Here is a 247,295-nt window from a genome sequence, read left to right on the forward strand (position 1 = left end):
CTAAACCCTACATAAAATAAAAAGTTGCTATTTTCTAGGTTGATATGGCTAGGAACTATACTCTCATTCTGACATCATGATCTAGGAATTTCACTGCCATACCATGGCTGCAGCAAACATAATGAAACTACACAGTGCTTGAAAATAGTCCCTAGGTAGGTAACAGTGATTTGTAATATTACTGAGCCTGCTTTACCCATGGTATGTCAACAAATTCTTAGATCATTATGCCAATTCTAGCAATATTGACCTTGAAAATAGCAACTTTTAATTATTTGTACACATCAACGTTACTACAAAACATTCATTTATTCATTTTCCTTTGGCTTAGTCCCTATATTAATCAGGGGTCACCACAGTGGAATGAACCGCCAACCTAGCATATGTTTTACACAGTGGATGCCCTTCCAGCTGCAAACCAGTACTGGGAAACATCCATACACCTTCATTCACACACTAAAGCCAATTTAGTTTATTCAATTCACCTATAGCGCATGTCTTTGGACTGTGGAGGAAACTGGAGCACCCAAAGGAAACCCACACTGACATGCAAATGCAACACAGAAATGCCAACTGGCCCAGCCAGGACTCGAAGTAGCAACCGTCTTGCTGTGAGGCGACAGTACTAACTGAGCCACAGTGTCACCAGACTACAAAACATTAAAGCTGTAAATGGTAAATGATCTAAACTTTTATTCTATTTTTGAGCAAAATGCTAATGGTCTAACCTGATTCAATGCATTATGCTAAGCTAAGCTAAAAGGGCTCCCGCCAGACTCTGAGAACGGCTGAATGGTTTAAAAATTGGAAAAACTTAATAGTTTTACTCTAGGTGAAATGTAGAATAAGCCTATTTCCAAAAATTTGGTGTTCCTTTCATGCACTACTGTAGGGCACAATGCAGGCGGTTTATCAACTAGACAAGACCAAATGGCTCACTGCCACTGACCTTTGTTGGAGTTCATTTGCCTTGGCTTTTTTTTTACTTCAGCAGCTTGACATGTACTGTTTGCACATTTCCGAAGCAGTTTTTCTTCCCTGGCTTAATAAAAGAAAGAGCAGCCACTAAGCAGATGAAGAGTATTAGCCTGGGTGTGTCCCAATCCATCTGAACCTACGTTTTCATTGTCAGACTGTCAGAACTTGCCAGAGATAGCAACTTACATGCCTATTATGTGAAGTCGTACAGTCAGATCTTGTTAAATGAATGAATAAAATCCCTTAATGGACGCCTCTAGGTGCTAGTTTTGTATGATTGAGGGCAAATCCACTCAGTGAAGTGGGTCAATTTACTGACTAATAAAGGTGTGGTGAGAGCTAAGCTTTGGGAAATAGGTAACTGTATTTAGGAACTAATTCTAGCTGACCAATAAAAAGAATTAATCACTCTCCAATCACTCAATAGAATTCAACACTTTAAAAAGTAGGCATAATGCTTTTATCCTTAAAGGATAATTCATCCAAAATTCTGTCATCATTTACTCACCCTTGACTTCACTATTTATTCCAAAACTGTTTGAGTTTCTTTCTACTGTTGAGCACAAAAGAAGATATTTTAAAGAAAGCTGGAAAGCTGTATAACCATTGACTTCCACAATTTATTTTTTTTCTATGGATGTCAATGGTTACAGGTTTTCAGCTTTCTTCAAAACATCTTTTGTGTTTAACAGAGGAAACAAACTCATAAAGGTTTGAAACCGCATTGATTTTTGGGTAAATACCTCTTTAAGCTTCATCTGCTTAATCTGTGACAAAAATCTGAATGTTCAGTTTATACAGACTTTTTTCTTTACATACATTTTGAAGCATCAGAGTTCTCTGTGAATAAATTTCAGTGTAGTAAGACCTCCAGATAAAAATAACCTCATTTGTGTTCCAAATATGAACAGTAGTCTTATGAGCTTGACATGCAATCTTAAAAATAAAGGTTCATTTTATTCATCAAAGGTTCTTTGAAGAACCATTAACATTCAAGATACTTTTTCATAGGACAAAAAGTTCTTTATAACGGAAAATGATGTTTTTATGGCTACAAGATTTTGGAAAAAACAGACATTACGATTAGACATATACCGATAACCAACAATTCAATATATCGTGATTATAAACATCATTAATATTAACAACATTAATATTGTGGGCACTTCAAAATACACTGAATTTTTTATTATTTACACTTTTAGAATGCTTTTTAAGAATATTCAGATTGCTATTTGCAGTATTTGCTATAGTAACACTGTACTTGCAGCAGTGTTCATCACAGCATCAAATACCAAAAGACAATTGGTGATTTATTTTTAAACATTAAAATTTTACATGTTAATCTGGCCTATGACATAAAAAATTCTCTGACTAGCTATTGGCTTTGGTAATTTATTTTGCTAACACCAGTTAATATAACTAAACTAAATGTATTGAAAACATTTATTAACGGCATTAAACAATTACTAATTTATTAAGCATTTATTAATCGTAGGTAATATCAAGTTCTTAGTTAATTTCTATAAAGCATTAATAAAAATACTATCATTTTATAAACTATAATAAAACTAATAAAATTCAGTCACATTTTGTTATTAAATTTAACTCAATTTACTGATATAATAATGTAAAGTATACCTATTGTACTTTATCATCGTTTTGCAATTTAATTTGCTGACAAATTGTATTTACTTTGAACATGTATACAACAAAGCAATACATTAAGTATTTTTTGGTTATTATGCCAGTTAAAGTAACCTCTTTCAGCTTAGGTCAATATTGCAATAATACCGTATATCTATATAAACACTTCTGCAATTAACTGCAATATATATATATATATATATATATATATATATATATATATATATATATATATATATATATATATATATATATATATATATATATATATATATATCTTTTTTTTTTTTTTTTTTTTTTTTCAGGTCAGAATTATTAGACCCCCTTTGATTTTTTTTTTGCTTTTTTAAATATTTTCCAAATTATGTTTAAAAGTTGGATTAGAAAATTCTGATAATATTTTTTTCTTCTGGAGAAAGTCTTATTTGTTTTATTTCAGCTAGAATAAAAGCAGTTTTTAAAATTTTTTGTAGCCATTTTAAGGTCAATATTATTAGCCCCTAAAGATATATATATATTTTTTTCGATTGTCTACAGAACTAACCATCATTATACAATAACTTTTACCCTCACCTTAGTTAACTTAATTAATCTAGTTAAGCCTTTAAGCTGTATAGGAGTGTCTTTATTGTCATCATAAAATTTACTGTCATCATGGCAAAGATAAAATAAATCAGTTATTAGAAATGAGTTATTATATATTACACATATATATATAGTTTTTTCCCCTATATTTCAATATTAATGCAAATAGCACCATAATACTTCAGTAGCTCTATTTGGATAGAATTCATTATTTTATAATAACTGGGGTGTTTTTTAAGGGAAGTGCATTCGCAATATGGCAGCATTGCAGAAACCTTCTTCTGGAAACTTTACTTTTAAAAGTGTGAGGGTGATTAAATGAAGAGTTTGATTTTGGGGTGAATTACCACCAAGAAGTTAAAAAAAAGACAACAGTTGAAACAATGTTCAGAGTGTATGAATGGCGGGTGCATGTTTGCATGGAAAAATCACCTGCTTCTAGACTAGAGTGATTAGTTAATTGCCATGCCGTCTGCTAAATAAAACTATACAGCGTAGTTTTTTACCCAGCATAATCAGTCGGGCCCCCAGATAAGTGCTTCCAGATGCCATTCTGACTGTACAACTCCTTTCAAAACAAAACCCCCTTGTTCACACTCCCAACTTTAATACATCAGTGAGGTGAAATGTCAATTAATGAATAGTAATGCATAAATTGTTTGTTTATTATATGCACACTGCATCAATTGTAAAAAAAAAATTAAATCTGAGAAAAAAACATGCCACATTGGCTAAATCAATGAGCAGATTTTAACATGAACGATTCTTAATTGGTGTAAACATACCCACCGCGGTGGGATGCTAATTCAGACAGCAAAATGGAGAAATGCTTTATTTGGACCGAGCAGCAAGCAAACTAAATATTTGATTCAGGCTCCTCAGCCAGCTGGCAGATTACTTCAGAGCAAAACCCAATGTCCCTTATTAAGTGGCACACATGACCACATGGGCCCAATTTTTCTCTTCTATAGCTTAGGCCTGAGTTACCTTGTGCTCAGAGACTTCAAAGCAAATATCAGAGTATTATTTCCTTCAGATTCATTTTAAATTGAGAACAGGATCAATTTTGATCCATACAGCCAATAGATCTCCAGAGATGTTTATGTGAGAAAAGCAGTGCATTTTGAAGAATTGTTTTACAAATAGAAGGGTAAAAAATTACATTTGAATATTTTTTCCGGATAAAATTAAATACATAAAAAATAATCAATCTGAAAAAAAAATGTATACTAAAACTTAATTTAATTTATATTTTCTCATTTTAATAGCATTAGGCTTTGTTTATCATTCATATAGTTGTTATATTTGGGATGGGTATTTTTTTATATAATTTGGAATTAATTATATTTCTCACTAATAAAATTACGTGCAGTTAACTTATTATGAATAAGTTTGTTCACCTTACTATATTTAAACAAGTAATCCCAACTTTTTAGCACTTTAAGTTCTTAAACTAAATAGATTTAAGCAATCATGATTTGAAATAATATGTATTCACAACTTTTGCGTGGTCAAAAGCATGTTAATTATAGAGAATGGTGATGAGGGAACTGAGGAAACAGGTGGAAGAATTAAAACTTGGTATAAACTTGGTATGGAATACAGGTTGAGCATTAGGCTAACGACCCACCTCGTAAAAATTAGATGTTATGAAACACCAACATGGTGCAGCTAAATATCAACTTTGATATAAATGGCCCTGGGAGTAAGTAAGTAAGGTATTGGTTTTTGTCTTTACTTAAATGTTTTAATTCAGCTTACTTGATCATTTCAAGGCAATTGGTTTCCTAATATTTTCCTAGTAATGTGAACACTAATAAGAAGTTAACATAACTAATTATTTTGAGTCAACGGTACTGAAGTTTACTTTATTAAGAAGTTGCAAATACAAACTGTTTTAAGTTATGGTCACTTAAAATTAAAACACTACTTAGAAAAATTGAGGAAACCGATTGCTCTAAAATTTCTAGGTAAGGACAACTTATTACATTCTAAAAATATTTACTTACCCTCAGGGCATACAAGTTAGGTGACTTATTTTTCAGTATAATGAATATTTTAGCTGAAACTGTGGTCCTTGGTGAAGATATAATAGTAATAATAATAATAATAATAATAGTAATAGTAATAATGTATTAAAGTTAAACAATTTATAAAATACATTTATTGATTTTTGTACAAAACTTCATAGTCATGTTAAAATGAACTCCTACATAGCTTAAGATCTATGTAGATGAATACAGTGCTCAGCATAAATAAGTACAAATCTATCTTATAGGAAGCTATACAATATTATATGTGTGTATATACACATTAGATTAGTCAGTATTGAAGCCAAATCTGTAGCTTATCTAACAAAATAACGTACGATAATGGTCCAAAAACTGGTATGGTATAGAAAAATAATAAATACAAATTTAAAAAGAGGAAAAATCAAGAGATTAGAAATTAGAAACATTTTCTTGAAATTTTGTGGGGTTGCGATATTTTGCTTGAATTCAATTGTATTATCTTTCAATTTCTAAATATGTTTGGTGACTAAAATATTATTTTAATAAATATATCTGTTTAATAAATCAGTTTTGTTTAAATGCACTAAAATACATTGTCTATATTCACTGAGAAATGGAGAAAAATATTCATTTTTTAAAATGGGGTGTACTCAATTATGCTGAGGACTGTAGACCTACACAGCTTTCGGTGCTTTGATGAAAGCAAGAACATCTGACCTTCTACACAAAGGTATTAACATGGCCGTTGTCGTACATTTGCTTACATTTGGTTAGTGAAGTATAGTGCTCTGCTAAACTTTGCCTTTCCTCACAGACCCAATCAGGCAAGATTGCGATCCCAGAATTTTTCCATGTTCCACATTCGCTTTTACTCCAAACGGAGCCTGCAGCCTTTGAATTAGCAGCCAGATTCTTCTAAATTAAGCAACGCGCATAAACACACATTCGCAAACCAAAATACTTATGTTTATTACAAGGGCAATTTAAGGTTGCGTGACTGCAGAAGGAAGCTATGAATGCACCAAAATGGAGAATCTACAGGTAAGAATTTAGCAAGAGAGAAAAATTAATGGCATTTTTAAAAGCTTAAAAAAAAAAGATGAAAAAGGCCAACATAATGACATAAATACAGAGCATGATTTACTTTTACAGCATTGGTCAATTTGTATAAAGCCAGCGAAATAGCTTTGGGATTGGACAGCTGGAAAGATCTCATCATTACCCAAGTTTAACTGACATTTGAACAAAGAGAGCTGTTGTCTGGGCAGTTCTTCCCAGGACAGAGTAAGTGACAGGCTCAATTGCCCTCCTACGCAGGGTGGAGTCTCCCATACAGCATGACTCATACATACACAAACTTAATACATGCATGCATCCACACACACACACACACACACACACACACACACACATGCACAGTTTCCCCTGCAGTAGATTTCCTTTTCAGGGAGTTACAGGTGAAAGTGTTCTCGAAGGTCTAGATGTCTGGCTGTCTGAAGTCCTCGATAGGGAGTGTGTGAGCAAACTTTGTTTTGTTTTCACTTGCTGTCCGGGCAACCGGCCAGACCAAATAAGACTTTTATACTTTGTTTCTAGACCTCTCCTTTGTAAGCAGGTCCTCACAGGGCTGTTAATTGTGTCATTTCCTCTTCTACAATAGTGCTCTGATTAGTCGAAGCCATAACCTGCTGTAACATCTCTGAAAGGCTGCCCTGAGAAGTCCTTAGCATACAAGACTGCAGAAAAACTATTTAAATTGTCTAAAAATGACAAGTAATATAAATTTACAGTCAAAAAAACGAATATTTTACCATTGTTTACTCACCCTTGACTTGCTCCAAAGAAAAAGAAGATATGTTGATGAAAGCTGAAAATGTGTTGACGTCTATGGAAATCAGTGGTTACAGTTGTCCGACAATCTTCAATATATCTTTAGTAACACTTTAGGTTATGTCACAATTCATGGTATTAACAAACTACTAACTTAATAAACTACTAATTAGCAGTTTATTAATAGTTAGTAAGGTAGAAGTTGGGTTTAAGTTTTGGGAAAGATTAAGAATGCAGAATAAAATCATACTTTATGACTACTAATGAACAGTAGGCAGGTAATAAAACAGTTTATAGCATGAATTGTGACCTACACTAAAGTGTTACCATATCTTCTTTTGTGTTCAACAGAACAAAAACAACTGAACAGGTTTGGAACAAGTAAAGGGTGAATAAATAATGACAGAATTTTCATTTTTGGGTAAACAATCTCTTTAAAATGTAGTTGCGACAACTTAAAAATCCTGTGAGGAGGTAAGAAGACTGATTTTTCTTTTATGCAACAATAAACATATTAAGAGCTGCAAATAAAAATCTTCTAAAATGTGAAACTGTATCAAACCCCATATTACATCTTGGTTACACTTTACAAAGAGATGTCATTAATTAATGCTAGTTAATATATTTTTTAACATAAACTGATAATGAACAACTTGTACAGACTTAATTAACCATAGTTTAAGATTTACTGATGTGTTTTTAAAATCCAAATTCATGCTTGTTGATATTCACTAGTTGTTAATCTGCTATGAGTTAACAAGAACTAATGTTAACAAAAATGCTGGAATAAATGTCCACTGTTTGTTCATGTTAGTATATACCAGTGGTTCTCAATTCCAGTCCTCGTAGCAACCCCCACCCCACCCCCAGAGGACCGGAATTGAGAACCACTGGTATATACAGTAACTAAAATTAATTAATACAACCTTTTTATAAAGTAGAACCCAAATATTTCACTAGAAATATTTACCCATTTTTTCAGCAAGATAATAAAATTTTGAATGAGCACTTGTTTTTAATAAGTACAGGGTCAGTAATAAACAAGCAATAAAAAATATTATGAGGAAAGCTGAGGTCAGATTGTAATGCAAAACAGGCAAACATATTCTTACACAACATAAGTCAGAAACACTATGAAGTGTACCACACTTGCAGTATTTTGTTCAACCTTAATTTGAGAAATTGTTTTCACCTGAATATGAATTAAAATAACCCTGCATATTATAGTGTAAACAGACATCATTACTAAAACTAAATATGAAGAGCCGTTAATGGTGACTCTCAAAGGAAATAGCATATTAATGTTTATTCTAATCTTGTGGTTGTCAGCCTTTGACCCTTGATGACCCTTAATTCTAATCTTGTGGAGGTCAGCCCTTGATGCCATTGATAGAGCAAATAAAAAATTACCACCTACACCATGACAGGTTTGATAGAAAAAAGTTTGATGGTAACAGAACGTTTAACAGACGAGCAAATGCTTTGCTTGTTGTTGTCTACCAATTAAACAACTGTATTTATCAGCAAATCTGTCACTAGGCAAATTAGTCAGATGTCAACATGAACAGGTTGCGTGAGATGCCCTAATACTCAAACAGCGAACAAAAAATGTGCAGAGTAAATAAAAACGACACAGAACACATAAAACAGGGGTTAATTTGCAGTGAGAGTATGGTTTGTGCCAAGCACAATGAATATTACGCAGTGAATTATTAGCTGCCAGAAGCCTAATATACTGAAATTCAATTTGGTAATAAGTTTGGCTGCCACATGATGTCCAGTGCAAAATCAGAGTGCAGTTGTGAATTGCTGCTATAAATGACTTACAGCTCAACAACAAGTATTGATGGATGTGGATATGCGGTATCTAGTTTCGGCGCAAGTGGGCTGTGATTGAGACTGATTGGATTAAGATGATAACGTAGAAGCTAGTTCCCTAGCAACACAAACAGTTATGCTGTAAACACAAGTCGGTCATTAAACATGAAGAACATTACTTGTACAGGTTTAAAACTGCTCTCATTTTGGGCGATAACAGGGCATGATTTAAGACAAAATAATTATAGATAATATGCTGTCAAGTGTGTGAGATTGATATCTTGCATGTGAATGACAATAAAATCGAAACCTATTGGGAAATCAAAGGAAAGCCTTCATCATGACTGTGTAAAATAATTTCCCCTAGTTCGGCTTTATTTTAAGGGTCTCCCTGTCATTAAATGAAACTTCCCGTATGACCTCAGATATCCCTAACTTTCTGTTTCCTTTTTATTTTCCAAACACAGCCCCCTGCCTGATTCTTTGAGGCTTGTTTTGAGGCTAAAACACAAGTTTCCTCCCCTCTCTGGTGTTATTTAAGGAAAAGGCAGCCTCTCCCCTTCTCTCTCAGTTCTCTGGGATGGGTGTGGTTTTCAAAGACAAACTTCTGAATGATGTGTACGCCTCCGTTTCAGTTCCTGAGTCTGTCTAGAGGAGGAGTGTGGAGCAGAGCTTTGCTCAGGATCAGACTCTGAATGTATGGACGCTCTGTATGGCAGTGAGGATCACAACGGCCACACAAGGCCACAACAGTGCCAGTCTTGGTTTATTTCAACTCTGAGAGTGCCAGTCACTTCGGCTTAATTGTAAGTAAAGAAAAAAGTTTGATTTTGTTTTTCTTTCATTTTGGGATGCAGCAGTTTGGTAACTTTTAACAAATCAGTTGCGTTGATATTTTGTCGAATGAATGTATTCATCTGCCTTTGGATTTCCTTGACCCGATCTTTTGGATTATACTCAACAGACTTGAACCTTGAGGCTTTTGTTTTCTCCCTTTGTCTGCACACGGTATTGTGTATGATTTTTCACCTGTTCTGAGTGCTTTAGCATAAACACTTAAATTTAAAAATTATAAAAGAAAGCATAAAATACAATTTCAGCTTGCCAATTCTATAACGATAGAACAGTATTGTTGGAAAAATCACAAACAACGGCATTCATTGTCGGATACAGAGGATATGAAAATCTATGACTGAAATCTCTAGTACACATGTGAACAGATATCTGCCAAAAAGAAGCTGTCAAAAAAAAAATACAAAAATTATATTTCGGCTTTTGCATGGTTACAAAATCAGAGAACAGAGGTAAATGTGGCATAAATGTAAAAATAATATGTGGCATTTCTTGCTGCCTGTAAATTGGATTTCAGATATCAGATATTGCCGCTCATTACAATGTGGCGGGAGACGTTTATGGGCCTGTGTTTAATGTACTTGAAATGAGATTTTAATGCTGGAACCTGTATTTAACCCCACATACTGCTAAAAAAAACACAGTTTTATAATAGCATTAAGCTTAATTGACATCAAGGAATTTATAAAGATTTTTTTAATGAATTTCAGCAGGGTTCAACAATGTATTTATATGCCACAATTTAGACACCCAACACTAGATTTATATTGCGTGTAAAAGCTGGCAGATTCTGTTGATGCTACAAACAATATGTTGAAGCTTTGTGCATTTAAAAAAAACATTAAACAGCTAACCTAATCATTTTTAAAATGTTATTATTATTCGTTTATTATTTTAAAGGTCCACTATACAGATAATGTCTAAAAGTTATGATTCAAAGTAAAAAGAAAATATCAGTGTTTATAGTAAAAGATTCCAAAAGGAATTTCCCGTAATGTGTTTACTGAAAAATAAAGACTTTGGAGGACCTTGTATGTAATTTCATTCCGAGACTCTGGACAGTCATGATTAAGAGACCCTGAGCATGTGTTTTGTCTTGCTACTTTTGCCTCTCTCAATTGAGTCTTGGCAGAGAGAGAGGAAGTAAGCCATCTTTTCCACCTGACATCACTGACGTGATTAGAACAACAGTGGGGCTGAGGTTCAGTGCACTGGGCCTATGACTGCTTCTTCACATTCGTCACAGTGCTGAATCTAAAATCTACAATCTTTAAAGAACATTTGTGAAAATACAGCATTTGAAGTTGCTTGTTGATTGGTTAAAATGTATATGTGTGATGAGAAAAGATCTGATGTACTGTATATTTAAAGTTTGTATTATATATTTAACGAATATATATATATATATATATATATATATATATATATATATATATATATATATATATATATATATATATATATATATATATATATATATATATATATATATATATATATATATATATTGTATTATATATTTAACGAATATATGTGGCACAATATTTTGTTGATACATTTGTGCATATATGAACAAATGAGTTTAACATTTTTAATGAGCTGCTGACAAATTTACTATCATACATTTTTAATGATTTACAAAATAAAAACATTAACATTTATTTCATTGTAAAAATAACTTCTCAAAACATTTAAAACTGTCCATGTAAGATGAATAATTTTAAATATAACTCATATTAGTATGATATATTTTCTTTTCTATAAGTTTTAACATTTACAAGTCAGAATAGCATATTGTTTCATTTTACATACACTGAATAATGATGAAGCAATATTTCACCCATACTGTAAATTTTACTATCACAAAAAAATTTACCATGCATTTATTATGCTTTCTTTTAATATTAAATTGCTTTTATCAATTTAGTTTAATGCAGACATCAAAGTTTGTCTTGTCTTAAACCTTTTCCTATAAAATATGCACTTGTAAAAATCTACATTTTATACTTAACACTGTAAAAAAATATATTTAGAATCACTAAAATGATTCTTTACCAAAAAGATAGAAACTAATCCTTAAGCTCCATGCGCTTGGAAACATGCGTTCCGTCAGCGTGAGTTTGGTTTCATTTTAATACCATGCGGCCTTGATTTAAAAAGTCACAATTACATATACATGTACAATAAACCAACTGTAAACGATCTATGCGTGCCTAGTAAAGCAGTTTCAGCCATGACTGTGGCATTTCCTTCAATTTTCAGAATAATTAAACCTAACAGAAAGTCAAATAAAATTGGGATGCAAACCCTGTAATCTTGCAGCCATTTCACTGAGGTAAATTACAAGCAACAGGAGTAATCTGGAAGAATTCAACTTATACAAAACTGCCTGTGTTGCGTTGCTACCAGTAAATGGGCAACTGTATGAAAAAAATGCCCCTTCCAGTCAGCCGAAAGCCTACAAGAGCAGAGGAGAGGAAATGGCACATGATGCACGCAAACAAATTATGAGGAGGGGGGAAGGGAAATTACATCATAACGGCTCATATCTGGTTAGGAAATCAGGTTAGGATTCATTACTAATTTCCTCAACAATGGCAGCCTAAGAAAAGTCATGTTAATTAGCTGCAAAATGTAGGAAGCACAAAACAAGGAATTACCCACATTATTGAGACATTACCCAAATGAAAATGTATCACAACAGACAAGCGCAATGGGGAAATTCTTCATTAATATTACACCAGTGGTCCTTTAATGCACTAAAGGATGTTCTATGCTAAATTTAGAGGTAATTTAATCAGCAATTTGCAGAATAACGCATTAGAAAATTGTAAATTCAGAGAAATTGGGAATTTAATTTTTAAAAATAAGCAGTTTCTAACCCAAAAATTAAAAATCTGACATCATTTAGTCACACTTCACTAGTTCAAATCATTTTTGGTTATCTTTATTCAGTTAAAAACAAAAGAAGCTATTACTAAAAAAAATGCTGGTAGCTGGAACCCACTGACTTCCATAGTATTTTTTCCTACTATGAAAATAATGGCTAACAGCAACCAGCATTCTTCAAAATATCTTCTTTTTGAGTTCAACAAAAAGAAGAAGCTCCTAAAGGTTTAAAACCTCAAGAGGGAGAATAGATAAGGTAATTCTCATTTTTGGGTGAACTATGCCCTTTCTTCAACTATCTCCATAGCCACGATGCCAGACTAATAAATGAATGTTAATCAGTTGCAAAATGTAAGAAGCACAACAATAAGGATTTATCCATATTACTTAAATTAAACTCTATCATAACAGACATCCGCATTAGGAAAATTCTTACATAATCACATTTTATACATTCACACCAGACTCCTCTGAGATATCGAGTGACTAATCGCTTATCTCTTAAGATCTGAGGAGTAAAACAGCGGCATTCGAGATAAATCTATGAAATTAGACATCCTCATCATCGTAATAATTCTTCAAGGGCCCTGCTAAGTGTCACAGCGATAATGTGAGCAAGAGCAGAAGACAGCAGGCAGACAGCAGGACAAAAAGAAAAGAGGAAAATAAAGATGAAAGGCTAATTATGGGTAAAGACCTGGTGTGAGAGGTTTTGTTCTCTACGACTTGTTTACAGGAAGTCTTCTAAGGTCCAACAGATGGGTGCATTCAGGGAGAGAGATTTTATTGCATTTTTCCAAGTCCAATAAAGTCCCCAAATTTTCCCTACCTTCATTTATGCGTGGGAAAGCAGTGCTGGAGCTACTTGTCTCTGTGCTGCTTATCAGCACATTAATTAGCCAAAAATACGATATTAGATAGGTATTATTATTTTAACAACCAAAAACCTTGTGTTCTTTTTTTAAAGGCAAGCTTTTTTTGACACTAACAGGACACTGTATTCTACAATATTCAGTTTATTTTCAGAGTCATGGAACACATTAAAGCAAAGCCTCGCTGTCTCTTGTTCAGCAAGTCTATTGAAACCTGTTTTCTTGTCCTTTCATAGGACATTGTGCCTTTATTCAAGGGTTGTATTAAGCTTATGCAACCAGGCTTTCATTTAGTCCGACTCTGATCATTTTCTTGTGTCCTCTGAGATTGCGTTTTTGAAGTTCTACAGCTTACACTGTATAGTAAATAATTGTCAAAGTTATTATGCGGCAGATCCTTGAGCTGAAGGTCTGTTAGATATTTTAGTTAATTAAGAGTGCCTTTGAAAGTACTCTGGTAAATGCGGTTCAGCCTCGGTGTGATTACTTTTTTGTTGTTGTTTTTTTAGATGTGGTCCCTCTTTAGGGAAAATGTAAACCGTCCGTGACAGATTGTAATAAATTCCTTTGAGCATGTTAATCTATGCTTGTAAGATTACCTTATGACTCAAAATGATTAAATGGAAAATAGGCCAGATAAGTATTTTAAAGGCTTACAATTACATAATAATAGTGCTCATTAATAATTCAACCATAATATTTTTTCCACTCACTTTTTCCAATAAGGTCTTGTTAGGTAACATTAGTTAATGCTAAAGTAAGCAAAGTCTTTGTTAAGTTCATTTATTAGTGTTTGTTAATGTTACTCAGAAAAAAAAAACAATTGTTCATGTTAGAATTCAATTATTTAACACTATATATTAAATTTAAAAAATATGAAGATTATCAAAATTATAGTTCACCCAAAATTCATCACTTGTCACAAACCAGTTTGAGTTTCTCTTTTTGTACCACACAAAATAACTTCTTTTGAAAATTTTTGGAAACCTGTGACCATTGATTCCCATAGTATACGTGAAGTATACTATAGAAGTCAATAGTTACAGGTTTCTAAAATGTTTCAAAATATCTTATTTCATGTTCAACAGAACAAGGAAACTCATAAATGTTTGGAACCATTTGAGGATTAGTAAATCAGTAATTAGTAAATTAGTAAATGTTAATTTTTGGGTGAACTATTCCTTTAAATACGGTCAAAATATTGTTTACTGTTAATGTTGAGTAATATTGTTTTAAATAGTGCACACTGTAAAAACAAATCCGTAATTTTTAGTTTGGCCGAAAAAAAAAACCCTATAATAACGGCTGTTAAATTACAGAAATGTATCGTAGAATAACAGACGTTAAATCACAGAAATTTCATTAAATGTAAATTTCTGGTAAATTTCTGTAATTTAACGTATGTTATTTTACAGTAAAATTCTGTAATTTAACTGCAATTATTTTACATTCTTTTTTTCTGGCACCGCAGCTGCCGAAAAAAAACTTTTTTCATAATATTTTTTCTTTCCTGAAAAGGTCGTATTTGTTTCATTTTGGCTAGAATAAAAGCAGTTTTTAATTAAAAAAAATAATAATTCAAGGTCAAAATTGTTAGCCCCTTGGTCTACAGAACAAACCATCGTTATACACTAACTTGCCTTATTACCCTAACCTGCCTAGTTAACCTAATTAACCTAGTTAAGCCTTTAAATGTCACTTTAAACTGTAAATAAGTGTCTTGAAAAATATCTAGTAAAATATTATTTACTGTCATCAAGGCAAAGATAAAATAAATCAGTTATTAGAAATGAGTTAATAAAACTATTATGCTTAAAAATGTGTATCCGTTAAGCAGAAATAGGGAAAAAAAAAATAAACAGAGGGGCTAAATAATTCACGGGGGCTAATAATTCTGACTTCAACTGTATATTGTTCATATACAAAACCTTATTGTCATCATTTTCTATATTTTGAACTTATAATGCAAGTATGCAATTTTAAAAACTGAAAAACAACATGTGGTTTTATTATTTACAGTAAATCAAAACCTTGACCTTTCCTGTTTCATATTAAAATAATGCTTAATGATACCACAAATGGGTTACAGCTTGCTTGAAGTCACCAACAAATATTCCGAGTACATTTAAAGTAATTGCAATGTGGTAACAGAATCCTGGAAGGGAGATGATCATCATTTTGGATGCGTAATCGCTGATATCCCTGATTAATTCCAGAATATGTCCATCACGAGTCAGCCTAGAGCCACATCGACAGAAAAATTCAATGATAGATTTGATGTGTAAAGCTTTGGGGGACATTCAGTCTCTTTTTGCTAGCATATTATGTGTGCATATTGATTATTATCTAATGCACTTTTTACTTTCACGAATACAGCACCTTTGCTATCAGTTTCGCATCCCAATTCTCTTCTCTAAACTAAACAGTTGCCAAAGGGCCTTTTCCATACGCACCAGGCACACGGTCAACTTTATCTGCAGCATCAGCTTGGGAAACCCGCCCACCCACTTCCCATCATGCAATGCTCCCTTTGTCCGCATGAGTCTTTCCTCCCCGCCAGGACGAGGCAATGGCGTCAGAGCGAGCCAGATTGATCACGTGTGTCCCGGGCCGTCTAGCCATAACAGCTGAGACTGTGAAAATCATGTGTAATCATGGGGAGAGGGGCACTGGCATTATTTCAGACATGAAGTACAAGTCCTGTGATTGTCTGCCAGGGGCATAACAGAGTGTCAAATACTAGATGCAGGGAGAAAATACAAGGTGCCAGAGCTGGTCTCAATTGCCGTAATTTCGGAGGCATGCTGCAGCAGCTCAAGGCAAAGAGATGATAGACTTTATAAGAGCCAGCAAGCCTGTCACTAAAACCCCAAAAGTGTGTTTTTTCAACAACGTTGCTGAAACTGATATCTTCATTCACACTATGGAAAAACGATAGCAAGCACAAGATGTTATTTGTGCATTTATCTTGCAGTAAGTTAAAACTACAAAAAAAACATGTCAAGAGTTTCTTCATTTTTTTCCTGAACTCTCAACTGTTTGACTTTGGTTCGCATGAAAACACATTATGTTCTGAGTCACCCATTTCCAGAGCCTTTATGCTTAGCTTATTTAACTCCTTTATAGTTTAAAATCATACATTTGTGATAATGAAATATTTATATTTCATTCCTTTAGAGTTTTACAGATCCACTTCCATTCATTAAATAGCACTTGTTAATTTTCTGATTAGATCGTACAATTGAACTTGAATTGAACAAGTCTTTAATTGTCTACAACTGATGAGGGGCTTTCAAAAGCCCTTTCAAAAGTGATGTGACAATTATTTGGTTTTACTGAGCTTTTACGCTGGAACTAAACTAAGTTACACTTATTAAGCTGTCAAGGAGAAATGGAAAACGCAATTTTCCCCACTTGAAACCTTTGAGCTTTCTGAATGAGCGCTTGGTCAATGGGCTTAACTAAACTTAGTCTGACTAATAGCTCTCGCTTGAATGACAAATAAAATAATTTCAAGACCTGTGGATGTCATTTAATGACGGAAGTGTTTTAATAACGGAGCGTATCATCAAGTCTCTGTAAAGCACACATTACCTGTTTTAATAAAAATAAAACGTTGAACACTTGATAAAAATACTAGATACAAAATAGTGTTTGCATTAATGTACAGTTGAAGTCAGAATTATTAGCCACCCTTTGATTTTTTTTTTCTTTTTTAAATATTTCCCAAATGATGTTTAACAGAGCAAGGAAATTTTCACAGTATGTCTGATAATATTTTTTTCTTCTGGAGAAAGTCTTATTTGTTTTATTTCGGCTAGAATAAAAGCAGTTTTTAATTTAAAAACCATTTTAAGGTCAAAATTATCAGCCCCTTTAAGCTTTATATTTTTTTGATAGTCTACAGAACAAATCATCATTATAGAATAACTTGCCTAATCACCTTATCCTACCTAATTAACCTAATTGAGCCTTTAAATGTCACTAAGCTATTTAGAAGTGTCTTGAAAAATATTTAGTCAAATATTATTTACTGTCATCATGGCAAAGATAAAATAAATCAGTTATTAGAAATGAGTTATTAAAACTATTATGTTTGGAAATGTGTTGAAAAAAAATCTTCTCTCCGTTAAACAGAAATTGGGGAAAAAATAAACAGGGGGGCTAATAATTCTGACTTCAACTGTACATATTTTATAATGTTTTATTTAAAATTAAAATATATAAACAAATGCATAAATATGTATGAAGAGCACAATTAGTAAATAACATTAGTAAGTAATCGTTTCCTCCCGCTCTCTAAGAACGACATGCTTGATTCATGCAAGCTTGGAATGAAAGTTATATCTGAAATGATTTTTTTTTTACATAAATGACAGATAACAATATCAGCATTATTTATAGAAGGCCATAGCTTAGTGTATTAGTGTTTAAGTAATAAGTGAAGACACACCTAATGTAAATGGAAAGTTAAACATAATTTAGGTTTTACACAAAAATATGATGCATTTGCTGTATATATAGTAAGAGACCTAGACACCTCTTGAAATTATTTGTTTAATTTTATAAAAGTTTGTTAATATTTCTTCCATATGTAATAGAAACATTATTGACAATATATATATGTGTGTGTGTGTTTTTAGACATCACATAACTTTCTACAATAATGTTTTCAACATCAGAAGAGTTACGAAAAAAAAATTTGATGGAATATACTGGATTCCAGTAACAACCAATGAAAACCTTTGTTATTTTGATCAGATGTCTTTTTCGGTCAAATAAATACATACATTTCTAAACAAACAAATAGATTAAAAAATAAAAAATAAATAGCATAATATTTTATTTTTATTTGAAATTAAGAAGAAATGTTATCAAAAATGTACAGAATAAAATAAATATTAACATTTTGCTCAAATCATCCTAGAGAAACCAGATTTACCAGATCCAGATTTTCTCTTAATTGTTTTCATTCAGATAGCTGTATATTATGATTATGCTGTATATTATTATTATGACTAAGGCTGTAAGATCACCCTTTCTTATAAATAATTTAATAAGTTCAGGGCAGAATAATTACACTGTTTCACTTCTATGAAAATATATCTGGAACATGAAACTAAATATATGGAACATTTTTCCCAAAGTTTTGCCATATTTTAATTTGAAACATTATCCAGTGACTGGCATTTATTTTATTTCTTTGTATACAAAATATATAAATATAAAACCCACGTTTTATATAGCAGTTTATATTGAAGGTGCTTCAAATATATTTTTGCACTCAACAAGATACTTGAAACACCTTCAGATGTTTAATAACGACGATTTATTTAACTTTATTCTTTCTATATTCTCAACTATATTCTTTATTACATTTTGCCATTGTAAATGTTTTCCACAGCTCATTAAGACGTGCTAATTGTATCAGAAACAAACAATAAAAAAAGATCTATTCAAACTGTAATATTTAAATAAACAGCACTATAGTATCTCAAAACTCGCTATATACGATCAAGTGGGTTTTGAACATGAAACACAAGACATTTTCCACAGCCTGCATCATAACATCCATCATTCAGAGATAATGAAGGACATTCAAAAAGTCTCTCTCCCTCTCTTCTTTTTTCAGATTCTTTCCATAATGCCCATCTGGAGATAATCTCAAATAAGCAGACTTGGGTGAGTTTACCATCATGAGAAAACGCTTCTAAATCAGAGACTCACAAACAGCCTCATTGAAGGAGATATCAAAAGAGCAATTGTCTAAGGATAGAGCAACACGTCCTTTCTTTCATTTTAGGTCACCCAGCGAATTTCACACGCAGTCGCCAATATGACACACACACCCTCATAATAGACACTCATAACCCAGTAATAAAGGCTCCAGCTAAGAACTGGCAGAGAAAACAGCTCTTTGTAAAAACAAAAAGAAACATCCATTTGCATTTGGTTCAGACAACTGGCTTCTGGCTTTTAATGTGGCCTCTAACGCAATTAGTTTCTGGCTACAGTCACGGAGATGAAAAATCGCAACATCTCCACGGACTCGAGAGGAGGAGCAGAGCCCGATCGCAATCACGGCCCCATGTCGTGAGCCACAGACACCAAACAACAGTTCTGATGATTCATGCGGAAAATCAACTCTATTATGTAGCCCATGCAGTGACCCTGACAATTTTCTGTGTTTCTCATTATGTCAGTCACTTGATATGATACACTCATTCCGCACGATGAGCCCCGTTTAACAGGGCAAACCCTTTGATGTGTGGATCATACTTGGCTAAAGATGGTAACAATTTGCTAGCGAATGGACAAATCTTGTCAACGGAATCTAATGTCAAGGTGTTCACAGAGAAGCCAGGGTCATGTAAACAGAAGACACTATGGCTCCATTCAGAGTTTGTTTTCTCAGGAGTATGAGTGATTCTGGGCAAATTATCCCTGTGAAACAGGAGACATGCAACAACACAGCGGCGTGTGTCGCTCACGTTTACCTTTTTTTTCTCCATTCTCTTATGGTCATCTCATCAATGGGCCAGCTGGAGGGATTCCTGGCAGAGTGATTTGGGATTATATCATAAAATCACATTGCCAGGGATTTCCAACTAGCTGTGAACTGTTTACTCCAGGAAAGTCTCTGTGATAGTCAAGTCTGATGGATGAAGCGGTCAAATCTGAATTGAAGAGAATGGATTGAAACAATAAAACTACCCTCAGAATGAACCATAACTGAAAGCTGAAACACACTGGACTAGAACACCTCATATATGTAGGTCTGGCTTGTTTTGTTTTGCCACTTTTTGTCTATTGCATAAACATTGGCTCTCGCATTTTGACTGTGGTTTCAGGAAACTGAATATGAGACTATTATGCCATACAGACATATGTGGCCTAATGTAGTGTTAATATAAAAAGCTGTGGCTTTGACAGCTGAGGCTGTCTTTGAAATGGGCGAAACACGTGGTACTTTCTGGAAATGGCGCCACACCACTTTGAACGTGTGAGGAAAAATGTGTTAATGGATTCATTAAGTAGAGGATATAGTGTTCTTTATAGGAACATCTATTCGAAAGGAACAGAAACAGATGCAAGAAAACACTGAGGATTTTCAAAGTCTTAAAGTTGAACAATTGAATTGTTTTTATTTACAGATGTTTAATTTACTTTACCTGACCCTTACGGGTGTTTTGTTTAATGTGATACAATGCTTTTTTTTGTTTATTTCTTGTTAAATAAGTTTATGTAATAAATGTGAAATAAGACTTTCTTCTGAAGAAAAAATATCATAGGAAACAGCATTTGGGGTCCACAGTAAGGATAACAGTTTTATATATGTATAAGAATTAAGAATTATTAGCTCTTTAAATTTTTTTTTTATTAAATATTTCCCAAATGATGTTTAACAGAGCAAAGAAATTTTCACAGTATGTCTGATAATATTTTTTCTTCTGGGGAAAGTCTTATTTGTTTTATTTTGGCTAGAATAAAAGCAGTTTTTAATTTTTTACTCACCATTTTAGGGTCAAAATTATTAGCCCCTTTAAGTTATATTTTTTTCAAGAGTTTACAGAACAAACCATCATTATACAATAACTTGCCTAAATACCCTAACCTGCATAGTTAACCTAGTTAACCTAGTTAAGCCTTTTAATGTCACTTTCAGCTATACAGAAGTGTTTTGAAAAATATCTAGTAAAATATTATGTACTGTGATGATGGCAAAGATAAAATAAATCAGTTATTAGAAATGAGTAAGAGAGGGCGAGTAATGGTACCTCAAAGGTACTTTTTAGTTACATTTGGGTACTTATATGCACCTTTTAGGTACCAGTGTGGACTATTTGTGTACAAATATGTATCTTTTAAAAAGGTACTGCCCCAGTGACAGCTCCTGTACCTTTATTTCTGAGAGTGTACATTTATATAAAAGTCATAAAATAAGGATATTTTACAGATGTTTCCTCAACAATGATCACTTTTGTCTAGAAAATAATATTTCACAATAAAATTAGAATTTTCACACAGACTTATTAATGATGTCTCTATAAAGACTTTCTATAAATAAAAATTTGTCCTATAACGTGTATTTGCAAGACCAATAGAAAGGGGTTACAGTAAGGGTTTCACAACATCACAAATGACACAATGATGTAACATGATGTTTCTTCTTTGGTGGAAATTAATGTGATAGAAATCACTTTAAAAGAAAAGTATGCTAGGACCTCCATGGAAATGTTTTGGAGTAAAAAGCATCATAAATGTGCAAATAAATGAATACAATAATTTTTTTATTACATTCAGTTATACAGTAATAAAAAATAAATATTAGAATTAACATGCTATAGCAATAAATAAATGCAAATTGGTTTAAAGGAAACAAAAAAACAAATAAATTGAATTCTTATTTTATTAGAATTACATTAATCTAAAACTTTTGGAAATTCTAAAATAATCTATACAAAAAATCCATTAAACAAAATTTGAATAAATAATACAAAATTGCAATTAAAATAAACTTTTTCCTTAGAATATCCTTAGCACCTTAAATGTTGTATCTTCTCAGTCATAAATGTGTAATGTTTGTTTATTTATTTAGTTTCTTCATATCTTATGAATGATGCCTTACAGTATTTATCAGCAAAAAAATCATTTAAAAGTGCTCAAAGTTGAAGAAACAAAGTTTATGTATATTGAGTGTATATTGAGCTATTTGGAAAAAAATCATGTTCTAGATTTTGCTGAGTCATAGACACACAATGTTGCCACAATAAAGATTTGTGTTATTAAATTCAATGCTAATATGGCCAGCGATTTGGAGAGCATCTGGATTTGGTGTCTGCTGAAGTTTCGTGAGGTGCAGGACTTAGCTCACTCTGTGAACAGATCTCGGATATCCTATGTTCACAGTGGCTAAGTTCCGCTCCTCTGAGGCCAACACTCGAAATCAGCCAGGAGGTGAGAACACAAACATGACGGTTGGCCATGCTAGAGCAAAACCGGAAAAAGGACACAAACCTGATCCAGAGGAACTGCGGGAAATGACCCGCCAGGGAAAGAACTCAGAGTGTAATCCTCCGTCCCACCCGCCCCGTCAGACAGGGTGGTCTGGTCAAGTTGGCTTTGAGCCAGAGCATTATTCAACATAAATGAATGGAGCAGAGACAGTACTGAACTTCCTCCCTTTACGTTTCTGTCAGTCAGTGCTGTACTACATGCAATATTTAACCAAAACACTATATGCTTTAAAAAAAATTATATTGATAATAAAACAGATTTGACAATTTCCAAAAGCAACTTATACTGCATTGAAGGTGCACGTTTTTGTTTTCTTTTTGAGTTGAACACACAAATGTGTCAGTAACACTTTACAATAAGGTTGTAGAAGTTAATGTTAGTTAATGTATTTATAAACATACACAAACAATGAACAATGCATTTATTACAGTGTTTATTTATAGTGTCATTTTCTTTTTTTAAACAGATAACCAGTGTTGGGGATGACGCATTACAAGTAACACAAGTTATGTAATAATATTACTTTTTTAAGAAACGAGTGAAGTAACGCAATACTTTAAAAAATTAAGTAATAATATTTGAGTTACTTTATTAAAAATGTAATGCGAGTTACATTTTAGTTTAGTTAATTCGCTTTTACAAAATTAAATTGCTGAATTAAACTGAACGTAGTCACATTGAATCCCGCACGCAATGAGATAATGCAGGAACAGACAGAAAGGAAGATGGCAGAACCTGACATTTCTGCAATAGAAAGATTCTCATTATTTTGAACACATGGAAGAAAAGGAAGAGAGAATTATCTGAATGGACAGTGATTTTACTTTTTAATGAGACAAAAAGTACAAAAGTGGTAAATGCATTGCTTTAAACTTTCACTAATCTGTATATATGGCATGTAGAGCTCTGGGCTGAGGAAGTTCTCCAAAGACAACTTTATCCTACATTCATTTTTTATGTTTTTTGTTTGTTTGTTTGTTTGTTTTTTTAAGGTAAATTAAGGTTATACAGTGTGTTGTTAATTGCAGACTCCCTATATTTTTTTAAAAAAAGAAGAAAAATAAGCACCTGCAAGTTCTGAAAGAGATCAAGCCTCAGCCAGATTAGAAAAAGTGTCACACTTTATTTTGATGGTCCGTTTGTTGAATCTAAGTTTGAGAGAATCTAACATTGCATCTACATGCCAACTAATTCCCAGTAGGTTATAAGTAGACTGTTAGGTTAGGGTTAGGGTTGGGGTTGGGGTCAGTGTAAGTTGACATGAACTTGCAGCATGCAAGTTTCTTATAGTCAGTTAAATGTCTGTTAAAGGAGCATATCAACAGATATTAAGCAGACAGGCTATTAATACTCAAATAGACCATCAAAATAAAGTGTTACCAGAAAAAGTAATGTAAAAGTTACGTAATGCATTACTTACCATAAAAAGTAACTAGGTAACGCAACTAGTTACTTTTTGGGGAGTAACTCAATATTGTAATGGATTACTTTCTCAAGTAACTTTCCCCAACACAGAAAGCAACTATGTGTTTTAGTTAATTTTTAACAAATGTAATGTGAAAGTATTTGTTGTTATTTTTGCGTATTTATATTTATTTTTAAAAGATAGGCTTAAGATTGAAATATATATATATATATTACTTTTGAAACTTTATCCAACTTTGGTTAGCCGCATACTGTAATCGAACTACATGAATTAACTAATATAGAAAAAATCTGTAGAAAATCATGTAATGTCCTGGTAGAAAACTACATGCATATTTTTAAGAAAATTTATAAATGTCAAGACAGAAATATGTAATTTTTTTAAACCCATGCTAAAATATTTGTGAACACAAAAGGTGAACTAAATAAAATAAAGAAATAAACTACTGAAATTTGAGTTCATATTTTAAATAAATTGTTATTTCGTATCTTTTATGCTTGACTTTTATTTTTGTTTCAGTAACTTAGCTCAATAAACTACTAATTGTCAGCTTATTACTAATTAGTAAGGTAGTAGTTGAGTTTAGGTATGGGGGGGGGTGTAAAAATAATTACACTTTATAAAGTGCTAATAAACAGTTCATATCATAATAATAGGCAGCGAAAATGGTGTAGATTGTTACTTTAACTAAAGTGTTCCCGAACATTTTAAAATATCACTTGCATCCATTTTTGTTGCATATATTCATGAAAAAGGTGCACGCAATGAGAGAACGCAGGAACAGGCAGAAAGGAAGATGGCAGAACCTGACATTTCTGCGATGGAAATATTCTCATTATTTAGAGCACATGGAAGAAAAGGAAAAGAGGATTATCTGAATCGACAGTGATTTTGCTTTTTAATGAGACAAAAAGTACAAAAGTAGCAAACACATTGGTTTAAACTTTTTTGCCTGTAGAAAACTACAGGCATATTTAAAAATTTACAAACAGCAAGGCAGATATATGTAATTTTTTAAACCCACGCTAAAAATATTTGTAAACACAAAAGGTGAACTGAATAATAAAGAAATAACAAACAAATTAAATTTGAGTTAATAATTCAAATCAATTGTTTTTTCTTATCTTCTATGCTTGACTTTTATATTGTTTCAGTAATTTAGTTCTTGCCAACTGTGAGTTCTTACATGTCTATATAGTTTTGTTATTTTTTATTGTTTTTATTTTCAATCTACACACTTAAAAAATGACTTTTGCTGCTTGTTCAAAACCAATTTAAAATGAGTTGAAACAACACAGTTCTTAAGTTTTTTTGGGAAAACTTAATAGTTTTATGTTTAATCCACTTAAATTTGCAATACCATTAAGGTAATTGATTTGTGTTGGGACAACATGAAGGAATTGTATTGAACCCAGCATTATTTACAATGTATAATACATTTTACCTTCTTTCTAAGATGACGTATTGCGCTAATGCTAGACTCTGATGAAGCACTTTTTTTATTTAATATCCTTAAATATGTTATCCAGCTCTGATTTGGACTTACAAGTCAGACGGAAAGCAGAAGTCAGTGTGAGGTTCAGCACTGGGTTCAACCTCCTGTGCCTACTGAGCTGATAACAGTTGATGTATTTAGCACTGGCTCAGTTCAGCAGGAACCGGAGTTAAGCCCCTTAAGACCAAGGGCGCTTCGGAAGACTCTGCGGCTTACAGAAAATGCAGTCATCTGTACGGATCACACTCCTACGAATGATTTTCGTTATCTGGCAAGATCTAAAGACCATGGAGGAAGGCTGCTCCTGTAATTTGAGCTTTAAGCAAATAATAGGAGCAGAGTTTTTCCAGATACATTTCCAGCGGGATCATCTGTGCAGGCGAAATGCAATAATTCAGCTAATTGACTCCTAATATGTCAATCTTACTCCGGCTCAACTCAACTCAGCTCAGCTCGATCATGTTTCATATCGTCAAGGGACTGAGTTTCATTAACTGTTAGACAGAAACAATAAAAGAACATTTAAAAATGACACATGCTTTAATTTTTGTGTTGTTGTTGTTGTTGTTTACATCTATGTAAATCATCATAAAAAACACCTTATAAATTAGCCTGGGCATTGTAAGACAACACTAAAGGGAAAAAAATTATCACATATATTTTAATGTACAATTTATGCTATTGACAAACTATTAACTAAGATTTTTAGCTCAATGAGCTACTAATTAGCTGCTTATTAATAGTTAATAGTCAGAAAATAATTATAATTAATAGTAAGGTAGTTGGGTTTAGGGGGAAGGATTAGAGATATTAAAAAACATCATACTTTATGAAAATCCTAATAATAGGTAATAAGCAAGTAATAGTGTGAATTGTTACTTAAACTAAAGTGTTACTGAACATTTTAAAATGCCGCTGCATTTTTTGATGCATGTACTCATGCAAAAGGTGCAAAAACAATAAGACAAAAACATCCCTAAACCTTATAAATTAGCCTGAGAATTCTAATACAGAAGCAATAATACATTTGGCCACACTTTATTTTAATGTACACTTCACGCTATTAACAAACTATTAACTTTTAGATTTTAGCTCAACAAACTACTAATTATAACTAATTAGTAAGGTAGTAGTTGGGTTTCATTAGAGATATAAAAAGATCACTTTATAAAATGCTAATAAACAGTTAATATCTTAATAATAGGCAGGTAATAAGTAATAAATAGTATGAATTGTAAATTTTTTTAAAAAGTGTTACCGAACATGTTAAAATGCCATTTATTTCCATGTTTGCTGTATATATTCATGCAAAAGTTGCCAAATAAGAAAAAAAGACATCACAAAACCTTATAAATTAGCTTGCAAGAGAGAAACAATAATAGAAAATGTCACACTTTATTTTAATACACTTCACGCTATTAACAAAGCATTCACTAAGACGTTTACTTCATTAATAGTTGGTAGTAGTTGGGTTTAGGTATTGGGTAGGATTAGGGATATAAAAAGATCACACATTATAAAGTGCTAATAAACAGTTAAAATTTTTTTGATAGGCAGGTAATAATTAATGTTTAGTAAGTACTAAGTACTTTGTAAGTTACCGAACATTTTAAACCGAACATTTTAAAATGCTGCTTGCTTCCATTTTGTATGAATTAGCTTGAGCATTGTAAAAGAGAAACAAGAAAAGAAAATTTGGTAAACCTTTATTTTAATATACACTTTACGCTATCAACAAATCATTAACTAAGACTTTGAGCTTATTAATATTTAGTAAGGTAGCAGTTGGTTTAGGTTTTGGGTAGAATTAGGGATGTAAAAAAGATCATACTTTATAAAGTGCTACTAAACAGTTCATATATTAATAATAGGCAGCTAATATACAGTAAATGGTGTGAATTGTTACTTAAAATAAATTGTTACCAAACATTTTAAAATGGTACTTGCTTGCTTCCATTTTTGTTGTACATATTGATGATCAAAGAAAACATAAAAGAAAATCACAAAACCTCCTTACAAATTGGCCTGTGCATTGTAAGACAGAAACAATAAAAGAACATTTGGTCATACTTAATTTTAACGTACACTTCACTCTATTAACAAACCATTAACTTTTAGTTTTTCCCTCAATAAACTACTAATTGACAGCTTACTAATAGTTAGTGAGGTAGTAGTTAGGTTTAAGTATTGATTAGGGGTGTAAAAAAGATCATACGTTAGAATAAACAGTTTTTATCTTAAAAATAGGCAGGTAATAAGCAAGTAATAAATGGTGTGAATTGTTACAAGGTGTTACCAAACATTTTAAAATGCTACTTTTGTCAATTTCTGTTGCACATATTCATACAAAAGGTGCTAAACAAGAAAACCACATCACAAAAGCTCCTTTTTAAGTTAGTCTGATCATTACAGAAGGACTCTGTTTCCACAGTTTCATAACAGGTCGACTGATGAAACATGAAGAAGGACATTCAGGTTTACAGAGCACACAGATTCAATGCAGCTGTGGACCCTCCGCAGTTACATAATAAGCGTTTCGGCGGCTTGCGTGTGACGAGATCATCTTCTCTTCATCCCCTCACACTCTCAGAGAGAGCGGCGACAGATGGCTCTTTGTTAGAGATATATGGTTTGTGAGTTTAAGCCAAACTTTCTGTCAAGAGGAGGTAAAAGGCTGTCACAACTATCCGTAGCTGAACCCTGAAATGTAAATCTATTTGCTGCTTTTTCCCTGCTCTGAGCATCTCACCAGGCTGAAGTCAATTAGCCGGCTGTTGAAGGGTTGTGGTAGACTGTGTGCTGGGTTACCGGATGAAATTAGATTCAGATACACAGCACTAACGGAAGGCAGAGAGCAGGAAACTTAAGAAGCGTGTATTGTTGTTCTTATGCTATTGAGCAAATAGGGATGCAATTCTCATGAAATAGTAACACTAAACAGTGAAATTTACTAAAAAAAATAAAGAGAGTTCAGTCTAATGAGACTTTATACTTGTTATGTGAACTTAAAATTTGATTGAATTAAGCAAAACTGTTAACTTAAACTGGCAGATTTCTAGTTCTCGGCATGCTTTGCATCAGACTATATATCGTAAATATATTAGACTATATATTTGCATTAGATATAAATTGTCAAATGAAGTGTTGTTAACTGTGTTTTTGCTCAACATTAACATTGGGAGACATGACAGTCTTTGTTAGGACTTACAGAGGATTTCAGTAATGTTGACATTTGTATTGCTACCATTGTGGTGAACAGTATATAATGTGTGATCCAACTATATGAAGTATATACTGTATAATGCATGATGAACAATAATCATGCAAGTATATAAATAGTCTCCTGAGCTAATAATAATAAATGAGTGTTAATTGAAACAGATTTAATTTTTATTCCACATTCAGTTAAGTCAACAATGATCTATGTAAATGTCACTTAGTGTAAGTGAGGAATACTTTAAATATATTTATAGACTTTAATAGACTTTTAGGCTGTTTGATTGATATTCTCTGATCATTTGTGCCCATGTCACTTTGCCATTTTGTCTGACAAAAAAAACCCCAAAAATAGTAGATTAAGGTTTTTTGTTGTTGTTCCTGTTTTATAACGTGCTCAAATAGGGACTTGCAATGCAGAAGCAGGTACCCAAAAATACAACTTCATACTCTATCAAAAGAGTAAGGTATGAAATGGATCCATTTTTGTGGACAGCTTCACCATCAATGGTCAAACAATGGTGCTATCACTTGCTGAACTACTGTAACATTTGGAAATGAGAGAACTCAAGACTGATAAACTAAAATATTCTGTTATCGGACCGGCACAGCCTACATATTGTTCATGAAGATGTGACGTGCCAAAATAATCAGTGATCTACTAACTTACCTGAGGACTCAGGTAAGTTAGTATGGCAGGTGAGATGAACTAATTTAAACTGCATATAGAGACCATGGTAAACTATGAATTCATTTTTACTGTCTCTAATAATTTCAGATGCATTACTGGTCTTGTTTGAGTGGCCAGCGTTTGTGTGTGTTGTGAATTATTTTAGGGAATCAATATGTAACATTTTAATTATACTAAAATGACTCAAACGTCCTATCGCTGTACTTATAAGTTGTAGCTTCAATCTTTATTTAGTTTTCATTTCAAGGTACACTCAAATCCTGAATATTTCCCTCATACTTATATTACAGACCTGTCTGCTTCTGTCTGAAATCAGTAGGATTTTTTTCCAGAAATGATTCACTATTTGCCATTGGAGTGCACAAATTGACAGGAGAGTGCCATGGCTTATACTGAATGCTTGTCGGACATGAAGAGCGGGATAGGGCTTTTATTATAAAGGTTGAATTAGAGCATCAAGTTTGCATAATTTACCTAATTAAACTTAAATGACATTTTACAATGTAGTTTCATAGCAGAACTGTGTTACTGAAAGTGGAACAGCTGGTGTTCTTGTAAGCCATGAGATCTGACTGGTGAAAGGGTCCTGGTAAATAATACAAAATCCAGAGCCCTTCTATAATTTAATAGCCATGACATGCTGTAATTCTCATGGTGTGTAATATATAAAGATAAAAGAACTGAATCTGGATAGTGCTGGACTATAAAATAAAGTTAAGAATACATGTTAGCTGAGATTTATTAACAAGCAACCCAACAATAACCAAATCCTGCTATTTAAAAAATTTCGAAATACTGATATATTTTTAAGTCACTTCTGCTCACCAATTAGGGCTGAATTAATTCGATGAAATATAAATAAATTAAAAACATATTTATTTATTTATTTATTTATGCAATCTGAAAATCTGTTTTCTGTGTGAACATATTATAAAATAGAGCTTATTCCTGTAATTCAAATATGAATATTTACCATCATCGCTTCAGTGTTCAGTGAATTCATTTTAATATGCTGATTTGCTGCATCACTTCACATGTGAGTTTGCATCTGCACTCACATACTAGACTGTCATAAACATGCTCGGAACTGTTTGCCTAGGCTTTGGATTAAAGGTAAGCATGTTATAAATAATGTCAATTTGCACAGACTCATCATTTCACTTCAATAGACTGCATCATCGGGAGTCAAGGCATTCATTTTGCTTTCAGTCACGTAATACATTTGTATTTAATAAATCACCACAAACAACAGTTTCTGCAAAAAAAATCTTTATCTTCTTATCTTTATCTGCTTAAAACCTTCTTTAATTTCTTTAATTAACACTTGCCATTTCATCAGCTGCTGTTTTCTGAAAGTCCTTGTTATTAGTATTTCTGTGACAACAGTTACAGAGTCAGTGAGTTGTGAACAAATCAGGCAATTTGTAAAATGGATCAACTGGCTTCAACTCACTGACCATAGCTAAGTGCTTCTGAGGTTAACAGCTCACTACAGGGTACAATTAGCAGCAAAACAACTTGTGAATATAAATAAAAGCATTTGTGTGCCATGAGGGTGAAAAGTGTGAAGGCTTATGCATGAGGATCAGGAAATCATTTCAGTTTTCATTTTGGGGGTGAATTGTTCCTTTAGGTCATGAATGATGATCAACTTTACAGGTTTCACTATGAATTTAAACAAAAACATATGGTGTTTCTCAGATTTTCTGGTGAATCAAACACTTCCAGAGAAGGACATGACTATACAGACTGATTTTTCCAAAGAAAAATATATTATGTAGATCAAGTAAATAAAAAAGGAGAAAACATCAGTGTGATTCACTGTCATGTCATGAATGAAACTAAGAATGAAAACATGACTATGCAGGGTTGAAAAACAAGTCATTATGTTATTCATAATAAAAAACATATGCTTTAAAAATTCATTTTACGCATATGCTATAAAAATGGAAATAAGAGACCAACTGAAAATTCTCAATTCTTCCAGAGAATGATAGTTGGTCAAAATAACAAATGTTCTCATTTAAATATCATTTGCTGTTCATTTGCTGTGCAGGTTCATTCCACCAAATACTGATTTCATAACACTTCTTTAGGGAAAACATTGGTATTGTTTTGTCTAAAAATACAGTAAACATTTCTAAAACATGGTCCTTTTTGTTACTTTATGACAAACATGCTCTGACATTTTAAACTTGAAAAAATCTCATCAATAGTTTGCATAAAAATATATATACAGTTGAAGTCAGAACTATTAGCCCTCTTTGAATTTTTTTTTTTTTTTAATATTTCCCAAATGATGTTTAACAGAGCAAGGAAATTTTCACAGTATGTCTGATAATATTTTTTCTTCTGGAGAAAGTCTCATTTGTTTTAATTCGGCTGGAATAAAAGCAGTTTTTAATTTTTTTAAAAACATTTTAAGGTCAAAATTATTAGCTCCTTTAAGCTTTATATTTTTTCAATTTGTTCTACAGAACAATGATTTGTTGATTTGTTCTACAGAACAAATCATCATGATACAATCACTTGCCTAATTACCCTAACCTGCCTAGTTAACCATATTAACCTAGTTAAGCCTTTAAATGTCACTTTAAGCTGTATAGAAGGGTCTTGAAATATAACAAGTAAAATATTATTTACTGTCATCATGGCAAAGATAAAATAAGAATAAATTAGAAACGAGTTATTAAAACTATTATGTTTAGAAATGTGTTGAAAAAAATCTTCTCTCCGTTAAACAGAAATTGGGGAAAAAATAAACAGGGGGGCTGACAATTCTGACTTCAATTGTGTGTGTATATATATATATATATATATATATATATATATATATATATATATATAAGTTTTTTTTACTCCATGTCACACAAATTTTACAAACATGCAAACTACCCAGACACACTGGAGTGAAAAAATGACAAACAAGGCCGATATTGTGTCAGGTCTTTGAGATTACACTAAAAAGTTCTGCTGCAGTAGATTCTGAGCGTGGAATTTATGAGCGTCTAGAATTTTGTCATGTTTTGTAAGTCATTATGAACAATCCATTAAATGATGTTTTCATGCTGAGTTTCCCTCAGGTGGTTTGGTGGTGGGTGGTAAATGTAATATATTTGGAGAACTTCAGCCCACTCAAACAACTGTAAGTCTTCCATTGCCTTACGGCACCCCAAGTAGATAGAAAAAAAAAAGCAAAGCGATAGTGCAGGGTGTCTTTCTTTTGTTTAGAGCTTAATAACTGAACTATGACAGCTATTAAAATAACTTTTGCATCAATTCACAATGCCATCACTCATTAATTTGTCTACACAGTTATGTATAGAGAGCTAAATCTTAGTGAACGCTAAACCCCTTTTCATTACTGAGGGAGAAGTCAATGCAGTGATGGTGAATTTCCTTCACTCATCACTGTTAAAAACAAACTGTCAGTTTGACAGCTTAAAATGTCTTTACCAGAGTTGTAATAATACTGTTTTTTTTTTATCCTTTCCAAATGTAATTTGCAGAGACAACTAATGTCACACAAGCAGAGTAATTAGGAAACCTGTTTGAAAACAGCAATTATTTTTGCAATTGTGGTTAGTGGTGCTGAAATTACACACTTTAACTTTAAGTACAGGAAAACATATTTGCTGATGGAATAAAATGATTAGGCTTTACTATACATTGCTTTTCTTATAAAAAACTCAAACAAATTATAGTTGTTTCAGCCCAAATTTGGTAAAATATTGATAAACTCACCAGCTGGGTTTTTTTTCCAGTTAAGTGTAATATTTTAACTTGAATATATATATATATATATATATATATATATATATATATATATATATATATATATATATATATATATATATATATAACTTGAATAGTTTGGTTTGTCAGCATTTTTATGTCAGCAATAATTCAGAACTTTTAATGTACTGTGATGAAAAAATAATAATTGTAAGGTACAATGAACTTCTGTTCATGTTGAACTGAAAAAAAAATTTAATTGGAATTTAGTTAGGATACAGATAAGGTTATGGAAAGGTTTAGAGATATGGTTAGGGGTGATTTAGTGATAATTGCAGGCCAATCACTAATAATAAATAAAAAAAACATGGCTCACTAGCACACAGTTGTTACTCGAGAACAAAGTAGGCACAGTCATGAAATGATCAGCTTGAGCTTCTTTATTGCCAGCGTTTCTTATTTGCCACCCACCAGTCGTCTTCACAAAGTGTTTCTTTTGAAAGTTTCAAACAAAACTGGGACAGAAGCTTTTTTTAATCTGTCAGTATGGTTCCTGTTTTTTTTTCAAACACAAAAAAAAACTGGAAAACAAATGTGGCCTTTCATGATTCCAGAAAAGGACTAAGATGAGATTAAGATGCATTACATCACTCGATTCAGTCCATCAGTTCAGGAGAGTTCCTCTCTGTCCATGTTCATGAGCAGCTCTGGCTCAAGCATCAGTGATTTCCACTGAACTCAGACTGATGAGTGGGTGGAGGAGACGGCAGTGTCATCTTATGAACAATGTTTGATTTGACAAAACTCAGATGGATAACTAGCATATACATCACAAACAACTCAGGCCTCTGGCTAAGCTTACACCAATGTGCCATGTTGTAAAACAAATGACTGCATATAGTTACATGTTAAATTATACATTGAAATTTAAATATACATTGAACTATTCGGTTGAAAGACAATAACATTTTGATATGGCTTTTTGCTCTGAGAAAAATAGTGCTTTTTATACATGCCATGATTTTACCAAACAAAATGGCAATCAGTGTAACAATAATGGATAAAAAAAGACAGAATTACAAATCTTGTTAGCCATATGTATGGAAAGAATAATTTAAATAAAAATACTTTATACAAAGGATTCCAAAGCAGCCCCAAAATGCTAAATAATTGTCATTATTTGCACTTCGTTACGTAATACTAGGTTTTACCCATTTGTCAGAAAAAAAGTTAATTAAAAAAATATTAATTTAGTACAATGTTATTTTTATACATTTTAATATTTACAGGTCATTAAAAGTGCTGTAAACACGGCAACTGCTAGATCGCAGGAGTACTACAAATCTGCCATTTTACCGAACTACAAATCCCATCATGCCCGGCATTCACACACCCGTTCTAGATCACACCTTGATTTCACACACTCAGCTACAGATCATCCTCACTGATTACTTGGGCTATTTTAACACCACAGAGACATTTATTCCTTGCTCAGTATTGTTCCATGTTCCTTGCTTCCATATTTTGCTCTGTCTGGTTTTTGATTCTTGGACTGTTTTTGGATTTTGATAGTTTTCCACCATGCCTGTATTGTTACAACAAGTATGCGGTTGCAATGACAACAGATTATTTCACCCATATTTTGACATTTTAATTTCACAAAACAATTGAAATTAATTGAAACAAGACACTTGCATTTTACTTGCATTCTAGGTATACAAAAAGCACTTCAAATTTTAAGACGGTCATACAGGTCTACTTACAATGACATGAATGACAAATAACGATAACCGAACTATTAAGAATAGAGAAGTATTAAACTATTACAGAATCACTCCCACCTCCATCCTGTTCCATCAACTGCACAGTCAAGTAAAAACTATTGAGATCGAATCAGACTTCTGGTAGAATCATAGAATCACCATAATGAGTACCATGCATATCCCAAGCTATGTGTGTGTGTATCCGCACAAAGAGTGTGAGTGTATGTGATGTTAATGTGTGTAAAAGGGGAGGGTAATTATCCTGCATGCACGCATTCTGTGGTAAAGGAGGGTGGGACGGCACCAACTCTGCCTTGTAATCAGGCGGTATGTCTACGTTTTAAGTTACCTCATTGTCATCTCAAAATAGGCAGGAACGGCGGATGGGCAATCGCTGAGGGGGAACCTCAAATAACAAGATGCTGTTTCTTTCGAGCTTGAGGATGAACCATTTCCAAGCTCAGCACATGCCTGTTATTTTCCTCTGATTTATAAATCATGAGAATACACAGCCATGCTGTGAACATTACAGAGGATGTCCATTAAGAACCGTTTAGATGTACAGACGAAGCCATATGTCAGAGAATTGTGTCTAGGACTAGACCTGTCACAATAATCAATATATTGACTTATGGTGCAATACTTTGAGATGACCTCAATCATTTCTGCCATCCTAATATATATTTACAAATTCACAAGCTTAAAAAGCCATTTTACGATGACATTTATGTTCTACTTCACCACTGTCAAAGTTTATAATTGGACATTTACCTAATAGGACGCTTAATAGCATAAATAATAGGACATTTACCTTTTTAACGTCAAGTTATAGAATCTAACTAGCATTAAGAATGAAAAGTATTTTAAAATGTTTATGGCTATTTGCATTATTATGCTGTTATGTGATCATTATATAATTGTAAAATGGTGTAAAATGATCTCAAAATGACAATAATATTGATTAATCGCAACAACTTCTGCAATATATCACACAACAAAAATTACTTATCATGACAGGCCTATCTAGGACACATTATGATTAAAAACTTTGCATTTCCACTGTGTCTTGGTCAAATGGTGACCATATGAACTTCTTTAAACACAATATGTCACATTTTCTTCCGTCAATGCACAAGTTTGTCTTTGGCTCTGTCTCAAATCATGCTGAAAAACATGATCATCAAGTTTTACTCAAAGCAGCTTGACTGCTTCTGTCATTAGAGCCAAACTAAATACTAAGACATTATATTAACAATTCCAGTCAACTTTTTACTCAAACTGTCACGCTAATAATAAAATCCAATGAAAAATGCATCACTAAATATCATAGACTTTTGGAGCCAGAAATCTCTTAATGAAGCAAGTAGGGAAGGCACTTTTTATTTACAATAAGATTTTGAGAAATGGCTACTCTAAGCACTGAAATGACTTCAAAGGCGTTTGCTTTGCTGATTATGGAGATCCATCAGTCTGAGTTAGTAATTTATGCATTCGTTTATTTAGTTTTCATGAGCATATGCTCTCTTTTCATCAGTGTTGACATGCAATACCCAGGGGCCCACCACTCCTTATCCCGTGCCACTGTCCTGATGTAATATAAGCAGCATATGGTCCTGTATCCGCCCACCCCACAAATGGAAATCTAGGCAAGATTCATTTTGGCAACTGCGATAAAACATATCCCTTACTCATTCACTGATACTATGATAGTTTTGCTTCATTGCAAAGCGAGGCATTTTTGCCTCACCCGTGTCTCCAAATGTCTGTTCTATCTTTGGTATCTTTATTGCAGTTACTGGTTCTACTTGTAAATGCAAAAAAAATAAAAATGTTCATCTGTTTCTCATCTGTGTAAGAAAATGGCTCTTCTGTGGACACAAGCTAGTTCTCACAATGTTCTGGCAATGTCTGCAAAGTATATGTTTTTTCAAACTTTCCCATTCATTTTGTTGCGTAAATTTGCTTCCGGAGACAGACACTGCACATATGTGGAGCAATTATGAAATAAGAACTGCTATTCAAAGGATTTCTCTCATATTGAGGGTATTTTGTAGAGTATAAAGTGTATTACAGTGTAAAACATAATGCTGCAGATTACCACAAAAAAAAAGACTTTTAAAAGAAATAAATGTAAGAATATAATAAAAACAAATATTTTAATATTTTGAGTTTGTTTTAAAAGAACAAATGAGACATTTACAGATTTACACTCAATTCTCTTGAGCATTTAAGTTATAAAATGTTTTGAAGCATCATGTTTACAGTTGTTTGCTTTTATGGAAAAATCGTAATTTTAATTTAACTCTACGAGGTAAATGTTAGTGTGAAATTTTGTGACATGATATAAAATCATGTTAACACACATTGTTTATATCTTGTGGCTGTACTATTAAAACAACACACTTTTAACGTTCATGCATTGTCCCTATTTACTTTTATTGTAGATGCTGCCCCGCTGGAATATTCTGGAGCCAGATCAGTCTCAAAAATAATACATTTGCTAAATAAAATTTATACATCCACAACATATTTAACATTTACAAAATCCAATTCGTAAATTCAAAACACGATTCAAAAATACACAAATCCAATTCATTATTCAAAACACGATTCAAAAATACTGAAATCCAAGTCATAAATTCAAAACACGATTCAAAAATACACAAATCCAATTCGTAAATTCAAAACATAATTCAAAAGTACACAAATCCAAATCGTAAATTTAAAACACGATTCAAAAATACAGAATTCAATTTGTAAATTCAAAACACGATTCAAAAGTACGCAAATCCAAATCATAAATTCAAAACATAATTCAAAAGTACACAAATCCAATTCGTGAATTCAAAACACGATTCAAAAGTACACAAATCCAAATCATAAATTCAAAACAATTCAAAAATACACAAATCCAATTCGTAAATTCAAAGCACGATTCAAAAGTACGCAAATCCAAATCATAAATTCAAAACACAATTCAAAAGTACACAAATCAAATTTGTAAATTCAAAACACGATCAAAAAACACAAATTCAATTTGTAAATTTAAAATACGATTAAAAAATTGGTGAAACTATGATTTTTACTTGTGAATTCACAAATTGTGTGTTTACAAATAGGATTTTGTAAATGTGAATTGTGCTGAATTTTATTTAATAAATGTATTGTTTTTGAGACTGATCTGGCTCCATAGAATATTCCTATATGAATCTGTAAGCATTCATTTACACTTTTAACTTATAAGTAATACAATACTACAACAAGAAATTTCAACAAATGAACCAGATTTTATACATGTGCCTACAAAAACAAAATACAGAAATCATTAAGGATTTTAGTTTCACTTCACGACCTACTGTAAGCATTTTGTTCACATGTCAATCAAACGGTGCTACTTAACTGGAAATTCCTTTTAAACAAATCATGTCTGAAGCACATATTACAAAATGTTTAGCGAGCTCCAGCCACGGGGCACCACCCTTCAATCTAAAAGCATAATGAAAAAAATACAGGAGCTACCAGTCAAAATGTTTGCTACTGTATGACATAGCCATACTCAGTGGGAGCCATTACAAGCTGCAGAGTAAATTGAACTGTTCTTATAATACTGTAAAGTTCTCAAGATATTTAAGAAGCATAACAACTGAATAAAAAGATACTTTTCTTAGAAACAGTAACCCTAACGTTTTACAGTATGTGGCACACTCTATGATAAAGATAACCCTTACACTACAGTATATCACGAAAGTGCATTTTGCATCACCACAGGAGGATGAAGCCAGTCCTGCATGATGTCAACATCTTTTTTAATAGGGTACAAACTTTCTGTCTAGTGGAACACATATAATATATTTCACTTTGTTTTAACGCAGTACTTTTGGAAATATTAAGTCTGAAATATAATGATAGGTTCCCCAGGATGATATTCAAGACAGCAGGAACAAATCTCAGCTTGAAGCTCAACTTCAAATCATTCTAAGGACCTAAATGCTTGCAGCGTTTGTGCAAAGATACAATACAATTTTTACAGTGTTCTAAGCAGTGAGAGCAGTCTTTACTCCTATTTTTCTGGATCTGCAGGATGTGTTCACACCCACACTTGATGTTCTTTGTTTATTTGGTTAAAACCAAAATGTAAAATGATATATTTGGTGCTGTGTGGGTGACACGGTGGCTCAGTGGTTAGCATTGTCGCTTTACAGCAAAAAGGTTGCTTGTTTGCTGAGTCCCGGCAGGGTCAGTTGGCATTTCTGTGTGGAGTTTGCATGTTATCCCTGTGTTCGTGTAGGTTTCCTATGGGTGCTCCGGTTTCCCCCACAGTCCAAAGACATGCAGTATAGGTAAATGAATAAACTAAATTGGCCGTATATGTGTGTGAATGAGCGTGTATTGATGTTTCCCAGTGTTGGGTTGCAGTTGAAAGGGTATCAGCTGTGTAAAACATATGCTGAATTAGTTGGCGATTCATTCTGCTGTGGCAACCCCTGATTAATAAAGGGACTAAAGCCGAAGGAAAATGAATGAATTGATATTTGGTGCTGTGTGCTTAGCGCGAAGATACAAAACACTTGCTATTATGATTTGTGCTTAAATGTATAAGCTCATTGGATGTGCGCACATGTTGTTGTTTTTTTATCAGTTTTATCAGACCTTGAGAAGAGATTACATACAGTTGAAGTCAGAATTGTTAGCCCCCCTTTGATTTTTTTTTCTTTTTTAAATATTTCCCAAATTATGTTTAACAGAGCAAGGAAATTTTCACAGTATGTCTGATAATATTATTTCTTCTGGAGAAAGTCTTATTTCAGCTAGAGTAAAAGCAGTTTTTAATTTTTTAAATACCATTTTAAGGTCAAAATTATTAGCCCCTTTAAGCTATATTTGTTTTTGATAGTCTACAGAACAAACCATCCTTATACAATAACTTGAATAATTACTCTAACCTGCCCAGTTAACCTAATTAATCTAGTTAAGCCTTTAAATGTCACTTTAAGCTGTATAGAAGTGTCTTGAAAAATATCTAGTCAAATATTATTTACTTTCATCATGACAAAGATAAAATAAATCAGTTATTAGAAATGAGTTATTAAAACTATTATGTTTAGAAATGTGTTGTAAAAATCTTCTCTCTGTTAAACAGAAACTGAGGGAAAAAAAATAAACAGGGGGCTAATAATTCTGACTTCAACTGTCAATTTGCAGGGGTGTCAAGACAGTTTGGAATGTCCTGAGGAAAAAAAAAACTCCGGTGACTTCAGCTAAACCATGTCTCAGGAGGAAAACAACAGCATTTGATGACAGATGAAATGTCAGACAATTCTTTCACAAGAAAGAAAAAAGTGTCAGTGAAATCATCAACAACTTTGACAGCAGAATATAGCAAAGATCCAAACCACCAAAAATAACAGAAAGACCAGATCCGACTTTGCAAAAAAAGCACAAAGATTTTCATTACTCAAAGTGATGGTGAAGCAAAAGTCTGATGGAAAAGAAGAAACTGCAAATGATCCACAACCTCATCTGTACAGAGTCAGCATGAATAGCTTCCTCTGGAACAGACCTACTAAACTTTAATGATGATTTAACAGATGATGGTTGGAGCAGACCAAATGTAAAAGTGTACAAAAAGATCTTGGCTGCCAATATTCAAGAACAGCACCAGACTATTCAAGAAGCACCTTTCATTGCAACAGGATAATGACCCAAATCATACTGCCAATTTAGTCAGGGAGCGTATCTTTGCCAAAGAAATAGCAAGTCTTACACTGGACAAATTAATCTCCATATTAAAACAAGACTGAACATACATTTCACCTGCTGAAGAGGAGATGAAAGGAAAAATCATGCTTGAGTATTTTTATTTTGTTGAACACAAAAGATATTTTGTGTAAAATGTTGGAAACAAGCCATTGACTTCCATGGTATATGCTTTTCGTGAAAGTTAATTGCTACCAGTTTCCCACGTTCTTTAAAATATTATCTTTTGTCGGCACCAATGGTATAGTGGTTAGTGCGTCGACACATGCACTGCGGTACTTACGGCAACCTGAGTTCGATTCCCACCTTGAGGTCCTGTGCCGATCCTTCCCCTCTCTCTGTTCCCCACGCTTTGCTATCCATACTCTACTGTCCTATCCAAGGTGAAAAAAATATACTAAAAAATAAATTAAAATTAAAAAATCTTCTTTTGAGATGCAGTATTTTAGAAGGAGATGCTTAGAGGTCTGTAAAATGACTGAAGAAAATGCTCCTTTCCAACCAAAACTTTATTAGTTATTTATTAGTCCCTTTATTAATCAGGGGTCGCCACAGCGGAATGAACCACCAACTTATCCAGCATGTTTTACGCAGCTGATGCCCTTCCAGCTGCACCACAACACTGGGAAACACCCATACACTCTTGCATTCACACTCATACACTACGGCCAATTTAGTTTATTCGATTGACTTATAGTGCATGTCTTTGGACTGTGGGGAGGAAACCCATCCGAACATGCGGCGAACATGCAAACTCCACACAGAAATGCCAACTGACCCAGCTGGGACGCAAACCATGCTACCCACTGTGCCACTGTGATGTCCATATTTATTTATGAAATATTTTTATTTATTTTATTTTTGAATACAGTATTGTATTTTATTTTATAATCTATATTAAATGTTATTTCTGTGTAATAAATGTTGGGGTGGGAAAGTACATTCTGAAACTTATAATATAATACTAAGTATTATATAATATTCTGTACTGTTCGCTGTTTTGTAATATAAATAAAATCAATAAAAACAAAGTTGAACAATTAAAAAATGGTGGGTAAATAGTGTAAAAATGTAAATAAAATATAAAAATCAACTTTAAATTGACCTAATATTAGAACTGGGGATGAATCACAAAACGATTATCCATATTTATCAACAGCAAACAGTTGTTGAGTTGAGTGAGTGAGTGAGTGAGTGAGTGAGTGAGTGAGTGAGTGAGTGAGTGAGAGAGAAAATCAAAAATTTCCAGACAGTGATTGAACCTGTAGTGCTATACGGGAGTGAAGTTTAGGGTTCTCTCCTTAGTCATGAATTTGAAAAGTGGGATAAAAATCCAATTGAAAGCCTACATGCAGAGTTCTGTAGGAGCATCCTAAGGGCACAGACGAACACACCCAGCAATGCATGCAGGGCAGAATTAGGCCAGTATCCTATCCTCAAATTTTGGAAACACATTAAAATGAGTGACCCCAACTCTTATCATTTTAAAGCCCTCAAAACCCAAGAAATGGACATTGACAAAAGCCCTCTGATTCAGATGGTCCTGAAGCTACAAACACAAACCAACATAGCAAATATGACTAACAGCAGGTAGCATCAGGACACAGACATGCTTATCCACAGAATTAAGCCCAATCAAATGATAAATGCACGAAAAGAAGACCTACTGGAATGAAGCAGCCAGAAAACAAAGTAAACTTCAATGTTATATAGACCTAAATAGAGATTATAGCACAGCAACGTATCTGAGCGCAGTAAAGGACAGTAAATTAAGAAAAACAATCACCAAATACAGGCTGAGTGCTCACAGCCTGACCATAGATACGGGCCGATACAGACAGAACTGGCAACCCAGAGAGAGCCGCATCTGCCCACACTGTGCCCAGGCAGAGGTGGAGACGGAGGAACACTTCCCCAACCGCTGCACAAACTATCAGCACATCAGAGAAACATTCTACCCAAACTCCAGAGCATTTACCCACAATTCACTGAGTCAGACAATAAAACACAGCTTCAGTATTTGCTAGGGGAAAAAACTGACCTTCTAGCGGCACAATACATTAATGCCTGTCACATAAAGAGAGAGACCAATAAAAACATCACACACACACACATACACGCACACGCACGCACGCACGTGCACACAAACACACACCTAGATTATTATAATTTAAATGAATCATTGTAATTATACTGATTATTATTGTTTTTATTACTGTTTTATCCTAATATGTTGACTATTAAATGTACAGTGTATTCTGATATTCTTTTATTTTTGTATTGATTTGTGTGAATTATATGATATATTGAATAATAAAGTGATCTATTGAACAATATGATGTACTGCTGATATTTTAATTATTATATATAAATATCATATTTTTTTTCACTACTACTATTTACTGTGCTTACTATTGTTATATTACATATGTATACTTTTATTTTACCTTTCATGTAAACTTAAGAACTGCTTTGGCAATAAATTTGTTGCATTTGTCATGCCAATAAAGCAACTATTGAATTGAATGGAGAGAGAGAGAGAGAGAGAGAGAGAGAGAGAGAGAGAGAGAGAGAGAGAGAGAGAGAGAGAGAGAGAGAGAGAGAGAGTTAAATTAAATGAAAGAGTTAAAGTTAAATTAAAGGAAATGGCTTATACTGACTGACATGAAAGGACAGAATTAGTGACCATCTAAGCAGAGCGTGTGTGAAAGGACGAGTGCAGTCACTTTGCAAATTCAATTGATGCAAACTTTTATGAAGAGGTGAAATCCATATGATGGAACAACCTGATTTTCTCCATGGCTTGGGGTGATGTGGAAGGGCATGGCAGGCTTTTATCCCTGCCACATACAATTTAACACGAGCAGGCTTGAAATAGTGATCACAGGAACATGGGAAGGATTAATCACTTTGAGTGTTTGCAATGATCTCATCAGGGATGGGTCGTGAATACACCCTGAATATAATATGCAAATCCAAAGCGGTGGAGGGATCCTTATTCTTTTGTGTCTGGGTAGAACACCATACTATCCGTCCGGGCAATTTACGGGAAAGATATAATAACAGCATAAAGTGGTTTACAGGTCACTTGTATTTTTGTCTAAATTTCTCCTGTTTAACTCAACGGTCCCTCTAGTGGTTCATGATGGTATTGGAGCAATTCCATGCAAATGTCAACCTTGCCATGATAAAATTAAGTTTTCACCAAAATAGCAACATAGTTTCTATGTTTTCTGGGCAAGTAGGTATTTTACAGTACTTTAACATACTCAAATGTCTCTGTCGATGTTTACAAACTATTATATTTGATTTACCAAAGTCACACAAATGCCAATTTCACACCCTTCACATCCATAGCAGAAAGATATCACAATCATAACCAAGCTTTTTCCCTTATACATGCAAAAATGTTAAATAAAATAAAATGAATCATGTTTTTACTATAGAGAGCTGACTATTATTCTTTCGATTAGTATTATTTCTTTTGGGTTGTGAAGTTTAATTCACAGAAATTCTACAAAGTATGTTGTATACTGTAAAATCGCAGACATACAGATGTTTCAGTATAATGTTAACATATTTCTATGTGAATGTATGTTCTGGGTTTTTACTGCAAATGTCACATCTGTAATGCTGAATTGATTATAACTTTTAAAAAAGATACATGAAGATGAACATCAACACACAAAATACAGGGAATGTACGTTTTTTAAATGCATAGAAAATGTATAGGAAATGTATATTTTATTTTATTTTGGCTATACAAAGCACCTGTATCCCACTATACACAAGTCACTTTCTACAAACAGTTCAACAAACTCTTAATAGGATAATCTATGTTTACTTGTGCATTGTACAGATCAGTTACGTGCTGCTTACCTCAAAATCTCTCTTCTGCACAATTTAATTTACATACTACACTTTTTTGCATAATTGCATGTCCAGTATTTGTAAGGTTTTTTGTATCATCTTATTTTGTGTATGTGAAGTCAACTCTTTATAGTAGCAGTCCAATCAGATGGTTTTATTAACTGTTGTATAGTTCTATAATTGTTTTTTCTTATGCTGTATTGTTGTTGGTTTATATTCAAGTTTACCTAGTATGTTGCACCATGGTTCTACAAGATACAACATTTCTATACAACATTTCCACACAACTATAAGTTCATGTAGCAGAATGATAATTAAGCTCTACTTGACTTGATTTATTACTTCCATAAAATCTTTCAATTAAAAATTGTTATGTTTTTAGTAATTTGCCTGTGGATGGATGTGCAAGACTGAAAATGACTGAAAAGTGATTTATTTTATCACAATATAAATATACTGTTTTCTCAAACCCACATTGAATGTATTGCTCTAGAAGTAACAAATGTAATAACAACAGCAGATTTAGAAGACATTTTTATCCTAAGCGAATTACAATATATGAATTAAGCAAATCAACAATGAAACAATAATAAAAACAATTTCAGCTAACACTAAAGATACATGTTGACGCAGTTGCATTACACAATGAAGACCATCTGTACAACACAAATCTTCCTTAAAACATTTTATAAAAAAGCGCCTTTAATTGTATCTACTTCGTGTGTGCATTAATTCTGCAAGAAGAAAAAGGGTAAGAAGCACAAAAAGATTCAGTAATGGCTTTACTTCATCTTACGGATAAATATTACCATGTTCATATAAGTCACAACGACCTAATAGAGGCACATGATTTCAAAAGGACTATCTATACAAAAAATAGAGGCATAATGGCAGAAAATGTAGTTGAATCATTTGTGACATTTTCTTTTCATATATATGATTAATGTGTCTAACTCATAAACCCTTTCTGGCACAGACTGTATTTGTTCATGTACTCTTGTGCCCTATTCCTTTGTAATACTTCAAATCTAATATTAGTCTAGACAGACAGCTAAATAACACTTATAATAAAAAATTTAAAATAACAGCCGAAAAAAAGGTAGCTTTGTGATAATGGTGGAACAGGTATAAACTCACCCTGGTTTAGCAAGATAACATGACAATGTGTTTTCTGTGCATTCTGTCACCTGTAAGCAGTAAAATAAGAATACACTTCAATTTACTAACAATGACACTTTGTTCATTTTATGGTAATTCACAATTTTAAATAATGTATGAAGAAACAATAAACTTTTAAAGAGAGGAAAAAATTATTTTAACTGCCTGCTCTACCAAATGGTTGACCATGTTTTCACTGTTTTAAATAATTTAAGTAATTTAAATAATGGTTTACACTACACACAGCATTGTTGGTTTACAAGAAAATCAAACAAACATAAGCCTGTTGCACTACTACACTTGATTTTGGTTTTATTGTAAAAAAAAAAAATAAATTAAAAATTAAAGAAAAAAAATGAAGAAAACATGTTTAAAAAAAATAAAACTTAAAAAAAAGATGATTTAGTATTCAAAAATGTTTTATTTTGATTGTTTTTTTTTAATTGGTCTTACACTTCATATTTTCTGATTTTTTTATAGTATATGTATTAATTAATTTTACCATAAACCGACATATCTAACATTTGGTAAAGGTTGATATTTTAGAAATTATGTAATGTGTTGGAAAAAAAATGCATTTAGTATGTTAACTAGCAACATTAGGAGTTAAGAAATGTAATCCAAAAATGTTTTCTCAGTAGGGCAGTAAAAGGGATAAGCAGATTATTATTATTATTTCTTTCAATTAATATCATTATTTTCTAATTAATTTACTACAGAAAAAAAGATCATCGTGTATTGTCTTTAAAAATACAGAGTTTAAAGATATAGTTTCCGCAAAAAATGTTATATGTAAGAATCAAAATCAGATAGAGCTTTATATTAAAGTGGCTTCATAGCTAAGACAAGGAATTTGTCTTGGTGACATGAGCTACCAGTGGAGAAAGAATAAAGACAGTGCAAATATTATTGCATAATAATATAAAAATTATAATAGACAATAAATAATAATGTAGCCGTTAGGCATTTACAACAAATATATAAATATATATTTCATGTCATATTTTATAACGTTAACGTTATATTAAAGGACATTATGGGTTCTGTATAGATAAATAGTACATTTTCCAGTCCAGTGTAAACTACTCACAATAATCTTGTATAACTGATATATTTCAACTAACGTTGTCTAACGTTAGGCTTCAGTCTAATGAAATTTACAGGCCTGCTTAAGTTGAACTGATTTGTTATTTTTACTCCTTGTCTGTCTTCGGTGACTATTCGGGTCATTTATTACTTGAACAGACTTACTTGACATAATTTAGCCTCCAAGACTCTGTCTCTCAAAGTCTAACTGATTCCTAACCTAAGTCTTTCTGTTAAAATTAATTAAACTGACTATTTCTTTGACTTCTCTTAACGTAACGTTTGCTTCTGGCCAAAGGAAAAGGGCGTTGAACGCAGTGCTATTCTTTCTTATTGGCGCAATGAAATGCCAGTCATTTTTAAAATGCTCTGATTGGTCTAAACGAAGCACTACCTACTTAAATAATCCAATAACTTCCGCTGACGATTTTTGAATGTAGAGCGGTTAATGTTGGTTTGTGACTTCTTAGGGCAAAGTAACGTTAGCAGAAAATAGTAGTTTCTTGGAGCTACAGAGACGTTAAAACAGTTTAGTTATCAAAATAATACCTGAGATGGACCCCTCTTTGTCGAAACTTCTTATTGGACTCGCTGTCAATATAAGTCGTAGTGATGGTAAGATGCTTGTTTGCTAACTGCTAATCTTTTACAGGCACGAAATGTATCAATTCAGCTGATGTAAAAGTCAAACCAAGTAAAATTAGATTCAGTTGAGCTTGCTGCGATGCAATAACGTTACAACACGCAATAATGGTTTATGAGAGTTGTTGTTTCTAACGTTTAAGTTTAAAAATAAAGCCGGGAGATCAACATTCAAAGAAACAAGCATTTAACGTTAATAATAGACATCTAACTTAAATCCTAAAGCGTGTAACGGAAATGCTGCAGACACAAAAACAACCTGTCATTTCTCCCTGTGCGCTCTTTCCTTGTGGAATTACTAATTAATGACTGAAACATACAGAATCTATTTGTCAGTGGTTGTTTTAAATGGATAATTAACCAAAAGGGAGAAGTTGTGATTACACACACACACACACACACACATAATTCATGATTTTCCAAACCCATATCAATTAGTTTGTTATCTGAAAGAATCTTGAGAGAAATTACATATATTTGTCATAGTTTATTGTATGAAAAAACAATGCATTTTTGCACCACTGAACAAAGTCTGTCATGTATGATCTCAAGGTTCAACACAGAAAATGCTGCTTGTTTAAGGCACTGTTTCTCATAATGCAGGAAGAATACACAGCGCTATTGTGAAAACTGCCAACGTCTCTAAATCCACTGTGAATGTAGAATGGGCTGAGCATGGCATGACTAAAGGAAAAGAGGTTTGTACTGAATGTTAAAACCACTGATCTATGCTCCTTATATCTCTAAATCACTGTTTATACGTTTTCATTATACATTTGCTTAGGGCTGGCCCGGCTGGGCGATATGGCTATCTCAATAATTATTTTCCATATTGAACAATAATGATATATATTTAGAAGTTGTTAATGCTTCCAGATTTAAGAGTACCCAAACAATGACTGAAGCCACAAAAATTAGAGGGTCCATTAAATAGCATAACATATTTTCGACCGATAAATATTTGGTGGTCGAAATTCGGTGCATCTCAAATATCAACACACTTAGAATCCCATTGTTGCACATTTATGCTTTGTGATTGGCTGTTGGATCAATATAGAGTAAAAAAAAAGTCCACAGCTTATCATTGTTATTGACATAAATTTTATTGTGATTCAATATAATATCGTTTATTGGCCCAGCCCTACATTTGCTTCTGTATAGAGCAGTTAATGCATTGATGACAATTAATGTCATGGTAAACTAGGTTTAAAAAAATCTGTTTTCTTCTAGGTTGACATGAATGAACTCAATCATCTCAATTCGGACCTAATGCAACATCTTCAACCATGTCATCAAGAGGAACCTGCACCAGCCCCCATTCCTGCACCTATGACACGAATGACAAAAGTGAGTTTTGTATGTCTTGCAATTCTTGTATTGTTCATCTTTCTTTTAGAAAGTTGGTTCAGTATGAAGATTTGTTTTTCTAATTTCTATTCAAGTGTTGTCTATCCGCACTGTAATTTCACAAGGGATTAAATTAGGTCCTTTTGTTCAGACAGCGCTGTCATTGCCTGGTATATGCATGTTGGTTGCTATAGTAATGCTATAGGTGGTTGGTGCAATGTCTAGACAATTTCTTCTACAAAAGTGAGAAGCTGTCAATGTGGAGACCAGTGAAGAGCTTTCATTTTTTTTGAAAAAAAAAAAAAAAAAAAACAGCAACACACAGACACGCAAAGGATTACTCTAATACCATGATCATTTAGTGTAATTAAATACAAAAATTTTGTCAGGCATATTTACATTTTGGTGACATTAAAATGCTTTTAAAAGTAGGGCTGCATGAGACTGGAAAAATCTGACATTGCAATATTTTGTATTTCTGTGATGTGAATAGAATTTCACCAGATGACTTAAACGGCTTTATTTGGGAAGTAGTCTACATTTTTGATTGATCAGGGTAATTTTGTAGAGTGAGTTTCAAATAATATACAACAAATAAATTACAAGCATTGATAAAATGTAGCTAAAAGATAAAAGGTATATTTATTATCTGTAATCAGTTTTATTGGAGAGTCTAACTAATTTTAGGTACAGATATTGAATTATTCATGATGCGTAGTCTTTATTTTTTTTATAATGTGATCTTTATTAAAGTGACAAACATTATCTTGTGGCTGGATGTTTAAAACTCTAAAATATCTAACTGTTCACACAGTAACATGCTTTAAAGGGATAGTTTGCCCAAAAAGGAAAGTTTACCTACTATTTACTCACCCTTCATTCGTTTCAAATGTTTGAGTTATTAAAATATCATCTTTTTGTGTTCAGCATAAAAAGAAACTCATAAATATTTGAAACAAGTAAAGAGTGAAATGAAAATGGTGAGTGCAGTTTAAGTTTTGGGTGAACTATCACTTTAAAAGCACATGCCAGATGATAAACGTTTATTCCATTATGATTAAACCCTGCATGGATTATAATAGACTATATACTTAACTATAATCTCATATCGCACATCCTGCGATGTGACTATTGCGGATGCACACATTGCGATATTGACGCTGAAACGATATATTGTGCAGCTCCAATTTACCATTCATAAAGTTTAGTATGATCACTGATCTTTTTATACATTTTTAATAAGAACAGGTCCAAATGCATATTATATAAGTTTTATACCGAACGATGGAAAAATGTTTCACCCATATTTTGACATTTAATTCTTAGTTATATTAAATACACTTTTGTTTATATATCTAAAATGAATGAACCCACACATTTTTGGAAAGTCATGAAATGATTTTATTTTTAGCAAATTTATATACTTTCATATTTTTCAATATGAATTCAATGTATTCTAGGCATTTAATTCTATCATTTGATTAGAGTAGTTTTCTAGCAATATTTTGTGTCCAAATTATGCTTGGTTTAGTTGTTGCAGCCTATTTACTTCTCTGTGCTTGGTCAATTACATGCTCTCATATAATTTTGTGTTGTGTAAGCATTATCTAAATAAATTTTATTTGGTATTATAAATTACTTGGATTATCATTATTTTTACTATATGTTGTAATAAAAATGCATTTTTTATTTGATATGAATGCATAGGCATTGCTTAATTACATTATGTTATGAATATTTTCCTGAAAGTCCTTGCAAAGTCATGGAATTTTTGTAGGGAAAATGCCCCTCAAACGTCTTTAATCATTTGTTAGTGGTGAAGCAGCTATTTGTTGTACATGTGAAGGATTCGGTATCACAGGTAAAGGCGATTTATACACAAAACAGTATTTAAAAATTATACAAATATGATCATGTTATTTATTTTTTTTATGAGTACTAATGATGAGAGTCTACTTTAAAAACACCCCTTAATATAACAAACAGTTTAATTGTATGTATTCTACCAAAAACATGATGTAGTCATTTACATTTACACAGTTATTTGTTTGTTTCAGAGTGTCAAAGCATCAGAACTTCCTTTAAGGTCATCAAGAATACCTACTACTTCAGAACGTAAGTTTTTGTTGTTAGTGAGTTAACTCCGATTTCTAGTTGGTCAGCTGACATGCACCAATGTAATCTTTTATGGTGTGTCTCCTATTTGAAGCTGCTCCTCAGGATTGTCCATCTGAAGAGCCAGGTTTGCATGACGTGCATGCTCTTAATGTCTTCCAATCACACTTATTCACTGTTACATTATGACTATTATCATTAGACTTAAACAAAGTGTCTCTTCTCACTTCTGTCCACTTAAGCTGTTCTATAAATTATCCACTTATCCAAAATAATCTTTCAATTCCTTCCTCTGGCAGATCAGAGAGTTGTCAAATGGCAGAGGTATTAATTAGTTTCCGCAGCAATCAAAGCACTGTTGGTGATTCCTTTCACTTTTGCGTTTTATAAATCAGTAACTGTTGTTTGTCATTTTTAGATCTGTTCTTCCCTGCCTGCAGATTGTTAAATATAATAAAGATGAGGATAGGGTTGTGGGATATCACAATATATATTGTATGGTCAAACTAGAAAGTCTGTCATTTCTTATTATGCTCTTTAGTACAATTTTTTTTTTTTTTAGCAAAGTGTCACCAGGAAAAATGTTAGAATTTGTATCATGTATTAACGCTAAAAAATTATTAAATTTATGGATCTATTTGTTTGTTGTTTTTAACTTTAGATTTATTAATGAAATGTTCTTGCCATGAAAATAGCCTTTGTTGCTGACATGGCATTAAATAAAAAAATCATTATGTCATTTAGTTTATCATGATGTCGCAAAATGCTATGTTTACCGTAATGTTTTTCATAATTATGAACGCAATATTACACACTATTATGGCGATGCAAACAGAAGCATAAATAACAGCTTTGTGAGTGAGTTGTAAACTTGAGATTTTGTATTAGATCTGTAATTTGTTTTTATATTGTTTAATAATTTATTTCTGTATTTTTAATCAAGCATTTACCCTGAAGTTCTAAAAGAAGTGAGAAATCTGATCACTTATGAATGAGTAGATTTAGAGTGTATAAACTTTTTAAATGTAAAAGCTAAAAAGAAATGGTACTTTCCTTGAGGTCATGTGTATATGCTCTCAAAGGCCACTGTATTAGGTACACCTGTTCTGTTGGCACAAGTGCCTTGTTGATGTCAGAGGAGAATTTCCAGACTAGTTCGAGCTGATAGAAAGGCAACAGTAACTCAAAAAAAAAAACACTCGTTACAACCAAGGTATACAGAAGAGGATCTTTTGAAGTCAAACTTTGAGACGGATGGGCTACAGCAGCAAAAGACCACATCGGGTGCCACTTGGATCAGCTAAGAACAGGAAATTGAGGCTACAATTTTCACAAGCTCACCAAAATGGGACAATAGAAAATTCGAAAAACGTTGCCTGGTCTGAGTCATGATTTCTGCTGCAACATTCAGATGGTATGATCAGAATTTGCAGTCTACTACATGAAAATATGGATCCATTTTATCTTATATCAACGGTTCAGGATGGTGGTGGTATGTAATGGTGTGGCACACTTTGGGCCAATTAGTACCAATTGAGCATCGTGTCAACGCCATAGCCTACCTGAGTATTGTTGCTGAGCATGTCCTTCCATATATGACCACAGTGTACCCATCTTTTGATGGATACTTTCAGCAGGATAACGCGCCATGTCATAAAGCACGAATCATCTCAGACTGGTTTCTGAGAGTTCATGAGTTCAATCAAACTGCCTCCACTGTCACCAGATCTCAATCCAATAGAGCACCTTTGGGATGTGGTGGAACGAGAGATTCACATCATGAATGTGCAGCCAACAAATCTGCAGCATATCATGTCAAAATGGACTAAAATCTCTAAGTAATATTTCCAAGAACTTGTTGAATCTATGCCTTGAAGGATTGGGGCAAAAAGGGGTCCAACCCAGTACTTGTGAGGTGTACCTAATAAAGTGGCCAATAAGTGTATATTAATTGATTGAATTTTATCAAAATCATATGATATTGTGAGATGATTTGTATTGTGATAAGATTTTTGTCATAGCTTAGCCTTAGTTGAGGAGATTGTATGGATTCGATTATCTTGCGGATAGAAATAGAATCATGGCAAACAGTTTAAGATTATCGCATTAATCAGATGATTGCCTCTGTACCTAGTTACAGTTTTCTCTTTTTATCAAGCACAAACATTTAACTTTCAGCTTCGAGAAGAATGACCACGCGTCAGACGTGTTTGTTCAGACAACCTGCCCCTCCACCTGTGATCTCGGCATCTTCTGCAGATGATGTTCTCTCACAGAATCTTCCCTCATCTACGATCCCTAAACATTCAGGTTTGTTTTTACATCAGTATGATATTAAAAGACCCTGAGTTTGCTCTTTATTGCCCTCCAAAATAAAGAAAACAGATGTCAGTGATGCCAGTCTTTCTTACTGCACAATTAAACTGTAGGTTTGTAATAGATTTGCATAATTCCAGCCTGTGGTCTTCATTAGTTGTGTGCAAACAGCATCTGTTTTGACCTACGAAAACAGTAGTCCTGGGGCTCATTTTTTTAATGTGGGTTACTCCGTTAGCTAGGCTTAACATTGACAAATTGACATGATCCATGACCGTTAGGGTTGTTCAGATCTCATCCTGGAGCTGCTGTCATGGCAACAGATACATCAGCTTAAGCCTGCTCTGGAGAAGGCTTATTTCACATAAACAGAATTAGATTGTATCAATTTTCAATGAAGGTGATACTGAAAGTGTGATTCAGCAAATGGTATTTTCTTACAAGAGTACCGTGTTGAATCAGGGGAAAATAAGTTTATTTAAAAAATAAATAAATTAAGCCTGTATTGGAAACTAATTAAATGCTGTGTAATCTACTAGACATGGCAAACTCATTGAGAGATTTATTCATGAAGCAATAATTATCTTATAATTTTAGTGGAGTCATACACTGCGGTTTGTCTGAGATGTGCATTAATTTGAACCGTGACAGCTATTATGTGGGTGGCTTCATGCAGTAGATTCGGACCGTTGCACCTCTGAATCCCAAAATCATTTAATGATGCTAAATTAATTAAAGTAAGTTATGTCGTGCATGGCTTAACTTTAAATCTGCTTTACAGGTCAAATTTAATTAATTGCTAGTTTAAAATACTTTTTGGTAGTGAAAATTCTACAAAGTCTGTGTGAATACTAGAAATGTTGAAAAAAGGGAATAAATCAGTCACTGTTTTTAAAACTTGTACCATTATTATTTGTTGCCTGTTTGCTTGGTTTGCAATTTGTCGAAATTTTGATGCCTTATACCAGCCAATATTGCACTGCTGATCATTGTTGAAAATATCAGCATATCTACTCTTCCCATTAATGTAAAAACAGGCAGTAATTTCAGAAAACAGATATTTCAAGCTAATCCTCAAATTTGTGTGAACAGCCAAATTACTCAGAAACCACAGTTAACCACAGCTGTATTCAAGTTAGACACATGTTGATATCCAGTAATTTAATATTATTATGATGAACATGCAGCATATTAATATTGTGGGACAAAATACAGTGAGTATTTCTATATATTTTATTTAAACTTTTAGTGAATACTCAGATTGTTGTATTTGCAGTGGTGTTCATCATAGCAACAAATGCACAAACAATTAATAGGCTGTTTATTTTCAAACATTAACATTTTCACATGTTATTCTGGTTTATGACATTGAAACTTCTGTGACTATTATAGACCTTTTGTTCGTTAAGTCTGTTCTGTTTGGTAACATCAGTTAATTTAACTAAAGTCAGTGTAATGACAATTACAAAGCATGTATTAATCGTAGGCCTTATGTTCTTATATAATGCATTAATTTCTTAATCGTTTCCTTAAATAGAGTTAACTTCATTTTCAGTTCTAATTTAAGGCTGCACAATATATGGTTTCAGCATGGATATCTCAATGTACATATCCGCAATAATCCGCAATCACATCGCTAGATCTGCCATGTCAAGTATGGATTATTGCTGACCAGGAGCTTGTATATTATCAGCAAAGTTTAACTATTGTGGATTTAAAGTTAATTAAATGCATTTCTTTCTTTCTTTCTTTCTTTCTTTCTGTTAAACATTTAATGTGAGTTTAAAGTATTTAGGCATAATAAACAAAAGCATTTGTTGCTTTAACAAAGACTATTTAAATTACTTTTTGTAGTGAAGACTGCCAAGTGTCATTTTACATTTACATTTTTTTTATCATACTAGACAAATATAAAACTTATTTTCTCTCTCATTTGTGTATTTTTCATCCTAAAAATCTAAATTTGTTGGGATGCACTCCACTATAAAATCACTCAAAACATTCTGAAATGGTGAGTTCTTCACAAAAAAAAAAGTTCAATCCATCTGGTGAAATCTATTTCATATCGCAATGTATAACGCTAAAAACAAAATATTGCAATGTCCATTTTTCCAATATTGTGAAGCTCTAATTTTATTACTTTTTATAATATAGTTTTTGTTTTCTCAATGTTAATGCAGTAACTAATGTTTACTTATGAGACTGTCGTCAAGTGTTGTTGCCTATTCTACTTTATCATCCTTTTAAATTGTATTTACAATCTTAAAGTAATATTTTGATCAGGTACCTTTACTGTACTTGCTCTACAGGTAATAAGTTTGCTTGAGTGTGTGTTTTTTTTTTTTCCTTTTAATAGTGTTACCTATTGTACATTATCATCCTTTTGCAAATTATTTCGTTTAAAAGATTTTTTATTTACTCTTAACCTGTAAATACGATAAAGCAATACATTAGGTATTTTTTATTTGTTTGGTTTTGCAGCTTAGGTCAGTATCATATCGTAGATTGGGATAAGTTTCAGCAACAAATCGTGACCTGAAAATCTGATGCTCTATACATCATAAAAATGCAGATGATGCTGCAGTGGAAATTATAAGATAATTAAAATGACTGATTGAGTGATAACCTGCATGGTGTATGAACTGTGACAGCCATTGGAGACTGGTCTGGAGTCATTGTCAAAACACCTTGCATATTTTTCATTCATTTGCCATCTGGATTGGCAGGCTACCAGAGGAGACTTCTTTCAAAACCAGCTTCTCCACTGCTACCATCCACCGAGGCTATATGTGAGAGTGAGGCTTCCAAATGTGCCCCCATGGGTCCGCCAAGTATGTACTGATTTGATTTGGTCATGCATGTTCATATCATAAATGTTGTGTTTAGGCATGGGACGATAACCGTTTTCAAGGTTTACCACGGTGTGGAAAAGTCAAGGTTTTAAAACCGCTAACATTTTCTGTTACACCGTTCCCAAGGTATATGTAAGGTTTTTTAATGTATTTTTTATTTGTTATAAAGAAATGTGTTTTTGAAACTAATGAAGAGAGCAGAAATGAATTATTTATTTTAACTATTTAGCCTGACATGTTTACTGTTCCAAAAGATTATAAATGTTTCTTAAAAGGAAATTAATTGTTCAATGCGCGAAAGGGTTTTTTTTTTTTTTTTTTTTTTTTTACCCAGACATTTAACAATAGAGGAGTAATCACAAAACCGTGGTATTTTTATTCAAGCTTATCATACCGTCAAAAACTCATACCGATCCATGCCTAGTGGTGTTTAGTTACCTCTATAACCCTTGCCTAAACTGTTTTGATTTATTGCAATTGTGTGTTTATCAAATATATACATTTTAGGCCATCGCATGTCCCAGGTCTCGGAGACCAACAAGGTGGCAAACAAACGGCTGTCAATAGCAAAAATGCCAGATGCACAGAAGAGAGGAAAGGTATTCAATTTCATTTAGATTCCACATTTGTTTTTTTCTGTAATGAGAATTCATTGCATGAAAACATAAATAAAAGCACTAAAGGCCCATTTATGAGCATTTTCACATATTTTGTGGTCTGCTGATTTGTTGCATGTTCATGCATAGCTTTTGTTTTCTACTCATTGGACAGTGCAGGGTGCCCGCGGGGGTCTTAAAGTCTGACATTTTAGGCCTTAAAATCTTCAATTCACTGAAATATTGTGTTTTAGATATTGAATCATTTTTAAAAAGTCTTAATTTCCCTCTGTCCAACTAAAGCCACGCCAACACGCATCTGATTACCAACAATCTATCTAAATAAAACTTTTTTTTTTATATATATATATATTTTTTTTTTACAGACAATTTTTTTTTATGAGAGGAAAAGAAAACCATCAACAATTACATAATTTCTCATGACAATAGAGAAATTACTTTACATGATTTTTCATTTATACAAAAAAAAAAAACGATTTACAGAAAGAGAAGTGGACCTATTTATAAATAGGCATGAAATGTTGTTTTTTTTTTTTTTTTTTTTTTTTTTTTTTTTACAGAAATGCAGTTGTTTAGTATGTTGGGCGAAAAAATGGACGTAAAAATATGTGGCTATTGTAGATAAATAATTTTGAATACAAACCATGTTGTATTATTTAAAATAAGTGATTTTATAGCTTCAAATGATTTAATTTAGATTATTTTGTTTGTTCTGTCAGAGACCCTGTTTTTTGTTTGTTTCTTTGTTTCTTTCTTTTAAGTGCAACTGTGCAAAAAAATATATAGAAAACTGTTCTCATTTATATTATTTTTCTGTTTTACTCATAGTTTGGAGAAACAAATAGATCTAAGCAGTTTTACCAAATGATTGAGGAATACAGAGAGACAGTGCAGAAAGTACCCATGTCCCTGTCGGATCCAGTGAGTTAATAGGAATAGATGAGTATATTCATACTATGCTTTTCATATTTTAACATAAAGTGCATGTTTTAGGTCAAACCTCACCGAATTTGTGTCTGCGTTCGGAAACGACCACTGAATAAAAAAGGTAGGTTGCTGAGATGACCCCTCAAATTGATTTTTGAATTGTTTCTCTGTTTGATTTTTCATACATTCCCATTTGTTTTTGTTCAGAGTTGGCAAAGAAAGAGATTGATGTGGTGACAATCCCTGGTAATGGAGTCCTACTACTGCATGAGCCCAAGCAGAAAGTGGATCTTACCAAGTACCTGGAGAATCAGACCTTTCATTTTGATTACTCATTTGATGAAGACGCCACAAATGACTTGGTATACAGGTTTGTATTTTGAGTTTGTTCTGTATTGATTCCCATACATGTCTATGGCAGGTGTTTATTTAAATTGGTCCAATTATGCTTTATTATTTATACTACAACATTCTTTTGGACAAAGTACCTTATTTAAATAATTCCCACACTACCAAAATACATAAAAATGCAGGTTGTTTCAGTTTCTAGAGAGGAAAGACTAGCTGTTTTAGTTGCATGTTGTTACCATTTCCCCATACTTGTTTTACAATGGATGCGCCTAAACCAAGCAGAGAACGAAGACTGACCATTATTTATTTTATGACTAGTGTTGTGCATCCTCATTTTGATCATTGTTATATAACACACATTATGCAATGTCAGTATTATAAGGCTCAATCCCAATTTCTACCCCTTAGCTCTTACCCCTAACCCCTTGTTTTGCGCATTCACTTGAAGGGGTAGGGGTGTCTCAATTCTCTTTAGCTTGAAGGCGTAGGGCTAAGGGGAAGGGCTAGATACCCCTCGAAACAGATTTTTCTGGACCACACTCAAAACCAATGGGTACGAAATTTTCCCAGAATACACCTACAATGGAAGCATGGCTGCACACAGAAGGAGATGCACAAATTAGTATTTGATTTTTTTTTTTTTTCTCATTATGAATTTTTACAACAAACAATTATGTGTTTTAATGCATTCATGACTGCGTTTTGTGTTTTACTGTAATTTTTTGAAAAAAAAAAAAAACACTAAAATAAAAACACTAAATTTCACAATCTATAATCCATAATAATAACTCTTGTATAGCAGTCCCACAACACACTTTCACATCTGACACTTGATTACACTAATACCCTGTCAGAAAAGTGTAGTGGTTGGGAATAACCTTTTTACAGTGTCTGGTATAATGTTAATGTTGTTTTTGTGTGTTTACATAGATGAATATGGCCACATGTAAATGCACGGTACAGTTACGAGCTTTATTGCCACATTTATATCGTTATGATAACATGATGTATGCCTTCAGTAATTTCCTGAAGATAAAACAAAAAAAAACGCAATTAGAATAACTACAGCAGTTGCTGTCCATCGTCAATCTTATATGACGCAAGAGATTGCAATAAGATATGATGACGTGTGCAGCTGTTGTATTGGTGTCCCATTTCTTAGGGGTAATTTTTGGAGCCCTTCCCCCTCGCACTCTGTTTTAAGGGCCAAGGGAAATGGGAAGGTGTAGGGGTACAAAAAAAGAATTGGTACTGGGCCGAAGTACTAACCTTGCACTACAAGAAACTTTTGTAATTGAAGGTTAAAAAGTGTGTCTTGAGAAACCTGAATCATGCCTTGTAATTACATGCATATAAAAGAGTAACCATTAAAGAAGTCATTAGCATAACAGAAACTTTTGGCAATTAATTAACTTCTTTTGCATTTTTTTTTTAAAGAATAAAATCCCAGTTTGATCCTTGTGAGTTTAATATTTAAAATATTTGAGTGATTATGAATTCAACTTTTAGGTTTACGGCTAAACCACTGGTTAAGACCATTTTCGAAGGTGGTATGGCAACGTGCTTTGCCTATGGCCAAACAGGCAGTGGAAAGACCCATGTAAGTAGCCGCCTTGTTCCAATAATACATTTTTAAAAATTCCCAAACTCAATGTTTTACATGCAAGACATTCTTTACAGACTATGGGTGGAGACTTTTCTGGAAAGAGCCAAAACAGCTCTAAAGGGATTTACGCCCTGGCAGGTGATTGTAACTGTCAAATGCACTTTACACAGTGGCCCGTTTCATTCATCCATGTTCACTCACGTATTAATCTTTTTGCATACCTCACAGCACAGGATGTATTTACCCTCCTGAGGCAAAAACGATATGTTGATATGGACCTTTGCCCATATGTCACCTTTTTCGAAATCTACAATGGCAAGGTTTGGATTTATTGTATTACATATTTTAAAAACACTACAGTGAAGACTTGTCAACTAAACGCCTAGTAGTTTTTGATTTTCAGTCATTGCATTGTTCTGTTAAGTGTGAATAAACCTCACATTTCCAAATGACTAATGTACTCCTTGTGCTAGGTTGAGCAATAGTTGCAGTATTATTTGATTTTATACTAATTTGATTTTGGATTGTGGTTGCAAATTTTAAAATACTTGTTTAGGCATGATGGTAAACTTTTTGTTTTTGTGTACTTCAGGTTTTTGACTTGCTGAATAAGAAAACAAAGCTGCGTGTTTTGGAGGATGAGAAGCAACAGGTCAATGTTGTTGGCCTGCAGGAAGTGCCTGTGTCATGTGTTGATGATGTCATCAAGATGATTGAGAGAGGAAGTGCATGCAGGTAAATAATAATAATCCGGTTTATGGTGCAGCTCTGCCTTGATCTCTCTCTATTTCTCTCTGTCTCTAATATATAAAAAAAAAATTTGTAACCTCATTTATAAACTTATTTAAGTTTATTTGAATTACTGCAAGCATTCTGTAACACTATCTCAATTTATACCAGAACATCTGGCCAGACATTCGCTAATGCCAGCTCATCGCGCTCTCATGCGATTTTGCAAGTAATCCTGAGACGGCGGAACTTTCTCTATGGGAAATTCTCGCTGGTGGACCTTGCTGGGAATGAACGCGGCACTGATGTCAGCAGCAACGATCGGCACACTATAGTGGAGACCGCTGAGATCAACCGCAGCTTACTGGCTTTGAAGGTACTTGCTGTCTACAGCATGTAGGCATGGACTGGTATAAGATTCTGACGGTATGATAAACTTGGATAAAAAAATCACGATTTTACGGTATTGTGATTACTGCTTTAAAATGTATTCTTTTTAATTGCCTGGGTAAAAAAAAAAAAACGTTTTCCTCTTTGAACACAATATATTTAATTTATAACTGCATATAATTAAATTAATACACCAAATGAATCGCTATTGTGCAACATTATTTATATTTGGCTTACAGGGTTGACTCCAAATTTAAGATTGTCATCCTTTACTCAGCTTCATGCAGTTTAAACTTTCATTCTTTGTAATGCAGATGATGGTGTTTTCATAAACCTGAGATTTCAGTCCATCCATTTCTGAATTTTTAAAGTGTTTATAATGTATACACAAAAAATAAATCTATATGGACCAAGTGGTCAGATTTCTGGGTGAACAGCCTTTGCGGAGATGCCAAAATTTTGTAGATTTTATAAAAATATCTTTGTTGAAATTTGTGACCGAATACTTGGTGAAGAATACTTCATTACTTTGAAATGGTATGCGAGTGAGTAAATGATGATTCATTTTAGGGTGATCTGACCTTTTAATATTTGTTGTAATTGCTGTTGTTTGTTCACTGTTCTGGCAAGCACAAATTAATGGTTTAAAAATGTTAATGCAATAATTTGTTCACCTCTTGCCTGATTCCTCAGGAATGCATCCGGTCTCTTGGTCAAAACAGTGAGCACATCCCATTTAGGATGAGCAAACTGACCCAGGTGCTTCGAGACTCCTTCATTGGTGAAAACTCCCGGACCTGTATGGTAAGAGTGGACCGATATCGGTGAATTCTGTTTCGGTTGGTTATTTCAGAATCTTCAGTCTCTTTGTGCTTGTACACATTTCAGATCGCAATGATCTCACCTGGCATGAGCTCTTGTGAATACACTCTGAATACACTACGTTATGCAAACAGGTGCTTTTTATCTTCCTTGATTTGCACTGATGTTGCTTTGTCTGGCTGAGGAGGCCCTCTGGTGGTGTGGTTTGGGTGATGCAGAGATTTTTGTGTTTTGACAGGGTAAAAGAACTGAATGGAATCTCTAAGGGAGATGCAGTGGAAAATGGTTCAAAACTGGAACTTTCGGAGGAGGGAAACTCATCAGAAGAGGTGAGTAAATCGGTCTACTGTTTCATTGATGTTTTAAACGGAATAAATTTTAGTTTGACCCACTGTATTTTCAGGGTGTCCGCGGGGTCTTAAGGTTTCTTAAATTTCCAAAAACAAAATTTTAGGGCTTAAAGTCTTGAATTGACTGAAATATTGTCTTGTAGGTCTAAAATCATTTAAAACGGGTCTTAATTTTCCTTTATGTAAAGCTACCCAATCAATCCAACACGTATCCGATCACCAACAAATACATCTGAATAAAATAAACTGAATAAACACTCTGTTGTGCATACAATTAGTTTTTAAAAAGATTTTTTTTAATGTTGTTAATTATGTTTACTAGTTATGTTGCAAAAAATATATGTATACAGGGTCTTCTTGTTTTGACATATTTAAAATATGTGGCTAAGAAATAAATAATTATAATTAGAGGCTAATCAAATTAGATGGGGCAAGTACGTTTTTTTTTCCTTAAGGACCATTCAAAAAAATCATTTGCGTTTAGCCTGAAATTGAATTCTTCATGGTCTTAAGGTCTTTAAGTCTTAAATTTGACATTGTGAAATCAGCAGAAACCCTGTATTATACCACATTCATTGTAATATAAATGATTTTATTGTGTTATTTAATAAAACTAAAATAAATCTTAAATATTAAAGTTCATGGTACATTTTCAACATACATGGGTACATTTTAGACTTGCATAAAGCAAGAAATGTGGGATAAAATGTGGTGTTTTTTTAGGAGACTGTCCTGCCAGAGTTTGAGGCTATATCCCGAGTGTCTGAGATGGAGGAGAGGTTTTATGAAGAATTGAAGGTTTGTAGCTTTTTGATTTGTCTTCGTGTTTGTTGTGTATACACACCTGCTCAGAGTGGGCGGCATTGTTTTAAAACTCTCTATCTCTCAAAAAGCTCCTCATAGCAAGTAAGTTACAAAACGCAGCTTTGATGTTTGTTTACCCTTGAATGTATTTGTACAGGCATGGATTTTCAACTACTTTAAATCAGAGGATTAGAGGATTTGTGTTCATTTTCTTTTATCCTTTCTTATTTCAGGGTTGCAGTGAGGTTGCCAAATCTATGGAGCTTCCATCGTTTGACATAGTAGCAAATTTACCAAATATTGACTCATTCATGAGGAAGCTGCAAGGTACATAATTTCAATTCGTACAGTCCTCAGCATAATTGAGTACACCCCATTTTCAAAATGAATATTTTTATCAGTTTCTCAGTGAATATAGACAATGTATTTTGGTGCATTTAAACAAAGCAGGTTTATTAAGCAGATATATTTAATAAAATAATATTTTATTCACCAAACACATTTTTGAAAGAATACAATTAAATTCAGGCAAAAAAAAATTACAACCTACAAAATTTGAACTACACTTTTTCCTTTTTTTTTTTTTTTTTTTTTTTTTTTTTTTTTTTTTTTTTTTTTTTTTTTTTTTTTTTTTTTTTTTGCTTTTTTTGTCTTTTTAATTTGTATTTAATATTTTTCTATAAAACAAATTTGAGTGTTCTAGTTTTTGGACCGTTATTTTGTTAGATAAGCTCCAGATTTTTCTCCAGTACTGACTAATCTAATGTATATGCACGATTATAAAAATGTATAGCTTCCTATTAAAATATGAATTTAAAAGATAGATTTGTGAGGGGTGTACTTGTATATGGTGAGCACTGTATATACACCTGGGTCAAGGACTATTACCGCATGTATTTTAATTTATAAAATATTATACCCTTTTTTTTTTTGTTGTTGTTTTTTGTTTGCTTTATTTACTTTTTTTTTTTTACTTCTGCAATTATACATTTATATTATGGTTTACAGTGATACCAAAATAACTTTTTATTTTTATTTATTTATTTTTTTTGGCATTTAAAATGTCAAATTAGTAAAAAAAAAATGCACAAAAGCACGCACATCATCTTACTGCGTGCGCAGCCAAACAGAAAAGTGCAAAAATGTCATCAAAAAGGCTGCAACACCAAAGATCCAAAAATAGTAATTTATTAAATTTAAAGAGGCTACCACAAAGCATGTAACGTTTCGAGTACACCAGCTCTTCATCAGACAGTATTTATTAAAGCATGTTGCTCTTTTTATACACTTCTACCAACTAGGGTTGTCGCGATACCATTAATTCATGTTACGATACTATACCAAGTAGTATTGCAATACTGTAATTCATGACTTAAATCTATGAAATAAAATTGTCAGAAATACTATATTTTAAAATGTGATTGAATTCATAATTCCTGTATTATTGAAAAAGTCACTTCACCTAAAATGTATTCATTTCTTTTGTTTATTTTGTAGATAATTGACCAGCAAAAACACATTAAAATACAGCTACAAATTATACCAAGCTAAATTAGTTACAAAAAAGCACTTTTCCAAGAAAATAAGCTGTATGAAGTGGTCATTTTTTTTTTCTTTTCTTCGATGTTTCCTGTTGCTATTTTGGGGTTTTCATCTATTCATCTACTTTCATCAAAGTAATTCAAAATGTAACTTTGAGTCGTTCTTTTTAAAAGATTGTTGCAGCTACTAAACCATATTGACGGGGGGGGGGGGGGGGGGGGAATGAACTGATTCAGAATATACAGTAGGCTACCATAAAAGGTGTGAATTCTACAGTTTTGCAACCTTAAAGGGCTTCACAGACTATTAAAAAAATTGTTTATTACTAACGTGTGAGCATTTTAGTGACTTTTTCCATGTGCAACGTTAGGTATAGACTGTTAATGACGATACTACCGTTTACAAACAACAGTGGCACCACCAGTATTTTGGAGCCATAGTATCACAATACTACCATAGTACTGGTAAACCGTGCAACCCTACCGCCAACAATTAGAAGTTCACTTACTTGCAAGAAGTAATGTTTATTAATGTGCATTGACCCTGTAAATAAATGAACTAAACTAAATTCAGCATATGGAACAGCATATCGTTATTTTAACATCATTCTATTCTACCCTTATACACTTTCGGTTTATATAATGGCTTGTTTGAGTTTCAACACGCGTCGAAATGACACAAACTGTGTGGTTTGAGAGGGTGTTGAGAAAAGCTGGCCATTTCCTGCTGAGCATTGAAATTGTTTTTCTTCTTGTTATAGAGTCTTACCAGGCTTTGAGATCAGCTATTGAAGCAGAACAGAGGGTCAGAATGTCACCAAACTAATCTAAGATGAGATTCGGCTGCAACGATACCTCTCACAAAAGCTAATGAAACTTCAATTTCGTTCCTTTAATAATCTTATTTACTGTCTGGCTACAAGAGATATCAAGAGTTTGTTTGTTTTTTCTACTGTTTGTCCGTTTTAATTGTTTTTGTGTTTTGAATAAAGGTCTCCTCATTTATGGATCTTTTGTAAGTCACATTTTGAATGTTGTGTCCTGCTTTTTTCAAAGCCTTCATGAATCAACTCTCCTACTTCATCTAATTGCCTTTGGATTCATTTCAAGTCTACACCTTGATGTGTAGAAAAATGCATTTTTATCACGATGATGCCAAAATAAAAGATGGTTCGAGTACTGCCTCATACCACCCATCCTTCCCATCACCCCCGCACCAGCCTTGACCTCCAAACCACTTCTATATACAAGCCACAACCAGTGTATACACTTGCCCTGCGAGCACAAGCTGACACATGACAAATCAAAGGCCTAATAAACAGTTCACACTGAACAGTTTACCTCAAAGGATGAAAATAAACTAAATCGGCCTGTGAGTGGGTGGCCCTACATCTCTGTGTGAGGCCTGGAAGCTCAACTGCTTCCTCTGAGCTTGCTGGGTGGCATCCCCCCCCCCTAAACTATTTACCCCTGTGCTTTGGAAATGCATAGCTGTGCTACATATATTGCGCTAAAATGAGGAATGTAAGTTGATCTAGCACTACATTTGATGTACATATACTTGTGTACTACTTAACAAAATGTGTTCAAGACTTGAGTAATTGTTTACTGCTTGATTAATAAATAACTCATTCTGTAAATCTAGTTTTCAGTGTACTTGCTGTCCAGCTTTTTTTGTGGAGAAATGTATGTGTTCTGTGGAAAATGTTTTGAAAGTACAGTTGTGAAAAATCCATCAGTCTTGGGTTGTACTGCTTCATTATTTCTTTTAAAAATAACTTTGAAAGGTATTGGAATATTAATACTCATACAGATTCACATTCACTCAGTCTATTTTCAATTATAAATTTTTTTTGATTATTTTTTCAAATATTGTATTTGTATATATTATTTCAGGATGTCCACAGGGTCTTAATGTCCTAAATCTCAAAAGCTAAATTTTAGGCCTTAAAGTCTTAAATTTACTGATATGTTTTTGTAGGTCCTAAATCTTTTTAACAGGTTTTAATTTCCCTTTGTTTATGTACAGCTACTCAATCTGGCCATTAACACCAATACAATCACAAGCAATCCATCTCGATAAATATTTTTACTTTTTAATTAAATATAGCCTTTAATTACCTCAGTAACATTTGTTTAAACGTTTAATTTATTTTTAATTAATCCATTTATTTTCTGCTGAGGGTACTGACCTATATATATATATATATATATATATATATATATATATATATATATATATAAAATTGTTTATTTTATTAAATTATTGTAGACTGAAGTAATTGACATCTAAGGATTCGAAAGAATCCTTAGCATTTAGCTCTGTATAAATCTAAAATGTCATTCATAATGCTCTTAAAAATGTCTTAAGTATTTAATTTAACTTGGTGAAACTGCAGAAACCCTGAATTTTATTTATCATCTATTATATATGCAAAACATTTACTGGTATGAGAGAAAAAAGCTTTACATTTCTCAGTTTTTCTGGATTTACAATTTATGGTTGTGAGAAAAAAGTTTTTAGTTTTTTTCTGAAAGTTTTTCCAAGTTTAAAAACTTTTGTCATTTAGAGCAAGTTTGCCATAACGTAATAATATAATATTGTAATGATACCAATGTTTTTCCTACAGAACAGTTAGGAAAGCAGTATTTGGTGGCATAACAATTCAAAGGAAAACATTTGTTATTTTGACCAACTATCATTCTCTGAAAAAAGAGATCTAATTGCAAATATATTTTTTGACATCTGAAAGATATGTTTTCAGACCTCAGTATAGAACAAGTATTACTCAAGCACATAAATCCAGTACATACAAAAATTGGGAATATTTTATTGGTCTCTTGATTTGTTTTTGTTTTTTATAGCATATGCATTAAGTTAATGCTTTTTTAATATGAATATACATAATAAATAGGTTTTTCATGATTCTACGTGTTTTCATTCATGACATGACAGTAAATCACAGTTGTTGTTTTTTTTATCTACATATCTTTTTCTATAGAAAAATCAGTCTATATAGTAATATTCTTCACTGGAAGTGTTTGATTTACCAGAAAATCTGAGAAACACCATATGTTTTTGTTAAATTTCATAGTGAAACCTTTAAAGTTGATAATCATTCATGACCTAAAGGAACAATTCACCCAAAAGTTGAATGTTTCCTGACCCTCATGCAATTTTAAGCCTTTACACTTTTTCACCCTTGTGGAAACACAAATGCTTTTATTCATATTTACAAGTTGTTTTGCTGCTAACTGTACCCAGTAGTGAGCTGTTAACCTCAGAAGCACTTAGGCATGATCACTGATGTTGAAGCCAGTTGATCCATTTTACAAATTGCCTGATTTGTTCACAACTCACTGACTCTGTAACTGTTGTCACAGAAATACTAAGATGCTAACAGCTGCTCATCAAATGGCAAGTGTTAATTAAAGAAGGTTTTACGCAGATAAATAATAATTAAATTAAACTTTTTACAGTTTTGAGCCAAATCTCAAACCTATGCTATGGTAAGACTGTCTCAAGCATATCAATAAATTACAACTCTTAAAAATGAAAATTGAAAAATAAAATGTACAGTAACTGATGCAAGGACTCCAATAAAGATCATGTGACTGAAGCCCATGAAGAGCTCCTGTTATACTATAACATTAAGTTTGTCCTTTGGTGTGACAACCTTATTTGTTAAAAATGTCCAACAAGTCACACAAAACAATAAAAGTAAATAGCTTTCAGACTACTTTTATATTATTAAGCATTCATTTTCCTTAGTTTTCCCAAACAAAAGAGCTTTATACTGCCTAATTGTCGTCTACCTTATATTTATTTATTGGACTCATGAACATGAGTGTATGGTTATGAAGAAAGTCAGTAGTGTTGTTCACACTGAAAAATGTCTGCATTGTTTTCAGAAATGTAAAGCTACTTTCATCTAGCAAAAACATTTGGTGTAGTACTAAATATATACAAAAAAGCTAATGTGTTTTGTGACATCAATGCCAAATATGAATTTTTTTCTTTATAAGTAAGATAACCTTGATAGTGTTTTTCTTTTTTTTTATTTCTATTCACTTTTTCCCATTAATTTGTCAATTTCCTTATTAAAGTCTTAAAGTAATTTAAGATTTATGGGACCTAATTTGGTATACTTCGAATACAAAATTTGACATTAAAAAAAGTGAGAAAAAAAAACAGTAGCATTCCATTAAAATGAAAAATGACTACCCATATGAGCAGACAAGAATATTTTCTTTTAATCAGATTTAATATCCATACTTCTGCACGATAAGAGACTTGGAGTTTTACCTCAGCAAAACATTAATTAACTTCCTGAGACCTTGGAGAGTTGATTATAATTGACTCCCTCAGGATTAAACAGATTGGAAAAGCTTTGATTGAGTGTGGCATTGTGATTCTGTTATCTTCTTATGAGGAAGCTTCTGAAACATCAGGCTTAGAATAGCTAAAAGGACTGGCTGGCTTGTTATAGACATGCTTTCTTCTTCTCTGTTATCCACCATGCATTTTAAAGAATACCAGAGAGCTAAAGGAGCTTTTGCTGGGATTTTCAATTTGGAAATGTGTTTCATGCGAGCTGAGTCTTGTATCTGTTGGCCCCGAGTGTGTTTGACTGTGCTCTTTGGATTCCAGCTGTCCACATGAACATTTTCTCAGTGTGGAGAAAACTGGCAGTGGCTGATGCTCAGTTCCCATCACCTCCACAGACTAAATAAACAGACAAACCACCCAGCGAGCCCATCGGAGGAGCATGCAGAACAACCTCTGTTTTTCTTTTCCTCCTGACCCCTTTCTTTATTCTCTGTCATTCTGTGGCTCTGGATTGTCTGTGAATGGATTTGCATGGGGAAAGCGTCCGTCAACACAGGCCTGCCTGAATGTGTTATGGTGCTTTGAGAAGAGCCTTTCCATAAACACATGCCACACATTACTCTATTTTTTTTTGCACCCATATACAGTCTATAATGTGATGTATTGTATTTTACTTCATATGTGTATGTAGCAAGGTCAGTCAGGTTTAGACTATAAAAAAATTCATGAGTCAGAAATAACTGAGGGCTAATTGTATGACTATTTGCATATTTCAAAAATAAAATATCATTTATTTTAATATTTTGTAAAAAAAATAAATAAATAAAAGAAAAATAATAATAATCACACATTTGTAAAATGAGCTGCTAAAAAAACTATATTTTAATTCTTCCCTGCTGGAAAAAAAAAAACTTTAAACCAGCCTAGGCTGGTTTTAGCTGGTCAACCAGCCTGGTTTTAGGGGGGGTTGGCCATTTCCAGGCTGGTTTCCATCCATTTCCAACCTGTTCAGCTGGTCAAGCTGGGAAATGACCAGCTGAAACCAGCTAAAGCCAGCCTGCCGGCCTAGGTTGTTGTTTCGCAGGGTTCTCATTCTGTTTTGAAGAATGATTCGTTAATGAATCTGGTCAGTTTAGCTTGACAACGACCCTGTTCTACAACTAACATACTGTTAGTAATCAATTAATTGATCATCTGTTCGTCACAAATCTATAATTTTAGTTAGGAATAGGCTATTATGTACGATACGTAGGCCTATCTCCGTCTCCTTTTGTCTCCCGACGTTATTAACTAACGGGTTTTGGATATTTTTGGGGGAAGGATATTTGGGTGAGTCGATTTAGTCGAAACATTTGTTGTAAACTATGTAAACAGAGTAACATTACACATTAACGTCATATTTGTTGGAATTAAACTATAGACTAAGTTTCTTTTAATCTCTAGCATCATTATTCAACACAGGCCTATCAGTGAAACTGTCAGTTGACGTTAAAGATGCTAACGCTAAAAAGTCTAATTAATGCTAATAAGTGTTTTTAATAGTCTTATATATGTCTTTATCTGCTTAAAACTAGTTTAAACTACTTAAACTTTGTATTTAGGCTTTTTCAAGCCAACGTGGTTACTTCTGAAAAAATCTGCTGAACGTTTTATTCTAAATTACGGTGTAATGAATGATGATATTTGTTATCAATAGCCATGCAGCACAACATGTTGTGACCAGTAGATGGCAGTCAAATTATGCACACAAACCTTTTAAATGCGCTCACATGTAACTGCTGCATTAGAAATAACATTTTCTACAGTTCTATTAGAGTTCTTTGTGTCTTTATTTATTTGCTTTAGCATGTTTACCCATTTAAATCCATGTAACACACTAGGAAATTCCCAGAATCTTATTTGGCCCTGATGCCTCAGAATAGTTTCAGAGTAAGCCACACTGGAGCTTGCTTATTTTTCATGCAGTTTGGCATTGCCTGGCAAAGCTCATTGGCACCAGCTCCAGGTGTCTGAATTTAATGTATTCACAGAGGTGTTTTAATATTTGATTTTGTGCATGAATGCTTCACTGTTGTCAAGGAATTGTTGAATGTTCTTAATGCTAATTTAGATTGCTTGCTATGTCTTTTGATATACTTTTTTGCCTTTCTTTTCCAGGTGGAATGTTCAAATGCACGTGTCTGTGGTGTTCTGTGTGAAAAGATACAGGCGCTGGCGGCAGGTCTGTCTGCAGGGCTGTGGTGAGTCTGGGTTTCCCCAGCTGAATATGCTTGTTTATGCTTCCATTTCAAGGCGGCTAGAGGACAGCGTGCCCGTCAACACAGGTGTGCAAACCACAGAGTCTAACAAAGAGGATTTATTATTCAAACTAGTACAAATGTTCATCTTTTAGACCTTTATATAAATACACTGTGCAAGGAATAGAAATTTGAAAATGAAAAACTGCATTTCTATATATCACATCCAAACAAGAAATTAAATGTGTGTGACATTCCTTTAATATCATTACGCTGCAGTTAAGTTTTGTCGTTTTATGGCCAGTGTATGTTTTTATTACACAGCTTGCACAACATTAAAATGAAGAAAACACTATGAAAACCTATCAAAACAGTTTTTATATTTTAGATTTTGCGCTTTCCATGGATGTGGCAAGGGTCTGCTCAGGGCTGAATCCATTGTTATGACACTTTTTTGCCAACAGAAGGAAGTCAAACATGCTAGCAACTGTTGAAACATGTTAGAAACAGCTAATTTAAAAGCTAATGTGCTGTTTATGTTAATGTGTAAAACATGTTAGTAGCGTCTTAAAGCATACTAACAGTATGCTGAAACATGTTAGCAGTGTTATAAAACATTTTATCATGTTCTGAAGGATGTAAACGAGTAATCTAAAACATGCTAACAGCATGCTGATACATGCCAGCAATGCGTTGCTTTATTATACAGCTTAATTCTAGTTGTTGTTATTGATTTAGAGCAAGACATTACAGGTTATGTAATATTTCAACTTACAGATGTCTGGTTAGTTGATTAATAATAGAAATAAAACTGTTTGTATCGCAAGCTTTCTAGGATGAAATGATTTAATATGCAAAACAAGTATTATACGTATATATGCAGTGAATTTCATACACTTCTGGTTCAAGTTTTTGGAATTTCTGTTTTTTCTTTGGTGATATAATACAAGTTTTTATTATGTTTAGATATAAAAGATTCTCTTTAAAACCTTTCCAAATATGGGAAAGAATGCAACTGTTCTTTAAAGTCTGTAGTTTGAATTCTGTAGCAGAAATAGTATTTTACATTGAAATCTAGACACAAAAGGTAAAGCTTAATAAAATAATCACTTAAATGTTTTAGTTTTGGGCGTTTTCTTTCCCCAACTCAGCACTGGTGGGAGGCAATATACAGTCAGATTGCAATGCTACAAGTGTGATATTGCGTTTATACAACAGTTCGACGGCAAAATCGTGTATGTAAAAAAGAAAGTCAAAAACGGAGAGTCTCAAAAACCCTTTTCTATGAGGAACTACTTTCTTCCGCCACTCATTCACATCTGCAGCTGACGGTCAGAACAGCAGAAACCATTGCTGCTTCACAAACGTCACTTCAGAGCTAGTATTTGAATGATTCTCTAGCATAATGTCTAAAGTGATGACAAAACAAGTGATTTTTGCTCACATTTTAAAATTATCTACAGATTTCTCAGTATTTCTGTTGTGTATGTATGTTTATATATATATATATATATATATATATATATATATATATATATATAAATCATTTTATTTATTTTCTTTTTGCTTGTACTACCTTGCCTTAATGACAAGTCAGTTGAGTCTCTGTGAATCATATCAGAGGCCAAAAAGGTCTGCTGGACTTTCACTGAGCTAGTTCAGGACCAATCAACACATACGTACTTACACTCTCTCATTTAAACAACCAGAGAAAGAGAGACTCGCCTGTCTTTGCGCCAGTGATGGATTTGGGCGATGAGAGGCATTTTGTTTGGAATATTGGGCCTCCTCGTGCCTTGGCCCCATCCCTTTGGGCCGAACATGCCAGACTGAATACATAGCTCTGAATGAGGGAATAAACTCCCTTGTAGCCTATGAGAACACCATTTACAGTGTCTTACTATGTTAGTTTACAAGTGTTTTCATTTACAAGTACTTTTTAGTATGTTTATCCAATTTAATATGTCTATAATTGAAGTTTAATACACAAAGTACACTTCTTTAAACTGAATGAAGGCTAAATATGACTGTTGTGGCTAGCTGTTTTTTATATTCCAGCCTTCATTATAGTCTAAACAGCACCTCCTAGTGATTAAACAGCTTCATAACTCCAGTTGAAACTTCCACTTGCAAGTTAACGCATGTGCTTGTAAATTCTTGCACTTTTTTTGTGCTAAAACATTAACTCTTTTAGACTCTCATAAACATTGCAGATGTAATATGCCTACACTGAACAGCAAAACTTCACTGCAATTACAGAAAGTGCTTAAAAAGTGCTTGAGTCAAGCTGGTTGTTTTGAGCAATTGTAAGCAGTTGCATTTAACTGTCTGTTGTACTTGCAAAGTGTGAGCCGACAAAATCTTCAAGTCTGCAGTTTACGGTACATGTTTTTCATAGTGAATCCAATAATAAATACATTTGTTTTTCCCTCTAAACATGATACGCAACCTCAAATCTGAACAGCAACATCTAACTTTCTCTCCAAAAAAAGCCTAAACGCAATTTTTTTATTGTCTTCACTACCCACAATGCCACTTCCATGTTAGTCCTATGAAAGCATTTCAAAAAAGCACTATGGATACCATATATGGACAGACATTTAAACCCAGAGCACCCGAGGACACATATGGCACGGCTTTCAGCACTACACAACATGTTGTGCTGGCCACATAAAATGGCTCTGCCAGTCTCCTCACTACGTTCATTACGTTTTATTACCTCTCACATGTGTTTAATTATAATCTGCTGGTCTTTTACCCAGAGTGCCATACTGCACACAACCGCTTTATGATTATTCCCTCTCCTATTTCGAACGTAGACAGCTCTGCCCTGCGAATTGCAATACAATTTGTAGAAAGCAGTCTAGAAAGATCTACATCCCCAAATAAAGCCCTTGCAGCACACAATGCAACTCTAACATGGCTGGCATTCAAACTGTTATTGTTTTAACCAAACAAACCACTTCTAAACACTGGGTTTGCATTACAAGTTCATATTTAGGCCCTTCTGTAAACATCGTTGGGCAGAATGAATCAATTAAAAGAGCATTACGTTAGTTCCTGTTTATTTAAAACATGTTTACACTGCAGGGGCCAGCCTGAAAATTTATATTGTTCCTGTGCTGGAATAAGATCTAGAAATTGCAAACACATTTGTTAGTTTGAAGCGATTTATGTAAATATTGATCTGCGCTCTGTATAATGAGGTCAGAGAACTAATGAGGATAGTTAGATGAATAAACAAAACCTATAGATGGACAGGGTGGAGGGTGCACCTCTTCCAGATTTCTCCCTGTGGATTTTCAGCTGATCTGTACCTCTGTTTTAGTAAATGAAGAGCTATGGTTTAGATATTAATTGTTTTGCATATGAAAAAAAAATATTGTGGATTATTTGAAACTCAGAAGAACACACACACACATTTATTGCATGACTTTTGATCAATTTCATGCAACATTGATAATAATATTTTTAAAAAATCGTACAGATTTTCCATATTTAATCATCTCACATTGATTTTAATGTGCAGATAAAATGTCCCACATCAAAAGAAATGGTGGCATCCGCCTTTTTAAAGGCTCACCTTGCTATGACTTCTTTTTTTATCGTCACCACCCCTTGCAAGCATCTAAAAACCATTATACTTGCAAATAGTAATAAACAGTGACTAGAAGCGTAATCTTTTTACCCATTTTCAGTCATGCTGAGAAGGAGAGACCCGTGCCAGTCACCAATAATGTAAAGCACACACACACTTCTAACTAATAAGCCCTATTGAATTCAAGCAACAATGGGCGCTCATCCTCTGGCCACCCAAGCAGCGCAGCAGATCATGTGTTCCTTCTTTTGTTCTCACCCAATTTTTCCCTCCCGCTTTTTTCCCAACCCCATATAGACACTGCTTTGCTCCGATTGTTGCCATCCAGACGCAGCTATCTGTTGTTAAAGGTGTCAGCTGGTATCTCACCCGTATATTACAGACCATTTAAAAGACTCTTTCAGTTTGTGCCAGCTGCTGCCATTCGTTTCTGTGGTACAGCTTTCTCTAAACTGCTGCAACAGTTGTTTTCAGACACACACAGCACTCTGTCTTTAAATCTCACTCTCAATCTGCTCTGATAAAGTTTATAGAACTGAATAGAAGGGAGAGAGTCAGACCCCCCATTTTGTTTCGCACGGTGCCAGTGCTGTTTGGCTCCCGCAGCTCACAGTACGCTGCCAAAAGCCAGACATGAATGAGAGACAGCCCTATCGTTCCTACGATCAGCTCTCTCTCTCTCACTCTCTCTCTCTCTCTCTTTAGTTTCCTTACTCAGAGTATGTTCAGTACGTCACAGAGCTCCTCAGGAAGATGTAGTTAAACTACGTCAGCTCTCTTAATCTCAGTGCTTCCCAGCGGAAGCCACTGAAAGCTCCAGACCTCCAGTGAAAATATTTGGTGCATCTTTGGGAGTTAATACGGATACTGCTCCTTTTGACTTTAAGATATTGGAATTTTTATGGCCATGAGCTCTTTTCATCTTGGCACATACATCAAGGTTTTTCCTACCTTGCTTTGGTGGTTATAACCTGTTAAGTGCCCAAGGATACAGTTTAAAGTCACATTAAATCTTTACGCTGAAAAAATTCCCATCATATACATTAATGCAGAGGGTGACTAAACCTTTCATGCATTATTTAGAGAAACATAAATAATTTAGACACTGAATGGGCATTTGAATGATTTTTTATAAGGTTTTAAACTTGAAAATTTGCTTTTTTAAACTCTCATTGTACATTGATTTCTCCAACCCTCTGTAGGTATGTTTACATGCACTTGCTTTTTTTTTCATTTGAATGAATCGATTCTGAGGGTTGTGTTCACAGTTGTGAGTGGTTCTTTTAAATCAGTTGTTCAATTCTGTTTTGCTTAGCATTCACACTTTTTTCATATTTTTATGACTGTAGGTGTGTCCCAAATTATACCATTTTGTAGTATAAATAGTGTAAGTAGTGCATTCACACTGAAAACTCTAAAAATAATAAGTGCACTTTAAAAATCCGGACGATGCACTTATTCAACTGGTAAAATGAATTGTGGAATGATAGACACTACACGCACTAAACGACCGCAGCTTTGCTCACATAGTGTAAGGTGCGGAGCTGTCGAGCGCACATGTTGGATTACTTTATTTATTTTGGATTGTGAAAGCAAAATTCTCCTATGTGAGTGATTATACCGCCTTCCATTGGTGAATGCCGTTATACTCATGGCAGGAATTATTTGGTACTCTGGCCATTTATTTCACTAATATGGCAACCATCAAACGTCATCAGGGAAGCAGTTTGAATTTTTGCCTAGTAAAAAAAGCATTAGTGTCCATTTGGGATGACACTACATTCATATACTATGCTGTAAGTGTATAGTATGACATTTGGGAAGCAGCTTATACATAAAGATGCAAAACAACAAAATGGGCTATATAAAGTACATTGCAATGGAACTTACATTGGACATCTGAAACCTATGCTTATGCTAGGTTATGATAGGTTTATCTGTATTTTGAACTTCTGGTAAAAGATTAATGTGACCAGAATTTTAATTAAAATTTCCATTTACAGCATCGATAATGTAATTTAATTAAAATATAATTAGTTGAATTGACTTAAGCATTTGTTTAATTGTTCAAGCGTGAAGCGAGATGAAAAAACGTTTAAATGCAAGCGGCATCTGGAGCAGCAGTCGAGCACAGAAACTTCATTGAAAATTCATTAATTCATGTTCTTTTCGGCTTAGTCCCTTTATTAATTTGGGGTTGTCACAGCGGAATAAACAGCCAACTTATCCAGCATATGTTTTACACAGTGGATGCCCTTCCAGCTGCAGCACATCACTGGGAAATTCATTGAAAATACTGGGGTATAATACATTTCTATATGTAGCGACATGTCGTGGAACAATAGAATTTAATTCAGAACTTACTGTCCAGTCTGAGACCCACATTATATCGCATATCAATCAGGCAGTGAAGATAATTGACTTAAAATAAATCCGATCTTAACTAGAGTACTGAAAATTAAAAGTCTCTGCACACATAGCCATTGCATCAGGAAATCACACACAAGTAAGAATTACTGGACATTACAAACATAATGAGAGATAAAAAAAGGGCTGCTTGAGCTTTCAGTCCTGTTTACGCAACCTGACACAGAATGTCTTGTTTTTGTTTAGTTTAAATATATTTGGTGTGTGTTGAATTCATATTTCAGTAAAAATGCACCGGTTTATTTAGGAGCAAACCAACATCAACCAGAATTTAGATGGCAGCTTTCACAGTTATTCAGATAAACAACATTAGCCTAGCAACTGCACAAGAGTTTGTTTTAACTCTAAACTTTGCAGATTGATTCACATTGTTATTCAAATGTACATGTAAGTATTACAAACTAAACTTAAGGTTATGAACAGTCTAGAATCGATTAGTCGATTAATCGATCAGTCTAGAATTATTGATGATAGTAATTGCGAAACCAACATCACTACTTGCTATACACTTTTTTACACATATACACTTATTTAACAACACACTTTACATGCCAATTTGCACATAACCGCTGCACATATAACGTTGTATATAGTAATAAACATGTACATACACTTGTCAATCTGTGTATTTGCACTCACTAATTCTATTTTTTTTAATATATTTATTATCTGTTTTTTGTCCTGTCTCTGTTATCCTGTTGCACTGTAGAAGCTCTGTCACGAAAACAAATTCCTCGTATGTGTGAACATACCTGGCAATAAAGCTCTTTCTGATTCTGATTCTGATTCATAATCAGAGAAGAGTTGTGCTGGGATCTCACCAGGGCGTAAAGTCATTGCTAAGCTAAGCTAAAAGTGCTCCTGCCAGACCCAAAGATCAGTTGAATGGATTCATAAATGGTAAAACTCAACTCTCAAAATTGGCCTTTTTTCAGAAAATAATGATGTAACATGATGAAAAACAGTTTTTGTTTTTTCATAAAATGGCTATGGTAAAGCCAGACAGTTCTTATTGATTTTCTGCATGCCCTTTTTAATCCAATCTGAATTTAATTTGGAACATTGGCTATTCAATTCAGTTTTAGCCGTCAGTTCTTACAGATTGTTTGGGTGCATGGAAACATAGCTATTATCAATGCGTAGCAATATATAGTTTCACATTTGCAATTTTGACAAGGCCGCATGCATGTAACATGTTCCCTTCCAGAAGGCAAAACTGTAATATGTAGAACAAGATCATGCCCCACGGCCTCAGCCATTGCTCTTCAACTCCACGAGGCAAAACCCTTGACCCACTCTCTGTCTGTACCAATACTAAGGGGCCTCGACAACTTCAAAAGCTAGAGGTGTATCAGATTCAGACAGGCCTGAGGTAGCTGACAGATGAGCCCGTGTTGTGGGAAGCCGAGGAATTTACAGCGCATGCCTTTCATCTCCATTGGTGGGCTTATTGTACTGAGGACACTAGCCCGGGGAGTCACAACAATAAAACAGGAAGTGTGGAGCTGATACATCTAAACTGACTTCCCTCCCCTCACCAAATCACCGCTCAAATCTTAGCAGTATTTACTCAGTCAAGATAAAGTAGTGTTTTTGTTTTAAGTGACAATCTCAGTGTTGTGTACAAGCAATATGGAAATATGATGTTTCAGCCACGAAAGAAAAACAAAGACTTGATTGACTTTTTTTTTTTTACATTTATTTTGTTAGTTGAATTCCTATAAACGGTGAAGGAAATGATGGTCACAAATGGTTTTTCTTTTCATTTTTTCCTTTAACAAAGTTTTCTGAAGTCACAGTGTTTTAGACAACAACAAAAAACAGAAACTCTTCAAATCTTTACATAAGAAGGAAAGGCAAAGAGTCTACAAAAGGTGGACAACCGTAGCCATCCCTTTCCTTCATTATTTCCAACAGCAATATGAAGATTTCAAAGCCTGATCCCCCCCCATCCCCCCTCCGCCGCCTCCACAAAAAAATCTCAGAAACAAATAGATATAATTATATATTTATATTTATAATATATTTACTCTTTAAAAATATAACTTCAGTCTAATGACTAACATCTGTACAAACTACAAAAATAAAAATTTTATATAAATAATTTATATGGCATGACATACATTTGAAACAAAACCCTATGCAGGACCCCCGTCCCCTACCCTTGTCTCCTGTCTGCCCAAGCCACTCCTGTCCTTAAGCTGTACATGTGCTTTAGATTGCTTACTTTGTGTTGTGTTGTCTTTCAGATACAGTAGCTACTTGGTTTGTTACTGTTAAAACAGGTTTTTGTTAAATAAAAAAGAAAGAGAAGGAGAGAAGCTGCCACTTACAGTAACACTTTTTTCCCTGCATTTAATCTGGCAGTGACTTGACCAATACTGAATAAATCTGAGCTTTTGGCTGAAATTGGAACTAAGAATGAAAACTGAATTGCAGATAAAATATTGGAAGACTAGCACCCAAGCTGTTTAACTGTCCCTACACTGGCCTTGTGAGAGAAGCCCAGAGGGCAGCTAGCAGGTAAACATTCGCACAGGGCATTTGCTATGTACAAAGCAGCCAAGAGGTTGACAAAAAAGAAAACAAACAAGCAAAAATCTCTTTTCGCACTCACACAAATTCCCTTTCTGAATAATATTTCAGTAAACAACGTTTGCCTGATGTCTCCCAAACTTTTGCTGAGGCATATATAGTGACAAACTAAAGCTTACTCATGTATGGCAAAAATAACCAAAGAAGAAAAGCAAAACAAAGTGTCATTTAACCACCCCTTCAAGTATTTAGACGTAGACTGCAAATAATTATATAATGGAATAATGTAACAAAAACACAAGACCCTTAGTCCTGTTATTCATTACATGCTGAACTAGACAGAGCATTTCATGCTAACAATGATGTGTAAAACAGTCATAAAACAGAGGATAACTTTCCATATCAGTGACAGTGCTGATCCTTATCTGTACAGTGAAGCATTACTGAACAGTTTAACATTAATTAGGTAAGATTAAAAGTTAGGAAGACACAATGGTTGCTGTCAGTAAAAAAGTAAAATAAATACAGGAAAAGTCACTGCAAATTTCAACTGAGAAAAACTGTTATCTAAATAGGTTTTGATTTTGTACAGTGCAATCGAAGAAAAGTCAACATCTTTGAACAAAACAGATAAGCTTCCTATTGGCTGCAGTTTAAGAACTTGTTAATATAAATTTAAATCTTGGCTTATGTTGGGGAAAGGGGTACTGCATATTTTCAAGACACGTCATCTTAAATTTGAACTGTAGCAGCAAAAAAAAAACAAAAAAAAAAACACTGACCTTGCATTTCAATAAACTAATATCATTTCACATACTTTACATATAGAACATTTTATAATCTATACAAAGGAGGCAACAAGGCCTCCAAATCCTCTTATACATCTGACTTTTACACAAGAGAATACACAAGTTATACAGCACATTTTAAAATAGTTTCCCTCTTTTAGTATATATATATATATATATATATATATATATATATATATATATATATATATATATATATATATATATATATATATATATATATATATATATATATATATATATATATATATATATATATATATATATATAATTCATAAATGTCTAAAAAGACCTTTTTTTAATAATTTCTTTAATAATATTCCTCTTTTCTGTGTGAGGTCTATGTACAGTTCAAGAGATAAAAGACACAGGGCTGGGGTTGGGAACTTCCCAAAACAGCCAGAGATTCCAGACAAAAGGATGTGGGGGCTGGTAGCAGTCTAGCAATCTTTGGCTGCTTGATTCCATGCACAACCTGTAACACATGCAAAAGATGGACATTAGTTATGACCAATAAAGAGAGCTGATTGTTTTTTTCATGACAAGCAAAAATACATATGTCTAGTTTTGGCAATTTAAATATAAAACTATTTACCTAGCATCTGGTTAGCTTCATGTGGGTCTTTTTCTGTGGAATTCAGATCTTGAAGTTCCAAAGAGTCTTTCTTATAATGTGTAGCTTTCCCATAGGTTTGAGAAGTCCTCTTAGAGTCATCAAAAGAGTCTGACTCATTATCCTCAAACCCTTCATGCATGTAACCCTGGTATGACCCCGGCAAACTGGGGTGCACTGCCACTGTCACAGAGGCTGTTGCTGTAACCATGGTGATGGCATTATTAGGGTGCTGCAATGCCCCAGACCTATGGGCTGGGGCTGTAGTCCTGTTTTGCTGCTGCCCTCTTCCCTGTTGTGGCCCTGGGCCACACTGAGTAGTCCTACGATGACAGTGGGTCCTGTCGGTAGGTAAATGTTGTTGCCTCTGCCCTTGGTCCTCATTTTTATTGTCCCACCGTTTGATCTGTGAACTGACGGAGTTAACAGCGTTTTGCTTAGACTCGCCGTTCTGTACTTCATGAAACGGTTTCACCACCTTAAAACAAGAAACAAGCATTACAAATGTGCTCGGTGCAGGCTACAGCACAAGCAGTTCACCTAATATTTTTCTGTAAGGTTGACTTACTGTGAGCTTAGGGAAGCTGGGGTTCTTGCTGGCTTCAAGCAGAATATGAGAGGTTGGAGGTTGAGCTGGAGGTGTGATGTATGTGCTCCTGTCACAGTACTTGTATTCCTCCTCCCCGATGCCAGAGGTGGTCGTCGTTTCAGAATAGTACTCAGAGTCAGAGGTCTCAGAGAATGCCTGATGTGATGCCTTGGGGATGTGCCCTGCGTAGTACCCATGGTGGTTCATAGGAGGAGGCATGGGCTCAGGAGAGGGACTTTGCAAATGATTTGCGTTGTTAGCAGGTACAACCTCAGCTGGGGGGCCCATGAGTGAAAGAAGTACCGGAAGTAGCACCAAACCATTCAGGATCCCCAACAACGTCAGTATGGCCAGCACAGCAAAGAAGTATCTGTATAATAGAGGTACAAATGGAGAAAACATTAAAACTGAAGCAGCCCCCAAATATCAGCTGCATGTTAAAATGAGGAGAGGAAGGTGATATTGAAAAGTAACATGTTGCTTTTCTTGTCCATTGTTTCTTTCTCTACATTTCCTTTCCCTGCTTCCTTTCTTTTGGCGACCTGACAAGGCAGGAGAGAAATTCCTGGGTTCCATCTTCATAGCTAGTGCTCGCTTTCTCTCCCTCTGGGAGCCCTCATCTATCACCACTGCCCTGCCACTTCCTGAGGAGATGTGTTTATATTAGTGAGCAGATTCTATGCGTCAGAAATACTCACCCCTCACCATTGCTTTTCTCTCTCTGCTTTCTTCTCTCCCTCTGGTCTAAAAGCTGCCACTGCTGTTAATGTAATTTTCTCCTCAGGAACTTAATACCCCCTATTATTGAGATCCCATTTCACCCTGGCCAGGGCACACAACCTTTATGTTTACGCTGGGCAGGCAAGGGCAGACAGTTGCTTTCTACATTTTTCTTACTCCAACTCTATCTCCCTCCTTCTGGGCCACAACAAGCATGTCGCTTTAAGAGCTAATTATGCAACACTAGCTTGGAGATTTGTTAAAAGTCATTTCTTTCACATGTGCAATAAACTGTTTTATGCAAAACCTGCAAACTGATGCTTGAGTCCATCAACAAGAGTTCTTACAGTCAACAAGTATTGTGTGTGCAAAAGGGAATTTGTTAAGATCAATGCTAAAACAACATATTTTCTCAGTGGGGGCGACAAAAGCAGGAAACTCAATCCACTTATGAAGACTAGCAAAAAACACAACCCTCCACCTCTAGAGCCAAGAACATGGAGGCCTGGTTAGCACATCCACTAGCGGGTCTGGTCAAGCAGTGTGAATTGGTGCAGATTTTGCCGAATTGCTTTAAAGCTAGAAGTAGCATTGAAAATATATGTTTGAACAAAGGGGCCAAGGAAAAGTGTGGTGAATGAGGATTCCCAAGCATTAGCTCTTGGGAAAGCATTACATTTTAGTTGTAAAGGCTAACAACATAAGGCTGAGAAAAGCTTAAGTAGAATTTGTTCTTTACACAGGCTTGCGTGTTACCATGTAGGGCTCACTAATAGGCTGCAGAACTGTTAGGGTGTTTGTGCCTCTGCGCTTTAGCTCAGCATTGAGGGAGGGCTCTGATTCACCACAAGAAAGACAGTGCATGAGAAAATTAGAGAGCACTCCAGTTAAATGGTTACACAAAAAAGAGACAATTCAGCTGTTTTTGCTGTGGTTCAGACTTCTGGAGGTAGAGGAACAGAATCTGGAATAAGTCTGGAATGTTCTTTTAACCTCCCACCCTCTGACCATTTTTGCTTCTGTCACATCTACAAGAACTTTGGATTTAGGAAAGAAAGAAGGAGGGGTAAAAGTTAATCTATATCTACTTGGAACATTCCAGACATACAGTGGAAACTGCTGTCCACTGACCCATCTCTGTCAATGATGCCATGTGTTTACTCTGGCTGTTTCAGAACCATCAAACAAATGTATAAAAAACTATTTAAAAGATTACAGGTCTGACCGTCATTGCACAAATGAAGTGTATTTTGGGTCTATTTTGGTTCAGTCTCTTCACAGCTCCATGTGGAACTGAGATCTGTACTGTATCACAGAACCTCTGGTTTTAAAAGACTATAATCACCTATTTTCAGACATTATGTACAGTCAGGGAGAGGTAATATTTAAATTGACCTCTAAAACCCAAATTTCCAAGGTGGCCTGTCAGGTCTGTGCATAAAATGCAGCACTACCAGAAACTCTGGTCAGAATTACATGCCACATTTAGACCAGAGACTGAGTTATGCTATGGGTTTCTCAGATGGAGACAAGTGAGTCTGCATTTGTTCCCTCTACTCCTTCCTTCCACTTTTCTGATGTCTGTTTCATTAACGTGAATCATCCATTTTGAGTGTGAACTATTTATTTCTCATATCTCTCAGTAGTGATGTCTGAAAACAGTAAGAAACAGTAGAATTACATAGTTTGAGTGACACTTTCATATGGGTTTAAGGAAGGGCAAAATCAACACCATTTGTAATGTTCAGTGAAAACATGAAGGTTTTTAAGAATGGGGAAAATCAGACAAAGAAGCCAAACATCTCTGGCTGCACTTATGCATCTTTTGTTAGTTAAAGGCTCTCATTCTGTCTGACGGTCCTGTATACATGAAAAGATTGGAAAAAGGGCGCATGTTTATTTTACTAAGTCAACATTCCGAAAGTGGAGCATGATTTATTTAAGGAGTAAAAAAAGAAAAAGAAAAAAAATGGGGGAAAAAAAGACTAAACCATCCATGGGCCCCGCCTGGGTTAGACCTCCAGAGTAGACCTAGTGTTAGGAATTCTGTTGTTTATATAAACTGTAATCTTTTCCATTCCATGTCAGGGGTTGGAAAGGGTGGCTCATTCTAAGAGGGGCCGCTGAGCTTGTTCTCCTGTTTATTCAGTGTCCCACAGCCAGGAGATGTTTACAGCAATGTATTTATGCTACTCCCCATCTAGAGGGCCAGACCTCTCTCTTTCTCTCTACATCTAAACAGGACCTCCCACCATGAATGCCCCAGTGCTGGCACACCACTTGAACCAAATGGTTTGTTCCAAACCAACCCCCAGTCCTTCTTCCAGCTTTGCCCACTGTCCTAAAGCAATATGCTCCAACACCCCCCTGCAGTTTCCTGGAGATCCATCCATACACTGCTCATATTTAAGTAAGTCTTTCATCGAATATGTGGGTGCTGTAAAAAATATGGCTCCTGATCATTTGTTTTTATTTTCAACTGTGTTGTGCTGTATCCTCTAACTAAGCCATTTTTATGTCATGGATCTGCATGAGGCATCTTTCAATGTTGTGGTTTGCTTTCAGCACACCCCTAATCCTTAAAAAAACATTTTATTTCAGCAAAGTAGGTATTAAAGCATGCAAACAAGCTACCCAAATGCAGAGGGCAGAGTGAGTTTACAACAAATTGATTGGACAGTTGACTGTGAGCAAGTGTGTGCGTGTTGAGTCACAGAGCAATGGGTTGTATATTTACATGTTTACAAGCAGCTGCTTCACTCCCTTGATCTTTCCTCCATTTGTTGTGCATTCAAGCAGCTCAATGATGTTTGTAAGTGTGTTGTGGTGGTCTAAGGGGAGTTAACCTCAAGACTGACAACACCAGGTGATAAAGAGACAAACATTACCACCTGTATCCTAAAGCCACATGGTCAACTATGTTCCTGCCTAAGGTCTGCCACCATTTCGAAAAACAGCATATGGGCTGACCTCAAAGACCTGCCAAAAGTGACAATCACTCACCTCATGATGAAGTCAAACTCTGAGCCGGCTAGCATAAGCACTCCCAAAAGAGTGGAGATGGCGCCGTCAATCACAGGAGCAAACATATGTTCCATAGCAACGGCTGAACGAGTGTTCCTGTCCCCAATGGCAGTTAGGAAACCCTACAACAGAGAGAATAAAACTGCTCTATTGAATTTCATAGGCAGAAATACAAATACTGATGAATTACAGTGCAAGATGCCCTTACCAGTGCAATGTGCACAGTAAATTCCACTCCAATACCAACAGAGGCTATAAGGATGACCACAGGAATAGCACTCAGCTTGATACCAATTAGGCCCATGATGCCAAAAAGTTCCACTGTCATCATGGCCAAAATAAAAACCTAAGGAGTAGAAGAACAGATCAGCATGTTAGGAACTGCATGAATAGTACTGTGCATAGAAATAGCTGTACATGAATCACAAAGCATAAATGGGCCTCACTGGGCCAATATCCTCTACATTTCACTGTCATCTGCCCCAGGTATCAGATTACATAATGGCCATGTCCTGGCCCCTTCTATGACTTCTCAGTTTCAGGGTTAGGGAAATGAGTGACCCTATGTGATAAAAGAGAATACAGATGATTTTGCGCTTGATTTCCTGGTGCAGCGTGGACCTCTGTGCCTTACTAATAATGAGAAACAATTTTTTTATACAATGAATAGGTAACTTGGATAATCTTTGCCCTGAAATCCTCTGATGTTAGCAGGGGTCCCAATTTGGTCATGCTTAAATTTACTATGGCCACATATAGGCTGTAAAACTGAAAATAACTGAGAATTTACTCAACTGCTTCAATAAAAAGTGAAATAAACTGTTTACATTTTTAAAAATAAATGGCATAAACATTAAATGAGTTTGACATATTCAAGCTGAATCTGAAATACATTTTATCCAAGGCCAATGGCCATTTCTAGTTCCGTTGCTTCATCATATTGCACTAAGGAGCACACCGGTCTGTGTGAAATGCCTTCTAGCCCCTGAAATAACTCACCCACCCTCTACCCCCACTACACCAAATCCCTGATGGATGGGTTTAGCAGGCCAAGGTCGTGACTGGGCAGATCCGTCCTGTCCCCAAATTTCTGGACAAAGGCAGTTGGAGGTAAAAGCCTTCAGGAGAGCTTTGAATTTCTTCTTTAGAAAGTCTTGCTGCACCCATTTGAATGACAAAAGAAATGAGGGGGAGAGTACGTATGTGCGTGACTGTGTATATATGTGTGTATGCAAGCAGCACCCTCTAGACAACCCACAAGGCCCTCCCTAAAAACTGCCCTGGTGGCAAAGTTATTGAGCTGTGTTGAGGGGATCAGGGGGAGCAAGAGAAATAAGAGAATAGGGGGATAGAATGAAAGGAGGTAGAAATGGATTAGAGTCAGAGGAAAGTAGACTTACAATGATGCCTGCGGTCCAGGGGTTGAGCAGGAGGATGGCACACACCAGGAAGGTGCAGGCAAGCACTACACTGATGGACAGTAGGAACCAGTGGCGCAGACCAATGTACTGTTCCCAAAACAAAAAGGGGTAGCCGTTGGGATAGTTCTTGATTCCCTGACGCATGAACTCTTCACAGATTGTGCGCACGCTCTCGATGGCTTCAATAAAGTCTGAGGCTTGTCTTAGTCCATTTAGGTAGAAAGGAAACTGTGCAAACTCTAGAGGCTCTGCTGCAGGGACTGAAAGAAACGAGAGATAATGCTGTTAAACATTAGGTATGACTTGTGAAACATGCATAAAATTATTTGACCACCTTTCTAATCTCATTGTCAGGGTCTACTTACTGCGAAGGTTCTCCCCAGTGGTGTCGTACTTATCATGGATCCACTCCCGAGGATGGGGGTAAAAGTTGGCTTGGGAGGCAGCATAGCCCAGTGGATCATTACTGACCCATACTGTCAGGTAGATATAAAAAACCTCTGGAGGAATAAGACCGTCCTCATCCACCAAACGGCGGGATGTGAGCTTTAAAAGAACCAAAATGTGAAAGTGTGAGTTTTGGAATCTATTTTGCAACTATTTTGAAGAGCTATTTAAGCTGAATCACCAACATTTGACTACATACCTGGCTGTAGTTGAAAGGTTCTTTCTTAGAGCCAGTTTGTATGAGAAGCTTGTAGGCCAGTGCTCCATCCTCTGTGCCATTGCGATAGCTGTCATAGGTGATTTTGCCAGCTTCCCAATCAGCATCAAAAGTGGCTTGCAGACCTGCAAGGAACATAGACATGTACAATTATACCAACTGTGAGAAACCATCCTGCTGTTTTATTCACAACTTTGATAGCTTTGATAGCATTGAGGATTGTTAAATTTACTCCTCCGATTTAATTCCAGTCATCACACACAAGCAGGCATATGAACCAAAACCCCCTCCCCTCACTGAGTTCTCCATCTTTCTGCCTGGTGTTGAATAAATGTGTGTGGGCTGAATAAACTAACCAGAGAAAGCCTTTCGTGCTCTCCAAATTACAAAGTCTGGCAACAGCTGAAAAACAGTTTCCACAACCATTCTGTAATTACAGAGATCTCCTCACAAGAAAAGGAAATAGCATAGGGGAGAAAGAGAGAGTCTTTCAACTACCTCCAGTTTCCACAGCCTTTCACAATAAATAGCTTCTTTTCAATTCACTGACTTTTAACTATTGTGGATTCACCTCACAGCTTAGCTCTCAATGTAAACCAATGTCAGCAGTGAGGTCACAAACAGCCTGAGATAACCCCTGACCCTTGCATAATCCTCTCTATGTCCAGGTGGGAGGAACACAAAAGAAGATGAAATGAACTTTCACTGAACTCTTTCTCTCACCTGCTGGTTTATGTGACACCAGTATTTTGTAGATACTGATATATCTTAACCCTTAAACATCACAATTGTGCAAAACAAGTTATATGCTGATTTTTTGTAATATAAGTAATAGTAAAATGCAGCACTTGCTGCCAAATTATAGCTTACCTTTGAGCCAATCCTGGAAGTAGTGCAGCCACATTCTGGAAGTTTGTGATTGCCATCCTTAACTACGTATTTAACAGAGTTGAAGGCATTATGAAGCTGCAGAAGCTGTCTTTGAGAACGGGCATAGTCAAAGCCATCCATGGTAACGAGGTACATGTTATAGAAGGAGAAGTATTTAAATTGAGCTGAAATGAATTCATACTCCTTTGTGTCTCTAGGGACAATATCAGTCAAATAAAGTCCATCGTGAACCATTGTGGTACCATAGAGGCTGAGGCTTAGAAGAGCCACAAAAACAACAACCACCACAGTTTTTGTTTCAGGCTTCAGCAACAGAGGGGCATACTTTTCTCTTGCAAAGCTTGACAAATTCCAGCGAAAGAAGGGAAGAGGCACACACTCACGGCCCTCTTTGGGCTCTTCCACCTGGGCTAGAAGGTCTCGGGTGGAGCTGGAAGTGGTGAAAACCTGAGAGCCATAAGGGTCAGTGGTAGGAGTTGGTGTAGATAGGACCATGGATGGAGGAGAGGTGGATATCTGGGAGGTGGGTGGCAAGATGGTGACAATATGCTGACCAGCTGCATCACATTGAGTGAAGGCCTGAACAGTGGTGGTAATGTGGGTGCTTGTGGTTATCGTGGAGCCTGTGTAGGTGGGGGTAGCTGGAGCACGCTGATGGTTGTCATTAGCATCTGAGAGCTCTTGAGGCTGGATTTGAATGACCCGAGATGAACAGGGACTGGAGGAAATAAAACAAGAATGCACACCTTTAGCATTAAAGATTTCCATTATTAAGGAAAACTGGATAAAATAATAGGACAGTACATCCTAATTACCTGTAGAAACAGCACAGGATGTCCAGTCTTTTGTCCTCTCGTCTATGCAGGTCCAAACTCAGAATGGCAGGGAATATCAGCAAAACCATAGCAAAGTTAAAGACCACCACAACAGCCGCCTGAAATAAAAATGAGAGAGAAAAGAGACTTCAGGGTAGAGGCCAAATCTTTTCGTTCATGAGTTCTACATTGCCACCCGACTCCACAGCTGCTGTCTGAACTTGAGAAAAAACACACTGCATTCAGGATCCCTCGCTGTTTTAGTGCTTCGGATTGAATTCCAGAAACTAAAATATGCACCCTAAATCAACCAGCAATCCCCTCCCCCATCACTTCACAAATAGTCAACAATCCAGAGAAAGGGGACTCCCAAGGTCACAGCGAGTCTGAGCAGAACCCCCCCTCCCCAACTCTATCAACCTCAAACAGACATTTTATTCCATATCATTACAGCGCAGACCACCCAGGGTTAGCCTGGGGAGATCAGAGAAGCACAGGCTGATGGCTGGGTGATATACTGATATTTTCCCTCATCTTATTACCTCTCTCTTGGTATCCCCTAACCACCTGAAATCCAGGCAGTGATTTTAGATGAATGAAGGGGATCGACCATAAAATGGAGAGAGAATACGAAAACGTAAAACAACAAAGGCCAGCCTTACTTTAAATTAAGGTTGACTGCTCATTTATAAGAGTGACCTTTCACTGTCCTATTCTGTGAGTAACCAGTCCTGCAAGTCATTCTGAATAGACATGACAGCGCACAATGGTTAATGACATGCATCACAAACAAAATACTCTCTTATACCTGAAGTGAGAAGGCCCGAAGAGCAGGAATAGGCACTAGAGCTGCCATGAAGAAAGCAATCATGTTATTAATTGAGGTGAGAGCCACACTGGTGCCAGTTCTTCTCAAGCAGTCACCTGTCCTCTCCTATGGAGATAAATAGAAAAAATGAGCTGTGATCTTCAGCAGCAACAACAGAAAGTCTAAGCAACATTCTCAGGGCTTAGAAGTCATGATCCAGAGCATGTTCATGCGATACTTGCCTTAAATGGGATGTTGGATCGGGTCTCTGTGAAGGAATGAGCCAACAAGAACATGTCATCAACTCCAATGCCCAAGGCTAGAAATGGTAGCACCTGTGGAGAAACACAAATTTCTGAGTTACAGCCAAGCCCTGAGGGTGGGTGTGAATTTAAGAGGTTTAGGTGTGTTTTCACCTGTGTGGTGGCAGCATTAAAGGACAGTCCCAACAGTGAACACAGTCCAAGTCCTGCAGCCACAGATAGAGCAACTAGCAGTACTCCTGCCAGCCCTACAGCACCCTGAGACTTAGCACAGTCCCAGCGCAGCATGGTCACGCATGCGTATGCCAGCTGTGCATGAAAAGGTATATGTAAGAGAATTGCTCCACACATATGGAGACATGCTTATCACATTTTCATTAGCTTTAACTAGAGCAGCTACAGTAATGGATGTCTTACCATGAGCAGATAACCACCTGCCACCCTGATTACGCTGACGTCAGAGAAAGATTTCATGATGTCATTAAGAGTGGTTGTAGAGAAAGCAAAAGCATTGGAGGAAGAGTTCTGAGGAATGCTCCCATGAACAACCTAGAAACAAATTCAAAATATGAACATCAATCCAGAGTAAGAGAATTTATCCATTATTTGGATTAGACAGCTATATGTGTCTAAAATACTTTACATGACTTGTGAGTAAAGTATCTTAATGTAGCATTGTGTGTTTACAGTAAACTTATTGCAGAACTTAAATTACTTCTTCTGACAAGTTACATAAATATTTTTTTCTGTGGGGCATACCATTATCCACCTCATATTTTATACTAATAACACACAAACAAGATAGCACAAGATCCTATGAAGCTTGACAAGTGAGAAATAATGAGCACAGATGCCAAAGGGTAGAGGTCAAATGGATCAGATGAGATCACATGGTGTCTCAGGCTACTCCATCAGCACCATGAATGGCCGACAACCTTAAGGTGAAAGGAATACCCCTGCATTTTGTTTTTACAGTGCTCTATCTCCCAGAACTCATTTGACTTAACTTTCCTCTCTCGTGATCTCTTTCTAAAGCATTACTGGAGGCTCTTCTTCTCTCTCTCAAATTCTCCCTCACTTTCAGTAAGTGTGCTGGGTGTCAGTTATCGCAAAAACAGCTTGTTCCTATAACTGGGAGTCTGTCAGTGGCCTCCTAGGAGGACTCCGTTTACTAGGCAGCTGAGGATTGATGGAATTCAGGCAGACATTGCCATCCTCTGGTCTAGGGAAAACAACCCTCTTGCTCAACTTGTGACCTCCTACACTCTTTTTACCTTTCCACATCAGGCGGGAACCCTCTGTGGTCACTGAAACCATTCAGACCTCACAAAGTGACTGTGTGGGTGTGTTTTGAAAAAGGAAATTACCTCAACAAACTTCCTCTGCCAGGACTCCAAGATGGCGGTGGCTTTGTCCTCATTCCAGTTGATGTCATGGATCTCATAGTCATCTTTGAAGTGCTCATAGAGCTGTTTGGGACTCATGAGGAGGAACATTGTCTGAAGGGCCTCCGCACTGTTGGAGGAAATGCAGAGAGCTGAGTGAAATCAGACCATATAAACATGCATGTAACTAATGTGAGCATTAATAGAAAGAAGTTGTAATAATGACTGGAATAAGGTGTTTGGGCTGCAGTAAATAACTTGGTGTTAATCCTTCTTGGGCTGTAGTAAATAACATTAACACTGATGATTGATATTTGCACAATGTTCAAATGCTGTGTGAAGGTAAATGTACAGCTCTTCGCAGTGACCTTCATTTATCACAAATTAAACTTTGCACTGAAAATAAACCCAAGTGAGATTAAAGGTATAAACACATTTACTCTTCCTTTTGGTTTGTTTACTTTGTATCATATGCTTTCTTTTGTTGTGTTTTCAATTTCCTCTACTCTGCATTTTAGATCTGTCCATAGGTTATGTGGCTGTCCATCATGTTTAATTGGTCTTGCCTATGCTGAGGTCAGAGGTGGAAACTGATCCCTCTTCATGTAAGGAATTCCATGGATGTGTGAGGTTATTAGGAGTCAGAAAGATTCCTCCCTCTCTCTCCACCTCTGTCTCTTTCTGGTTTTCTCTCTCACTTTCTTTCTTGTAAGGGCCTCCTAAGAGAGGCCCACCCACATACCCCCACCTCTTGCTGCTCCTCCTTTCTTCCCCCCTTCTTTCTCACCTCTGCAAGGCATTCTGGGAGTCCTTTACGCTTTCACCCAGGATCAGCTCCTCCTGCCAGTGCATGAACTTCTTGGAGAAACCATGGCAACCACCCTGAAGTTCAGCAGCAATATCAGGGACCTACATAAGATATAGACGACACATTTAATGCAATATACAGACCCAGATTAATAAGATATAGTTATATGCATTACAACACTGTACCCACCTGCCATGGGTCCTTATTAGGGGCACTGTGAGGGCAGTCTGTGTCACTGGGATCTAAGCATGGACGGTTCATATAGGCATGGCCCACCTGAGCTTTATCCAGCATCTCTCGAAATCCTTCTAGAGATGTAAACTGGCTTAACTCCTCCATTAGCTTGAGGGGATCCAGATTCATCCACTGAATGTCAGGCATGCCCCTATGCCAGGAAATAACAAAATTGAAACACATTTCAATCAATCTAGCAGCTATAATACTGATAATTCTTTAACTTTTTCGAAAGATAGAGCATTTTCAAAGCAATCCCCTTCCATTCCCTGAACTGCTTTTCTGAGCCTGCAGGCACCAGACCCTCCCTGGTGGAGGCAGACTACAGATGCTGCATAAAGTAGCGTTTATTATCCTGTTACACGGAGGGGCATAATATGCTGGCGGTCTACAGGCTGCTGTCTCTTAACTCTGTGCATCGAGTCATAACAATTACCTCTGCCTCTACAACATCTTGATAAGGATGAAGGCGGGCAAAGGGTATGCTGGGAAGGGCTGTGCTGAATGTCTTGAAAGCCCAGTTTTTTCAACCCCTCAGCCTGCAGGTTTAAATCTATCTTCTCTCAGTTGGTGGGTATTAAGTGGATTGTTGTCTGTTGATGTGCCAAGGACGAATTCTTTATGTGTAGTTGTGTTACAGTGGGACTGTTTTGGACTGATTTGTTAAAAGTAGAACACGTCAGCACATTCTGGAGAACATTAATAAACACAAGAGTGTAGACTGGTAAAATTTGTACATTACTAAAGCCTTATTAAACTAATATATAATAAGGAAACAAAACACTTACAATCATCTGTAGCTCAAAACAATCCCAAGTAAAATGTCAACGAACTTAGAGTAATACCCTCTGAGTGAGAGGGGGCTTTTATCATGATGACTGTTTGTGGGTAAAGAATAAAAGTGAATAGTGTCCCAACTCTAGGCCCAATCTCACTCCAATAACTCATGAAGAGTAGCTTCAAATAAAGCAGGTCCTCTCCCATTCCCACATACCAAGCGCCTTTGCTCCTGCTTGCAAAGAGAGTCTCCTTTATCTCCTATTTTTTTGCTTGAGTGAACCAGCCTGGGCCCTTTTGTTTTTCCATAGATTGCTGGTCTTTGTTCCCTCAAGTTTTTTCTCCCTCACTCACTCTCTCCCTCCCTTTCTCTCTCTGTCTCACTCTCGCTCTTTTCCCTTTAGACGAAAAAAAAAAAACAGCTGAACTGAAGCGGAAGCTTGAGAGGACATTAGCCTCCATGGCTAACTCAAGCCCAAAGAGAAATCACAATAAATAACCAAATATTTTTAGAAGCCACTCATCATTTTTTTGTCTTGCATGAAATAGGAAAAAAATTAACTGTCAATTACTCACCAATAAAATTTTAAAGATGTTTTTAGGAGGGGGATGCAGAGTGGGATGGGTGGCAGTGTAAACTACAATGTCTAACGTCCACAGTTAATTTCTCCCACTTTTTCCTCTCATTCTCTTTGAGCCCACGACTTGAATAATGCCCATTTTATTTGTTGGACAACTTACAGCTCCAAGCCTGGGCGATTACCATGAGAATGCACAGTGTTACCCAGTGCTGACAAAGCCAGGCCCCCTCCAGGGCCCCCTCACTGATGGACACTCACTCGTAAACTGAAAGAATGCTTACCATTGTCTGACCCAAAGGCTCCCCTGCACCCCCATCCTTCCCTCTTACCCACCCAGTAGCAGTCATCTCTCTCCCTCCCTCTTCTCTATGTCCCCTTTCCATAAGGGCTTCTTCAAGCTGGGGGATTGGGTGGTGGAACAGGGTGCAGGATTAGAAATTGTCCTGTAAAGTCCCCTCACCACACCGATGACAGCTCAAACCCCAGTGATGACGGAACCAGGCTTTGGCTTACCAAAAGACTAAATAGAGCTTTTGCTAGGGCCTTGATGTCAGAGTATGTCGAAGACAGCACCATTTTGGTTGAAGGTAAAGCCCAATTGTTATAGAAGCGTGCGTTATATAAGGGAGGGGGGACAAGTGTTTTAAAGCCAAAGTTAAGACACGGAACCTTGTGCTATGGTTAATTTTGGTCCCTAAAGATTAAAAATGGTCCCGTGAACTCTTGGTGTCTTCATTTTAAAAATGTGGCTATATATTAATTAAGATTAATCAGAATGCTTACGGTAAGTAGGCAGAGCCTCCCTGCAACTTGGAGCCTTCCCAAAAGCAGTCCAAAGGAGTCACAATCATGCAGGGGAAAAGCTTATCAATCATCTGTAAAGAAATAGTATATCATCTTTAAAGAAAATGTTATGGTACAGAACAAAACAAAGTTATAAAAAACTACAACAGCTAGGACTAAGCAAACAGTGAATAATTCTTACCCTTTCAATCATGACATTTTCTATAATTGGAACTCCAGATTTGAAGCAGATTTTATTAAGGTCCCAAGATCTGTGGGTAGAAATTGTACAAGCACATGTTAAAATTTTTTTGTGTTTGTAAGCATTTGAATTTTTCTGTATTCATGCTTGTGGTTGTACTCACTTTCCATAAAGAGACACTTGAACTTTGCTGGCTGACAGAGCTGCCTCCAGGTGGAGCAGCAATGCCTCCCTGGTAAGAATATTAGTTCCTTCCTGTTTGGGTGTCTGTATCAGCATCTGTGAGGTGAATACTGACTCCTCTCCTTGCTTCTCTTTTGTGTAGCGTAACTCTTTGCTCACCCGACTGCCAGCTGAGACAGAGAGAAAACAAGGTATTTTTCAACATTGACGAAAGGATACACCTTTGTGGTCATGAAAATTATATTCCTGTTGACTGTCAGCCAGACAAACTGCGCTATGTTGTTACTGCACAGTACAATGTTAATGGTCAGATTGCAACAATCAGTACATTAAAGAAACAACCATGGTCCTCAGGAAGATGTTAATGTCATAATTAAGCCCCAACTTAACCTTCAATTAAACTCACTAAAGATTTCATTCCCTTGTGTACACTTCACAACTAATCCCAGAAACAGATGTGTTGATCACATTTGTGTCTTTAGCACACATTGTGACATGGTCCACACTTTTACAGTCTAACCAGCCTTTGCAAAATGCCCCATAAATACTCCTATGTGGTTATCTAAAAACTGACAGAAAATCTTTGCTGGGTCAATCTTCTCACTAGCATTTTAATTAATGGCTCACCTGCCTAAGATCCCTCATGAATTTGGGTCTTGATCTACAGGTCACCTTGCCTGTATCCAAGATGTGAGAAGGAAAGAAAAGGGATGGGAGTAAGGCAGAAGAGTAGAGACAGAATACTGTTCATGTGGTATGTTGATTTGGGATGAAAAGCATCAAAGAGTGCAGAGGAAACTCTGGAGTCCAGCCCCCTAATTAACGGAGGCGGTGATGAAAAGAGGACGCAGGGTAACTGCAGCTATGCCAAATGCACATGAAACACACCGGCCCAGATCAGAGAATGTCCGTCTACCCCTCCATGTCCCAATGCATGATGACAAGCCTGCAGTGGCTGGCTGAGCCCACCGAGCCACTTTTCCTCCTCAGCAAATCTCACTGCCTCCCTCAGTTAATTGAGTGAGGGAGTGGAAATGAAAGACAGTAGAGGGGTACTGTTCTTGTCAGGAGTAGCCCACAGCTTTGTAAGTGGCTTGGGCATCTTTTAACAACAATCTTTTAACACGAAAGGTTTTGATTAATGAAAGAAAAGACTGCATAGAAACAAAGAAATTGCATCACAAATCTAAAAAAAAGGACACGTGACTTGTTGCCCTGAAGCATGCAACCTGATGCATCCATTCCTGATGCATCAACTTCCTGGTTCCATTCATGCCGCTAGCAGGTTACATAAACACATTACTTCAAAACTGAAGTTCTTTACAAACTGCAAACATGCATTTGTGTCGGCCTACAGACAGCATGTTCATATTTAATGCATTCAGGCATCTGCAGGAATTGAGCTCCAATCCTTGGGCCTGTAATTACAGGGGCTCCTGAAGTAAATTATAGCTATTTGTGTCTGGTTCCTCCCATCTGGACCACCCAGCTAGGGACCGAGTGGGCCCCGCCGCTCAGTCACCACTCCACTCAGCCACTCTCCAGATGGGAGCTTTGCTCTGTTCTCTCGGCTCGCTGCTGCCTTACACTTAAAGAGACAGGCACACAAATATTTCACAGCCAAAAACATAATGTCAGAGGGGTAAAAATTACTTTAATCCACAAGAGTGACTACGGATGTACAGTTTAGGTTCAAACTGCTATAACTGTCAAAAACATAGGCTATGGAAGTTTCAAAGTGCTTATATTTGTTTTCATTTTCTGGCACTAGAACAGGGCAACAATGGTTATATATTTTATGTAAATATAAAACAAAGAATAAACACCTAAATTACAGCAGACTAAAGTTGTGTAATATTGAACTGACAATATTCCTACATAGAACTCACTATCTCCCAAACAGAGGCCCTCCCTCCTCTGTTGTCCTTCATTTTTCACAGCCTTGGGGGTGACATCACCATCACAGGCCAATTATCCACGAGGAGGGTCCAACCAGTGTTCCCCGACATAGCCGGAAAGGAACAAGCCTCAATGTCTCATAGGTTAGACAGTTGTGTGGCAAATTAGGTGTAATGCTATAGCGCATAAAATGCAAAAATCTGTTTAATTAATGCTCTGCGCTCACTGGCTGAAGCACAATGGTAGTGAGCCTCGTGAAGTTTGTCTCAAGGTCCCACCCAGGAGCAGACCAACCAAATGAGCTGGTGTGAGTGGGTTCCCTCCCAGTGGGCAGTATGGAAAGTGACATGTAATTAACTATGGAGAAGTAGCCCCCTGCTCCCTGGTGTCACCCTACCAGTGCACCCTGTCATCTCCAATCTCACTCATGAACATATTGCCTTCAACTAACCTAAAATAGGTTACTACTATGTTGATGCATAAAGCAGTGTAAAATATGTGGTAAACATATAAAAGGTAAGGAGGAAATGCAAAATAAAAACATTATAGCAATATTTGTTATAATAAAGACTGTGCTAAAATAAACATAATTTAAAATATGTTACTGTCCACTCTTTGAGTTATTGCATGTGGTGCAGTAGCAAAGAGCAGCGAGGTCTGAAACCCAGTGCTTTCTCCATTAGGACAGGCCACCTTCAAAGTGTTGTGGTCCAGATTAGAGGGATTAAGAGGCTTCTGAAAGGACTCATGCTGTTCTGGAGGAAGTCCCACAAGGAAGAGTGCTGAAAGAGACATTTTTACCTGTTTTCACCACCCAAGAAATCCCAAGAGCACAGATGCGCAGTTGGGTGCCAATGCATGCCCAAGCTCAGACTCAAGTATTCACTTACTCTTTTTCCGTTCCTCTTATTTTCTCCCACACAAATTAGTATATGAAACCTCCAAGAACAAAACAAGCTGGTTTAGCTTTTTTCCCTGGGTCTGTCAAGCCCCGATAATGTCCATTCCAAGCTTTTTGTTAGAAATTTTCTTCCTCTTCTTTCTAGCTGCATTAGACAAGAAGGATAGATTTGGCTCAAGTGCAAATCTTTTTAAAACATTTCAGCTTCACAGCAACTCTTAATCAAAAGGAGTCTCAATAGCTTGACCATGACTGAGAGAACCACCCCATCTAGCCCCAATACAGTGGCAGATGGAGAATGCTCCACCTCTGCCTCTGTGAGCGCTAGCTCAAGGCCACCAAAAGACTCAATGCATGTCTTTGTCATTTTCAGTCACTTTTTGTTGTTTCCCAACAAACAGGAAAAAAAAGAGACACTCACTTCAAAATCAACTGGACATATTTTTTCCTGCAAAAAAAAAAAAAAAATACAAAAGAGAAGGAAAAGCGAGCTTGTCTATGCATGTGAAATATATGCATGACCTTCTGAACATCTCTCTGACATAACTTTAGGCGAGGGTGATAAAATATGACACAAACATTTTGCATTGTAACTCTCCAAATGACAGATGCAAAAATTAGAAAATGAATCAAGATGGCTCAAGCTTTGGAGCTAGCATTTATTCAGACCTGATACTTCTGTCAGCATTGACATAAATTTCCTCCGGTTCTGGCATTTAGGTCCTGGCCATTTCCATATGTATAGCCTTCCCTGTACTAATTATGCTAATCAGCCCTAGTGTTGGCTGCTGTGAAAAATACCCACATTAAGCACTCCACTGGCTGCTAATGCAGCTTAATGTGTGGTTGAAACATACATTCATCCCATGGTGAAAGGCAAAATTTTTCCACGTTGTTGGTTTCATTCAAACTGGAAATGAATTTATTGAGCCCAGAAACCATTTCTTTTCCACCACGTACCAAGAAAATGTTTTTTTTTTACCCTAACCAAAAGGACAAACTGTTGAGGAGGACAAAAAAGGACTTTTTTCTCAAAAAAATTACCAGTTTCTTTTTTTTTCACATGGATCAAAGGCAATGACCCTCATTGGACTCAATGTAAGAAATACTGTCAGAATCGGACATCAAGACAGGCAGCTTCTTCAGAGCTTGGACTCCACTTGTGACTGATGTGTTGTTCTAGTAAGATCAGCTTAACAATATATATAAAAAGTGTAATCTAGGATCTCTGCCATGGAGTTAGACCTCAATTTGTTTCTCTGGACATGCTGCCAATGTTAGCTGGACCTTAGATATGAAAACTTGTTCTTTTGCTGTACCGAGAGCCTCTGAAACCATCATGCTATTAACCACCTAATATTTAAAAAACAAGTGCTATGCCATACAAACTTATCAAGATGAAAGAATGAAAAGTGAGTAAAGCCTTAATTGGCAATGCTCTGATTTGGGGTAGAAAGTTGCTAAACTTTGAAAAAAGGATGCATTCAGCTCATATGGCTCTTGAGTAATGGGGGCTGGAGGCCGGCCTATGTGAGGTGGGGGGTGGAAACAGGGGGTTGAAGTAAACATTTTCAACTGACCCAGGTTGACTCTGGCCTTGTTTGTACTTTCTACTGGTGAGGTCTAAGTCTCGGCAGTTAGAGTTTATTTATGTAGCTGGGGTGCTGCGGCTTGCTATTCACCTCCAATAATGCTTCATAGAGCTTTCTTTCTTTTGAATCCAGCACCAGCACTGGAAGACTGTGTATTTTCTAATGAATTATTACATTTACCTTGCATTTCTTTTTCTTTTTCTGTTTGTTAGCTTAGATAACTAGTCCTAACACTCAAGGGTCCACATGTGTCCGTGAATCCTGGGCTTGTGCTGGTTCCCTCAACTTACATGCATGTGGACAAGGTCATTCATGCAGTTTGTATATGTTCTTTATTTCTCTCATCTGCTGCCTGGTGGCTTCATACAGCTCAAGCACGCCTGCTACCCAGATATCACTGCACACATTTGAGTTATGTTTGTACAGCTTGTCTGTGTGTACACGTCTGTCAGGCACACTGAAATCGTGTCAAAACGGATGAGAAAAATTAAGTTACGACTGTATATGAGAACATAAACATGTCCATCTGTTTAAAAAAGTTTGCCGTTTGTTTAGCCCGGCACACATTTTTGCAATGACCGTTAAATGGCAACAATCCTTTTGGGAGGCAAGCATTACTCAAGCATATAATCACATATCAAAGTCTGCCTCTTTCACCCCACACAGACAGGCAACCTTTTTACTGACAAAGCTTTCCTCGTCCTTTACTCTAAAAAAGCTCAATCAATTATTCAAATCTGCACAATTAAAGCAAGATGTGGCACCACCCGGTCTGGTGTCAGAAACCAGATGAAATAACTTCAGCTCCTTTGAAAACACAACTTTCTCAATCTTTTCTCCTCTCTTAATTCTCCAAACAGATTCCCCTCTGCAATCTGACACTTCACATAAGGAGAAAACATGAAATCCAGTGTAATTTAAGGGTGTAGATGCTAGAGCGTTTCTTCTCCTACCAGCCCCCAAACCGTCATCCTACATTTCATTTTATTGCCTTTTTTCCTGTCTCTCTATGCAAGTACAATCATACTTTCCCAAGAATTAACCAACTACATAATGGGCTATTTCACAAAAAAATGTAAATGCAGTGATCATTTGCTTACTTGTGTTTTGTTTCAAACCACTATGACTTGTTTTGAAAATAACATGTTTTGAAGAATGTTTCAACTGTTTTTTGTTTATAAAATGAAATTAAGATGATGACAACATTGGCATACGACTTACAGGTTTAGTACATAAATTAATGTTCTCAATTTTTTACCAGTAAATGATTTTCAAGCAAGAAATCATCTCTCTGGTCTGGAAAGCCATAGCTTTATAAAAAAGAGATTATAATGATAGTGATAGTCATGCTAAAGCATACAATAATTTTACTTTCACAGATATAAACACACAAAAATATTGATGGGCCCTTGATGTTTTTAAAAAGTGCTTGTGGCACAACATACAAAACAATATTCTTAACAGTGTGTCTAAACTTAATTAAACCGTAGGTTATTTCTTATAAGGCACCTAAACACAAGGTTGCTACTTTTCACACATTGTTTGCTGGAAGGCGGAAGCAATTACGGGTGGCCCGGGTGGTCCCTAAGGACACGAACACTTGGTGGCCTGGGTGACATTTGGGTGGGGGCTAGAGCAGAGGTGAAGGAGGGACAGTTACTGCCTCAGGGCTAAGCAATGAGGAGGCATATGCTCCAAACTGCACAGCTGGGCAAGTGTGAGATCCACAGTCCCTGGTTGCCTTGCCATTCTTTATGGCTCCCCTTACACAACTTTGATTTGAATATTTATGAAGTAAAGTTTACAATAATAAACTACCGATCTATCTTTAAAATAGAGCAATGGCAAAGTCATTTTGTTATAATATGTTTTGGTTTGACAAGTCACTGGAAAGCCTTCTTGATATATGCAACTCTTTAGTAATCGCTAACAGCACCAGGGACCTTTTTAAATTCAATTCCCAATCACAAGACCCATTATAAAACTCTTTTGTTTGTCCCTGTGACTTTTTATGTGTATGTGTGCAGAAGTGAATGTGTGTGCCTGTGTGTGAGAACTAACCTCTCCTTGTTACCATACCACTTACTCCCCATTCAGCCCAGAGCAGCTTTGTCAATGGGCTATTGGGGGAAACAACGCAGGCAGAAACTTTAGAAACAGAGGCACTGCCTCTTAAAGGCACAGCGTTCCTTTTCAGCACTTTGGCGTTTCTCTCCAGGAGCCCCATGCTTTATGCCTGCTTTACATTAAAACACAAATTTCACTGACAACATCCGACAACTCCCTTCGATTTAAACTCCCATCTAACCGTTTCACCAGAGAACACAATTTCATATATCACTGCATTTACAGTACAGTATATATTTCACAAGTGATTATAATTTGTTTCTTGAGATGCTGAAAGCCATAATTTTTTGACTAAAGGACATATAGCTATATCAATGCCTGTATAAAAGTTTCTAGCTTTCTAGTTCTAACAGACCAATGCTGGGCTATTATAAGCAATATATTTGAAATCAAATTTCAAAAGTGTAAAATAACAACTCCTGTTGTGCATGAATGTGCACGTTGTGTGTGCGAGTGTGAAACAGGTGGGTAAACTTCAGCTGTATTCACGTTTTTGGTAAAGGGGGGTGCCTTTATTGTTGAATGGAATCCAAGAATAGTAAAGGACCACACAGCGAGCACGAGGGGGAGGGTCAGCACCTCAAAGATGGCTAACGATTCACACACAGCCCATCTGTGCAGGGGATCAGCAGTGTGGCGAAAGCCTAGGGGCTTAGAAGGAATTTGGCAGTGTGAAAACCAAATAAAGCTGCCTGAAAATGCACAGATAAGTGAGGTGCACGGAAAGGACGTCAAACGGGAAAGGGGAGAAAAAGAAAAACATCAAGCACAGCACCCAACGCAAACAATATAGGCTGATGGGGAGAGAACAAGAGAAGGCTTGCATGCGCTAGGAAAAAGAATGCTACGTGTGCGTGACAGGAGATATGGAATTCCAGAGGCCACGGTCTATGTCCGCTCAAAGATCCTGAGTCTTCATATCAGAAGCCCACACAAGGTCTGGGTCTATATCGTCCAACAACTACACCACAATCACATTTGCAATCAGTTAAGCTACGCTAAGGCAGTCAAATAGTTTGGAGAGTGAGTTGCACTAAAAAGGACTATGTCTGTTCTGACCCTACGTGAAGTAACATCAGCATTCAGCTCACAAATAACTTTGTTCATTCTAATCTACACACCAATCAGGCCCCAAAACCCACCCACACAGCGCATCTGTGAAACATGAAAGTTTGGACTCACCTTCCACCCATAGTTTCTCTATGTCTGTTTCAATGGCAGCGACCCGCAAACCAACAGACAGGGCTCCGAACACAAGAAGTCCAATGAAAAGCACTTTTCCACAGTGTCGCTGGATGTGACAGCCCAGAGAAAAGAGAAAAGCCTGGAACCTCGCCCGAATCCACAGTGGTGCTTTCTGTCCCACAGCTTTCCCCTGAGACACAAGAGAGGAACACTTATTCACATGTACAGTGATGCTGTTTCAGATCAGTTGTAACACACGGTGCCCTGCCAGGACAGTGAACTGTCATGACAACGCATGAATCAATATTTACAGGCGAGGTAATTTAACGATTTATTTACATTTTGTTCTTTGTTTGCTTCTAAATGAGACACTATTAGTTGTAGAATATGGAAAGTCGAAGGTATTTGGCCACAAAAACCAGCTAAATGTAAATAATAAAAACCATTTAGTTAATTGTGACAAATTTCTCAATTCACCCTAAACTGTATAAATGCATATCTTTTGCATATTATTTAACATGGTAACTGACATGAGTTTGAGAACTTCATAGAGCTGCTAAAATATGTTTTTATAACGTTCTATATCTTTGTTTTCAGCCAATATGCTTGTTGCAATAATTTCAGTAAATGTGGCAAATTTTCTTTTTTTTGTTTTTTTTGGCATTATTTGGAAAGTTCTAAAAAGTTCAATGAACTTGTTGCTTTCACGTTTAGCAGGTATAAACTGTTTAGAGTTAAATTGTTTATTGTTTAACTTTTGACCAAACATATGACAGGCCTGAGGTTTTTCATCTGGTCTGGATTCACTGCTCACAGTGGTATTAAGCACGATATTTAACTTATAATTATACTGTTTCACAGTTTATTACATTAATAATTATATTAAAACGCCATAAATGGTTTAGCCTTCAAAGTAAAACACATAGGACCATGCAACATTAGCTGGAATCTGTAAAACTTGCCTTACAGAACTGTTTAAAGATATTTTGTTTTTCTGTTATAACAGCAGCTTGCTACAAATACATTTTAATAATTTATTTTATAATCAAACATGTAAAGTGACATTTTGAAATGTCGCTAAGCTTTGGAACTACCTCACAAGTTTCCTGTAACTGGCAGTCCTAGCTACAGAATAACTGGACATGTTTTGGTTTCACTCATGGGAGATTTGACACATAGCCAAGCGTTCATGCGCTTCACTGATGCTTTGTCAGATCAAACTTAATCAGTGAATTCCTCAGCAGGACGCGCGCATTGTCAAACAAACACGCTATATTGTATCTAGACCCACCAGACTGAACACAGAGGCAGCCTTAAGGACTAGTTAAACGCGAAAAAGACTCAAAACGCGCAGAGTGAAGAGCTAAATGAATGGAGACTCTGCTCTCATTCATAGTCGTCGCTGTCCACACTCGCACTTTACTTTCTCTCCTAACATACGAACTGTTTTACCCCTGTATTTTTTCATTGGATTAAAAGAACTCACAATCCAAAACTAGGCTAAAGAAAGCCCTTAACAGGTCCCTGAAATACGAAAATATTAACACATATACTACGAAGAAAAACAAGGCGAGCGTGTGTGAGAGAGTCTGTCCTCTCTCTCTGTGTGTGTATTCCATGGGGGGGAAAGCGTTTGTCACCTTAGAAATCTGTTTTAAAGCAAAAGCGGCGTGGCAGTAACTGGGTCTCCGGAGGAGATCTGAGTTCACAGGCGGCGGAGAGCGTGTGTAACTTGGGGGTAAATCTCCAAAAACACCACCGGCCGGTCCCGGGTCTCTGGGATCCGAGGCCATAGTCCAAACGGGAGGCAGAAGAAGCGCTGAAGAAAGTTAAAGGCAAACGCGGCGCGTTAAACGGAGGCGATAATAATAATAATCCAAGATTCGCGATACGCGCATCCACCGGGTTCAACTTCAAGAAATATTCTCTAGTCTTTCCTTGAGCCAAAGTCTTCCAACTCCATCCCAACATTATGTGCGCGAATCCGTATAGATCCCTCGGTCTTCATTCGTCCAGCTATAGCGCGTAACTCGTTTTAAAGCAGAAGAAAGTGGCGAGCGGATTCCGCCAGTCTACCTCTGATCCTGTTGCAGTAACATTTGGAGAGGTAGCCCCTTTGCAAACCCTGAAAAGGGTGGTTTGATGGAAAAGTGCTCTGGTTCTCATTGGCCGAGGAAGAGGCAAATTACTTTGCAAACATCTCCTATTATTAGCTGCTAAGCAACAGCTCGCCAAAGTGGAGAGAGAGGGAGACCACCCAGGCGGAGCCCCTCACATCAACGCCGGGAGGGGGAAGTGCTGGAGCAGCTCTTTCACTGCACTGCTGCTCCGCTCCGCACATTCCCAATAGCTCAGCTCGTATTTTAACACGCTATCACACAGGCCATCTATTGATACTGCAGCCACACATTTCTTTTATGCTGACAGTCGGATGCAGAGGGAGACTTTACAGATTAATCTTCGCTGGCCTGATGCGTACTTAAAAAAAACAGAGAGCCGATAAAATAATTGATGAGATTATTAATACATCAAATTATTTCTTGACTAATTTCTATTATAACAAACATTAATAGAATATACTGATTTTGTAATGATGATAAAAAAAAACATATATGATGTTCTGTTTTCATAAAGCATATTAAATGCCAGAGTCTGCTTAATGTTTAAAACTACTTTTGTAAAAAAAAAAAAAAAAAAAAAAAAAAATATATATATATATATATATATATATATATATATATATATATATATATATATATATATATATATATATATATATATATATTGATGGATTTTTTAAATAAATGTAAAATAAATCTTGGTAAAGTAGAATTAAAAGATATTAAATGGCAAAGGAACAATGAATTAAAATTTAAGGCTGTATTATCATCCTTAAAAATAATGTTTTAATATATCAGTGAGTCAAAATGTTTGACTTATTTCTTAATGTAAACTATTTTTACACTCAAATTACATTTTAATGCGTTTTGTGTAAATGGTGCTTTTTATGACCAGAAAAAAAACTTTTACCCATATAATTCCTTTGCTGAGCGTGTACAAGAAAAGTATTCTGTGACAACACATTTTTGTGAGATAATATGAGATAATTAAAACTTTGATCAATTATTTTTTTTTTAAATATTTCAAATTTCAGCTAATCTTGAAATTTTATTTGTCATTCTTTGTAAAAATGTTGAAAATATTGCAGAAATAATGCACATTTTGAATTAGATACCACTTTGAGTTTACTTAACAATTAAAGTCAATTTATGATGTTTCAGAGTAATGGCTCTTCAGATTAGACTCCTCACCAAGACTATCTGTAATGATTTTTCAATTGTAAATGGCCAAATTTGACTCATTCAACTAACTGACTTGTAGAACAATGTAAAGGTTTGAGAAACCTAAGCACACTTATAATAATTACAAAATATATTCCAACTCAACAAATACCCTACAGAAAATATGATATGAAGCCCATGTCATACAATCTGGTCCACCTGTCATTTCCTTTTTTTTCACTGTAATTCAGTGGTAGGCAAAATATTAGTTCAAATTCAAATGTCTTAGCATATAGCACCATTGACACTAAGGAAAAGCACAAGGATACGCCTGCGTGTATACTGTGGCAGCGCTGAGCACATTTCTCGAAATTGTTTAATTTGATGAGGGTAAGGGCAGCTGGGAATGGGAGCTAATGTGGAATCTGAGGAATTGCTCCATGCGGTAGGGGGCCCCTTTAAGCCTAACAAACTGAGGGAGGTCCGGACCGAGGTCTAGAGGCCTTGGATAAATAAACTGGGGAGATGACCATGCGCTGTCCAGAAATCTGCCATCACACAGCCCCTAAACATAAACGGCCACAGCCCGTCCCTGCTTGTGTAAAGGTAAGCTCCAAAAGACGAAGCATGGATATCAAACGACAGCTGAGAGGCTCAGCACACCAAGACGTGTTTATTTTCCCCAAAAAGCTTTAGGACGGAATTTATTTATCTTACGAAGGCATCGGCACCATGAACAAATGGCTTTGAAACTACTAGTCAAGTAGGTTCAATTTGAGTTGATGGACGTATTTAATACACATATACACTCAGTTTAAAAGTCATAATCTATGTATATATACATATATACACACATAAATATATACATTTGTGTATACAAAAATACATAATATGCATATTCATACACAGATATACCAAATTATTTAAAAAATAAAAGTAGTAATAACTATTTAATTCAAGTTTATTTATATAGCGCTTTTCACAATAATTATCATTTCAAAGCAGCTTCACCAAAGTTGCACATCATTACATTGCACTCAAAATCTGAAAAGTATATAGGGTTGGCAGTATGTAAACATACTTAACCTGCAGTTATGCAGTATATAGTGTCCTTCCAAAAGAAATATTATTTACATGTAATAATAATACATGTTCAGTGAAGTGATTTTGTGTATTATTCGTTTTTGTTGGCATCATCTCTAGCAATCCACATGGATTTTTTTTGTAAACAAATATTGAATTCAATATTAATAGTTTCACTCAAATTTAGGCATTGTATTTATGCGACTCATATTTGAAAAGCGATAATATTATAATCAATTAATTAAAACAATAATCATTTTCCCATTGCCATAAATATGAAGTCAGCAATGTGTCATTTTTCACACAACTAGACACAATAAATCTGCAGCATTGTGCTCTGGAAACATCCCTAAGAAAGAAAGTCAAAGTTTGTATTCAGATTGGCAGTGGCTGAGTGTTTTGATGTGGATAAAGGCATGGGGAGACACTAGCCTCCAGCTAACATTCAGGACTTGTTTGGCGAATGTTTACAAAGCTTAAAATATTCTTAGCCCCCAAAGTGCTTTGTGACACACTGATGTGTACATGTTGGCATTGTGAGGGTCCGTCAGTCTCAAAAGGAAAAGACCCGCCACCCACAGCCACAGATAAGATTAATTATGATAATGTATTTCTTTGGCCTTTGTCATCGTAATGAATGGCTTGCTTAAAAAACTTTTTTCAGCCGTCTTTGTTTGTGGCCCTTTAACAGGGGTATTGTTGGGACAAAACTAGCAGGTGGCAAGATGGAATCAAACCTCTTTGTTTTCTTACGTGTCTCCCTCTCTACTTGTTTAATTCTGCCCTATATATGTATTTCATTTCACTTATAAAATCATCATTCAATGCAAAAAATATTGTGCACATCCAAGCCCTCCCTCCTTACAGGTGCATGACGCAATCTGCTCACCACTCCAAATCTGATTTAGCTTCAGTTGTTTTTGAGTGAGAATCTGCTGATCAGTCTTTGCCTTTTTTTTGTTCCCAGAAGGAACAGAGCCACCAGTCACAGGGGTGTAACATCGCCAGGGTCAAGCGAGATAAACAAGCTTGGACATTATTTAGCAAGCGTCCCGTGGAGCATTGTAAAGCAGCCAGTATGTTGATTTCAAAGAGCGCGCAGTCCCTCACATGTCATAGAGGTTATTGGCCTTTACAGGCCACACAGCATCCATACTGTCTTTGTTCAGCAGTAAGAAAGTACTAATTGTTAAGTGTGTGTGCACTGAAGGTGGGCGTGAGGAGGCTTGTGGGGGATGCAGTGTCTTAAAAGGAGGCGAAAATGAGAGGAAATTTCGTTTGTGCCTCAAGAACACAGAAGACAAATTGAGGAAGTGTTCTGTTAATGTGTAGGGGTCAGCAGAAAACATGCAGGTTTTCTGCCACTTGGGTGGCCGGCGAGGCTCTCAGCGCCTCCAGCATGCTTAAGGCCTTCAGGCCAGCATCTCTGCACCTCCTCCTCCCCACAGTGCCACACACACGCATTCATACAGTCCCTCCACCGGCCCTGCCGTGTGGTCAGTCGGGTCACCCGCTCTCGGGGTTCAGGGATACTGGCTACACTGTCCTGCTGAAGAGCGCTGGACGTAAAAAATGACGTATTTATATCCACGTCTCTGTGATTTACGATAACACACAAGTAGCTCTGGGTTACAGCCTTTACTGTATTACTACTCACACCCATTTACCCACAAAACCGTTCACATCGGCGTCTTCATTTACAGATGAGCTTGTATTTAAATGGCTCGAATGAAAACTTTAATGTATTTCATGTTCTGAAAGGTTTCACCTTGCAGAAGACACCCACTAAATGTTATTCAGTGTAACCATTTTTTTTCATATGGACAAAGTTTACAGGCATATTTCGATCACGAATTGCTTGATGACATATTAAAAGAGATTAGTATTAATATTGATTAAATGTCATTTTTATACTTTGTCAGTATCCTTCTACTATTTACTAGATTTGACACATTTCTCAACCAGATTTTTTTAATTAAGATCGTGGAATTCTCAATAATGTTTGGTAACACTTTATTTTGATGGTCCATTTGAGTATTAGTAGACTGTCTGCTTAATATCTGTTGATACTGCTGCTAAACAGACATTTAACTGACTATAAGTAACTTTGCAAGTATATGTCAGCTTACACTAACCCTAACCCAACAGTCTACTTATAATCTAATGAGGATTAGTTGGCATGTAGATGCAATGTAACTTAAATTCAACAAACGGACCATTAAAATAAGGTGTGACCTAATGTTTTATTTGTTTGCAACAAAAAATGTACAACAAATATGGAAAAAAAACAACAGTTGGGTTAAAATGTGATAAAAAAAATCAATGCAATGTTAGGATTTTCCATAATTAATCAAATGTTTTATTATGACAACCCCACATTTTTTAATAACTAATTTATTTTGTCTTTGCCAAGACGACAGGACATAAAATTTACTAGTATTTTGCAACATAGTAATATTCAGCTTAAAATGTCATTTAAAGGGTTAACTAGGTTAATTAAACACATGATTGGACAATTGTTGTTAGTCCTGTAGCCAATTGATAAATGAATCTCTTAAGTGGGTCAATAATCATAATGCATGTACATAAACTCTTGGTTCTTGAGATTACCTGTTGAATCCTCATGGCGTGATTGAGTCACTTTGGCACATCTTATATGAGCAGGCCCAGAAAAGCGGGCTGGAATCTTCACGGAGACAGCGAGGTGGGCCTGATATATGATCTGTCAGCTGACATCTGATCCCAGGCCCAGGAAAACACAAGCATCTGTCACATTTGGCCCAAAGGGTGGGGAATGACACTGAACACAGCTCCAAACCAACACAGCCATGGGGACTCCAGCTCCGGGAGGCTTTGTCTAAATATACAAACCTTTGAAAAACATCTCCTGAGCCAGGTCTGCTGGTCCGAGACCGGACACTGCAGCGAGAGGCCAAAGGCCAGCACATCTGATTAGTTATCACACTGACTAAATGGACGACACATGTTTCCTATTAGGAGATGACAGCCATTGAAAGGAGATGCAGGGCATGGATTTTAATACTACTTAAAGAATTAGTTCAGCCCGAAAATATTAGCATCATTTGTCGTTAAAGTCTTCCTAATCTTATCAAATCTGAGAGATTTTTGAGCTTGTCTGTTTATCCAAAAGTCTGGCGCATCCAAAGATTTAGGAAGAGATGTAAAAATAATTTCACCCTTAATTGAATATTTATTCACAATTTACTTATCTTCAAGTGATTTCAAACATTTTTGCATTTATTTTTTCCTTTTAAGCACAATAAAAATAATTTTTAAGAATGTTGAAAACTGGTAGCCATTGCCTTCAAATGTATGCCAGTGTCTACCAGTATCCAACAAGCTTCATACTATCTCCTTCTGTCAACAACAAGTAGATTTGTAAGGAGGGAAGGGTAAGTCATTGATCTCAGATTTTAAAATTAAATTGGTAACACCTTACAATAAGGTTGTATTCGTTAATATTATTTAATGCATTTACTAAACATGAACAAACAATGAACAATACAGTAATTATTTTAAGTATTGGTTTATGTTAATGTTACTTCATGAAAATACAGTAGTTCATTGTTAGTTCATGTTAAGTCACGATGCATTAACTAATGTTGACAAGCATGAATTTGGATTATAATAAGGCATTAGTAAATGAACTATGATTAATAAATGCTGTAAAAGTATTGTTCATATTTAGTTATTAAATACACTAACATAACTAATGAAACCTACACTTTGAAAAAGTATACATTTTGACAAAATAATTGTGCTTATTTGGTTCAGAATTGCACACTCACTCACTTTCCTTTACCTTATTCCCTGTTTATCAGCAGTTACCACAGTGTTATGAACCACCATTCAGTCTGCCAATTTTTTTATACATTGGATGCGCTTGCAGACACAACCCAGCACTGAGTACAACTCTCAGTGTTGGGAAACACTCATTCACAAACTACAAGCAATTTAGTTTATTCTGTTCACCTATAGGGCATGTCTTTGGACTGTGGGGGAAACTGGAACACCAGGAGGAACCCTACAATAACATGCAAAATCCACACAGAAATACCCTCCTGGCCCAGCCGTTAGTCGAACCAGCGACCTTCTTGCTGTGAGGTGATCGTGCTAACCACTTAGCCGCTAAGCCGCTGAGGAATTTTCTGTCAATGGTGGCTTTTTTAATTATTAATGTCACACTGTACCAAAAATGATAATGCATCAAAATAATTTTTCAAATTAAGGATGCTAGTACACTGAAAGCAATGCTTTGTTTATCATCAAAACATCAATGGCATTATAGAATTAAATGGTAATTTAAAGCCTAAAGTGCTTAAAATTAATACATTTTGGTAGTCATCAATAGGACAGATGGCTGTAAAGAAATCAATGTCAGTGAAAGTCTTAAAATACTCAGTCATTCATTCGCATTAGTCTCTATTTCGGAGGTTGCCACCGCAGAAAGAACCGCCTACTATTCCAGCATGTTTTACGCAGTGGATGGCCTTTCAGCTGATACCCAGTATTGGGAAACCCACTCATTCACACACATACATTACAGACAATTTAGGTTATTCAATTCACCTCTACCGCATGTGTTTAGACTTTGGGGGAAACTGGAGCACCTATAGGAAACTCACATGAACACGGGGAGAACATGCAAACTCCACACAGAAATGCCAACTGACCCAGCCGGGATTCAAACTTTCTTGCTGTGAGGGGACAGTGCTAACCACTGCGTCACCGTCAACAGTCTAAAAATATTAAAATATATTTTGTATATTATGTTTTTTTCTTTAAACTTTTTGGTCTCTGTGGATCTATGTGTAATAAAAAAAAGATTATACACCAATGTTAAGAAATAATGGAAAAGAGAATCATTCATTCATTCTTATTCTTGTCAGCTTAGTCCCTTTATTAATCTGGGGTCGCCACAGCGGAATGAACCGCCAACTTATCCAGCATTTGTTTTACGCAGCGAATGCCCTTCCAGTCGAAACCCATCTCTGGGAAACATCCACACACACTCATTTACACGCATACACTACGGACAATTTAGCCTACCCAATTCACCTGTACCTCATGTCTTTGGACTGTGGGGGAAACCGGAGCACCTGGAGGAAACCCACACAAACACAGGGGGAACATGCAAACTCCACACAGAAACGCCAACTGTCCCAGCCGAGGCTCTAACCAGCGACCTTCTTACAGTGAGGCGACAGCACTACCTACTGCGCCACTGCGTCGCCTGAAAAGAGAATAATTTCTAGTTTTACATTCACACAAAAATATCAACTAACAAGGTTAACAGCAACCAAATTTGGTTTGCAAATTTGCAAAATTGCTTGATTAAACAGAACGAATGAGGCTAATTTTTGCATGTCACACAGCACATTTTAGCCTTTGTAATAACCAATGAGAAATGTTCTTGTCTGTTTAACAGGTATGGCTGAGCTCCAGGTAATTTTCATTGATAAATATATGTGCACTTAGGCTGCACAATACTGGAAAAAACTGACATTGATAAATTTTTTGTTTCAGCGATATATACTGCGATACGAATATAATTTCACAATGACTTAAATAACTGTTTTAAAAGAAGTCATCATTTTACCATGATTGGGATGATTTTGTAGTGGAGTACATCTGGAAAAAATATCCCAAAAAATTAAATAAATGAAAACATCAGAACAAAGATTAAAACAAAATAAGCAGTGCTTTCTGGTTTTTGATGGAATCTAACAATATTGAGGTACAGAAATTCAACGATTGAGTCTAAAATAGCACTGTATGGTCTTTATTTGATAAATAAAGACAATGGGGTATATGCACACAGACTTTTAATTTCAGCCAGCCAGCCTCAGCACCTCCGTTGAACTGCCTTTCCATTGTAAAACTGCCACATTTAAGACCTGATTTCTTAAAAAATCTGTGATTTTCACAGCCTGATTGATATACGATATAAAGTGGGTCTCAGACTGAACTAAAAGCACTGCATTAAATCCCACTTTCCCCCGCCATTTCTTTAAAATATTAGTTTATTTTACCTCTGTATTTTCAATGAAGTTTCTGCTCTTTTCTGATCCTGACGGCACTAGCAGTAACAAAGTCTTTCATCTTGTTTTATGCTTGAACAACTCAATAAATGCTTGAGTCTATTCAACTGAATGTATTGCAATCACATTACAACATTGATGCTGTAAAAGGAGCCTTATAAAATTGAAAATAGTCAGTTTTCACTGGAAGTTTATCATTGGCGGAAAAACACTATCTGTACATGTAGCCCATTAATATTTGTTAAAGTGGCAAACTTTATAATTTTTGGTTCCCAAATGGTTTAAATCTTACAGTTTCAGGTCTTAAAAACACATCATGGTAAAATTCTTTCACACCAATAGACTATGGTTAAATTCACAGTGACTCCACAAATCATGTTTACCGAACTGTGATTTTTAGGTAATTATAATTACAAATCAACATTGCAGATCCTGCGATGTGACTATTCAAGATGTGCACATTGCGATATCAATGCTGAAACGATTGCAACCCTAATGTGCACCACATTTAACCTAAATTAAACCTAAATTAAACTGTGACTCTTCAGAAGATATGATTTTCATCTCTTTGTGAATATTTTGAAGCATCAGAGTTTTGGATAAAGAGACCTTCAATCAAAGAACACACACAAAATCTCTCAGAATTGATAAAAAAAATATCTTCATTTGTGTTATAAAGGTCAACAAAAGTCTTGTGGATTTGAAATGACAGGAAACTGAATAAACGATGACAATTAACAACACTAAAACATGTGCAGCACATCACAGCACCAAACAATCTCACAAACATTATGTTACTCCAGGGAACAATCTATCTTCAAAAACATTACTGATCCATTAGGAATAAAAGAATCTCCACAACCACCGCAGATCCCAGTCAGATCAAATCTGCCAAAAGTCTAATAAAGAGAGAAGGGAGGACGAACAGAACGCTGACAGCCTCATAAATACTTGTATTACTATTTTATGGATTTAAAGAGCAAACAAAAAAGAGACATTAAATATTTTAATATGCCCCAAAAGCAAAGCCCTGCTCTAGAAGACACCAAACGTCCAATCATTCCACCGGTGACACTAAACGCCTCGACTTGGCCCTGAAAACAATCAGTCGAAAAGCTATAAATCAGCCAGAATGAGCGCATCTTCCTCAGGCTCTGAATCCATCATCACCACTGAAGCCGGACCTGTAATTTAAGAGATGCTGGAATGCTATAAATCATTGACGGTGAAGAGGAAAATCTTTAGGAAGTGCTCCTTTTAGGCATTTTTTTTTTTGGTGTGAAGGACTGCATGTATGGGAGAGGGAAAAAGAAAGACTGTTAGTAGCCGCCGTCTGACTGGGTGGTCCATTTCTTTCAGTGGTTTTGTGTACAAATAAACTTCTCTCCATTGTGGTTATCTGTTCCTTTCAGCAGCAGAGCATGCAAGCGCAGTCACGGTGGTCACGCAGAGGGATGATGGGATAGAATATATTCACTGGACAAACAAGCAAGACACAGATACCCACACAGATCAACACCTGCAACCCAAAGAAAAAAAGGGGTTAGCAAATCAGTTTCAATGCAGCTGATAGAGTTTATGCGTATAAGAGAATGCTAATGGAGAATTACAATGGACCCTGTTCATAAGACACTTTTAATGGTCATCAGCATCTTAAATGCTTGAAAGTTTTCAGTATTTAGATTTAAAAAAAAAAAAAAATTGAACATTTATACGTATTATGTCTTTAAAAAATAAAAAATGTATTAAAATAAATCTAATTACCGTTTGTGCAAGGAATTTGATAGGCAGGACAGTAAATTTGACGTTATACTCTCTTCTGGTTGCCATTATCAGTCTCACACATTTATTTTCTTTTTTTTTTGAAAGTCTTGATAACACCTTCGTGGAGTTATTCTTTTATTATTTCAGCAAATAGGATTGTAAAAAAATAAATAAAACTGTTGTACTCTCCAATGCATTGCACTTTTAAGTTTACCCAACTATGATGACTTCCGCTACTGATAATCTCGGAAATGTGAAAAGGGTCCATAGTGTGACACTATATCTTGTAGGAGTGCAACAATAGGGTATATGCAGAGGGACTTTTAATTTTCAGTAACTTGGGTCAAGCACTTCTGGTGAACTGTGCCTTTACAAAAATCGGCATGTTAAAAGTTTGTCTTTAAAAATCAACGATCCTCACTGCCTGATTGATATCCGGTATAAAGTGGGTCTCGGAATGTACAAGAAGCACTGCATTAAATTCAACTTTTCCGCATCATGTCTTTAAAATCAGAAAATTTATTTTACCGTGCTAATCCTAACGGCGCGCATGTGAAAGGCTTTTCATCTTGTTTTACAGTGAACAACTAAATGAATGCTGAAGTCTATTTAACTGATTATATTTTAATTACAGTAAACTATTATATTTCATTCATTTATAGATGTAATATGTCTGTATTTTGAATTACCAACAACTAGACATCTTTTGTTACACAGTTAGACACATTAACACAGCCATATGCAGGCGGTGATGAGGAGGTTACATAATAAAACAATGGTCATCACAAACAACTTTTCCTTCAAGTAAAAAAGTGAATCAGTGTCTAGAAGGTGCTCAGTGTCATTCACACAGCTAATAAACACCAGTATGGTAACACGCATAAAATTTAAGCCATGAAATAAACATTGTTTATCAACATTAGATGTAACATCAATCTTTAATAACTGATGAGGAAACAACTAAAAAGATCCATAGTAATGTCAACAAAAAGCATAAAAAGTGATGTGCGAAACTCAATTTATGGTTATTTGCCATGTATATTAAGGAAACATACTGTTAACCAGGTTATGGATCTGTCCTGTAGCATTTTTACAGTTTTTTACCGTTGAAATCATGGCCATTTTTTCAGTGTATTTTTTTGTGAAGGAAAATATATATACTTTTGAGTGTGTAACAGAAGAGTATGCAAGCTTTGGGACATCCTACTTTCTCGTTAACGGATCGTTGTGTTGCTCTTATGAGCCCTGTCAATCATCCACACATCATCCACATTTCTTTCATATTTATTTTCCTACCTTATTGGAGAAGCAGCAGCAGGATAATCTGCCATTCGTGAGTCTTTCATGCTGAGAAATCTCCTCAGGTCTTTGGACAATTTTACATTCGGAAGTTAATGTCCAAACACGTTTTTAGAAGTTCAGTATTGTTGTTGCAGACAAAATATATTGTAATATAATGTTTTCCAGTTGGCTAGATATTAATTAACTTTACGGTTGCGCGTCCATCATGTTTGTAGTTTGTTTACACTTTTCACCGACGTTTGTAGTTCTAATCAAATTTACGTCCAATGCGCAACTGTGGGCAATATCAGCGGTTTACTTTACCGGAAATAGTAAACCATCCGGGAACCATTGGCATGCTATTTGGGACATACTAATTCTATTTTCAAATACTATTTAGGATGGATATATGCAAATTGGGGGTGGCGCAGAAGGTAGCACGATCGCCTCACAGTAAAAAGGTCGCTGGTTCAACTCAGCTGAGTCAGTTTGCATTTCTTTGTGGAGTTTGCATGTTCTCCCTGTGTTCACGTGGGTTTCCCTCACAAGACCAAAAGACATGTGGTATAGGTGAATTGGGTAAGCTAAATTGTCCATAGTGAATGAGTGTGTATGGATGTTTCCCAGTGATGGGTTGCAGATGGAAGGGCATCCACTGCGTAAAACATATGCTGGATAAGTTGGCGGTTCATTCCGCTGTGGCGACCCCAGATTAATAAAGGGACTAAGCTGAAAAGAGAATGAATAAATGAATGAGCATGTGAATTTGGGACGCAGCATAGCTCTGCATATACCCAAAACAGACTTTTCAGGGGTTACGTTTGGTTTTCGGTTTTAGGTCACCGTTTCGTTACGGTTTGGGATATGATATGTTCAGTAAAAAAGCACTGTCAAATAAAAATAAAAGAAAGCAAGCAAAATACAATTTTAAATGAATACAATATAGCACAGATAATACTGGCTAAAAATAAACCTAAAAACAAAAAAGTGCTTTTCAAAATTTTCATGTACCTAACAGTAGTTTTCAGTTACATAATCTGAAAATATATAATCAAATAACACTGCATACTGTAAAAAAACAGAGACAGCAGGAAAAAGATGTTTTTACTTTTACTTTTTACTTGCACAATGAGAAATATACAGAGAAACGCAACACAATTTTTCAAATTTTTAGCCTACATTACAAGGCATAACCAATTGATAACTGAATCTTTCTGTTGTGGACATTAACTCATGGAGAGCCTTGTTTCAGTACATGGACATACATTCTAACATGCACAGAGCCAGATCAGAGAGTAATTAAAGGAATGGGGGAAATGCAAAATACAGTTTTTAAATTATATATATATATATATATATATATATATATATATATATATATATATCAGAAAAAAATCCTCTGTATTGATTATACAGAATTGTTGAATTTATTTACTGTATTTAAGGCGTTCATTATACACAACTGTAATCACATTACTTAGAGTAAAAAGTAATCCCTTCACTTTTTCAGTAGAAAAAGTAACTTAATTACAGTAACTTTGTAACTAACTACAGCCAACACTGACAACAATATACCTTTCCAGAATTCTCTGCATATGCAAGTTTTTTGTTGTTGGTATTTCTATGGTTGTTTCTCAACCATTAAATTTCTCGGTGATGTGCATTAGTGATTCATGTTTATCAGCATCTAATGCTGATAATTAATGTTTATTTCATTACTTTGGTGTTGTGTGTCACCATGATGGGTTTAGTAGTTGTGTGAGCGCTCTCTATATTAGTATGTTTCTACATTTGAGAAATAAAACAGTTTGGGTCTAGCTTTGGTTCATCACATTCATAAATAAACTATTAATATTGATAATCACATTAACAGTCACAACATTAAAGTTGTAATTTATAATATTCATGTCAATATTATAAATGGTTAATATTAACAATACTATGAAATTTAATTATAAAATTAAGTTATTTATTAATATAAATTCTATTTTAATATTATTAATATTGTATTGTTAATCATATTAATAATAAAATAATATTAAAGTTGCAGTTTATAATATTAATATCAATATTGGACATTGTTAGTAGCATTTTAATTATAATAAAAAGTAAGTTTTATAAATAGTAGTTATAGTAATCACAGTAATAATTGTTATCATTTATTTTCTTTTCGGCTTAGTCCCTTTATTAATCTGGGGTTGCCACAGCAGAATGAACCGCCAACTTATCCAGCACGTTTTTTACGCAGCGGATGCCCTTCCAGCCGCAACCCATCTCTGGGAAACTTCTTGCTGTGAGGCAACAGCACTACCTTCTACGCCACTGCGTCGCCCACTAATAATTTTTATATTAATATGAATTATATTATTATTATTATTATAAGTTTTATGGTGACACGGTGGCTCAGTGGTTAGCACTGTTGCCACACAGCAAGAACGTAGCTCGCTCGAGTCCCGGCTGGGCCAGTTGGCATTTAAGTGTGGATTTGCATGTTCTCCCCTAGTTGGTGTGGGTTTCCACCAGGTGCTCTAGTTTTCCCCACAGTGCAAAAACATGCGCTACAGGTGAATTAACTAAATTGGCCATATTGTATGTGTGTGAATGACTGTATGGATGTTTCCCAGTACTTGGTTAATAATAAGTATTATTATTAATTGTATTTATTATTATCTTTATAAGTATGATATAACATACTATTTATAATAGTTATAATATTAACAACAGTATTAACGTGTTAACAAATGCAATTTAATAACCATTTTCAAAATAAAAAAAATTTATATAAATAAATATTGCTAAATATTACAAAGATATTAAAAATGTTTTAAAAATAGCTTCAATATTTGCATTCATTTGCACATATTTTAAATGGTAAACATACTAGAGATGCTTTTTGTAAGAGACTGCACTTATCAAAGAGGTAGAGAGGAAAAAAAAAACAATAACAACAGAAGTCTTGAGATAAATAAATCCATTTTTATTTGGACACATAAAAGAATGGAAGGTGTTGCAGTAGGAGGAGGCAGGTTGTGTTCGTCTTCAGGCCTGTTCTGGATCTCCAGCAGGGTTCTAGATTTCCATGAGCTGGTCAGATCCTACGATGACCTCATTGGTTCTTTCAGCTGAGGAGAGAGATCAGAACTGTCAGAACGAGCCTCAGAGATGCTGCTGTTAAAAGTCCACTAAAATGCTTTGAAATGCACAGATTTGTGTGATATCATTACAGCTGTGGCATGAAGGAGGGGCATATCAAGTAGCCCCTCTTCTTTTAAACATCTTGTTAAATTAAAAAATAGTTTTTTGATGTTAGAATCAGTCTGTTAGTTTTAAAGATATCTATAAGCTAACATTATCCATAACTTGCATTTACAAAATATGAACCCGATATAAGCATCTAAAGCTTGCAGTTTTTGCAGTTCATTTCCACCCAAATAGATCAATGATTTTTTTTTAAATCAAATTATGACCAATCAAATGCTCTCTAGTATCTGACATGCCCCGCCCCATTCAAACACTTTTCATTTGATGTGCTTGAGTTCAACCACTCCCATTGGCAGAGCTGTGCTAACAACAAAACGCGGTTGGCTGTTTTTTAAAGGGGAGGAGCTATTTATGTCCCACCCTCTCTTCATTTTTTACTAAGATCTACGTCAAACATCAAATAAAATAATGCACATTTAAAAGTACTTCATGAGACCTTTAAAAAAATCCAATAAGATTTCACTGCTCTGCTAGTCAAGAGTGCTTGATCTAAAGCACATCAGACTAATCCCGACAGTCACATTCTATAATGAATAGTAATGTTGAGTCGGATTTTTTTAGTCGGCATTATAGGAAAAGTTCCCCAAATATAAAAATGACTCCATAATTTACCACTGCATAATTTACTCACAGAAATGTTGAATTTTTATCCTGGCTCTTCTATGCTGTATGAGGGTGTTGGATAGTGGCTTTTATTTTGAAGCTTCCAAACGCACAGAAATCCAAAACCAGTCAAACTAACCCATATGCTGCAAGGGATAGATGTGTTTTTGTGACAGAAATATTTGTTATTTTGAAATAATAAACTTCAATCACTGGCATCCGTCAACATTATCGCAACTGACGCATAATCTGAGAAGGATAGACACATGTACGATTTGTATTGTTAGAGTAATATACTATAACGTTATACTGTTACGCCAAGCCAATTACTTTTGTTGTTTGTGGACGTCTTCTGTAGAAAACAAACTGTGTGGTGATTCCCATGAGAGATGTATATTTTCAGAGATTATGCTACATATGCGCTTTCAAAAGTTCAAAAGTTTGTCATTTAATTTAATGATTTATTCCAGTGATTTTAAAGATGAATTTTCAGCTTCATTACAAGCTTCATTACAAAGTGATCCTTCAGAAGTCACTCTTATATTATTATTATTATTGTTGTTGTTGTTGTAATAGTAATAAGAGCAATAATGACTGGAGTAATAATTTTATTTGAAACCACATACAATAAGTAATAAATAAACATTTAATAAATAAATATTTAACAATTTAACATTTTTACATTTAATAAATGTCGTCTTGATGAACAGAATAATTTTATTTAAATGATTTAATAAAATAAATAATAATAATAAAAAAAAAAACTGACCCCAAACTTTTGACCGGTAGTGTATACATGCATTACACACATAACATGCATTCAGTTGCAGCCAGAAGTCTGTGACTGGAGTTTGTAATTTAAAATTCATAAGCCTGTTGGCTATAAGTTAGTTTTATGATAGATTTTTGCGCTTTTGGAAGCTGCAAAATAAAAGCCACTATCCAACACGGCCGCCTTCATGACCCCTTTAAGACAGAGGCTCCCAACGTTTTTTTGCTTGGGACCCCCTTTTCCAACGGAAAATATTGTAAGGCCCCCATCCACATTTAATGATATTATCGCTCATATAAGTTTGCAGTAGGTATGACAAAAAAAAGTTAGTTTTTAAACAAACAGAATATTTATTACTATGTCTAGATATGTTTATGCACAAATAATAGCCTAATGTAAAATATAAAAGCAAATCATCAGTAGGCCATTTGTAATGGGTACACCCTGCGGAATTGAGGATGAGTCGTCTGTAAATGTCTTTTAATTTGGATGGCCTCATCTATTCGTTAGCAACAGAAAACGGCAACAGACTCTTTGCTTGGAGAAAATGGAATAAAACCATAGTTCAGGTAACTCTCTTGGTATTTCCTGCATTTCGTGTTTCCAGTATTGCTAGCGCTGTGACCCAAAATGTTTGGAGCTTCCTAACCTGACCTGGGTCAAATATGCTTGCGTCATTACTATTAGCTGCTGAAGGTGAATCAGTGAGACTTTTTTTGTGAAGGACGAATTACAAATTTGTCCGTTTTTTGGTCAGCCAGGAGATGAAATGATCTAAGACAACACGATCGTTCTCCTAACTGTCCACTGCTAATTTTTTTAAATATGACCTGACCCCCCTGTTGGGAAGCACTGCTTTAAGACATACATATTAGGTTTTTCCACATTGTTGTTAACTCCAGTTTATCATGGTTTAAAACACTGCTTTTAACCATGTGTATAAAGACACGTTTCACGCCTGTAATTTAAAAGTGGTGTTAGCGTCGCATTTTACCCAGGCTTTTGAAACCCTGCTCTGCACAAACGGGGTGCTGTTAGCATTGAGATGCTAAGTTTGGTCAGTGTCAAACAAAGCAGTGTTTACTTGTTGCTGGATGCTTGGCAACAAACAGCCAATCAGAAATTTCTATAACAGGAAACGTGCATCATGTTAGCAGCGGTCGGTGAGAGAAAAGTACAAAATATAAAAAGACGGAAAAAGTGTAAACTGGAGTGATCACATGAAAAAATGGTATCTGCATAATTGTTGCAAACAATTTATATGTGTTGAATTTAATCAAAGTTATTAAATTTAGCAATGTTCAACTTAATTTGTTGTTTAAATTCAGCACAAATAAATTATTCACAACCACTGAACTTAAATAAATTTAGTCAATCCAAGGAATCATCGTTGAATCATGTTTTTCAGTCCAGGATATCGCATATGTTCCTATTTCAGCCTTGTTTTCTTGCCTTTGCGCATTTTGTGAGCCTTAAAACAGCTCAAGATCTATGTGGAGACATTTTTTATAACGGACAAGACGATGTGGAAATGCTAGTAAAAGTAGTGGAGTAAAAGTAGTGGAGTAACAGTGGAGCCAGCTGTTCATCATATTAGCATTGGTGACTTATAAGAAAGGTAACCTTTGGGAATGTACAGTGAGAAACATTGTGAAACCTACGATTATTCGTCAGCCCCAGATGTAGCACGAGCAGAATGTTATTACAGATAACCCAGAATTCTGTTTATCTGGGGTTTTGTATAACCCTGAGTTAGCAATTTCAAGTGCAAAAAGTTCTATTGAAGAAAATTTCAAAGGGACTTTAACATTCAAAACCACTCATAAGACAGTATCCAGTGAATCAAAAGCCAGCGGGAAGAGAAGTTTATCTGTAGTTTACCTTTGTGGGCCCTTTCCATCACACACTGACAAGCAAACAGTTTACAAACGTGTCAGGCTTATACACACACTGGCTGAGGAGGGATGATATCCTCTTGCCGAATGCGGCTTTTCCAAACTAAACGTTTGAGAGCAAGATTGATGATCCATATAAAGACATTTTAGTGTGAAGGAATCTGCACAAAAGACTGTTTTGGTGTTTTGAGTTTGGAGAAAGACAAATAGAGCGGGTTGCGCCAGAAAGAGAGAGAAAAAGAGCGATCGGCACAAAGACAGAAGTGCTGGAACAAGAGCTTCTAAACGGTCTGAGGAAAGGTTCATGTCATGGACCTCCGCAGCACCTGTAAATCTGCAGCACCTTACAGCTCGGTGGTGAGCGTCATGCAGGCCGGGTGGTCCAGCACAAACAGCCCCGTCTCCAGGGCCTGTGATGCTTTTAGCAGCCATAACCAACACACTCCGTCCCCTGAGGACAGAGATGCTGGAACACTGGAGCTTACAGAGCGAGCGTTCACTGAAGTTTATGAGATGTCTATCACTCCTTTGTGGAAAGCACACACACACACAGACAGACACAGCAGCAGTAAACAGGCCAGGGACAGAAAGACTGAGAGCGAATAAGAAAAAAGACTGTGAGAGTATGTGTGAAGTTGACTATATCAGCAGGACCACCAGAGTTGAAGAGCAGTAAAGTCCGCTACGAGTCGTCGATTCACTCAGCAGCTGTTTAAAACTGTTACAAGTGTCCCATTGTGGAGGGGACATATAAACTACGAGTCTACTTAAAAGTGCATATAATGCATGCGCTGATTATCACTTATAATAACAGCATCAGTTTTTCAGCTATGAATTTGAGAACAATCCAGTACTGATTTGTTATTATATATTTTTGAATAAAAGAGTATTCAAGAATCAAAACATACAGATGAAAACGGCTGAATCTTATATTAGGGTTGCACGGTTTACTGATACTACGGTACTACCATGATACTATGGATGCAAAATACTGGTGATGCTACTGTCATTTATAAACAGTAGTATCGTCATTAACGGATCTACAATAGTTAATGTTGCATATGGAATGATTCAATCAATCAGTTGATGATTTCATTTATTTATTACTATCATGACAACAAGAGTCACAGTATATACAAATAAAACAGAAAATGTCTGTAGGAATAATACCTTTTCAATAATAAGTGATTTTTTAAATTAAATGTACTCATTACAACATATAAAATATAGTATTTCTCACAATTTGCTTAATTTCAGAGATGAATTATTATAATATTAAAATACCAGCTGGTATCATGCTACTTCAGCTGGTATAGTATCGTGACATGAATTTATGGTATTGTGACAGCCCTATCTTATATAGAAATATTAGCATTGGAAACAAATTAATTCAAAATTGAAAATTGTAATTAGCATAATAAAAATAATTCTATTATTTTAAGTATGAAAGATTTTTGTTATTTGAAAGCACAACAAATAAAGGTGAAGTTTGTGACTATATCATAACATCCTTCATAACATCCTACAGGACTATAGCTTTAATCATGTTCACAGATGAGCTGAAGTATTCAAAACTTATTATAATGATAGTGTGATGTTATTAGCATAGCGACACAGGACACAGTCCATGAGACTAGCATGCTGGGAACTATGGGTAGATGTTGTATGATTCTCCAAGCATGAACTGCAGCAAAAGATTTCTAACCATTGTTGAGATGCATACGCTGATTCTTGATGTCTGTGTCTCTAAATTGATTCAGATGCTCAATGGGTTTTAAAAAATGTATAAAAATCACAGTTGAGGTCCATTCTCTTGGAAAAACACAGAACTTTGTCTCTTGAATGATAAACCATCAATTTAACATATCTTGCAAAGCTAACATTGTGCAAAGTTAAACATGGAAACATTAAGAATCAATACAGGATCATTTAATCTGACCATTTCACCCTAAATACTTGTCATATACTGTCATAACAAGCAAAGAAACACTAACATTATAAATCAAGTCAAAGAGCTCAAGTAAATCAACTACTGTTTTCCACGATGGGGACATCAGAAAAAAGGTTTTCTTTTGTTGTTCTTTTGTGGATATTTATTTTCCTCCAAATATTAACAACGGCGTGCTTGATTCATGTGATTGGTTCGGGTCGTGATGTGTCTGGCCAAGCTCCTCCTTCCGGGTGATGTCACATAATTTGCGACAAACGCAGGAAGGTGATGTGAAGCTCTCCACATGTAGCGAAACAGATAGCAAAATGGGAAAATGTGAGTTTGCTTACTCCTGGTTGTGGAAACACGAGTTTAAACAGTGGCTGAAACCTGTCGCTGAAAACAACTGCATAATTTATTCTTTCAAGCTTTGTTTCTTCCGAGCTTATCCGAGTTCTGTTGCATGGTTGTGCTCCATTGATTTATTTAAGTACAACTGTTTATTAACAACTGTTTATTAAGTTAAAGGTTTGATACTGATCAGAACATCAGAATATTCTGAGAAGCTCTTTAAAAAGATTTAAAAAGGTTTTGAAATGACCTTTAAGATTCCTGCATATACCCGGCTTTTATACAAGTCAACAAAAAAGTACAAATTGTTTGAATTACAAAACATCACAAAAAGTTTACATTTCAAAGAAATATTAAACAAAAACATTAAACAACATTCTTTAGCAGTTACGCATATTAAATTCAAAAACTTTTTATACATTTTTCAGAATATCTTTAAGTATAACAGAAGTCTTCCAATAAAAACACAAATTTTTATGTTATTTTATGTTTGGTTATTGGGCACTGTGGCTCAGTGTTTAGCACTGTCGCCTCACAGCAAGAAGGTCGCTTGTTTGAGTCCTGGCCCGGCCAGTTGGTATTTCTGTCTGGAGTTTGCATGTTCTCCACGTGTTCGCATGGGTGCTCCAGTTTCACCCACAGTCCAAAGACATGCGCTAGGTGAATTAGGTAAACAAAATTGGCTGTAGTGTGTGAGTGCGTGTGTGAATATGAGAGTGTGTTGGTGTTTCCCTGTACTGGGTTGCGGCTGGAAGGGCATCCGCTGTGTAAAACATGCTGGAACAGTTGGTGGTTCATTTCGCTGTGGTGACCCCTGATAAATAAGCAGAGTTTCTGCAAGTCAAATTTAAGACCGCTTTAAGACCATTAAGAATGAAATTTTAGACTTATACAGGATTTTTTTTTCTAATGGCCGGGTATTATCATGAGGAATATATAATTATATATTAATTTATTTGTTTTTAGTTGTCTTTCCCTGATTGAAGAATTAATGGGGAATTTGCTGTAAAAAGAGTATATGCAGGAATCTTAAAGGTAACTTCAATACCTTTTTAAGATTTTCTAAAGACCTCAGAATATTTTAAGACTTCATCGCCACTTCAAGTTCTAATCAGTATCAAACCTTTAACCAAATAAACAGTTGTTAAAAAACATTTGTAGTTAAATATATCAATGAAGCACAACTATGCAACAGAACTCAGATAAGCTGGGAGGAAACAAAGCTTAAATGAATAACCAGGAGTACACAAACTTACATTTTCCCATTTTTCTGTTCCGCTCTATGGTTTTGCTACATGTCGAGAGTGTCACATCACCTTTCCATGTTCGTCACAAATTATGTGACACCACTCGGACGGAGAACCTTGGGTGAACGCACCCCGGCCTAAACCAATCGAGTTGATCGAGGTAAATAAATATATTTAGATAATAAATATACTTTTTTTTTAAGTCAAACACTTCGGACAACGCTTGAACAAAATTTAAAACCTCATTAAAAACCAGATTAAGACTTAAATACTAATTAATAATGATTTTCTCATAACTGATTTATCAACTTTTAATACTTTTTAAGACCCAGCAGACACCCTGAAAAAAATAAGGTTTTATTGAGATGCATTGTTGGCGATTGGATGGAAAAACTAAGACCTGTTTAAAAATGATTTAAGACCTACAACACAATATTTCAGAGAATGTAAGACTTTTTAAGACCTAAAATTTAGTTTTTGAAATTTAAGACATTTTAAAACCCAGCGGACACCCTGAAAAGGAAGTAAGCTGAAGGAAAATTAAAGTTTGGCTATTGCATTGTACACTTATTGTCCAACATTTATATAATGATTATTAATCAGACGTAAAGACATTAATCATAGAATTCATAGTCTCTAATGCCACTTTTATATCCAACTACTAACATCACCCTCTCTATACCACACAAACATCAATCCACCATAACATTAAACCCTCCCTCTCCAAGCATCAGAGCGGATCCTTCAATTCTCTCCCTCAACCTCAAAGCAAAAAAACAGCCTTTTGACTCCATTACACATCAAAAACAAGCAACTGCCTCTTTAATGAACTTCATTTCCCTCTTTGATTTGATCTGAAACTTGCGTGTCTGTGTACAAAGAGCGAGCGTCAACCTCAGGGCTACCGAACGGAAATTTATGGCCGTTATTATAAGCAATGCTTTTTAAATAACAGGTTACATTAACCTCTGCTCTGGGTTTTCCAGGGCTGACTTTGACTCGTGGTTTCTTCCTAACGCTTAAAGCACTGAAAAGGGGAACTACAGGGGGTCTAGCTTGTAATTTGGGATTTCTGGGAGCACTTTAGTAAGCCCAAGCATTTTTTGGAGGTTATGGCCAACTAATGGAGTCCAGTTCGCAAAGTGATGATGGAGGGCCGGGGGATGGAGAAACAGGGTCAGAAACACCCTGTTGTTCAGTCAATTAGACTCTGGACATCTTAAGGCACTGTCATTGATGGAGAGGTTAGAGACCAGGCGCGGACGGACCACCCGGAATACAAGAGCCTGAAGCCACACACACACACATATATACACACACACACAACAAGCCTCTCCCTGATCTGAGACTGTGAGGATTAAGCATATTAAAAAATAAAGCTCAATTGTACACACAAGCTTAGGGTTTAATACGCTATTAAAACAGATTAAAAACGCACATAGATCACACAAATGCAAAAGGCAGACATGGGCGTGAGAGTGCACACATAAACACCAGCACAAAAGGCAGGATTGAATGGGATCTCTGTGTGTGTTTTTGTGTAGTGTAGTGTAATGTTTGGTACCCTCTGGATCGACGCGCTGCCCGCTGCCCACCAGACAGTACTTGATGTCGGCTCCACGTCCAATCACCGCGTGACTGCAGATCACACTGCCTTGGATGTTACACCTGGAGGAAGAGAATAATGGTGCTTTCAATGACAATGTACAACAAATGCATAGGCAAGCGTTCAAAAGTTTGGGGTGGCTATGATTGTTTTTTTAATTTTTCTAAAAAAAAAGGAATTTCATAATCAGCTTTTATATGATTAAAATTACAGTGTTTTTTATTTACATTAACCCTTTTAACTTCACAATTTATTCATGTGATGATGTCAGTCACACAACCCTTCAGAAATCAGTAATATACACTAAATTGATGCTTAAGTAACAGTTCGTTTTCATTATCATGTAAAAAATAATAAAAAATTATCAGTGCTTCCCACAGATAGAATTTACTTGGGTGGGCTACCCAGGTATATTAGCGGCCACCCAAGTATGTTCGATGACAGTTTTTTTTTAACCAATATGATCATCCTTTTACACTTTTCTCATATCTGCCAAAGATAACCAAACATCCGCGTTTGAATAACCAGTGGAAAATGTTCTCTCGCCAAACACATTTCGTACTGCTCATTGTGTGTGCGCAATAACGGTCAACAACACTTCCTCAGATAGTCTCACATGCTCTGTAGAGACCCAAAGAGACGTGCCTTTTTAAAGCTAAAAAATGCCTCCTGGGATTCCGGCCGGTGGTTCTAAAATTTCCGGGAGTCGACTTTTGCTTTTGCTTTCTAAAGTTGTTGCGTTTTTGTGTTACTCTTTTATTGAAGACTACTTTCCGCTTGGCTTCACAGCTGACAGCGCACGCACAGCCACGAGACCGAGAGAAAAAGTAAATAGATTGTTTAATTTTAACTATTAAAAAACTTTACTAAATACTCAGAGAAATGACATCTAAATTGGCTGCAACTTATACAGCATTAGAAATGGTCAATCAACTCATTTGCCTTATTTAAATAATCTACACTTTTTATTATAATTATTAATTCATTATTAATAAATATAATTTTAGAGATATTGTCTGTTTTTATTCATTTTCCCTGTTGCTTATTTCTCATTTGCTGTATATATTATCCATTTGATGAAGTTGATATATTACATATTTTATATATATCTAAAATGCTTTGCCAATACTGTACTAAATGTCATGCCAATAAAGAAGCCTGAACTTGTCACATGCAATTAATTATTTATGCAGCATGGGTAAAGGATGTGTTTCAATCCAGCTACCACTGCAAGTATATATCAAACCTGTGGGAAGCACTAATTATTGTTGTCAACATTTTATAAACAGTCGAAGTCAGAATTATTAGCCCCCCTGAATTATTAGCCCCCTTCTTTATTTTTCCCCAATTTCTGTTTAATGGAAAGAAGATTTTTTTCAACACATTTCTAAAAATAATAGTTTTAATATCTAATTTCTAATAACTGATTTATTTTATCTTTGCCATGATGACAGTAAATAATAATTTACTAGATATTTTTCAAGACACTAGTATTCAGTTTAAAGGGCAATTTAAAGGCTTAACTAGGTTAATTAGGTTAACAAATTATTGTATAACAGTGGTTTGTTCTGTAGACAATCGAGAAAAAAAAAAACATTACTTAAGGCTGCTAATAATATTGACCTTAAAATGGCTTTTAAAAAATTAAAAACACTTTTTATTGTAGCTGAAATAAACAAAACAAAAAGTTAAACATCATTTGTGAAATATTTAAAAGAGAAAAAAAAAATCAAAGGAGGGGGGCTAATAACTTTATAACAACTGTATACACACATACTATAAAGTAGTTTCTGTATTTTTGTGATTCACAAGTGTTTTCTGTTTATTTACGGTTGTAAATTGCATCACAGGACCTTGATCTCTGTCAAATTTTGATGTTAAAAATCCAACGTGACTTTTTATTGACATTTTAGTAGTTTGAAATAACATAATGTATAAGAAATAATATATAGAGAAAGAAAGTCTGTAAAATAATTAACAAAAGGTTTTTGTACAGTAATGTACAACACCAACCCAATAACAAAGGAAGAAAGAAAGTTGAAAGAAAGATCTAGGTCCCACAATGCAATTCAAAAGTATAAATAAATAGGCCAAAATAAAAACCTGAATCACAACATATGGAAAACTGCTCATTTGCAGATATTTTACATCGTATCTCTATTTGTAGTATTTTCTGATGAATAGAAATTTTAAAGGAACAGCATTTATTCAAAATATACTGGCAGCCAAAAGTGTTTGATAGAAGATGATTTTGGTCATTGTTGCATTTATTTGAGTTTGGATAAAATATCAAACATTGTATTCAATAAGATTCATGCAGCAATGGCTACTGTATATTTTATCATTCAGCTATTAAGTGGATATTCCTCTTATCAGTTGGCCAATATAGTCCAAACCAAACTTTTTTTTCCTGGACTGTTCACACCAAATGAAAACTTCTGCCATTCCAATTCACTCTTAATTCACTCCAACTCATTGTTATTAACCCATTTAATTCCTTAATGTTATATTTCTGTGCAAACCTGCATATTCCAAAATAAAACATAAAGAATGGGAAGTCTAACTCAATTAAATTTTATTCAAACAATGGCCAGATCTTCATTTACACAATACATTGTTTACGTCAACACATTTCTAATAATAATAGTTTTAATAACTAATTTCTAATATTTGATTTCTTTTATCTTTGCCATGATGACAGTACATCATATTTTCATTGGGTTAACAAATGCTGGTATAACAGTGGTTTGTTCTGTAGAAAAAAATAAAATAAAATACAAAATAAAAAAATTGTTTAAGGGGGTTAATAACCCATTTCATTCCTAAATGTTATATTTATGTGCAAACTTGTTTATTCCAAAAGAAATCACGAAGGACGGGAAGTCTAACTGAATGAAAGTTTGCACAAACAATGGCCAGATAGCTATACAACAACACAGTAACAACATGTTAAATGTGAATGGTTGCCACAATAGAACATCCTACTTTGTTTTTGCATCTGATTAAATATAAGAGAGATTTCCTATACATAGAAAACATTAAACGCAAGTACAGTTTCTACTTTAATGATTCAAAAAACTTTCCCGATAAAGTCAAAACATGGGCAAAATTGTCCATTGTCATCATACAGCTTAACATATATCTCTGTTAAAATAAAGCTGTATATTTTACTTCTACTGATCCGTTCTTTTATAGTATATTACTAAAATGAGTAAACAACTAAACTATATCCCAAATGTATTTCAAGTGATTTAAAGCTCCTGGTGACAAATGGGTGAGACCTATTGACCTTATTCTTCAATGCGGAAGTGCGCGCGTTTTTGCGATCGTTTTAGAACTTCCGATTCAGTTGCCTATGGGAGAAATGACTAGAAATAATAAAAAACGGTCAAACTACTTACTCTACAAACAAGTGTTTGCATGACAATACAGACAAAGTAGAATAATATAATAAGAAAATATCAGTTTGCAACACCAAGCAGCAAAACAAGCTGTTTTTAACATTTAAAAATGAATAGAAGTGAACGAGACCGGAAGTTTCGAGCCAAAATTATTCAAATGGCTGCGCCCACTCGTACGCAGAGAATAATGTGAATTGGTCTGAAGTATAGTGACAAGGATTACAAAATAATAATTAGCATTTTAAGGCTGCAATGTGATCTTTTAATATGTCATCAAATGACTCTTGTTACATATGCATGTTACACTAAATGCCTACTTAAAGTGTATTTTCTGTAAAATCTAAGTAAAATGAGAGAGTGATTACTCTGCTCAGATAAGTTAAACAGTACACATTATAAAATACAGAGGGGAAATAGGATATCAAGTAGCAAATACATTTCTACATTCAAATAACACACAGTAAGTGCATATACAATAGCCTCTCAAAGTTCTGATAGACAAAACAAGAAAAAAAATAATGTTTACGTCTGGAATCCTTGTGCATATCTGAGAATAATGAAGGACTGATATTTGTGTATGTGAACTGTAGACAGTGAACTGCTAACTTTGAACTGTGTGCACTTGGAGACACACTCAGGCACACACACACACACACCCCTGTGCTGCTGTCTGTTTACACCATACAAAGAATAATATTTTCCTGGGATCGCTTTGGCACCATAAAACTTTATTTGCACAGTTTTATGTTTACTCGGTTTGCCTGGGCCAACTCTTAACTTTTTCTGCACTCTCTTGCGGTGAAACATATTTACCGCGAGTGTTCGGCTTTCATGTCTTTTTGCTAATTGCACAGCTGAGGGTCTTGTCCTTTCCTCACCCGACCCGATTCCAGCCCCCCTCCCATTCCTCCCCATCACCACCACCCCAATCTGAAACCCGATACCTCAATGTTTTCACCAGCCTTGTTTTATTTTCCTTTAGGCGGCATTAGCATATATATTAAAAACAACATCGGCGTGTGACGTACAGGAGAGCCCTAGTGCGGTTTAGTGTCCTGATGTCACAGAACTTACAGGAAGTGCCATTTCACACCTTCCCAAGTGACGCAAAAAAAAGCATACAACCACAAGGTTTTATTAACATACTCCCGGATTGCTCAGGGACTGTGGACAGTACGTCCAGTTTTCCAGATCAAAAAGCGTTGGAAAGCGCGGCCGTGTTGTAGCTGACAGAGGCAGGTTTCTATTGGCAGCTACACAGGGCGCTCTATTCAGGTGCACGGGTGTGTACAAGAGCGAGCGAGGTTTGAAGAAAGAGAGCGAGTGGGTGAGACAGAGGGGGTAGATGGGAGATTACATGGATTGGCGTTTTAAACAGAGAGACCACCAAAGATGCAGTTGCTGAAATACCACTAATTACTGACACTATGCTCCTCCTTGCTGTGACCCCCCCTCCTCCTCCTCTTCCAACTTGCCCTCCACCCCCACAAGCCACCAACACCCGTCCCATCAACCCCGAACCTCCCGAGCTTTGTAAACAACCACTCCTACATGCAAACAAAAGGCCCAAAAATGCAAGTGGCGCTTTTAAATGCCAGGGATTTCCTAATCCCTTCGTACTTTCTTTTTATACTTTGAAAGAGTTGCTGTTTCTTTCTTTCCTTCCGCGATCCTTTCTTTCACTCCGCTCTTCATGCACGGGCTAATTCATACACGAACAGTCGCCACGTTGGCTGTGCTTGTTTTCTTGAAGGAAAAAAAAAAGACTAGTTTAATTGAAAGCTCTTCCATCCTGTTTCTACCGAACAGGGACTCTTTATTATTGCCACCCAGAGCTGATTTGAGACAGTTTGCATTCAGTGGCAAAGCGAAAGTAGCGTTAAACCAAATTGGCTTAAATCTAAATACTTTTGGCCGAAAAAAACAATTGACATGTCTATGATCTCAGATAAAAAGCATGCGATGTTTGCTGAGGGGTCTTTTAGTCACGCATGTAACACTTGCAGTGAGACACTTGTTTCTTTGGGAATCATTACATCTACATTCATCACTTTTCTGTTAATTTGTTGTACCGGGGGCCTGTTCAGGGTCAATGAGCACCTTTAGGGGTCTGACAACACAAGTTTCTGCTTTTGCTCAACACAACAAAAAGCAGCAGCATCCAGCCTAACACCACCCGCAGGCAGAAGCGGCTCACACTCTCTGCGCATTATGTCTATGACAAGCCCACTTTTAACCTTACTGACAAAATCTCATCTTTTGTTTCTACACGCTGAACATCTGATCCAGACCACAAACTGCTCTGGGTAGAGCCAATCTGTCTGACATTCTAGACTGCGGATGCTTCAGGACAACGGCGCAGAGCAGTCAAGCTTTGTATGCTATATACACACATATTAGGCATCATTATATTTTTCTCTGATAGAAACAAACACTTATTTAGAAGGTATTCATTAAATTAATCTGACAATGAAAAAAAATACAAGAAAATACAAGAAACTGAAATCATTATGGTCTTCTTTAAAACATTGATAATGATAAGAAATCCAGAAAAACAAACAAAAAGCGCTCAGGGGTAACTTAAATATTTGCTCTGTGCTCTTTGGGTAAGGGATTCATCAAAACAGCAACAGAAATTAGTCCAAGGCAATGATAAGAAATGTTTCCTAAGCAGAAAATCAGCATATTAAGCATGAGACACACCAAGCCAATGTCGAAGGACTAGCGATGACACAGTCAAAATCACAGTAAACGGACAACAGCCGACTGAATGAGAATGTAAATCCTGTGTCTGTGTTAGAGTATATTCCTTTCAATACTTGCAGGAGGCAGTATTGTCAGAATTGCCATTGCACAAAGAGAAACTGGAACTAGTGCTGCACACATAAATGCCGGGTAACACTTTATTTTCATGGTCCATTTGAGTATTATTAGACTGTCTGCTAAATATCTGTTGATACTGCTGCTAAACAGACATTTAACTGACTATAAGCACCTTTGCTAGTACATGCCAACTTACACTGACCCTAACCCCAACCATAACCCCAACCTCACAGTCTACTTACAATCTAATGAGAATTAGTAGGCAAGTAGATGCAATGTAACTTAAATTCAACAAACGGACCTTCAAAATAAAGTGTGACCAAACTCCGAAAACAAATCAGCATTTATGTACTATTTTCACAGAACGTCCAGCTCTCCACAGAGGGATTCACTTTTCCAAATACATCTGATAATCTTTATTTGCAAATATTTAAAAAATGTGACAATATGACAGCTGGCTTTTTTGTCTCATGACTTGCACTGCTTGCCTAGTTTCATTTCAGTTATTGTTCTTATGCACTGAGTCATAGCTCGACAGCCAATCAGAGTGTTCTTTTCATCAGCCAAACTCAACAATGTGTAGAACATACCAAACAAACTAGCCTGACAGATGCTTAGTGATGACCCAATGTGGCCAACATTTGGCTTGCTGTGTACCCGGCCTTTAAAATAAGGGATCATGTAACAGCACTGAAAAAAATGATTCAAAGATAATTCCTTGGACTTACTTTTTTTTTTTAAGTTAAGTGGTTGTAATCAATTTATTTGGGCTGAATTTAAACAAACAATTTTGCAGAAATCTTTTATTTTCAGCGAGTGGAGTCTACCGTAGTTCAGCTTTGCCATCACACCAATGAATTACTTTTAAAAATTAAGAAAATGTAGAAAATAATTAATTACAATTTTACTGTACACTGAAAAAATTATTTCTGCTAAATTGTAGCAAACAATTTATATGGGTTGAATAAGCAAATTTACCAAATAAATTGTTTACAACCGCTTAACTTTAAAAAAATGTAAATGCAAGGAATCATCTTTGATAATGTTTTTTCAGTGTATTGTTTAGATTTGCAGCCTTGTTGAGCATAAGGAGACAAAAAATCTTACAATGCCCAAACTTTTAACTCTTCTGACTTTACTATCTCTGGAACTCGCCACAAATTTTCTGATATTTTCATGTACTTCATTGATGTTGGAACCATGCAAAAAAAAAATAGCTCACCCAGTAATGAAAATTTACTGTCCATTTACCTGCCCTCACGTGGTTACAAACCTTTAACCTTCTTCTGTTGGACAAAAAATAAGATATTTTGAAGAAAGCTGAAAACTGGTAGCCACTGACTTACTCCCATAGTAGAAAAAATGAATACTATAGAAGTCAGTAGTTATAGGTTTCCAGCTTTCTTTCAAATATCTTGAGGGTGAACTATTACATTTGCATTTAAGACATTTCTTATGTAAAGTACAGGACAATGCTGCTTCAGTTTCAATGCAAACTGTAAACTTAAATGCTCTAGTTATATATGTACTGTAGTCTCAAATGCATTTCTAATCACATAATTACAACAAAGTATACAATGTATTTTGTGCAATAATAGTTAAATATCCATAAGCATTGAATATTATATTATTCCTATACTGCACAAGGAATAAGCTGCTGGCTGCAGTTCATAGTCTCTTTTTATTCATGCAAAAAAAGTTGACAGTTTGTTCTTGTTCAAAACTGTTCCCAAATGACTCGCCAATGGCTTTCCTGTAGCAACATAATTGGGTTATTTATTTAGTTAAATACTGCAGTTTATTAGTATGTTGTCAAATATGATTACATTTCACCATTCAAAGAATGCACCACATTACTTTAGTTAAACATCCTGTCTGGGTTTGATCTACAAATAAATGACCCATAAAAAGGCTTTTCCCTGCATCACACTCTGCTGAACAGTCAGAACTACTCACCCTTCTTCAATAGTGACTCCGTTCATGATGATGGAGTTGGTGATCTTCACCTTCTCTTTGATTATAGTTGACGTGCCAACATTTGAGCGCTTGATTGATGTCTTGTCTGATATCTGACAAGATGGCCCAATAATGCTGTCACTCCCAACCTAAATAAAAGAGATGACATCATTTTAAATAAGTAATGTATATTCTAATGGCAGAAAAACGGTTTTAAGCAGAACATTGAAGGGATAGTTCACCCAAAAAAATGTAATTTATCATCATTTTCTTATTTACAATTGACTTGTTCCAAACTAGTTTGAACTTTTTGTTCTGGTATTTGATAAACCTGAGCGTCCAAAAGCAAATTCTATGGAAGTCAATAGTTAGTGTTTTCCAACATTCTTTAAAATATATTCTTTTGGGTGAACTTATCACTTTAAAAGAGGAATTTTAGCTGAAACCATGGTACTTCATTAATCATAAATTGCAAGTCAATGGCTACTGGCACTTTGAGATGTGGAGGCATACAAAAATGACTACCTTTACCTTTCTTCCTGACAATGCATTAGGACCTCATGACGTGAGCCATGCATGAAACCAATTGTAATTTTTATAGCATTATACTTCTAATCCATGGCCTTGTGATGTAATGGAGAGGGGGATAATGTTATTTAGCTCATCAAAATGACATTTATTGTATAAACAGATTGACTTTTAATAGAATGTTAAAGATTAATATGATAATGTTGACCAAAAAAAAAAAGATGTTTCTTTACAAACCAATTTTTTTATCATTTCAATTAATCAGGCAATTATTACCTGTGGCTCCTGACAGTATGTTTTTTTATTATTATTTTATTTTATAATTTTATTATACCTAAAACCTAGATGTTTTACTTAAAAAAAAAAGTCAACTGGATGGCTTAAAGCAATTAAATTAGTTTTGTGAATGAACTTAGCCTTTAAACATTTTAATGAGGTATGAAATATGACCAAATATCACAAAACCATAACTGTTCTTTTTTATTAGTATTACTGAGATTTATACATCTCTTGAAAACTAAATAAGATTTCCATTGATGTATACTTTTTAAGGATTGGACACAATTTGGCAGAGATGCAAGTATTGAAATCTGTTCAAATAAACAACTATTCAATAGAACGGTACAACTATTCAAATCTGCAATCTGAGGGTTAAAAACAATCGAAATATTGTGAAAATCGCCTTTAAAGTGGTTTAAATTAAATGTGTAGCAATGCACATTTCTAATCAGAAATTGAGTTTTCATATATTTACAGCAGTACATGTAATGGAACATGATCTTTACTTAATATTCAATGATTTTTTTTGCATCAAAGAAAAATCTACAATTTTGACCCAAATATTTGCCTACAAATATTCCTGTGCAACATCACATTGTGGTGCAGGGTCACAAACAGTAGTCAACATTTGAAGTGGATCATCACCTTTCATCAAAGTTGCCCTAAAACTATTGAACAAAACCCAATCTTGTCCTAGACAAATTTGAAAAACATTTTTGGTTCACTTCAAATGTTAACTACTGTATATTATTTCATAGCCATCATGTTTTTGAAGTATAGTGGCATGTCTATGAGACTCACCAAAGAGCGTTCAGAGACCACTGCAGTTGGATGGATTGGAGGTTCTTCAAACAACTTTGGAACCTAAGAGATGAGGACAACCATCCATCAATTCAGTGCAGTCATTACACCTGAACCAGGATTTTAAGCAACATATTAAACTATGAGCAGATTTTACAGTATTAATGAAAATAGTTCTTTCAGCTTGTTCTCACCACGCGATTGGCCTCTATATAAGCGGCGAGTGTGTTGACGCGATAACACATGCCGTCCTCCATGATGTGAACGTAGCAGCGTATTTTACCGCCGTGGTAGGCTTCACTCATGTCTCCGCGATGATCATTCCAACACGACCTCTCCCGGGCAAGCTGTAGCAGCGCCTCGTCTTTACTGGTGCTGAGGAGATCTGTGGAGGCATGTGCGAATTTGTAAAAGGTCAACTTTTATTATGTACACTTAAGATTCTGGTAAATATCAAATGTGCCCATGCAAGTCATCACAGGAGGAAGCTTACCCATATTGATGTGAGCTTCCTGTTGCTTTTGATTCTTCTCTGAATCCTCGGTGACATGTTGGGAGTTTAAAGACTTTGAGAACTGCTTACGGACCAAATACGGCACTAATTCTCCTCTGATTGAAGTGACAGACCTGAAAAAAAGAACTGGTTTTGAGCTTAAATTGGATATACTTTTATTTGATTAATTATTGTGTAACCAATTCATTCAAAGACATTAGCATACACAGTTTACATTTACATTTGGGGGTTTTCATATGCATTTATTTGATCAAATATACAGAACTACAAACATACAGAAAAAAAACATTAAAATAAGAAAAAAAAAAGATTACTGCTTGCTATTCTAATATATTTAAATTTAAAGTAGAATTTTCAGCATCCTTACTTCAGTCTTCAGTGTGATTCAGAAATCATACTAATATGGCAAATTTGAACAAGCATGCTCTAAATGGCAGCATTTATATTATATTGTAACTTCAGATGCAGAATGAAAAAAATTTAAAACATGAGAAAAAAATGAGTGAGACACACACGCACGCACGCACGCACGCACGCACGCACGCACGCACGCACGCACGCACGCACGCACGCACGCACGCACGCACGCACGCACGCACGCACGCACGCACGCACGCACGCACGCACGCACGCACACACACACACACACACACACACATATATATATTTATATATCACAGATCACCAGTTAACTACACATAAACAGGGAGTTAATCTCATATTAAAGCAATGTTATTATGTTATTGTTAAAAAAAGATAATTAAACTATATTAACAAAATGAACTGTAAGCAAAAGAAAGCAGGTAAAAAAAAACATACTGTGAGTGATAATGAAAGAATGGTCACGCGCAGACGGTTAATGTTAGACCTGTTAATAATCTGTTCAAAGAATAATTAAAACAAAAGCAGTGACATATTTTTTTTTAAATCTTGATCTCTTGAAAGCCACTGAGACTGCAGCTCTGCACAAGACGTTTGGCCAGCGAAGAAATTTAAATGATCGTGCCCAACTGAGCCTGGTTTCTCTCATGGTTTTTTTCTTCACTTTCGCCATTTAGTGAAGTTTTTTTTCCCTCTATGCTGTCGTCACTAGCTTGCATGGTTCGGGATCTGTAGAGCTGCACATCGTTGGATTTGCTCTTCAGTGTTTGGACTCTCAGTAGTGATTATTAACCACACTGAACTGAGCTCAACTGAACTGAACTTAAACACTACAAACTGAACTACACTGTTCCAATTTACTATGACCTTTTATGTGAAGCTGCTTTGACACAATCTACATTGTATAAGCGCTATACAAATAAAGGTGAATTGAATTGAATTGAAAGCAGCAAGACTGTGGGTGCACGATCATTGCTTTTTGTCCAGTCTATTTCAAAGAGAACCGATTCCATCAGTTGCGTTTCCTCCAGGCACGGTTGCTTAGCGCAAATAAACGATAAAATTTATATTGTAAATTGGATGTAATACTGTTGTTGAAAAATCACATTTTCTTAAACAGGGTATATACATCAGAGAGTGAAGTTCAGTCATTTTCAAGTCCTCTTTCCATACATGTTAAGACCTCATCACCACCTTGGGTTTCACATTCACATTGGCGACATTTTAATGTACAGTATATATACTAAATACTGATTGTAAGAAGCTAATCCTAAACTATAATTATTATTTATATACTGAATATAAATGCTAATTGGTGCCTATAGAACTCCAGGATTTCATCGATTTCAACTACACAGCACCCCAATATTCAGATAAAATTCAGGCAAACTTTAACACCCAACAATACATTGTAAATTCAAAAATGATAGAAAATGTAATTCCTTGTAAAAAAAAAAGCATTTAAGTCTTTTTCATATTTTTAAGGGCCTTAAATTTCTCTAAATTGATTTATCAACTTTGAATACTTTTTAAGACCCCACGGACACCCTGTTTAAACAAATAACAATCGTAATTGTGAAAGAGAGAAACTGCTTATTTTAAAATGCATGATAACAAATAAGTTAGAATCAACTGTCATTAACAACTCTAATGCTAATGTAAAATGTGAAAAAGCATTAAAAATGTCTCAATAAATCTGCCACCGATCAATTCTGATGCAAACTGTTCTTTAAAATGTTCAATAATTTAAAAAAAAATCTATCCAAGAGAAGTAAAACCACAGATAAATACTTAAATTTCCAATCTAAAATCAAATTATGGTCTAAAGAGGGTTGAATCACGGTTTAAAAAAAAATCATGTATGCTTGAGGAGCAATTCAACATCTATGCCACCTCCTTCAACTGCTCCCTCTCTCTCTCTCTCCCTCTCTCTCTCTCTCTCTCTCTCTCTCTTTATTTTCTTTTAGGCAAGATTAGAATTTCCATCTGAATGCAGACACAGAAACAACAGTTACTATGTCCATTTTCTCCTTCAGTACTTCATGGCACTGCAGGCTCAAGGGCGACAGAGAGAGAGAGCGAGAGCGAAACGGAGGGAGGGAGCGAGGGATGGATGGGGGGAAAAAAGAATGTGAACGAGAGAGAAAAGACAGCATAAAAAAAGTCAAACTACTTTGATGAGGGGGAAAGTGGGGGGAGAATGAGGAGGGGGTGCAGATTAGATGAAATGATATTTATATCAGGGGGAGAGCGAATTAAAATGTCAAAGCCTCACGCTTTTCTGAAGTCTGTGAGAGGGAGAGGACCTAAGAGAGGCCATGCACAGCAGCACTTTACAGCGGGCCGCCTGGCCTCACAATGTCAGTTACAGGAGCACAAAGGGGAGTGAAGGGGCAGGGGAACGGAGGACTATTGGAGAGAATGAATGGAGAGCGGAGGGACTGTAGAGACACAGAGCCACTCCGGGATTACAGACACTGCACACACTAAACCAGCTCTGTGAATGTGCTGCTGATGAGCTGCTTGCTATTAAGTGAAGGAAACTAGTTTTTAAATTTAAGCTTTTTCGATTAAACCCCCCAAAATGCTATGTCTTTATTTAATAAGTTCACTTTCACTTTCATATTAAAGATATTTAATAATAGTGATGCATAAAAAAATGCACTGTAAAATAAATAAACTGGCCTTTGAGTAATATTTTTATTCATCAAGGATACAATAATTAACAATCAAAACTGGCATTAAAACAATTGTAATGTTACAAATACATATATATCTTTTTAAAAATGCAGTTATTTTGAGGTTAAAGGGTTACTTAAATGTTAAATGTATAATATTTTTATACAAAATTATGAAGCAGAACTAAAATGTTTTAAACGCTGATAATAATAATAATAATAATAATAATAATAATAATAATAATAATTGTAATAAGAATAAGACGAAAAAGAAGAAGAAGAAGAAGAACCATTATTAATGATCGAATGACAAAAATAATTGATCATAACAAAGCAAAAATTCTGTATATTAGAGTGATTTCTGAAGGATCATGGGCTATAGAAGGCAGGAGAATGGGAATAAATGACACAAAATATATTGACCTAAAAATTATTTTAATTACAAATACAAAAACATTTATTACGATTGATTGGCATCCAAAATAAAAGTTTGTTTTGACCTACGATATATAACATAAATATAAACATATATATAGATTTAAATATCTAGATGTCTAAATTTAAATGTCTAAAAAATTTGTTTTGTATAGTTTTGTTTCTGTGTATGTGTGTGTGTATATATCTATTATGTATATGTGATGATGCACACACATATATTATTCATACATTCATTTTCTTTTCAGCTTAGTCCCTTTATTAATCTGGGGTTGCCACAGCAGAATGAACCACCAACTTTTCCAGCACATGTTTTACGCAGCGGATGCCCTTCCAGCTGCAACCCATCACTGGGAAACATCCATACACACTCATTCATACACTACAGACAATTTAGCTTATTCAATTCACCTATAGCACATGTTTTTGGACTGTGGGGAAAACCGGAGCACCCGGAGAAAACCCACGCCAACACGGGTAGAACATGCAAACTCCACACAGAAATGCCAACTGACCCAGCCGGGGCTCAAACCAGCGACCTTCTTGCTGTGAGGCGATTGTGCTACCCACTACGCCACCGTGCTGCCCCCCACATATATCATGTCAAAAAACTTTTTCTTTTATTTTGGTTGCGATTAATCTTTGCTGAGCACCAGAAATTATATTTCACTATATTAATGTTTTATTGTTTTGCAAAGAAATAAATGCATTTTTTATCTCTTATGCAATATTCCAGCTTTGCACATAAATTTAATTAGCATCTTTGAATGGAAACATAGCTAGTAATATCTTTTAAATGTTTTTTAAAAGACTTTTCTGTGCACCAAGGCTACTAGTTTTTTTTATTCCTGATGCTTCAATGATTCAGAATAAGTTTGTAATGTTTTAGTTCTGAAAATTAAAGAAAAATTAATAATACATATTGGGAAATAAGACTTTTCAGCATTATCATTCCAGTCTTTAATCACGTTACTTCAGAAATCATAATATGCTGATTTTCTATTAAATTACAACCACTTAATTTTGGTATTCAATCATTAATAATGACAAATAATTATTAGTGTTGAAAACATTGCATACTTTATCATTTTGTTTCAACTGCGATGAACTTCGCTAAAAAATAAAAGCTGTAAATCTGTTCTTTTATGGTACATTCGAATGGTACTACACTCAAAATTGTTTTGCAAACAAATAAATGCATTTCTTTAATTGTAGCTTCCAAACTTTTGACCCATAATGTATATTTAGTTGTGTGTATTGTGTACATATGGTTATATGCATGTATATAAGATTGTATGCATTACATATTACTTTTCAATTCAAGTTTTTTTAATGATAGAATTATATATTAATTTCAAACATTTGTTTCATTTTAGGATAGTAAACCAAGTGTAATAGTGCATTTCAATTTCAAAATCCTCAGGGGGTGAAAAAGATTAGTCATTATTAGTATTTTAAAGTGGTCATTATAAAGTATATTAAAATGAATGGAAACTCATATGGTCAGTGTCAGAAATTTGCTTGCCTTCTTTCTTTTTCAAAATACCTTTTTTTGTTTGAAACTGTAGGTTCTTTTTTAGCTTCCTCATAAAAGTGTGCGCGCCAAATACTTTGGCACAAATTGAGACTAGCAGAGATGGACACCTAGAAAGCTGTGAAACATATCTTACTTGTTGTGAACTAAGAAATCCACCACAGATCTCTTCAGGCAGTACAGGTGTGCATCCAGCAGGCCGGTCTTGATGAACATCCTGGGATGTCTGAAAGAATGAGAAATATTTACTTTTTAAAAAAGTGCCAGACAAAATGAAGGCTGTAAAGACTGACAATCTGGAGTTAAAAAAAAGATATTAAATATGTGGAAGGTGGTTGTTGCTGCTCCAAAACAGCACATGCTTGATGGCAAAAAGTCAAATGCATCAATTTCCACAAATAATTGAAACAGAAAAAAGTTATTAACGCTGATAATAATAAGAACCATTATTAATGACTGAGCGCCAACGACAATTGATCATAAAAGAGCAGCAAATTAGCATAATGAAATGATTTCCGAAGGATCATGTTACATTGAAGACTTGACAAATGTTCAAAATTCAGCTTTGAATCAAACAAATCAATGACATTTTAAACTGAAAAGCTCAAAATACAATTGGACATCATTTTAGTGCTTTATTGTAGTTTTGAGCAAATAAATGAAGACTGGCATCTTGGCATGCAAATAAACAATCATGACAGTAAATGTGTGGAAGGAGGCTGCGGCTGCGCCAGAATAACACGCGCTTGATGGCGAAACAAAGTAAATACATAACAGCTCTGACAAAAAAAAAAAAGCACTGTAAGGCACCCTGCTACTCTGGTTTCCTCAGATGTTTTATAATTAGACTATATAGCTTGCCTTTATGTCCCGTGCAGTCTTTCATTTTCCTGTCTCACTCCCACTCTAATTGGTCTCTTTGAGGAACTATAAGAGAACTATAACGACCCCAAAATAAGAAGAGCAAGTCAAACACAAGTGAGGTGACATGAAAGAGAAAAAAATTAGATAGTATCAGTGAACAAAAATTAAATACCACAACAAGTTATAAGTTTGTGATCAGTAGATGTTTCATCCACCTATTTTTTATGTTCATTTTGAATTCTCGCATTAAAAAATGCTTGATAGAAATGGCAAGATTTTGAAAATGCGCATAACTGAGTAGTATAAATGTTTTATTCGATAAGAAAAAAACTACAATGGAAACACTTTTACTGAATAACTTCCATTATGTGCATTTAAAAAAAGTCATGTGATTTTGTTATGAGAGATCATGTGATGATAAAAATGTGATTGTGAAAAACAAACCAGCAGGCCAACCACATTAGCTTGTTTCCATTTGCCTATTTTTATGCGTATATTTTGGGTGTTCGCATAAAAAAGCGGTTAATGGAAACAATGGAATCAATGGAAACAACAATGGAATCAATTTTGAAAATGTGCATAAACAAATTTGCATACCTGAGTAGGATAAACTTTTTATTCGATAAGAAAAGATGCGCATAAACTACGATGGAAACTTCTACTGAACAAATTCCAGTATGCGCATTAAAAGTCATGTGATTTTGTTATAAGAGATCATGTGATGGTAAAAATGTGTTTGAATGGACAAACCAGCAGGCTGAGCACATTGTAAAACATCAGTAATGTTGTTTTGGTCATTCTAAAAAGCCAGTATTAGTGTTATTATAATATTAATCACCTCCAAAATTGTAAAGAGCGTCTATGCTCCATGTCTGACGCCTTCAAACGCCACCACGTGTTCATTTCATACTGTCTTCTGAGGCGCAAGTAATTTATTAAATAATGAAAAGATTCATGCAGCTACCAAAGCAAATTCCATTTTAAGGTTTATATTTGCCGCCAGTTCATCAGGAAGTGACGGTTTTGTTCTCTTTGACTACTTGGATAAAAACATTTCTTTTTTCGCAAGTCTTATATGCGATATTCCAGTTATGTGCATAAATTTAATTAGCATCTTTGGATGGAAACATAGCTACTGTAAAACATCTGAAATGTTTGGTCATTCTAAAATGCCCTAACCATTACATTATTATTATTATTATTATTACATTATTAATCACCTCAAGAACTATCAAGAGCATCATTGCGCCAAATGCCTTATTGTGTGTTGGTATTGTCTTCTGAGGCACAAGTCTTTTATTAAATAAGCAAAAGACTTAAGCAGCTTTTCCGATCACAGCAAATTAATTTTCTTTTTGATATTTGGTGGCAGTTAATAAGCACACTCTCTTTGACTCATTGGATGTATACAGTGCTTTATTCCATCTTGGATGGAAACATAGCTAGTAAGGTTTTTTAAATGTTTTTTTAAAAAGACTTTTCTGAGCACCAAGGTTTGTTTTTTTATTTCTGATGCTTCAATGATTCAGAATAAGCTTGTCATTTTTTCTTTTATATTTTAGTTCTGAAGTAAGACTGCACGATATTGGAAAAATCTAACATTGCGATGTTTTTATTCTGCTTAAAATATAAGAAACCATCTACAAGCATAGATAAATTCAATAAAGAAAAAGATGCCAATTAAAAAAACAGCGTTTTACTGTTTATAGTAATTGAATAATCAAATGTAAAATAATACCTCATAATCTTCGTTTGATTAAAAATCTAATAAATAAAACTAATCGTTATTAATTTGTCAAAGTAACAAACAGTACAATTTATAATGTCTGAATGTTTTTAAAAACCCTTACAGTCACAGGCCTCAAAAACACTTGCAAAATGGCAAATTATAATCAAGATACAGCATTTTGTATACTCACGATGTGACTATTACGAATGATCACATTGCTATATCAATGCTAAACCTATATATTGTGGAGCCATATTCTGAAGGTAAAAAAAGCCAATAAATATATATTGAGAAAATAATCAGATTTTTCAGCATTATTATTCCAGCTTTCCGGCATTTAATCATTAATAATGACATAATTATTAGTGTTGAAAACATTTCATATTTCATAATTTTGTGGCAACTGTGAAGAACTTCGATAAAACAAAACTGGAAAATCGGTTCTTTTATGTTACATTCAAATGGTACTACACTCAAATTATTTTGAGGCTTGTTCAAACTACTTATGTAAAATAAGCTTAAACAAAACAATTATTGAGATTTTCTTGACAATTTATTTGTTTTATGTTCAATCCACTTAAATTAAGTTAACTTAATCGATTTGAATTGGGACAACCTAAATAAATTGTGTGGAACTCTGTAATGATTTCAGAAGAATCATGTGATATTGAAGACTGGGGGGGTAATGCTGTTAAAAATTCACTAATATAAGAAGTTACATTTTAAATAACATTCACTTAATGTAATATTGTACAGTCTTTTAACAGTAAAAAAAGTCTGGGTGAGCAGAATACACTTCATTTAAAAATATTAATAAAATCAAACCGATTCCAAACTTATGACCGCTATGTGTATATACGTGTTTCCATTTTTTAACACTCATTTCCATCACGTCTGCCATGCTAATCTTTGCTGGATTACGTCTGCTGGCAACTGCTTGCGAGTAGTGAGATGTCAGGAGCCCCGTCGGACCCCCCAGTCTGTTTTATAGCCTGCCATTGACATGAAAATGCTCCCGAAGCCCCTCAACAGGGCCACAAGAGGCCCACAAAATGGCTGCCCCGAGGCCTGAGTGATTCCCATGGAGAAAGAGACCAGTGCATCCTGGAGGACAACAAGAAGTGTCACGAAAGGTAAAGCAGACTAGACAGCAATGTAAGTTAAGCTGTCAGATGTGGATGAGGATTTCCAGTCCCATATACAGGCAAACCCATGAAGTCTGGAGAAAATAGGATTTACTTCAAGAGGACCGGGTCAAGGTTTGTCTTAATGGCCTCCATTCATGATGATTCAAGACTAATCTTTATCAGGTGAAGAACCTTATACAGTCAAAGGCAAAATTATTAGCCCTCATATGAAATTTGTATTCTTTTTCAAATATTTCCCAAGTGATGATTAACGTAGCAAGGACATTTTTAAAGTATCTCCTCTAGTATTTTCTTTCTTTTGAATTTCCTTTATTTTTGCTGGAACAAAAGTTTTTTTATATATTATTCATATAATATTACAGAACAAACCAATGTTTTCCAATAACTTGCCTAATTTGCCCAGATAACTTTATCACCTAGCCAATCCTTTAAATGGCACTTTAAGCTGAAAAATAGTATCTTACAAAATAGGAAAACATGATGTATTGTCTTGATGGCAAAGAAAAAAAAAAGAAGTAAGTTAAAATAAGTTATAATATTATAAATTTTTCTTTAAATTAGTTCATTTTTTTTTACATCATAAAATTCAAAATGCTTGTAGAAACTCCCAGTTACTCTCCAGGGTTTCTCCAATGAGAATCTGTTAGAGTTGAAATAAGTGTCTACTAGTGTCTTACCAAAATTAAAACATCAAAATAGAACCACAGCACTTATTATACTGTCAATAAGAATAAGGTATATTTATATAAAAAAATTCAATAACACACTGTTTCCGACCTATGTTAATTAAATTATTAAAATAATTAATCAAATTAAATATTTCTCAAGTGATATTTAAGAGCAAGGACATTTTCTATAATATTGTTTCTTCAGGAGAAAATCTTATTTGTTTTATTTCAAGTAGATTAAAACCATTTTAAGGTAAATATTATTAGCCCCCTCTACAGTGCTCAGCTCAACTGAGCACACCCCATTTCGGAAATTAATATTTTTGCGTTTGAACAAAACAGATTTATCAAATGAATATATTCATTCAAAAAACGGTTTAGTCACTGAACATCTTTAGAAATAGGAGGATAATACATTAAATTCATTCGAAATATTTGGGGAAACAATTACAAACTACAAAAGTTCAAATACATTTTTGAAAAAAAAATGTTTCTCTTGAATTTTTTACCTAACATATAAATTTGGGTGTACTATTTTTGGACCGTTATCATAAGATAGGTTGTTAGATAAGGTCCAGATTTGGCTTTAGTGCTGACTAATCTATAGGCACAAACACAATACTGTAAAGCTTCCTATAGAAAATATTAATATAAATGAGAAGTTTGTGAAGGGTGTACTCATATATGCTGAACAGTGTGTATATATATATATATATATATATATATACATATATATATATATATATATATATATATATATATATATATATATATATATATATATATATATATATATATACATATACATATATATATACATATATATATACACATATATATATATATATACATATACATATATATATACACATATATATATATACATATACATATATATATACACATACACATATATACATATATACATATATATATATATATATATATATATATATATATATATATATATATATATATATACATATATATATATATATATATATATATATATATATATATATATATATATATATATATATATATATATATATATATATATATATATATATATACATACATATACACACTTGCTTGCCTAGTTAATCTAATTAACTTAGTTAAGCCTTTGCTTTGCACTTTAAGCAGAATAGTATCTTGAAAAATATCTATAAAACATTATGTACTGTCATCTTGGCAAAGATAAAAAGAAATCAGTTATTATAAAATAGTTAAAACATTATGTTTAGCAAAATCTCTCCTTTAAAAACAGAAAGTATAAAATAATTCAAATTTAACAGGAGGTCTAATAAATCTGATCTCTACTATATATATTACAGTATAATAGTCAAATAAACAAAACAAGCCTTTTCCTCAGCAGTCTCAGACTGTACACTCCCCACCTATAATAATGCACAGCGTCCATTACTTATGCGGGACGACCTGCTTTAAAACACTGAACAGGAGGTCTCTCTCTCACCCCGCTGACATTTACGAAGCGAGAACCAAAGAGAACCATCTCGTCTCCAGAGCTTTACGGTTTTCCTCCAGCGCATGACATGCCGAGAGCCTGAAACGCAGCACTGTTTACTCACCCAGATCTCAAAAACAGACCCAGAGCCATCTGTAAATCAGAGTGTGTGCGTGTGGATACATTAGAAATAAATTATGATGACACGGTGGCTGCTGGATTCCTGAAAAGCAGGAAAAGTGCATGCGTGCGGAGACCGAGGGAAGCGTTCAGATGTTTTCAGCTACATATGGTAGCAATGTGCACTGCAGAGGGAGATCCAGAGGAGGTGAAGAGCCGAACAAAGGCATGACACACTGATTTATGGGAACACCCAACATGTGACATCATGGTCTGGCACCTGCGGGCAGGAGGACGAGTGAATCAGAGAGAATGAGAAGGACTGATGAGTAACGGATACAGATCAGTGTGCTTTCTGGATGAGGAATGAGTGTTAATAAGCGGGGGACAGACCAGACTGACAAATGATGAGCAACAGGTGTCGTTTATGGAGTGCGGACAATACAAGAAACTACGAATCTCTTTCCGATCAGAATACACATTTGGATTGGGATTTCAGGAATCGTAAAAATGTTACTTCTTGGTATTTTTCAGAAGTCTAGATAAAGTATCGAGTAGTGGTTTTCAATCTGGGACCACGAGGGGTGCTTATAATAAATTTCAATGGTAACACTTAAGTTTAAGGAGCAATTCTCATGATTAACTACAGGCTTATTATATGTCTATTATTGAAATATCAGCTGTTTGTTTGTACGTATAAAGCACATATTCTGCATGATCTTTTCTACATTCCTAATCCTACACTGAAAAAAAATATTCAAATATGATTCCTTGGATTTACTCAATTTTTTTACGTTAAGTGGTTGTAAACAATTTATTTGGGTTGAATTTAAACAAACAAATTAAGTTGGACATTGCTCAATTTAATTTGTTTGTTTAAATTCAACATAAATAAATTGTTTGCAACAGTTTTGCATTCAACACTTTTTTCAGTGTACACAACACCTAACTACTACATTCATAACTATTAGCAGCAAATTATGAATTTATTGAGTTAAAAGTCATCTTTAATGGTTTATTAATACAATAATTGTACCTTAAAATAAAGTGCGATCATTTTGTTAAAAATTAATAATAATAAAATAATCAAACTTCATTGTAAAATGAAAAACACATTTTTATCACATTCTTGTTTTCCCTCAATTTTATTTCACTCATGTGCTCCCAAACATGAAAATCTGCTGTTAATTTAGTCTCGCAGGCACTTTTTATTCTTCAGAAGAACATTAAACAGATTTGTGTGTGTCGAACATGAAACAGATTTGTGTGTGTTGAGTAGGGTTGGGTATCGTTTGGGATTATTTGGATACCGGTGCTAAATCGTTACTTTTAAAGCGGTACTGGTGCCAAAACGGTGCCGGAACTGATACTTTTGAGCGACAAAATTATGGTGGATGACTCTAGAAAAATCTGTTATTCGACAAAATATTTTAATAAATAATTTTAATAGAACAATATAATTAAAGTCTAAAGTAAACATCAATTCATATTTTATATATTTGAATTACATTAATAAATTTCCTTTGATGATTTGTTGGTTAGCATGAATTTAAGATTTACATTATGAAATTACATTAGCTTACTGCTAACCTGTGGAAAGGCTGTCATCATAATACTGAACTCCTTTTTTATAGGGTTGTGTCTATGTTTACAAGGTTATCAGAAATCTAATGATTTGCCTTAATCTGAATAAGACAACAATATGATCAAGGTGTTTATATGAGTTGTTTCTTTTGCCCTCCCATTCATTCAAAATAATGTATATGAAAATTTTCACAGTGTTTCCTAAAAAATTATTATTCTGGAGTCATGATAAGTCCTATTTCTTATTGTTTATTTCCTGAATAAAAAAGTTTTTAATAAAAAAAATAATAATAAGGTCAGTATTTTTATTAGCCTCCTTAAGAAATATTACTGTATATTATTCGATATACACAACAAATCAGTTAATCTGAATAAAAGACTACAATACTTGCAAAATAACTTGTACAATGTTATGAACTAACTGTCACCACGGGGAAGATAAAAAGTTGGAGGAGAGAAGTCCTCATGTGTAGTGTATATATAAACATGATTATCTATGATATAACAAATTGGGGTTCTGTGTATATTTTATATGAAATCACGGATAACTTACCATATATGTAGAAGGGCATTAAATTACTTACTGTTTATTTGTTTACATGTTTTACATGTTTGTAAACTATAAAATCATGGGTCTCCTCACGTTTTGTGTCTGATTTTTTTAGTCTGATTTTGTGCGCCAACTAACAGCTGCTCACTCTCGTTTTTTTCCCCTGCTCTGTTGGCCACGCCCACTCTTCCCTCTTCCCGCTCCACACCCATCATGAAGCATGTTTGAAAAAAATTCTGAGGTAGACTTGAACTGAAAGAGGGGGGATTCATGACCCTTTAAAGACATTCAGAAAAGTGCTCAGGATTGTTGAGGATTAAAATGTAATATTGTAAAAAAGTAAGTAATGTTGATTTTTTTACAGACTAATCGTTTTGATCCATAAGACCTCAATGCAATATATTTTTATATACATAGTCAATTAGCAGATTCTTTCATCCCAAGCGACCTACAATTGAGGAGGTATTCAGCAATTCAAAAAGAACATGCAATGCAATACAAGAATTGCTAATTATTTAAAGTCACTTGTTTGTGCTCATAGAATTTAGTGCTAGAGATTTTTTTTGAGAGAGAGAGAGAGAGAGAGAGAGAGAGAGAGAGAGAGAGAGAGAGAGAGAGAGAGAGAGAGAGAGAGAGAGAGAGAGTCCTTTTATAGGTGGTTTTGGTATCATTCACCGACAGGGCTCAAAATTAACCTTTTTGCTTGGTAGCACGAGTGCCTTTAAATTTTAAAATATGGTCGCACCAGCCAAAATTTTGTCACACCCACCAAGAATTATGTGCACCTTTACTACAAGTTTTATATTAACAGATTTATTGCATTTGAAATCATCATGATGATTAAATGTGAGATTAAATAGAACATCTCGCGCTTAAAATGTGTAGATTCAGTGGCAAGCACTGTTACCTGAATACTCAATGGCTGAATACTGAATGGCTTTAGGAGTGTTATCCACTCTTCGAAGAGTACATCACTAATTACATGTGCCATTATTTGTAACCTTAGGTGGCTTCTAAAACAAAATCTGCAAGTGTGCTTTTGGTTCTTTTATCTTCACAGCATTTTCGCGGCTGTAGCTCCCATCACCTGAAGGCAGAAAGCGTTGAATGAATGATCGACAGCTGATAGCAACCAATCCGTTTGCGTTCAGTTCTAGAGCAGTGCGCCAATCAGAAGAGCTTGAAGACGGGACAAGAATTGCGGGATTTGTTTACTGTAGAAATTTGACATGACGATTGTTTAAAACTATTCCCGAGCACTGCGTTTCACTTTTTTAGATGCAAAGATGCATTTTGCATGAATGTCTCCTAAATCTGTGCATGCTGTGAACATTTTGCAGTGAATTGTTCGCATGGCAAAAATGCTCCCAGATATATTGAGGTCGAATAGATAAAAATTAGGGTGCATATTCGATAAAAATGGTTGCAATGTCGATCCCTGACTGGGGTTCAGGTGTTCTCCGAAGAGATGGGTTTTAGTTGTCATTTGAAGGATACCAGTGTATCCCCAGTCCGAGTGGGAATGGGAGGATCATTCCATCAGCGAGGAATACTCACCCTTATCTTGTTTCAAACCAGTTTCTTTTATTTTATTTTGAACTATGGAAGTCAATGGTTACCAGTTTCCAAAATTCTTCAAAATATCTTGTGTTAAACACTGACTGACACAGTTTCAACTTACTAGAACTTCTATGTTAAGCTGCTTTGAGACAATCTACATTGTAAAAGCACTATAGAGATAAAGATGAATTGAATCAACAGAACAAAATAAAAATAAAAATGGGGGTGAACCATCCATTTAAGCTATATTTATTTTTATTTTAAGCATTAAAAAATATATACTTTTGCATTAAAAATATATAAATTCATACAAGTTTTTGTATTTGTGACTATTAAAAGTAGAAAAAAAGCGAAGTAATCTTAAAGCAGATGGTCAAGACGAAACTAATCTGCTGTTAAACTAAACGCCTGCAACAGTTTCCACAACCATAAATAATTTTCTGTTTGCTTCCTCCTCAAGCTGACAAGGACGACCAAAATCTCGGGAAGGCCTGTAGGGCTGCGAGTGACTCACACTATTAGTTTTAATGGCTTACTACTATAAAAAAAAGCCCTGCACAAAGAGCGGCGTTACAGCGCAGTGAGGTCATATGTTACCCAATGTGCCATTGAAGGATCTCAACCAAAGTTATCCAGGATGGTTTAAGCCTGGATACCCAGCAAGACGCAAGGCCTTTGTTCTGCGCTCGCTCATCTGAATCGCCAGGGTAAATAACGAACAGAATGACAGTGGAGGAAAAAGACAGGAGCGGAGTCGGGGTTTGATGGGTTGGTAAATCTCAGCACAATACATATGGCTCACACCTTCCTCTCAAACATCCTCAGCCGGTCTGGAGAGTGTAACGTTTGAGCAGTGTGTTTAGGATGGGGAGCTGGACTGTGCGCAATGTTAAACACTGTTAAACATTCGTAGCTATAACAGCGAATGAGGTGTAATGTTAACATGCCTTTCTGTGAGCTGTCTGTGAAAGTTTACTGCTTCTTTAGCGGTCGCTGACTGACTGAGATGCATACTTGTTTCCTGCCCCAGCCGGTCTTCCTCGATTTATTTTTAAAAATGTCAAAGCGAATTGGTGCTGAAATAATTCAGTATGACAAAATATAAGAGCAATTTTCACTAAATTTGTCGTGTGTGTGTGTGTGTGTGTGTGTGTTGAGTTTTGTTTTTAAAAATTCTAATATTTCATTTGTAACCACAACAGTTCAAATACAATCGAAAATCTGTGAAATATTGAAATTTGGTTTTGGGTCCAAAAAAAAAAAAAAAGAAAAGGAAAATGGTTTCTGAGCTTCAAAAGGAAGCTAAAAAAGTACAATAAACGAACAAATAAATGAAAAAAAATAAAAACATAAAAAAACTGCTATGACAATTTGGGTTACTCAGCAGCACTAATTAATTGTACTATTACAAATTAACTACACTATTATGAATCTTTATTTATTTCTAATACATTTCAAACCACTATGCTTTACTCATTTCAGCTAAAAGGTTAATCAATTAAAAGTAGAGAAAACTTATTATTATCACTTTCGCATTTATATACATATATATACATACACATACATTCATATCAAAAGTTTGAGGTCAGTTTTTTTAATTATTAATTTATTTAGTAATTTAAATAAAATTATTCTGTTCATCAAGATGTGTAAAAACGGTAACTTTTTTTTTTAATTCTTAAATTATTTAATATTTATTAAGAAAAATGTATTACTTATTGTATGTAGTAACTCCAGTCATTATTGCTTTTATTACTACTACCATTAATAATAATAATAATAATAATAATAATAATAATAATAATAATAATAATAATAATAACAAGAATAATAATTAATATGGGGTATACGCCGAAGCATGCTAATAGGATTTTTAATTTGCCAGTAACCTGGGTTAATCGTTTCCGGTGAATTGTATGCCAATGCAAAATCGGCGCATTTAAGGTTTGTTTTCTTTAAAAATCAGCGATCTCCACTAACTAAGTGATATCTGATATAAAGTGGGTCTCAGATTGTACAAGAAGGACTGCATTAAATAACATTTTCCCCGCCATGTCTTTATAATATGAGCATTTATTTTACACCAGTATATTCAATGAAGCCTCTGCGTTAGCCTGCCGATTCTGACGGGCGTGTGCGAGCAAATGGCTTTTTGTCTCGTTTTACACTTGAGCAACTAAATGAATGCCAAAGTCTGTTTAACTGATTGTATTTGAATTGCATTACAACATCGATGTTGAAAAAGGTACTGTATAAAGGTCACCGAAAGTTTATCAGTATGGGAAACACACTAGCTCGGCATATACTCTATTAGAGTGATTTCTGAAGGATCATGCGACTCTGGAGATTGGAGTAATGAAGCAGAAAATTAATCTTTAAAATCACTGGAATAAATTATTATATTAAATGATAAACTACTTTTGAACAGCTATTTTATAGTGCAGTAACATTTTACAATTTTTACTGTAATTGTGATTAAATAAATGCAGCCTTGGTCAGCAGGATAAGCCTAGTTTAAAAACATTTAAAAATCCTACTGACCCCAAACTTTTGAACTTGCATTAAATATGCTGTCCATGCTAATCTAAATAGAATCAAAAAGCTAAAAAAAAAACCCTTAGCATAAAACAGACAAGATTAAAATAAAATCTAATCAATAAATATTATAATAGCATATAAATAATACTAATAAAGTTCCACAGGGAAAGTGAAAAATGAATGTGAATCTGTAAAAATCAATTCAGCGTAAACTAGCATCACGTGTGTAAATGTTTCACTGCGTTTTGCTACTAGACCACATAAAGAGTCAGGGAAACTGATCTCCAGAATGTTTTTCTCTCACATTTCAACAGTCTTGGTCTCTAGAGACACCAAACAGTACCAGGACCACCAGTAAAATGTAGTCTTAAAACAGCTTTTTATAATGATGCATTGCTAAAAATGTGTTGGTCATCACAGCGTTGCCAAATCATTGGAGCAAAACAGATTTCAAGGCTGTCTCAAACATCCCACTAACTACGTAACGAAGTCAAATTCAAGATGCTGTTTTCGTGACAGAAAAAAGAAGAAGTCTGGAACAACATGACATGAACAACGTGACAGTATTTTGGTGGAACTGTCCCTTTAAGTCCTAATGATTCAGAGAAGACAGTGTTTTTACAGGTCCTCTAAATAAAAGGGTCTGGCTTAACACATGTGGACTGCACATATAGGCTTCACCGTGCCTGTATAAACACACATGCAGACAATGCCAAGGCTCAGAGACAACTCAGACAAACAGAGCAGTATCTGAAGTGCTGTTAAACATTAGCAGACTGTTCTCAAACCACACACAGAATTCCTGTGTCCTTCAAACCAGACCAGAAGGAAAGAGCCAGGTCTTGTTCCACCCTGACATCTCAAATAAAGAAATTATATTTAGCATAAACTTTGTGTGTGTGTGTGTGTGTGTGTTTGTGTGTGTGTGTGTGTGTGTGTGTGTGTGTGCGTGTATTTTATGAATTTAGGTGATGTTATTTTATTAATTAATAATTAATAACTCATTAAACATTTTAAACATTTCATTTAACGTAGCTAATTTAATACCAAACATTTCTGTAATGGCTTTAGCAATTATCTGCAAAAATAAAACGTAATATGCCTTTACTACTATATTAATTACTATATCTTAATATCAGCTCCAAAAGCTTCAGCAATTTCAGCTTGTACACACTGTAGTATTGTTCAAATGATTGTTTAAATTCAAGCTCAAGTCTGATGACAAACATTGGAAGAACTGGCTGATCGACTGAACCTCCTTTTACTGGGACATTATTTATGTTTATGGGACATTATTAGAGGTTGTAGTGCTGTAATTACTGTACATCAGCATTAACAGGTTTATTTCCATCAGGATTGAAGATTAACAGGCTCGGAATTGTGACCATGCGTCCAAAATTTAATCTATGCGACCTCATAACATATTTGGGAGCATTTGTGCGACTGCATATAATGGTTGTGGTGCGACCGGTTGTGATTTTTTCTATAAACGTGCTGAATCGGTCTTCCCTGCCATTATATTGGTTCATATTAGCTGTCAATCACTCAAGGCTTTCCGCTGTCAGATGACAGTGAGCTTTTGTGACCGCAGGAAATGCAAACAGCTGAAGAGTGAAAGTACACAGGTTTGCAAACCCCACCTAAAGTTACAAATAATGGCACCAATGACAGTGATCATGTGGTAAATGTTGATCCACCAGCCGAGATCAATCGAGTGTTTTCGGAGAAGGTGGCCGAATCTTGATGCGTTGCATTCAGCACAAATGTCCGCTAAATGTAAAATCAAACACTGCATACATCATTGTCAAAGAAGCTCGTCTTTACTAAGTTTATACTGAAACTGCAGCTCATAACAAAGATCGGTATTGCGCAGGTGGTCATCGTGAGAATCCTGCTCTGCCTCGCTCATATATCGGCTGACTCGCCTGCTTTTCCACAAACACAGAAAAATGTAAATCAGTGCATAACGAGACTGAGCATTTAAAATGACACAAACCGAAACCAAAACTTTTAAACAGTGGTAGAAGTGAAACTTTTCTTCCTTTCTTTTGTCCATTCTTTCTTAAGATGCATATTATTTTTCTATTTAATTACTGATGACTGCTTATAGCCTTGGATTGAATGATTTATTATAATATTTCATTTGTTTTGTAGCAGAAATATTATTTATTAAATTGACATGCATATAAAAACAGTTGTGCAAAATAAATATTTCTTACTGCACTGCTTCATTTTTGTTTGATGCAAACCATAAAGTAACAGTAGGACTTTCCATAGCAGATAACTCACATTGAAGCACATTCAAGGCAGCATGATAATGAGAAATGTAATTCATTGTTAGTAATATTGTCATCATCATCATTTATATTTTATAGTTATTAGACATTTATTTTGGAATTATTGTACAAATTTCAATAAGTCATCACAGCATTAGTTAGTTGCTTCTGGTTTTTGTTAGTCCTAATTGATGTTGTTTTCAAATCCCTTAATATACAATTTGCAGTGGTGCTCATTTATTTTTGGTGGGTGCTCCTATATGTTTTCTACTGCTACTAAATATTTGAAGTTGGGAGCACCGGTGCTACCAAGTGAAAAAGTTTATTTCGAGCCCTGATTATTGTGGGTTTATTACAAAAATACCACCGCAATTGGGAAAAAAGACAAAAAGCTAAAGAAAATGAAAGGTATGGAGCAGAAAACTGTAATTAAACAAAATCTATTATGAAATGTTGTGCTTAAAGTAAAATAAGAAATTTATAAAGTCAATTTGAGCATTGAACGCACTTTTAAGCACTGAAAATGTAATTTTTTGTCACTGAGGTTACTAACACAATGACCAATCACAAGCTTTTAGATTTGTTAGGAATTTAAAAGAGAATATATGGGCATTAGTATGTCTCAATTCATTACCTAGTGTCAAATTAGTCAGCTTGTGTTCATTCTCCCACTCAGTGGACAGCACGCTAACAGCTGCTGCAATACTTCTAATACTGGACAGGATTTACAGTGGCAACGACTCCCCAAATTATTTATGAGCTCCCAACACAGCCAAACAGCACCCTATCATAGTCTTCTACTTCCAGATGCCGTTCACCCCCACCCCAAAACCAGGAATGACAGGACCTTTAGCCTCTAGAGCCCAATGCACAGGCCCCACGCAAGGTGCTGACAGTCTGAGGAGCCTTGCCAACATCAGGCCTTTAATGCAGAAATGACAGACTCAGATAACATTAAAACAATAAAAGCGCTGATAGGATGAATGGGAGAGTTACTTGGGCAATTGAAGCTTAAGAATCCAGTTATATCAGAGGTATAAATACAGCTATTTTATTCTGCATTACCAACGATGACTGCATGTTGAGATCATATGATCAGCCAAACATGATTTGTGTGTACATGTAAATAAAAGTGTAGTCAGTGATTAAATATTGGCAGATTTTACTTTGTTATGAGTGATATAAAGTCTCAAGAAGATTACATTTAGACACTTTTAAAATGCAGAATACTTTTTAAATGATTCAAAAATGCACCTGCAGTACACATTTCTCTTTGAAAGACTTAAATATTGTTTAAAACGGTGATCAAAAGAGACAGTAACTTAAATATATATAACACAGTGTATGAATATTCTGTATAAGCTATTCAATTATCTGCTAGCTAAAGCCATTACATTTATTTATTTTAACAATATCTTAAAAGTTTAAGGAAATGACTACACTGAACACATAAAAACATTCAAAATTAGTTAGAATGGCATATATATGATCCTGGACCACAATATGATATGATATGACATACTGTATATATGATATATCTGTGGGAAAAGCCAAATGTATTGTATGAGTCAAAATTATTGCTTTTTTTATAGCAAAGATCATTAGAATATTAAGAAAATATCATCTTCCATGAAGAAATTGTGTAGCTTTCCTTTCATAAATATATACAAACTGAATTATGGATTAGTAATATGCAATTTCAAGCACTTAACTTGTACAACTTAAAAGGCAATTTTCTTTTTTTTTCATTTATTTGTTTAACCCTCATATTACAGATTTTTACAATGTTGTATCTCAGTCCTATTATAACAAGCTACTCCACTGAAAAAGCTTATTTATTCAGCCATTAGCTGATATACAATCCTCAAGAATTGACCATTATGGTCCAGGTTGACAGATACATGTTAGTCAGCAATGGGTCATTAGTAGGGCCAGACAGAATCTGCAGACATTTTTTGCTATTTCTGTGGAGCATTTTGTAATTTATGCGGAATAATTTTAGGAGTATCATAACTAAAAACTTAATAAAAGAAATCAACAAATAATACATTTTTAATTTTTATTTAACGTTTACAATGCAAATCCATCTAGATCTACTTATTTGGTAAACAAAGCAAGTCTCTCATATAACATCTCTACTAAAAGAGAACATATTACTTTACAAACTTTATTGTAAATATATCACATGAACATTTTAATATTACTATTATTATATCACAATAATATTCATGAAATGAATTTAAAAACTGAATAAATATAAATTTACACATTTACGCAAGTAAATACATAGACTCCATGATTGTCTAAAAATCTGTGGAAATCTGTGGATCGTGCAGATTCCGTGTGGGCCTAGTCATTAGTAAAAGCTATTAAATTAAAAAAACTTACGCACTTAAACATGAACAAAAATTCCACATATGATAAGAAAATTATTTCTGAAATGAAATCGTCACACATTAAACACTCATCTGATTAAACAGTCTAATAAAGCCTATTTTCTCATAGTTCGGAGAAAAACTAAATAAAACAGCTCCAAAAGACACCTCAGACAGCGGGAAAATCCAAAGAACAGAGAAAACAAGCGAGAAAATAGTACAAGACAGAAGAAAATCAGAGGTAGGTCAGGAAGCGAAGAAAGTAAAAGGCATGAAGTGTGACAGACAGCACTTATGGCAGGTTAGTGAGGCTTTAGTTTAATTAGCCAGTACACATAAACAGCAGGTCATCACTCTATAAGGTTGCCATTGTTTCGAGGAATCAGCACCTCTCTGAGAACAGTACATGGCAAAAAATGCTTTTCTTACATAGATTTCTAATCCAAATATTTTAAAATCCTTACATCAAGAAACATTTCCTAGACAAGTAAAAAATATTGTCTTGTTTTCAAAAGTAAGAATATTTTACAATTACTGAATATTTTAATATTTTAATTACCCCATTGGCGTTTTTTTTTAGCTTGTTTTAAGAAACGCTCAATTAATTTTAACATAGTTTTACTTGCTTCTTGATTTTAGAATTAGGTATCACTTTATTTTGATGATCCCTTTAACACATTTTTTTGAATTTAAGTTACATTGCATCTACATGCCAATTAATTCTCAATTGATTATAAATAGACTGTTAGGTTGGGGTTAGGGTCAGTGTAAGTTGACATGTACTTGGAAACTTTCTTATAGTCAGTTAAATATCTGTTGAAGGAGCAGTATCTAAAGATATTAAGCTGACAGTCTACTAATACTCAAATGAGAATGAAATGGCATGTAGTTGCAATTGCAACTTTTAGTCAACAAAATGTGCAATAGGGACCATCAAAATAAAGTCTTACAAGAATTATTAGATATTTGAACTAGAAACGAGACATAAATTGTAAGCAAGAAAAGCATAACAGTGCAGTTTCACATTTGATTTGATTGTTAGCATTTTTCTAAATATCTTCTTTTATGTTTGTGTCAACAGTAAGAAAGAAACTCAAACAGTGAAGGTAATTCTATTTTTTGGTTAAACCATCCATTTACCTCAAAACAAACAAAATTCAAATGAACAGAAATAAAATATTGTTTAATATATTTGCTGGAGGTACATCAATTACTAAGATAGTGCCCAAGTAAGTAGCACACAGCATAAAGTTGATATGAAAAGAAGTGTACCATGACCAGCATAAACATCAAGTGTTGTTGACACTTACTTGCGCATGATGGACTTCCGGAGAACAAGGCCTTCCTCCAGATCTGCCTCATTGGCCATGAACAGAAGCCTCTTCCCTGTGACGTCCACGCCGACAAAGTCCCGCTGTTCTCCTGCCACAGGGCACAATTCCAGTCGGTCACAGTGAACTCGTAAAATACTACAGCAGGATACTGTACAGTCAAACTATATTTTTGGCTCAAGACAGATGGCAAGTCAACAACCTGAAAGATCTGCAGAAATGCAGAATAATACAGACCTCCGGGATGCACTTTTAGTTCATATTAGTGAAAGAGGAAATGGTCGACAGATATTGGAAATGGCGCAACAAAAGCAAAAACCACACCAAAATCTCAATAAAAGTCTGGGTGAGTGATGGTACCTGCTTTTTTCTTGCCCTTTTGGCCCGGGACGGTCTCTGTGAATTCGTGCACTTTGCTCATGAGCATGGACAGCGTGGCGTTGTGTGCACGGAAGAGGTCCACAACCTCATGCAGGGCCACATCAGTTATCAAATCACAGCTCAGCACCAAAATGTCTGTCTGTGTGTGAGGGAAAGAAAGACAAATCATATTAAATCCAACATCAAGAGAGAACAATCCAACTTTTCCACCCACAATTTGATTATAATGTCCACTGGAAGGGCAATATGTTCCCTACACATAATTAGAATGATTACTTTCAGGTTTTGAAATCACCAGTTGAGTTGAAAAACGCCTGAAATGCAAAACAAAAAAAAAAACGATCAAAGCATTTACTACAGACGCTCTGAAAAACAGCTTTTAAATAAGAAGAGTTCAATATACGATACAGACATGTATGTCAATTTTCCATATAGTAGTCTTAAAGTTTAAAGAAACCCTCGAGTACTTTTTTTGATATTTTAAGAGATTTGTGTGCGTTGAGCATCAATTTATCCCATGTTAGCTTTAATTGTGGGGAAAGCTGAATCATTTTGAGCTTTGGTCAGCCAATTTCATCTTTCATCATGTTTAATAGCAAGCACTTTTGTCAAGAGAGCTGTACGAGAATTGGAGAATGACTGTCTTTGCCATGTGTGAAGCTCTTTACCAGTTGAGTTTGTTACCATTCAGACACATCGTCTATATCCTTGCTGCCTTGTTCACCCATGTTTAAAAACTTACAGATTACCGGCAGGGCTACTGGTTGAAATAGATAGGGCAAGAGATAGGCCTGGGTGATCACTCGAAAATTCAGAACCTATAATCGATACAATTTTTCCAGGTCAATTTTTTCGATTATTTTCTCTACCGTGTGTAAAGTCACGTGACCCTGCTCCATTACGTTATACCACTAACTTGTCAAGCATGGACAACTTAAACACTGAGACAACTGAGCAACAAGAGCAGCTTATCAAAGATAAATGCATATTTACTGTACAAAAATAAATGTATAAAATATTACATAAAAATAAATAAATAAAATAATCGCTCATTTATCACAATCGAGTTAAAATCCCATGTGTATATATGAAATTATGAATAATGTATATGTAGCAGGGTATTAAAGTACTTACTGTTTATTTCTTTACATTTTAACTTCGTAAACTATAAAATAATGGGTCTCCTCATGTTTTGTGCCAACTAACAGTTGTTCACTCTCCTCTTTTTCCCCTGCTCTGCTGGCCACACTCACTCCTCTCTCTGCTCTCAGCGCTCCATGCACATCATGAAGCATTTTTTAGAAAAAATTCTGAGGTAGACTTAAACCAAAAGAGGGGGGGTTTCATTACTCTTTAAAAAGACGGTTCACCCAAACATTTTATCTTCTGTTGAACACAAACAAAGGTATACTGAGGATTGTTGGAAAAAAATGTCATTGACTTCCATTGTATTTTTTGTTGCTGATATAGATGTCAATAGTTGATTTGTGTTTAACATAAGGAAATTCATTAAAGTTAAGAACTACGGTAAAGTGTATAAGTCAGTAAATAGTGATGGAATTTTCATTTTTGGGTGAGAAATGGCAGACTAGTAGCAAACCAATGGTTTTCAATTTCATGCTATAAAAAATGGCCGTGGTTTTAACTTTACCAAAAAAACCTAAAGATGCAACAGTAAAAATTTGTAACTTGGTTAACAGTAGATTAACAGTCAATATGTACATTAAATAACCATAAACTGACTTTCCGAGAATTCTCCGCGTAAAACATTTCCTTTTGTACTTTTTGTTACCATAAGTATGTTTATATATTTTTAAAAACCATTAGCTATCTACATTAAAGTTTAATGTTACATCAAATGATTATTACTTAAATTTTATGCCTAGTTACCATTATGTTGTTTAGTAGTTGTGTGAATGACACTGAGCTCCTTCTATATATTAGGCATGTTTCCCTGCTGGTGGGAATAGTTTTTCTCACAACTTTCTCCTTTTGGGTTTTTTCACAACTAAATCCGGGGTCGCCACAGCGTAGTGAAACGCCAACTTATCCAGCACACGTTTAATGCAGCGGATGCCCTTCCAGCTGCAACCCATCTCTGGAAAACATCCATACACACCCATTCACACTCATCCACTACGGATAATTTAACCTTCCCAATTCACTTGTACCGCATGTCTTTGGACTGTGGGGGAAACTGGAGCATGTGTAGATGTTAATACTTCAAAAACACTGTGTATTAACACTATAATTGAATGAAATATGGTAGATTAACATAGAGATTAGAAATGACTTTACGGTTTATACTGTATTTTTGTGAAATACTAGCAACAACAGCTTCTTCTTTTTTACTATACATTTTAATATTTGTTTTTTACAGTGTAAAAGTCAAAAAGATATTTGGAAAAGAGCCATACATTACTGTTACAAATAGATAAGAGACTTAAATGAAGGAGGGACAGACAAATCAGATGGATGAATGGATATAATGTCAGAAATGAGACAATATTCAACAAGTGCCAGTGTTCTAGAAGCACATCTTGTGCCCTAACAAATTAACCAAGGCTGTTTACCAGTGTTTGCGTTTCATCAGCACAATAACATTTTGTTCGGTTTATTTTGCCATGGCTTGGGTCAATATTTCACACCTCAGACATATTGTTTCAGCTTGTTAGACTATTATATTCAATTTTAGCCCTACATCTTGAGTTCTTACAAGCATATTATGCTCTTGAAACTGGGTGTTACAAAAAAGGAACAACCAGGTTTTCAGAAAAGATATTTTTTTTCATGGCGTGGTATGACTTAGCTCTACAAGACTGGGTTCAGCCTGCTTTACTTCAGTTCGGTTTGATTATTTACTGTAGTTTAGAATCGCTTCAAAATGGATGGCCTTGACATCATTTTAGTTGCACCACCTCTACTCTCATATCAATCAAATCTATCCAATCTTCAACTACCAACAATAGGGGCATCTGCACATTGTCTACTGACCACAATACAGGTATTTTAAGCTCCAGAATCTATGAAAATAATCAAATAAAAAAATAAAAGAAATCAGCTGGATATCATGGAAATCCATAGAATTTGTCATTTTTAATGAATAAAATCCAAAGGAAGATATTTTTAGGTGCAAATGCATGGCAGTTTCTGTATGGCCGGGTTTCATTAGTATGTTTAAGGGCTGGGTGATAAATAGAAATGAAAATCGGAAACATGGCTGAGTAAAGCTGCTATTGTCATGCACCGCTTGTCAGGGAAGCAAGGTTGTGCAGTAAATTTACTCTGAAGCCTGGAGGGCGCTCTTACGCAGAAACTCCAAATAAGTCACGAAGAAGAAACCCAGCAAATTCCCATTCGAGTGTTGCATTATAAACAGAAGAATTGACTGCATTCGTTGATTCAGCATGACTAATCCCACGACTATGGTATCATCTCAAAGGAGGACTTATTTCGAACACACAACTGAAGTTATGAAGCGAGTTTGGAGTAAAAATGTTGTTATATGTGGTATTTGCACATGCTGAGCCATAGTTCAAAACGTAACTTCCATGGCATAAGACACTGGATTACACTGACTTCTGACAATAGTTACAACAACAAAAGAGAATGACGTGATAAAAGAGCCCCAGCTTCTTAAATAAGCGCCGTGCTATGCAACAGTTTGCGTGTGTACACGTGTGCGTGAGTGTGTGTATGAGTGAGTGCAGGCATGGAGAGGAACCCAGCGATAAATCCTGCTCGCCTTTGCCATTGTTTCTGTTTGAGTTGTCTGGTTCCCATCTGCTCAGTCCATCTCAGGCCTGTGGATAAATAAACATGGGAGCAGGAGTGGGGAACAGGCCGTCAGAGCGTGCCTGGCTCAGGCAGAGCTGCATGCCTCATTGGGGAGGCCCAGAGAGAGGCCCTGCCGTGACGCTCTGCTCCGATACAGTTCCGGTTCTCTTGTTCTGGCCCCGGAGCAGAAAACCCAGGAGCAACCGGCGGACACATGCTCGAAAGATAACAGGGTGCACAGCACTGTCTGCTTAGACTGAGCAAACTGTGCTACCGAGGAAGGAGATAAATGCTTTTTCACCAACCACGGCAAACCCTGAATGCTAGTATTAAATTTCACACATATGAAGCCTTACAAATTCAACAAAGTCAGAGCCACACACAACCTCCACTACTGTTTATGTATTATTCACATATTTCAAGGGAAATCGTTTGCAGACATTGTACAGTTTATTATTTCTTTAAATGGCATTATCTTTTTTTTTTAGGGGTTTTTCAGAGAGTATAGACAGGAAAGCGTGGGGAGCAGAGAGAGGGGAAGGATCGGCATAGGACCACGAGGCGGAATCGAACTCGGGTCGCCGTGAGCACCGGAGTAAATGTGTCACGCTAACCACTACACAACTGGCGCCGACTAAAATGGCATTATCTGACAGAATTAGGACTGCAAGATATTGGTTAATACTGATATTATGATATTCAATTCAAGTTAATTCATGTTTATTTCTATTAGTAGATTGTGTCAAAGCAGCTTCATATAGAAGTTCTAGTAAATTGAAACCGCGTCAGTCCAATTTTCAGAGATTAAGTTCAGTTTAGTTCAATTCAGTGTGGTTTAAATTTCACTGCTGGAAGTCCAAACACTGAAGAGCAAATCCATCGATGCGCAGCTCCACAAGTCCCAAACCAAGCAAGCCAGTGGTGATGGTGGCGAGGAACAAACTTCACCATACTTTACCATTTTTCTGCGATACATATTGTGATATTGAGTTTAATTTTACTAGATGCCTTTAACAGCTCTATTTTGAAAGAATTGATAATACTAGATTGACTGGGATAATTTTCCAGTGCTAAATTGTGGCTGGCATGGCATCCGCCACATAAAACATATGTCAGAGTAATTGGCGGTTCATTCTGCTGTGGTGAAAGTAAGCCCAAGGAAAGTGAGTGAGTGAGACTGGGATGATTTCATTTGATTCAGCTGGAAGGGCATCCGCTGTGTAAAACATGTGCTGGATAAGTTGTCGGTTCATTCCGCTGTGGCGAACCCAGATTAATAAAGGGACTAAGCCGAAAATAAAATGAATGAATGAATGCTTTAAACTGGTTTGAAATGCTCACACAGTCATAGGCCATAAAACCACATGCAAACGATAAACTTTCTGTTTTGGTAACTTTATGGAAAAAATTGCAGCGACTCCACAAATCAAGCATGCTTTCAACTGTGGCTCCTGGTCAACTATAATCCCGACTAGGGATGTCCAAATCCGATCATGTGGTCGGAAATCGGGCCAGATCACGCGGTTTCAGACTCAACCTTAACATACCGATCAGGACTCGGATATTCTCACTATTTTTCAACACATCTATGGTTATGCGGTAGCACAGAGTTAGACCTCTTTCTTGACTTCACACAGAAACAGCAACACATGCGGCATGACATCACTTTGTTGCAGAGATGCTATTGGTTAAATGCTGGCAAAGTAGAACACGGAAGCAGCTTGAAACTGAAAGTGCGAGGTATTATAAAGTTGATGACGACAACATTGCCATAGCAAACTGAGATATGTAAACTTGGGATTGCCTGCCGGGTATTTTACATTGAAGTGCTATTTGTTTTTATATTCGACTTTTTTATATTTACTGTTGCAGAAGAATTGATGTTATTTATTACTTAATTGTTCAAGCTACATCACAGAAGTGCTCTGTTAACAGGCTTCGCTCTTCTTTATTCTTTTTTTATGTATTATAGAAGTATTGGATCGGGTTTCGGTATCGGTAGATACTCTAAAGTATCGAGGGCAAAACAAAAAAAAAGGATCGGGTCATTTAATCCCGACTGTATATTGCAGATCCTGCGATGTGACTATTGTGGATGCACACTTTGCTATATCAGTGCTGTAATGATATATTGTGCAGCCTTAGACAAAATGTATTGAAAATAATCAATGAACACAGAAAAGATGTGAGTGGAAAAACTTTCATCAATTCAATAAAAATAAGAAAATAATGTGTAATTATAAAAGTCATTTTAAAGTTCTGAGCCACATTCAAAGTAGCTGTAAAACAGGCGATATACACGGACAGCTCTAATCACACGTCTTAAATTACTGCATTGCTTGCCAAGTGTAAACAGTTAGACTAATGAAGTACATTACTTGGAGGAAGAATTGTTTATTCTAATTATTTATAATAAGCATATCATAATACTGTTACTGCCAGTGTTTAATGAAAGTGATCGGACCCAAGGGGTGCATTTCAGCAATGTTTATCACAGTGGTTCTCAAGCAACTGTTAATTTAGTGTTGTTTTAGAGATAACATTGTTTTATTAAACAATAACATTTTTTTATTAAGTTTGTCTTTATAGTTTTTAATGTTAATAAAGTTTGTATACATTGTGATTTACGCTTTTATTCCAGCTAAACATCAGGTTACACACTAAAGATGTTAAGAAAAAAAATATTTCAGTTCACATTTTTCATGGTTTTAGTTAACTATAAAACCAAAAATGTTTAACACCAAGAACAATTATTGTCCACAACTGTTTTAAAAGTCTCCATGATTTTCCAGTTGTTGGTGGTTTGGGGCTTACAATTTCAACCTGAAAAAAAAAAGTTTTACACGTCCACTAGAACTGTACCTGGAATCACAAACTATACCGTTAAATTTCTAGTGGTGTCCAAAACTATAGCGGATGATCTGAAGTACACTCAATAAATCCTACAATGCATTGCAATAACAAGTGTACAACCCATGTACACTCAACAGATAGAATATACATATAATGCATTGTGAGAGATCGCACACTGAATGAAATTCCACAACTGACCACAAGATAGCATCCAGAGCAGAATCCTTACAGTGTAAGTTTCCAAATAAACTATTATTTAATTAAAGCAACGTTTGTATACATGACAGAAATTGAAATTCTTAGTTTAAATACTAATAGACAGCAGGCTAAGTGCTAAATAACGATCACAGGGACTGACCAAGCAGTTGAAAATCTACTTTATTTGAGGGATTTAATCAATCAGCAAACAAGTGCTCAAATTCCCTCACTTGTGTTCATTTACTTCTTCAAGTAGACTATATTTGTAAACTGTATAAATTCTTGCTGATTTACCTTTTTTAGTTGAATCAAATGAACTTTACTAGTCATCTCAATTTACATCAATCAAATGGACTAAAAATATTAAGTTAAACCTTTAGTTGTAACTTGATTAACTTGTTAAAATAAGTTAAAGCAGCATAAATTTTTTTTTTTACAGTGATAATGAATGAGGGTATGGGGGTGATTACAGAGTTTCTGCAGGTTTCATAAAGTCAAATTTAAGACTTTTTAAGACCATTATGAATGAAATTTTAGACTTCTGCAGGGCCAAACACATTTTTTCTAATGGCCCGGTTGAGCCAATGGAAAAGATTTTTACCTGCGTCAAAAAAAAATACAAATTTAGTTTGTTCAGGTGTTGGGCCAATTGGATAACTTTACATAGACATTGGAAAATTAAAACCTGTTCAAAATGATTTAAAAACCTACAACACAATATTTCAGTCAATTTTAGACTTTTAAAATCCTAAAATATATCTTTTTTGGGAAATTTAAGACATTTTAAGACCCCGTGGACACCCTGGATACAGATCTGGTTGTTTAATCCCAGTCCACTGATTGAGAACCACAAACGTGACATGAAATTGCTTTAATTTATAATTAATTGAATTTGGCAAACATATTTTTCTGTGATTTTCTCATTGAAGAGGCTATATGTAGAAACCATTGCTATTAGTGACACCTGTGGCTATTAAGTTAACTGTAACCAGCAACTTGCTACTCGTGCTCACACTCGTGCACAGGAGATTGAAGTTGTTGGGTTTTTTTGTTTTAAACAATAATAATAATGAACACTAAGACTGCAACATTAATATATAAATAATTCTCTTTTCTCTCAATAAAACATAAACAAAAAAGAATAACGAGAAAGCTGCACCAAAGAAAGCTGATCACAGCGATGCAGATAAGTTTGCGCAACACCTTCAATTCACCAGCATCATGTTGAAAGATCAGGTAATTAAAACCACACTGCTATAATTAGAGTCTAAATCCACTATGCCATAGGGAGCTGGCTTTATTTCTTTGCATGACATTAAAATAAAGAATGCTCTATTTGAACAGTATATGACCATTGAGTGTGTGTCAAAGGTTTCAAGATGTTAAGAAGATAAGATAAATAAATAGGCTAAATCTTTACATACTGAAAGCTCAAATTACACTCAATTACATTTTACGCATCGATTCAACATTTTTAAAAACATCTTCTGAATGTCACAGAAAGACATACAAGTTTGTAACGACACAAGGTGAAGTAAATGAAAACATTTCTTTTGTTTTTCAATCCTGGGTGAACTATTCCTTTAAGTGCAGTCACCAAAATAGCCAATCGGCAGGCTATGTCTGTAAATGTGTACTCCATTCCCGCAGTACATAAAAGAATTGCAGAGCGAAGTCGAAGCAACCACAGAACAGCCAACGCTCAAACATCCAAACATTTACCATGACTTCACAGTCGACCAGGAATGTGTGCTGATGAAACGCAAAAAATGTGACCAACGCCAGGCCACCCATCGTAAACCACCCAAGTAAATCGATCTGTCCCTGCAGCTCTAACCACTTAGCATTTCATAGCCGGGGTTTCTATTTTTGAGGGGACACGACAAGTGGCCAAATGCCTGAGGCCTGACAATGGTCGTGCCCTCTTGGCCGGCGGAAGGCTGGATCAGTCCTGCAGTGGGCGTCAGCTGTTGGATCATCTGAGCGCCGCTGACTCTGACGCTGACGCTGGGCCTTTCAGTGTAGGCCGTGGTTCTGCGCTGCTCTGGAGGAGAGGCACAGGGAGGTCAGGCCACCCACAGACACTCCCAGTTCTGCTTGGCTGCCCCCTGGGCCTGCCAGGTGAGACCACCCAAGAGGAGAGCGGAGGAAGAGGGTGGAGAGACGAGCGCAGGATAAGAGGGAATAAAAAGGAAGGGAAGGAGAAATGCAGCTCAGTCAGCTGCCGCTATGGACGTGGGCTCACAATTGGGCTGTCATTACTATGTTAAGTTGCGGGCTGAAAAACAATAAACATTAGCATAAAAAATGTTGCAATTTGAAAAGAGATTCACTGGCAAACCTTTAGAGTTTGACCCAAGAAAACAAGAATAATACTGAGAAAATATTAGTGCTGGCCAAAGATTAGTCACATCCAAAATAAAAGTTTGTTTTGACATAATATATGGATGTGTGTTTTATATATATTTATGATGTATGAGTAATAAACACACACACATACATACATAGAAACGAAGCTATTCAAAAGAATTTTGTTACACAGCTATTTCAATTTCTATATAATTTGCATATCTAAGTATAAATAAAAAAAATTCAAATATATGTATGCATTTGTGTATTTATATATACATAATAATTAAACACAGTACACACACACACGTCTAAACAAACTTTTATTTTGGATGCGATTAATCACAATGAATTTTTGCCCAGCACTAGAAAATACTGTATAAATTTAAGTTAAGGTTTTACCAATTAGCTAAGTAAATGCACATTAAATTCTAGCTAAGTGTTTTCGTCAGTGTTTCAAATAACTGAAAGTGTTTAAAATGTCAAAAGTTATTAAAATGTCAAAATATGAGTGAAATAATATTTCGTCATCATTCTGTGAAACTTTTATGCAAAATGAAACCATAAACTTATTCTTACCAGAACTTACTAAAATATTAGTGATTGCGCTACATTTATTTTACACTTTAAATGATTTAAATGAGTTGAGTTGAGAGTTGAAGGTGCCATGCAAAACTTGCTCACATTTAACTATTTTAACAAGTAATCAAATGAGAATTGAATTCAAAATCCCATACAAATACACTGCTTTCTTACACTTTAAAGTGTATTTTATTGTTTTTGTTGTATTCTCATGGGTGCGATACAAGTTTGAATTTAGGATCTATAACAATTTTCAAAAATGTATTTTAATTTAGATGTTTAAGACATGTAATCCTCGTCTGTGGAATGGTCTGCCTTTACATATCAGGTCATGCTCTTCCCTTGGTGCTTTTAAGTCTCATTTAAAAAAAAAAATTTAAAATCACCTTCCGTCTCTTGCTTTTGATTATAATTAATTAATTTTAATTTGTTTTACATATTTTGTTTATATACAAGTATAGATTTTGTATGTTGGTTGTTTTATAAAAGACTTTGGTCAACATCTGTTGTTGACCAAACGTTACACGCTTTGTGTTGGCCTTTTTAATTTAATAAATTGGTATTTTTGGAGCTTTAGTGTTGCCGCCTTGTTGAATATATTTTCACACCACGTCGGCACATAACAATTGAAGTCAGAATTATTAGCCCCCCCTTTGAATTCTTTTTCTTTTTAAATATTTCCCAATTGATGATAACAGAGCAAGTAAATTTTCACAGTATCATTCGTTCATTCATTTTGTTTTCGGCTTAGATATTTTATTAATCCGGGGTCACCACAGCGGAATGAATCGCCAACCTATCCAGCACATGTTTCACGCAGCGGAAGCCCTTCCAGCCACAACTCATCCCTGGGAATCATCCATACACACTCACTCACACTCATACACTATGGAACAATTTAGCCTTCCAATTCAACCTGTACTGCATGTCTTTGGACTGTGGGGAAAAACCGGAGCACCCGGAGAAGAAAACCCACGCGAAATCAGGGGAGAACCTGCAAACTCCACACAGAAACGCCAACTGACCCAGCCGGGGCTCCAACCAGCGACCTTCTTGCTTTGAGGTGACAGCACTACCTACTGTGCCATTTTCCCAGTATGTCTGATAATATTTTTTCTTCTAGTGAAAGTCTTATTTGTTTTATTTTGGCTAGAATAAAAGCAGTTTGTTATTTTTTATGAACCATTTTAAGGTCAAAGTTATTAGCCTCTTTAAGCAATTTTTTTTTCGACAGAAAACAACAGAACAAACCATCATTATACAATAACTTGACTAATTACTTTAACCTGCCTAATTAACCTAGTTAAGCTTCTAAAATGTCACTTTGTATAGAAGTGTCTTGGAAAATATCTAGTCAAATATTATTACTGTCATCGTGGCAAAAAATAAAATAAATCAGTATTAGAAATGAGTTATTAAAACTATGTTTAGAAATGTGTTGAAAAAATCTTCTCCCGTAAAACAGAAATTGGGGGAAAAAAATAAACAGGGGGTCTAATAATTCTGAACCAACTGTATATGGATTATTATGCTAAGATTTCTATAGAGAATTTTATGTATATCAACACAGGAACTGTTTTGAAAATTCGTACAACTCAGTTTTGTGTAATAGTTTAAAACACTTGAAGTTGTTTCTTCAATTATTTATTTATCTAAGATAACTATTGTATATTGCTTTGTAACCTCTCCTCCCCAAAAAATTATGTGTGATTTATAAGTCCATATGAAGGGAGAAAAAAAAAAAAAAATATATATATATATATATATATATATTTTTTTTTTTTTTTTCTCTAACAAAACAAACAAGTCTGAACTCTTCAAACTGACAGAAACTCTTGGGACAGTTTCTTAGTTTAATTCGGTGACGTCAAAATTTTGCATTGTACATAAAGATCATCTCAAAATGACAAAAACAGAGCAAAAAATGCAGATTTTTTTTTCTCCCAAACTACCTGGTGCACACTGAAAACATATAAGTGAATTTTTTCAGGAAAAATGAGTACACCAAGTTGGGAACAACTTGATCCTGATGAACTCAGAGCCTTATTACTAACAAAAGCCAGCAGAATGCTGAACACGAAGATTATTCAGTTTCTGTACAAACATTGACTCAATGTTTTGACCTTTTAAATCTATTATTTGTTCTTAGGTGTATTATTTTGGCAGTACTATTTTGTTAGATTTTATAACCCAATTCACTTCACATTTATTTTATGTTTACATTTTCTTTAATCAAAGTTATACATTTATAATATTACTTATAAGACCATGTTTAATATAATGAAATTATTTTATTGTTAAATGTACAGGATGCATTTCTACCAAATAACCAACAACTCATGACAATTATTGTCTTGATATAAATGAAAAACCCTTTTATACACGATTGTACTTTTGTTTGGGCCTTAATTGGTCCAAACATGGACCCTTTGACAGTTGGAAACATATTTGTAAATTTTTTTACCCTTAAATGGTGCATATGAGTATTATAAGGTGCTACTATGAACCATTGAGGGTGCATTTTCACCATTTGTACCCCAAGTGTTCACAAATGGACCCAACCATACCTTTTTTTCTGACAGTGTTGTAACTTCTCCACTCAAAAAAATGACGTGTGATTTATAAGTCCATATGAAGGAATATTTTTTTTTTCTCTGACAAAACATAATAAAAAATTGGAAAAAGCAACAACTCTGAACTCTTAAGACTCAAGCTGACAGAGACTCTGGGGATCGTTTCTTGGTTTAATTCGGTGACGTAAAAATTTTGCATTGTACATAAAAATCATCTCAAAAGGCCAAAAACTGAGCAAAAAATGCAGATTCTCATTTACCCCAGACCACCTGGTGCACACTAAAACATGTAAGTGCATTTTTTCAGGAAAAATGAGTACACAAGTTGATCGGGAACGACTTGATCCTGGTGAACTCGGAGCCTTATTACTAACAAAAGCCAGCAGAATGCTACACAACACGAAGATTATTCAGTTTCTGTACAAACATTGACTCAATGCATCAGTATGAACTCAAACAAGGGCTAATGAAAGAGTGCTTTAAAAGTCGGGCACTCTGTCAGATGCTTCCATTATGTCCGTGTTGTTTGCCGAAGCAAGGGAGTAGACTATGTGTTTAGACCATACAATAAATGGGGATTTAGGGCCCCTATTGCCAGCGCTCATCTCTCAACACGTAGTGGGGCTGTTCGTGCACTGGAGGGCTCTGCAACTCAATGCTTTTAATCTCTCATTTCTCTCTAGGATTAGAAATAAATGCATCTGTGCGGTTAGCGTGCTCCGGCAGGCCCTCCTCCTCAACATTCCCTTTTCCACTGCACTGATATTTATTGAGAGCTAATCTCCTGCGATGAGCGTTCGCACATGTTTAAGACATCCCTCTCTCTGAGATTTTACACTGTCATAAGTGTAGTGTGGAAAAAGTATGATACAAATGTACTTATGCATCTGATTATGATAGACACAATATTTGGACTTCAGAAACAATCTAATTAATCTTTTAGCAGCTGTTATTATCTGAAATGACTTCAGTGGGGCACAAAAGTCTGGGACCACTTGTCGGGGGAATTTTTTTTTCTTTTTTTTTGTAACTCATATTTTACACTGCAAAGTTTATCATCAACATGCTGATTTTTTATTTCTGTCAAATGTTGTAATCAAAATGCATGCGAGCACACATTTTAAATTAAAGCATTTACTTTAAATTTAGATATGATTAGAAATTGTATTGAATCATTAAATAAAATTGTAATTTATACATTTTTACAATCATCTAGGGCTGAGTGATATGGCAAAAATGCAATCTGGATAATTATTTTCCATATTGAATGATAACGATATATATTTCTGTAAATTTGGTACATCTCTGATATCAACACACTTTTAGATTCCCGTTGATGCACATTTCTGCTGTCTGAGTGGCTCGTAGATCAATATGAAGTAAAAAGTCCAGAGCTTATTATTGTTATTGACAAATTTGATCACAATTCAATATAATATCGGCCATTTACATGAAATTTAGATTTGATTAGAAATTGTATTGAATCATTAAATATTTGGCAAAAATGATAAATTGATAAATAATTTTCCATATTGCACAATAACAATATATATTTTGTTATAAGTTGTTTATTCTTCCAGATTTAAAAGTGCACCGCAAAAAATGACTGAAGCCACAAAAATTAGAGGGTCCATTATATGGCATGACATATTTTAGACCAATACATTTTCAATGGTCAAAACTTCGGAACACTCCAACCAGAAATGCAATGATTAACCGATTTCACTATTAACTGCGCTTTAATTCGTTATGGTTAATTAATCGTAAAGGCTTCTCAGCAGCACATTTCTGCATTGAACAAAACTGAAACTAAATAAGTGCCAACTGTGCGCTAGTTTAAATTTCCAAGCTCGTACACCGAGGCTAATACGCACACACATTGGATTAACTGTGGCTGAGGCTATTAACTAAGGGCTGTTCACATATTACGTATTTTGTGTGCGCAAGTTGTTATTTCTTTTTTTGCGTGCATAGTTGCGACGTGCACATGCTTTCCAGGCGCACCTAGTTGAAAGAATGCTGTGAGCTCCCCATGTGACAAAAACTACATTTGACAAACATTTGTTCTCTTTAAAAAGGGAAATACTTAGATTTATATTAGTCAAAACATTTTTTACTTATCCTTATTTTTATTTATTCCTTCATTCATTGTTCTGTCATTTATTTTTAGAGTAAAATTATTACTTGTTTAAATGCCAAAACTTTTTTACTTTTTTTAAGTCCAAAGAGAAATATTATTATTATTATTATTTATTATTTTGTGCTGTACTGTTATGTATTTTTATTATTATTATTTATTATTATTATTATTATTATTATTATTATTACTTATTATATCATTATTGTAGTATATTTGGTAACTGAGCAGCAATAAACAACCCTTTAAAATATAAGGAGTTTTCATGTGATTTTCTAAACTAGTAATGTTTTGAAATTAATGAATGCATAATAATCGTGATATCCTTGAACCGTAATTATTCCTCAGATTATACAACCAAAATATAATCGTACAACCCAAAATATATAATCGTTGCATCCAAACTATCAACACACTTTTAGATTAGCATTGATGCACATTTTTGCTCTGTGATTGGCTCGTAGATCAATATTGAGTAAAAATTCCAGAGCTTATCATTGTTATTGACATAAATTTTATTGCGATTCATTATATTATCATTTATCGGCCCAGCCCTACAATCATGCATTCAAAAAACTATGAATATTTAAAGAATTAGTAATTTAATCAAAAGGCACTATGGGGTCAGAAACTTCTCTGAAACTTATACATATAAATAATATATAATATGGATACAGTATTTATGACATTATTTGTACAGACACCACAGCAATTATTAAAAAGAAAATCACAACTGACATGTATTGCTCAAGGATACAAAATTGAAAGCTTGTGAATTGAACCTACAACCTTTTGGTTACTAGCCAGATCTTTAACACTTACTACACCACACCAAGCAACAGCAAACGCTTAGCTGGAACTAGTCTCAGAAAATCTTGAAACCCAACAGTGACCCTAAAATCCCACCAGGATGTTTCATTACTGCCTTATTCCACATAACAACTCTCCCACATGTCCTGCAGTAGGCCCATGAGCATTAGTCTGGGTAGGGGAAGGCTTTTGACATCATGTGTTTGTGGAGTTTGTCGTCTCTAGCCACTGGGCATTCAGCAGGTGAAATGAGGCATTCTGTAGAGTTGGAGCCATCATTGCAGAGCTGCACGGATCAAAGGTCCCCCTGTGGCACACAGGATCTGCCCCTCACCTCATTCCACTGACCCCAGGCCAGCTCACATGGGACACAGGTGAGGCTGTGTTTGCCTGCCAGGTTTTACACACCTCTCGGCACACACATATGCTTACATGGACGTGCATGCTTGTACCATGATTATGCTTCTTCCATTTAGTCACCATGCTTCGGCTAACTAGGTTTAGTACAATATTTACAGTGATGAAATTCATCACATCGTGTTTTCTAACTCTTTTATGACCCTCTTTAATCAGAGAGAACGCCTCATTTGTCAAATCTGCTGCTACACCAATGCTGGCTACAAACCAGATTACAAATATGATCTAGGAAGTTCTTTGAAGGAGTCAAATGCTCATATTCATCATTAGATCATGTCTTCTTTATCAAATTCAACATCATTTCATGTATACAGTATTGAAGGCGATGAAGGTCTCATATTAAAGTTGTCCTAAAACCAAATGTGTATTGAATTTTCTAGTCTTAGGACAACTTTGAAAAACTTTTTTGATCCACTTCAAATGCTGAATACAGTTGAATAACTGGCATCTAATTGAAAGGTGTATAATTCTATCATAACAAGGCATTAAACGGTTTTCCAGAACTTTCACGCTCAATGTTCCGGGACGGTGGATAAATCGAGCACGAGAGAGTGTAACAACTCTGAAAGATGTTAAGTTTTACAAGCCACCTGAAGTTACAAATAACGGCACATTTGATCAGTGATCATGTGGTGAATGTTAATCCACCATTTACACTTTTTGAAGAGTGGATAAAAGACTTCCAGTGGGTTAAAGTCCGCCATGAAAATGACTAAAACCATTCACTGTAAAGCCTGAGGGAGTTTGCTTTGCAGGTAACAGCGTTTGCCACACATTTTAAGCATGAGATGCTCTATTTAATCCTTCATTTAATCGTCATGATGTTGTAAATTGCAGCGCGTTCACCATCGCAAAAGGGCCTGCATTCACTGAGATTAAACTAATATTGCAGCTCATGAAAGACTGACTCTAAAAGACTGTTACTGTTATTAAGATGACGTTTGCAAATATTAGGTTATATTATGTTTGCACTATTTATTATTTTTTTGCTTTTAAGATGTGAACTTGAGAATTCTTACAATTGTCAAGAAATACCTCACATAGTCAGGCAATTTACAGCAGGTTTTAATAGAACGTGGCTAACTGTGCTGCAGAAATGTGTAAACTGATGCTCCGTAATTAAATAGAGAAGGGCTCTGACATTCCTTTTCTCCAAAAACCTCAACACCAATAATGCATACAATATGTGGGAATACAAAAATATTAAAGCCTGAACTGAAACTTTTTAAACAAAAGCCTTCAAGTTAAGCTATGAAGTTAAAAGACACAATCTATAATAACTGTCTTTAAACAACTTCCCTTTCACTGACATGCAATTTGTATAAATCATCTTATAATCCATTTTAATCTGCTTCCATCAAGTGCAAGGGCTGTTGGGAGGTTTGGTAGGTGGACTGCAGGTCACTCAAACTTCAGTGTAATCCAAGCAATTGAACCAAATGTTTAAGCACCCTTAAAGGTGGAATAGGTGATTGTCTTCAGTAAAGGTCTCTTCACACCCTGATAGCAGTCATTAAATTAAGTGTTAATTTAAACATTAAATTTTAATTAACATTAAAATTAAACCAAGTAAAGTTCATCATTGCAAATGGATATCCCACCTGGCTGTAAAAATATGAAATCATACCTCTGTTCATACACAAAGAATAACAACATTGGTACGTTCACGGATGCAGTTCAGACAGAAAATGGCAGCCAAAGATCAACAATTTACCTTCTTTTTATTTGGCAAGTTTGATATTGTAATTACTAACTCAATTTTACTTTCTGGTGAATGTTACGTGATGTATTGTAGTGATCTAGATGACTAATGTGCATTTATGCATTCAGAAGCGTGGCTTTGGGTGGTATTTGGCAAGGGAGGATGGAAGCAGGCTTTCAGTGCAATCAGACTAATGTAGCATTTTCCAAGATATCCTATTGTAAATATTAATTGTACAATGGTGATGGTAAATTGTTTTATTAACAACACAAATCTAGTTAATATTTAGCAAACTTAACCTTCAAATATTTCATCCAGCAAGAAGTAATCATTAATAAACAAGTTCTTATGTACTGTTTCTTGTCATAACAGCATGCCTTTATTAACTCACAATGTTTTGCTAAATGACACGTTCTTGAATTAACACCTTGGTTAATCATTCCTATCAACCAATCAAACTCACATGGTTGGGTGTTTAGAGAGAAAATGTGTTTTAAGGATGAAAAGAACTTGTGTTGAAATGGCAATGCAACAAATGTTATAACTCAGCGGGACCGTGTGATATTGACACTTGACAACACCTTGATCTTTTGCTGGATGTGTCGAAGAGCATCTTGCGGTGCCCATATCAGCCTCTTCTTGAATGCAACCACATCCAACTTCATCTTCACATCCGTCTTCAAGCGTTGATCAGTGCTAAGGGCCTTTTGAACCTCTTTAGTTGTGATGACAATCACCTCTGAAATAGACCATAACGATAACACTCATTAAAAATGGAAGGTAAAAAGCAGAAAAAACCATTTTCACTTCACAAAACTATTTCTTGACCATTTTTAGCTGTGGCAACCTCAGATGTGTTAAATATATATTAGACAAGACACCTTCAATTGAGTCTTTGTGAATTACCTGCCATATGCCCAGTATGAGATACTTTCAGCCAATTGGAAGAAGTTTTGCTTCTGATGATTTCTGCTTTACTGCGTAAATATTTTCTAATGAAGCAGCTTACTTACCATAGTTTATGCAAGACTTGGTAAAGCTAATTGCAGGGTCTTGTTGGCTGGCTCTCTGGCTGTTAACAGGACAGACTGTGCCACACATAAAGGTCCATACTGTACTGCTGAGCAGGCAAACGGCCATACCCACAAACTCCATACCAGCTGGATCGCATGGTTAGTCAATACGGCTAGGTGTGAACAATAAACATTTAATGATTATGAAGGCATTAAACACAGACACTCAAGACGGTACGCCTGCTGTACTGGCTCTCATATGTGCTTCATCAGTGAATTGAACACACAGCGTTTCAAACACCCTTCTTTCAGTTATTTACAGTATGAATGAAGGAGTAGTCCTGTGTATGGAGTATTAAAATTGACACTTAAAAATAAAAAGAAGGAATAATTTATCAATTCAAAGAGAAAAGAAATCATAAACACATTTTAAACAGCATATCCAAAAGTGGATTATTTAATGTTTTAATATGTAGATATATTAATAATGTCAATTAAAAGACATTTTAAAACGCACATTTTTATTTACATTTAATTAAAATTTTGTATTTATTTAGTTTTTTAATTATAAATCAGCATTTTGGGCAAAATTTCCTGCCATAAAAAGTAAAAATGACCTATCTTTTAAACGTATAAATTGAAATTATTTAAACATTGAATTTGTTTAATATAAAATGTTATTTAATTTAATTTTATATTTAAATCATTACATTTATATAATTTTAGTCTTTAGCATTATTAAACAACATACTGCTCCATGCTATGCTGGCCCAAAATAAGGGTGGACCTGCTGAAAGGCTCTTATTTCTTAGTTTGAGGAAAAAAAATGCTGGCTTAAAGAATAAGGCACTCTGCCATTAGTCCTCAAGTACTAGACTGAAGTCAATTTATTACAGTTGGAATGGGCCAGCATAAGTTGTCTGGGGTGCATTTGACTACTGCAATTGTGTAATTGTATCTTATCATTCAGTGTCCTTTTAGGCTAAAGAAGTTAGACTGAATATACCTTGGCTTCATTTCATTTGTCTTTTAACAGTTTAGTTGTACACAGTTTGTAATCTAGGCAACATATGCACCTCTGCATGCTGTTTCCATTTGAACACATGCAATAATTACAAATGTTACTTCTGTAGAGTGACTACCGGTCAAAAGTTTAGGGTCAGTTTTTTTTTTATTCTGTTCATCAAGGCAGCATTATTAAATGTAAAAAAAAAAATGTATATACTGTAAAACTGTAAAATATCTTTTTATTAAATATTTATTTATTAATTAATGTATGTAGTAGGGTTGGGTCCCTACACACGCTCCCGTTTACACTAATACATCTTAGTTTTAAAATGGCATTTTAGAACGAAGACAATACATGTCCACACTGGCGTTTCACCTAGCTTTTTTGAACAGATCTCAGTCCACACAATACCGCTGAAAACGCACACCACGTGACCACACACAAACACACACACAAACTCTGGCATGAGCTACAGTGTATGCGCATGTCTAAGCTTCAGGCAGTTAACGGGTGATTTGAGCACAAAACCCCAGAAAGCAGTGCACGTCATCCTTATCAAGGAGTGGTACCACTGGATCTCGTCTCACTATAGTTGTTAAAGGTGATTTTTAATTCATCTTGTCTCCATCTAACGACTCTTTTAGGCTTTTGAATCTATCAGGTAACGTGACACAGCACCAGTACACGGCTTCAATATTTCACTTTCACACTTGTACTTCGTAATTTTAGCGAAAAACCTCAGATACTGTTGGTTGAGTACCTTTTTTTTACCAACCATGTTTGTCGACGCCATTATACAGATCACTCTGCCTATTCATGCCAGAGTTCCGCTGAAAAAGTGATTGACAGGTGGTAATTTGTGTGTAACTTATCTTTATGTGTTTATGATTTGGTTATGGGTAAAACAAAGACCATGCGAGTCAGGTAGTTGAAACAGTAGGCTACAAATAATCAATTCATAATGAAATTATTAATTATTCATAAATAATTAATTTACCGATGCCATCGTTCATCGCAATGTTTTACATGACATCATACAATGCCAAATTGGTTGACATCGCCCACCCTAGTATGTAGTTTCAAATTAAATTATTACTCCAGTCATTATTGCTTTTATTACTATTAACATTAATAATAATATTAATATTAATAATAACAATAATTAATATTAGAGTGATTTCTGAAGGATCATGTGAGTGACTCTGAAGACTGGTGTAATGAAGCTGAAAATTCATCATTAAAATCACAGGAATAAACTATTAAATTAAATTTTAAACTACGTTTGAACAGTTATTTTATAGTGCAATAACATTTCACAATTTTCACTGTATTTTTGATTAAATAAATGCAGCGTTGGTGACCGGGATAAGCTTATAAATGCTTTAAAACATTTAAAAATTTTACTGATCCCAAACTTTTGACCAGTAGTGTACATCCTTATACTCAAATTGTGCAGTCAAAATTTGAAAAATCTAGTTCTAAAATCAAGCTCCTGTTTTCTGAAGGAAAAAAAAGCCTTGACACTAAAACTGAGAAGCAGCATGTGTGCGGGTGGGTGTATCATGGAAACCACGCCATTTCAGTACGGCAATTGTAAAAACTACTCTACCTTCCCTATTTATGAAATAAGGACTTTATTAGTTCAATTTAAGCAACCTGCACAAATTACTACCACCTGCAGATTAAATGTGTGTAAGCTATTTTGTTGACTAAACAACCACCCACACACCTACTTCCCAAATCCCACCCCCAATAACGTCAACCAATCCCATGTCAGCAAATCCATTCAGGGCTCTTTACAAGCAGAGCTTCTGATTGGCTATTAAAGCATGAGTCAGCTAAATGGATGTGTTTTTGTTATTTTACAGAGTGCATGATATAACTGTGAGGTCTGTTATGTAGACTGTTATATAAATGTTTCTCACGATCTCATCTCATAATCATTTAACTAGAGAAAGCATGGACGAATTGTAAAGGTAAAATGTAAAATTTTAAACAACTCACAACAACTAATTATCACTGTAAAAATAATAATAATTAAATTAGTTTATTATCTTTCATACAAGAAATGAAGCTTAGAGCGCTTTACAACAGGAAGGTTTTCAGCTTTCAAAACTTTCTACATGATTTTGGCCATTCATTTAAAAAAACTAAAATGCTGTTATGTAAAGTTTTTGAAAATTATACAGTTACAGTCTATGAGTAAACTAACAAAGATGACATGCACATGATTATTAGACCTTTAGTATACAGTGCTCAGCAAATATGAGTACACCCCTCACAAATCTCTTATTTAAATTCATATTTTCTAAAGGAAGATTTACAATATTATATTGTGCATATGCATTAGTTTAGTCAGTACTGAAGCCAAATCTGGAGCTAATCTAACAAAACAACTTACAATAATGGTTTTAAAAATTTGTAGCCCAAATTTATAAATGGAAAAATTTACAAAAAAAAAAAATCAAGAGAAACAAAAAATATATACAATTTTGTTGAAATGTTGTAGTTTGTTTTTTGTTGTTGTTGTTTTTTACAATATTTTGCATACATTTAAATGTATTATCTTTCCTTTTTAAAAGATGTTCTATGACTAAAAAATTATTTTTATAAATATTTATGTTTAATAAATCTGTTTGGTTCAAATGCACCAATATAGGATCTATATTCACTGAGAAATGGATATAGATATTCATTTTCGAAAAAATATTCATTATATATATATATATATATATATATATATATATATATATATATATATATATATATATATATATATATATATGAAATTTAAAATTGTCACATCAATTTTTCATTGGAAGATTTCAGTGACTGAACAACCCTTCTGAGCATAAACCCATTTGTTACAACAAAATCAACTTAAGCTTTGCATGACTAAAATAGTTTTAAAAGAGAACATTAAAACAGAACCTATCTAATAGAAATACTTCAGCCATGGTGTCATCCTTCTTCCAGCATGCAAAAGTAACTCCAGTATTCATTTAGGATTTTTATAAGTTTTTATTCAGCATTTGTTTTTACCGCTGTCATTCGCGTCCACATGCAGTTGTACAAATCTACATTTGCAGATAGTTTGGGCTACTTATCAGAATTATAGGAATTATCGGCCTGAAATTTTTAATTGGATGAACATTTTTTAAGCTTATGCCTACCTCAGAATATAAAAATACATATAAATACATTTAGATCATTAACTTCAATCATTACTATTGGGATGTGAAAAGACTTAACCAGCACAACAACAAATGTTTCTGAAGACAATCACCTACGGCACTTTTAAATAGCCAGATGACACACTTATTTACTAGAAAACAGTGTTGAATATTGTCAACCTCAGACACTCAGGTGACACTTCTATTGAACTGTTATCTTATATGACAGCAGGTTTACCTTCAAAGCCCACTCTCTCCAGCAGGTTAAGGGGATACCAGATGAGGGGTTTGTTGCCCACAGGAAGCAAAGGTTTAGGGGTGTTATAGGTGAGATCCATCATCCTGGAGCCTCCACCGGCTGCCATCAGCACCGCCTGTAGCTCCATCCCGTACACTTGAAGTACAAAACAACACCTTTAGTCCACAAACAACAACAACACTCACAATAAAACACTCTAGCAGACTGACAGACGGAATATTATATTGAATATGTTTCATCATGTGATGTTCAAGACATTACTCCTGTCAGGACTCTAATTTCATCATCTACACACGTCAATTGAGACACACGATAAAACATAACTACTTCTACAACTGTTGTTCAGAAACACACACACACAGTCGACTTACCGGTGTTTATCGTCCAGATGTTTATAATGTGTAAAGTACTGAGTCCGTGCACGTGAAAGCTGCAGCACTGTAGCAGACGATCATATGGATCACGCTTGCCTCGCTATCTTCAAATAAGTTCTGTTAAAACCGAGAGTGTCTAACTAGATAAATGAAAAGTTTATTAATATCTGAAAACGGTGACAATATTTTATATCTGGCTGTCTGCAGAACACTGACAAGATTTCTGGATAATGACATAAGACCGTTACTTTGAAATGCGTCGGACGGAAAACACAACTCAAACTTTGGTTCCGCGAAGAGAATTGGTTCCTCTGTGTGAAACAGAAAGCGAAGACAGCGTGAATAGATGATTTTGATTATTACTTGTATTACTTATCTCTATTTGTATGTAGCTTGATATATGAATTGGGTTTAGATGCATACATATTCTTCTATTGTTGTTATATAGATGATGTAGTTTATGAACGAGGCTATTTTAGTTTGTTTTTTCATTTTTGTAATTTGCTTGTGAAGTTCAATTCAAGTGTATTTGTATAGCCCTTTTTTATAATAATTATTGTTTCAAAGCAGCTCTACAAATAGTTTAGCTAGATAAGCTATTTGAAATTGTTATATAGTGCATTTTATTATAGCCTATCTTCCTTTTTTGTGTTTAATTTAGGTGGTTTTATAAGATATCAATGAGAATTTGACATGCTGAAATTTAAATAAATGTATCATATCAATACAATACATATATCATATAATAGGGGAGAATGGGAGAGAAAGTACCATTTTTCATAAAAACCTTATTTTAAAAGATAAAGTTTTTAGCAGAAATATGTTTGTGGTGCGGTTACTAACTCACAAGAGTAGTCTATCAAAATCAGGTGTTATTTTGTACAATGTAGAACAACTTCACTATAACTTTAAGTTGCACATTGTTACTTTTGACCCCATCAGCAGGGACAAATGTAACACACAGGTGGACCAAAAGTAACACAACAATATTTGCTAGATTTACTGGCATAATCTTGTTTATTCTAAACATATCTGACTATGACCTTGTTAATGTTCTCTGCAAACTTATTTTGTCCTTTATTTTTGCAAAAAAACATTCATTTGCATTTTCATTTAAAAATTCACTTCCAAGATCTTTAACATGCAGCTGGATTTTGACCCAGATTCATTGATTTTGGGTATACCTAATAGACGCATTTTTTCATCAGCTAATAAGAAATTGTATAATATATTAATCTTTGCCACCAGAAAAAAATATTTTACTTAATTCAATTACTAATAAATCTCCATCACTTAAAGGTTGGCACAAGATCATTTTGAGTTAATTTCCCTGGAACATCTTACCCATGTTTTACACACACAAAGAAAACAAACAAACAGAACATTTTTCAAAGTTTGGACTCCATATTTGGATTATTTGGAACCTAGTCTTTGCCCTATCATGCTAAAAGGAATATTGTAACTGTATTATTATCTGAAAATAAGTAATGATTTTAGTCCTTTTTCTGATTTGTTTTATTTGGGGTAGCCCTGTTTTATATATAATTTGGGCTTATTTTGTTGTTGTTTGTTTTTTTTTGTTTGTTTTTTTTTGTTGTTGTTGTTGTTGTTTTATGTTTTTTTTCTTTTTTTTCTCTCCATTGTTTTGTGTTGATATTTTTCTTTGCGGTCTTTTGAAGATGTATTGTTATGTCTGTATTATTGTGAAAATCCAATAAATATAATTATATATTATATAGATATATATATATATATATATATATATATATATATATATGTATATGTATATGTATATATATATATATATATATATATTATATATATATATATATATATATATATATATATATATATATATATAGTGTGTATGTATATATATATATTATATATATATATATATATATATATATATATATATATATATATATATATATATATATATATATATATATATATATATATATATATATATATAAACATTTCACTTCCATCAAATGTTTCAAAAGCAACCTGACAATGCAAAATTTTCTACATTTTAAAAAAATAATTTATTATTATTATTATTGGCAATATGCATTAATTTGATAAAACATCTACACTGCAAACTCTAATGTGGAAGTGAAAAATAAGATTTGTATATTAGCAGTGGGTCAAAAATAACAGTGTTACTTTAATCCCTACAGGAAGTCTTGCCCTTGAAACCTGATTTACTTTTAAACTGAAAAACTCAGACATTGCAACTCAAGGATGTGTTATTGCAGTAAATAACCTGTAGAATTATAATTACTGTGATGCATGAAAAAAGAAACACACACTTGTAACAAGAAAAAAATTATACTTAATTTACTTTCTGCACTTAAAACTGAAATTTGGAGCTAACAGTGGGACACGATCCCAAACCAGGTGATATTTGGCAGCTCAATCAAAGGTTGCATGCAGAATGTGCTGTTATAGCCTGGAAAGCAAATGTTGTCAGGTCTTCGAAAAAAATCGATTTGTTACTTTCATCCCACGTTACTTTCATCCCCGTTCTCCCCTATGCTCATAATAATTAATTTTCCAGTATGAATTTTCATTTACTGGGCCTTTTTTAGCAGATGTACTAAAATATGCTTTGATTGCTGTTGCATTTGTCATATTATACAAATTACAAACACTATTGTAATTTGGTGCTTAAATAATAACATTTTAATCATGATGGTATTATTAAATAGGACATTGACCTTCTTCTTTGTGCTTTGTTTTATTTTTTTAAATTTACTTAGCATATTGTAACCAGATTAAAAAATCTTAGGTGTCCCACGTTATAGGCAATTTCCCACTTTAGAGAAGTTCACCCTATTTATTTTTAAATATCTTTAAATAGTATAAAAGAAAATAATATTATCAATACAACACATAAATCAAAAAGAATGTCATAAACACTGCTTTAAACAACTCGTTTTCCATCTTCGTAGCATCCAACACTCCTAAAAAAATAAAATAACCATAATAAATTGTGGTAATGCGGTATTACTCGCCACTGTCATAAAAAATCAATGTCATAAACTGACAGAAACAATACAGAACGTTTAAACATCCAATTTTTATTATGGTTTTATAACAGTAATAACCGCTGTACCTAGTAACTTTTTAGGAAGGTTTACTGTAGCACATTTTTTGTAATAGCTTTTTGCTTCCCACATCAACAAAGCTCCCTTGTCCTGAAGTTCACAGAGAACTAAACGTCCAGTTTCACAGTCAGAATGTAAAGTCTTCTCTTCTCTCCACCCAGATCCCCTCAGTCAACAGGCATGGCCCAAACCCCAATTCACAGACCTCCGATGTAACAGCAAATTGAACTCTGGGAATGTGGCTTAGCTTTGTTTTCTCTGGACAGGAGATGAGCTTCATTGGTCGCTGCCTGCAGAAGAAACATTGGAATAACAGGGCAGGCTGCCTCCTTTAGAAAAAAATCAAAAGCAGAAAGAAAAGTTAAAGCTAAAGAAATATTGGTGTTAAAGCTCAGAGTGTTTGTGTGATAAATTCGCACCTTTGCTATGTTTCCTAACTTACTGTTACTGTTTTTGATTAACAGTGCACAAAAACTCTGGCCACCTTATCTTTTCTTCTTTTGTAAAGTGAATCTGTTGTTTTTTTAGAGGATAACCCGAGAAATCTCATATGGATTACATGACCCTGGTTTAACATCTGGTGTGCTGCCTGAATGGACCGCTGCAATTTCTGTGGGGTCACGTTAAATGATCACAAACAGAGTGCAAAAGCAAGCATTCTCATTTACATTTTTATGTCCAGCTAAGCAAGCAAATCTGCTTTTGGTTTGGGCTGTGGGAGGGAAATGATACGAAATGTTGGTGATGTGCATCATTGAAACTAGATTGGTTGAAACAGATGTGTGCAATGCAAAACAAGCCTAAACATTCAATCAAACACTGTTGTATATCTAATTCTGCAGAAGGAGATGTTGAGATGTTGTTCTGGAATCTGTAACACACATTCCAAAAAATGTTGGGTTGTAATCCAGTCAGTGTTGGGTCAAATATGTATTTATGGGTTTTAAAGTGTCATTAAGGCGATGTGGTTTGTAGTGTGTAGCGCTGTCACCCCCTGCAAGAAGGTCTTTGGTTCAAGCCTCAGCTGGGTCAGTTGACATTTCTGTGTGGAGTTTGCATGATCTCCGTGGGTTTCCTCCGTGTGCTCCGGCTTCCCCCACAAGTCCAAAGACATGTGGGATAGGTGAATTGGGTAAACTAAATAGTCTGCAGTGTATGTGTGTGAATGAGAGTGTATGGGTGTTTCCCAGTACTAGGTTGCAGCTGGAAGGGCATCCGCCGTGTAAAACATATGCTGAATAAGTTGGCGGTTCATTCTGCAGTGGCGACCCCTGATGAATAACCCAGCAGATGCATAACATCATAAGACATTAGGTTTGATTTAGGTCACCAGTGTTTAAGGACAATTCATATTGACATCCAATAATGATGTGAAATGGCGTTGGTATTTTGTTGATTTTAGGTTGGTGTTGGAAAGGGACCAAATCTAACATCTTAAACCAACACTAATTGACGTCAAATACTGACATTTATTCATCAGGTGTGGCAACCAAAATCCAACGTCTGATAGACGTCATAGTGGTAATGTCCACACAATGTCAAGCTGTAACATCATTAGACTTTGATAATTGTTGTTTTTAGGTTGCAATGGAAAGTAACCAAAATGCAACATCCATTGTTCGATATTGGACATTGACATCAGCCTGAGGTTGGGTTCTGACATCAACTCGTTTTTCATTTCCAAACAAATTGTAATGTCCCATGACGTTGGGCTACAACGTCAATCTGGCGTCATGTTGACATCCTGTGCCTGCTGGAAGGGGACTAAACCGAAAAGAAAATGAATAATTGAATGAATAAATGAATGAATGAATGAATGAATGAATGAAAGTGTCATAAAATTTTATAGAAAAATTGACCCAATATTGGGTTTGTCCATATCTGACCCAGCCAACACTGGGTTACAACAACCCAACATTTTTTAGAGTGTATATAGTAAAAATGACAGTAATGGATTATTTGTCCTCTATAGTATTCTCACACTATAACATTTTAATCTATTCATTCATTTTCCTTCGGCTTAGTCCCTTATTTATTTGGGGTCGCCACAGCAGAATGAACCACCAATTATTACAGCATATGTTTTACACAGTGAATGCCCTTCCAGCCGCAACCAGTATTGGGAAACACCCATACAATTCGCTCATTCACACACACACTCATCCACTACAGCCAATTTAGTTCATCCAATTCCCTTATAGTGCATGTCTTTGGACTGTGAGGGAAACCAGAGCACCTGGAGGAAACCCAAACCAACAAGAAGAGAACATGCAAACATCACACAGACCCAGCCGAGACTCGAACCACCGACCTTCTTGCTGTGAGTCAACAGTGCTAAACGTGCCACATTTTTATATTTTGTATTCTTTTTTTTACTTTAATCACTTTGTAATCAAAAAAATGTTTGGGTTATTTCAAGCCAAAATATGGAAAACCCAACAAGTTGGTTAAACTTGGGTTATAAATGTCATTTTAAAAACTTAAGCCAGTGGTTGGGTTTGTCCAAAAGTGTATTTAAGCCTATATAAAAAAGTATAACACTTTACTGCGATTAAATGTGTCATAGTAAGGAAATAAACAATTTTTTAAATCATGTTTTATTATATAGTATGCATATTCAACATTGGTTTGTCTATATAAATCAGAGATGCTCTAAGTAGGACCAGTCAGCGAAAGTTGGCCCATTGTAGCTTTTGAGTTGACCCACCATCCCATCTGACAGCGAGAATGAATGAGAGGGTTGGGGCGAATGCCTTTAACAGAGAGATCATTATTTGTAATTTGACGTAACCTTTTTATTTGTTTATTGCTGAGCTCCAAAAAAGAAAACTGAATTTAATGTTCAATTAAATGTTGTAAAGAAATCAGATTTTTTAAAAATGTAAATAATTTCACTCGACGGATAGAGAACTACGCAGAAGACATCGGCCAGCAATTAAGGCAAAACCTAGTGTAATTCTGTTATAAATGAGATTCTTTTGTTTTTACTGTAATAAGTTCATTATAAAATGTTTAAAACTATATTAGTTAATATAAAGCAATGTTTTCTAGTCATTTTTAACATTATAAAATAAATTAGAAGATTACCCATGGCAACTATAATTACCTTCCGCACAATATCAATCAATCAAGTTTGGTTTTTGGCCCTTCATAAGAAAAAGTTTGGGCACCCCTGATATAAATAGTCAATTGTATTGTTAAATAATGCAAAATTACAAATATGCATATTAAAGCCAGCATGAAATCCAAAATAGATTTTGTATGGCAGAATTGTCATAAATTTATCATAAATTATATATTCAAGCTTTCATGATATCCATGTATAGGAGCATGATCCAGTCAACAGTTCCCCAGCGGATCAAATCAAGCGCTGGCTGCCCTACTTTTTTTCTGAAAGCATTTCATTTGGAAATAATATAGAAGAAAAGCTATAAAAGAAAATATATTTAATGCTGACATTACAGCTCATTCATAAATGTTTCTATGATATGAATTTTGGGACGATTACTTCTCACTTATACAAATTTCGAAGTTAAGGTCAGTGGGTCCATTTAACATGAAAGCAGTCTGTTAGCCATCATCTGGCAATCCAGCAATAAGAGTTTTTATGTTCTAATACCTCTGATTCATCTTTATTTACAAGCTGTTCACTGCATACAGATGGCAATATTTTTGTCATTACAGCAGAGGGCTCTGTTTCAGGAAAAGGCGGTAATAAAAGTCAGTCCAGGGCCACACTGACACTTCTCTAGTGATTATCTGCTCTTTTACAGCACTAACCTGTGACCAGGACAAACTGTGGAGGGCTTAAGAGTAAAGGCAGACATGATTGAGGTAATGAAGGCATGAGGGATGGGGCTCAGAGAGGAAATGTGATGCAGGTGTTGCATTATGGAAAACAGGCCTTGATGAGTGCTGTTTAAGTTGAAATTGTGAAAAAAAATATATAACAAATAAATTAACAAGTAACAAAAAGTAAATTGATTTGGAAATAACTGCATTTTGAATAAACCACATTTTAAAAAGTTCATTGATGTGCATGAAATAAAATTTTAAACTAAAAAAAAATCCATTTGAACAAAAATATACAGTAATTTACATGCTATATAATTTTAAATGTCAGCAAATACAAAATATTATTTTTATTATCTTTTATATAATACCATTAATAAAACAAACAAACAAACAACAAACAAACAACAACAACAACAAACAAATGAATAAATAACAAAAAAAACTTTAAACAGATAAAGTAACATGCATTATTGACAAAAAAAACATTTTAAATAAGTGAATTTAAATGCTTGAAATGTCAATATAAATTAATTAATGAATCTTTTAAAAACATTGTAAAAATAAAATTTTTTATTTCATGTAATATTTTACAATTTTTAAAGAGTCATTGATTTATTATATATTTTCATTTCATGCATTTAAATGAACTTATTTAAAATGTGTTTATTCAACAATGCGTGTTACTTTACCTGTTTAAAGTTTGTGTTTGTTTGTTTGTGATATATTTATACGATATGATATTAATGTATTTTACCATTAATGTTATTATACCATTAAATAATAATAATAAAAATAAGATTAAAAGTATTGAAAATTTACTAATATACTGCCTTATATACAGTTAAAAGTCAGAATTATAGCCCCCCTTTTTTTTTTTATATTTCCCCAAATGATGTTTAAAAGAGCAAGGAAATGTTCACAAAATGTCTGATAATATTTTTTCTTCTGCAGAAAGTCTTATTTGTTTTTATTTCGGCTAGAATAAAAGCAGTTTTTAATATTTTCAATCCATTTTAAGGTCACAATTATTAGGCCCCTTTAAGCTACATATTTTTTTCGATAGTCTAAAGAACAAACCATCGTTATAAAATAACTTGCCTAATTACCCTAACCAGTCACTTTAAGATGTATAGAAGTGTCTTGAAAAATATGTAGTAAAATATTATTTACTCATCATGGCAAAGATAAAATAAATCATAAATAAGTTATTAGAAATGATGAGTCATTAAAACTATTATGTTTAGAAATGTGCTGAAAAAATCTGCTCTTCTAATCTGCTAAACAGAAATTGGTGAAAAAAATCAACAGGGGGGCTAATAATTCTGACTTCAACTGCAAATTTGCCCTATTCTATGCACTGTAAAAAAATCGTGGTAGCCTTAAATTTGTAAGCTGAATCAAATGAGCCTTATATTATGTTAAACTGACTTAAAACAGCTTGCATAACTTAAAACCAACAATAGTTGTTATTCATATTCAGTATGAATAATAATAATATAACCAATAATATAACAAACAGCATCCATTATTCATATTCCAATATAACCAATAATATAAACAATATAACCAACAATATCTGCTATTCGTATTCAGATACAACCAACAATATAACCAACAGTATTTGTTATTCTATTCCAGTATAACCAATAATATAACCAACATAACCAGTAATGTTTGTTATTCATATTCAATATAACCAATAATATAACCAATATAACCAACAATATTCTTTATTCATATTGCAATATAACCAATAATATAACCAATATAACAATTTTCATTATTCATATTTTAATATAGCCAATAATATAACCAATATAACCAACAATATTCATTATTCATATTGCAATATAGCCAATAATATAACCAATAAACAAACAATTTTCATTATTCATATTTTATAGCCAATAATATAACCAATATAACCAACAATATTCATTACTCATATTGCAATATAACCAATAATATAACCAACAATATTAGTTATTTATATCTCAATATAACCAATAATATAACCAATATAACCAACAATATTTGTTATTTATATCTCAAATACCAATAATATAACCAATATAACCAACAATATTTGTTATTTATATCTCAATATAACCAATAATATAACCAATATAACCAACAATATTTGTTTTTATATCTCAAATAACCAATAATATAACCAATATAACCAACAATATTTGTTATTTATATCTCAATATACCAATAATATAACCAATATAACCAACAATATTTGTTTTTTATATCTCAATATAACCAATAATATAACCAATATAACCAACAATATTTGTTTTTATATCTCAATATAACCAATAATAAACCAATATAACCAACAATACTTGTTATTTATATCTCAATATAACCAATAATATAACCAATATAACCAACAATATTTGTTTTTTATATCTCAATATAACCAATAATATAATAAAATCAACAATATTCTTTATTCATATTCCAATATAACCAATATGAATATTCATTATTCGTATTTAATATAACCAATAATTTAACTATATTACCAACAATATTTGTTATTCATATTCAGCATAACCAATATAACAAACAATATTCGTTATATTATTTGACTTTGTAAGTGGAAAAACTGAACACTTCACTAGTGATAAACAGTTAAACAGACCATCTACAGCACAAGGATAGAGAACGAGCCTCCTCCATTCAGCCTATTTACTTTCTCTTTATTTTACTTTTACTCTTTACTTTACTCCTTTACTTTGGTGGAGTAAGGAAACGGTGGAAACTCTCACTCCACTAAAGCGCAAAGATTTGTTTCAAACTATTTCTAAATTCAGTCCTAATTTCCAGCAAATTAATAAATTAACTTATAAAATTATAACATGATTAACTTAGTTTAATAAGTAAACAATCACCTAAAACATATGCTGTTGGGACTAAATGATCATATAACTTTTTACAGTGTGGCAACTACACTGAATGAACTGACTTGTCTTTTGGGATCATCCAATTGAAATATGCATTAATTGTTACAAAATTCCAACATTTGTGACACAAATCCGCTGAGCATTATGCTATCAAGCCAGAATCCAGACACTTGCCATTGAAGCAGTCAACATAAAGACTTTCGGCCCAGTATAATGAGACCAGATAGATCGAAGCAAAGCAGAGTCATAATGCTGCACCACAGACTTGAAGCTCTGCCTCGATTTCCTCTGATTTCCTATTCCTGGCCATCACCGCTCTTGTAAATCATTCTCAATTCCCTTAAACAAGCCAGTTGGATTAGGTTGGTTTAGATCATAAACATTCGCAGGGCCAGACCACCCAGGGAGAGACTCAGGCCTGACCGCTGCCTCGCTGCAAGCCATGGCCAGGCCGAAAGCACAACACGCTCAGTGTGGTTTGTGTTTGCGCCACTTCCTGGACAGAGAAAGAGAGAGAGAGAGAGAGAGAGAGCTAGGGCCCCATCTGCCATGGAAACAAAAACACCCCTCCACCCCACCAACTTATTCACGGTCAGCCACCGATAGACTGTGACATAGATAAACACACTGGGCTCCACGGGCTCCATACTCCTCTGTCCTGTGCGTTTCAGAAAGCTCTTTTTCATTCACTGCTCCTGTGGAAAAAAGAAAAAGTAGAAATCTGCCATTCACAAGGCTTTCCAGGATGGCTTCACAGACATAATAATGCATGTGGAAACAGAATAAAAGGATTCTTGTTATGACAAGCGCAGGCAGTTGAAAACATTTTGCCTTGTTTACTTGAGAGATTAAGGATTACGTTGGTGTGGTCTTGAGTATAGTGTGCAAGTGAAGCATTGCTTGACTCAAAGTATTGGGTTTAAAAGAGCTGAGGAATTAGCAGGGAGTTTGACAGAGTCTGGGCACATGGTTTTCATTAATGCACAATTGGACTCTGCTGTAGCAGGTCTCCCAGTGAGTGCTAGTTGACATGGAGGTTGAACTGTGAGAATACACATTCGCAGTCCCATTAGCAACTGATAATGGTGTATAAATCACGACCACACAACTGCTATGTTAGAGGTACACTGAACTGCAGCACTGTCTAGTGGTGGAGGTATTAAGGGTGTTTTGTTGTAAATCACGATGAGAAATAAAAGTGATGCGCTGGTCCAAATGGCGTGGATGTATTTGTGACATCATACAGGATTTTATTTTCTACTTGAAATTCAATTTGCATAAAATATGTAGATGTGGTTGTGTACAAATTGGTGCTTGTATTAATAACAAGTATTAATGCTTTTTGTATATATGTAGGCTGTATAATTGTGTAGCTGTGTTCATATTTGTCAAATAAGTGTTTTTTTGGTCATTGAATAGATTACTTTATTATTAATTTTCTGATATGCATAAACTTACAAAAGCAAACCAAACAAAACATTATTTCTATAAATTTCTCTTCGACTTAGTCCCTGTATCAATCAGGATCGCCACACCCGCCAATTTCCAGCATATGCTTTACACAGCAGATGCCCTTCCTGCTGCAACCCATCACAGGGAAACACCCATTCTCATTCACGCACATGCACTATGGACAATATTAGCTTACCCAATTCACCTACAATGAAGTCAGAATTATTAGCCCCCCTGAAATATTAGCCCCCCTGTTTATTTTTCCCCCAGTTTCTGTTTAACAGAGAGAAGATGCTTTTCAACACATTTCTAAACGTAATAGTTTTAATAACTCATTTCTAATAACTGATTTATTTGATCTTTGCCATGAGGACAGTAAATATTTAACTAGATATTATATGTAGATATACAAGAATTTCTATACAGTTTAAAGTGACCTTTAAAGGCTAACTTATTTAGGCTAACTAGGGTAAGTAGTCAAGTTATTGTATAATGACGGTTTGTTCTGTAGACTTTCGAGAAAAAAAATTGCTTAAAGGGGCTAATAATTTTGACATTAAAATGGTTGTTAAAAATTTAAAACTGCTTTTATTTTAGCCAAACTAAAACAAATAATACTTTTTCCAGTAGAAAATAATATTATCAGACATACTGTGAAAATTTCTGTGCTCTGTTAAACATTGTTTGGGAAATATTTAAAAAAAGAAAAACAAATCAAAGGGGGCTAATAATTCTGACTTCGACTGTTTACTACATGTCTTCGAACAAAACAAACAAAACAAACAAACAAAACAAAACAAACAAACAAAACAAAACAAAACAAAACAAAACAAACAACAAAACAAAACAAAACAAACACAAACACCCCAACTCCAGCCTGTAAGTATACAATACAGTGATAATCAAAACAACTTTTTAGTTACAATACATTGCTTTGAGGAAAAAATTCTGCATGAAGTGACAGAAGAAGGGCCCTGAATCTTGTGAAACTGTCCAATGTTGCCTTTTAAAAGATATCTAGTTCGTTCCAATTGCAGAGTAGAATAGCAATTCTTCAAGCCATAGTTTAGCAGTTGGAGGATTAACATTTTTCCAGTACAATAGTAATAGTTTTTTGGCTGCTATCAAACAATTTGTAAGTAACTTCTGTTTTGCACTGCTCAAGAATTTGTAAGTGACATGAAAGTGACATGCTTTGTTTTCATCAGAAAAGGCACTCCCAAAAAGAGGCTTTTGTATGTTGCATTATATCACAGCTGCACTATACCATAATCTTTTTTTTTTTTTGAAAGCTGTGTGATGAAGAGTTTATGTGTTCCTATTGGTCAACATCACAAATATGATGCTATTTATTGTGTCAGGACAGCATTCCAATGTGTAATTTAATTTACGTTTCACCAATACCCATGCTTAAATAATTGTGACAAAATTGGACTGATATTTTGTAGTTTGTCTTTGGGATTAAAATAACCATTGTTACTAATTCTGCAGTATTCACATACTTTACTCTTATGTACTATAAAAAAGAGATGTATTGCTTTATTTTAAAAACGAATTGCCTTAAATGGCAAGTTGGTTTACTTAAAAAAAGTAAGTAAACGCTGTAACTTGGAACTGTTAAGTTAAATAAATTTGTTATAATATGCAGGTTAATTTACTTAGTTATAATTTTACGGTTTACTCACTATATAAAGAGATTTACTCACTTTTAAAAACTATTTGAACAAATGAAACAACAATTTACTGTTCATGACAGTTTTAAAAAGCTATTAAATTAAAATTTTAAAGGTTTTTATTTTATTCTATAAATTCTAAACGTCTGAGTTAGTGATTTTATTTTGTCTTGTGTTTTTATTCCCTACTTTCACTCCTATTAAAGTAACCTATGGTTTTAAATTTATTTCGCGGTATAATCAATAATTTACCATATTTTTGCTACATAACTGGTAATCAATAGGTCAGATACATTTTAATTTAATAAAACAATTCATGTTCGTTAGACCTCCCTAAACAATAACCGTGTGTAGCCCAGCTTTTCTGAAGTGGACATCCAATGTCCATCCAGTTATATTTTATGACCAATCCAGACGAAATTATTTACCAAGTTTATATTTGGAATCCACACGACTGGGAAATTCCTCACGCAGATTTCACAAAGGGTTTAGTTTGCTCATGTGGAAGTGACTTTGGCTAAATTGCGCTTCATTAAGCACTATATTTACCTTCTTTTAAGCGCGAAATTTTGTAACTTTACGCACCTGACGCACGTGGGATGGGCTACTGAATGATACGTGACTGATAGGAGCAGCAATGGAGGACGACGACAGTTCTGTAAGTTTCTGCATCCTCATATAAAACTCGACAAACACTCTAACAATAAATGGGTAAGCACGCAGGTCCAGGTCTGCTACATTAAAAAATACTATAGTAGTAGACCAAATTTTTAATAAATACCAGGCTAGTGCTTTTGAGCTATGAATGAATCTGTTGTGGTAGTTGCTGTGTAAATACAACATAAACATGTATAGTAATATAAACAATCCTACTGTACTAAATTTTCTTCAGCTGTATTGTACTACAATACACCAGTTTACTGTAGTAAAAATATAGCCTAGGTACTACAGTGTGTTTATTACACTTCAGCTCATGAAAGTTACTACAGTATGCTAGCATTCATTAACAAAGAGCTGTAAATACTATTCTATAATATACACAGCAATATGTACTTGAGAATGGTTAAAAATTACAACATCTATTAAAACTACCATAGTATTTTTTTTTACGTGGATTATTATGGTGCACTATGTGGACATGGTAATATAGTGAATATGCCCTGCAATTATTTCAGTTTATCCTAGCTGGCATCCCACGAAACAGCAGTATTTAGCAGTAAAAATTACACTCCAGCAGTTTAAAATAGCTTTATAATTATTTGTTGGATTGGGGCTGTCTGTCCAGTAGCTCATTGCTCTTATAGAAAGCCTTTGCTCCCCAGAGATTTGTAATTTGCGATAACTGCACCAACAGTCATCATTAACTGGCTGGCTTTAAACACAGGCTTTGCAGGGTGACACTTCATAAAACCCCTCAGATTCCTTGTAAAACTCATGTAGACCATTCTCCACTCTGACATAAGTCCGGCGTTCGGGTGGCAGAGGTAAAATATTAGAGGGTCCATTATATGGCATGACATATTTTAGACCAATACATTTTCAATGGTCAAAACTTCGGAACACTCCAACCAGAAATGCAATGATTAACCGATTTCACTGAAAACTGCACTTTAATTCGTTATGGTTAATTAATCGTAAAGGCTTCTCAGCAGCACATTTCTGCATTGAACAAAACTGAAACTAAATAAATGCCAACTGTGCGCTAGTTTAAAGTTCCAAGCTCGTACACCGAGGCTAATACGCACACACATTGGATTAACTGTGGCTGAGGCTATTAACTAAGGGCCGTTCACATATTGCATATTTTGTGTGCGCAAGTTTGTTATTTCTTTTTTTGCGTGCATAATTGCGACGTGCACATGCTTTCCAGGCGCACCTAGTTGAAAAAATGCTGTGAGCTCCCCATGTGACAAAAACTACATTTGTTCTCTTTAAAAGGGAAATACTTAGATTTATATTAGTCAAAAACATTTTTTACTTATCCTTATTTTTATTTATTCCTTATTCATTGTTCTGTCATTTATTTTTAGAGTAAAAGTATTACTTGTTTAAATGCCAAAACTTTTTTACTTTTTTTTAAGTCCAAAGAGAAATTAATATTATTATTATTAATATTATTATTTTGTGCTGTACTGTTATGTATTATTAATATTATTATTATTATTATTACTATTATTATTATTATTATATCATTATTGTAGTATATTTGGTAACTGAGCAGCAATAAATAACCCTTTAAAATATAAGGAGTTTTCATGTGATTTTCTAAACTAGTAATGTTTTGAAATTAATGAATGCATAATAATCGTGATATCCTTGAACCGTGATTATTCCTCAGACTATAATCGTACAACCAAAATCTATAATCGTTGCATCTAAACTATTAACACTTTTGGATTAGCATTGATGCACATTTTTGCTCTGTGATTGGCTCGAAGATCAATATTAAGTAAAAAATTCCAGAGCTTATCATTATTATTGACATAAATTTTATCGTGATTCATTATATTATCATTTATCGGCCCAGCCCTACAATCATGCATTAAAAAAAACTATGAGTATTTAAAGATAGTTTAGTAATTTAATCAAAATGCGCTATGGGCTTGTGAAACTTATATATATTTATATTATATATATATATATATATATATATGTATTTCACAATATTAACTTTTACTTTAAATCAAAGCAGCCTTGGTGAACTTTCAAAAACTCTTATATTTGTGTGTTTATTTTAATGTGATGGCATTTTTATTTTCATGTAAATGTGTCTAAATATTTTCTGGTTTAAATGGATACAGTATTTATGACATTATTTGTACAGACACCACAGCAATTATTAAAAAGAAAATCACAACTGACATGTATTGCTCAAGGATACAAATTGAAAGCTTGTGAATTGAACCTACAACCTTTTGGTTACTAGCTCCGTTCTTTAACCACTTACTGGAACTAGTCTCAGAAAATCTTGAAACCCAACAGTGACCCTAAAATCCCACCAGGATGTTTCATTACTGCCTTATTCCACATAACAACTCTCCCACATGTCCTGCAGTAGGCCCATGAGCATTAGTCTGGGTAGGGGAAGGCTTTTGACATCATGTGTTTGTGGAGTTTGTCGTCTCTAGCCACTGGGCATTCAGCAGGTGAAATGAGGCATTCTGTAGAGTTGGAGCCATCATTGCAGAGCTGCACGGATCAAAGGTCCCCCTGTGGCACACAGGATCTGCCCCTCACCTCATTCCACTGACCCCAGGCCAGCTCACATGGGACACAGGTGAGGCTGTGTTTGCCTGCCAGGTTTTACACACCTCTCGGCACACACATATGCTTACATGGACGTGCATGCTTGTACCATGATTATGCTTCTTCCATTTAGTCACCATGCTTCGGCTAACTAGGTTTAGTACAATATTTACAGTGATGAAAATTCATCACATCGCGTTTCTAACTCTTTTATGACCCTCTTTAATCAGAGAGAACGCCTCATTTGTCAAATCTGCTGCTACACCAATGCTGGCTACAAACCAGATTACAAATATGATCTAGGGCAGTTCTTTGAAGGAGTCAAATGCTCATATTCATCATTAGATCATGTCTTCTTTATCAATATTCAACATCATTTCATGTATTACAGTATTGATAGGCGATTGAAGGTCTTACATTAAAGTGTCCTAAAACCAAATGTGTATTGAATTTCTAGTCTTAGGACAACTTTGAAAAACTTTTTTGATCCACTTTCAAATGCCGGAATACAGTTGGAATAAATGTACATCTAATTGAAAGGTGTATATTTCTATCATAACAAGGCAATTAAACGGTTTTCCAGAACTTTCCACACTCAATGTTCCGGGACGGTGGATAAATCGAGCACGAGAGAGTGTAACAAACTCTGAAAGATGTTAAGTTTTACAAGCCACCTGAAGTTACAAATTAACGGCACATCTGATCAGTGATCATGTGGTGAATGTTAATCCACCATTTACACTTTTGAAGAGTGGATATAAAGACTTCCAGTGGGTTAAAGTCCGCCATGAAAATGACCTAAAACCATTCACTGTAAAGCCTGAGGAGTTGGAGTTTGCTTTGCAGGGGTAACAGCGTTTTGCCACACATTTTAAGCATGAGATGCTCTATTTAATCCTTCATTTAATCGTCATGATGTTTTGTAAATTACAGAGTGTTCACCATCGAGAAAGGGCCTGCATTCACTGAGATTAAACTAATATTGCAGATCATGAAAGATGACTCTAAAGACTGTTACTGTTATTAAGATGACGTTTGCAAATATTAGGTTATATTATGTTTGCACTGTTATTATTGTTTGCTTTTAAGATGTGAACTTGAGAATTCTTACAATTGTCAAGAAATACCTCACATAGTCAGGCAATTACAGCAGGTTTTAATAAAACGTGGCTAACGATGCTGCACAAATGTGTAAACTGATGCTCCATAATTAAATAGAGAAGGGCTCTGAACCATTCCTTGTCTCCAAAACCTCAACACCAATAATGCATACAATATGTGGGAATACAAAATATTAAAGCCTGAACTGAACTTTTTTAACAAAGCCTTCAAGTCAAGCTATGAAGTTAAAAGGACACATCTATAATAACTATCTTTAACAACTTCCCTTTCACTGACATGCAATTTGTATAAATCATCTTATAATCCATTTTAATCTGCTTCCATCAAGTGCAAGGGCTGTTGGGAGGTTTGGTAGGTGGACTGCAAGGTCACTCAAACTTCCGTGCAATCCAAGCAACTGAACCAACTGTTTAAGCACCCTTAAGGTTGAATAGGTGATTGTCTTCAGAAAAGGTCTCTTCACACCCTTGGCTAGCAGTCATTAAATTAAGTGTAATTTAAACATTAAATTTTACTTAACATTAAAATTAAACCAAGTAAAGTTCATCATTGCAAATGGATCCCCATCTGGCTCTGTAAAAATATGAAAATCATACCTCTGTTCATACACAAGAATAACAACATTGGTACGTTCACGGATGCAGTTCAGTCAGAAATGGCAGCCAAACATCAACAATTTACCTTCTTTTTATTTGGCAAGTTTGATATTGTAATTACTAACTCAATTTTACTCTCTAGTGAATGTTACGTGATGTATTGTAGTGATCTAGATGACTAGTGTGCATTTATGCATTCAGAAGCGTGGCCTTTGGGTGGTAATTTGCAGGGAGGATGGGGAAGCAGGCTTCAGTGCAATCAGACTAATGTTAGCATTTTCCAAGATATCCTATTGTAACTTTAATTGTACAATGGTGATGGTAAAATTGTTTTATTAACAACACAAATCTAGTTAATATTTAGCAAACTTAACTTCAAATATTTCATCCAGCAAGAAGTAATCATTAATAAACAAGTTTCTTATGTACTGTTTCTTGTCATAACAGCATGCCTTTATTAACTCACAATGTTTTGCTAAATGACACGTTCTTGAATTAACACCTTGGTTACTCATTCCTATCAACCAATCAAATCACATGGTTTGGGTGTTTAGAGAGAAAATGTGTTTAAGATGAAAAGAACTTTGTGTTGAAATGGCAATGCAACAAATGTTATAACTCAGCAGGTTACCGTGTGATATTGACACTTGACAAACCTTGATCTTTTGCTGGATGTGTCGAAGAGCATCTGCGGTGCCCATATCAGCCTCTTCTTGAATGCAAACCACATCCAACTTCATCTTCACATCCGTCTTTCAAGCGTTTGTTGATCAGTGCTAAGGGCCTTTGGAACCTCTTTAGTTGTGATGCAATCACTCTTGAAATAGACCATAACGATAACACTCATTAAAAATGGAAGGAAAAAGCAGAAAAAAGACCATTTTCACTTCACAAAACTATTTCTTGACCATTTTTAGCTGTGGCACCTCAGATGTGTTAAATATATATTTAGACAAGACACTTCAATTGAGTCTTTGTGAATTACCTGCCATATGCCCAGTATGAGATACTTTCAGCCAATTGGAAGAAGTTTTGCTTCTGATGATTTCTGCTTTACTGCGTAAATATTTTCTAATGAAGCAGCTTACTTACCATAGTTTATGCTAAGACTTGTAAAAGCTAATTGCAGGGTCTTGTTGGCTGGCTCTCTGGCTGTTAACAGGACAGACTGTGCCACACATAAAGGTCCATACTGTACTGCTGAGCAGGCAAACGGCCATACCCAACAAACTCCATACCAGCTGGATCGCATGGGTAGTCAATACGGCTAGGTGTGAACAATAAACATTTAATGATTATGAAGGCAATTAAACACAGACACTCAAGACGGTACGCCTGCTGTACTGGCTCTCATATGTGCTTCATCAGTGAATTGAACACACAGCGTTTCAAACACCCTTCTTTCAGTATTTACAGTATGAATGAAGGAGTAGTCCTGTGTATGGAGTATTAAAATTGACACTTAAAAATAAAAGAAGGAATAATTTATCACTTCAAGAGAGAAAAGAAATCATAAAACACATTTTAAACAGCATATCCAAAGTGGATTATTTAATGTTTTTAATATGTAGATATATTAATAATGTCAATTAAAAGACATTTTAAAACGCACATTTTTATTTACATTTAATTAAAATTTTGTATTTATTTAGTTTTTTAATTATAAATCAGCATTTTGGGCAAAATTTCCTGCCATAAAAAGTAAAAATGACCTATCTTTTTAAACGTATAAATTGAAATTATTTAAACATTGAATTTGTTTAATATAAAATGTTTATTTAATTTAATTTTATATTTAATCATTACATTTATATAATTTTAGTCTTTAGCATTATTAAACAACATACTGCTCCATGCTATGCTGGCCCAAAATAAGGGGTGGACCTGCTGAAAGGCTCTTATTTCTTAGTTTGAGGAAAAAAATGCTGGCTTAAAGAATAAGGCACTCTGCCATTAGTCTCAAGTACTAGACTGAAGTCAATTTATTACAGTTGGAATGGGCCAGCATAAGTTGTCTGGGGTGCATTTGACTACTGCAATTGTGTAATTGTATCTTATCATTCAGTGTCCTTTTAGGCTAAAGAAGTTAGACTGAATATACCTTGGCTTCATTTCATTTGTCTTTTAACAGTTTAGTTGTACACAGTTGTAATCTAGGAAACATATGCACCTCTGCATGCTGTTTCTCCATTTGAACACATGCAATAATTACAAATGTTACTTCTGTAGAGTGACTACCGGTCAAAAGTTTAGGGTCAGTTTTTTTTTATTCTGTTCATCAAGGCAGCATTTATTAAATGTAAAAAAAAAATGTATATACTGTAAAACTGTAAAATATCTTTTTATTAAATATTATTTATTAATTAATGTATGTAGTAGGGTTGGGTCCCTACACACGCTCCCGTTTACACTAATACATCTTAGTTTTAAAATGCATTTTAGAACGAAGACAATACATGTCCACACTGGCGTTTCACCTAGCTTTTTTGAACAGATCTCAGTCACACAATACCGCTGGAAAACGCCACACCACGTGACCACACACAAACACACACACAAACTCTGGCATGAGCTACAGTGTATGCGCATGTCTAAGCTTCAGGCAGTTAACGGGTGATTTGAGCACAAAACCCCAGAAAGCAGTGCACGTCATCCTTATCAAGGATGTACCACTGGATCTCGTCTCACTATAGTGTTAAAGGTGATTTTTAATTTCATCTTGTCTCCATCTAACGACTCTTTTAGGCTTTTGAATCTATTCAGGTAACGTGACACAGCACAGTACACGGCTTCAAATATTTCACTTTCACACTTGTACTTCTGTAATTTTAGCGAAAACCTCAGATAATGTTGGTGAGTACCTTTTTTTTTACAACCATGTTTGTCGACGCCATTATACAGATCACTCTGCCTATTCATGCCAGAGTCCGCTGAAAAAAGTGATTGACAGGTGGTAATTTGTGTGTAACTTATCTTTATGTGTTTATGATTTGGTTATGGGTAAAACAAAGACCATGCGAGTCAGGTAGTTGAAACAGTAGGCTACAAATAATCAATTCATAATGAAATTATTAATTATTCATAAATAATTAATTTACCGATGCCATCGTTCATCGCAATGTTTTACATGACATCATACAATGCCAAATTGGTTGACATCGCCCAACCCTAGTATGTAGTTTCAAATTAAATTATTACTCCAGTCATTATTGCTTTTATTACTATTAACATTAATAATAATATTAATATTAATAATAACAATAATTAATATTAGAGTGATTTCTGAAGGATCATGTGAGTGACTCTGAAGACTGGTGTAATGAAGCTGAAAATTCATCATTAAAATCACAGGAATAAACTATTAAATTAAATTTTAAACTACGTTTGAACAGTTATTTTATAGTGCAATAACATTCACAATTTTCACTGTATTTTTGATTAAATAAATGCAGCGTTGGTGACCGGGATAGCTTATAAATGCTTTAAAACATTTAAAATTTTACTGATCCCAAACTTTTGACCAGTAGTGTACATCCTTATACTCAAATTGTGCAGTCAAAATTTGAAAAATCTAGTTCTAAAATCAAGCTCCTGTTTTCTGAAGGAAAAAAAAGCCTTGACACTAAAACTGAGAAGCAGCATGTGTGCGGGTGGGTGTATCATGGAAACCACGCCATTTCAGTACGGCAATTGTAAAAACTACTCTACCTTCCCTATTTATGAAATAAGGACTTATTAGTTCAATTTAAGCAACCTGCACAAATTACTACCACCTGCAGATTAAATGTGTTGTAAGCTATTTTGTTGACTAAACAACCACCACACACCTACTTTCCCAAATCCCACCCCCAATAACGTCAACCAATCCCATGTCAGCAAATCCATTCAGGGCTCTTTACAAGCAGAGCTTCTGATTGGCTATTAAAGCATGAGTCAGCTAAATGGATGTGTTTTTGTTATTTTACAGAGTGCATGATATAACTGTGAGGTCTGTTATGTAGACTGTTATATAAATGTTTCTCACGATCTCATCTCATAATCATTTAACTAGAGAAAGCATGGACGAATTGTAAAGGTAAAATGTAAAATTTTAAACAACTCACAACAACTAATTATCCTGTAAAAATAATAATAATTAAATTAGTTTATTATCTTTCATACAAGAATGAAGCTTAGAGCGCTTTACAACAGGAAGGTTTCAGCTTTCAAAACTTTCTACATGATTTTGGCCATTCATTTAAAAAAAACTAAAATGCTGTTATGTAAAGTTTTTGAAAATTATACAGTTACAGTCTATGAGTAAACTAACAAAGATGACATGCACATGATTATTAGACCTTTAGTATACAGTGCTCAGCAAATATGAGTACACCCCTCACAAATCTCTTATTTAAATTCATATTTTCTAAAGGAAGATTTACAATATTATATTTGTGCATATGCATTAGTTTAGTCAGTACTGAAGCCAAATCTGGAGCTAATCTAACAAAACAACTTACAATAATGGTTTAAAAATTTGTAGCCCAAATTTATAAATGGAAAAATTTACAAAAAAAAAAATCAAGAGAAACAAAAAATATATACAATTTTGTTGAAATGTTGTAGTTTGTTTTTTGTTGTTGTTGTTTTTTACAATATTTTGCATACATTTAAATGTATTATCTTTCCTTTTTAAAAGATGTTCTATGACTAAAAAATTATTTTTATAAATATTTATGTTTAATAAATCTGTTTGGTTCAAATGCACCAATATAGGATCTATATTCACTGAGAAATGGATATAGATATTCATTTTCGAAAAAATATTCATTATATATATATATATATATATATATATATATATATTATATATATATATATATATATATATATATATATATATATGAAATTTAAAATTGTCACATCAATTTTTCATTGGAAGATTTCAGTGACTGAACAACCCTTCTGAGCATAAACCCATTTGTTACAACAAAATCAACTTAAGCTTTGCATGACTAAAATAGTTTTAAAGAGAACATTAAAACAGAACCTATCTAATAGAAATTACTTCAGCCATGGTGTCATCCTTCTTCCAGCATGCAAAAGTAACTCCAGTATTCATTTAGGATTTTTATAAGTTTTTATTCAGCATTTGTTTTTTACCGCTGTCATTCGCGTCCACATGCAGTTGTACAAATCTACATTTGCAGATAGTTTGGGCTACTTATCAGAATTATAGGAATTATCGGCCTGAAATTTTTTAATTGGATGAACATTTTTTAAGCTTATGCCTACCTCAGAATATAAAAATACATATAAATACATTTAGATCATTAACTTCAATCATTACTATTGGGATGTGAAAAGACTTAACCAGCACAACAACAAATGTTTCTGAAGACAATCACCTACGGCACTTTTAAATAGCCAGATGACACACTTATTTACTAGAAAACAGTGTTGAATATTGTCAACCTCAGACACTCAGGTGACACTTCTATTGAACTGTTATCTTATATGACAGCAGGTTTACCTTCAAAGCCCACTCTCTCCAGCAGGTTAAGGGGATACCAGATGAGGGGTTTGTTGCCCACAGGAAGCAAAGGTTTAGGGGTGTTATAGGTGAGATCCATCATCCTGGAGCCTCCACCGGCTGCCATCAGCACCGCCTGTAGCTCCATCCCGTACACTTGAAGTACAAAACAACACCTTTAGTCCACAACAACAACAACACTCACAATAAAACACTCTAGCAGACTGACAGACGGAATATTATATTGAATATGTTCATCATGTGATGTTCAAGACATTACTCCTGTCAGGACTCTAATTTCATCATCTACACACGTCAATTGAGACACACGATAAAACATAACTACTTCTACAACTGTTGTTCAGAAACACACACACACAGTCGACTTACCGGTGTTTATCGTCCAGATGTTTATAATGTGTAAGTACTGAGTCCGTGCACGTGAAAGCTGCAGCACTGTAGCAGACGATCATATGGATCACGCTTGCCTCGCTATCTTCAAATAAGTTCTGTTAAAACCGAGAGTGTCTAACTAGATAAATGAAAAGTTTATTAATATCTGAAAACGGTGACAATATTTTATATCTGGCTGTCTGCAGAACACTGACAAGATTTCTGGATAATGACATAAGACCGTTACTTTGAAATGCGTCGGACGGAAAACACAACTCAAACTTTGGTTCCGCGAAGAGAATTGGTTCCTCTGTGTGAAACAGAAAGCGAAGACAGCGTGAATAGATGATTTTGATTATTACTTGTATTACTTATCTCTATTTGTATGTAGCTTGATATATGAATTGGGTTTAGATGCATACATATTCTTCTATTGTTGTTATATAGATGATGTAGTTTATGAACGAGGCTATTTTAGTTTGTTTTTTCATTTTTGTAATTTGCTTGTGAAGTTCAATTCAAGTGTATTTGTATAGCCCTTTTTTATAATAATTATTGTTTCAAAGCAGCTCTACAAATAGCTTATCTAGCTAAACTATTTGAAATTGTTATATAGTGCATTTTATTATAGCCTATCTTCCTTTTTTGTGTTTAATTTAGGTGGTTTTATAAGATATCAATGAGAATTTGACATGCTGAAATTTAAATAAATGTATCATATCAATACAATACATATATCATATAATAGGGGAGAATGGGAGAGAAAGTACCATTTTTCATAAAAACCTTATTTTAAAAGATAAAGTTTTTAGCAGAAAATATGTTTGTGGTGCGGTTACTAACTCACAAGAGTAGTCTATCAAAATCAGGTGTTATTTTGTACAATGTAGAACAACTTCACTATAACTTTAAGTTGCACATTGTTACTTTTGACCCCATCAGCAGGGACAAATGTAACACACAGGTGGACCAAAAGTAACACAACAATATTTGCTAGATTTACTGGCATAATCTTGTTTATTCTAAACATATCTGACTATGACCTTGTTAATGTTCTCTGCAAACTTATTTTGTCCTTTATTTTTGCAAAAAACATTCATTTGCATTTTCATTTAAAAATTCACTTCCAAGATCTTTAACATGCAGCTGGATTTTGACCCAGATTCATTGATTTTGGGTATACCTAATAGACGCATTTTTTCATCAGCTAATAAGAAATTGTATAATATATTAATCTTTGCCACCAGAAAAAAATATTTTACTTAATTCAATTACTAATAAATCTCCATCACTTAAAGGTTGGCACAAGATCATTTTTGAGTTAATTTCCCTGGAACATCTTACCCATGTTTTACACACACAAAGAAAACAAACAAACAGAACATTTTTCAAAGTTTGGACTCCATATTTGGATTATTTGGAACCTAGTCTTTGCCCTATCATGCTAAAAGGAATATTGTAACTGTATTATTATCTGAAAAATAAGTAATGATTTTAGTCCTTTTTCTGATTTGTTTTATTTGGGGTAGCCCTGTTTTATATATAATTTGGGCTTATTTTGTTGTTGTTTGTTTTTTTTTGTTTGTTTTTTTTTGTTGTTGTTGTTGTTGTTTTATGTTTTTTTTTCTTTTTTTCTCTCCATTGTTTTGTGTTGATATTTTTCTTTGCGTGTCTTTTGAAGATGTATTGTTATGTCTGTATTATTGTGAAAATCCAATAAATATAATTATATATTATATATATATATATATATATATATATATATATATATATATATATATATATATATGTATATGTATATGTATATATATATATATATATATATATATATATATATATATATATATATATATATATATAGATATATATATATATGTGTATGTATATATATATATATATATATATATATATATATATATATATATATATATATATATATATATATATATATATATATATATATATATATATATATATATATATATAAACATTTCACTTCCATCAAATGTTTCAAAAGCAACCTGACAATGCAAAATTTTCTACATTTTAAAAAAATAATTTATTATTATTATTATTGGCAATATGCATTAATTTGATAAAACATCTACACTGCAAACTCTAATGTGGAAGTGAAAAATAAGATTTGTATATTAGCAGTGGGTCAAAAATAACAGTGTTACTTTAATCCCTACAGGAAGTCTTGCCCTTGAAACCTGATTTACTTTTAAACTGAAAAACTCAGACATTGCAAACTCAAGGATGTGTTATTGCAGTAAATAACCTGTAGAATTATAATTACTGTGATGCATGAAAAAAGAAACACAACTTGTAACAAGAAAAAAATTATACTTAATTTACTTTCTGCACTTAAAACTGAAATTTGGAGCTAACAGTGGGACACGATCCCAAAACCAGGTGATATTTGGCAGCTCAATCAAAGGTTGCATGCAGAATGTGCTGTTATAGCCTGGAAAGCAAATGTTGTCAGGTCTTCGAAAAAAATCGATTTGTTACTTTCATCCCACGTTACTTTCATCCCCGTTCTCCCCTATGCTCATAATAATTAATTTTCCAGTATGAATTTTCATTTACTGGGCCTTTTTTAGCAGATGTACTAAAATATGCTTTGATTGCTGTTGCATTTGTCATATTATACAAATTACAAACACTATTGTAATTTGGTGCTTAAATAATAACATTTTAATCATGATGGTATTATTAAATAGGACATTGACCTTCTTCTTTGTGCTTTGTTTTATTTTTTTAAATTTACTTAGCATATTGTAACCAGATTAAAAATCTTAGGTGTCCCACGTTATAGGCAATTTCCCACTTTAGAGAAGTTCACCCTATTTATTTTAAATATCTTTAAATAGTATAAAAGAAAATAATATTATCAATACAAACACATAAATCAAAAAGAATGTCATAAACACTGCTTTAAACAACTCGTTTTCCATCTTCGTAGCATCCAACACTCCTAAAAAAATAAAATAACCATAATAAATTGTGGTAATGCGGTATTACTCGCCACTGTCATAAAAAATCAATGTCATAAACTGACAGAAACAATACAGAACGTTTAAACATCCAATTTTTATTATGGTTTTATAACAGTAATAACCGCTGTACCTAGTAACTTTTTAGGAAGGTTTACTGTAGCACATTTTTGTAATAGCTTTTTGCTTCCCACATCAACAAAGCTCCCTTGTCCTGAAGTTCACAGAGAACTAAACGTCCAGTTTCACAGTCAGAATGTAAAGTCTTCTCTTCTCTCCACCCAGATCCCCTCAGTCAACAGGCATGGCCCAAACCCCAATTCACAGACCTCCGATTGTAACAGCAAATTGAACTCTGGGAATGTGGCTTAGCTTTGTTTTCTCTGGACAGGAGATGAGCTTCATTGGTCCGCTGCCTGCAGAAGAAACATTGGAATAACAGGGCAGGCTGCCTCCTTTAGAAAAAAATCAAAAGCAGAAAGAAAAGTTAAGCTAAAGAAATATTGGTGTTAAAGCTCAGAGTGTTTGTGTGATAAATTCGCACCTTTGCTATGTTTCCTAACTTACTGTTACTGTTTTTGATTAACAGTGCACAAAAACTCTGGCCACCTTATCTTTTCTTCTTTTGTAAAGTGAATCTGTTGTTTTTTTAGAGGATAACCCGAGAAATCTCATATGGATTACATGACCCTGGTTTAACATCTGGTGTGCTGCCTGAATGGACCGCTGCAATTTCTGTGGGGTCACGTTAAATGATCACAAACAGAGTGCAAAAGCAAGCATTCTCATTTACATTTTTATGTCCAGCTAAGCAAGCAAATCTGCTTTTGGTTTGGGCTGTGGGAGGGAAATGATACGAAATGTTGGTGATGTGCATCATTGAAACTAGATTGGTTGAAACAGATGTGTGCAATGCAAACAAGCCTAAACATTCAATCAAACACTGTTGTATATCTAATTCTGCAGAAGGAGATGTTGAGATGTTGTTCTGGAATCTGTAACACACATTCCAAAAATGTTGGGTTGTAATCCAGTCAGTGTTGGGTCAAATATGTATTTATGGGTTTTAAAGTGTCATTAAGGCGATGTGGTTTGTAGTGTGTAGCGCTGTCACCCCCTGCAAGAAGGTCTTTGGTTCAAGCCTCAGCTGGGTCAGTTGACATTTCTGTGTGGAGTTTGCATGATCTCCGTGGGTTTCCTCCGTGTGCTCCGGCTTCCCCCACAAGTCCAAAGACATGTGGGATAGGTGAATTGGGTAAACTAAATAGTCTGCAGTGTATGTGTGTGAATGAGAGTGTATGGGTGTTTCCCAGTACTAGGTTGCAGCTGGAAGGGCATCCGCCGTGTAAAACATATGCTGAATAAGTTGGCGGTTCATTCTGCAGTGGCGACCCCTGATGAATAACCCAGCAGATGCATAACATCATAAGACATTAGGTTTGATTTAGGTCACCAGTGTTTAAGGACAATTTCATATTGACATCCAATAATGATGTGAAATGGCGTTGGTATTTTGTTGATTTTAGGTTGGTGTTGGAAAGGGACCAAATCTAACATCTTAAACCAACACTAATTGACGTCAAATACTGACATTTATTCATCAGGTGTGGCAACCAAAATCCAACGTCTGATAGACGTCATAGTGGTAATGTCCACACAATGTCAAGCTGTAACATCATTAGACTTTGATAATTGTTGTTTTTAGGTTGCAATGGAAAGTAACCAAAATGCAACATCCATTGTTCGATATTGGACATTGACATCAGCCTGAGGTTGGGTTCTGACATCAACTCGTTTTTCATTTCCAAACAAATTGTAATGTCCCATGACGTTGGGCTACAACGTCAATCTGGCGTCATGTTGACATCCTGTGCCTGCTGGAAGGGGACTAAACCGAAAAGAAAATGAATAATTGAATGAATAAATGAATGAATGAATGAATGAATGAATGAAAGTGTCATAAAATTTTATAGAAAAATTGACCCAATATTGGGTTTGTCCATATCTGACCCAGCCAACACTGGGTTACAACAACCCAACATTTTTTAGAGTGTATATAGTAAAAATGACAGTAAATGGATTATTTGTCCTCTATAGTATTCTCACACTATAACATTTTAATCTATTCATTCATTTTCCTTCGGCTTAGTCCCTTATTTATTTGGGGTCGCCACAGCAGAATGAACCACCAATTATTACAGCATATGTTTTACACAGTGAATGCCCTTCCAGCCGCAACCAGTATTGGGAAACACCCATACATTCGCTCATTCACACACACACTCATCCACTACAGCCAATTTAGTTCATCCAATTCCCTTATAGTGCATGTCTTTGGACTGTGAGGGAAACCAGAGCACCTGGAGGAAACCCAAACCAACAAGAAGAGAACATGCAAACATCACACAGACCCAGCCGAGACTCGAACCACCGACCTTCTTGCTGTGAGTCAACAGTGCTAAACGTGCCACATTTTTATATTTTGTATTCTTTTTTTTACTTTAATCACTTTGTAATCAAAAAAATGTTTGGGTTATTTCAAGCCAAAATATGGAAAACCCAACAAGTTGGTTAAACTTGGGTTATAAATGTCATTTTAAAAACTTAAGCCAGTGGTTGGGTTTGTCCAAAAGTGTATTTAAGCCTATATAAAAAAAGTATAACACTTTACTGCGATTAAATGTGTCATAGTAAGGAAATAAACAATTTTTTTAAATCATGTTTTATTATATAGTATGCATATTCAACATTGGGTTTGTCTATATAAATCAGAGATGCTCTAAGTAGGACCAGTCAGCGAAAGTTGGCCCATTGTAGCTTTTGAGTTGACCCACCATCCCATCTGACAGCGAGAATGAATGAGAGGGTTGGGGCGAATGCCTTTAACAGAGAGATCATTATTTGTAATTTGACGTAACCTTTTTATTTGTTTTATTGCTGAGCTCCAAAAAAGAAAACTGAATTTAAATGTTTCAATTAAATGTTGTAAAGAAATCAGATTTTTTAAAAATGTAAATAATTTCACTCGACGGATAGAGAACTACGCAGAAGACATCGGCCAGCAATTAAGGCAAAACCTAGTGTAATTCTGTTATAAATGAGATTCTTTTGTTTTTACTGTAATAAGTTCATTATAAAATGTTTAAAACTATATTAGTTAATATAAAGCAATGTTTTCTAGTCATTTTTAACATTATAAAATAAATTAGAAGATTACCCATGGCAACTATAATTACCTTCCGCACAATATCAATCAATCAAGTTTGGTTTTGGCCCTTCATAAGAAAAAGTTTGGGCACCCCTGATATAAATAGTCAATTGTATTGTTAAATAATGCAAAATTACAAATATGCATATTAAAGCCAGCATGAAATCAAAATAGATTTTTGTATGGCAGAATTTGTCATAAATTTATCATAAATTATATATTCAAGCTTTCATGATATCCATGTATAGGAGCATGATCCAGTCAACAGTTCCCCAGCGGATCAAATCAAGCGCTGGCTGCCCTACTTTTTTTCTGAAAGCATTTCATTTGGAAATAATATAGAAGAAAAGCTATAAAAGAAAATATATTTAATGCTGACATTACAGCTCATTCCATAAATGTTTCTATGATATGAATTTTGGGACGATTACTTCTCACTTATACAAATTTCGAAGTTAAGGTCAGTGGGTCCATTTTAACATGAAAGCAGTCTGTTAGCCATCATCTGGCAATCCAGCAATAAGAGTTTTATGTTCTAATACCTCTGATTCATCTTTATTTACAAGCTGTTCACTGCATACAGATGGCAATATTTTTGTCATTACAGCAGAGGGCTCTGTTTCAGGAAAAGGCGGTAATAAAAGTCAGTCCAGGCCACACTGACACTTCTCTAGTGATTATCTGCTCTTTTACAGCACTAACCTGTGACCAGGACAAACTGTGGAGGGCTTAAGAGTAAAGGCAGACATGATTGAGGTAATGAAGGCATGAGGGATGGGGCTCAGAGAGGAAATGTGATGCAGGTGTTGCATTATGGAAAACAGGCCTTGATGAGTGCTGTTTAAGTTGAAATTGTGAAAAAAAATATATAACAAATAAATTAACAAGTAACAAAAGTAAATTGATTTGGAAATAACTGCATTTTTGAATAAACACATTTTTAAAAAGTTCATTGATGTGCATGAAATAAAATTTAAACTAAAAAAAAATCCATTTGAACAAAAAATATACAGTAATTTACATGCTATATAATTTTAAATGTCAGCAAATACAAAATATTATTTTTATTATCTTTTATATAATACCATTAATAAAACAAACAAACAAACAAACAAACAAACAAACAAACAAACAAATGAATAAATAACAAAAAAAACTTTAAACAGATAAAGTAACATGCATTATTGAAAAAAAAAACATTTTAAATAAGTGAATTTAAATGCTTGAAATGTCAATATAAATTAAATTAATGAATCTTTTAAAAACATTGTAAAATAAAATTTTTATTTCATGTAATATTTTTACAATTTTTAAAGAGTCATTGATTTATTATATATTTTCATTTCATGCATTTAAATGAACTTATTTAAAATGTGTTTATTCAACAATGCGTGTTACTTTACCTGTTTAAAGTTTGTGTTTGTTTGTTTGTTGATATATTTATACGATATGATATTAATGTATTTTACCATTAATGTTATTATACCATTAAATAATAATAATAAAAATAAGATTAAAAGTATTGAAAATTTACTAATATACTGCCTTATATACAGTTAAAAGTCAGAATTATTAGCCCCCCTTTTTTTTTTATATTTCCCAAATGATGTTTAAAAGAGCAAGGAAATGTTCACAAAATGTCTGATAATATTTTTTCTTCTGCAGAAAGTCTTATTTGTTTTTATTTCGGCTAGAATAAAAGCAGTTTTTAATATTTTCAAATCCATTTTAAGGTCACAATTATTAGCCCCTTTAAGCTACATATTTTTTCGATAGTCTAAAGAACAAACCATCGTTATAAAATAACTTGCCTAATTACCCTAACCAGTCACTTTAAGATGTATAGAAGTGTCTTGAAAAATATGTAGTAAAATATTATTTACTCTCATCATGGCAAAGATAAAATAAATCATAAATAAGTTATTAGAAATGATGAGTCATTAAAACTATTATGTTTAGAAATGTGCTGAAAAAATCTGCTCTTCTAATCTGCTAAACAGAAATTGGTGAAAAAAATCAACAGGGGGGCTAATAATTCTGACTTCAACTGCAAATTTGCCCTATTCTATGCACTGTAAAAAAATCGTGGTAGCCTTAAATTTGTAAGCTGAATCAAATGAGCCTTATATTATGTTAAACTGACTTAAAACAGCTTGCATAACTTAAAACCAACAATAGTTGTTATTCATATTCAGTATGAATAATAATAATATAACCAATAATATAACAAACAGCATCCATTATTCATATTCCAATATAACCAATAATATAAACAATATAACCAACAATATCTGCTATTCGTATTCAGATACAACCAACAATATAACCAACAGTATTTGTTATTCTATTCCAGTATAACCAATAATATAACCAACATAACCAGTAATGTTTGTTATTCATATTCAATATAACCAATAATATAACCAATATAACCAACAATATTCTTTATTCATATTGCAATATAACCAATAATATAACCAATATAACAATTTTCATTATTCATATTTTAATATAGCCAATAATATAACCAATATAACCAACAATATTCATTATTCATATTGCAATATAGCCAATAATATAACCAATATAACAAACAATTTTCATTATTCATATTTTAATATAGCCAATAATATAACCAATATAACCAACAATATTCATTACTCATATTGCAATATAACCAATAATATAACCAACAATATTAGTTATTTATATCTCAATATAACCAATAATATAACCAATATAACCAACAATATTTGTTATTTATATCTCAATATAACCAATAATATAACCAATATAACCAACAATATTTGTTATTTATATCTCAATATAACCAATAATATAACCAATATAACCAACAATATTTGTTTTTATATCTCAATATAACCAATAATATAACCAATATAACCAACAATATTTGTTATTTATATCTCAATATAACCAATAATATAACCAATATAACCAACAATATTTGTTTTTTATATCTCAATATAACCAATAATATAACCAATATAACCAACAATATTTGTTTTTATATCTCAATATAACCAATAATATAACCAATATAACCAACAATACTTGTTATTTATATCTCAATATAACCAATAATATAACCAATATAACCAACAATATTTGTTTTTTATATCTCAATATAACCAATAATATAATAAAATCAACAATATTCTTTATTCATATTCCAATATAACCAATATGAATATTCATTATTCGTATTTAATATAACCAATAATTTAACTATATTACCAACAATATTTGTTATTCATATTCAGCATAACCAATATAACAAACAATATTCGTTATATTATTTGACTTTGTAAGTGGAAAAACTGAACACTTCACTAGTGATAAAACAGTTAAACAGACCATCTACAGCACAAGGATAGAGAACGAGCCTCCTCCATTCAGCCTATTTACTTTCTCTTTATTTTACTTTTACTCTTTACTTTACTCCTTTACTTTGGTGGAGTAAGGAAACGGTGGAAACTCACTCCACTAAAGCGCAAAGATTTGTTTCAAAACTATTTCTAAATTCAGTCCTAATTTCCAGCAAATTAATAAATTAACTTATAAAATTAAGTTAGAACATGATTAACTTAGTTTAATAAGTAAACAATCACCTAAAAACATATGCTGTTGGGACTAAATGATCATATAACTTTTTACAGTGTGGCAACTACAACTGAATGAACTGACTTGTCTTTTGGGATCATCCAATTGAAATATGCATTAATGTGTAAAATTCCAACATTTGTGACAAATCCGCTGAGCATTATGCTATCAAGCCAGCTAATCCAGACGACTTGCCATTGAAGCAGTCAACATAAAGACTTTCGGCCCAGTATAATGAGACCAGATAGATCGAAGCAAAGCAGAGTCATAATGCTGCACCACAGACTTGAAGCTCTGCCTCGATTTCCTCTGATTTCCTATTCCTGGCCATCGCCGCTCTTGTAAATCATTCTCAATTCCCTTAAACAAGCCAGTTGGATTAGGTTGGTTTAGATCATAAACATTCGCAGGGCCAGACCACCCAGGGAGAGAGACTCAGGCCTGACCGCTGCCTCGCTGCAAGCCATGGCCAGGCCGAAAGCACAACACGCTCAGTGTGGTTTGTGTTTGCGCCACTTCCTGGACACAGAGAAAGAGAGAGAGAGAGAGAGAGAGAGAGCTAGGGCCCCATCTGCCATGGAAACAAAAACACCCCTCCACCCCACCAACTTATTCACGGTCAGCCACCGATAGACTGTGACATAGATAAACACACTGGGCTCCACGGGCTCCATACTCCTCTGTCCTGTGCGTTTCAGAAAGCTCTTTTTCATTCACTGCTCCTGTGGAAAAAAGAAAAAGTAGAAATCTGCCATTCACAAGGCTTTCCAGGATGGCTTCACAGACATAATAATGCATGTGGAAACAGAATAAAAAGGATTCTTGTTATGACAAGCGCAGGCAGTTGAAAACATTTTGCCTTGTTTACTTGAGAGATTAAGGATTACGTTGGTGTGGTCTTGAGTATAGTGTGCAAGTGAAGCATTGCTTGACTCAAAGTATTGGGTTTAAAAGAGCTGAGGAATTAGCAGGGAGTTTGACAGAGTCTGGGCACATGGTTTTCATTAATGCACAATTGGACTCTGCTGTAGCAGGTCTCCCAGTGAGTGCTAGTTGACATGGAGGTTGAACTGTGAGAATACACATTCGCAGTCCCATTAGCAACTGATAATGGTGTATAAATCACGACCACACAACTGCTATGTTAGAGGTACACTGAACTGCAGCACTGTCTAGTGGTGGAGGTATTAAGGGTGTTTTGTTGTAAATCACGATGAGAAATAAAAGTGATGCGCTGGTCCAAATGGCGTGGATGTATTTGTGACATCATACAGGATTTTATTTTCTACTTGAAATTCAATTTGCATAAAATATGTAGATGTGGTTGTGTACAAATTGGTGCTTGTATTAATAACAAGTATTAATGCTTTTTGTATATATTGTAGGCTGTATATATTGTGTAGCTGTGTTCATATTTGTCAAATAAGTGTTTTTTGGTCATTGAATAGATTACTTTATTATTAATTTTCTGATATGCATAAACTTACAAAAGCAAACCAAACAAAACATTAATTTCTATAAATTTCTCTTCGACTTAGTCCCTGTATCAATCAGGGATCGCCACACCGCCAATTTATCCAGCATATGCTTTACACAGCAGATGCCCTTCCTGCTGCAACCCATCACAGGGAAACACCCATTCTCATTCACGCACATGCACTATGGACAATATTAGCTTACCCAATTCACCTACAATTGAAGTCAGAATTATTAGCCCCCCTGAAATATTAGCCCCCCTGTTTATTTTCCCCCAGTTTCTGTTTAACAGAGAGAAGATGCTTTTCAACACATTTCTAAACGTAATAGTTTTAATAACTCATTTCTAATAACTGATTTATTTGATCTTTGCCATGAGGACAGTAAATAATATTTAACTAGATATTTATATGTAGATATACAAGACATTTCTATACAGTTTAAAGTGACCTTTAAAGGCATAACTTATTTAGGCTAACTAGGGTAAGTAGTCAAGTTATTGTATAATGACGGTTTGTTCTGTAGACTTTCGAGAAAAAAAAAATTGCTTAAAGGGGCTAATAATTTTGACATTAAAATGGTTGTTAAAAAATTTAAACTGCTTTTATTTTAGCCAAACTAAAACAAATAATACTTTTTCCAGTAGAAAATAATATTATCAGACATACTGTGAAAATTTCTGTGCTCTGTTAAACATTGTTTGGGAAATATTTAAAAAAAGAAAAACAAATCAAAGGGGGGCTAATAATTCTGACTTCGACTGTTTACTACATGTCTTCGAACAAAACAAAACAAAACAAAACAAAACAAAACAAAACAAAACAAAACAAAACAAAACAAAACAAAACAAAACAAAACAAAACAAAACAAAACAAAACAAAACACACCCCAACTCCAGCCTGTAAGTATACAATACAGTGATAATCAAAACAACTTTTTAGTTACAATACATTGCTTTGAGGAAAAAAATTCTGCATGAAGTGACAGAAGAAGGGGCCCTGAATCTTGTGAAACTGTCCAATGTTGCCTTTTAAAAGATATCTAGTTCGTTCCAATTGCAGAGTAGATAGCAATTCTTCAAGCCATAGTTTAGCAGTTGGAGGATTAACATTTTTCCAGTACAATAGTAATAGTTTTTTGGCTGCTATCAAACAATTTGTAAGTAACTTCTGTTTTGCACTGCTCTAAGAATTTGTAAGTGACATGAAAGTGACATGCTTTGTTTTATCATCAGAAAAGGCACTCCCAAAAAGAGGCTTTTGTATGTTGCATTATATCACAGCTGCACTATACCATAATCTTTTTTTTTTTTGAAAGCTGTGTGATGAAGAGTTTATGTGTTCCTATTGGTCAACATCACAAATATGATGCTATTTATTGTGTCAGGACAGCATTCCAATGTGTAATTTAATTTACGTTTCACCAATACCCATGCTTAAATAATTGTGACAAAATTGGACTGATATTTTGTAGTTTGTCTTTGGGATTAAAATAACCATTGTTACTAATTCTGCAGTATTCACATACTTTACTCTTATGTACTATAAAAAAGAGATGTATTGCTTTATTTTAAAAACGAATTGCCTTAAATGGCAAGTTGGTTTACTTAAAAAAAGTAAGTAAACGCTGTAACTTGGAACTGTTAAGTTAAATAAATTTGTTATAATATGCAGGTGTTAATTTACTTATAGTTATAATTTTACGGTTTACTCACTATATAAAGAGATTTACTCACTTTTTAAAAACTATTTGAACAAATGAAACAACAATTTACTGTTCATGACAGTTTTAAAAAGCTATTAAATTAAAATTTTAAAGGTTTTTATTTTATTCTATAAATTCTAAACGTCTGAGTTAGTGATTTTATGTTGTCTTGTGTTTTTATTCCCTACTTTCACTCCTATTAAAGTAACCTATGGTTTTAAATTTATTTCGCGGTATAATCAATAATTTACCATATTTTTGCTACATAACTGGTAATCAATAGGTCAGATACATTTTAATTTAATAAAACAATTCATGTTCGTTAGACCTCCCTAAACAATAACCTGTGTGTAGCCCAGCTTTTCTGAAGTGGACATCCAATGTCCATCCAGTTATTATTTTATGACCAATCCAGACGAAATTATTTACCAAGTTTATATTTGGAATCCACACGACTGGGAAATTCCTCACGCAGATTTCACAAAGGGTTTAGTTTGCTCATGTGGAAGTGACTTTGGCTAAATTGCGCTTCATTAAGCACTATATTTACCTTCTTTTAAGCGCGAAATTTTGTAACTTTACGCACCTGACGCACGTGGGATGGGCTACTGAATGATACGTGACTGATAGGAGCAGCAATGGAGGACGACGACAGTTCTGTAAGTTTCTGCATCCTCATATAAAACTCGACAAACACTCTAAACAATAAATGGGTAAGCACGCAGGTCCAGGTCTGCTACATTAAAAAATACTATAGTAGTAGACCAAATTTTTAATAAATACCAGGCTAGTGCTTTTGAGCTATGAATGAATCTGTTGTGGTAGTTGCTGTGTAAATACAACATAAACATGTATAGTAATATAAACAATCCTACTGTACTAAATTTTCTTCAGCTGTATTGTACTACAATACACCAGTTTACTGTAGTAAAAATATAGCCTAGGTACTACAGTGTGTTTATTACACTTCAGCTCATGAAAGTTACTACAGTATGCTAGCATTCATTAACAAAGAGCTGTAAATACTATTCTATAATATACACAGCAATATGTACTTGAGAATGGTTAAAAAATTACAACATCTATTAAAACTACCATAGTATTTTTTTTTTACGTGGATGTATTATGGTGCACTATGTGGACATGGTAATATAGTGAATATGCCCTGCAATTATTTCAGTTTATATCCTAGCTGGCATCCCACGAAACAGCAGTATTTAGCAGTAAAAAATTACACTCCAGCAGTTTAAAATAGCTTTATAATTATTTGTTGGATTGGGGCTGTCTGTCCAGTAGCTCATTGCTCTTATAGAAAGCCTTTGCTCCCCAGAGATTTGTAATTTGCGATAACTGCACCAACAGTCATCATTAACTGGCTGGCTTTAAACACAGGCTTTGCAGGGTGACACTTCATAAAACCCCTCAGATTCCTTGTAAAACTCATGTAGACCATTCTCCACTCTGACATAAGTCCGGCGTTCGGGTGGCAGAGGTAAGACATATTCAAGAAGTTATGAGCTACAGGCCAGTCTGTAGGGTCTCTCCCTTCCGGATCTGGGGTCCTGTGAGTGCCAGGCTTCCTTGTGCTAGGTGAGCGTTTGTGGCAGGGTTTTGACTGTTTTACATGCTGGCCTTGGCTTGCCTCATATCCCACTTGGTTAATGATTGCTGTAACTCCTAATTGTGGCCAGGGTCCAGGCAAAGAGTCACGGGCCAGACCTGGATAATGAAAAGGCACAGAGGAGGGCATGGGGAGAGATTGAGGGTGGCGTGGGAGGGGAGCTGTAATAAAGGCACAGATTATGGGCACAGATTTCCAAACGTCAAATCTTTTAAAACAGTAAGACTTTTCATGTTTTTTTTTTTTTTTTACATAAAAAGTCTTACTGTTTTGGAACAGTAATCTGTGCCTTTTTTTTCTGTTCAGCAAACCTGCATTTATTTGATTCACAGTACAGCGAAAACAGTAAAATTGTAAAATATTGTCATGTCGAAGCTATTTTGTTTTTTAATCTGTTTAAAAATGTCATTTATTCTTGTGATTTCAAGGCTGAATGTTGGAATTTTAGGTATCATTAATCCAGTCACATGATTCTTCAGAAATCATTCATTCATTCATTTTCTTTTTGGCTTAGTCCCTTTATTAATCTGGGATCGCCACAGCGGAATGAACCACCTCAGAAATCATTTTAATATAATTATGTTTAAAACAACTGAGTAGATATATTTCCAGGTTTACTTTCAATAAACAGACAGTTCAGAAGAACATAATTTATGTGAAATAAAAATCTTTTGTGACATTATAAATCCCTTTATTATTACCTTTGATTAATTTAAAATATCCTTGCTAAATAAAATGATTAATTTCTATAATTTCTAGAAGATTTTAAATGTACAATAAGCACCAGAAATCACAGGAATAAGTTATGTTTAAGAATTTATTTATATTAACAACAATTATTTTAAATAGTAAGAAATGTAAGTAATAACTGTTTTGGCTGTACTTTGTATTAAATAGTTTAGGCTTAATGATTAGAAAAAAAAACATTAAAAAAAATCTTACCGTTCTAAAATCTTTGACCCGGAGTGGACTTTTGTAAAGACTAAAAACATTTCAATTGCATCATTCTTTGTAACACATGTGGCTGTTCATTGTGTGTGGCTGTAATATTAAGGATGTATAGTTATAGTTGGGTTCTCTTGGTTCATTTCATTCATTCAATCATTTTACTTCGACTTAGTCCCTTATTGTTGCAACATAAACTCATTCTGAAAACATAGCCCTATATACATTTCTGGAGATTGCAAATTATGTAGCTAGCGCTTATTATGTTTATTTATGCTTATTATGTTACTTACACGAATTAGGTAAAATAACTGCTACGGGGTGGTATGACACCATTTCTTTTTGTGCTTACCAGTGGCTTTGCCGCTGTTACTAGTTTGACCAGTTAGCACGCCATGTACGTCGGCGGACTTGAGAAGCAGAGATTTCTTAGGAATTCATCCATAACACACAGATGAATATCTGTTACGTGTACTATAGATACATGTTTTTAACACCTGTATTGAACTGTAATGGGCAACATCAAAACTGTCAAAAAAGGCCAGGTATACACTTGAGCATTCAATTTTTGTATTATGCTTATCATGATTTCTTGTTTTTCTGGTTGGTTTGATTAGTGTGGTGTGTTATTATTTTTGTCAAAGACACACAACAAAACAATACAAGCAATAATCATTAATTCATTTATTTTCTTTTCGGCTTAGTCCCTTTATTAATCAGGGGTCGCCACAGAGAAATGAACCACCAACTTATCCATCATATGTTTTACGCAGCGGATGCTCTTCAAGCTGCAACTTAACACTGGGAAACACCCATACACTCTTGTATTCACGCACATACACTATGGCCAATTTAGCTTATTTAATTCACCTGTACCGCATGTCTTTGGACTGTGGGGGAAACTGGAGCACCCGGAGGAAGCTCACACGATCACGGGGAGAACATGCAAACTCCACACAGAAATGCCAGCAGACCCAGCAACCTTCTAGTGCTTTTATAATGTAGATTGTGTCAAACCAGCTTCACATAGAAGATCAGAGTAAATTAAAACAGCGTCAGTCCAGTTTTCAGTGTTTAAGTTCAGTTTAGCTCAATTTAGTGTGGTTTAATAATCACTACTGAGAGTCCAAACACTGAAGAGCAAATCTATCAATGGACACCTCTACAGATCCCGAACCATGCAAGCCAGTGGCGACAGCGGCGAGGAAAAAACTTCACCAGTTGGCGAAAGTGAAGAATTAAAAAACCTTGAGAGAAACCAGGCTCAGTTGGACACGACCATTTCTCCTATGGCCAAACGTCTTGTGCAGAGCTGCAGTCTAGGCACTGGAGAAGCTAGACGTCAGCGAGACTCGTCTGTCCCCAGAGCGTCAAAGGAAACAATCTCATGCTCTCCACTCCTTCATGACCACCACAGCAGGTGCTCAGGACACGGCCTGGTCAAGGATTATGGAAACCCTGGGATCATCTCGTCACTGGTCTTGGATCGAATCAGTGACGCTGCATAGTCTCTGAGGGCCTCGGGATGAGTATCCCCAGGTGGAAATAGAGAAGAAACAGAATAATTAGCGTAGCTGCTGTTCATAGTGTATATAAACGAGATGCGTGGAGCACATTCATGTATCACACCGCTAAGTGATGCGCTGAGTTTATGGTTTACTAAAGAGATATGTCTTTAATTTAGTTTTGAACTGCGAGAGTGTGCCTCGGACATTTGAGGAAGGCTATTCCAGAGTTTAGGAGCCATAAATGAGAAGTCTCGACCCCCTTTACTCGACTTTGCTGTTCGAGGTACTACCAGAAGTCCTCAGTTTTGAGATCTTAAAGAGTGAGTTGGATTGTAGCGAGACAGAAGGTTGGTTAGATAAACAGCAGCTAGATTATTTAAAACTTTATAGGTAAGAAGCAATATTTTAAAATCAATACGAAACTTAACAGGCAGCCAGTGTAAGGAGGATAAAATTGGGGTGATATGATCATATTTTCTAGATCTGGTGAGAACTCTGGCAGCTGCATTTTGTACTAGCTGAAGTTTGTTAATAGAGGATGCTGTACAGCCAGCAAACAGATCATTACAGTAATCCAGCCTAAAAGTCATAAAAGCATGGACTTGCTTTTCTGCATCTGATATGGATAGCATATTTTACATGTATTTTTTTTATTAATGAATTTATTTGAACAAAAGTTGTCAATTTCTTTTCTATAATTGAAATTTAAAAAAGAAAAATACATTTTCAAATGCAAATTTCAAATGCATTTGAATGCAAATTTCAACTGAGTACTCCAAATTACTTTCCTCTGACAAATTTCCATGGGCCGCTGGCTGTCTGAAAATGCTGAAAAGACTCATCCTATAATTTCATCATGCTTCATCCACTAATTATTCACAAATAAGTATTCTTCATTCAACATTATGTACTTGATCTCAAATCATTTCTTCTTCTACAGTACACAAACATCAGTCGTCGCGCTCCGTGTGATCTCAGTGTGTGTCTGCTTTGCCCGTGTCCACCCCAAACCCCGTCGGTCTGTGAGGTCTGCGACCACACATGCTCCCCACTGCGCTTCAAACATCCCGCTGTCTCCAGCGCCGTGCCCACACTATCTCTTAGCACGTGGGGAGCCTGCCTTCAGGCACCCAACACCGGGACTTTCTTCACACACCAAAAAATAAGCGCTATATATCTGGCGGTGGCTCATTCGGTTGGGGAAACTTTCTGCTAATTACGATCGAGGCACTTCTAAGCTAGTGTTTAATCACTTTTTTATGGCCAACTTGTCATAGTTGAGGCATCCTGTGATATCCTCCCGCAGCGGCTGATGTTTTTCGGTGGTGGTTGAATCACTCACGTCTGTGCTTAAAAACCGTGCCTCTTTTATCCAGCTGGAGTTAAAAAAAGAAATGAAGAAATCTGATTTATAAAGGCTTTGATTTATCCTTGGATGACAGACAGGGAATAGCTTACAGATTCCCCCGCCAAACACAACGTACATAATACTAGTGTGGTTTCGTGATGAATTTTTGATGTGTGGTTTGAGTTTTGTTGTATCAATAGAGCATCTTTCACCTGTCTGAATAATAGCCTAATGCGTCTGTAATGAATTACTCAAACATGCTTGGAGACGAATGAGGAAGACCCTGTGTAATGATGACAGGTATATGATGCCCCTCAACGACAATAATTATAGATTTGCCTCTTTTGTTTTGTGAACATCTAGTGGCTCCGGGGCTGGCATTTCGTCCCATAGGCACTGAAGGGCTTTTGATTCCCTCTCGTTATAATTAGACCGACGAGTGTCAGACAAGTCCTCAGTGTCTCATTGTGGTTTGATGGAGATTTCTTCTGCGGGCCACCGCGAGCGAGCTGTCAGACTTAGGACAACCAGCTGGCTGTCCTGAGAAATTTCACTCGCCGGGCTGATATCTGGCAGCATCTCCTCCATTCTCAGAGAATTCCTCATTCTCCCTGCAGCGGCTGCCAGGCTCGGAGCGCTGTCGGAAACGCTGTTGGCTTGGCTGTGCGCTGTGTGAGGTCCACCTTCACTGTGCGAGCAGTCTGCTGGCAGAACAAAGATGGTGGACTTCTTGCCACACACACACACATACGCACACACATACGCACACACAGATGCGCGCACACACACAGAGGCCTTTCTCAAATCACACTTTAGGATTTCATTACCAGGCTAATGAGGCCAGGGCTCAGACTGAGTCATGGTTAACTGTCTCCTGCTTTTCTACGCTCCTCTGTGAATCAAACACTCTTCTAGTTTTTATGTGGAGTGTGTTTAACCCTTTTATCAGATATGGACTATATATTTTAAAACATACTTTACATTTATCAAAATTAGATGTTAAACTTAAGTCAAACTAACAAAATTGTTGGATTGAAACTGATGTTTCTGATGGGATAGTTTATTATTTAGCACTTTAAACTTGTTCCAAACCCATAATAAAGTTGTCAACTCTTTGAAGATATTTTTCATCACCTGAGAGATTTCTTTTCCTCCACTGCAAATCTGTCACGCAAAACTCTTGTCACTTCAAAACCTTTATGAAGAAAATCCAAACTTCTGAAGAACCATCATTAGCTTATATGCTGAACAGATTTAATTGATTGCAAAACAGTGTTCACATTTCACATTTGTTCAGGGATGCTCAGTCATGTTGGTTGACAAGTGAGAACAATGAGTTTTAATCGTTATCACACAACTTATTTGAGCTGCTTCAAGAACCAATGAGGTTTCTTTGTGCAATGTTTATTTGTGTAAAAAGCTGAATGATATTTGTTTGATCATGCTTCTCTGAGATGTCACAAAATGAACATGTTTCACAAAGTCTTGCTTTTTGTGTGTGAGAACAGACTTTCAATAGATGTTCAGAAAATCTCCCAGATTTCGTTAGAAATATCTTAATATTGGCTCTGAAACTGAAATAAAACTTGTCATGGGTTTGGAAACATGAAGGTGAGTAAATAGTATATATTTAATAGGAATGAACTGGACACACGTATATACAGTGCCTGGCATAAAGTATTACACCCCTCATGGATCTCTCTTTTATATTCATATTTTCTATAAGATGCTATACAATAATATAGTTATTAGTAGATATTAGATTAGTCAGTATCAAAACCAACACTAGAGCTAAATTAACAAATAACTTAAGATCATGGTCCAAAACAATAGTACACACAATAAATATGATCATGAAAAATATGAAGTAAAATTTTTATATAAAAGAATCTAAATAAACATAAAATATATAACATTTATTAGAAATTTTTGCAATAATTCATTTGAATTTAAATGTATTACCTATCTGTTTTAATTGATTTATGGTGATTAAACTCTTATTTTAATCTATACTATTGTTTAATATAACTGTTTTGTTTAATTTCACCAAATAATATTGCCAATGGGGGGTCATGGTGGCGCAGTGCGTAGCACGATCACCCCACAGCAAGAAGGTTGCTGGTTCGAGCCCTGGTTCTGTGTGGAGTTTGCATATTCTCCCTGTGTTCACGTGGGTTTCCTCCCGGTGCTGCTCCGGTTTCCCCCACAGTCCAAAGACATGCGGTACAGGTGAATTGAAAAAGCTAAATTTGTCTGTAGTGTATGTGTGTGAATGTAAGAGTGTATGGGTGTTTCCCAGTGTCGGGTTGCGGCTGGAAGGGCATCCGCTGTGTAAAACATAAAATGCTGGATAAGTTGACGGTTCATTCCACTGTGGCGAGCCCTGATTAATAAAGGGGCTAAGCCGAAAAGAATATGAATGAATGAATTATTGCAAATAATATCATTTATGCTGTGCACTGTATATATTAATCGGCCTTGTTATATTTAATCAGATGGTCACGTGTATCTCAGACAACAATTTAACTATATTTACTGCATGGCAGATAAAAAATGCTTTGTAATCTTTCATCAATATGTAATCTTATTAAAACTTAATGTTCTTCTGAGATGATTTTTCCAATGATGACAATCCAGGCCATGCAGAGTTTTAGATAATGCAAGTGAATAGCCAAAATAGTTATCATAATTGTAATTCTGAGTAAGCATTCTGCTTAAAAATGGCGGTTTTTTCACAATCTAAATAAATTCCGATGTCCTACTGTCCAACGTTTTTAGATCAAGCAGTAATGAAATTATCAAAAAACTCTATTTATTAAACTACAACCAAAAAAAGATTTCTGCTGCTTCTTCAAAATTTGTTTAAAATGAGCTGAAACAACACAATTCTTGATATTTTTTGCTTTATGTTTAATCCACTTAACTTTAAGAAAACAATTAAGATTTCACCGAATCTATTTGTGTTAGGACAACATGAATGAATTTTGTGGAACCCAGCATTTATTGCAATATAGATAAAGAAACTTAAGTTAATTGAACATAAAACAATTAAATTGTCCCCCCTAAAAGCTCAAATTGTGTAGTTTCAGCTTATTTTAAATATGTAGTTTGAACAAGCAACAAAAAAAAATTTATGAGTGTAGTACACTGTAAAAAAAATGCTGGGTTCAGACACAAATCGTTTAAGTTAATTGTTTTTACACATTTAAGTGGATTGAACATAAAACAATTATGTTGTCACCCCAAAACCCTTAAGAATCGTTCTGTTTCAACTAATTTTAAATAAGTAGTTTAAGCAAAAGTAATTTATTGAGTGTAGTGGTAGAAATAGGGACATGGATCACACTTTATAAATATTAAAAACCCAATATATTAATAATATGCATGTAATAAGTAGGGCCAGACGGAATCTGCGGACAGTTTTGCTATTTCTGCTGAGAATTTTGATAAAAATCTGCGAATTTATGTGGAATTATTTTAGTATCATGACTAAAACCTTAATATGTTAAATAAAAAAATATCTATTTAATGTTTAAAATGCAAATCCAATTAGATCCACTTTATTTGGTAAACAAAGCAAGTCTCTCATATAATATCTCTACTAAAAGACAGAAAATATAACTGTACAAACTGCATTGTACATAAATCAGATAAAAATTTTCATATTAGTCAATAATGTTCCTGTAATTAATTAAAAAAACTAAATAAATATAGATTTACACACATTTACTCAAGTAAATAATCAAAATTAATGATGGGCTAAAAATCTGCACGTGCAAATTCGGTGTGGGCCTAGTAATAAGCCAGTAGTTGATAGTCAATTACTTACCAAGCAATTATATCTAAATGTATTAGTTGTTTCTTATTACATATGCATGAGCAAACATTAAATCTTCAAAAGTAAATTTTTTTACAAGACTTCTCCTTTCGTCTAAATGCACAGGGTGTTGTTTGAAAAGCATCTCAGGATGAGGCGCGTCTTAAAGTAATCATACCCAAACTGTAGTAAAGCCACCCAAGCAATGTTTCCATGTTTTCACTGTGGTCGTGCACCTTTGTGTTTATTATTGCGTTCAGGTGCAGTAAGATGTCCCCGGAAGACTTTTTGAGATGGAACCATTTAAGTTTCTGTTGAAATAAATGTTTACAGCATTCCAAACATTTCGTGCAAGACTTTATGTGTGGTCCTGTCGGCACCTAGTGAGAGGTGATGTCTTGTAAAGGTGTGTTTCTGTGCGCCTGCTTGTTTTACCTGTGTGTGTGTGTGTGTGTGTGTGTGTGTGTGTGGTTATACGCCGTATGTATTTGGGAGAAAGAGAGAGAACTATGTCTGAGTCTATGTGTGTGGGAGGATGTCTGCACATGTGAGGCTCGTAACTTTTTAACCAAAGTTTACACACGCGCACACACACACACACACACACACACACACACACACACACACACGCACGCACGCACGCACGCACGCACAGACAGACACACACACACACACACACACACACACCACACACACACACATGCACTCACACATGCACTCACAGACACACACAATTAAAAAGGGGACAAAACATCTGTTTTAGCACTTACTGTACAATTGTGCACTCACGTTCCTTTAGAAATATTTAAATGTTCACTTTTACAAGAAAGAGAACAGAAAAAAATATGCCACACTTAATTTACGTTTATTTTTTAGGAAGAATATATATTTACCATAGATTTACAATAAGATTTATATATGTATATTTTAAAAATGGCATTATTTTAAATATTTTCAATGCGCTAACAAAACTTGAATTAATTCCATACAAACCACTTATTAGTCTCCACTAGGCATGGGCCGTATAGATTCCTGACGGTATATATAACCTTGGAAAAAATATAAGTTTACGGTATGTGTGGTCTCTGTTTCTAAATACATTCTTTTTAAATGTCTGGGTAAAAAACTACAACTTTTTCCCCCTTTTGAAACACAATTAATTTTATTTGAGAAAAATGTCAAATATTTGGAACAGTAACATGGTCAGGCTAATTCAAATTAGTCATTGACTTGATTCAAAAACACAGATTTCTTTACAATTTAAAATGGCATCTTTGGATATCTTTTCTGCCTGGATACTGCTGTTCTAAAAACTATATATATATATATATATATATATATATATATATATATATATATATATATATATATATATATATATATATATATATATATATATATATATATATATATATATATATATTCGTTCATTCATTCATTTTCTGTCGGCTTAGTCCCTTTATTAATCCGGGGTCGCCACAGCGTAATAAACTATATATATATATACAGTTGAAGTCAGAATTATTAGCCTTTGATTTTTGGTTAAATTTTCACAGTATGTCTGATAATATTTTTTCTTCTGGAAAAAGTCTTATTTGTTTTATTTTGGCTAGAATAAAAGCAGTTTTTAATTTTTAAAAAAACATTTTAATTTCAATATTATTAGCCCATTTAAGCTATATTTTTTCGATAGTCTACAGAGCAAACCATCATTATACAATAACTTGCCTAATTACCCTAACTTGTCTAGTTAATCTAATTAACCTAGTTAAGCCTTTAAATGTCACTTTAAGCTGTCTTGAAAAATATGTAGTAAAATATTATTTACTAAATCTGACAAAGATAAAATAAGTCAGTTATTAGAAATGAGTTATTAAAACTATTATGTTAGAAATGTGTTGAAAAAATCTTCTCTCCGTTAAACAGAAATTAGGGAAAAAATAAACAGGGGTGCTTATAATTCAGGGGGGCTAATAATTCTTACTTCAACTGTATATCGTAGGAACGATATAGCAGAACATTTTAAAACCTTGACCTTTCCAAACCGCGGTATACCTTGAAAACAGTTATCGTCCCAAGCTTAGTTGAGAACCTTGATGGATTAAAATACTGGAATAATATTTTTGATATTTTGTGTCTTGGGAACAGACAGCAATTATGAAAACTTACAATTGTCTAGATATTTTAAATTCTCAGTTATAAATATAGAAAGGCACAAAAACTGCGTAATCATTGAGAACCAGTTCAATTTTTAAGAGTTGATTTAAATAAGGAGAATGTTTTTTAATAATGTATTTTTTTTGTGTTAATTCATATGTACATATATCACTTGTGCACATTGTCTTTTATGTTTAGCTGCAAAGGAAAAACCGTGGTTTTATTCATACAAACAGTACAAAAATACATTTTCAATTTATTAATTTTGTCTATTTATTTAATTATGCAAACAGACAACAATTATGTAGACTTATATTCTTTAAGATATTTTAAATGCTATACAGTTCTACAAAAAAGTAAGAAATACAGATAAAGTACTTGAATATTCTTCTTATTTGTTGACATTTTAAAAATATTGATATTGTGTCTATTTATGCTTATAAACAGATAGAAATTAAGAACACATATATGCATATTTGTACAGAACCTTTTAACCTTTATTATAAGAACATATATTTTCAGTATATTCATCTTGTGTCTGTTTATTGAAACAAACAGACAGCACATGTGCTTGCCTGTATGGAAAAGTAAGAAGGTTCCAGTGAGATTGTAAAAGCAGCACCATAAAATGTGTGGAAGCAATTGTGTGAATTAGGAGACTTTTATTATACAAAAAAGAGGACGAACTGCCAAGCTCTAAAGAAGCATCTTGTGCAGCTCTGCTTGTGAAGGAACACTGAGGGTTTTCTGTTTGCACAGCGCCACTTGGTGGTCAGTTTGTGTGTTGTTTGTGAATCATGCTCGTGATTTTCACAGGTTCAAGTGGCCTGAGGACCGAGTAGGGGCTCGCAGAGGGGGGTTTTGGGATGAGAATTCCTGCCTTCCATGGCTGGTAGCAACTTCCGCTTACTCTGGGAAATCGGTTGAACTGGAGCCATCCTGCGAATCCCCATGCGGAAATAAATCATTCTTAACTAGCCCCCTCACACAGCATACTGCGGCACAGAATCAGGCATGTGTTTCAGCCCTCTAGCACACATGTGCCTGCCTGGTCTGCACATGTAACACTGTCTGTGAGTGTAGGTGTGTGTGTACGCAGCTGGATCCGTCTTTTATTCCACTCCCTGGAATAATGTTCCTCTCCTACGCATGGGGGGCTTAATGCTGTCTCTGAATGAAGACTCTGTACAAATGATGGCCTACTGTATGCCTTACGACTTCTACCCCATACCGTCTTTTTCCATCTGTCTCAGGCATAAAAGAAGCAAGTGCAGCACGCTTATAAATAACACATGCATGACAGCGGTGAGGACACTTTTAGTAGCTTTCACAAGCATGCCGTCATTCTCCAAGATTCTTCCAAAAGTTTTTAAAGTCACTCAGTCAATGACATGGAAACATGTAGAAACTGTTGAAGCCAGTTTACTCCAACGATAACTACGAATATTATTGATAATGATGGAGGCTTTCAAATTAGAGGAATATTTTCATAGTTCATATAGAACTACAGTATATTGTAAATACCCACTTTTTATTTAGTACAAAATGTCTTCCTACAGAACTAAAATCTTTCCCAATTTCTGCAGTATGAACTTATTAAAAAGTATATATAAACGACATGAACTCTCAACCCCACTCTGAAGTAGCAGCTAATTTAGTTCCCCCAAAAGTTGTGATGGGGACTAAAATCATTACATGAAAATTTCAGAAGCAAAACCTCTTAGTGGCATCTGAAATTTTCTTATAAAATGAGCATTTTTCTCAGCTGTTTATGTTCATTTTAGTTAAAATGCTATGAAAATAACCTATTCTTTGCCATTAAAGTGAAATTACTGAACCTACACACAGAAGCCTGAGAAAAATGCGAATTTTAGATTTAAATTTTAGAGGTTTTTGTATAATTAGTGATATAATTGGGTAAGCTAAAATTGTCCGTAGTGTACGTGTGTGAGTGAGAGTGTATGGGTGTTTCCCAGTGATGGGTTGCAGCTGGAACGGCATCCGCTGCATTTGCTAGATAGGTTCATACCGCTGTGGCGACCCCAGATTAATAAAGCTGAAAAAAAAATGAATGAATGTTTCTGAACTCTTCACGTTTCCTACAGTTCATTACGTGTTCCCTAAACATGCCAGAAACGTTACATTTCCACCAATAGTTCTAGAAACTTTGGAAAAATTCCAATAGCATAAAAGCCCCTAATAGGAACTAAAAATGATGCAAGTGAATGCTGAGTGGAAAAATACATGTTATACAAAAGTGAATTGAATAAGTCTTAGAGAGTTGTGAGTGGTTATATATCTTAGCCCTCCCCACAATATACAATGAAAAACAACTTCAATCATCAGTCAATCAATCAATCATAGGTTTTGCTGTATGCCATGATGTGATTGTTGCCTGGCTTCCGTAAGTAATGTACGTTTATATCGGTGTCAAAAATAAAAAAGTTGAGTGAACTACATTTGAAATCCCTCACCTCAAAATGACTTTATTACATGATTAAACCAAAAACATGATTCACTTTAATTCATCTTTATTTCTATAGCACTTTTAATGTAGATTGTGTCAAAGTAGCTTAACATAGATGAAGTTCTAGCATATCAAAACTGCTTCAATACAGTTTTTACAGTTTTTTCAATTTATGTTTTCATACCAATGATGCGCAGCTCAAGTCTCAAACCAAGCAAGCCAGTGGTGAGGAACAAACTTCACCAACTGACGAAAGTGAAGGAAAAAAAACAAAATAAACACCAGGCTCTGCTGGGCACAACCAATTGAAAATGAATAATGTCATAATCATAATGTCATGATCCAACGATTAATGTGTTATTTTGGGATATCATTCATTCATTTTCTTTTTCGCTCTGTCTCTTTATTAATCAGGGGTCGCCACAGCGAAATGAACCACCAACTTATCCTTGTTTTTTTCAAACAGGTCTCCTTATATTTGTCTCAGTACATTAAGCTTGAATCTGAGAAACGTCTGACTGTCTGGACTATCTGTCATTCTGTGCCCTGCTCCGTCTTTCTCTCTCATTCTTGAATGGACGCATGGGAACGAGACAAGAGTAGGGTGCAGTGGGTTTACTTGGCAGATGGCATGCCAACAGCACTCCCATCACCTCATTGACTTAATGCCAGTGGGAGTGACACAAAGACCACCCTGGTTTAGAGGAATACCCCCCGTGCCATGCATCCAATCAACCCACAGGACTGCATAATAGTACACACCAAAATAATACAACTCAACCAATGCTAGATTAATATAATATAGCAATATAATTTGTCATTATTTTTACATAAACCACGGAAGGAACCTGAATTTTTAAATCATTTATATTGATTAATTTTCATCTGGTTGGTTTACCTTTTTTGGAGCATATAAGGTAAAATACATAGTGCTTAGCATATATAAGTACACCCCTAACAAGTCTATCTTTTGTATTCATATTTTCAAGAGGAAGCTATACAATATTATGTTTGTGCATATACATTTGTTTTAATCAGTACAGAAGCCAAATCTGGAGCTTATTTAACAAAATAACTTACGTTAATGGTCTAAAAACTAGTACACCCAAATTTATATGTTAATATTAGATAATATTAAATACAAATTTTCAAAATAGGAAAAATCAAGAGAAGCAAAAAATGTTGTTGAAATTTTGTAGGTTGGAATATTTGTTTGCAATATTTTGCTTGAATTTAATTGTATTATCTTTTAATTTTAATTATGTTTGGTGACTAAAATATTATTTTAATAAATATATCTGTTTAATAAATCTGTTTTGTTTAAATGCACCAAAATACATTGCTTATCAAATGAGCACTTTAAATGCATATTTAAGGAGAAGGAAGGTGTTTTTTGACCTTGCAAGTCAAACTGTTGGGGACTCCAAAATAAAAACCTTTCATAATTTTAGCTGAAATAACTATTTTTTATGCAGGTCGAACACTATTAAAAATGCAGGGTTCCACACAATTCATTCATAATCCAACACAAATAGATTGTTTTATTGTTTTATTGTTAATTATCTTGACAAATGTAAGTGGATTAAACATAAAACCATTAAGTTGTCCCCCAAATCTCTCAAGAATTGTGTTGTTTCAACTCATTTTAAAAAAGTTCACTATCTAACAAAAGTCTTGTCGTCGATCCCAGTTGTAAGAGCGACAAAAAATAACTTCACTTCTAGTTGATCATTTGGAAAAGTGGCAGAAGATCTATTTGAACCCGCATGGACCCAAGATTCTCACAGAAATCAGTCAAGTTTGGTGAAGGAAAAACCATGATTTGGGAATACATTCAGTATGGGGATGTGCGAGAGATCTGCAAAGTGGATGGCAACATCAACAGCATGAGGTATTAAGATGGGCATTATGCCCATATTTTTGATTTGCCCATTACATTACAAACCACAGGAGAGGGCAAATTCTTCAGCAGGATAGCTCATACTCCACATCAAAATTCCTGAAAGCAAAGAAGATCAAGGTGCTCCAGGATTGGCCAACCCAGTCACCAGAATTAAACATTATTGAGCATGTCTGGGGTAAGATGAAGGAGGAGGCATTGAATATGCATCCAAATAATCTTGACGAACTCAATTTTACTTATTTGAGTCGTTGCAGAGATGTATGGATGCAGTCCTTCAAGTTCATGGGAGTCATACACAATATTGATTCTTTTTCCACTGCACCGTGACTTTATATTTCATACTGTGCATTATTTCTGTTACGTGACAAGACTTTTGTCTGAGCAAAGTCAGACCTTATTGTCCTAAATAAATAATTAAAAATCAAGGTATGATCATATTTTGTTTTGGTAAAATAAGCGTAATCTAGAGGCCTTTGCCTTTCATTTAAGCCACTTTTAATAACAAATGTTCAACTGGAAGTCAAGTTATTATTTGTTGTTCCTTAATTTTGGATAGGCGACAAGACTTTTTTTCAGGTAGCGCAGTTTGAACAAGTGGCAAAAAATTGTAAAGGTGTAAATTAAACCTTTTTGATTGCACAATGTTGTGTACAAGCATACCAGAGGTCTTAATGGAAATGTATAATAATAGTGATAACCTTGTTAGCGTTCATCATTATATAATAGTTGTCCTTCAACCTATTTTTTTAATAAAACTATAAACAGACCACAAGACTTTTATTTAAATGTTTACTCAGCTGAGAAATGCCAAGTTTAATGCAGTATAAACACTAGAGTGAGTCTGTAAAATATATTATTTGCTTTAACTGACCACATTTACTGTGCAGAAATCATGCCCGAGAGAAAGATATGAGGTATCACATAAGCATGTTATTGTCCACCTAGGACTGCATTTATATTTTTGTACAAGTTAAATATACTTTTCGTGGGTTACAAAATGGTTCCTGAACATCCACCGAATCATGACCAGTTTCCTTTTTCAAACTGGCGCAACAGATAGAACTTTTGCTGATTGCACTCAGACTGAGGGCTGTCATTAGTGGAAACGGTCAACCAATCAATGGCTCAAATGTGGTCAGTTCAGGAAGGTGAAATTGCTCAGATGAAGTGAAGCAGTCGGGACTTTCCAGAGTTGACCATACTGCGCTCTCTCTCTGCCTGACCATAAATAGCTTTGGCTTATTAAATGTCATTTTATACACAATGAAAGGCAAACTATTCACTATAATTCCGCAGCACGGTTGTGAGATAAGGTCATACTACACTGTGTTGTAAAACAGTTAAAGGCAAAATTATTATATACTCCTGTCAATTTTGAATTATTTTTCTAATAATTTGCAAGTGCTGCTTAACATAGATTAGATTTTATTCAACACTGTTTTAAACATAATAGTTTAATAACCAATTTCTAATATTCATAAATTTTCTTTTCGGCTTAGTCCCTTTATTTATCAGGGGTCGCTACAGCGGAATGAACCGTCAACTTATCCAGCGGATGTTATTATGCAGCGGATGCCCTTCCAGCCACAACCCAACACTGGAAAACACCCATACACACTTTTTTTTTACACACACATACACTATGGCCAATTTAGCTTATATGGACTACAAGTTCCAGTCATGCACCACACACACCTACACCAGTTCCTGATCCTGATTGATTGCAAACACACAGCCGGAGGATTGTCTGATTAGATGGACTATTCAATTCGCCTATAGCGCATTTCTTTGGACTGTGGGGGAAAACCATGGAGGAAACTCATGCATCACTAATTTCTTTTCTTTTTTTGCCATGATGTAATGTAATGTGTATTTTATGCACCTCATTTATCGTGTTTGGCCATACACCCAAAGCGCCCAAACCCAAATCATGAGGGGGGTCTTTCCACTCCAGTGCACTCACCACACACCAGCTATAGAGGGAGTGGACTGACAGTGACAGAGCCAATTCGGTGGATGGGGTTAATTGGGAGGCCATGATGGATAAGGGACGATGAAGGGAATTTTGCCATTGGATTTTTAATGACCACAGAGAGTCTGAACCTCGGTTTACCATCTCATCTGAAAGACGATGCTCACTGACAGTATGGTGTCCCCTTCACTTTACTGGTGTCCCCTTCACTTTACCCCTGCTGGTCTCACTAACATCACTTCTAACAGCAACCTAGTTTCGTTATAAAATTTGTTATTTTGCAAGATACTAGCATTCAGCTTGGTGTAATTTAATAGCCTATCTAGGTTAATTGTATTAATTAGGCAAGTTGAGTTAATCAGGCAAGTCATTTGACAATAGTGGTTTGTTCTGTAGCCAAACAGGAAAAGAATTAACTAAGGGACTAATAATATTGGTCATTACTTTTTATTTATCTAGTTATTTGTTTGTTTTCTTGCCAAACTAATAGAGATAAGTCTTTCTCCAAAAAGTAATATAACAGAAAATACTGTGAAAATGTAATTTCACTTGTAAACATCACTTGGGGAATAAAAAAAAGACAATTTCACAGGAGGCTGGGACTTTTGTTTTCAATTGTAAATATGTAAATATAGAGAGAGAGGGTTTGAGTATGTGGTATTCAATAATTGTGCATGCATTTAGGCACGACATGATCAAGATGATCTGGTGAATTATAGAAGGGGAAAGAAATGTGTTTCTTGATGCCCGGTCTGCGAATTTCAGAAAAGGCTGATCTGCTTTTTATCGGCAACAAAGTGTCCAGTTGGTGGCTGATCAGTGGATGAAAATATTTTGTTGATGCCAGGGGTCAGAAGAGAATGACCAGTGGTTTCAACTGACATAAAGGCAACAGTAACTGAAATATCTACTCGTTATAACCTAGGTCTGCAGAAGAGCATCTGTGACCACACAACTTTACTTGTCACTGTCACCTCTGGCCTGCTTGGGGTCAGTGGAGCTGCTCATCAACTGAACTGTAGTTTTAATCTAACTAGAACTGCAGCATTCTACAAGAACTCTGTTTCCTGGCTGATGTGCGAAAAATGTTCAGCAATCATAAATATTACAGCTTTATTCTTTTTTTTTCATAATCTCAAGCTCATGTAAAGCTGCTTTGATGCAATTTAGATTGTAAAAGCACTATAGAAGTAAAGAAACTGGGGCTACAGTTCACACAACCTCATCAAAACAGAAGATTGGAGAAAGTTTGCCTTGTCTGATGATTCTTGAGTCCTGCTGCAACATTTTAATGGAATTGAAAATGAGAGGATAGATTCATCCTGCCTAAAGCGTCAGTAGTCTGGTTGCTGGCTCGGGGTGCCTTATTAACAAATGAGCATCATTTAATTGTCACAACCTTGTTACTTAATTATATCTATCTCTTAATGGCAAGAGTCTCCTCTTATGATAGCTATTTCCAGCAGGATAGCGTTCCATGTCACAAAGCTCACATCATCTCTGTCTGGTTTCTTGAACATGACAGTGAGTTCTCCACTAGTCTCCACTAGGCCTGGGCCGGTATAAGATTCTGACGGTATGATAACCTTGGATAAAAATATTACGGTTTCACGGTATCACGGTATTGTGATTACTGTTCTAAAATATATTCTTTTTAAATGTCTGGGTAAAAAACTAAAACTTTTTCCCCTTTGAAAACAAAATAATTAATTTTTTTTTTTAATTTAAGATATTTTGGAGCAGTACACACGTCAGGCTAAATAATTCAAGTGAATCATTGACTTCTGCTGTCTTCATTTGTTTCAAAAACACAGAATTCTTTACAATTTAAAACGGCATCTTTGGATATTTTTTCTGCTAGAGATACTGTTGTCCTAAAAGAAAAGAAAATGTAAACTAAAAAAATCTTACACGTCAGCACCAACAGCCTAGTGGTACTGTGCGCTGACATATAGCACCGTCGTGCTCACAGCAACCCGATTCCTGTCTCGATGTCCTTTGCTGATCTTTCCCCTCTCTCTGCTCCCAATGCTTTCCTGTCTGAAATCTCTACTGTCCTATCATAATAAATGTGAAAAAGCCCTAAAAAACTATTATTAAATAATAAATAAAAAATCGTACACATACCTTAGGAACGGTATTACAGAAAATTTTGGCGGTTTTGAAACCTTGACTTTTCCAAACCATGGTAACCTTGAAAACGGTTATCGTCCCGTGCCTAGTCTCCACGGTCACCACTTGGGGATTCACATTGTGACACATTAATGACACCATATTTTATACACACCTTATTGATAAATTTCTTACTCTTTAATTGTTACTTTGCCTTTTGTTGAAAAATCTGGTTATTACGCAATATATACATTTGATAAAAATATTCCGTATTATTTCACGAACTAACTTCTCTCTCGATTATTTTTTTCTTAAGCATGTCCAATTACATCAATCCTTGTGTATGCATCCAAATGTTTCTTTAGTTGAAAAATAGAATCATTCAGCAAAATATTTGTTTGACAAAAATAAATTTTCTCTTCTTTTCTGAACGGAATTAAATAGAACTGTTTAATTATTGAACAGTATTCAAATCAAGCACATTATAAATATCTATAAGTAATCAAAACTAATCAAACTAATCCCCTACTTTACCTTTTTAGCAGAAAAGTAAATTAATTACAGTAACTAGACACTTTGTAAATAATTACATCCAACACCTACTGTATGAAGAATTAAAGCAGTTCCGGGATTCAACCCGAACAAACAAGGTGTACTTAAAATTGTCATACAGAATACATATTTAGATTATGATTTTGTAGACACCGAAGCAGCTTTGAGGGTCATCTGTAATTGAACTTATCAGTTTTTGGGCCTGATTTGATGTCAGTGAACTCTTGATTTGCAGCAGTTGTTGCACCATTCAGCACTGTGACTCCTGATACTGTAAATGATTGCCCTCTGCTGGGAGACTAGGGCGATGGCTTCCCAAGCTCCAGTCACATGGTGCACTGATCTAAAACAGGGATGGGGAAATTGGAGGTCCACTGTCCTGCAGAGATGAGCTCCAACTCTGATTAAACTCACCTGCCTATAGTCTTATAGTGGACCTTTAATAGCTGGGGTTGACAGAATTGTAATATTTGTAATGTTTGCTTCAACTGATCTAATATGTAGTAATGTACAATAACCTAATATTGAAGTGTATTAACTAAAATTCTTCATAACTGTTACATTTAAGATTAGTATGATTTTTTTTATATTTTGGAAAGACGTGGTCACCAGGACTATATTTATTTAATCCAAATACACTAAAAAGAGTGTATTTATTAATACTTTTATTAAATTGAATGCATCTTTTTGAAAAAATGAATAAATAAATGTATTTATTAATTAAAATTTATTAAAATATAAATGATAATAATAATACAATTTCTTTATGTAGTTATAATATATATATATATATATATATATATATATATATATATATATATATATATATATATATATATATATATATATATATATATATATATATATATATATATATATATATGAAGTCAGAATTATTAGCCCCCCTTTGCTTTTTTTTTTAATATATTTCCCAAATTATGTTTAATAGAGCAATGAAATTTTCACAGTATGTCTGATAGTATTTTTTCTTCTGCAGAAAGTCTTATTTGTTTTATTTCAGCTAGAATAAAAGCAGTTTTAAATGTTTAATGAACAATTTAAGTTCAAAAATTATTAGCCCCTTTAAGCTATATATTTTTCCGACTGTCTACAGAACAAACCATCAATATACAGTAACTTGCCTAGTTACCATAACCTGCCGAGTTAACCTGATTAACCTAGTTAAGCCTTTAAATTTCACTTTAAGCTGTATAGAAGTGTCTTGAAAAATATCTAGTCAAATATTATTTACTGTTGTCATGGCAAAGATAAAATAAATCAGCTATTAGAAATGAGTTATTAAAACTATTATGTTTAAAAATTTGTTGAAAAAATCTGCTCTCTGTTAAAAAGAAATTGAGGGGGAAAAAACAGGGGGGCTAATAATTCAGGGCGGCTAATAATTCTGACTTCAACTTTATATATATTGTTTTGTGTTAAATATTTAATATTTTTACTAAATATAAATTAAACAGTACAATTTTAAATGATGATTATAATCATTCATTCATTCATTTTTATTTTAAGTCCCTTTATTCATCAGGGGTTGCCACAGCAGAATGAACCGCCAACTTATCAAGCATATGTTTTACGCAATGGATGCCCTTCTAGCTGCTACCCAATAGCCTACTGTGAATCATCCATACACACTCATTCACTCACATACACTATGGCCAATTTAGTTTACTCAATTCACTTATACAGCATGTCGTTGGACGGTGGGAGAAACCGGATCATCCGGCGGAAACTGGAACCAGCAAGCTTCTTGCTGTGAGGCGACAGTGCTAACCACTGAGCCATTGTGTCACCGATTTTTATCATATCAATATAAATTATTATTATATTACTATCATTAAATTCTCATTATATTATATTAATATAGTTTACATATAGTTTTTGCAACACCTAACATAGTATACAGTGGAACAACCTGGTAAGAATACATCCTTAGCCTAATTGTAACTGAGGCCTTGCATCTCCTCAAGAGTGGCCCTCCAGCCAGGTCCAGTGGCCCCTCCCCCCACCCAAACCTCCTCCTCCTCGTCCCGCTCACCCTCATGCTCTTTTCTCCTGGTTGCCTGGGCAATGCCTAACAAAGCCATCATTTCACCAATTTCCACAGAAACAGGTGCTGGCACAATGGCCGCTTCCTTCTGCACTGAAAGAGAAGGTTAGTGAGGTTCATGGGAACTCGGGCGGACAATCTCAGGGCTGTCCAAGTGTCGTCCTTAGGCTCTGACATAAAAGAAGGCTAATTTGTTGTCGCTGTTTTCCCAGGAGGGGGGGAAAGGAGGGAGGGGGACACACATTTTTTGGGGAGAAACAGAGCCTGTGATATCAATCTCAGAGCGGCCGGGAGCACTGTTTCTGATGTGCTTGACATCCAGTGTTTTGCCCATGTAGAGTGACACATGTTTTATGTGTGCAGTTGTTGGACAAAACAGCGTGGACAAAAGCTGAAGTGATGTCACTGCTGTGATTGGTTTCACTGCTTGTTTGATCCACCCAGGTTTGCGCACCATTTCTGCTTTCTTCACTCCTCAGGATTGAACAGCAGTTAGAATCTGGATATTTACACTTGGGAATGAAGAATGTTGTTAAATTAGGTTTAGAAGCTGCACAAAGCGTTCCAGAAATCCTGTATTAAAAGCAAATGTTTTTTGTAAATTGCGTCTATTATATTGTGTATTATCATAATTGTCATAATGTCACATCATAAATATCATATTATCATAAAGTGTATGTTTAGAAGCCTTTTTAATCATATTTAATATATTTTTGTGTCATTTATCTTGCAGAATTTATTAATATATTGAATTACTATTATCTTTTAACATTTTACTTTTAAAATATTTACTTTTAGTTTTAATTCATTTATTTTAAATGATTTTGTTTAAAATTTAAACATTAATATTGCTGAAATAAACTTATTGCATAATGAATTTTATATTAATACTATTTAAATAGCATTACATTTCGAAATTCAGACACATCTAAATCTCTGGTCGTTTATGGTATTTGCGCAGTTCAGGCTGATTAATCAGTGTCTATTGAGAAGGTCTTGTTTACCTCTATTAGTGGTGTTGTTTCCCCCCACATCAGGCTCCAAAAGCACTGCCTCCTATGGTTCAACTTGGGGGCCACCAATGCACAAAGTAAAACACTCTACAAAAGAGTATAATAAAACATGCCAGTGAACAGAAACAGGGGAGAGAAAGAGAGAGACTGCAGGAGAGAGAGGTGGGGGGGGGGGAGAAGCTGAGAGAGAGAGAGAGAGAGAGAGAAACACTTGTAAACCTGTCTGAAAGCATTCCAATAAACAGTCGAGGAATGTAGGCTCATCTAGAATGTCTTTGTTAGTAAAATACACACCTTAAAGACAGACAGACATGTGCAGCAAACAGTGCATTGTATTCTCAAAAAGCTAACAGATATATGACAATAAAATGGAAATTATGAGATCTTGTGATAATATAATAATACAATTACTCAGCTAGGGTGACTTGGTGGCTCAGTGGTTAGCACTGTCGCCTCACAGCAAGAAGGTTGCTGGTTTGAGTCCCGGCTCAACTAAATTGACTTTAGTGTATGTGTGTGAGTGAGTGTGTGTGGATGTTTCCCAGTGATGGGTTGCAACTGGAAGGGCAATCAATGAATAAACTAGGACAGTGGAGATTTCAGACAGGAAAGCACTGGGAGCAGAGAGACTGTGCATTCACACTGAAGGCGATGAGAGCGTCAAAGGTCGCTCTGGCCGCCCTGACGACAACGCTGTCTGCCTTGAGCTCTGCCGGAGAGAGCATCAAAATTCGCTACATTCATCTTGTATTTAAAGGGGCCGTTGCAGCATTTCATATCAGTAACATTCCCGGATAAAACATGCTTTTTAGCTTGAAGATGTTGCACACTTTTTATCAAATTCATTTTACAAAGGAAGATCAAGTTGCATTTGGTGTAGGTTTGCTCCACTTAATTATCCAATTTGTCCATATGCCTGAAATATCCTGAAGCAGCAACACTGTTTTGTATTGTCGATTGACATTCCTGCTTAAAAAAAAAAAAAAAAAAATATATATATATATATATATATATATATATATATATATATATATATATATATATATATATATATATATATATATCAGTAACTCGCAAGTAATTTTTAAAATGCATATGCCTGTAAGAAAACATTGCAAATAATTTGAAATATGGCGACCGCAATAATCAAACCCTTGGGAACAACTGTGGTCAGAACCAAAGTTCACAGTGACTGTGTTCTCTGGACTCCTCTCAAGTAGTGGACTTCCTCATAGCTTACTACCACAAAGTTGACTTTCAACTCTCCTTGACGCCCACATCGGCGAAGACATGCTGCGCTGCTCCTCGTCACTTACCGCTGCTGGCACTTATTGAAAATGAATAACTTCCGGCTACTTTGACGCTCTCACTGCTTTCAGTGTGAACATACTGATAGGGGAAGGATTGGCAAAGGACCTTGAGTCAGGAATTGAACTTGGGTCACCATGAGCACCATACAGTATGTCAGCACATTTTACCACTACACTATTGGTGCCAACACATTACTTTATTTTGAGTTACTTTTTCATACCTGCCTGAGGCTTGATCTTTTTCAGAACTTGCAGGGTATTTTTTTTTTAAATATAGAGGAGCTCTGCACCTTCTGAGAACATCCTGACACTATACATGCCGTATACAGATCAATGTGTTTGCTACTTTGGTAATTTTGTCTTATTAGTTCAGTAAAATCACTGTCCAGTGAGACAATGCCCTTTTTTCCCTTGTGTTCAAAATAATGTGTTTACTTCCATCACAGAAATGTAAGGCTCTTGGCTATCTTGGTTTCTGTCTGTTCCCGCGGGGAGCTCATTCTCTCATTGAGTGTGCGTCAACATGATTATGCAAATTTTAAGGTACCAAATTATTTTTTAAAAGCAATTTAATAATCTGAAAAAAGTAACTCGAGTTATTCTGGTGGTAACCCCCAACACTAGGTGGTACTAGTGGTAATATGTATGATTTATAGGCCTATAAATATTTTTTTGTTTTCTTCTGTGCCCTCTTCTCACAACCCAAAGCACAACAAAGAGATTTAACTGAGACAATAATTATACAGTATGTAATAAAGCATAACAACATAGATCAAGTCAAAAACCCTTATCAGTAACATATTCATGGTAAGCAATGGGGTATATGCACACAGACTTTTAATTGTAGTCAGCCAGCCACAGAGCTTTAATTTTACCCCAGTATTT

At 34.8% G+C, this 247,295-nt stretch overlaps 3 protein-coding genes and 1 long non-coding RNA gene across 7 annotated transcripts; 2 read left to right on the forward strand and 2 right to left on the reverse strand.

Moving 5' to 3' along the window:
- The first annotated feature begins 9,522 nt into the window (after window positions 1-9,522).
- Window positions 9,523-28,250, forward strand: LOC130245223 (uncharacterized). The gene is made up of 3 exons (XR_008839313.1): window positions 9,523-9,676; window positions 19,116-19,165; window positions 27,865-28,250. It is a non-coding gene; the product is annotated as an uncharacterized LOC130245223 (long non-coding RNA).
- Window positions 28,251-47,131: 18,881 nt separating this feature from the next.
- Window positions 47,132-65,116, forward strand: kif2c (kinesin family member 2C). 2 transcript variants are annotated; one of them, XM_056477851.1, is made up of 22 exons: window positions 47,132-47,313; window positions 47,944-48,038; window positions 48,571-48,687; window positions 50,745-50,802; window positions 50,897-50,929; window positions 52,981-53,112; window positions 55,845-55,949; window positions 56,478-56,569; window positions 57,416-57,508; window positions 57,581-57,635; window positions 57,722-57,884; window positions 59,375-59,465; window positions 59,546-59,609; window positions 59,700-59,791; window positions 60,064-60,206; window positions 60,372-60,576; window positions 61,284-61,394; window positions 61,479-61,546; window positions 61,651-61,741; window positions 62,486-62,560; window positions 62,800-62,893; window positions 64,869-65,116. In XM_056477851.1, the coding sequence occupies exons 1-22, from the start codon at window positions 47,253-47,255 to the stop codon at window positions 64,931-64,933; spliced, it is 2,103 nt and encodes a 700-aa protein (XP_056333826.1). In that variant the 5' UTR covers window positions 47,132-47,252; the 3' UTR covers window positions 64,934-65,116. The 2 variants fall into 2 exon arrangements, with proteins under 2 accessions (XP_056333826.1, XP_056333831.1); XM_056477856.1 differs by lacking the exon at window positions 50,897-50,929.
- A 15,219-nt stretch (window positions 65,117-80,335) lies between these two features.
- On the reverse strand, window positions 80,336-104,712 carry ptch2 (patched 2). The gene is given in 23 exon segments (XM_056477868.1): window positions 80,336-80,518; window positions 80,639-81,134; window positions 81,225-81,615; window positions 84,969-85,111; window positions 85,198-85,335; window positions 86,390-86,670; window positions 86,776-86,956; window positions 87,057-87,199; window positions 87,945-87,980; window positions 87,983-88,683; window positions 88,781-88,899; window positions 89,589-89,714; window positions 89,831-89,923; window positions 90,005-90,160; window positions 90,269-90,400; window positions 91,219-91,366; window positions 92,024-92,145; window positions 92,234-92,429; window positions 94,420-94,511; window positions 94,622-94,691; window positions 94,785-94,974; window positions 102,506-102,698; window positions 104,149-104,712. Coding segments are annotated over 23 exon segments (4,335 nt in total). The 5' UTR covers window positions 104,302-104,712; the 3' UTR covers window positions 80,336-80,483.
- A 14,223-nt stretch (window positions 104,713-118,935) lies between these two features.
- On the reverse strand, window positions 118,936-203,453 carry eif2b3 (eukaryotic translation initiation factor 2B, subunit 3 gamma). Of its 3 annotated transcripts, XM_056477879.1 has the most exons (12): window positions 184,790-185,045; window positions 184,398-184,553; window positions 179,546-179,703; window positions 161,546-161,705; window positions 161,165-161,276; window positions 143,111-143,200; window positions 137,926-138,059; window positions 137,627-137,817; window positions 137,433-137,495; window positions 135,825-135,973; window positions 127,603-127,706; window positions 118,936-119,101 (listed from the first exon to the last, which is right to left on the reverse strand). In XM_056477879.1, exons 2-12 carry the CDS (start codon window positions 184,543-184,545, stop codon window positions 119,049-119,051), a joined length of 1,362 nt encoding a protein of 453 aa, XP_056333854.1. In that variant the 5' UTR covers window positions 184,546-184,553; window positions 184,790-185,045; the 3' UTR covers window positions 118,936-119,048. The 3 variants fall into 3 exon arrangements, with proteins under 3 accessions (XP_056333854.1, XP_056333862.1, XP_056333870.1); XM_056477887.1 differs by lacking the exons at window positions 179,546-179,703; window positions 184,398-184,553; window positions 184,790-185,045 and adding an exon at window positions 203,361-203,453; XM_056477895.1 differs by lacking the exons at window positions 179,546-179,703; window positions 184,398-184,553; window positions 184,790-185,045 and adding an exon at window positions 170,117-170,216.
- Window positions 203,454-247,295: the final 43,842 nt, after the last annotated feature.

This window comes from Danio aesculapii, chromosome 2 (assembly GCF_903798145.1).
Source record: "Danio aesculapii chromosome 2, fDanAes4.1, whole genome shotgun sequence".
NCBI lineage: Eukaryota > Metazoa > Chordata > Actinopteri > Cypriniformes > Danionidae > Danio > Danio aesculapii.

Excerpts from the sequence above, each read along its gene's own strand:
- eif2b3 (XM_056477879.1), bottom strand. The coding sequence starts at position 184,545 with ATGGAGCTACAGGCGGTGCTGATGGCAGCCGGTGGAGGCTCCAGGATG. Across the intron at positions 135,974-137,432 it reads TGGTCTCTGAACGCTCTTTG|GTTGGGAGTGACAGCATTAT; the intron begins GTGAGTCTCATA and ends TCTTTTATTTAG. Across the intron at positions 119,102-127,602 it reads GCAGCGCGTCGATCCAGAGG|CTGAAAGAACCAATGAGGTC; the intron begins GTACCAAACATT and ends CTCTCTCCTCAG.
- kif2c (XM_056477851.1), top strand. The coding sequence starts at position 47,253 with ATGGACCCCTCTTTGTCGAAACTTCTTATTGGACTCGCTGTCAATATA. Across the intron at positions 60,207-60,371 it reads GAGAGAGGAAGTGCATGCAG|AACATCTGGCCAGACATTCG; the intron begins GTAAATAATAAT and ends AATTTATACCAG. Across the intron at positions 61,742-62,485 it reads AGGGAAACTCATCAGAAGAG|GAGACTGTCCTGCCAGAGTT; the intron begins GTGAGTAAATCG and ends GTGTTTTTTTAG.